The 288,358-nt window shown below is 50.0% G+C and overlaps 2 protein-coding genes and 1 long non-coding RNA gene across 3 annotated transcripts in view; 2 read left to right on the top strand and 1 right to left on the bottom strand.

Annotated features, from left to right (window-relative positions):
• Positions 1-7,186, top strand: part of LOC144153563 (uncharacterized) — a 7,455-nt gene extending 269 nt beyond the window's left edge. Inside the window, exons 2-4 of the mRNA XM_077685185.1 lie at positions 1-236; positions 1,691-1,964; positions 6,944-7,186. The exon at positions 1-236 is cut by the window's left edge and continues 110 nt beyond it. Of these exons, the coding sequence (XP_077541311.1) occupies positions 1-236; positions 1,691-1,964; positions 6,944-7,066 (633 nt within the window). The 3' untranslated portion in view covers positions 7,067-7,186. The remainder of the gene's footprint in view (positions 237-1,690; positions 1,965-6,943) is intronic.
• A 42,410-nt stretch (positions 7,187-49,596) lies between these two features.
• Positions 49,597-286,897, bottom strand: LOC144152596 (uncharacterized). The gene is made up of 10 exons (XM_077683914.1): positions 286,606-286,897; positions 178,150-178,271; positions 87,918-90,735; positions 84,510-84,559; positions 80,172-80,252; positions 64,148-64,213; positions 60,302-60,395; positions 59,479-59,546; positions 56,833-57,039; positions 49,597-52,163 (listed from the first exon to the last, which is right to left on the bottom strand). The coding sequence occupies exons 1-10, from the start codon at positions 286,643-286,645 to the stop codon at positions 51,960-51,962; spliced, it is 3,750 nt and encodes a 1,249-aa protein (XP_077540040.1). The 5' UTR covers positions 286,646-286,897; the 3' UTR covers positions 49,597-51,959.
• LOC144152179 (uncharacterized) lies at positions 221,684-224,710 on the top strand. Its single transcript, XR_013319090.1, has 4 exons — positions 221,684-222,001; positions 223,000-223,081; positions 223,523-223,609; positions 224,274-224,710. It is a non-coding gene; the product is annotated as an uncharacterized LOC144152179 (long non-coding RNA).
• Positions 286,898-288,358: the final 1,461 nt, after the last annotated feature.

The raw sequence follows: 288,358 nt of genomic DNA, 5'->3' as shown, positions 1-288,358 counted from the left end.
ATCCTCAGCCACAGCCGAGCTGGTGGGTGTCAGCCTGGACCTGACCCCAGCGCTGTGCCCTGCAATGCTACTCCCGGGTGGCCCTGCTGCGCATCCGGAGGGCGACTTGTGCTCAGTCGTGGTGCATGGAGTGCTGTATCGGGGCGCCTGGCTGCGGCCGCAGTGGGAGCCCAGACACAGGGAGCTCAAGGGCAACGAACCAGTGATGTGATATCTGCGCCGAACCGTGCCGAAAGGTAAATCCTGCTACATCCTTCTTCATTTCAAGCAATCTGCGCCAATCTTGTACCGAAGCTTCGTTTCGCCGGGTTTCCGCAATGTGTTGGCTCTGGTGGGAGGAGTCCTTTACGCCATGGGCGTTGAAGGCATCTTTTACGTAAAATGAAGTGGAAGGAAGTTTTTACATAAAATGTGCTGAGTGCCTTCTGCACGACTGCCTTTCAACGGCTGCCTTTCATTTTGCAGAGCCTGCGCTTCTTAAGCCCACAGCTGAGGAAAGAAAAGTCCTCTAGAGCTCATTTTAGGGTGCTGCAAGTGATATAACCGATGAATTGACTTTGATGGATGAATACATGCTCGTCCAGCTTGAACATGTTGATCAGATCAGTCTACACGAATTAACGAGTATTGGCAGCAGAGTTTTGAGAAGGAGGCTAACAACAAAACCAAATTCCCTCTCTTGGCTTGGCTAGTGAAGGCATTGCTGTGCATTCCACATAGAAAAGCGGTTGGGTAAATGGGCTTCAATAAGAACTGCCGGCACCTTAATGAAAGGGCTCAGTGTGCGATACAAACTGTTCATGGTATCAGGCACATTGTTTCGTTCTTCAAGCGCTTTGACGGAGATGCAAGTCGCTTCAATGTGACACCAAAGGTTTTGAGAGCAGTACAAACATCGAGCAAAGACTGCCAAGAGCGCATTGCGGCTGAAAAGCTCAGGCAGCTAAGAAGTGGTGTCTTGACCCAGCCAAGGCTGGTCCTAGTCATGATGACCGAGACAGGGTCCAGCAAGAAGTGGAGACCACAAAAATAACATGGTGGCGAATACGGAGCATCTAATTAGCCTCGACATGAGGTCCAAGAACTTCGGGTATGTCGAAAGTGGGCAGTCTCTTTTACCTGAGGGTAAAGCTAGAATGGTGGCAGCACTGGACAAAATGGCACAAAAAACAACTTTGGACCTGTCACGATAGTTCTACTTTCATGCATATTTAACCAGAGAAACGTGGGTTTAGCACAAGTGTCTGTTTTGTTTCGTTACATTTTCTGCTTACTTAAACAAGCTCAAAGGTGTTTTCAGGGAATCTAGTCATATTGTGTTTTATTGCCATGTAGTCGTTTTAGCTTCAGGATGTTGTTTTCGTGTACATCAAACTGTCCACTAAGTGACTGTGTTTCGTTCATTCTGGTTTCATGAAAAGTTCTGTAGCCTACCGAATTGAATGCTACCCCGATAGTCGTTTTTTAAATGAAAGTCAAGTTCCTTCATGATCTGTTGGCTCATGTGGTGTATGTACACATCGCATGAACTCTTTTGGTGCTTGTCCTGAGGCATTTCATAGTCACTGCTAAAAGACGTCTGTGCGGCAGAAACTCGTCTGTACCGAAGGCATTTTACTTGTTTAAACATTTCTGTGTGCCCAGGATGCTGCTTTTGGGGCTCCTCTTAGTTGTTTTCCTCCCCTTCCAGCAGCTCTCAGCCGTCCTGTGCCCCATGTGGGTTCCAAGCAGAGAAGCACCACCTGGAGGTGGCTGACAGCCCTGCCTGCTGGCCATGGAGAGTGGCCAGATTTAACAACAGGGAGGCACGGCGGAATCTTCGGCTGCTGGACCAGCTGCTGTTGCTGCCGGGCTGTGCCAGGGAGCGGGACAAAGTCCACAAGGTCCTGGGCTCCTACCTGGATGCCTCAGGAGTCATCCCCACGCCTCGCCTCCCAGCCGGGTTGATTTGGAACAACATTGAGGTACTGAGGGTTTGTTTGTTTGTTATCTTCTCTTGTGCATGTGTGTGTGCGTCTTTTTTAATACCCCTTTTTAAGCGTCACTGAAGTGATTTGTAAATATTGCAGGAATACTAGTGCGAATTGTAGTCTGGAGTCTCTAGGCCATATTTTCACCACTCGCGGCATTTACGTGAATTTATTCGGTAGAAATAATCAATTAAAAAATGCGGCCTTCCTCTGCATACTTCTTGCTGATTTCCTGACATTTTGTGTGACATCAAAACAAGATGGTTTGGCTGCACTACTGTGCAGCTCGCCGACCCTCCGACAGAGTCAGTCGGTCCAGCGTATAGTCTTCTGGCCGCCAGCGGGTCGTCTTAATTTGTTTGCTCAGTTGAAACTAAGCCATGACCCGTTTGTGCCTGGAAATATCTGCCTTTAGTTTGTTAGTTTGTAGACTGTATTCTGTTTTAACTCACTCCACACATGCGACGCTCCGCTGACTGGTACGCTAGTGAAAAAAATCAAAGGCCAATTGAAGGTGGGAGAAGCTTTATCAAAGTTAATAAATGTACAAAAAAGAAAACTGCACATAAAACAAGGACACAAGGGAAGACAAATAGACACATAGGGTGCAGACTAGCAAGTGATTTTTTATTTTAGTGAATAAAACACATCATGAAGGAAACTGCGGTAACCTAGGGCACAGAACAAAGGTAAACAACCAAAACCACAGCCAAAAGACTGAGCGCAACACGGGGGGCAAAGAACCCTACACTAGGCATGTGCAATCGCTTCGCACATAAACAAACAAGGTGAGGGCCGGGGTAGTCCAAGGACACTAAAAATCACCCCCAAGAGTCCCGTTACGATACGCGATCTCGGTGCTTAGTAGGGACACTGACGGTGAACTGACGCAATCTACGCCTTGATTTTCAGAATTGCGTACGCTTCAAAAATCTCCTTGCTGCACGCACTCCTGTAACGCTTTGTCACTTTGCATGCTTTGAGGCGTGGCGCACAGCCTTTGCAGTCTTTACAGTTGGTGGCCAGGTTGCTGCCGGTAAAAGTGCGGAGGCTGTCGGCGTGTACCCTCAGTAAATCATTAATGCATCGGCCCATTTGGCCAATGTACAATCACCCACAAGACAAGGGTGTTTCGTAGACGACGCAGCTTGACAGTTGAAAAAGCAAGGCTAAAATGGGGGCTAGTTGGTTATACATCTTCTTGAACCGCGCTGTTCTAAAACTTAGACTAGGGAAGAGCACACAAGGACGGGGCAAAGCGCGAGTCCCATCCTTGTGTGCTCTTCCCTTGTCTAAGTTTTAAAACCGCGCGGTTCAAGAAGAGTTAACAAAGCGCTTCTCGTGTCTTTTCTGGCACCCCGCATGTCTATTTTCTTCAGAGTTTACACGCTTACACAACTTGTGTAGCTTGTTAGGTGCCGAAAAAACAACACGAGCCCCCACCTTTTCCTTAGCTTTCTTGATCCTGTACCCAACATTGTGGACGTAAGATAAAACGGCCATCTTGTCGCCCTTGTCCCGTTCGCACCTCGTCTTCTTGGGGCGTGACTCGACAAGAAGCTTCTTGCCAACTGCCAAGATAAGGTCGCAAGGAAACCCTGCTTCCTTCAGTCGCTCCACCTGTGAACAGAAACTCGCCTCAGCTTGGTGTGTGCACGAGCGCTGCAGCGCATTCCCGAGAGCTGACGTGAAGTGAAGCAGTCCTTTTTGGATCGAGGGGAATAGATCCAACACACATGGTCACAGTTCTCCTTGGGCTCCATATCCAAAAACTGCATCAATCCCCCGACCGGTGCTTCTATTGTTTACGAAAAGACATTGAGGGTGGAGCGAAAGAGTTCAAAACACTTCAACTTGATGTGTAGTGCCCTCTGGATTGAGCTGCTACAGCACTAGGAAGTCGTCAACGAAGCGGAAAATCTTAATGACGTTAGTGCGGAGCAAGGGAAGCAACTGATGAAGTTGTCGAAACGTGCGAGTAGGAGGTGACTGAATATTGGGGCAAGACACGACCCTATACGTACGCTGTCCTTAGGAACATAGGAACGACTACACACCCCTTGAATTGGCTCAGCTGGTTGGGCCACTGGCACCGTCGCAGAGTCACAACTGCCTGTTGTGCCGAATCTTTCATACGGAGGCCCGAAGGATTTGGCACAACCGGCGGTGTTGACTCTGCGACGGTGGCGATGGTGGCGTCTGCAACGGTGGCAGCGGCCCAACCAGCTGAGCCAATTCAAGGGGTGTGCAGTCGTTCCTATGTTCCTAAGGACAGCGTACGTATAGGGTCGTGTCTTGCCCCAATATTCAGTGACCTCCTACTCGCACGTTTCGACAACTTCATCAGTTGCTTCCCTTGCTCCGCACTAACGTCATTAAGATTTTCCGCTTCGTTGACGACTTCCTAGTGCTGTAGCAGCTCAATCCAGAGGGCACTACACATCAAGTTGAAGAAGTGTTTTGAACTCTTTCGCTCCACCCTCAATGTCTTTTCGTAAACAATAGAAGCACCGGTCGGGGGATTGATGCAGTTTTTGGATATGGAGCCCAAGGTGAACTGTGACCATGTGTGTTGGATCTATTCCCCTCGATCCAGAAAGGACTGCTTCACTTCACGTCAGCTCTCGGGAATGCGCTGCAACGCTCGTGCACACACCAAGCTGAGGCGAGTTTCTGTTCACAGGTGGAGCGACTGAAGGAAGCAGGGTTTCCTTGCGACCTTATCTTGGCAGTTGGCGATAAGCTTCTTGTCGAGTCACGCACCAAGAAGACGACGTGTGAACGGGGCAAGGGCGACAAGATGGCCGTTTTACCTTGCGTTCATAATGTTGGGCACAGGATCAAGAAAGCTAGGGAAAAGGTGGGGGTTAGTGTTGTTTTTTCGGCACCTAACAAGCTACACAAGTTGTGTAAGCATGTAAACACCGAAGAAAATAGACATGCGGGGTGCTGGAAAAGACATGTGAAGTGCTTTTTTAACTGTCAAGCATGCGTCGTCTACAAAACCCCCTTGTCCAGTGGATGATCGCAGATCGGCTAAACGGGCCGATGCATTAATGATCGACTGAGGGTACACGCCGACAGCCTCCGCACTTTTACTGGCAGCAACCTGGCCACCCACTGTAAAGAACTGCAAAGGCTGTGCGCCACGCCTCGAAGCACGCGAATTTACAAAGCATTACAGGGGTGCGCGCAGGAGGGAGATTTTTGCAGTACGCGATTCTGAAAAAAAGGCGAAGATTGCGTCAGTTCACCGTCGGTGTCTCTACTAAGCACCGAGATTGCGTTTCATGACTGGACTTTTGGGTGTGATTTGGTTGTTCATCTTAGTCCTGTGCCCTAGGTTATCGCACATGTGTAGATCACAGTTTCCTTCATGATGTGTTTTTCACTCAAATAAAAAATCACTTGCTAGTCTGCGCCCTGTGTGTCTAGTCGTCTTCTCTTGTGTCCTCGTTTTAATCGCAGTTTTCTTTTTCGGAATGTACCAACTAGCCCAAGCTTGCATTCTATTCTACTTAGTATAGGTACTAAGAAAATAATGTCAACTGAAACTTACCATACAGGGAAAAATCAGGGTGCATGAAGCGCTTTTTTGTGCTGGGTGAACTAGCACAGCAGTCACCAGCACGATCACACATCTATGAACGCTTTTCTGCTAAAGGAATGCAGTCACTAAAGGTGAGGTATTTGTGAAAATTTGAGGGATGCTTACTGCAGAAGCGCTATTCAAGAAATAGTCGTCTGGGCTGCTTGGAATGCCGAACCTAGATAAAAATGTGAACTGGGTATACATTATATACATTATACTTATGCCCTTGCCAACACTGGCTTATGGCGGAGTGATCTGGAGCACTAGGTATATTGTTATGCAATTCGCAAGCTCAAATCCCATAGCACTAAGTGGTTTATTTGTTTTTGGGCGGTATTTTCTATACTAAATTCACAATTTTGGCGCTGTTTCTGTAAATCTGGCAAAACTTTGTCGTTTCTGTAAACCTAGCAAAACCTAAGGGTGTGCAAATTATGCGAGTCAATACGGTATTTTACAGAACCGAAACAAACTGGTTTGAATTCTAATCTTGGACATTGTCCAATTACGTAGTAACTTGTATGAACGTCACTCCTTTAGTTGCTGTGGCTGCCTAAGACCGCGCATGGCAGTTTTTCCCCTTTTCAGGCCTCATAAAATAAATACCGCCTTATCGACAGGATAAACGATGAAAAGTGTGTTTATTTGAGCCATTATACGCAGTTCAAACAAAAAAGACAGCAGCTTGACAAATTCACTTCGGTGTCCTACAACCCGCCGTCAATGGCTAAGGCGTTGTTCAGCTGAGCCTGAGGTCGCAGGTTCACTTCTCAATTGTGGTTGTCGCTTTTCTGATAGAGGTTGAAAGCAAAAACGCCCTTGTGCTCGAGATCCCGTGCAGGTGGTCAAAATGTTAATCTGGGGCCCTCCACTATGGCGCACCTCGTCGCCTGTGTAGTGTCGGCGCGTAAAACATAATACCCCCTCGTGCCTTTGTCTCCTCTCTATCTGCCTGTCATGCCCTCCCCCACTCCCCACACGAGTGGACATACTGGTGTCCATCCCTAGGTGTGACAATTTACAGCTGCTGGTGCACATTCCTTTCTGCCTTCCTGGAAATTCATTCATTTTGGTAAAGGATAAAAATTACTGCGACCTTAATTCTTATACTTGCTTTCTGGCACCTATACCCATCAATAATACAGTCGAACCCCACTACAACGAACTCCGCTTCAACGAAATTTCCGTTTCGACGAAAAATTTCCAATTCCCCATCAGTTAGCCAGAGAAGTCAGTGCAACACAGTCCTCGCCCCAACGAACCATTTGTCTAGCTTGCTTTCGCATCAACGAAATTTAATAAGTAGCTGTCTGTCTGATACCTTTCACTGCTCACTACTGGTACACATTGTAAGTGACACAGTGCCTTGTGTTCTACCCAGGCATCCTGCTGGCACGGGCAACACGGCTGGAGGCAAGAAGCAAGGACACTCAGCTTCATGGGAACAAGCCAGACTGCTGATGACTGCCACATGAAGCTATCATCCCTGTTTACAAGTATATAGCGGGTTGACGGTTACCTTTTTTTGTGAGAGCTTTCCCCTGTAATTCCTTCTGCTTTAATGCATATACCTAATGTTGCACTACAAATAAAGCTTGGTTTTCAAAAGATTACAGGTTGATTTTATCATTTTGTACACAGGACACAAAACATGTGAAATGAGACCTAGCCGGCATCAAGCAACTCTATTCTTAAGAGTTTATGCGAATACCCCCTATTTATGTTGTGCTAACATCACCCTCAGTTGTGCTGCCCGCTTGATGCTTTCTCTGTTCACACAGGCCGGTTGTGGATGTTGCTGCCAGCTGTCAACAATTAACACACCCAGTGGTTGCTTCCAGAACACTCGGCAATGACCAGCCCTTCTCCGATTAAGTATCTTTGAAACTGCGTGCCAGTATAAGCAAAGATATTTATTCGGAGAACAGCGGGCAGTCGAGTCGGTGTTCCAAAAGCAGCTGCTGGGTGCGTCAGTTGTGGGGACAGCTCGTAGCGATATTTCAGGCTAGCCTGTGGTGTACAGAGAAAGAATTTAGTGGGTGCCACGAAGGAACCCCTGAGTAAACGTGGATAACGTAATTTCTGAAACCTCTTGAAAAGGTCTTAAAACTCCTTGAAAAGAAGTTGTATAGACGTCAACAAGAAGGTGCTGAGACATCCTACAAGAAGTCCTGTAGAGATCTTGCAAGCGCCCAGATAGACGGCTATAAGCGTCGCGTTAGCACAGCTACAAGACTTCTTCAGGACGGCTTTTATAAATAACTTCTTCGCCAAGATGTCTCTAAGCAGTTCGAATCGTCTTGTGTAGATGTCTTTTAGATTTACAATAGCCCTTTTTGCGTTTCATGGGTGGAGCCTAAAAAACCAAGCCGACCACCATGCATCCTTCACTTGGCAGCGGTGGTCACGGCAAACGACATCGCCGTCAGTCTCGCCTGTGTTCATTTCCCTCAGGTTACGGCCGCCAAAAATCTGGCTGGCAGCAGCCCAGGCATTTCAAGGGTACAAGAAGCGATCACAGAAAACGTGTCGCTGGTATTGGCGGTGAGCGCGAACACAGGCGGCGCTGCGAAGCTCGCCTCCGTGACGTCAGCTTAGGGATTCTCGCATTTGTCGTCTGCCTCACTCAGGATCGCTCTCCCTGATGTTTCTTTGCGCTCGGTCAAGGTCTGATGCTTGTCCGCACCAGAACTGGCGTGTGGGTAACTTTTTATCATAATAATAGGCTTAAAATCGCATACACTAGCTCATGGTGTCAATTAAAGTATAGTTTTGGATACCGCTACGCGAGAAACATTGCCGGCGCCACCCCATTCCTTGCGAAGCCGGTCCTGTGGGAGCGCGAAGAGTCGGAGCTAGGCGTCAGCTTCTCATGTAAGCATTCGAACAAAAGGAACAGTCAGCTGCTAATAACCGACAACAGCGAAAATGGAAGACCAAAACAAATTCTAGGCCTTCAGGGCTGTCGGCTTTGGCAGAAGGCATCACGATTCCCGGTAATCATGCGTAAGGTAAAACAGTTTTTCAACCTCGCCGAACGCTCGAACGCGTTTTGTCACATCACTTTACGTTGTCAAGGCATGAAAGTTTGCCGAATTGCACTATAGACTGCAAAAACTGTAGGTTGAGTTCCAAATAATCCAGTGTGTATATACGCGCGTGCTGATTCTATACCAGGCATCTAACCAGTATGGAGGTTTATTGAGCAAAACGAGTCACGTCTTCGTTAAATTTATAGTAACACATATATGTTTGTTAAGACCTGGAAAAATATTTCGGAACATTTTGCACAGCCATATCTTCCCGATATTCGGATATGTGTTATAAGAAAACTGCACTCAAGAGGGGGGGGGGAGATTTAAGGGGAGGAGGGGAAAACTTTGTTTAACAATTAAATCGATCTGGTTAGTGGGCCGGGTCCTCAGTCCAGGACAAGAGATTAAAAGTAATTTTCTTCAAATCATAGAACGCCATCCCGAGTAGAATAGGATTTCTTCTTCGCGCCTGGAAGGGTTGAAAAGCAATAAAGAGCTACTTGGAATTCTCCGGTTTCGAGTCTTGTAATATATGCAGGTATACTATTTATTATGTTAGTTAGCGAGTATATCATGCCTTCAACACCGTAATCATGTCATCATTGTTCGAGTTGAGAGTCAGTTCGTTATGATAACGATATAATTACGATAGAAATTCGGAGCACAAAAGCCGCCTTCGAGTACTGTGGACCACGTTGTTTAGGGCGCGATCGCGGTGGCGTAGCACAAACCTTCTCATTGTATTTGCATGTGAATAAACAAAGCACGCTGCGGATATGCACCTTCTTGCACGCAGCAGTAATGAAAGCCAATTTGTGAAGAAGGGAATGTATGCGATACAAAATGAAGGAAATATCCACACGACCTTTGTGAGGCTCCCAAACATCCCGAAACCTCCTAATAAGAAGTTGGTGCCGGCGCAGAAAAATTAATGCGTTGGGCAGAAAAAAAAGCAAGAAACATTAATCCGATACAAGACAACAACGAACGAAACAGAAGAAAGCCGCTTTATTTCCTGCTGTGCGATGAGCGTGTAGAGGCCGCTGCTTGGTACGTAGTATTAGACTGTCGAGTCTTCATAGGAGCATCTCAAAAATACTGCAGGGAAGCCTACGAATTTTGAATACTTATCGAGAAGCTCTGATCGCTGATCCTCGCGAATAAGCAAGAAAGGACGAGTTACACACGATCTTCTGACCGATACTCTGAAGAAAGTTGTTCTCTATCTCTTCGTGTGTTGCAAACTTGTGGGGGATACAGCTTCAAATTATTCAGATGCGTCAGAAGCTGGCAAAATAACTGAGTCACTAGAAATACGCTTTTTAACGCACTACAGCAACGAAGCGGGCGATTTCTAGCCCAGGCACTGTTGCCCCTCACAAGCGGAGTGTAGCAGACGACAGCGGCGCGAATCCCTAAGCCGACGTCAGAGCCAGGGGGCGCCACTCAAAGATCTCACCGCCAATTGCCGAGTTCCACGTGACGTTGCCGAATCACCGCCCAGCTGCAAGATAGACCCCGATCCCTGTCCCCTGGCGTCCTCAGCCTCTGGAGCCTACAAACCCAAGCCCACCACCATGCATCCTTCTCTTGGCAGCGGTGGTCACGGCAACCGACATCGCCTTAAGTCTCGCCTGTGTTCATTTCCCTCAGGTTACTGCCGTCAAAAATCCGGCTGCCATCAACCCAGGAATTTCCTGAGAACAAGAAGCGTTCACAGAAAACGTGTCGCTGGTATTGCCGAGCTGCGCCTGACGTTGCTGAATCACCGCCCACCCGAGAGATAAACACCAATCCCTCTCACCAGGCCCCCTCAGCCTCTGGAGCCTACAAACCCAAGCCCACCACCATGCATCCATCTCTTGGCAGCGGTGGTCACGGCAAACGACATCGCCCTAAGTCTCGCCTGTGTTCATTTCCCTCAGGTTACGGCCGTCAAAAATCCGGCTGGCAGCAACCCAGGCATTTCGAGGGAACAAAAAGAAGCGATCACAGAAAACGTGTCGCTGGTATTGCCGAGCTGCGCCTGACGTCGCCGAATCACCGCCCACCTGCAACATAAACTCCGATCTTTAGGCCTCCTAAGCCTCTAGAGCCTATATAACCAAGCCCACCACCAGGCATCCTTCACTTGACAGCGGTGGCCACGGCAAACGACATCGCCCTAAGTCCGGCCTGTGTTCATTTCCCTAAGGTTACAAGGCCGTCAAAAATCCGGCTGCAAGCAACCCAGGCATTTCATGGGAACAAGAAGAAGCGATCACAGAAAACGTGTCGCTGGTATTGCCAAGCTGCGCCTGACGTTGCCAAATCACCACCCACCCGCAAGATAAACACCAATCCCTCTCCCCTGGCCTCCTCAGCCTCTGGAGCCTACAAAACCAAGCCGACCACCATGCATCCTTCACTTGGCAGCGGTGGTCACGGCAAACGACATCGCCGTCAGTCTCGCCTGTGTTCATTTCCCTCAGGTTATGGGCGCCAAAAATCCGGCTGGCAGCAACCCAGGCATTTCAAGGGAACAAGAAGAAGCGATCACAGAAAACGTGTCGCTGGTATTGCCGAGTTCCGCGTGAGGTTTCCGAATCATCGCCCGCCTGCAAGATAGACTCCGATCCCTGTCCCCTGGCCCCCTCAGCCTCTGGAGCCTACAAAAGCAAGCCCACCACCGTGCAGCCTTCACTTGGCAGCGTTGGTCACGGCAAACGATATTACACTAACTCTCGCCTTTTTTATTTTCCCTCAGGTTTCAAGGCCGTCAAAAATCCGCCTGGCAGCAACCCAGGCATTTCAAGAGAACAAGAAGAAGCGTTCACAGAAAACGTGTCGCTGGTATTGCCGATATGCGCCTGACGTTGCAAATCACCGCCCACCCGCAAGATAAACAATTATCCCTCTCCCCTGGCCTCCTCAGCCTCAGAGCCTACACATCCAAGCACACCACCATGCATCCTTCACTTGGAAGCGGTGGTCACGGCAAACGACATCGCACTAAGTCTCGCCTGTGTTCATTTCCCTCAGGTTACGTCCGTCAAAAATCCGGCTGCCATCAACCCAGGAATTTCAAGAGAACAAGAAGAAGCATTCACAGAAAACGTGTCGCTGGTATTGATGAGCTGCGCCTGACGTTGCTGGATCACCGCCCATCCGCAAGATAAACACCCATCCCTCTCCCCTGGCCTCCTCAACCTCTGGAGCCTACAAAACCAAGCCACCACCATGCATCCTTCACTTGGCAGTGGTGGTCACGGCAAACGACATCGCCCTACATCTCGCCTGTGTTCATTTCCCTCAGGTTACGGCCCTAAAAAATCCGGCTGGCATCAACCCAGGAATTTCAAGAGAACAAGAAGAAGCGTTCACAGAAAACGTGTCGCTGGTATTGCCGAGCTGCGCCTGACGTTGCTAGATCACAGCCCACGCGCAAGATAAACACCAATCCCTCTCCCCTGGCCTCCTCGGCCCCTGGAGCCTACGAAACCAAGCCCACCACCATGCATCCTTCACTTGGTAGCGGTGGTCACAGCAAACGACATCACCCTAAGTCTCGCCTGTGTTCATTTCCCTCAGGTTACGGCCGACAAAAATCCGGCTGGCATCAACCCAGGCATTTCAATGGAACAAAAAGAAGCGATCACCGAAAACGTGTCGCTGGTATTGCCGAGCTGCGCCTGACGTCACCGAATCACCACCCACCTGCAAGATAAACTCCGATCTTTAGGCCTCCTCAGCCTCTAGAGCCTATAAAACCAAGCCCACCACCAGGCATCCTTCACTTGGCAGCAGGGGCCACGGCAAACGACATCGCCCTAAGTCCGGCCTGTGTTCATATCCCTAAGGTTACAAGGCCGTCAAAAATCCGGCTGCAAGCAACCCAGGCATTTCATGGGAACAAGAAGAAGCGATCACAGAAAACGTGTCGCTGGTATTGCCGAGCTGCGCCTGACGTTGCCAAATCACCACCCACCCGCAAGATAAACACCAATCCCTCTCCCCTGGCCTCCTCAGCCTCTGGAGCCTACAAAACCAAGCCGACCAGCATGCATCCTTCACTTGGCAGCGGTGGTCACGGCAAACGACGTCGCCGTCAGTCTCGCCTGTGTTCATTTCCCTCAGGTTACGGCCGCCAAAAATCCGGCTGGCAGCAATCCAGGCATTTCACGGGAACAAGAAGAAGCGATCACAGAAAACGTGTCGCTGGTATTGCCGAGTTCCGCGTGACGTTTCCGAATCACCGCCCGCCTGCAACATAGACTCCGATCCCTGTCCCCCGGCCCCCTCAGCCTCTGGAGCCTACAAAAGCAAGCCCACCACCGTGCAGCCTTCACTTGGCAGCGGTGGTCACGGCAAACGACATCACCCTAAATCTCGCCTGTGTTCATTTCCCTCAGGTTACGGCCCTCAAAAATCCGGCTGGCATCAACCCAGGAATTTCAAGAGAACAAGAAGAAGCATTCACAGAAAACGTGTCGCTGGTATGGCCGAGCTGCGCCTCCCGTTGCCGAATCATCACCAACCCGCGAGATGAACTCGGATCCCTCTCCCCTTGGCCTCCTCATGCCTCTGGAGCCTACATAACCAAGCCGACCACCATGTATCCTTCCCTTGGCAGCGGTGTTCGCGGCAAACGACGTCGCATAACCTCTCGCCTTTTTCCATTTCCCTCAGTTTACGGCCGACAAAAATCCGGCTGGCATCAACCCAGGCATTTCAAGGGAACAAAAAGAAGCGATCACCGAAAACGTGTCGCTGGTATTGCCGAGCTGCGCCTGACGTCACCGAATCACCACCCACCTGCAAGATAAACTCCGATCTTTAGGCCTCCTCAGCCTCTAGAGCCTATAAAACCAAGCCCACCACCATGCAGCCTTCCCTTGGCAGCGGTGGTCACGGCAAACAACGTCGCCCTAACTCTCGCCTTTTTCCATTTCCCTCAGTTTACGGCCGTCAAAAATGCGGCTGGCATCAACCCAGGAATTTCAAGGGAATAATAAGAAGCGTTCACAAAAAACGTGTCGCTGGTATTGCCGAGCTGCGCCTGACGTTGCCAAATGACTACCCACCCGCCATATAAACACCAATTCCTCTCTCCTGGCCTCCTCATGCCTCTGGAGCCTACATAACCAAGCCGACCACCATGTATCCTTCCCTTGGCAGCGGTGTTCGCGGCAAACGACGTCGCCCTAACTCTCGCCTTTTTCCATTTCCCTCAGTTTACGGCCGTCAAAAATGCGGCTGGCAGCATCCCAGGCATTTCAAGGGAACAAGAAGAAGCGATCACAGAAAACGTGTCGCTGGTATTGCCGAGTTCCGCGTGACGTTGCCGAATCACCGCCCAGCTGCAAGATAGACTCCGATCCCTGTCCCCTGGCCTCCTCAGCCTCTGGAGCCTACAAACCCGAGCCCACCACCATGCATCCTTCTCTTGGCAGCCGTGGTCACGGCAACCGACATCGCCCTAAGTCTCGCCTCTGTTTATTTCCCTCAGCTTACGGCCGTCAAAAATCCGGCTGCTATCAACCCAGGAATTTCACGAGAACAAGAAGCGTTCACAGAAAACGTGTCGCTGGTATTGCCGAGCTGCGCGTGACGTGTGCTGGATCACCGCCCACCCGAGAGATAAACACCAACACCTCTCACCTGGCCCCCTCAGCCTCTGGAGCCGACAAACCCAAGCCCACCACCTTGCATCCTTCTCTTGGCAGCGGTGGTCAGGGCAAACGACATCGCCCTAAGTCTCGCCTGTGTTCATTTCCCTCAGGTTACGGCCGTCAAAAATCCGGCTGCCATCAACCCCGGAATTTCAAGAGAACAAGAAGCGTTCACACAAAACGTGTCGCTGGTATTGCCGAGCTGCGCCTGACGTTGCTAGATCACCGCCCACCCGAGAGACAAACACCAATCCCTCTCACCAGGCCCCCTCAGCATCTGGAGCCTACAAACCCAAGCCCGCCACCATGCATCCTTCTCTTGGCAGTGGTTTTCACGGCAAACGACATCGGCCTAAATCTCGCCTGTGTTCATTTCCCTCAGGTTACGGTCGTCAAAAATCCGACCGCCATCAACCCAGGAATTTCAAGAGAACAAGAAGCGTTCACAGAAAACGTGTCGCTGGTATTGCCGAGCTGCGCCTGACGTTGCTGAATCACCGCCCACCCGAGAGATAAACACCAATCCCTCTCACCTGGCCCCCTCAGCCTCTGGAGCCTACAAACCCAAGCCCACCACCATGCATCCTTCTCTTGGCAGCGGTGGTCACGGCAAACGACATCGCCCTAAGTCTCGCCTGTGTTCATTTCCCTCAGGTTACGGCCGTCAAAAATCCGGCTGCCATCAAACCAGGAATTTCAAGAGAACAAGAAGCGTTCACAGAAAACGCGTCGCTGGTATTCCCGAGCTGCGCCTGACGTTGCTGGATCACCGCCCACCCGAGAGATAAACACCAATCCCTCTCACCAGGCCCCCTTAGCCTCTTGAGCCTACAAACCCAAGCCCACCACCATGCATCCTTCTCTTGGCAGCGGTGGTCACGGCAAACGACATCGCCCTAAGTCTCGCCTGTGTTCATTTCCCTCAGGTTACGGCCGTCAAAAATCCGGCTGCCATCAACCCCGGAATTTCAAGAGAACAAGAAGCGTTCACAGAAAACGTGTCGCTGGTATTGCCGAGCTGCGCCTGACGTTGCTGGATCACCGCCAACCCGAGAGATAAACACCAATCCCTCTCACCAGGCCCCCTCAGCCTCCGGAGTCTATAAACCCAAGCCCACCACCATGCATCCTTCTCTTGGAAGCGGTGGTCACGGCAAACGACATCGCCCTAAGTCTCGCCTGTGTTCATTTCCCTCAGGTTACGGCCGTCAAAAATCCGGCTGCCATCAACCCCGGAATTTCAAGGGAACAAGAAGCGTTCACAGAAAACGTGTCGCTGGTATTGCCGAGCTGCGCCTGACGTTGCTGGATCACCGCCCACCCGAGAGATAAACACCAATCCCTCTCACCAGGCCCCTTCAGCCTCTGGAGCCTACAAACCCAAGCCCACCACCATGCATCCTTCTCTTGGCAGTGGTGGTCACGGCAAACGACATCGCCCTCAGTCTCGCCTGTGTTCATTTCCCTCAGGTTACGGCCGTCAAAAATCCGGCTGCCATCAACACCGGAATTTCAAGAGAACAAGAAGCGTTCACAGAAAACGTGTCGCTGGTATTGCCGAGCTGCGCCTGACGTTGCTGGATCACCGCCCACCCGAGAGATAAACACCAATCCCTCTCACCAGGCCCCTTCAGCCTCCGGAGTCTATAAACCCAAGCCCACCACCATGCATCCTTCTCTTGGCAGCGGTGGTCACGGCAAACGACATCGCCCTAAGTCTCGCCTGTGTTCATTTCCCTGAGGTTACCGCCGTAAAAAATCCGGGTGCCATCAAACCCAGGAATTTCAAGAGAACAAGAAGCGTTCACAGAAAACGTGTCGCTGGTATTGCCGAGCTGCGCCTGACGTTGCCAAATGACTACCCACCCGCCATATAAACACCAATCCCTCCCCTGCCCTCCTCAGCCTCTGGAGTCTACAAACCCAAGCCCACCACCATGCATCCTTCTCTTGGCAGCGGTGGTCACGGCAAACGACATCGCCCTAAGTCTCGCCTGTGTTCATTTCCCTCAGGTTACGGCCGTCAAAAATCCGGCTGCCATCAACCCCGGAATTTCAAGGGAACAAGAAGCGTTCACAGAAAACGTGTCGCTGGTATTGCCGAGCTGCGCCTGACGTTGCTGGATCACCGCCCACCCGAGAGATAAACACCAATCCCTCTCACCAGGCCCCTTCAGCCTCTGGAGCCCACAAACCCAAGCCCACCACCATGCATCCTTCTCTTGGCAGTGGTGGTCACGGCAAACGACATCGCCCTCAGTCTCGCCTGTGTTCATTTCCCTCAGGTTACGGCCGTCAAAAATCCGGCTGCCATCAACACCGGAATTTCAAGAGAACAAGAAGCGTTCACAGAAAACGTGTCGCTGGTATTGCCGAGCTGCGCCTGACGTTGCTGGATCACCGCCCACCCGAGAGATAAACACCAATCCCTCTCACCAGGCCCCTTCAGCCTCCGGAGTCTATAAACCCAAGCCCACCACCATGCATCCTTCTCTTGGCAGCGGTGGTCACGGCAAACGACATCGCCCTAAGTCTCGCCTGTGTTCATTTCCCTGAGGTTACCGCCGTAAAAAATCCGGGTGCCATCAACCCAGGAATTTCAAGAGAACAAGAAGCGTTCACAGAAAACGTGTCGCTGGTATTGCCGAGCTGCGCCTGACGTTGCCAAATGACTACCCACCCGCCATATAAACACCAATCCCTCCCCTGCCCTCCTCAGCCTCTGGAGCCTACATAACCAAGCCGACCACCAGGTATCCTTCACTTGGCAGCGGTAGTCAGGGCAAACGACATCGCCCTAAGTCTCGCCTGTGTTCATTTCCCTCAGGTTACGGCCGCCAAAACTCTGGCTGGCAGCAACCCAGGCATTTCAAGGGAACAAGAAGCGATCACAGAAAACGTGTCGCTGGTATTGCCGAGTTCCGCGTGACGTTGCCGAATCACCGCCCAGCTGCAAGATAGACCCCGATCCCTGTCCCCTGGCCTCCTCAGCCTCTGGAGCCTACAAACCCAAGCCCACCACCATGCATCCTTCTCTTGGCAGCGGTGGTCACGGCAACAGACATCGCCCTAAGTCTCGCCTCTGTTCATTTCCCTCAGGTTACTGCCGTCAAAAATGCGGCTGCCATCAACCCAGGAATTTCCACAGAACAAGAAGCATTCACAGAAAACGTGTCGCTGGTATTGCCGAGCTGCGCCTGACGTTGCTGAATCACCGCCCTCCGAGAGATAAACACCAATCCCTCTCACCAGGCCCCCTCAGCCTCTGTAGCCTACAAACCCTTGCCCACCACCATGCATCCTTCTCTTGGCAGCGGTGGTCACGGCAAACGACATCGCCGTAAGTCTCGCCTGTGTTCATTTCTTTCAGGTTACGGCCGTCAAAAATCTGGCTGCCATCAACCCAGGAATTTCAAGAGAACAAGAAGCGTTCACAGAAAACGTGTCGCTGGTATTGCCGAGCTGAGCCTGACGTTGCTGGATCACCGCCCACCCGAGAGATAAACACCAATCCCTCTCACCTGGCCCCCTCAGCCTCTGGAGCCTTCAAACCCAAGCCCACTACCATGCATCCTTCTCTTGGCAGCGGTGGTCACGGCAAACGACATCTGCCCTAAGTCTCGCCTGTGTTCATTTCCCTCAGGTTACGGCCGTCAAAAATCCGGCTGCCATCAAACCAGGAATTTCAAGAGAACAAGAAGCGTTCACAGAAAACGCGTCGCTGGTATTGCCGAGCTGCGCCTGACGTTGCTGGATCACCGCCCACCCGAGAGATAAACACCAATCCCTCTCACCATGCCCCCTTAGCCTCTGGAGCCTACAAACCCAAGCCCACCACCATGCATCCTTCTCTTGGCAGTGGTGGTCACGGCAAACGACATCGCCCTAAGTCTCGCCTGTGTTCATTTCCCTCAGGTTACGGCCGTCAAAAATCCGGCTGGCAGCAACCCAGGCATTTCAAGGGAACAAGAAGCGATCACAGAAAACGTGTCGCTGGTATTGCCGAGTTCCGCGTGACGTTGCCGAATAACCACCCAGCTGCAAGATAGACCCCGATCCCTGTCCCCTGGCCTCCTCAGCCTCTGGAGCCTACAAATCCAAGCCCACCACCATGCATCCTTCTCTTGGCAGCGGTGGTCACGGCAACAGACATCGCCCTAAGTCTCGCCAGTGTTCATTTCCCTCAGGTTACTGCCGTCAAAAATCCGGCTGGCAGCAACCCAGGCCTTTCGAGGGAACAAAAAAAGCGATCACAGAAAACGTGTCGCTGGTATTGCCGAGCTGCGCCTGACGTCGCTGAATCACCGCCCACCTGCAACATAAACTCCGATCTTTAGGCCTCCTCAGCCTCTAGAGCCTATATAACCAAGCCCACCACCAGGCATACTTCACTTGGCAGCGGTGGCCACGGCAAACGACATCGCCCTAAGTCCGTCCTGTGTTCATTTCCCTAAGGTTACAAGGCCGTCAAAAATCCGGCTGCAAGCAACCCAGGCATTTCATGGGAACAAGAAGAAGCGATCACAGAAAACGTGTCGCTGGTATTGCCGAGCTGCGCCTGACGTTGCCAAATCACCACCCACCCGCAAGATAAACACCAATCCCTCTCCTTTGGCCTCCTCAGCCTCTGGAGCCTACAAAACCAAGCCGACCTCTATGCATCCTTCACTTGGCAGCGGTGGTCACGGCAAACGACATCGCCGTCAGTCTCGCCTGTGTTCATTTCCCTCAGGTTACAGCCCTCAAAAATCCGGCTGGCATCAACCCAGGAATTTCAAGAGAACAAGAAGAAGCGTTCTCAGAAAACGTGTCGCTGGTATTGCCGAGCTGCGCCTGACGTTGCCAGATCACCGCCCACCCGCAAGATAAACACCAATCCCTCTCCCCTGGCATCCTCGGCCCCTGGAGCCTACGAAACCAAGCCCACCACTATGCATCCTTCACTTGGTAGCGGTGGTCACGGCAAACGACATCACCCTAAGTCTCGCCTGTGTTCATTTCCCTCAGTTTGCGGCCGACAAAAATCCGGCTGGCATCAACCCAGGCATTTCAAGGGAACAAAAAGAAGCGATCACCGAAAACGTGTCGCTGGTATCGCCGAGCTGCGCCTGACGTCGCCGAATCACCACCCACCTGCAAGATAAACTCCGATCTTTAGGCCTCCTTAGCCTCTAGAGCCTATAAAACCAAGCCCACCACCAGGCATCCTTCACTTGGCAGCGGTGGCCGCGGCCGACGACATCGCCCTAAGTCCGGCCTGTGTTCATATCCCTAAGGTTACAAGGCCGTCAAAAATCCGGCTGCAAGCAACCCAGGCATTTCATGGGAACAAGAAGAAGCGATCACAGGAAACGTGTCGCTGGTATTGCCGAGCTGCGCCGGACGTTGCCAAATCACCACCCACCCGCAAGATAAACACCAATCCCTCTCCCCCGGCCTCCTCAGCCTCTGGAGCCTACAAAACCAAGCCGACCACCATGCATCCTTCACTTGGCAGCGGTGGTCACGGCAAACGACATCGCCGTCAGTCTCGCCTGTGTTCGTTTCCCTCAGGTTACGGCCGCCAAAAATCCGGCTGGCAGCAACCCAGGCATTTCACGGGAACAAGAAGAAGCGATCACAGAAAACGTGTCGCTGGTATTGCCGAGTTCCGCGTGACGTTGCCGAATCACCGCCCGCCTGCAACATAGACTCCGATCCCTGTCCCCCGGCCCCCTCAGCCTCTGGAGCCTACAAAAGCAAGCCCACCACCGTGCAGCCTTCACTTGGCAGCGGTGGTCACGGCAAATGACAGCACCCTAAATCTCGCCTGTGTTCATTTCCCTCAGGTTACGGCCCTCAAAAATCCGGCTGGCATCAACCCAGGAATTTCAAGAGAACAAGAAGAAGCATTCACAGAAAACGTGTCGCTGGTATTGCCGAGTGCGCCTCCCGTTGCCGAATCATCACCAACCCGCGAGATGAACTCGGATCCCTCTCCCCTGGCCTCCTCAGGTTCTGGAGCCAACAAAAGTAAGCCCACCACCATGCAGCCTTCCCTTGGCAGCGGTGGTCACAGCAAACCACGTCGCCCTAACTCTCGCCTTTTTCCATTTCCCTCAGTTTACGGCCGTCAAAAATGCTGCTGGCATCAACCCAGGAATTTCAAGGGAATAATAAGAAGCGTTCACAGAAAACGTGTCGCTGGTATTGCCGAGCTGCGCCTGACGTTGCCAAATGACTACCCACCCGCCATATAAACACCAATTCCTCTCCCCTGGCCTCCTCAGCCTCTGGAGCCTACATAACAAGGCCGACCACCATGTATCCTTCCCTTGGCAGCGGTGTTCACGGCAAACGACGTCGCCCTAACTCTCGCCTTTTTCCATTTCCCTCAGTTTACGGCCGTCAAAAATGCGGCTGGCAGCATCCCAGGCATTTCAAGGGAACAAGAAGAAGCGATCACAGGAAACGTGTCGCTGGTATTGCCGAGTTCCGCGTGACGTTGCCGAATCACCGCCCAGCTGCAAGATAGACTCCGATCCCTGTCCCCTGGCCTCCTCAGCCTCTGGAGCCTACAAACCCAAGCCCACCACCATGCATCCTTCTCTTGGCAGCGGTGGTCACGGCAACCGACATCCCCCTAAGTCTCGCCTCTGTTCATTTCCCTCAGCTTACGGCCGTCAAAAATCCGGCTGCCATCAACCCAGGAATTTCACGAGAAAAAGAAGCGTTCACAGAAAACGTGTCGCTGGTATTGCCGAGCTGCGCGTGACGTGTGCTGGATCTCCGCCCACCCGAGAGATAAACACCAACACCTCTCACCTGGCCCCCTCAGCCTCTGGAGCCAACAAACCCAAGCCCACCACCTTGCATCCTTCTCTTGACAGCGGTGGTCAGGGCAAACGACATCGCCCTAAGTCTCGCCTGTGTTCATTTCCCTCAGGTTACGGCCGTCAAAAATCCGGCTGCCATCAACCCAGGAATTTCAAGAGAACAAGAAGTGTTCACACAAAACGTGTCGCTGATATTCCCGAGCTGCGCCTGACATTGCTAGATCACCACCCACCCGTGAGACAAACACCAATCCCTCTCACCAGGCCCCCTTTAGCCTCTGGAGCCTACAAACCCAAGCCCGCCACCATGCATCCTTCTCTTGGCAGCGGTTTTCACGGCAAACGACATCGGCCAAAATCTCGCCTGTGTTCATTTCCCTCGGGTTACGGCCGTCAAAAATCCGACCGCCATCAACCCAGGAATTTCAAGAGAACAAGAAGCCTTCACAGAAAACGTGTCGCTGGTATTGCCGAGCTGCGCCTGACGTTGCTGGATCACCGCCCACCCGAGAGATAAACACCGATCCCTCTCACCTGGCCCCCTCAGCCTCTGGAGTCTACAAACCCAAGCCCACCACCATGCATCCTTTTCTTGGCAGCGGTGGTCACGGCAAACGACATTGCCCTAAGTCTCGCCTGTGTCCATTTCCCTCAGGTTACGGCCGTCAAAAATCCGGCTGCCATCAAACCAGCAATTTCAAGAGAACAAGAAGCGTTCACAGAAAACGCGTCGCTGGTATTGCCGAGCTGCGCCTCACGTTGCTGGATCACCGCCCACCCGAGAGATAAACACCAATCCCTCTCACCAGCCCCCTTAGCCTCTTGAGCCTACAAACCCAAGCCCACCACCATGCATCCTTCTCTTGGCAGAGGTGGTCACGGCAAACGACATCGCCCTAAGTCTCGCCTGTGTTCATTTCCCTCAGGTTACGGCCGTCAAAAATCCGGCTGCCATCAACCCCAGAATTTCAAGAGAACAAGAAGCGTTCACAGAAAACGTGTCGCTGGTATTGCCGAGCTGCGCCTGACGTAGCTGGATCACCGCCCACCCGAGAAATAAACACCAATCCCTCTCACCAGGCCCCCTCAGCCTCTGGAGCCTACAAACCCAAGCCCACCACCATGCATCCTTCTCTTGGCAGCGGTGGTCACGGCAAACGACATCGCCCTAAGTCTCGCCTGTGTTCATTTCCCTGAGTTTACCGCCGTCAAAAATCCCGGTGCCATCAACCCAGGAATTTCAAGAGAACAAGAAGCGTTCACAGAAAACGTGTCGCTGGTATTGACGAGCTGCGCTTGACGTGTGCTGGATCACCGCCCACCCGAGAGATAAACACCAATCCCTCCCACCTAGCCCCCTCAGCCTCTGGAGCCTACAAACCCAAGGCCACCACCTTGCATCTTTCTCTCGGCAGCGGTGGTCAGGGCAAACGACATCGCCCTAACTCTTGCCTGTGTTCATTTCCCTCAGGTTACGGCCGTCAAACATCCGGCTGCCATCAACCCGGGAATTTCAAGAGAACAAGAAGCGTTTACACAAAACGTGTCGCTGGTATTGCTGAGCTGCGCCTGACGTGGCTAAATCACCGCCCACCCGAGAGATAAACACCAATCCCTCTCACCTGGCCCCCTCAGCCTCTGGCGCCTAAAACCCAAGCCCACCACCATGCATCCTTCTCTTGGCAGCGGTGGTCACGGCAAATGACATCGCCCTAAGTCTCGCCTGTGTTCATTTCCCTCAGGTTACGGCCGTCCAAAATCCGGCTGCCATCAACCCCGGAATTTCAAGAGAACAAGAAGCGTTCACAGAAAACGTGTCGCTGGTATTGCCGAGCTGCGCCAGACCTTGCTGGATCACCGCCCACCCGAGAGATAAACACCAATCCCTCTCACCAGGCCCCCTCAGCCTCTGGAGCCTACAAGCCCAAGCCCGCCACCATGCATCCTTCTCTTGGCAGCGGTTTTCACGGCAAACGACATCGGCCAAAATCTCGCCTGTGTTCATTTCCCTCGGGTTACGGCCGTCAAAAATCCGGCTGCCATAACCCCGGAATTTCAAGAGAACAAGAAGCGTTCACAGAAAACGTGTCGCTGGTATTGCCGAGCTGCGCCTGACGTTGCTGGATCACCGCCCACCCGAGAGATAAACACCAATCCCTCTCACTTGGCCCCATCAGCCTCTGGAGCCTACAAAACCAAGCCCACCACCATGCATCCTTCACTTGGCAGCGGTGGTCACGGCAAACAACATCGCCATAAGTCTCGCCTGTGTTCATTTCCCTCAGGTTACAGCCGTCAAAAATGCGGCTGGCATCAACCCAGGAATTTCAAGAGAACAAGAAGAAGCGTTCACAGAAAACGTGTCGCTGGTATTGCCGAGCTGCGCCTGACGTTGCTGGATCACCGCCCACCCGAGAGATAAACACCAATCCCTCTCACCCGGCCTCCTCATCCTCTGGAGCCTACAAACCCAAGCCCACCACCATGCATCCTTCTCTTGTCAGCGGTGGTCACGGCAAATCACATCGACCTAAGTCTCGCCTGTGTTCATTTTCCTCAGGTTACGGCTGCCAACAATCCGGCTGGCAGCAACCCAGCTTTCAAGGGAACAAGAAGAAGCGATCGCAGAAAACGTGTCGCTGGTATTGCCGAGTTCCGCGTGACGTTGCCGAATCTCCGCCCACCTGCAAGATAGTCTCCAATCCCTGTCCTCTGGCCTCCTCAGCCTCTGGAGCCTACAAAAGCACGCCCACCACCGTGCAGCCTTCACTTGGCAGCAATGGTTACGGCAAATGACATCAGCCTAACTATCGCCTGTGTTAATTTCCCTCGGGTTACGACTGTCAAAATAAGGCTGCCAGCAACCCAGGCATTTCAAGAGAACAAGTAGAAGCGTTCACAGAAAACCTGTCGCTGGTATTGCCGAGCTGCGCCTGACGTTGCTAAATCACCGCCCACCCCCAAGATAAACAATAAACTCTCTCCCCTGGCCTCCTCAGCCTCAGGAGCCTACAAATCCAAGCCCACCACCATGCATCCTTCACTTGGCAGTGGTGGTCACGACAAACGACATCGCCCTAAATCTCGCCTGTGTTCATTTCCCTCAGGTTACGGCCCTCCAAAATCCGGCTGGCATCAACGCAGGAATTTCAAGGGGACAAGAAGAAGCAATCACAGAAAACGTGTCACTGGTATTGCCGAGCTGCGCCTGACGTTGCTGGATCACCGCCCACCCGAGAGATAAACACCAATCCCTCTCACCTGGCCCCCTCAGCCTCTGGAGCCTACAAACCCAAGCCCACCACCATGCATCCTTCTCTTGGCAGCGGTGTTCACGGCAAACGACATTGCCCTAAGTCTCGCCTGTGTTCATTTCCCTCAGGTTACGGCCGTCAAAAATCCGGCTGCCATCAAACCAGCAATTTCAAGAGAACAAGAAGCGTTCACAGAAAACGTGTCGCTGGTATTGCCGAGCTGCGCCTGACGTTGCTGGATCACCGCCCACCCGAGAGATAAACACCAATCCCTCTCACCAGGCCCCCTCAGCCTCTGGAGCCTACAAACCCAAGCCCACCACCATGCATCCTTCTCTTGGCAGCGGTGGTCACGGCAAAAGACATCGCTTTAAGTCTCGCCTGTGTTCATTTCCCTGAGTTTACCGCCGTCAAAAATCCGGGTGCCATCAACCCAGGAATTTCCCGAGAACAAGAAGCGTTCACAGAAAACGTGTCGCTGGTATTGCCGAGCTGCGCGTGACGTGTGCTGGATCACCGCCCACCCGAGAGATAAACACCAACCCTCTCACCTGGCCCCCTCAGCCTCTGGAGCCTACAAACCCAAGGCCACCACCTTGCATCCTTCTCTTGGCAGCGGTGGTCAGGGCAAACGACATCGCCCTAAGTCTTGCCTGTGTTCATTTCCCTCAGGTTACGGCTGTCAAACATCCGGCTGCCATCAACCCAGGAATTTCAAGAGAACAAGAAGCATTCACACAAAACGTGTCGCTGGTATTGCTGAGCTGCGCCTGACGTGGCTAAATCACCGCCCACCCGAGAGACAAACACCAATCCCTCTCACCAGGCCCCCTCAGCCTCTTGAACCTACAAACCCAAGCCCACCACCATGCATCCTTCTCTTGGCAGCGGTGGTTACGGCAAACGACATCGCCCTAAGTCTCGCCTGTGTTCATTTCCCTCAAGTTACGGCCGTCAAAAATCCGACCGCCACCAACCCAGGAATTTCAAGAGAACAAGAAGCGTTCACACAAAACGTGTCGCTGGTAGTGCCGAGTTGCGCCTGACGTTGCTGGATCACCGCCCACCCGAGAGATAAACACCAATCCCTCTCACCTGACACCCTCAGCCTCTGGAGCCTAAAACCCAAGCCCACCACCATGCATCCTTCTCTTGGCAGCGGTGGTCACGGCAAATGACGTCGCCCTAAGTCTCGCCTGTGTTCATTTCCCTCAGGTTACGGCCGTCAAAAATCCGGCTGCCATCAACCCAGCAATTTCAAGAGAACAAGAAGCGTTCACACAAAACGTGTCGCTGGTATTGCCGAGCTGCGCCTGGCGTTGCTGGATCACCGCCCACCCGAGAGATAAACACCAATCATTCTCACCAGGCCCCCTCAGCCTCTGGAGCCTACAAACCAAAGCCCACCACCATGCATCCTTCTCTTGGCAGCGGTGGTCACGGCAAACGACATCGCCCTAAGTCTCGCCTGTGTTCATTTTCCAGGTTACGGCCGTCAAAAATCTGGCTGCCATCAACCCAAGAATTTCAAGAGAACAAGAAGCGTTCACAGAAAACGTGTCGCTGGTATTGCCGAGCTGCGCCAGACCTTGCTGGATCACCGCCCACCCGAGAGATAAACACCAATCCCTCTCACCAGGCCCCCTCAGCCTCTGGAGCCTACAAACCCAAGCCCACCACCATGCATCCTTCTCTTGGCAGCAGTGGTCACGGCAAACGACATCGCCCTAAGTCTCGCCTGTGTTCATTTCCCTCAGGTTACCGCCGTCAAAAATCCGGCTGCCATCAAACCAGGAATTTCAAGAGAACAAGAAGAAGCGTTCACAGAAAACGTGTCGCTGGTATTGCCGAGCTGCGCCTGACGTTGCCAAATCACCACCCACCCGCAAGATAAACACCAATCCCTCTCCCCTGGCCTCCTCAGCCTCTGGAGACTACAAAACCAAGCCGACCACCATGCATCCTTCACTTGGCAGTGGTGGTCACGACAAACGACATCGCCCTAAGTCTCGCCTGTGTTCATTTCCCTCAGGTTACGGCCGTCAAAAATCCGGCTGCCATCAACCCCGGAATTTCAAGAGAACAAGAAGCGTTCACAGAAAACGTGTCGCTGGTATTGCCGAGCTGCGCCTGACGTTGCTGGATCACCGCCCACCCGAGAGATAAACACCAATCCCTCTCACCCGGCCTCCTCATCCTCTGGAGCCTACAAACCCAAGCCCACCACCATGCATCCTTCTCTTGTCAGCGGTGGTCACGGCAAATGACATCGACCTAAGTCTCGCCTGTGTTCATTTTCCTCAGGTTACGGCTGCCAACAATCCGGCTGGCAGCAACCCAGCTTTCAAGGGAACAAGAAGAAGCGATCGCAGAAAACGTGTCGCTGGTATTGCCGAGTTCCGCGTGACGTTGCCGAATCTCCGCCCACCTGCAAGATAGTCTCCAATCCCTGTCCTCTGGCCTCCTCAGCCTCTGGAGCCTACAAAAGCACGCCCACCACCGTGCAGCCTTCACTTGGCAGCAATGGTTACGGCAAATGATATCAGCCTAACTATCGCCTGTGTTAATTTCCCTCGGGTTACGACTGTCCAAATAAGGCTGCCAGCAACCCAGGCATTTCAAGAGAACAAGTAGAAGCGTTCACAGAAAACCTGTCGCTGGTATTGCCGAGCTGCGCCTGACGTTGCTAAATCACCGCCCACCCCCAAGATAAACAATAAACTCTCTCCCCTGGCCTCCTCAGCCTCAGGAGCCTAAAAATCCAAGCCCACCACCATGCATCCTTCACTTGGCAGTGGTGGTCACGACAAACGACATCGCCCTAAATCTCGCCTGTGTTCATTTCCCTCAGGTTACGGCCCTCCAAAATCCGGCTGGCATCAACGCAGGAATTTCAAGGGGACAAGAAGAAGCAATCACAGAAAACGTGTCACTGGTATTGCCGAGCTGCGCCTGACGTTGCTGGATCACCGCCCACCCGAGAGATAAACACCAATCCCTCTCACCTGGCCCCCTCAGCCTCTGGAGCCTACAAACCCAAGCCCACCACCATGCATCCTTCTCTTGGCAGCGGTGGTCACGGCAAACGACATTGCCCTAAGTCTCGCCTGTGTTCATTTCCCTCAGGTTACGGCCGTCAAAAATCCGGCTGCCATCAAACCAGCAATTTCAAGAGAACAAGAAGCGTTCACAGAAAACGTGTCGCTGGTATTGCCGAGCTGCGCCTGACGTTGCTGGATCACCGCCCACCCGAGAGATAAACACCAATCCCTCTCACCAGGCCCCCTCAGCCTCTGGAGCCTACAAACCCAAGCCCACCACCATGCATCCTTCTCTTGGCAGCGGTGGTCACGGCAAAAGACATCGCTTTAAGTCTCGCCTGTGTTCATTTCCCTGAGTTTACCGCCGTCAAAAATCCGGGTGCCATCAACCCAGGAATTTCCCGAGAACAAGAAGCGTTCACAGAAAACGTGTCGCTGGTATTGCCGAGCTGCGCGTGACGTGTGCTGGATCACCGCCCACCCGAGAGATAAACACCAACCCTCTCACCTGGCCCCCTCAGCCTCTGGAGCCTACAAACCCAAGGCCACCACCTTGCATTCTTCTCTTGGCAGCGGTGGTCAGGGCAAACGACATCGCCTTAAGTCTTGCCTGTGTTCATTTCCCTCAGGTTACGGCTGTCAAACATCCGGCTGCCATCAACCCAGGAATTTCAAGAGAACAAGAAGCATTCACACAAAACGTGTCGCTGGTATTGCCGAGCTGCGCCTGACGTTGCTGGATCACCGCCCACCCGAGAGATAAACACCAATCATTCTCACCAGGCCCCCTCAGCCTCTGGAGCCTACAAACCAAAGCCCACCACCATGCATCCTTCTCTTGGCAGCGGTGGTCACGGCAAACGACATCGCCCTAAGTCTCGCCTGTGTTCATTTCCCTCAGGTTACGGCCGTCAAAAATCTGGCTGCCATCAACCCAAGAATTTCAAGAGAACAAGAAGCGTTCACAGAAATCGTGTCGCTGGTATTGCCGAGCTGCGTCTGACGTTGCTGGATCACCGCCCACCCGAGAGATAAACACCAATCCCTCTCACCTGGCCCCCTCAGCCTCTGGAGCCTACAAACCCAAGCCCACCACTTTGCATCCTTCTCTTGGCAGCGGAGGTCACGGCAAACGACATCGTTCATTGTTCTCCTATGTTCATTTCCCTCAGGTTACGGCCGTCAAAAATCCGGCTGCCATCAACTCAGGAATTTCAAGAGAACAAGAAGCGTTAACAGAACACGTGTCGCTGGTATTGCCGACCTGCGCCTGACGTTGCTGGATCACCGCCCACCCGAGAGATAAACACCAATCCCTCTCACCAGGACCCCTCAGCCTCTGGAGCCTACAAACCAAATCCCACCACCATGCATCCTTCTCTTGGCAGCGGTGGTCACGGCAAACGAAATCGCCCTAAGTCTCGCCTGTGTTCATTTCCCTCAGGTTACAGCCGTCAAAAATGCGGCTGGCATCAACCCAGGAATTTCAAGAAAACAAGAAGAAGCGTTCACAGAAAACGTGTCGCTGGTATTGCCGAGCTGCGCCTCACGTTGCCGAATCATCACCCACCCGCGAGATGAACTCGGATCCCTGTCCCCTAGCCTCCTCAGCCTCTGGAGCCTTCAAAAGCATGCCCACCACCGTGCAGCCTTCACTTGGCAGCAATGGTCACGGCAAACGACATCAGCCTAACTATCGCCTGTGTTCATTTCCCTCGGGTTATGACTGTCAAAATACGGCTGCCAGCAACCCAGGCATTTCAAGAGAACAAGTAGAAGCGTTCACAGAAAACGTGTCGCTGGTATTGCCGAGCTGCGCCTGACGTTGCCAAATCACCGCCCACCCCCAAGAGAAACACTTAACCCTCTACCCTGGCCTCCTCAGCCTTAGGAGCCTACAAATCCAAGCCCACCACCATGCATACTTCACTTGGCAGCGGTGGTCACGACAAACGACATCGCCCTAAGTCTCGTCTGTGTTCATTAACCTCAGGATATGGCCCTCAAAAATCCGGACGGCATCCACGCAGGAATTTCAAGAGAGCAAGAAGAAGTGTTCACAGAAAACGTGTCGCTGGTATTGCCGAGCTGCGCCTGACGTTGCCAAATCGCCGCCCAGCCGCCAGATAAACACCAATTCCTCTCCCCTGGCCTCCTCAGCTTCTGGAGCCTACAAAACCAAGCCAACCACCATGCACCCTTCACTTGGCAGCGGTGGTCACGGCAAACGACATCGCCCTAAGTCTCGCCTGTGTTCATTTCCCTCAGGTTACGGCCGACAAAAATCCGGTTGGCAGCAACCCAGGCATTTCAAGGGGACAAGAAGAAGCGATCACAGAAAACGTGTCGCTGGTATTGCCGAGCTGCGCCTCACGTTGCCGAATCATCACCCACCCGCGAGATGAACTCGGATCCCTCTCCCCTGGCCTCCTCAGCTTCTGGAGCCAACAAAAGTAAGCCCACCACCATGTAGCCTTCCCATGGCAGCGGTGGTCACGGCAAACGACGTCGCCCTAACTCTCGCCTTTTTCCATTTCCCTCAGTTTAAGGCCGTCAAAAATGCGGCTGGCATCAACCCAAGAATTTCAAGAGAATACTATGAAGCGTTCACAAAAACGTGTCGCTGGTATTGCCGAGCTGCGCCTGACGTTGCCAAATGACTACCCACCCGCCATATAAACACCAATCCCTCTCCCCTGGCCTCCTCAGCCTCTGAAGCCTACATAACCAAGCCGACCACAATGTATCCTTCACTTGGCAGTGGTGGTCACGGCAAACGACATCGCCCTAAGTCTCGCCTGTGTTCATTTCCCTCATGTTACGCCCGCCAAAAATCCGGCTAGCAGCAACCCAGGCATTTCAAGGGAACAAGAAGACGCGATCACAGAAAACGTGTCGCTGGTATTGCCGAGTTCTGCTTGACGTTGCCGAATCACCGCCCAGCTGCAAGATAGACTCCGATCCCTGTCCCCTGGCCTCCTCAGCCTCTGGAGCCTACAAACCCAAGCCCACCACCATGTATCCTTCTCTTGGTAGCGGTGGTCATGGCAAAAGACATCGCCCTAAGTCTCGCCTGTGTTCATTTCCCTCAGGTTACGGCCGTCCAAAATCCGGCTGCCATCAACCCAGGAATTTCAAGAGAACAAGAAGCGTTCACACAAAACGTGTCGCTGGTATTGCCTAGATGCGCCTAAGGTTGCTGGATCACCGCCAACCCGAAAGATAAACACCAATCCCTCTCACCAGGCCCCCTCAGCCTCTTGAGCCTACAAACCCAAGCCCACCACCTTGCATCCTTCTCTTGGCAGCGGTGGTCACGGCAAACGACGTCGCCCTAAGTCCCGTCTGTGTTCATTTCCCTCAGGTTAAGGCCGTCAAAAATCTGGCTGCCATCAACCGAGGAATTTCAAGAGAACAAGAAGCGTTCACAGAAAACGTGTCGCTGGTATTGCCGAGCTGCGTCTGACGTTGCTGGATCGCCGCCCACCCGAGAGATAAACACCAATCCCTCTCACCTGGCCGCCTCAGCCTCTGGAGCCTACAAACCCAAGCCCACCACCTTGCATCCTTCTCTTGGCAGCGTTGGTCACGGCAAACGACATCGCCCTAAGTCTCTCCTGTGTTCATTTCCCTCAGGTTACGGCCGTCAAAAATCCGGCTGCCATCAACCCAGGAATTTCAAGAGAACAAGAAGCGTTCACAGAAAACGTGTCGCTGGTATTGCCGAGCTGCGCCTGACGTTGCTGGATCACCGCCCACCCGAGAGATAAACACCAAACCCTCTCACTTGGCCCCCTCAGCCTCTGGAGCCTACATAACCAAGCCGACCACCATGTATCCTTCACTTGGCAGTGGTGGTCACGGCAAACGACATCGCCCTAAGTCTCGCCTGTGTTCATTTCCCTCAGGTTACGCCCGCCAAAAATCCGGCTAGCAGCAACCCAGGCATTTCAAGGGAACAAGAAGACGCGATCACAGAAAACGTGTCGCTGGTATTGCCGAGTTCCGCTTGACGTTGCCGAATCACCACCCAGCTGCAAGATAGAGTCCGATCCCTGTCCCCTGGCCTCCTCAGCGTCTGGAGCCTACAAACCCAAGCCCACCACCATGCATCCTTCTCTTGGTAGCGGTGGTCATGGCAAACGACATCGCCCTAAGTCTCGCCTGTGTTCATTTCCCTCAGGTTACGGCCGTCAAAAATCCGGCTGCCATCAACCCAGGAATTTAAAGAGAACAAGAAGCGTTCACACAAAACGTGTCGCTGGTATTGCCGAGCTGCGCCTCACGTTGCCGAATCATCATCCACCCGCGAGATGAATTCGGATCCCTCTCCCCTGGCCTCCTCAGCTTCTGGAGCCAACAAAAGTAAGCCCACCACCATGTAGCCTTCCCTTGGCAGCGGTGGTCACGGCAAACGAAGTCACCCTAACTCTCGCCTTTTTCCATTTCCCTCAGTTTAAGGCCGTCAAAAATGCGGCTGGCATCAACCCAGGAATTTCAAGAGAATACTATGAAGCGTTCACAAAAACGTGTCGCTGGTATTGCCGAGCTGCGCCTGACCTTGCCAAATGACTATCCACCCGCCATATAAACACCAATCCCTCTCCGCTGGCCTCCTCAGCCTCTGGAGCCTACATAACCAAGCCGACCACCACGTATACTTCACTTGGCAGTGGTGGCCACGGCAAACGACATCGCCCTAAGTCTCGCCTGTGTTCATTTCCCTCAGGTTACGCCCGCCAAAAATCCGGCTAGCAGCAGCCCAGGCATTTCAAGGGAACAAGAAGACGCGATCACAGAAAACGTGTCGCTGGTATTGCCGAGTTCCGCTTGACGTTGCCGAATCACCGCCCAGCTGCAAGATAGACTCCGATCCCTGTCCCCTGGACTCCTCAGCCTCTCGAGCCTACAAACCCAAGCCCACCACCATGCATCCTTCTCTTGGTAGCGGTGGTCATGGCAAAAGACATCGCCCTAAGTCTCGCCTGTGTTCATTTCCCTCAGGTTACGGCCGTCCAAAATCCGGCTGCCATCAACCCAGGAATTTCAAGAGAACAAGAAGCGTTCACACAAAACGTGTCGCTGGTATTGCCTAGCTGCGCCTAAGGTTGCTGCATCACCACCCACCCGAAAGATAAACACCAATCCCTCTCACCAGGCCCCCTCAGCCTCTGGAGCCTACAAACCCAAGCCCACCACCATGCATCCTTCTCTTGGCAGCGGTGGTCACGGCAAACGACGTCGCCCTAAGTCTCGCCTGTGTTCATTTCCCTCAGGTTAAGGCCGTCAAAAATCTGGCTGCCATCAACCCAGGAATTTCAAGAGAACAAGAAGCGTTCACAGAAAACGTGTCGCTGGTATTGCCGAGCTGCGTCTGACGTTGCTGGATCACCGCCCACCCGAGAGATAAACACCAATCCCTCTCACCTGGCCCCTTCAGCCTCTGGAGCCTACAAACACAAGCCCACCACCTTGCATCCTTCTCTTGGCAGCGGTGGTCACGGCAAACGACATCGCCCTAAGTCTCTCCTGTGTTCATTTCCCTCAGGTTACGGCCGTCAAAAATCCGGCTGCCATCAACCCAGGAATTTCAAGAGAACAAGAAGCGTTCACAGAAAACGTGTCGCTGGTATTCCTGAGTTCCGCTTGACGTTGCCGAATCACCGCCCAGCTGCAAGATAGACTCCGATCCCTGTCCCCTGGCCTCCTCAGCCTCTGGAGCCTACAAACCCAAGCCCACCACCATGCATCCTTCTCTTGGTAGCGGTGGTCATGGCAAACGACATCGCCCTAAGTCTCGCCTGTGTTCATTTTCCTCAGGTTACGGCCGCCAAAAATCTGGCTGCCATCAACCCAGGAATTTCAAGAGAACAAGAAGCGTTCACAGAAAACGTGTCGCTGGTATTGCCGAGCTGCGTCTGACGTTGCTGGATCACCGCCCACCCGAGAGATAAACACCAATCCCTCTCACCTGGCCCCTTCAGCCTCTGGAGCCTACAAACACAAGCCCACCACCTTGCATCCTTCTCTTGGCAGCGGTGGTCACGGCAAACGACATCGCCCTAAGTCTCTCCTGTGTTCATTTCCCTCAGGTTACGGCCGTCAAAAATCCGGCTGCCATCAACCCAGGAATTTCAAGAGAACAAGAAGCGTTCACAGAAAACGTGTCGCTGGTATTCCCGAGTTCCGCTTGACGTTGCCGAATCACCGCCCAGCTGCAAGATAGACTCCGATCCCTGTCCCCTGGCCTCCTCAGCCTCTGGAGCCTACAAACCCAAGCCCACCACCATGCATCCTTCTCTTGGTAGCGGTGGTCACGGCAAACGACGTCGCCCTAAGTCTCGCCTGTGTTCATTTCGGTCAGGTTACAGCCGTCAAAATGCGGCTGGCATCAACCCAGGAATTTCAAGAGAACAAGAAGCGTTCACACAAAACGTGTCGCTGGTATTGCCGAGCTGCGCCTGACGTTGCCAAATCACCACCCACCCGCAAGATAAACACCAATCCCTCTCCCCTGGCCTCCTCAGCCTCTGGAGACTACAAAACCAAGCCCACCACCATGCATCCTTCACTTGGCAGCGGTGGTCACGGCAAACGATACGCCCTAAGTCTCGCCTGTGTTCATTTTCCTCAGGTTACGGCCGCCAAAAATCTGGCTGGCAGCAACCCAGCCATTCAAGGGAACAAGAAGAAGCGATCGCAGAAAACGTGTCGCTGGTATTGCCGAGTTCCGCGTGACGTTGCCGAATCTCCGCCTACCTGCAAGATAGTCTCCGATCCCTGTCCCCTGGCCTCCTCAGCCTCTGGAGCCTACAAAAGCACGCCCACCACCGTTCAGCCTTCACTTGGCAGCAATGGTCACGGCAAACGACATCAGCCTAACTATCGCCTGTGTTCATTTCCCTCGGGTTACGACTGTCAAAATACGGCTGCCAGAAACCCAGGCATTTCAAGAGAACAAGTAGAAGCGTCACAGAAAACGTGTCGCTGGTATTGCCGAGCTGTGCCTGACGTTGCCAAATCACCGCCCACCCCAAGATAAACACTAAACCCTCTACCCTGGCCTCCTCAGCCTGAGGAGCCTACAAATCCAAGCCCACCACCATGCATCCTTCACTTGGCAGCGGTGGTCACGACAAACGACATCGCCCTAAGTCTCGCCTGTGTTCATTTCCCTCAGGTTAAGCAGACAAAAATCCGGCTGGCAGCAACCCAGGCATTTCAAGGGGACAAGAAGAAGCGATCACAGAAAACGTGTCGCTGGTATTGCCGAGCTGCGCCTCGCGTTGCCGAATCATCACCCACCCGCGAGATAAACACGGATCCCTCTCCCCTGGCCTCCTCAGCTTCTGGAGCCAACAAAAGTAAGCCCACCACCATGCAGCCTTCCCTTGGCTGCGGTGGTCACGGCAAAGGACGTCGCCCTAACTCTCGCCTTTTTCCATGTCCCTCAGTTTGGAGCCGTCAAAAATGCGGCTGGCATCAACCCAGGAATTTCAAGAGAATAATAAGAAGCGTTCACAGAAAACGTGTCGCTGGTATTGCCGAGCTGCGCCTGAGGTTGCTGGATCACCGCCCACCCGAAAGATAAACACCAATCCCTCTCACCAGGCCCCCTCAGCCTCTGGAGCCTACAAACCCAAGCCCACCACCATGCATCCTTCTCTTGGTAGCGGTGGTCATGGCAAACGACATCGCCCTAAGTCTCGCCTGTGTGCATTTCCCTCAGGTTAAGGCCGTCAAAAATCCGGCTGCCATCAACCCAGGAATTTCAAGAGATCAAGAAGCGTTCACACAAAACGTGTCGCTGGTTTTGCCGAGCTGCGCCTGAGGTTGCTGGATCACCGCCCAACCGAAAGATAAACACCAATCCCTCTCACCAGGCCCCCTCAGCCTCTGGAGCCTACAAACCCAAGCCCACCACCATGCATCCTTCTCTTGGCAGCGGTGGTCAGGGCAAACGACGTCGCCCTAAGTCTCGCCTGTGTTCATTTCCCTCAGGTTACGGCCGTCAAAAATCCGGCTGCCATCAACCCAGGAATTTCAAGAGATCAAGAAGCGTTCACACAAAACGTGTCGCTGGTTTTGCCGAGCTGCGCTTGAGGTTGCTGGATCACCGCCCACCCGAAAGATAAACACCAATCCCTCTCACCAGGCCCCCTCAGCCTCTGGAGCCTACAAACCCAAGCCCACCACCATGCATCCTTCTCTTGGTAGCGGTGGTCATGGCAAACGACATCGCCCTAAGTCTCGCCTGTGTGCATTTCCCTCAGGTTACGGCCGTCAAAAATCCGGCTGCCATCAACCCAGGAATTTCAAGAGAACAAGAAGCGTTCACAGAAAACGTGTCGCTGGTATTGCCGAGCTGCGCCTGACGTTGCTGGATCACCGCCCACCCGAGAGATAAACACCAATCCCTCTCACTTGGCCCCCTCAGCCTCTGGAGCCTACATAACCAAGCCGACCACCATGTATCCTTCTCTTGGTAGCGGTGGTCATGGCAAACGACATCGCCCTAAGTCTCGCCTGTGTGCATTTCCCTCAGGTTACGGCCGTCAAAAATCCGGCTGCCATCAACCCAGGAATTTCAAGAGAACAAGAAGCGTTCACAGAAAACGTGTCGCTGGTATTGCCGAGCTGCGCCTGACGTTGCCAAATGACTACCCACCCGCCATATAAACACCAATCCCTCTCCCCTGGCCTCCTCAGCCTCTGGAGCCTACATAAGCAAGCTAACCACCATGTATCCTTCACTTGGCAGTGGTGGTCACGGCAAACGACATCGCCCTAAGTCTCGCCTGTGTTGATTTCTCTCAGGTTACGGCCGCCAAAAATCCGGCTGGCAGCAACCCAGGCATTTCAAGGGAACAAGAAGAAGCGATCACAGAACACGTGTCGCTGGTATTGCCGAGTTCCGCTTGACGTTGCCGAATCACTGCCCAGCTGCAAGATAGACTCCGATCCCTGTCCCCTGGCCTCCTCAGCCTCTGGAGCCTACAAACCCAAGCCCACCACCATGCATCCTTCTCTTTGCAGCGGTGGTCATGGCAAACGACATCGCCCTAAGTCTCGCCTGTGTTCATTTCCCTCAGGTTACGGCCGTTAAAAATCCGGCTGCCATCAACCCAGGAATTTCAAGAGAACAAGAAGCGTTCACAGAAAACGTGTCGCTGGTATTGCCGAGCTGCACCTGACGTTGCTGGATCACCGCCCACTCGAGAGATTAACACCAATCCCTCTCACCTGGCCCCCTCAGCCTCTGGAGCCTACAAACCCAAGCCCACCACCTTGCATCCTTCTCTTGGCAGCGGTGGTCACGGCAAACGACATCGCCCTAAGTCTCTCCTGTGTTCATTTCCCTCAGGTTACGGCCGTCAAAATTCCGGCTGCCATCAACCCAGGAATTTCAAGAGAACAAGAAGCGTTCACAGAAATCGTATCGCTGGTATTGCCGAGCTGCGCCTGACGTTCCTGGATCACCGCCCACCCGAGAGATAAACACCAATCCCTCTCACCAGGCCCCCTCAGCCTCTGGAGCCTACAAACCCAAGCCCACCACCATGCATCCTTCTCTTGGCAGCGGTGGTCACGGCAAACGACATCGCCCTAAGTCTCGCCTGTGTTCATTTCCCTCAGGTTACGGCCGTCAAAAATCCGGCTGCCATCAACCCAGGAATTTCAAGAGAACAAGAAGCGTTCACAGAAATCGTGTCGCTGGTATTGCCAAGCTGCGCCTGACGTTCCTGGATCACCGCCCACCCGAGAGATAAACACCAATCCCTCTCACCAGGCCCCCTCAGCCTCTGGAGCCTACAAACCCAAGCCCACCACCATGCATCCTTCACTTGGCAGCGGTGGTCACGGCAAACGACATCGCCCTAAGTCTCGCATGTGTTCATTTCCCTCAGGTTACGGCCGCCAAAAATCCGGCTGCCATCATCCCAGGAATTTCAAGAGAACAAGAAGCGTTCACAGAAAACGTGTCGCTGGTATTGCCGAGCTGCACCTGACGTTACTGGATCACCGCCCACCCGAGAGATAAACACCAATCCCTCTCACCAGGCCCCCTCAGCCTCTGGAGCCTACAAACCCAAGCCCACCACCATGCATCCTTCTCTCGCAGCGGTGGTCACGGCAAACAACATCGCCCTAAGTCTCGCCTGTGTTCATTTTCCTCTGGTTACGGCCGCCAAAAATCCGGCTGGCAGCAACCCAGCCATTCAAGGGAACAACAAGAAGCGATCGCAGAAAACGTGTCGCTGGTATTGCCGAGTTCCGCGTGACGTTGCTGAATCTCCGCCCACCTGCAAGATAGTCTCCGATCCCTGTCCCCTGGCCTCCTCAGCCTCTGGAGCCTACAAAAGCACGCCCACTACCGTGCAGCCTTCACTTGGCAGCAATGGTCACGGCAAAGGACATCAGCCTAACTATCGCCTGTATTCATTTCCCTCGGGTTACGACTGTCAAAATACGGCTGCCAGCAACCCAGGCATTTCAAGAGAAGAAGTAGAAGCGTTCACAGAAAACGTGTCGCTGGTATTGCCGAGCTGCGCCTGACGTTGCTGGATCACCGCCCACCCGAGAGATAAACACCAATCCCTCTCACTTGGCCCCCTCAGCCTCTGGAGCCTACAAAACCAAGCGCACCACCATGCATCCTTCACTTGGCAGCGGTGGTCACGGCAAAGGACATCGCCCTAAGTCTCGCCTGTGTTCATTTACCTCAGGTTACGGCCGACAAAAAGCCGGCTGCCATCAACCCAGGAATTTTAAGAGAACAAGAAGAAGCGTTGTCAGAAAAGGTGTCGCTGGTATTGCCCAGCTGCGCCTGACGTTGCCAAATCGCCGCCCACCCGCAAGATAAACACCAATCCCTCTCCCCTGGACTCCTCAGCCTCTGGAGCCTATAAAACCAAGCCCACCACCATTGATACTTCCCTTGGTAGCGGTTGTCTCGGCAAACGACATCGCCCTAAGTCTCGCCTGTGTTCATTTCCCTCAGGCTACGGCCGACAAAAATCCGGCTGGCAGCAACCCGGGCATTTCAAGGGAACAAGAAGAAGCCATCACAGGAAACGTGTCGCTGGTATTGCGGAGCTGCGCCTGACTTCGCCGAATCATCGCCCACCTGCAAGATAAACTGCGATCTCCCTCTTTAGGCCTCCTCAGCCTCTGGAGCCTACAAAACCAAGCCCACCACCATTCATCCTTCACTTGGCAGCGGTAGTCTCGGCAAACGACATCGCCCTAAGTCTCGCCTGTGTTCATTTCCCTCAGGTTACGGCCGTCAACAATCCGGCTGGCATCAACCCTGGAATTTCAAGACAACAAGAAGAAGCATCCACAGAAAACGTGTCGCTCGTATTGCCAAGCTGCGCCTGACGTGTCCAAATCGCCGCCCACCCGCAAGATAAACACCAATCCCTCTCCCCTGGACTCCTCAGCCTCTGGAGCCTTCAAAACCAAGCCCACCATCATGCATCCTTCCCTTGGTAGCGGTTGTCTCGGCAAACGACATCGCCCTAAGTCTCGCCTGTGTTCATTTCCCTCAGCTTACGGCAGTCGAAAATCCGGCTGGCAGCAACCCAGGCATTTCAGGGGAACAAGAAGAAGCGATCACAGAAAACGTGTCGCTGGTATTGCCGAGCTCCGCCTGACATCGCCGAATCACCTCCCACCTGCAAGATGATCTCCGATCCCTCTCCACTGGCCTCCTCATACTCTGGAGCCTACAAAAGTAAGCCCACAACCGTCCAGCCTTCACTTGGCAGCGGTCGTCACGGCAAACAATGTCGCCCTAACTCTCGCCTTTTTTTCCCTCTGGTTATTGCCGTCAAAAATTCGGCTGGCAGCAACCCATGCATTTTAAGGGAACAAGAAGAAGCGGTCGGAGAAAACGTGTCGCTGCTATTGACGAGCTTCTCCTGACATTGCCGAATCACCGCCCACCTCCAAGATAAACTCCGATCCCTCTGCCCTGGCCTCCTCAGCCTCTGGAGCCTACAAAAGCAAGCCCACCACCGTGCTTCCTTCACTTCCCAGCGGTGGTCACGGCAAACGACATCACCCTAACTCTCGCCTTTTTTCACTTCCCTCAGGTTACGGCCTTCAAAGTTCCGGCTGGCAGCAACCCAGGCATTTTAAGGGAACAAGAAGCGATCACGAAAAATGTGTCGCTGGTGTTGCAGAGCTGCGCCTGACGTTGCCGAATCACCGCCCACCTGCAAGATAAACTCCGATCCCTCTCCCCTTGCCTCCTCAGCCTCTGGAGCCTACAAAAGCAAGCCCACCACCCTGCTTCCTTCACTTGGCAGCGGTGGTCACGGCAAACGACATCACCCTAAGTGTCGCCTTTTTTCATTTCCCTCAGGTTACGGCCGTCAAAAATCCTGAAGGCAGCAACCCAGGCATTTCAAGGGAACAAGAAGCGATCGCAGAAAACGTGTCGCCGGTATTGACGAGCTTCGCCTGACGTTGCCGAATCACCGCCCACCTGCAAGATAAACTCCGATCCCTCTCCCCTGGCCTCCTCCGTCTCTGGAGCCTACAAAAAGCCCACCACCGTGCTGGCTTCACTTGGCAGCGGTGGTCACGGCAAACGACATCACCCTAACTCTCGCCTTTTTTCATTTCCCTCAGGTTACGGCCGTCAAAAATCCGGCGGGCAGCAACCCAGATATTTCAAGAGAACAAGTAGCGATCACAGAAAACGTGTCGCTGGTATTGCAAATCTGCGCCTGACGTTGCCGAATCACCGCCCACCTTCAAGATAAACTTCGATCCCTCTCCCCTGGCCTCTTCAGCGTCTGGAGCCGTAGAAAGTAAGCCCACCACCGTGCAGCCTTTACTTGGCAGCGGTGGTCACGGCAAACGACATCACCCTAACTCTCGCCTTTTTTTTATTTCCCTCAGGTTACGGCTGTAAAAAATCCGGCTGGCAGCAACCCAGTCATTTCAAGGGAACAAGACGAAGCGATCACAGAAAACGTGTCGCTGGTATTGCCGAGCTGCATCTAACGTTGCCGAATCACCGCCCACCTGCAAGATAAACTGCTATCCCTCTCCCCTGTCCTCTCAGCCTCTGGAGCCTGCAAAACCAAGCCCACCTCCGTGCAGCCTTATCTTGGCAGCGGTTGTCATGGCAAACGACGTCGCCGTACTCTCGCTTTTTTTTAATTTCGATCAGGTTAGTGCAATTGGCAGACTGCTGCAGTGTTGTTTTTTTTTTTGTTTATTGCAGTGTTTTTTTGTTTATTGCAGTTGTTTATTGCCCAAGTTGGTGTCGTGTAGTAGAACTGTTGAAATGCCTACCAACGCTGAATTAGCCAAAGAAGTAGAAGTACTTCGCAATGAACTAGGAGAAATGCATGAGAGTCTTAAACTTTTCAATGGGCTTTATTAGGAAGTAAAAAAGAACTAAGAGTGGCTGCAAAATCCGAACAAAGAACTCACGAAAAAAAATGAGCAGCTGACCCAACGCATGTCTGAGCTGGAACAACATTCGAGACAGAACATCTAAATAAAAGGCGTGCCCGTGATGCCGGCTGAGGACTGCCTCGCCATACTGCAGCAGATCGGTGACAAAATTGAGTGCCCGATAAGCGCTGCCGATATAGCGTGATTCATCGTGTTCCAGCCAAAACTAACGAGCAGCACATCATAGCAAGGTTTTTCTCACGAACTAAGATAACTGAATTCGCCGGAACAGCGAGGAAGGCTCGATTAACGGCTCGTGCTATCGGCTTTCAAAGCCATTCGCAACAGCTTGTGTGCGTGAATGATCACCTGACGCCGGAAAACAAACTCTTGTTCACTCAAGCTTTAACCAAAAAGAACGAGATGAACTGGCAGTTTCTTTGGGTTTAGAACTGTCGCAGAAAGGCCAGAAAAGCGCAGGGTGATCGCATACACCGTATCTCGAAAGTCAGTGACCTGGCCATTTTCTCGTAAATCGATTTATGTTCCTAGCTTTCCATGCAAGATATGGATTTTTACTCGGCTGACCAACTAAAGCTGCTCCTTCAAAGCACCTGTTCAACACATAAGTCGCTCATTCATTTCAACGTACGAAGCCTTTCTAAGCATTATGACGAAGTAGTTAATTTCCTAACCCTCGCGGAGAAAAACTTTTATCTGCCTTTCCAAAATATCACCTACTAATGACCGACTGTTCGGCTTAGCTGGTTATGTATCGGAATTTTCCCATCGCCCAGACAGCCGTCATGGCGGATGTGCCATGTATGTTTCTAACTCACTGAGGTACTCTCGTGCGCTATGACTTAAACTTTTCCACTGATAAGTGTGAATCAGTCTGGCTTTCGTTTGACCAGTCTCCCCTGCCAAATAGGCAAACGGTTGTTGGTTCAATCTATCGCTCCCCCACTGCATCTTATTCTGACTTCTGCAATGAACTTGAAAACATTTTAAACTGTCTTGCGTACCAAAATAAAAACATAATTATCACTGGCGATGTTAACATATACATAATAGACCTCACTGATAGTTCATGCTCGGAATATACTAACTGCATTCTGGGTCATGGTTTGCAGTCGTTAATTATATATCCTCTATATATATCGTTATAAATATATCCTCTGCGAGCAGCGCGGAGACGGGCTTAGACTATAATCCACGCCCGCGACAAAATGCTTCTTCGAAATATCGTCATATGGCACAGGAAGCCCGCAAAATAAAGCAGAAACTTAAATCAGAGGGCCTTATCACATACCACACTCTTCCAACGACAGCTTTCATCGCTTGTCGAACAGCCTTCCCTGTATAATTCCAAAAATGCGTCCACCGTACGATCAGCTGTTCGTTGAAGTAGAAAAACAAAAGGAAAGGGAAGATTTCTGTGTGTGATTACTAAAACGTTCATTGCTTGATTACGCTCACCATTTGTACACAGCGTCCCCCTCCCCTTCCCCCACCGATGTCTCGCAAAATAGCAGTGCATTTTGCGTATAGTTGGTCTATTGAACCCTACCTGACTTAAGTTCCGACGAACGTCTTCAGCATGTCAGAAGCTGCACTGTTTTTTTTTTTTAAATTTCCGTTAGAGCTAGTATGTTTCTCAATTCCGCACTTGCACAGCATTTATTTTTCCGTGGTTTCATTAACTTGCCTTGGTTGTTGCTATATGGCGTGTGTGGGCACATATTTTACGACGAACAGGCTTGGATTATACTTAACATTTTCGCATGGTTTATATTCTTATCCGGGATTGGGTAATCACATCCCCGAAAGATATTTTTCTGCGACGTATATGTTCGAAACGAAGACGCATTCGTTGTCCACGCTGCAAAATGAAGCCAACCTCTCATTCTGCCAGTATCAGGTCTAACGAGGCGACAGTAGAATTCATTTGGGCCTGATGTTTTGAAGGTGACATGGGTGATACGTTGCTGCCATCGCCGACGCCCGGAAGAGCGGCTACGAAGCGCGCAGAACCGCGTCCCCAGGTAGCTCTTGCAGGCGATCGCGTGTTCTACGAAGACGCAGCTGCTTTTTAAGTGACATAAACGTACTCTTTGCCTATAGACGTCACCATAACAAGTTTTCTTTAGGGCGCGGAAAGGCGAAAAGAATCGAAACAGAACCAAAACACTGCACGAACCCCTATCAGCCACGCAGCGCAAATCCCGTCAACGCCGCGTAGCAGCGGCGGCAGGCGGCGCAGCGATCGCGAAGCTCGAGGCGTATACTAACGGTTGATGGGCTCGTTTGGGGTTGTTTCAACGTGGGTCATTGATAATGGGCTATCTGGGTGCCTGGGTGCCTGGGTTACACTGTCAGTTTCTGCGTCATACACATAAGTAACGTCATCTATACGCAACCTGTCAACGTTAAACTTGAATGACGCATTCTTATATTTTGTAAAGGCGTGTAGTTTATTTCTTGCCGTCCTTGTTTGCCATGAAAAATCTCGAACCGCGCAATCAGTGTGCTTGAACAGTTTGCCTTTTGCCATTATGCTCTGCTTGTCTTTAAAAAAAATGCAAATTTTACAGTAACGGGCCTGCATTTGTCAGGCTGAATTTGCTCAGGCGGTGTGCCCGTTGAATATGGGAGGGTGCAACCTACAATTTCCGATGTTGTGAGCACCGCCACTATTACCTTTTTTTCCGAGTCAGCCCCTGATTCTAATGGAAAGTCAGGAATACCAAAAAAGCAGGTTGGAGCGCCGCAGTGTCTTTTTAGTATCCTAAAAGCACGAACAAATTTTCTTTAGGTGATTACTGATGCTTTCCGGGACGGATTATGATGCCTCTAATGCCCGAGAGGTATTCTGGCCTCTTTTGTCGACTCTATATCAACTTGCACTCATCGAATGCGGGCAGACAGCTGATTTAGCTCAACGTGCACGGACGCTTGCCACTGTTTAAGGGCTCGAAGGCCAGCTTGAATGCTAGCCTGCCCTGCCTCGATCCTCTGTTTGGCGGTTTCGAAGGTTTCCTCACTGCTCCGTTTTCCTGGTTGATACATTTTGTTTTCCCGGTCCGGGGAAAAACGCATGAACTGGGTTTCACTGTATTTACACTATGTACATGATGCTGGCCATGAGAGAGTGCGCACAGCTGGTTCTTCTTCTGAGGTTGGGCCCACAGCTCTCTTCGTCTTGTTACCGTGACAATATTTTGTAATATATAAATATACAGCAGCAGTGCTGATTATCCGCATACGGCTTGGTGCAGTGTGAATGACTCGATTGGTGTGAGCCGCTCCGGGAACCGCCGTTTCCTAAGAAATCTGAGGTGGTTAGCAAAAGAGATATTCGTCATATATCCAGTCGAGCTGGTTAGTATCACCATTGTATGACAAGGATACGAAGGGTAAAGCCAGCATACCGTCGACATGTTGATTACTACCGCAGGCATAGAATGTTTGAGATGGGAGATTAGCCTGTGAAATAATTCATATGAAAGAATTTTTCATCTACATAGAGAGACGGAACACGTCAAAAGTCTTTTTTTGTTTATTTGGGGGAATTATTAAAGAAAAAAATGTTCAATTAGTACAAAGGCCACCTAGGTTTTGGCTGAATATCGCCTGATTCTTCAGCATTTTGCCTTCTGCCAATAAACTTAATCTTCCCGGAGCCACCTGGGGCTCAGCAGCAGTCTTCAAGTCTCCCCACGGCTCCCCCATCTACCCCCCGGCTACCCCGGGCACCCCTTGTTCCGACGCCCCTGACGTTATTCCTGTCGGTTCTAAACATTTATAACAGTAACAAAAAAATTTGCTCCAATCCACACTGATGAGGTGGTTGGAAAGCAAAGCTGTAAACGACACCACAACATGCGACGTCACTTGAATTCACATACGTGGCTCTACAAAACGTGAAACCAGAGATTCTGCCAGCCGCTACCTGGGATTGGCGTCAAAAAGCGCCCTCCCCCTCCCCAGCCCCTGAGTTAAAAACACAACCAAATCTGTATTCACCAATTTAAAAAACGGAGTCATATTCGTGGCAAGCAGCGCGCAGAAGGTAGTGTTTCTCTAGCGGCCAGATATCTGTATGTGGTCTCTACACTTTGTTTAGCTGCCCTTCGAACCAATCCTTACCGTATATTTGCCGTACGAAGGCGTTGCGCTGCTGAGCACGAGGTCGCGGGTTCGATTCCCGGCCGCGGCGGCCGCTTTTCCCAGTGTTGCGTACCGATAGACGCAGGCAAAATCGGCTGCACGGTGTTGCACCGATTTATTAGCGGCGGCGCCTAAAATGGAAAGGCGAGAGAGCACGTCAGATCTCAGCGAAAATGGCTGACCGAGTCGAGCTCGTGGGGCCCGGGGCACGCGTTTATGTCTTCTTCGTGCCAGCCGGCTGACCAGTGAACACGGCGCGCATCCATCACTTGTAGATTGTACCAACTGCAATAACCGGTACACACCTTAAAATGAGGACTTCCCTGCTTAACAAACAATCCACGCGACATACGAGATTTCGGCGCACGTTAAAGATCCCCAGGTGGTCATAATTAATCCGGAGCCCTCGACTACAGCCGCCTCATCGCCTGCGTTGCGTCGGAGCGTTAAACCCTACAATCAATCAATATTTGCCGCACGGCCACTTGATTCCGTCGGGTCCGGGCTACCGAGGGTGTGCCGTGGAACAAGGTAATCAAGCAGTGCGAAGGCAGCGCGCAATGGACGCGAAACCGCACCGAAAACGGCCCAGAACAACCGTCGCTAAAGCAGACGCCAAAGCCGTACCGTCGACGGTTTCTCCGGCGAGCAGGCTTCTCCGCACGCGGAACGCAGATTAAATTCGCCGCGCTATCTACAGTATGCTCCGTGAGTGAAAGTCTCCCCCCCCCGAAGCCTACTTTGTGTCTTGTTTAAGTGGATGGGAGGAAACTATTTTGACGCTGTAGTAAGACATACCAATTTCGCAAAATACGAACATCACTATTTCGTCTTCTGAAAGTACAATTGCCTTTTTTTAGATATAGAAAGAACGAGTTCAAAGCTAAAGAAATCGTACCCACGACTTACACATGCTTTGGCGTTTGATATGGTAGTTCCAGTTTGACCAAAATGTTTTGTTTTGGCAGAAAAAGAAAAAGTAAAAGCCGGGATTTTAACCAGCGGCTTTGATTGAGCGTACGCGAGGCATTAGCCCACTGCGCCACAAAATAGCAGGAGGTGGCGCTGAAATAACCTGAGACCCATCCTTTGTTGTACATCAGTGTTTTATACACGATTTCAAGGATTCCTGGCTGGTTAACCGAACATTTCTTGAATAATAGCTGCGCAGTAAGGTTCCATACAATCCCCACCATCGCTCACCTCCGGCTCCACCACTGTTTTCGCTGCGACAGCGATTCCGTACTGCGGGAACAGTGCTCGCCGTACTTTTGTATTATGCTTCACGCTAAAAACTTTGGTCGATATTCATTCCTTATTACCTAACAAACTTTCCGTAACTCCTCTTCTACTAGTAACTGAGCTTATGTGTTCTACAAGCGTTCCTGGTCGCGCACGAAATGCAGTTTCCAACTCCGGGAAACGAATTGCCGCCAAAGCGAACGGACAAAACGTCGTATACATAAGCCGAAATACGGATCGCGTGTGTTGAGCGGTATGGACGTCATGGACCTTACTATGTTTATTACACTCTAGGAACTAGCAATACAGAGCCGCATCCATTACGGAACTATTGTTGTCGGGATGCTGTTTTCGCTTCTCGATCGATTCCCGTCGCGGCCGATCGGCCGTCGTCGGCGTCTTTGGTCGGCGAGCCAGACACACAAAGCGTACTTTCGGTCGGCCGACGCGTTCGTGTTGACGTCGGCGTCGTGTGACAAGGCGGTTGCCAACTCGGACGTCTGCGCAACCGTCGTCGCGTCATCATTGCGTCGGCCTAGCCAATGCGCCTGAACGAGAGGCGTGATAAGAGTTAAAAAGATCAACGTGGACGAACACGATAGCGTTAAGCGTGGTGCAGGAAGCGCTAATTGACCAAAGCGCCGCCGCGCCCTGTCGACTCTGGGCAGACGACGCTTCTCTTCGCCGGAGGTGAAAGAAGAAGCCATCCAATTGCAAGACTTCTGCTTCGTGATGCGCATGGGAGACTTGATAACGTATACAAAAGGACATGTAGGAGCCCGAAAGCATGCAGGAGAGTGTGGGAACGCGACAACAAACTTTGCAACCAAAGTATGAGCTTTCTGCTGCACGTAAAATGTTATACTTGCACAGACGACGTTGACCACCCAACCTAATGAGAGCGCTAGTTCATTTAGGAAGCTCAAAACGCCTTTCAAGGCCCTCTTAAAGATTTTTTTGTTAACCTCTTCGTTGCATTTTTAAACCTCATGGGGGATGTTCTTTGCGGTTTGATTCAAACCCTGGTAAGCCACTTGAGGAACATCAATACTACTTCCATCATCCCCTCTCGCAGCGACCTATTCCACAGTTGTTAAGTTACCTGACGCATTGCAACTTAGTCTTAGTTGGTGCGCTTTGCAGACCTTCAATAAGGACCAGACATTCTCATCGTGAACACTTACCACGATTCCGGTACTCACCACCCGAACACCTGGTAACTTGCTTTACGAAATAGGGACAGCAATGTTTCGGTGGAGGTTAACTTTAGATCTTACCTTGTATTGTTTGAGAATGTTTCGGGCCAATGACGTTCACTATTTCAAATTCAGAATTCCGGACACGGAAATGTAAGTATTTGAAACAACTTTTACTTGTCTATTTACACATACCCATCAAGCAACAGTACAGAAATGGAGTGACACCAGCACGTATTTGCGTTATAGATTCACAAAAGCAAACAACCTCATACTCAAACAACAAGTCATTCGCGCCAACAGGAAGTGTAGCACTTTACAATAATTGCAAGTAAAGCGTCCATTGCGACCGACGTGTGTGTGCATTTTTTACAAGTTTATACCTGCACTGAATACGGGTAACAAGTCGGTAAGAATTACTCAGAGCGATCTCTCGAATGTTGGCACAGATTAATCTGAGGAAACGCCAGCTGTAACAACCCGATATTCCTTCACTAAGCGTAGGTTTATCACGGGAGAATTAGCAGTGCAGCATGACCAGGAAAAATCTGGGCTCGCCTACCTCAAGCACATGAAAAAACCAAAGCAAAAATCAAACAGAGAAAATAAAACAGGGAGAGCAAATTCGTAGGACTCACACAATCAAAAGTTGTAATGCTCTCCGTTTTGTAACGCAGAAAGAAGGTTAAATGAAAGCAAAACCATATTAAGGACTCTCTAGTGTACGTCCGCACAGTGTAGGACAGATTTAGAGAAAAGAAATATTAAGCAGCACATCACCGTGTTCTTGACACCTATATACAATGGTACACGACTGATTGCCTTGAAGGGAACAGTGACTACGCACGAGCTGTCTTCTACGAGGACGGTGAGCTCATGTTGTGACTATTAAAAGCAGTGAACAGCAGTTATATTGCTGCTGACTACTCACTGCGAAAAAGTCAATAAAAGCAGAGCGCGACAAGAAGGCACAAACATCGGTCAACCATTATGAACCGCGAACTTCGTGCTCGTTGTAGGTGCAGATAGGCCTCCCACTACAGAAACTTTTTCCTGAACCTGGAGCATGCTGAATAGATATACATATGTTTAACATGCTTCACTAGGGCAGTGGTCACTGAGGCACAAAAAAGGTGTGTGACTACAATAGGTGTTGCCTTCACAATGAAAGAACCATTGGCCAGGCAATGTGACCATCTATATTCCTAAATTCGGCTTGAATTATGATGAAAGAGCCCTCTCCATTGTACAAAACCGTGGCAGAATTGAGCTGCCCCGTCCATCAACTTCTTGTACTGGCAACAAAAAAGAAGACTCGTTTAAAAATAGTTGCCGTAACCTATATCTTTTCACGGGTAAGAAAATCGGCCCTGCTTTGAAACACTTCTATTTCGAAAATTTCTATTTCGAAAGCACTTCTATTTCAAATGGTGCGAAATCTGTGACGCGGCTTCCCAGAAATACTTCTCGCTTCAGTGACAGACTCACTTTTGCGCCGCTCCTGTGCCCCAACGAAGGCGTCAAAAAGTGTGTGATTGGACACCGGTGCTGTCTGGGTCACGTTTCACGCGTATATATTACGCATAGCATGATTGAAAAGATCCCTTTAGCCGTATGGACACGCGTTCTGAAAACGTTTATCACCCATGCTGTTTTATCAGATGGAAGGTTGGGCCGGCATCCTTAGAGATCTTCCGAGCTACAATACCTGCAGAGCGTTGGGCGCTGACTGCAAGTGTGTAAGTATAAGAGCATTAAAAAAGCGGCCACTGAGAAATTGAAGGCATATTCATTATATATGCACCTGGTGCACGGCTTTCTGCAATAGTAGAAAAATAACATCCCCGTCACAATATTTATAAACCTCTTCTCAGAACATTCACAAAAACTCGCCCAGCTGCTATATTGCCTTTAGAAATTCATATATATATATAGTAAGGAAATGAGGGGCTCGTTGAGGAAAATACAGAAAGAGATGTTGGCAGTCTACAACGCCAAAGGAGGCATAGGGGTGTGGTTAGGCTCTTTTTTTTTACTACGGTTAATGAAGTTAACCCTTTTTTTAAATATACGTATATTTAAAAAAAGGGTTAACTTCATTAACCGTAGTAAAAAAAAGAGCCTAACCACACCCCTATGCCTCCTTTGGCGTTGTAGACTGCCAACCTATCTTTCTGTATATATATATATATATATATATATATATATATATATATATATATATATATATATATATATATATATATATATATGCCATTTTACTTCTCAGACGCAGCACATCTGGTGATATTTTTGTTATTGACGCGCGAGGCAAAGCAAATCGTTGTAAGGTTTATTTCAATTTCTCCACACTCGTCTGGAAGTCGGAAGCTCGGCGGTTCTAGTCAGTGTGTTTTACAAGAAGTGACATCACAACGAAGCAGTAAACCTTTTCAGGAATAGAACGACTTTTCTTCACTCCTAAAACGTATTTTCTTGCTACGTGACAGGACAAGCCTACCTTGTTACGTATTTGCTCAATCTTATGGGCTGATCTGTCCTACACGTCTTAGGAGGTTCGCACGAAAAAAACCTCCGCATCCGAAAGTGAAAAAAAAAACTGATGTAAGTCCCAACGGTCCAATGATTTCAGGTGAAGGTGGTTGTACCTTTTGTTTGTTAGTGTTTATATTGCTTATCGCAAATGGTAATATTTTGAGCATTAGCACATTTAGACATTTCAAAATACCGCTTATAACAATCTCTATTAAACAAAAAAATTATTGTTTTTATATTTATGAATTTAGAAAAAATGTTCTTAACAAAGAGGTTCTTAAGAGGCCCTGGATAGCATCAACCAAAGTAACTTCAACAGCGTGAATCAAAATTTCACACCAGAAAACAAGCAATGCATAGTGTCTTCAAAAACATATACTTCACTGTGTATGTACCCAGGAGTAGAATCTGGATAAGTTCAAGTAGTGAGGGCAGAGAATGTAGAAAACAAGCCAATTAACTAATTTCACACAATATATTTTGCCCCTATATGCGTTTGCCATGTTTCGTCTATCTAACTGTTAGGGCACGAACATTGAACAGAAAGAGAAATAAGCGAAGGGCTTCAAACCGCCACTGGTCCCTTGGTGAACATTACACATCGAGCAAGTCAACTCATACATGATTATTTGTTCAAGCTGTCTCTTAAACTTTTGCATTATTTAAATACCAGCCATTCTCACTGCCTTTGCAAAGGTTTGTGACATCACCTCTTAAGTGAACATTTTTTTTGTACCCGAAGTACTCGCACCACGTACCAAGCAAAAATAGGCGACAGTTGGCGCAGGTCGTTGGCCGCCGTAGGCAGCCTTCGTACTGCCTAGCACTGTACAGCTTTGCTGACAAAAGCACAGATGGAAGCAGACGGAGTAAGACGAACCTGTGCCGCAACACAACCCAGTTCACACTGAAAGCCTGGATTACTGGGCGTTTGTTCACGTTGCAAGAGTCCAAGTAGGAAGCGTTTCGTCTCTGCAACACGGCACGGTTGTCCCAAGACCTTGCCATTGGCGAGCCTTTTTACAAGCATCGCCCAGGATTGCCGAGCATCCTCGAGTGTCACGAGCATCCTCGAATGAAGGAAGACTCCATCCAGGGGGCGGCGTAAAGATCTGACGTGTGAAAGGCGTGGTAGTCCAGTCACGGCTCGTCGGGATGTATTGCGAACATAGTGCAAAGGCACAATGGGAAAATTGCTTTGAGCCGGCCTCAGCCGTCCGATATAAAACGGGCCACTATTTGTGAAAGTTGAAGTGAGCTGGAAAACATTTCCAGAAACCGCCATTCTTTTGACAATCCTTGGAGAGTACTTTGCTCTGATGGGTGTAATTTGGCCTTTTTGCGAGGTTTGAAGGACATCACCAGCTTTCATGGCTTGTGCGCAGACAGTTGCCATTTAAGAAGCGCGTTCTCCGAGGTGAACTTAACATTGCAGCCTGGGACTGCGCCATATGATTATAGTAAATACCAGAACCGTGATTTGGCTCACTAAATGGAGTTTTTAAGCTTCTAGGCCAGGGCAAAGGTTCCCTCCTTAAGAAAGGCGTTTTATAAGAACTTTCGAGTAAGCAAACGATGACTGCGGTAAGTTCCTAGTAGTGCTTGTCTGTGCGGTACACAATTCAATTCAATGACAGACTGGAAATTGCTACGTTCCCTAGAATCCTTTTTCCTTTGCTTCACCATTCGCGCTCTGCCTCCCACGAAGACCACTTGAAGTTCATGTGCTGGGAATAAATAAAGCTAGTTTTTAAAATACCAATTTTCCCGCACCTCTAAAATCAATTTAAAAAACACCCCCAAGATACGGCTTCAAAGGTACAACCAAGAGGTCCACGAAAAGTTTACATATATCCCTTTTTCATGTATTTCTTTTGTTGAAAAGCGCAATATGGCAGTATGGTAGAACATCTAGTTTGCTCTTCTCTTTCCTTATGCCACAAACTCGAGCTTGCTCCCGGTATCCGAAAGATTATGTTCAATTTCATCTAGTTGCGGTTTACTGGAAATATTTTCCAGTGACTCCAGCCAACTCGAGGAATTCACAGTCGTGTGTCCTGCGCATCAGCGGGGCTCTTGTGTTCGCTGACAATCTGCGAGTACGGCACGACCCAGCCGTCACCGTTGATGTGCGTGCCGTTCCCGTTCAAGGCTTCTTTCAGCTGCGCCTCTTCCTTGAGGATTTCCTCCCCGGGTCGAAGGTCGCCCATCTCGGCGCGCATCTGGAGGTCCTTTGTGAGCTTCTCCTGCAAAAGCAAAGCGGAGATTATTCTAAACTGTGAATGTCCACAAGTAACGGCTAGCGAGCTCATTATGAACACTCTTAGCATGTACCCGAATGCCTAAATGTTGATCAGGGAGCGTTCACAACAGTACTGCTGAGATGTTTTGCTGCAATCATTTCGTATTCACAGAAAACTGCATTAAATGCTACCGCAACACACATTAACCCCACAACCAGATACTCAATATTCTTATTGTGAAGGAGTCACGAAAGATATTGGCGTAGCTTACACTAGTGGTGAAAACCTGGAGAAACACAATAGCTCGGGGTCTACCTAGCTTCTCCCCACAGTGGCCGCCAATACAAGGAGCGAGGGTGCAGAAAGAGGAGAAACAACAATGCACGTTCCTCGCACGGCGAGCGGCGACCCAAACTGCCACCCTCGATATTATCGGCCGCCACAACGTCGTTGCCGACGACCGAGTCAAGACCGCTCAAGTCGCCTCCCTCCGGCCCACCCAGCCCAGAGCTTCGCCGTCTCAACGGCCCCTCCGCGGAATTCACAAGCTGAACCGGCTAAAAACGTTATGTGGGCAACAAAACGGCCTCCTGATCTTCTGGGGGATCCCTGAAGCGACTGGCGCGCCAGGGGTCTGCCGTGCCGAAGACGACGACCACAAAGGCGGGAGCTCCTCCTTCCGTGGCACAAGGCCACGCGCAAAACTGGACGACGTGGGCGTTCCTCAAGAGGCGCATGCTCACGTGCACTCAGTATTTTTTTTTCTATAGACACTGCCCAAAGGCTGTGCCGGGCGCCTCGCCCCCGGGGAGTCTTTTTTTTGTATTTCTTCGCTAAAGTCAACCGACCAAGGTCAAGCCTAAAGGTGACCTGCACACAAAGCGCAAGTTTGGTTCACTCGAAAGATTGCCTCGATAGAATCATGCTGACACAACTTTTAACGCCGGAAAAGCGCTGGGGGCACTATGAAACAATATCTTTCGTATAAAACAGACTTGTATTTTGACTATATGACCCTGTATGAACAGCTTTTATGTTACAGTATGACCAAGGTATTTCATTAGCACACGCACAATTGTGCACATGCACACAACTGAGCGCGTAGATGATACCGAAATACCCGACGTTGAAAACACTAAAGAATGTACAATGGGGAATTTGTGAAGGTTTCCCCCATTTTATCTAAGCAAGTTCTTAATAAGGACAGCGAGCTCAGCCTTAACTTGTTGCCATGGCTGGAGCGAAAGAGTATATTTGACGTGCGTACAATTTGATGCGCGCATTGCAATTTTAAACATGACGTGGTACTTTCATGTGTAACCAATAAGAATCGGTTTCCAAAAGTAGTTTTGCAATTAGTCCCTTTATTTTCTGTCCGCGTGAAGGACGTATCCAATCCCTGCAACATTCGTGTGGTGCTTTTCTACAAGACTTCAATATGGCTAAACAGGTTAACCTGCCTTTGTTTGCCATTGCAGCAGGAATCGACGGGCTGTTGGAGCAAACATTTTTCACAGTCGCTTTTGCATACAACTAGGTATCTAGTGCACAAATCTCAACTTTGCGAATATTTCTCAAGTTATCTATGGCGAGGAGGCCATAGCCGCAGCGATAAGCGCGCGCCACAAAGGAAGGCCAGGAGGCCACGTGCGGCGCAGATCCGTGTGCTTTCGAGGAAGACGAACATCCAGCTTTGGTCGCCCGTACAGCGGCGAGGCCTAAACAGCGCGGTGAGGCAAAAAAATATGATGAATAAAGAGTCGGAACATGTCTGTATATCATTGCGAAACCACACCTCGACCAGCCCTTGAAAATGGGCCCAGCCAGGGCAGTGAAGCTTTCGCTATCAATTAGGGTTAACCAAAGGTAAAACCACCGCACTTTGTCTGAGTTCGCACATCCATGCATCGCTGTCGAAATGCGAACTTTCTTGGCCGTGTCCGAATGGCGCATCAATAAACAAAAGAAGTGTCCGAATGTCCCAATCGGATGGCTTCATAACCCGAGAGACTAAGGTTCGATTCCGGCCATACGGCAGCGCTTTTCTCTCGGGGCCGATCATTATCATCTTCAAAGAAAGTTGGCTTTCCTGCGCTGCGCTTTCGACGCGCTCTGGGATGAATCAGTTAAACAAAGAAAGCTTCGCTCTAAAACCCAAGCGTGACGCGATGGGATTGGTAACAGTGTCTGCAAGGTAGCAGCGCAGTGCTGTTTCCGTTAGTTGCCAGCGGAGGTCAAAATTAGTTGCTGTGGTTCTTCCTTCCTTCGTGGTACAAACATACTGGACGATTGGCTAGGAATCCTGAGCATGGAGAAATAACGTGCCCGCTTCCCAACATTCCCAGAAAAATTAATTAGAAATGTAAAAGTTGCCGAACAGTGCCCGGCACGTGAAATCTGAACGTGACGGCACGCAGGTGCACACTGACTGCGCATTTTAGGGAAGCTGAGGCGTCGGCCAGCCTGCTTGCTGACGGAATTCGTGCCGTAAGAAAAATTACGCCCACCTCCCCTCGCGGGAACCCTGGTGTGATGTGACGCTGAGGGGGGTTCCAGCGCAAGCGGAGAGCAACCGCCGACAGGAAGGCCGCCGGAGAGCGGCAGACCGGTTATATGCGCAGCGCGCCCGAAGGAGAGGAGACCGCGGAAGAGAGAGTACTGCACATGCGCCAGTGTGTCTGCCGCGGCTATGACGCGACACAATCCAACACAATCCACTTTAATCCAATCCAATCCAAGCCAAGCCAATACATTCGAATCCAATCCAATGCCCCTCGCGAGAGAGGGGCATCAGAGAGGAGAGGGGGTGAGCGGCGGAGAGCGCAGCTCGCGCGGCGAGGAGAATGGGGGAGGGGTGGACGCCGACAACAACGCCGACGACGCTGCATGGACAAGGCGAGTGAATGAGATGCAGTCGCATGTAAAACGAAACGAAGACGAAGAAACGCAAACGCAGTTCAACAGAAAAGAAGCTATTCGCGCCCACAAGCAAAGGCTCGACAGCGAAGAAAGGCGGGCAAGAACCATGTAGCAGTACGCAAGTCGTTAATAAGTATAACTTAAAATCACCTAAGCACGCTTATGTGCCCCGACAAACTGTAATCCAAATTAGCCTTATTATTGCAAGTCGACGTAGCGACGTTTGCGGTATTTGTGCGAGCTATGTGCGATGCTGAAGTAACGAACATCCCACAATGTTTTTCTTCGCATCGATTAGTTCTTTTTTTTATTCGAGATACACAAATGTGCGCTGTTTCAATACCACATCCAAAGTGATTGTCATTGCTGCTTTCCCGTATATCACCATTTCCAAGAGGACGTCGGCTGCTATGCACACGCCGTCATACCGCCATTACCCATTCAGTGAGGTAGTACTAACTGCGGAAGCACCTCTTCCAGTAATAAAAAAGCAAGCCAGTGCCTCGATAAACTTATGCTTCAAGCAATCCGGAATACTCACCGTTGCGGCAATAAATGAACCCGTCATTTTGCATTTGTGTCTGTCCTTCGTTTTGGATAATTTAACCCAGAAGTTTGCAAAGTGAAGCCTGGACCGATACGGCGGGTCGGCTTTTTTGTATAGGAAGGCATGTACTGCCCTTTCGTGATGCTGCCGCCCAATATGCACAAACATTCTTCTTCGTCATGTCATATGTTTTAACATAGGAGCGGCCCAAATTATGGTCTACTTGGCTAACAAGGTTCTAAACGCCATTTCATGCGAAAGAAGGCTTGGGCGAACTTCTCACCGAATTCATGACGCCGGAGCCTTCTTGTGAAATTTTTCGGCACACTTTGGGCCAATCAAAAGCGAAACCGACATCGCCATTGAGCCAACGACATCCCAACAGTGCGATGTGACTGTTCCCGCCAAACGTCTAATGCGCCTTGACCTTGCAGCTAATGACAAAGAGAGCATAGCCTGAAGGCTTACAAAGCAGGCGTCATATATTTGTTAGAGAGTATAGAAAACCCATTCCCGTCTTCAGTATAAATTCGGCACAAGAAAACAGCGAAAACAGCCCGAAGCTGAAAAGATACGTGGTTACACGCAGTGAATTGTCCACTTTCGGACGGAACACACGGCCAATTTGTCAGCCGGAAGCGAGTCCATAACGGCTTCCTATTAAGACGGTGAGTTCACGCAGCATGTCTGAAGGCAAGAGCAGACAGAGCCTCTAATGATAAAATTTAACTGTTGCACTATGCATGAGTATGGACTTTAGCGGAAACACTGTTACGGGAGCACGAACAGAGAGCAGTATCGATACACCCGAAGGAGCGCTGCCCCAACTGGTAGCTTGCCAGAACTACGTGCAGGACAGGGCGCTTCATTTTCATGGACTCCTGATTACCTCTGCCCATGAAAGCGCCTTCTTAACACCGATCGAAAGCCTTTTGGTTTTTCCGGTATATGCGAGATCCGGATATGCAAAAAAATACAGACAAAAAAATCAAGAGTATCGACCTTTAGCACAGATGAGGGAACCACTATACTGACCTGGTATTCTTCGTCAATGTGTCCCTCTACTTCACATGCAGCGTTGGGCCTATACATTCTCAGCCACATCAACCAGTTCTGTTAGCAAGGGAATTGCGCATCTTGTTCGGACGCTACAGGGAGGTATAATTTGCGTATTAAGTTAGTTAAGCAGGGCGAAGTGGCACTGACCGAGTCGGGCGAGTACTGGTTCCCCGAGAGCGTGCGGCACTTGACCATGATAACCACCAGCAGCGCCAACAGAAGGAGGGCGGCAAGCGAGGCACCCACGATGACGTACACAAGGCCAAGCTGCGAGCCCAGGAACCCGGCCACGCCGACGCCCTTTTGCTGGACCACGGGGAGCCCGTAGAACACGTCCGTCATGACCGTGCCCAGCTGCATGGAGGCAGGGGCACCACTGAAATCAAGGCTGCGGTTCAAGCCATAACTGTGAGGCTTCTAATTTGCGAAGTCCAGGTTATCACAGGTTCACGCACGAATAATTTTGGCTGAACTGGTGCAATACTTGTAAACACAGTCTGCTAAAAAAAAAAGGAACGTAGCGCAATGACGTGTGTAACCATAGAAATTTTATCCTTCCGATACCTTTGTTTGGTGTCAAAAGGCGCTGGGCTCGCACATACCCGCTCCGCATGACACTCTCATAATATTTACCGACATGTCTCATTAAGAGCAGTGATACGGTTCCAAAGTGTCCCTGGACAGAAACGAGGCTCCTATTTTAATATAGAGGGGAGGTCATAGAGCCCTGGACAAAGTCTTCAAACAGAGTTCGGAGCTCTTTTTTGTGTTTTGGTTATTTTAGCGAACAGTTATAGCGCCTATGTCTTCTAGCTGAGTTCCTCTGCAATATCCAACAACACTAATCCCAGAGTCCGTTCCTCCTAAACAGTGGGCACAGTCCGCCACCGATCTGCGGCCGAAATGTTGCTGAGAATTTTTGCCAATTGTTTGTGCACGTCAAAAGTTGCTGCAAGTTAAACGGCGTATTAAATGTTCACCAATATGAAGTTCTAAAAATCGCAAGCGCACGGCGTCGTGGGCTGTCATCGCCGCCAGGTAGACGTACCGAATTTCCCGGCCAAGGTTCAAGTGCAGAGTGCTCCACGCCAAGTTCCTAATAAACCGAAACGACTACTTTTAGCTTATTGACCCTACATATAACGTTATTCGATAACTGCATATTGAAGTTTTATAAGTTGCACCAACTGACTGTCCACTGCCTCAAGTAGTTATCGCGTGACTAGTTTGTTTGCTCTCCCGCGCCGCATACTTTCTAACGCAGAGTTAAAAACGGTCACGAGGACATCGCTTCTGCGAACTGTACTCCGTCTTTCAAACCACTATTTATGTTTGTTGGATTCCTGCCTCACTTCTACCATGCAGCAATGTTTTGTTTCATACGTGCAGAACGTTTCCTTGGCGTAAAGAAAGTTATGAAGAACCTTTCCCCGATGATGACTGCGGGAGGTGCTGCTGTATATTGGGCTGCTGATTTGACCCTTGCCCCGCTGCACGGCCCTTATAAGCTGCAAACCGCATCAAATAAGCCACCCCAGATAACAGGCGGCAGCCTTGCACCAAAAGAAGCAGGTGTTCAGCAAGGTATCGTTGGCATATAAAAACAACTCGAACGCACCCTATAATGAACTTATAGCTATGTTCCAACGTACTTCGTCGTTTGTGGCCCATACAGCCGTTATTCACATCGTGATAACGGCTAAGCTAAGGACCCTTAATCTTAACATTAACCTTAAAGCCTTGAACTGCCTTGAACTTGAACTGCAGGCCATCCTTTATGCACTAGAGAAGTTGACTGAATGTGCAAGGACCAGCCCACTTTCTGTGCGAGGACAAACCTTCACAATTTTTACCGACTCTTTGGACGCCCTCAAAAATCTGACGAAGACACCTAGAGCCGGAACTTTGGCGCACAACGTGAAAGTCGCTTGCGCAACCCTTCACGAGCTCTACGGCGTGATGGTGCGGGTGGACTGGGTCCCGGGGCATGCGGGCAGCATCGGAAACGGCGCCGCCCATGACGCGGCGAGCGAGCTGTTACGTTTCCGCTCGTCCCCCCTTGACACAGTCCCTCAGGCTTCGCTGCTCTTTGACCCGGACGAGGAACGCGAGCGGATGAAGGTGCAAGCCAAACGAGAACTGAGGGCGAAGGTGCCGCACAATCCCCACCCACTTCCCAACGGGCTTCCGCGCGGTGCGGAAGTGCTAATATACAAGGCTAGGACAGGTGCTGCACTTACGGAAGATGTTCTGGCCAAGTGGCGAGCACACACTGCATCCAAAAGAGCTCGTGGCGGTGACCCACAAGTGGACATCACCGATCAGAACGAGGAGGGCGACCAGGCAGCCACTGCGACGTGCTGCACGTGCAGTACCGGTGCCTCTCCAACGTTAAGGCACCTACTGTGGGACTGCCCCGGCCTTTCGCCGCTGAGGAACAGGCACAAGGGCGCCGGCGTTACATCATTGGAAGAATGGACAACCCCGCCCCTTCACTTGGACGCCGCGAGCACGATCCTTTCTTTGTGGGAGTTCGTGCGAGCGGCAGACCTGACCGGACGACTCTGACGGCCGCCCCACTCCCTTTCCCTTCTCCCCTCTTCCCCAACTAGGCTTTCAAGCCCCCCCCCGTATCGTTAATAAAGTTTCATTCATTCAACCTTAAAGCGGTTAAGGCGACACCCCTTTGTAATTTACTCAAAAAACGAAAGATGATATCTAAGATGTCGGTATCCAAGTTGCAAGAAGCGATTTGAGGCAAAAAAGCAGCTCCAGCCGTGACGTTTACTATACCTTATCTTCGAAGGTAACTTTCATGTTGTTCAAGACAGCTACAACAGCATCACTGGGAACCACTGAACCTGCAAGACAAAGTGCAAAAAACAATCCCAGAGTTAATAAGAGATTTGTTAGCGCAGGTGTCTGCAGATGTTATACAGCAAGGGTTCGCAAATTTCATCAATGATTCCGGAAGTGGCGTTGCAGCAGCACTTGCAAGTCTCGAATGGTTGTTTGGATTTGTGCTGCTGACGCAAATGCACACTCCACAGACTAAAGCCTTCGAGAAAAAAGAAATACGGTTAAATCTGCTTTTTACGACACTCGTACACTATTGTGAACAGGCATTCCCTTTTCCATGTGCGCATGCAAAAGTTCAGAACACTACTGATTTTGATAAAGACTGCTGCTTCTCCGACAAGCAATACATAGAGTTTTAGGCAGCATTCCATAGGAACAGCAACCAACCCCATCAGGCCCAAGACCGCACACTAAAGAGCTTGAGACGAGGCGCACAATGCAGCAACTGTACAGCGTGCAGCGGAGGCTTACAAGGCAGAAAAAAGGACCGCGCAGGGCTGTATAAAACAAGGCAAAATAAATGAGCAAAATAAGTCAAGGCGCATTGACAGAAAATATTAGGTCGGTGCACAAACAGACTATGCTGCTGTATGGAGATCTCATCAGCGTTCACCACCACATCTTGCTCAGGTGGCAACAAGACGATTCGTGAAGGTTTGTTCTGTGCAGGTTAGCATGACATCTTATATTTCCCCTCCCCCCATCATGCTCTTAGATGCACCAACAAGTACTCGCGTGTATCAACTTCATAACTCACCCCTTGTCTGGTTGACAACAAAGAATGATATAAGGTCCATTCCTCGGTCTCCGCTCAGGAACACGACCGCCGGATCAGCCAGCAGGCCTTTTTTCTGCCGAAAAAATGGTTCGCTTCAACGTGAAGTCAGGCACGCCGCGAGAAGACACCACACTCGCAAATGTAATTTTGTTTTTTGGGAAATATAATTTAAATTGCACATTATTACCAATGATCCAAACAAAACCCTCTAAACTGTCACTGATTAGGGCGGACTTCTGGGCAAGTTGGTATTGCATCGCAGACGCGTAAAAGGCGAAACATTATACCAAGGACGACGTAGGACGAAAGAGATAAGCGCTACTTCCATGCGGCCACAAATACGTAGCGCAGACATTGCGACGCTTGGACGTGCGCTTGCGCGAGCATCTACGGAATGTGAAGAGCGGGCAGACTGGGAAGCTCAGCGCACATAGCAGGAAGTTTAAATGCACCCCCGACTTCAACGCGACTGTAGTAATAGCACAGCATAAAAAAATGGTAGCATCTCCACTCCGTGGATGACGGCGAGGGTGCTGGGTACGGGGACTCGAAATGGCATCCAAGTTGCGCCCCCAGTGACATCCGATTTGCGCCCGGACCCTCATTTGATTTGAGCCGTGAGTTGCACCTTCATTATTCCCTAAATGAAAATGCACCTCACGGCTCCAATCGATTCTCGCTTGATTTTCGCTTGATGGTGGTGTGCGTACGGATGGACGCGGACGGACATTTGGAAGTCCTGAGGTGCTCAGCACCGTTACAGTCGAGGGAATGAGCCGTTTGACTGTCGGGTACTAACTTTCGGTCGTAGCCTAGTGGGTAAGACGACTGACACTAACTCTGTCTTTCTACCAGACAGACTCGAAGCCTGGCGGTGCTTGTGTGATTTTTTGCGATTGTAAATGCTAAGTGCATGGACGCGGACGGACATTGTGCGGTCCTAATGCACTCCGCACCTAACATATGCTCACAAGAGAAATTATTGAGGGATTTGAAATGGCTCGCCTTGGCGACGACTGCATAAGCATGCCGTCTTTTGGTTTATCGGCCAAAGAATAGCTTATCTTGCCTCTGAATAATTTCCACTCGCCGCACCTTGCTTTCGCTGCCATTTTGGGAGTTTTTGTTTGTTTGTTGGAACAACTGACAATAATGTGACTAGCTGTTAAAGAATTGTAGGTTCTTGCTCTTGGTACCGTACATAAAGGCACAAACGCTGTCGCAAAATATTCTCATCTGATCACATGACAGATGGTTATATGTAGAGACCAAAACTTTAAGAATGAAAAATGAAGTTTTAGGTGCCTCTAATAAGCACTGAAAAGTGCCATGTAGACATATAGGCCACAAACACCACTATTAAGGCATATATAGGCAGACTTCATTTATACTTCACCAGTGTATTCTAACGCAATTTTTTTTGTTGCAATAAAAGCAGCGGACAAGTCTTGTGCTGTGGGAAAGTAATTTTACTTCTTCATGAAAATAAGCCGGAGAAGTACCGCAATTTTAACACATTTACGTGAAAGGTAGGGTGATGGACACTGGGAAGAACGCTTTGAATAAAACACATGACATGCCAGCATCACTTCAACGTTGTACGGTTGACGCTCTGCCGCCTTTCAGTTGAGATTTCTTTGAGACAAGAACACTCAACGCCCACTAAAGTTGGCGGAGCGTGCTCGTACTTGGGACCGCTTCATGATCTCATTCTATCTTGGATATCAGAACGTTTGCCGCTCAGACCTTTTGTCAGTTCTTGCAGCACAGCAAATCTGGGAATTTTTGTCCAAGACAGATTTTTGGAATAGCTCTGTCAGCAACTGATCCTTGGCGACCTGTCTTGAATTTCTGAAATGAGCTCAACATTCCGAGTTCGAGTGGCGTCGAAGTTTTCAGTTGCTGAATCCCTTCTTCTAAAAACATGAGCATGAGACGTGAAACATGAGACACAATCACGGGCATGTACACGTTGACGTGCAGCGTAGTATAGCGTGGTTCCTACGACCCAAGTTGCTGGAGCGTCTATAAAATCAGATAGATTTATGTCTCGGCTGCTGCGACGCTCTTTTCGGCTGCAAAGCTGTTAGTACTACTCAAGGCTGTTATGTACTACGAGGCTACTAACACCGAAGGCCAGTATGTGGTAAGTGCCACCTGTCGATTAGTTTGTTGTAGTAGTCTTGCGCCCTTAGCCCTCATTGATTTGCACGTTAACAGTGTCATTCACTCAAGGCTTCTGTACGAGCTGAAAAAAATTCCAAGTCATTCTCCTTCGTTTCCGAAGGTTGTCGCGCACCTAGACCCCTTTTATTTCTCTACGCTGCAAACCCGGTTTCACGCTGCTGATTATGCTCTATGCACAGTAATTTTGCTTGCAGCTGGATTATCTTACACTAAACATAATTCGTATTGTGTGAACGTGTTTTCGACGTCGTATATTACGTTTTCCCCAACGCGACTATAATTGCCTAATTTTTAACCGCTTGTCCAGCCTACCTGTTTGGAACGCCAACTAGCACCGGCATTGGTAGACTGAAAAAACATTTCTAAAAAGTCGTTAAATTACCTATACACAAAAACATATGGAGTTTAACGCTCCGAAGCTACTCCTGGGCTTTCAGGCGCACCGTAGTGGATAGCTACGGATTAGTTTTGAGCACCTGGGGATCTTTAACCTCTGCCAAAATCTCGACACACGAGCGTTTTTGCTTTCCGCTTCCATCAGAAAAGTAGCCAGCACGCACTTTATGTATCGTTCTTATATTAGCGGTTTCACACCCTTGTTCATCCTTTAAAAAGTTTGTCTACGCGGATAGAATGCTGCCTCTTATTGTTTTGTCTTTTTCTACCTCACGATTTCCTCTTAGCCTCGTTAGACCGCACCAACCTTACAGAAGCCTCATCAACAAGAAACACCGTAAATTAAATTCCAGCCGTTCACGATTTCAACCCACTCGCTGATATGCTAAATGTACTTCGTTTTAAGAACCGTTTTGAACACAGGAACTTGCCACCATCCAACAGTACAAACTTGTGTCCGGAATTGAAAGTTGTTGATGTTTCTTAGTTTTCATTGTATGCTTCCCACTACTACCATAGCTCAAATTGTTTTGAATCCGGTGAAATAAACAATCAAACAACATCCGACGCAACACAGGTCCCGCAGTTTGTTCGTACACCTTGGTTGCACTTTGTGGTTTCTACTGCTTGTTGTTACACCACTTTCTTCAAGAGCAGGCCTGTGAAGTTACGTTGTTAATAAAAAGCAAGATTAAGCATTCCAGAAAATAGGACTGCAACCCTGAGCATGCGGAAAACTTTACAATGATTACGACAAGATACGGCACGTTGGAAAAGTCATCGGCATCATGGCTTTAACAGAAATAGACGACGTGTGGCCGCGTACAACTCCAACCGCAAAACACTGATAAGATATGCTGTGTGAAATGTGGTTAGCGTGTATACATATACGTGTGCATGGCTGGCTGTTGAAAAAATTTCTGGGAGGGCCTACGCTGCCTCCAGGGTACCTTGTGTAACATTCCGTGGCAACTACGTCGTGGGGCCGAAGGATATCCAAAGTGGCTGTGCTCATCAGGGGATGCTCCAACTTTTCGGAATAGGAGCTAAAATTCCCGCTGTTTCATGGAAGTTTCTGGTATTTTTTTCAAGAACTTTCTGGTATTTTTTTCAAGAACTCACTCTCTTCTACTTGCCCCATCTAGGTGCATGGTTGTTCCGCTAACATTAGTAATAGTAGGAGTCAATCTCGTTTCTTGTGCAAGCAGTTAATCAAGTGAAAGCCCGAAAGCACCAACTTACCCTGTAATAGTCTTGCAGCCATATCCTTGCCTCTGTGCGGAAAGTCTCGGCTCGTGTTCTGTTCAGCTGCAAAGGGAGCACATAGTATAGGCATCTACGTCAACGCATGGACAGCCATCCGCAAGGCACAACGTCTTTGCATTTCACTTTTTACATTTCACCCGCTACCGGCGACCATGCTACCTTTGGGCTGAAAACGACCCCGAAGGCCTGGGAACAAAGTCTCTTCGATGATTCATCTTGTTCAATGATTCCATTCACACTGCAAAGCAAAGAATCACTATAGGTTGCGATCGTCTCGTCACCTCAATACACAGACGTGGTTTAAAGGGAAGTAGCAAGCAGACGGAGGGGTCTTGATGGACATTACAGAGTAAGATTCATGGTGAAAAACAGCGCAAGGAACACAGGGACGAAAATTCCTTGTCATTACTTGACAAGGAATTTCAGTTTCTTATCCGCTAGCAAATTGTGTAACTTCTTGGATGCTAAATTGTGTCGCGTGCCCCAGTGTTTTAAAGATGTTACTCTGTTGTCGCTCACACGCTTTATCTGTGTTATCTGTTCACGCGATAGTATGGTTATTGTGTAAAAATACGTGCTTTCTTTCTAATAAACTTTCAGTTGCGAGTTCAGCGCTGTGCGTCATTCACTCTTCCTTTTTGTCCCTGTGTTGCTTGCGCTGTTTTTCACCATCAATCTTAATCTGCACCAACTTGCCCAACTTGCCATCTTACTTCTTACATTACAGAGGTCAGACCTGCTAGTAACGGCGCTTGTTATTCCAGATGAGCGACTCCATGAAAAATTTGACCAAGGCATTTGATGTCACTCATACAAATATACTGACTGGGCTTAACCAACTTTACGTGGGCCCCCGCACCTATTAGTATATTGCCAATTTTCTCACTGGTCGTACAGCATCCCTCTCGTGCCAAGGCCTTGAATCGGGAACCATCTCCTTGGGTAGTAAAAGTACACCTCAGGGGTCAGTCATTCCTCTTTTCTGTTCAACGTGGCTATGCTCCAGCTCCATCCCCTCTTGGAACGCAATCCGGGCCTGTACCACAGCATCTACGCGGATGAAATCACCATTCGGACAGCTGGGGACAGTGATGGTGACAATCAAGACCGCCTGCAGCAAGCTGTCAACATCATCGCCACTTACGCCCACGCTCAGCTGCTCACCACAAAAGTCTGAGCTCGTCTTCTACCAATCCAGAAAGCGTCGCCATCGTGATGCCTGTGCCCCTGATATGCAGGTCATGCTACAAGGCAACCTCATTCCACACGTGCCCTCCATACGCATTTTCGGACTCCGAATTCAAGAAAATGGGGCTAACACTGAAACTATCCGCACCCTCGAAAACACAGCTGGCCAGATTGGCAGACTTTTCGCCTGCATAGCAAACGCAGCCATGTCCTCAAAGAAGCTAACCTCCCTCGCTTGGTGCAAGCATTCATTACAAGTCGCATAACATACGCCACCCCCTTTCTGAAGTTCACCCATACCGAAATAGGACGCCTCAAATGCACCATTCGCAAGACGGTCAAGCTATCCAGGAGTCTCCCCCGTCACACCTCTACTGACAGGCTTCTTAACACCGGGACATACAATACCTTCGAGGAGGTGGATGAAGCTTAGTGTGTTGGCCAACTCCTCCGTCTGGCCTCTACTCCGAGGGGTCGGTCAATCGTAACAAAGCTTGGCATCTCCTTTGTCACGCAGCACCGAGATAAGTTCAGTTTGAATGACTCTCTCCTACCCCGCTACAGTGTGTAGCCCCCATCCCGCGGAACATGAACCCTACCTTCCATCAACAACGCCGCCTTGCCCGGGCCAGGGCATTCAACAGGACACACGCTTCGCACTCCTCTACCTTGAGTGCCGACGCTGCAGAATATCCCAACCGTGCAGGCTCTTCAGAACGATCGTGTATCCCCATCACCACACGTATCCTGGAGACAGCACCGAACCCGCCTGCACATTGCCCACGCCTGATATGGACACCGGCCCATTCGTCCCTTCCGGGTAACGAGCTGCCTAACGAGGTAGCCCAAGATTTCTGCTGCCGGGATGCCTCGGATGCTGCCTCTCCACCTCGGGCCGAATGGAGGGATCGCCTGGTCACCTAGCAGGATATCACGCAGCACTACCGCCTTATTCGGACGCACTATCCCAGCCCCACTACCACCTTAAAGCGCAGGCAGTCAGTTCCGTGCCGTCGACTGCAGATGAACACCTTCCCGCATCCCACATTGTGTCACCTGCCCTTCCCTACGCGATAATGACACATGCGCACGTGGTGCGGCGCGCCCTTCGCTTCCCTCCACCATGTAGTGGGCGCTTACTCCGTCTCTGGCCCTTACCACGCTTGATCAATGGCAAGCTACGCTGCTCGGCTCCGACCCATTACCAGAGAGGGTGCGTTTTCTGCGGACGCTTTTTGCACGAGCGTGCAGACTGTCCGGTTCGACAAGCACCTTGCAATTTCTGCAGCAAGAAAGGTCATTTCGAAACTGTTTACATGAAGAAAACAAGATGCAACTCCAAACACACTCGCTCTTCAGCAAGCTCCGTGAGCTTCATGCCGTGGCAGCGAACCGCCCCAACGCGAAGTTCATCAAAGTACTCGTGAATAGCTCCCCACTATCGTTCAACGTGGACTCGGGCGCCGGTTTCCGTCGTACCAAGTTCATTTTTCGCCGCTCCGCCAAAACTTCAGTTTCCAGAAGGCGACCTTAGAAGTCCCGGTAACCATACGTTGCCTGTCCGGGGTACATACCAAGCCACACTCACGTGGAAAGGCAAGTCCGTGGAGCAGAAACTATGTTCTGGAATCCAAAGCTTTCCCTTGCTAGGCTTCCCTGCAATTCAGGCCTTGGGGGTATGCACGTTCCATGATCATGTCTCTGGCTCACAGGATTCGTCCGGAGAGCTGCTCTTAGACCCAGGCCTTTTTGAGGGACAGGGTACATTGCCTGACACCTACACAAACCGTTTGAAGCCCGCGCGACGCCCTTCTCACTAAGGGCCCCAAGACGTCTTCCTTTACCTCTCCATGAGCCCATCAAGAAAAAACTGGACAAGATGGAATTGGAAGGAGTGGACCGCTGCGTCGACGCTCCGACACAGTGGTGAGCTGGGCTGGTAGATGTGACAAGAGGTGATGGCGATTACGGGATCTGGGTAGATCCCTCTCAGCTTAACAAAGCCGTTATTTGTTAAGCTCAGAGGCCTTGAGAGAGCTTAACAAAGCCACATGCCACTGTGGAACAATTCCTAGGCTTTCTTGGAGATGCCAAGTTTTTTTATAATCTGTATGCTAAGTCAAGTTTTGACCAAGTCATGCTGTCTCCACAGTCACAGCTGTACACAATGTTCATTACCAGTTTGGCCGCTATTGCTTTCTGCAGCTGTCATTCGGCACTACATTGCCACCCTAGTATTTGCGGAAGCAAATGTCCCGGATACTGCAAGGCCAGGCCGGCGTAGTGAACATGATTGACCACGTCCTTGTCTTTGGCAAGACTCGTAAAGAGCACAACCAGCACCTCCAGCAGGTCATCGCACGGCTCTCCAAGGCAGCTGTTGAGGAACTAGACACGCGCCATGGCTCTGCTGAGAACACCCGTTTAATCTTCTCTTCTTCACTCGCTCTTGCTCATGATGATGATCTGCCCGTTGGCAATCGATCTTCTTCCTTTTCCGCAACATCCTCCCGCCCGCGACAGTGATGCATCTACAGATAAAAAGGACGTGATTTGAAAAAAACATGCCAAAAAAAGAAAATGATGGTCAGTTCAGCAGCCTTGTTTGAATACGTCTAGCCGTGCGGTGACCGTTCGTCAGCAGCTTAGTTTTCCATCGGTGCTTTGACGTCCGATGCTGCTTTCTAATGACGGCCTTCGTTAGGATCGGCGATGAACGTACATCAACACTCTGTTGTGTTGCAGGGAAGAAAATTCCGGCTCTCTCGCGCCCAGCTGGTCATTCACATCGTCTTCGTCGGGATTGCACTTTCCTCGACCGAACCTCCTTTGTCTGAACACGCCTTGCAAATGTGGAGGAACTAGTTCCACTCCGCCTGACGGAATGGGTTCGTAGTTTCGGCGAATGTCCACAAACTGTACGACTCGCCTTTAGTTCGGCTCCTTTTCTGTTTGCTAAGCTTGTCCCGAAATCTTCGCCTCTTGCGCCGGTTCATGTCGGTGTTCATGGCATCAGTGTTCGTGATCAGATGCATTGAACCAACGGGCTTCTGATGATCGGAAACGGCCTCGGGAGGTTGTGCTAAGAGTTCTTCACTCTATGCAAAATCAATCCGTTACCACAGCGTAGCATTTGTGGAAGTTCTGAAGTCGCCTACTGGCAGCGGGATGGCTTCCGCCGCTGTCGTATTCGTTATGTTTAATGGGTCTACGCACTCAGATACCTAATTACGGGCAGCTGCAGAGGTGACCAAGGAGCTCCATGATGTTAGGACGGGTGAGACTTGATTGGTTTCCGAAGGTCTCCGTGAAAGATTAAACGCCCTTGGTTGGTGTATTTGCCTCTTAAGTTTAACCCAACCAGACAGAGTTCTGTCGAAGATGTTCACATTCAAGATTGTTCTTCGTGACATGCTGCGTGGTTATCTCTTTCCGGAGCAAGCAAATCTTTGATAACTTGTCATCAAGCAGCCACTTCGTACCGAAAATCATATATAAATACTTGTCAAAATCTTCAAAATCCTTTTCGTAATCCTCGATATCTAGGAGATCTCGTATCTGTCTGTCAAGATTATTTGTGTTTTCCAGCAATTCCGTAAGAGATTCGAGGAGGAGTTTAAGCGTACTTTTTCTCGGAGTTAGTGATTCTACAAGGTTGTCTGTTGTTCTGACGAGTTCGAATATCTTCGCCCGGAGAGTGTCCCTCAGCTCTTTCAGTTGACTCACGGCCTCCCTGTCCTCAGTCGGCTGAATGTCCAGAGGGAGGGTGTTATGGATACGGTGCTGCTGTTGGACACTTCCGTGTTCCCAGTGGCCGATGCGGTGCGTTGAGCAGCCAGCCATGGGGACGCCGTTCGAGGGCAAGGCCCACGGGATCAGGACATCAAACGGTTTCCCGGCCTCGCATGCCTCGAAGTCGCTGTGCGCCGTCATCTGGTGTCCACCACGCCGTTCCTCCCGGGTTTCACGGCAACAAACATGTTTAATCTTCGTTTAATCTTCTCCTGTTTACTCGCTCATGATGATGATCTGCCCGTTGGCAATCGATATTCTTTCTGGTGTCCACCACGCCGTTCCTCCCGGGTTTCACGGCAACAAACATGTTTAATCTTCGTTTAATCTTCTCCTGTTTACTCGTTCATGATGATGATCTGCCCGTTGGCAATCGATATTCTTCCTTTTCCGCAACAGCAGCCATCACGCTCAGCCGGAACAATGTTCCTTCGGCACCAACAGAGTCAAGTTCCTAAAAGTCGTAGCGAGTGCCCACGGTATTTCACCCGACTCCGACAAGGTGGCAGCCATCAAGCGTATGCCAGCTCCCGAAGACCTCTCTGGCGTTCGTCGTCTACTGGGACTCGTGAATCATGTTGGAAGTTTCTTGCCGAATGTTTCTGACGTCACCGCATCTAGTCGCGCCCTGCTTCAGAAGAACTCTGAATAGACGTCGGGCCCATCGCAGCAGACGGCTTTTGGGAAGCTAAAAGAACTGCTGTTCTCCTAACGGTGCGTCGCAACTTACCACACCCAGTACAAGACAGCAGTTTGAGCAGATGCAAGCTCCTTTGGCCTGGCAGCCTGGCTTTTGCAAGAGCAACCATCCGGAGAGCGTCGAGCAGTTGCCTCCGCTTCAAGGTCTCTTCCGCAGGTAAAAACAAGATATAGACAAACCGAAAAGGATGCGGTAGCAGCCAGCTGGGCTGTGCCCAGGTTCGACCAGTATGTCCGTGGTCTGTACTTCATCCTGGAGACCGACCATCAGCCTCACGTTGCACTTCTAGACAACCTTCCGTCTAAACGTCATGCGCTACCAGTACAACCTACTCTATGTACCCGCCAAACTCTTGGCTACAACTGACACGCCCTCTCGAGCACCTGTGGATGCTCCTTCGTCCCAGCAGGCTGACCATGTAGAACTCTATGTGCAAGAAGTCATCCGCTCCCTTCCAGGCATACTCTCCACACGGTCAGACGACCTGCGCCAAGCCCAAGTATCTGACGGCGAGTGCGACCTTCTCATGGAGTACTGCACTAAGGGTTGGCCCGGACAGTCTCGGTTGCCACTTCATCTGAAAAAGTATCGGCAACACAGGGGAGACCTCACTGTGTGTGATGGTTTGCTCCTGAAGAACACTCGCATTGTCATTCCAACCTCTCTTCAGCGTTACATTCTGGAACTGCTCCATGAAGGGCATCAAGGGATCAACCGCTGCAAGGCAGTGGCCCGAGAGCCAGTATGATGGCCTGCCATCAACAGCCAAATCGAAAACACGGTCTCCAGCTACCCCAAGTGTGCTGAGACACGGGTCCAACGTTCAGAACCCAGGATGGCTTCAGTCACGCCGAGTCTTCCTTGGGACGAGGTTAGGGCCGACCTTTTCCACCTGAATGGCAGGGACTACATTCTTCTTGTTGGCTACAGGTCCGGATTCCCCCAGGTCATCAGCCTTGGGTCAACCTCAGCAGCAGCAGCAGTAATCACAGCCATAAAGAGCGGTTTCGCACACCATGGCATCCCCAAGTTACTGCCTACAGACAATAGTCCTCAGTTTGCGGACAGGCAATTCGGGGACCTTGCACTGGCCTACGGCTTCAATCACGTCACCCACATCCTCGGTTCCCACAGTGAAATGAGGAGGTGTAGCGAATGGTCCGAACTGTCAAATGCCCCCTAGGCAAGTCGGAAGACACGTACCTGGCCCTGCTGACCTACAGAGACACACCGGGCGTCAATGGACATAGCCCTGCACAGCTGTGAATGGGCCTGCACACTCACATACCCAAAACAGGTAACCAGCTGAAGCCACATTGGCCGTCTTCGGTACAAGTGGACCACCGGGATCGTGCTAAAGGCAAAGACCGACAACAGAAGACACGTTGCTCGTGAACATGTACTTCGGCCAAGTGTACATGTATGGGTCCGGGATATCAAGAGTCCAGCTGCTGTATTGAGCCCAGCGCAGCAGCCAGCGCTCGTATGTGGTAGAGCGAGAGAGTGAAAAAAAAACTTCATTCAAATCAGGCCCAGTTAGGCGGGGCCCCGGGTGACCGGCAGCCGCAGCTGCTCAGCGACCTTGGCTGCTCTGTCCGTCAAGGCTTGTTGCGTCGTCAGGTCAGAGCAGCCCAGCGCCGCCTCCCACAGCTCCGGGGTGGTGATTGGGGGTAGGGAGTCGTCGGGACAGGCCCACATGTGGTGCTGCACGGTGGCCTTCGCGCCGCATGATGTGGCGTTGGGAGGGGGAAATAGGGAGGGGTGAATACGGTGAAGGATAGCTCTGTTGGGTAAAGATTCTGTTTGTAGTAGTCTCCAGAGCCGTTCTTCCGTGTAGCTGAAGGAAGGGTGGGAGGGGGGCAACGGAGGCGAGAGAGGCGGCAATACGTGCTCATGTCATGGTAGCCCAAAGGCTGTCGCGAGCTGACCTGGCTCCGTGGAGAGCAATGTGGCTGGCGTATGCCTGGGAGGTGAGCACTCGGGCCGTGGCATGAGCCGCCTCATTGCCTCCAAGCCCAGAGTGGGCAGGATTCAAGATCAGTTCTACTTGGGTGGTGGGTGACTTTGCCTAAGACGTTTTAGGCCCTGGGGTGAGACGGCACCCGCAGCAAAATTTCGAATGGCCGTTTTCGAATCTAGGCAGTTTTCGAAATATGAATTCAGGGGTTGGCCGGTGCGACACGGCTAGTGCGATTGCCACCTCTTCCGCCGTCGCAGGTTCCGAAGTACGAATTGTGAGGGAGTTGATTGGGGGGTTGGGGAGTTGCGGCATTAATCATCGCCAGTGCGAGAGTTCTTGTGCCGGTACTCGGCGTCCTCTACGTACATCGTGGCGGGCCGTATGGAGTTTTGCTCGTTGCTCTCTGCGGCGCTGGTGAATATGAGGGAGCATATTGCGGGGTAGGGGACCTACTTTGAGGCAGGTGTGGGTTTCAACAGGTATGGGGAGCTAACCTACGTGTGTGAAGAATCTAGCGAACTAGAGCTACTGAACCACTCCAGTTTTCTTGTGGGAAGGCGTTTGACTTCCCTTCTTAGTGGGTCCAGTCTGGAAACGATCTAATCAACACAGGATCAGTTCACCCGTCGCTGGCGATACCGACAAAGGACGGTTGCTCACTTCTGGCGAAAGTGCTTACAGGAGTACCTGACTTCTCTGCGATCCGCGCATTTTGCAGTGCCAAGTGCATCCAGTGCATTGAAGAAAGGAACTCTTGGGTAACTTCATGAGCGCCATCTCGCAAGACCGCTGTGGAAAACGGAGTCGTCGACGATGTGCTGGTCGGAGGAGATGTACGTATTAGAGCATGTATGGTGCGCCTACTAAGTGGAACTATCCTCGGAAGACCGATTCAGCTACCCGATGGAATCTACCTTAGAGATATGAAGCTTATTTCGGCGAGAGTGAGTAGAAACACGCAGCTTCAGCTCCTTTCTTGTAACCGTCTGGCAACCCCGGCTCCCTCTCGCTCGGCGACGACGCAGCTGCACTTTCGTAATAAGTTCAGTTCTTTGTTCCTCACAGGCATGGAGAAAGAAAGAAGTGAGGAGACAGCGCGTCTGGAGAAGCGTGAAGTAAAATCGATGTCAGCCCCGGACGCCACTGTGTGTGGCACGTGACCCCGCCCTGTGAGAGCCGAACAAACGCCGGCTTGAATTTTAAAGAAAAAAAGTTGCAAGTGACATCTACCTTTATGTCTTAAGATGTGTGAGGCGATAGCGTTACTTCACCGCAGATAAAACGCTTGGGAACAGAGTTGTTGCATTTCGCATTTATGCTTTGCAAGAACTGAAGATCTATGACTAGAGCTAGGCTAGGGGCACCTGTTGTTAACTAAAGCGGCATAGTAGAGGCATAGGCTGTCCACGCTTGAGCGGGTCAAGGTGTGGGTGTGAGAAGTTGCGGCTGCGGGTATCGGCCAGTTTGAGCGAACAGGTGAGCGTGCCAGTGTTTGAAAGTGTTTTTCTGAAGCGTCTTAGCCTGACTGTATGTTTTGGTTTTATAAGACAAAGAGAGGGAAAATCGTTTTTCAGTACGATTTAGCGAAAGTTTGAAAAATGGAGGTGTCAAACCCGAAGTCCAGGACCCCAGAATTAGGTCACGCTGATCATGAGGTGACAAGCTGGACAGGTCAGCCTGCCATGGATCCATGCAACAGGAATATGTTGTGTTTTATTTGTTCACTCCTGAGCATACCCTTGGATATGACGCCGTTGCGTAGGAAGGAGTGGGTGTTTTGCCGAATCTACTGCAGTTTTAAGTTAATGCCGTACGTTTTCCACCAAACCGAACCGCTTACCTAGATTTGTGTATATATGCGTTGGTTTGTATCCTGCGCAGAGTTTGCGATTCTTCAGCGTTGACATCCCCGTGTGGTACGAAAAAGGAGGGCGTTCCTGTAGGCGTACGATAAGTAGACGTTCCCGTTTCTTTACCCGGAACTGCTGAAAGTCTTGCTCCACACGGAGCACGGTATGCGAGTCCGCGTGGTCAGCTGTGTCGTTCTTTTCCATTGTGTTCGAGTGTTGTGATGCTGACATTCATCATTGTTGTTTGGAAACTATTTCTCAGGCGTTTAGGTACTGTGCTTGCAGCCAAAACATTAATGGCCTTTTGAACGTGTGGAATGATGGTTAAGCATTTATTCCAAAGTTCCGCTAGGCGGATCGCCACAAGGATGGGTCAGAGTTCAGCTTTTTTTTCATTTCTAATCGTAGAAGCGTAATGACGTCATTGCAATTTTCACAGTAGTCCACTACGACAATAGTTGTCTTCGTACTTTCGAACGTCACGGCTTCGGCACATATTGGGTTTTTATCGTTTTGGAACTCTCCTAGAAGGAATTTGATAATGCCTCGTCTGGTGTCATTGCATGAGTTCGAATAATTGTTTTTTCCCTAGGGGAGGTTGATTGATTGATTGATTGATTGATTGATTGATTGATTGATTGATTGATTGATCGATTGATTGATTGATTGATTGATTGATTGATTGTAGGGTTTAACGCGCCGACGCTACGCAGGCGATAAGGCGCGCCCTAGTGGAGGGCTCCGGAATAATTTTGACCACCTGGGGATCTTCAACGTGCGTCGAAATCGAGTGCACACGGGCTCATAGGGGAGGGCTTTTATAAGAAGGCGATGGATCGGCGATATATCCATCATGGCGTCGATATGTTTTTTTCCCTGATGTATTCCATATGACTGCTAATAATATTGCTTTTTCAGAGATCAGCCGTTCTTTCTTGTTTAGGACATGAACTCCCTCATTTCTTCAAAGGTAATATATGGCCCAATTTAAACACCCTTGAGGTGATCGGGAAAATTGGGAAGTTTAGAGCTGCCCTTATGCGCTTCTGGTATGCCGCCTTCTTCGGCGCGGGTAGGTTTCAGGTACGGCAGGAAGTACGATATCTGAAAGTTCGGTGCCCGCGTAGGTTTGGTGCTTTTTTTCTTTCCTGCTCTTCTCCTGGACAGTCGGTTTAGAATGTGGTACGTATTGTCAAAATTTTTCTGGTAGTTTGGCGATTGTGATATCGGCTCTGCCGCTTCTTTGTAGGGTCATGCCAATAATAATCTGGGATGACACGTTTACATATTTTTAGGGGTGTTTTTTAGTTTGCCAGGCTAAGCTTGCACCGGTGACAGGTCCACGAAAAATTCGAAAAGCGATTTCAAAATTTGTGTAAATAGACGCCGTATGCTCGGTTTGATTTGTTACTGGGTATAATTGATTCGTACGTGGATATAATCCAGGCTTTCTTTGATTTTTGTGAGCGGGACGTTATTCTTCTGGTCCCCCTTTTAGCTAGATGACACAATGTTGGAGCCGGCCTCATTTTCGGTCATCGGAGAGGCGCTTGGTGGTGCGTAAGTTGTGAGCACGGCTGGCGTTCACGTCTGCCGAACATGAGACTTCACACTGCGCGTAGAGATTACATCACTGCGCAGGCGCGGCGGCTGCTGAAGTCGCGTATCATTTTTTGTCGCGGCCGTAGTAGTATCAGCTTGCCTCGTTCCTCAATCTGCCGCTGCTCGTACTCGCGCCACTACCTCGTATCTGGCGGCCTAAGCTGTAGCTCCCTGTTAGCACCGATGACGTACTTCCGTGGACGCTTGATGAGCACGAGGGACAGCGGACGGCTGGTAGGCCACGGAAAAGTTGAAAAATCAGTCTAATAACGCTATCGAGTTAAAAGGTATCGTGGGTCCCGTGCTACGGCTGCCTCCGGCGGCTCTGTAAATGGGGAAGGAGCGGGGTCAACAGAGTTGGGCTTAAGGTGGCTGGGTTTTTTTGCTTCTTGCTCTCGAGGTTGCGGTGTCGCTCTGTCTGGCGGTGGTTGCATTAGTCTTAGGCCCTAGCTGCGCGCAACTCGTCCGGTCTCCCGTGCTGAGCGGAAGGTTTCGCCGACGCCATTCACTGCTCGTGCGCCATCCGTTTGCTCATCTTTTTCTTTATTTTTGTTTCTTCTTCTGACTGGAACAGAATCAGTGCGCGAGCTGCACTCTTGCTTTTATCTCGCACGAGTTCGAGCCAACTGCGAGATTTCGAACCGGTAATTTTTTCACTTGCTATGGTAACAACCTCCCCAACATGTATCTCTAACTAAGTGAACGCGGGAACTTCAGGCTTTACAGTAGCCGGCTGTTTTTTCGGACTCGCTGTATTCGGACTTGCTGGATATTTCGGACTTTCCCGAGGAACTGCCCCTTGTCCCACAAGAGTCACGGATTTTTCGGACTGCTCTTTCATTCGCACTATTTTTCGCTCCCCTCCAGGTCTGAAAAATCGGTCGGCTACTGTACAACATCTTGACTCCGGTGTGCCTGAGGTTTTGTCAGCGCTAAGAAATGGGGACATGTAAGATTTTAATCCAGCAGTTTTTGTAGTCTGAAACGGTTCTGCCCATACGGCTCCTTTTAGGCGCAAGGTCTGAATGTTTGGCCGGAAGGCTGAACCGAAGGACGCTCCCCTCTCTGTCCCTCCTCTCCCGTAAAGGGGTCCCTAAATAGGTGCGTGTACATACAACCAAATAAGGCAACGTATTAGTAATCACCTCCTTCGAGAATCTTGTTAAAGCGATGACAAAGTGTGCAACAAAAACCGCCAATTGTCGCCGCGGCACGTTTCCAACCCATTCTCCTCGCCATTGCCGGCACGCGAGCGTTCCTTGCCATGACGTTTCACTCCTCGGAGGTGACCTCGCCAATACTTTTCGGTTTTGAGCCCCGCTGGTGGCATGTTGCGGTGATTGCTATCGGCGGCACGTCGAAAAGACAGTTTGAAGCGGTGCAAAACTCGTGATCACGAATTAACCGGTTAATAATGCTTTATCGGCCGCACGGGTAAGATTGAGCATGTTAATTGTTCTCTTTCGCGCAGTGCGAGCACTATTTATCCGGAACGTGCTGTCTCACGTGTGTACCCGCTGGGATCGGGCCTTGTCTTGCGGTTTAGCGGTAATTCCTTCCGACGGAACGTCACAAACCCATTTTAAAGTGCCCGAGAACCCGCGCACGAAACGCGTCGGATCGGACCGCTCCGTCAGTCGCGATGAATTCGCCTTCCTGGGAACGCACAGAGCAAAGCAGCAGCGCCCTCAAGTGGGATGCATGCGCGCTTTGACAGCTGCACCCGTGTCTTGTAACGAGAAGCGTGGTAACAGAGCGGAGAAAGGTGAACAGCGCGTAAGCGTGCCGGAGGAAGCGCCAACAGTGTCGCTGCAACCCGCCGACACAGAGCAGACGACGCTTCTCTTCGCCGGAAGTCGTCCAATAGCGGCATCATTGATTCGTGAAGCGCGCGGCGGAATGGATGGCTGACATGTGTCAACGGCAGTGTCCGAAAGCACGCAGGGAAGAATGGAAAAAGGGCGGCAAACTTTGCAACGAAAGTGTGAGCTTTCCTCTCCGCGTAAAGAAGTTACGTTGACCACCCAACCTGACCACAGCGCTTTTAAGGACGATAGTCTTTCTTGGGCTACTTGAACGGGAAAATTTTGGTCTGTCTGTATGTCTGTCTGTCTGTCTGTCACCCGATTCAGCCAGCCGGCCAAAGGGAAACCAATGTTGTGTACCCGCTCTTGCATACCCATAATAGCCAATAGTCTTGCATACCCATAATAGCCAAACCCAAACGTTTAAAATCGGTGTAAATGTTCATACTTGTCAACATTGCTCAACAAGAAGAACACATTACGCAAATATGAGGCAGAAAACCAATACATAAGTGACACTTGCAGCGTTCCTTTATTAAAAATTTACGAATGCTTGCTTTTCCGATAGCAAATAAAATTCACGCGCGTCTCTGCCGTACGGCAGCGCTAGCATCGAGGCGCCCCACTTGGTGCAGTGGAACGCGGTAAATTTAAATCGAGCAAACCTCTAGCGTGTTATCTTGTAAGGAACGAGACATAAAAGGAACAGCATGAGAGGTGAGCGGCAAAGAGAAAGGATGCATTTACCTGCTAGGGGTGTTAGTCGACTATCGTCTTGCGTCGACATTTACAACGAAAGAGCAGATACGCTTCATTTAGTGTGTTCAAAACGCCTATTTGGATCCCGTTAGGCTCCTCCAATGGTTCATAATGCCGGTTTTCTGGATTCCATTCCATTTTCCCGCTCTCCCACTCATCGCGCGTCATCTGATGAAATAGCGTGCTTCGGTAACGCGCTGTTTCTTTTTTCCTTTCCTACCGTGGAAACCAGTTTAAAGGCCATGTTTGATATAAGGGAGCGTTTCGCGTGCCTGCTATGTACTGACATCGTGTCTCAATCACGTCTCCGGTTTCTTCGGCGCTGCATAAATTGAACATGTCTGACTTCCCACTATGGTTTTTATACATTGAAAAGGTCTTGCACACATAAACTGCCTTAAAAATTGCTCAGCCTTTATTGGGGTGGTGGAATCGAGTGAACAGACAGACAGACAGACAGACAGACAGACAGACAGACAGACAGACAGACAGACAGACAGACAGACGGACGGACGGACGGACGGACGGACGGACGGACGGACGGACGGACGGACAGACAGACAGACAGACAGACAGACATACAGACAGACAATTAATATTCGGCTGATATTAAATCTGTTGCCTAATTGCAAAAGTCCAATCCCAAAGGATGGCAGTAATGGCAGGGATTTCGGCGCGTCTCATAACCTGCGCAGCTCCCGGGCGTTAAACATCACAATCAGTCAAGTAGTTGCAGGCTTTCCATAGGTATTGACAGGCAGATAACTCTAGCACCACCTTCGTGCGTATTTTTGGGACCCATTTTATGAAAGCACATTATGGAACTACTTGAATCGTACAGCACTGTTTTCGGCGTGCTTCCACCTAGCTAAATTAACACAAATATTCTTTAACCTCGAGTTGCTTATCAGGTTGATGCCGCAATTGTCGACTTTCGGAACACATTAGATACAATGATTTCTTTCAAATTGTTGTTCGGGCCCGAATTTACAGTATTCTTTGAACTCAACTTCTGCGATCAGTTTAAACCGCTTCCACTCTCTTTCGGTACTACAACCTGCTCTTCTATTGAAACTACGCGTCCCTTATGGCTCACTCTTCCAGCCTTCTTCATTTTCTTTTTTTTTATAATTTACCTTATCACATTGGTTACAAAACTCGCTTTTACATTGCCAGAATCATTTTGCATATTTAAATTACCAGTCCTGAGGACTTCCATGCAATCTAGGATACGTACGGCAAATGCTCGACGTAGTTCGAGTTGAAATTAATGTTGTGTTATCAAACAGACTTATAATGTCTTGCTGAAAACAAAATTTTTGCGTGCTGAATATTATTAATTAACTTCAGCTACAGTCAGCCCTTCATTACAAGTGCCCTGGTGTGACTTGTCATCGTCCAAGTGCAAGAACTCTCCTTGCCAAACATCTTGGAGCCTTGTATAAAGCACGGCGCCACGGAAATCGGCTTACGTACCTCTGCATAAGAAGCGCATTTTCCACCACTTGCGACTGCCATTCCTGCGCGGGGCCTCTTTAAACAAGGAGATGTATTTTAAATTGACTCCGTTTAGAAAAAACCTGTTTTCTCTATATGCCACCGCCGTCACCATGATTCCTCTCTTCTCTCATGAAACATACATTTTTAACACTTATCAAATACATTGACTGAACTGCTTGTACACTATTAATAATCATCGTCGTGATGCCCAGATCGAACTTTGATAGGCTCGATAACGCAAGTGCCACATGAAGTATTACTAATGACTTAACGTAGCCCTCTATTCCGCACGCCCACGAAAATTTGCCTGCACTTGATTTGCACACAAATTGACTGGTGAAATTGCTTAACCTCGCTTCATAAGTACGTCTTTATGCTATTTTAAATATCTAACGTTTTTTGCTGAATTCTAATATCCTGGTCGGTACTGTCTTATATGTTCCGCTACCTTTCTCCGCTAGAACGCATTCAGTGCAATTTCCCGCCTCATCTCCCAACTAAAACCATTTTAATATAACCGAAATGCATAATTGAACAAGCCACGGATTAGGAAGATTCTACGTATATAGGTGCGAGTTGCCAGCTCATAAATAATTTGTTTGGGGAATGAGTGAGTTCCTGCAATTGAAGTCATACGAAAACGAGTTGGACGGAGTTGAAGTGAAGGCGTTTTGCAATGTGCCCACTTATAACTTAACTTTGTTTTATTTGCTAAATCCGGGAATACGTCACATTACCTGATTTAAAGAGGCTTTTTTTAATACTTACTCTCATGCACTTTTGGTGAACCTATTTTAGTAAGCCTCAGTTCGGATACCGGTGGGTTGTCGTTTCCAGTACTTACATCGGAAAATTTGACGGTGACGGTGTGATTCAACTCCTCGGGGTGCAGGCAGGACACAGGCAAGGAGCCGTCCACGATTTCCTGCAGAGAGAGCATTTCCTCATGTCCACTGGCCCCAATCTTAGCCACTGTACGTAAAGAGGCTTTCACACATCTTGAAACAATAAAACTAAAAATATTGTCTTTTTAAGCAACAAAATAAGGAAAACCAAATCCCGTTGCAGCACGCCATCTAAAAGTTCTATTTCTGTAGTTGAAATAATTCAGAAATCATTTCAAATAATACACGTAACTCGTTGACAAGTGAACCTCGCCAATAATGTTTCATCATAAAGTATTCACACTAAAAACAGCGCAGGGACGAAGACGGAAGAAGTGACAAACTAGAGAGCTGACGAACAACTGAAGTACGATTTATTACACGACATTATATACACGGAAAAACCAGTGGCTTCAAGCAGGCGCCCGTTCAAGGATAAGATATCGCTTCAAGTATGCAATGGAAGCTTACATCAAGGATAAAACAATCAGACTTGGTGTCAAGCTAGCTATCTGGTACAAGTGAGGTTCAACTGGCTAGATATGCCACCTCTCTTTCCAAAGGGCAATTGATGGCGTGCTCACGCATTGTTCCCCTCGAATGCCAATCAGGGAGGCTTCCAATCAGTGAGGCCTCCAACAATGTACCGACTCCCCGACGCGGAGGTGCATTGCGGGGAAATCAATCACCGCTACCGGCGGAAGTTGGCACGTTTTGACGGTGGCAGTTCATTGGGGAAAGGGCATTTTGCTCGTGTTTTCAGCGAAGTATTTAGCGTGGTTATACAGAGGTTATTTCCCCTTATCTAGAGTAGGTTTAAACAACATCTGGCTTTGAAATGCACAAAGTATTGGGAGTTTTTACCGGCTAATCGATTCGAACCCAAATAGGGAAATTGAGTTCCATATTCTGAAGTTGTCACCACTATTCCCACGACAATTGGAAATGTTGGAACACAGTGAAACTGCATTCGCACTTACCCAGTGCAAACAACGGAGGACGTGCTCTGAGAGCGCACTGCTTCCCATGTCACTGGAAAGGTGCGCTTAACTGGCGGAAGGTCGTATTGGTCGTTTTAATTTGGCGCGCTGCATTCCACCGTCATAAAATTCCTACAGCGATGTAATCTTCGCGGGAACAGATGCATACAGTGCTTCTTTCACAACTTCGAGTTAAAACCTTTGGCCGCGAAAATTTGTTCGCCCTGAGTGAGCTCTTTTGCCCACCGAAATTTATTTCAAGCAGAATATCGACACAGGGTCCACGCCACTCTGGATAATGACGATTTACTTTGTTGCGCACAAAATCTAACATCACACGTTTTGGTCGAAGGCACATGAAGCACTCTGTATGAAGTATGAATTACGGGTATGAAGTACGGGTGCGAAAAATTCCGCGGCATTCGTGTGGTTCGCGTACGGGTAGGTAATCGTGTTTTCGCGCACGCGTAAGTAATCCACGCTAAAGCGAAGAAAACCGAATTTACAAGGAAAGTGGGCGGCAATAAAGCGAATCATCCGGCGGCTTCGAAGTGGTAAGCGGCTCACATACGAACGACAACTTGATCATGCCTTCCAGTTCTCGTAAAGCCTCGCTTCTTCTAAAGCTGTCGGAGCGTTAAAAATCACACCCGTCAGGAAAATTGGCATTCACAGTGTAAGCGCGAAATGAACAAGGACGAACGAAGTGAACTGGACACTTAGGAAGGCCTCCGTTCGTCCGTGTTCATTTCGCGCTTACTTACACGATGAATGACCAACTCGAATGATGAATGACCAAAAAATAGTAAGCAATTTAGAGCGAAATTCCTTCACTGTTGCGTTGTTCCTGGATTTTAGGAAGGCGTTTGATTCAATTGGACACGATGTTTGTGCAGTAAACTTCCCGTATACGGAATCGAGAGTGTTGACTTGGATTTCATGTGCAACAACTTCTCACCGGTTACAGTCCCAACGCCTTAATAAGTCTCATTTGTATCACATATCCTTGATGAGACAAATATTATGTGGGGTCCCCCAAGGCTGTATTCTGGGCCCATTGTTGTTTGTTCTTTACATATATACATTTGACTCCAAATGTTACTTGTATGTAAACTATACGGGTGCATTATTCATGGAAGATGTTTACGTAACCTTGAATCGTCAGTTAATATTTGGCGCGGCAAATTATGAACTGCCTGAGCAGTAACCATCTTTAGTTGAACGTTAGAACTTAGAGAAAGTTGCACTCACGCACAATACCTCAATGGCGGAGCTGCTGTAGGTGAGCACTGCCGGACACATTGTTATGTTTTGGTATCATTGTTTATTCGCATAGTTACGGTGCTAGTAATAATCGTCACATGCCTAGAAGAGGCCTTCGTCTTCTTCGCTGCGTGTGGTGGATGCCAAGTCATCCTCAACATTGTACACTTCCGCCAGCTCAACTGGCGAAGCTTGCATGCAATAAGTCGCGCAAAGCTTTAATGCTTAACTTGAACGCGCACGCCGGTTGACATACGGGTATTTCGCCTATAGACGGGGGGATAGCGTACGTGAGCTATTGCCGTTCTTAACTTGTTCCCGAGTATAGCGACGCATTCGCCATGACTGGCCTTCAGCACGGGGCAGTTTCAGTTTCCGCCGTACGCTGTCATAGTGCTCAGCGAGGTGTGAAGTTAAAAAATGTGGAAGTCACGGGGAAAAACTAGCGCCGTAGTCGGATGTACCAGCTGCGATCGGGACCTCAAGGTTTGCGGGTGTACCGGGCCGCAACTTCACAAAGACTGTCCGTGTGTGCGGCTCTTCGCAATGCACCGCTTTCCGCACAGCGAGCGCGACACGGAGACCAGGCTGCGCTGGATCGCCAGTCTCCAACGGAAGATTTTCTTCTAAGAACACCGATGAGGGTGACTTTTTCGCACCGTAATGTGAGGCTGCCTGCAAGCAAACCAACCAGTCTTGCTCGGCGCGCTTGCTCTAAAGCATGCTTCCTAATGTGTTTACGCGTTGCGTGCGTGTCGTCGCAACAAAACGAGTCAGCTTGGCTGCTTAAGCCAGTCGGAGCGGTGAATCCCGGGTTCTACTCTAGTTTTTGATAGTGCACATCAGCTTTTCACGGAGTAGAATATCTGGTCTCGCGTTACCTAAAGTGGAACAATTAAACGCCTTTCATCGCACCGTCCCCGGAACCCCGCCGTTCGGCGCTGCCGTTAAACCATCCTTCCTACTCGTGACGAGATCAAAAGCCTGGCTTCAGTAAGCACTGCATATGTTTCGTCGCCCTGCAGGCCTGTATTGCGCGTGTTAACGCAGCCACAGGTAAACAGTAGCGGCAGTTACCCTGCGCCGGAGGCTGCAGCTTGGACGTTATTTCCAACTCTGTTAATATTCCGTGGTAGAACGAATCCGTACATGCTCATGAGATTAAAGAGTGGCAACCAGCTGCTCAAAGCCGCCTCACTTATATCAGGGGTCGGCAACTTTTTGAGGTGTAGGGCGTAGTTGCAGGACGGCAAGGGCCTGAAGGCAAAGAGGAGAGGGGGGGACCACTGCAAAGAAAGGATGGGAATCTGGCAAAGTGCGAAGATGGCAGCCAATGCCAACTGGAAGCGATCTCCTGTCTAACCCCATTTCAGTCTAAAATTGCCCATCTCAGCCTTCAGCTTAATATGAAGTGACAAGAGGAACGGGGTACTGAGGTCGTGGTGGGCGCAGCATAACACTTCCCCGCGGGCCGCAGGTTTACGCCCCATAGTTGCTGTGTACGTACTAATGATAAAAAATGCGGCTATACAGCTATGAAACGCGTGAACCGGACCTTAGTCAACGGGTGCCAGTCAGAGCAGCGCTTTAAGAAACTTTATGCAACATTTGTCGTGACAAAGTAGTCTTTGAAGGTTGGACACAATATCTAGTCGTCCGAAAAGTGCCCGTGTAGAGCGACACTCAAAAATAATTCCACCATGCGCCCAAAAAGCCGCTCCGGTGCTTGCCGATGCGCCCCGCCCCCATGGCAGACCACGGCGAGAAACGGATCCTTGAAGGACAGCAATGGCGAGTGACGTCACACCATCCAACGTGGCTGCGCCCAGGCCGCCGCTCTGCAAAGGGTGCATGAGTAGACTGAACCGGATGAGCGCCCGTAGGTGCCCGAACCGCGGAACGGTGGGCCGAAGTCGTGTGGGTCACGCAGCCGGTGTGACCTGCCATGGTTGCATGGTAATGCCTTACTTATGCGAGGCATATTTCAACCCTCAGTGCAACGCGACAGGAACGTGAACGAATGGCAACAATGAAGGGGGTGAAGCTGGTACTCACGCACGCCGAGTCGGTGTGGCTGCCTGCTGCCTCCTCCGCGTTCGCCGAGCCTGTGGAACCAGACAGGCACAAAAAGAGTGCAAGCCGTGAGTGTAGCTTTATTGCCTGGAGGCGTGGTTGGTGCACAGTGGCTATTGGCCCAAAAAAGCCCACAATTAGTCCAGTGGCGCATGCACCCCACGTGGCTTAATGTCATAGGCTATACGGGATGTACCTTGATGTATATCTCTCTATCTGCATTTCGTTTCACTGGCCACAAAGTTTGGTGGCCTGTCCGGTTGGGGAACGTACGGTACGAACTGAAGGCCTAAAATGGCGGCGTGCAAAATGGGACGTGGGCTCTGATACCTCCGCCATGCAAGATAACTCACGCGGGAACTCACGGCAACATCCTCCTGCTACTTTCGTGTTAGCTAACAACGACGCAACACTGTCCAACCCACTAACCATTAGCTGAAACGATCGGTTTGCAAGCAGTCCATCGGCCAGAACGTGGCCATTTCTCTCTGCAGACTGGCACCAAAAGAACAGGGATATCCTTAATCCTCTGCGACTCGGCAGGGAGGTCCATGTGGACCTTCCAGTTTGTTCATTGCGGAAAGTACTCCTTTAAGAAGGTATACCACTCCCCCCCCCCCCCTTTTTTTTTAACGACTTCTGCGCTGTCACCTCCGAACCAGAAACCATTCAACAAAAGCGACGTTAATATATCCTCGTGGGTGCCGATTCCTATGCCAGCATTCCCAGTGACATTATCAAGTGATAAGCGAATCTTACAGCTATCTTCGAATTCTTTTCCGCTAAACATTTTGTACTGCATTGTAATGCATTATTTGGTTCATCATTCCCTCCAAGGCGCTGCGTTATGCACCTGCACCATTCACCGCACAGACGAGAACTTTATAATGGATTGGCTCTCATCCGCGATACCTCATACTCAACCTTATTTTGTAAACACAACCCACCACCTGCTGCTGCAACACGGTTCGTCAGATTTCGGGTACAAGAAAAAAAACGTTGTCTACGTGACCCGAGCCCCAACCGACTCGCTTGCAGAGTGTGCCGCCGCGCCAGACAGCGCGCTATTCCCAAACCATCCTATGGGATGCCTGGAATAAGTCGCAGGTCGAATGAAGCTACAAGTTAAGAAACGCGCCACGTCGCTTCGCAGATGTTTTTAGATGCTTCGTAGAATCAGCTTTATTACGCTCCATTACAAACTCTAAACCACAGGTGACTGCATTATTTCGAGCTTTGCTATGCTATGAATTAACGATCATTTTAGATGCGAAGGCATCTCATTTACTCGCCTTGTCCCTGCATCCGGCGTCGTCGTCGGCGTCCACCCCTCCCCCATTCTCCTCGCCGCGCCAGCTTCGCTCTCCGCCGCTCACCCCCTCTCCTCTCCGATAGCGAACACTCTCTCGCGAGGGGCATTGGATTGGATTCGATTGGCTTGGCTTGGCTTGGCTTGGCTTGGATTGGATTTTGATAGGATTAGATTAAAGTGGATTGTGTTGGATTGTGTTGCGTCATAGCCGCGGCAGACGCACTGGCGCCGGCTCGTCCCCTCACCGTTATGCGCGCTATAAAACGCGGTGCATGCGCCGCTCCGCTCCATTGTTCCAGCGCCGTTCCTCCGCTTTCCAACGCTGCAACGTGAACCCCCTATGCGTCGCATCTACACAGGGGTTCCCGCTAGGGGAGGTGGGAGTTTTTTTATTCAATTGTACATTGTGGTTAGCTATGCTATTCGCGCATGAAAATATAGCCTGAGATATTTGAGGTGCTGCCCCATTCCTTATGTATGGTTATAAAATACGCGTTCTTGGTCTTCGTAAATCCTCATTTCGTCGTTGTTGTTTGTGCGAATGGTGGGTAAATCTATAGACCTCACAAACGAGACATCCGTAAATGGCGAAAACAAAACCCCCGACATGCTGTATTGAACAAAAGTCGTTTTCAAGACCGAAAGGTTGGCTACTTCGTCCCCGGGAAGGCTTTACTTGAGCTAATAAGAAAAAGGTTACTTTAAAAAGCGAGTGAACGCGATGCATTTGAAAACTCTAGTGCTTGCCCTTCTCATCCCTTGACTTGCTCTTTTTGTCCTTAGCGCCGGTAATTATGAAAAAACATTACTTTGATACCATCTATAGGAGCCAGCCAAAGCGCGGGATTCGCTAACGCCATGACGTCAGAACGACGTCTGTGGGGATGGCTGAATTCCCGGAGATCCACGCCTGGCCGTCACAACGTTTCACGTAGCGAGCCTCTCCCGGAGAGCGATTTGCAACGAGCCAACGCCAGGTGAGTAATTCTGGGACGTTTCAAGATGGCGGTGTAAACCTAAAAGTAGGTTCATTGGAAGTTTGGGTTGGACATATTTTGAGTCTCTTCTCGCAAGTTCACATTCAGCCCACGCGGCTTGTGTCTGCTCTCGCAGTGAGCATCGCCTCTTTCGCAATGCCCCGCACGTCCATGCGCGTAGCACGCCTACAGCATTTTCAAGTTTAATTTATGCATTATTTATTCCTCGTTTACACTTTTTCCACTTGTTTATATTTCTATTGAACCTTTCCTTCCGTGTTTTCTCTACCACCCCAATCTCTACCACCCCAATAAAACATGTTGTTGGGCGAGTTGGTTCATACTGAGTGGGAGGCTTAGAGCAGACAAAAAAAAAATCCCGGGCCATCTCCACTAACGCCATCTCCACTAAAGCGTGCAGTGCATAAGTGCTTGGCGTTTTTTTTCCCCATTGAAATGAAACCGTTGGGTGGTAGAGGTACACAGCTTTGCTGTAGAAGTCTCTTATCTTTGAAACACAAAGCTCTCTAGCCCGAGGCGTAAACGACTGCCCCGGTAATTTTAGTACCGTGACTGCATGAGACGACGATTACGACGACGGCAGCAGAAGACGCTGACAGCCCCAGCCCCTAAGGGGCTCGCCCTTAATACTGCGTACGCCACTGCCTCAAAACTTAGAAGAGTGTGATGCAAAGGCATCGAAACCATCTTCCTCAAATGCCCAATGTACGAACTTTGACGCTCTTTTGAGTGCTATAACTCATCTACCGTAAAGCAAAGCCCTAAATGACGCCTGGTTTAAATTAGGACTTGTACATTTCAGACAGTGCGTAGTGTCAAACATAGTGAAAATCGGCAATAGGTGTTATATCCTACAAGCTTAAATGACTATGCGTTCACTAAGTCAAGGCTTTACCGCAGCAAACCGCAACAAACTATAATCTAATTTCAGCCCATAACATGCTCAGGTAAATGTAATGACGTTGCCTGCTGGGCTATTTGGTATATTTTATTTCCACTGAAGCACCAAAGCGCCTCCAATTTTGTTCACGGTGGAATAAATGCATTAATCCTGGCAAACGTATTCATACAGTCGCTCACCAGTCGCTGCAACATTCCTGCCAGTCGTTGTGTCCCATTCCTGAGCTGTTGCAGCCGTCGTAACGGGCGTGGTCCATAGCGCCTGTTCTGTGGCACCCTGACTGGATGCCTCTTGAGTAGAGACGCCGTCGGTGGCCGGTTGTCGCCATGTCGTGTGCACCTCCGTGGTCGAGAATAGATCGGGAGCCGTCGTAAAGCTGTGTTTAAGGTCTTGTTCGGTGTAGGGTGGTGTGGTCGCAGGTATACTTTCTGAAAGTTGCTTCGGACTGCGGCTCGCCGACGACGCAGCGTGTGATACAGAGCTGACCAACGACTGATCTGTCACCTCGTTTTCTGGCTCTGACGTAGACCGACTTCTTTCCGGGCTCTCTGGCGGGGGAGTGATTGTAGCCTGCTCGTACGTCACCGTGTCCGTGGTCTCGAACGGTGGCTGTGTGGCAGTCGCAGGTTCAGTAGTTGTTTCGGAAGTTTCAGTGGGCTCTTTGGTGGCCGGAACCGCTGTCGTTTGCGCTTCTTCCGCCTTTTCACCAGCCACTTCTGTCCTTACGGTGGTGTCGCAGCTGTAACCAGCACCATCAGATGAAGACTCTCTTGTCATCTCTGTGGACTGATCGGTCGTCGATGCTGGTGTGGGCTCCTGTGTTGTGCTTACAACGGGCGATATCGATTCCAGCGTTTCTGTATCCGGCATTTCACTACGCTTTGACGTCTCAGTTGGTTGTTCTGTCGGGTAACGGGAAGTTGTTTCTTCCGTTAGTGCCACATCTGGGGATTTCGTGGTGATCTGTTCGCTAAAAATATACTGGCCCGTCGTTGATCTTTCAAAAAAGGGCGTGGCTTCCTGTGTTGACAAGTCTAGTGGCGCTGTGGTGGCTTCATTTGTTGTCCCCTCTGTACCACCTTGCAGCGGCAAGCCCGTAGTTTCTTCCCGGTGAGTGACTGTTTCTGCCTGCGCGTCAGCGCTGGACGGTGGTGTTTCACTGGTATTTACCTCCGTCGGTCGTTGAGTAGTGGTTGTGTCCGCCGCTACAGTGCCCGGGGAGACTGTGGTCGTAGCGTCAACAGTGACAGTGGGGGTTGTAGCCGTAGCCGTTGCTGCACTTTCAGCGGTAGCTGTCGCTTCAAACATTGTAGTCTGCGTGTTATCCGGAGAGGTAGACGTGGAAAAGTCGTCTGACCCACTAGAAACGTGGTCCATGGTGGTTGCCGTCGTCGCTTCTGAGTTTTGTATTGCTGTGGCCACGGGGCTGCCACTGTCACTGGGTGAAACAGTCGTTGTAGCTCCATGCATCGTGGTTTCTGCAGAAGACACAAAACTCGGTAAGGATGATGTTTTCTGCTGTGGATTGGATGTTTCTTCCTCTTTCGTACTGTAGCTTGTCACCATAGCAGCAGGAGTGGTTGGATTCATAGTAGCCTCCATCGATTGATGAGTAGTAACGCCCATGCTTTCCGGGTCGTTTGACCTCCCCATTTTGGCGGTGTTCACCGAAGGCAACGTTGTCGTCGATGCCGATTCAGATGTCGCCAAAGGGCTGCCAGTGTCAAACAATGTCGTTCCTGTGGTAGTACCAGCACCACCTTCACTCGGTGAAGATTCGTCTAATAGCTGAGACGCGGCTGTGTGTGTCTCCGTCTCTGACACATCTTTAAGGTGAGTGACAGAAGCTTCGGTTGCTTCGCTTGGTGCGCCTGACACAGTTGCAGTTTCGCCAAGAGAAACCGTTGTAGAGGTACGATCAGTTTCCGTTTGGGGGTTTTCGCTGGTTTTCTCTGAAGGAGCTAAATCCAAATGTTTCTGGTCTTGTGACTGGTTTTCAGCATTTTGTACCGGAAGCACCGTAGAGGGCCCGTAGATAGGTGTGAGCGCGCTGGCTGTTTCATCTGCCGATGGTGGTGTATTAGCAGCGTCCTCACTCTGCACGTGGTCCGCTGCTGTTGCATCCAGGATAGCGACAGGAGTAGTGCCTTGCTGTCGTTCAAAATTTCCCGAAAGCGCTGATGCGCTTCCCCCCTCTGTACTTGATGAATCGTAAGTAAAAGGGACCAGAGATATGGTAGCCGCGTCGAGGTCAACGGCCGCCGAACTTGTGCCCACATGATCGGTGGGATTGGTCGGGATAATTGGGCCAATAATGGTAGAACTTCCCGTGTCTCTAAAGCCTGTGTACTCTGTCGTAGTGCTATCAGGGCTCTGCTGGTCGGTAGCGCTTCCGGGATATAAATCAGCTCCAGAGCTCACGTATTTGGTACTGAGCGCTTGATCTGAACGCGGCACCTCCACCAATGAACTCTCTGGAGTGGCCACCTCCGGGGTCAATGCCAGCGGGTCTGTGGCAGTCGGAGACACCGGCAAATCACTGGCACTGGCATCTCCACTATCAATAGTGGACGTGGATAACACTGGCCCCGTAATATCCGCTGGTAGTCCTGTAGCCACTTCCTGTGCGAGAGAACCTGTGCTTCCGCGGGCGACTGATGCTGGAACAGTGTTTCCTGAGGTTTCTTCGTTGGAAGCAGCAGTTTGCAGCGCTGCGCTCAAGGTTGTCTCAGTGGAAGCGCTTCCTTCGTTCTCTAGCTGGCCCTGTTTTGAGAAACCCTTATCATGATTTATGTCGTTGAACTTGTAGTTGTCGTCGACGTTGCTAATGGCGTTCCCAGAATCTGTTGAGCTGCCCCCTTCATTGTTAGGGGCCGGTCTGGTTGCTCCTTGTGGAAGCTCCAGCGGTACCATTGGTGTGGCTGTTGTGACGGAATCCTGATGCAAGTTTTCAAAGGGCCTTTTCTCAGCAGGCACTTCATTTGATGACTCCTTCATCTGCATTGAAAAAACAGAGAGAATCGTACATCGGCATCGGAGCAGTAGCTTTACTACTGATCCACCAGTAAATATACGCTCGGTACTACGTCTAAAAAGAAATTATTATATTACGCTGCCCTTGCGCACTTAAGAGGGCGAATGTGGGGCTGAAACTATTTCTCGTAGTTCAGGATTCCAATAACAATGATGTTGTGACTTCATTTAGTTCCTCGCAGTGTGAGACGTTCATTGTGCCATTAGCAACTACTGGCTCTTTAAAGGGACACTATATTGATTTGTAAACATTATGGGATTACTTGCGCAAACTGTAGTCCCTGCTTCCTAGGACACGTTTCGACTACTGTGAATGCGTTTAGAGGACTTAATTTATTATAAAATAAAATTCGAAAGTGCTGTCCTCGTCTCTGCATCCTCCTTGTCAATTTCCTACGACGTTTCGTGTGACGCCTACTCTTTCAGGCTTTGATTAGCTGAGCCTACTTCATGGCTCGCCGACCCTCGATAGTCAGTCAGTCGCCCTTCCGCCGGCGGGGTGTCACCACGACATGATTGGTGCGCGGAAGAATGCGGCTTTAGTATTCTGGTTTGTAGACTGTATCTAGTAAAGGTTCTGAAGCCAAAGTAGATCTAACCAGCGCACATGCGACGCTTCGCTGATTTGGCTTCACAGGAGCTGTAAGCTGTATATGCCTGCGTGACTGGTAGGCTAGTACAAAATCTACGGCCTAATATAAGCGGAAACTTGTAGGAACGAGTAGGCCAATTACAACCCGTCATTGGAAATTGACCCTGGAAAAGTTCAATGCACGCACTCTGTCTAGCGAGAGAAGCTTAGCTGTTTACTAGAGGAGCTCTCCGACATTAAGTGAGATATCATAGTGTTAATCAAAGTTAGAAGAACAGGAGAGGGCTTCATGGAGCTCACTAGCGGACATACTTTGTGCTACAGGGCTCTACAAAAGAAGAAAGAACACGGGGTGGATTTTTAATCCGCAGAGAAATATCAGGAAACGTGGAAGAGTTTTTCAGTATGAGCGAGAGATTCACAGCTGTTGTGATCAATCTAAACAAGCGATACAGGTTAATGATAGTACATGCCTATGCGCCAACAACCAGCTGTGGTGATGAAGCCGTAGACTGCTTCTACGAGGATGTCGAATCAGCAATAAAAAAGCCAACGACACGCTTCACGATTGCGATGGGGGACTTTAACGCAAAGGACGGCAAAGCAGATGGGAGAAAGATCAGTGTAAAACTTCGGAATACACAATCGTAACAGACGAGGAAATACACTGGTGGAATTTGAGGAAAGGAGTAACCCGAAGTTAATCAACACATACTACACGTACTACAAACCAAATAACAGGAAATGGAGATGGAAGAGTCCCGATGGTGCAACAACCAAAGAAATTGTCTTCATTTTCAGTGAAAACTCAGGTATTGTGCAAGACGTAGAGGTGCTAAGTACGATTTGAAGCAGCGATCATAGGATGCCAGCTAAGTCTGAATCTCAAGGGAGACGAGGAGTGAAAACTATGAAACACCGCAAGGAGCCCGTCAGAGCTAGATCGCAGGAGTTTAAAATAACCCTTCAAAACAAATTAGCGCTTCTAAACGAGCTGAACAAGGTCCACGTAGACAGGCTAAAAGACAACCTAACATCACCAATCAGTGAATCAGTAAGTTAACAGAAGTGAAAATAACGACATTCGTGCAATAACATGGAAGTGCTCGAGAATGCGCTACAAATAGGGCGAAGCTTTAAAGCAAATAAGGGAAAGCTGTAGCCATCGGCAGACAGGATGTACGCACTCAAAGACGAGCAGGGTAACATAGCGCACAACTTGGACGAGATAATAAAGGTACCAGAACGATTCTACACTGGCTGTATGCCAGCGACGTTAGACCACGGGAAACTACTGAGAGTGCAAACTCAAGCTGCCATGTCCTACTATAACTAAACAGGAGGTAGGAAAGGCTCTCAAGGGCACGAAAAGAGGAAAAGCTGCAGGTGACGAAAGCTTAACCGTCGATCTTTTCAAGAAGGGAGGAGACATTGTACCGGAAAAGATGTCTGCTCTATTTTCGGAATGCTTGAAGAATCAAAACGTTACCATAGCCCGGAAAAGCGCCAACAATATTATGATTCGTAAGATGGGATATCCCAAGTTCCTGAAGAACTACAGATCCGTCAGCCTGCTCTCGGTTGCGTACAAGATTTTCACCACAGTTATATTGAGCCGCATTGGTGACTTCCTGAATTTCCAACAACCCAGAGAACAGGCTTGGTTTAGGAACCATAGATCCCATATATCACAACCATAGATCACAACCATGTTTTCAATAAAGTGGTAGAAAAATCCGCAGAATTATTCATTATTTATTTATGTATTACACACACTGTTGTCTCGATACACGAGAGCAGCAGGAGTGGGTACATCACGAAAAGAAAGAAAAACAATTACACCATCTTCCCGCAGGGGAACCCTGAGCAGTATGCGAAGCAGCCATCGGGTCGACTGAAATTCCATTATTTTTCATTTCGTCGTTCCTGTTGACGTTCAGCTTCGCGCGCCTTCGTTGCATCAGTATCTTCTTGACGCAGTTTCAATAAGTGAAGGACATAAGGCGCGTTCGTAGCACATGCACCCGTCTCGGTTTGTAGCGCAGTGGGAAGAGCCCCACCGTACCTCCCGTTGCGGCAAGAGAGTCGTGGGATGGAAACCGGGCGCCACCTAACTATTTCTTTCTATAGTAGACTGCGCTGACGTCAGACCAAACCCGACGGGGCTGAAGAGCCGCGCAAGCGCAGTAGAGTGCGGACGGCGGACGACAAGGGAGGGAGGGATACAGCCCCGAGCATGAGATGCTCCGCATCTAAAAGAACATGCATTAAGCAACATCAAAGAAACCTACAAAGCATTTAAAACATACTATTAGAAGATAAGGTGAGACAGTTCTTTCAAAAACAGTTCAATTGGTTTTTCGCGCAGGGAACCATCAAGCTCAAAACCGGCTGGAAAAAAAGAATGCTTAAAGCAGTTTACAAATGGCTGCAAGAAAACCATGTTGAGTGGGTGAGATCGGTGTGTGGCTCGTCGTGCTGAATGACAAAAAGTAATCGGTGCTTCAATGCAACTCCTGCCGTGTACAGTCTTATGTAGCACAGTGATACGATCAAGTGTGCGTCGAAAAGCAAGGGGCTCTAACGAAAATGAGCATGCGTGGGATGGGGAGAAAAATCGCGGTCATACCGGCCGAAAATAAACCGTGTTGCAAGAGAGTGGCGTCCAGGCGCAGATCGAGAGCTCATCGGGTCTCGGGGACCCAAGCTCAGAGGGATCTACCTGACGCCAGCGTCCTATTCCCCAGTGCCCTGGCCCGTGGCAAGCACACGCGCTGCGTCGTGCCCCGGTACTGAACGACCACGGCCTGGAAATCATCGTCTACCGGCGGCTGCCGGGTGCCGAATGCCCGCGGCCTTCCGTGACGTGGCGCCTGCTGGTGACCAGGTTCCGGCTACGACCGTTCCTGCAAGTACCGTTCCTGTAACAGCAGCGACGGAGTTGCGCCGTCAACAGCCCAGCACGCGGAACTTCCCGACGCGGGCCTCAGCGCAACGCAACGCGATACGCCGACGCCCCGAGTACTACGCCACGTCACGGTGAACTCTTTATGAACTTTTCTGTGGCACTTTTCTGGCGTTTAAGTTTATAGGCTTTTCTGTACATTAGTTCGACGCTTTGGATTTCTTGATGTCGCATTTGTAGACTAGTTATTCCTTTTGGGGTTTTGTTAGCTCTCTGGTAGTCTACCGTCTAAGTATTATTGTCTGCGTCGTGCTTTGTTCTAGAATACATGTTTTCTTTGCAACCTCTCAAAGCGCCCTCGTCTGATTAACTGGTGACTGTGGCTAGCCTCAATCGCCAAAGAACACACCCTACTCAAGAACCTGCAGAGGGGGTTTTCATCCCCTCCCCACAGTGACATCATTAATGAAAATATTGAACAATATGGGCCCAAGTGTCCAGCCCTGCGGTACACCGGAAGTGACTGCAGGCAACGATGACTGTGCATGCTCAAAAGTTAGAAATTGCGACTTCAAATGTAGCCAATCACATATCCAGCCCAGTATTTTGTCATCATTATATAATAATTTCTCAGTCTAATAAGTCTTCTGTGGCACATCACATCCAATGTTTTGCTATAATCTATGAATATGGCGTCAACCTGACCTCGAGTATTCAGAGCCGAAACGATGTCGTGAGTGAATTCAATAAGCTGTGTTTTCTTTCCCGTGCAAGTCTCTGTGTTCACAGCAAGCGCAACGTACCTTCAAAAAAGCTGTGTAGTTGTAGAACAACCAGGGCGGAAACCATGCTGATTACGGAACCATACGTCGTTATCAGTGAGGTACTGTAAGCTCGGTCTTGGCTCGAATGAAGATCGAATGGGAAAAGTAGGGTTTGAGAATTTAAAAAGGACGTTTCATTGAATGAGAAAACTGGGATTACATGTATATGATACGAAGATAGAGGAGCACTCAAAGAAAACGTCTGACGCGGTGCACAGGCATGGGGCGACTCTCTTGGGCGAACAGCACACACACGTGAGAGAGTTAAAACTTGAACGTAAACACTCGCGTTGAGTGTGGCGTCGCCTCATGTTCTCGGGCATAAACACGTCCGAGTCAGGGGCGCATTTGTGCTCTTGAGGATCTCGGGTCCTCGCGGCGCGGCCGAGGCAGTAAATGGCGTTTTTCTGCGCGCCTTGGGGCGGCAGCTTCGGAGGTGTCGAGTGGCTAAGCGCCCCGTGGCAGACCGTTTTCGTTTCTCGGTGGAGAGAATTCTTCGAATCGTCGGAGCCAGCTGACATGCTAAAGTATATGTTTATGAATTATGTGCTCTAAAAGCTTGCAACATGTACACGTTAATGAAATAGGCATGTAGTTGGAAATGAGTTGCTTATTACCCGATTTAAACACAGGAATTACATTGGCGATTTTCCAAACGGTCAACACCGTACACGTCTCTAACGATTTAGCAAAAATTATGGATGAATAACGAGCATTCTATTCTGCATAACGTATCAAAACATGTTTTGTATTCCATACGGCCCGGCACCTTTAGTAGTCTCGATATTCAGAGGAGGTTAAGAACGCCAGTATAACTAATTTCAATTGCTGGAAACGAATCCCTTTCACGGCTGATACGAATTTCAGGGGTCGTTCTATTGTCATCTCCAAATAGTGTTTGGAAATACTTATTTTGGAAATACTTAAAGGCTTGAGCAATTGTGAAAGAATCGAAGCAAGGCACATCCTCTATGACGAAAGTTGACGGACAGGCAGCAGCAGGATTGATGGTTTTCAAAACTTAATGAGATTATTTTTCATAAAAGAGCTTAACGTGGAATTAAAATAAAACTTTCTCGCATCACTCTTTTAGCTACTAGTTCAGATTTAAGCAAGTTAATTTGGGACTCCCCGTCATTATTGTGTCCCATCCGTAGTTTTCGCAGTCGCTTAAAGGAGCCATGAAGACAAAATACAAGTTTGTGTTATTCGAAAGATTTCGTGTTTTATAGTACCCCCAGCGCTTGTCCGAATGCAAACGATGCTTTATTCACCGAGAAATTACTCAATTTAAGTTACAATTTTGATTTTCCCGCTAAATCGTCTGTTTTCGTGGTCTGCAATGACATCACAGGAACCGACCGCTCTGCAGCCTAGGGTTCCTTGATTCACAGCATCCGCCGTACAGGGTGGAGACACGTATACGCTGGCGCAGCCATTTTGGGTCACTTGCTCACCGCCGAAGCAAGTCATTGTATCAAGACCGCTTTAAAATTAAAATAATCGGCGCAGCAAGGTCAACTGGCGAAGTTTGAATCCTCTTATCTATTTCGCGCTGCTGGGTCTCGTGGGAAATGAAAACAACAACACGTTGAGCACGTTGACCCAATCGCAGCGGCACGGGACCGTTCAAAACGTGTCTCCACCCTGTACGGCGGTGCTGGCATCGAGGTACTCACGCATTTGTTTACGTTACTGAACCTAGATGGCGACACCATACCGTGGCAAGCCGTTTTCTGCCTTGGATTTGTTTTTGACCGTATTGAAACCTGGCTTCTTTGGTGAAACATGGTGAAACCGTTTGGTGAAACATCGTGCTTGCTCGACAGATATGGTCACGTAACACACTGTTGCGTTAATCAATCGGCCAGTGTCGTCCGAGACAACCCCCCGCAGTTCTGTGCAGCTAAACAAATAGTGCGCGCAGTACCAACAGCGGTACGCATCGGTACTTGTTTGCATGTGCTTTCGTAACTTACACTGTTTTTCCTACCATTATTACGGCTTTAAAAAGAATGTCCCCTAAATTTAAGCGCAAGCTTATAACTACGGCCTAATTTGCGTTTGCTTTTGCCGCCCTACGCCAATCGCAGAACTGTCTGGTATGACATCATAGGTTCTGTTGCGGGAAATGAGCTAGTGGGTCGCATGGTTATCCTCTTTTTTCCGAATGATGGAGCTTATTTGAGCGAAGTTTACGTTAAAATTCGTGTCAGTATGATTCTAACGAGGCAATCTTTTGAATGAACCAAACGTGTTTTCTCTTCATGGCTCCTTTAAGCCGTATAATTGACCTGCTATAACATGGGTGTTTGGCATGACGTTTTATGCTCTTCTGAGGAACAAATTCATTAAATATGCTGTAAAATTGGTTAGTAAACGTATCAATACTGCAGTGGTCACTAAAAGATACGAAATCGTTTAGCAAGAATAGAAGTGTTGTCTGCGCACTCGAAATTCAGCAAAACGTTAAACATTGGTACTGGCTTACAAGCAACCTTTAAATCGACAATAATAGCCTTATGCTCGGAAATTCCATAGGGAACCCTGCAATGATATCCATTCTTAATCAATTCATCGATGGCAAAAACCAGGTCTAGGACAGAACCCTCGCGCGTAGCCTTATCAATTAGCTGCGATAGTTCGAAGGCTAGTTACGTATTGTTACGAGACATCACCATCAAGTCGGGATCATCATCAAGGAGGGAAGAGGAAGAAGACGCTGAGAGGGACGCGCGTGGAGTTCGGCCCCGTGCTTGGACGGCGCTTAGTCAGTCTTACTGTGCCTTCTGTAAATACTGGACTACCGCGTACCATTTGGTGGAAAGTGCTGTTTCGGCCCCGTCCTGCTCTACCCACTTCTTCCATGGCCCGTGAGACCTGGACACGGCTGGCTCACAGGTCCTGATCTCGGATCTTCAAAACGGGTGTCATCTGCAAGGCGCCACCATGGCACCGCCTTCTGCACCCCCCAGTACCACTACGCCGCTTGTCATCATGAGCCACCCTCGAGACCCAGGTTTCTTCTGCGGCACCAACGATGTCGACGTGGAGGACTGTGTCAGTCTCTATGAGCGTGTGAGTGCCCACAATCACTGGGATCCCACCCTTAGGCTGGCTAACCTTTCATTCCGCCTGAAAGGTGCAGCTGAGACGTGGTACCATACCGACGGAGCAACTCTTACTAGTTGTGACAGCTGCAAGGCAGAGCTAATTAAGCTCTTTGGCAAGTCATCTGGTCGCCAGCTCGCTGCCGAAAATCAGCTTGCGTCGCGAGCGCAGACTTCAACTGAGCCGTACATAGCCTACATCCTAGATGTACTGGCACTTTGCGACAAAGTTGACGACCACATGTCCGAGCAGGATAAAGTTGACCACATTTTGAAAGGCATAGCAGATGATGCCTTTTAATTTGCTCGTGTGCAAAGACTGCCCCACTGTATGCTCAATTTTGGATGAGTGCAAGCGCTTCGAACAAGCGAAAAGCCGTCGAATCACTGAGCAATTCATGCGCCTTCCCAATACCGCTGCAACGTCTTTATGTGAGGGCCCAGTTTCGCCACCACGCCCACCACCGGCAGAAGCCAGTGCACACACGGTGACCCGTATCGTCCGACGTGAGATAGAGGCTATGACTCCGGTCACCACCCAACACTCCGTCGCTGACGTTCATCTGCCGACACTCTCCGTTATACAAGCAGTTGTGCGCGACGAAATTGCCTGCATGGGCTTGCAGCCAGCATACCACATGAGCCATCCTGTCGGTCGCCAATTTCCCGCCAACGCCGCTTCCTGCAATCATTAAGGGCCAGCTCAGTCGTCCCCTACCCCTTTCCTCCAAGAGTGTTGGCCACGGCTTTACAGGAACACCTGATGATCGGCCCATATGCTTTAACTGCAGGCGTGTTGGTCATGTTGCCCGGTATTGCCAGAGCCGCTGGTTTTCTTCCGCTCGAAACACTTGGAACGACCGTTTCCCGCAGTCTGCGGTGAACCGCACTTCTTCCAGCTACCAGCAACGCAGTGCCGCCGATGCCGTCTACTCCGCCCTACGACTTGGCCGTTCCCCATCACCCCAGCGCCGACAGTCTCGCTCTCCGCAGCCCCGCCGCTCTACCACGCCGACCCACTACGGACGCCTCGACCCGGGAAACTAGCGAGTGCAGCTCCCAGAGGTGATGCTGCATTCCCGACCCCGACCGAAAATCCTCTTTTGACACTGCCGACGAGAGACAATTTGCTCGACGTGAAAGTGTATTGGCGTGCCTGTTCGGGCATTAATTGATGCAGTGCTTATCTACGGACCCGCTCCCGAAAAGTCCTCACACTTGCTCTTTCGCATGTTCAAGTTGCCGACGGTGGTACACCGGCGATCGGTGGTATGTGTACCTTTCGCGCCACCATCGCCGGCCACGGTACCACTGTTCTTTTATCTGTTTTGGAGAAATGTCCTCACGACGTGATCCTTGGCCGCGATTTCTTGACGGAGCATGCAGCACTAATCGATTGCTCTGCGAACCTTCTTCGCCTTGAGTTGCCGCCTACTGCCGATTCCTCCCCGCCGCGCCTGTGCTCGTCCAAACACATTCGCTTACCCAATCAAGCCGCCACTTATGTCCCCCTTACTACGTCTACCGCCATTCCTGGCGGCGACTACCTTGCTACTCCCATCGTGGACGTTCTATTGACGCGAAATGTTGCACTGCCCCACACTGTGGTCACCATCGAACAGAGCCGTGTTTGCTTGCCTCTCCTCAACTTTTCGCTCCATACTCAAGTACTTCCAGAAGGTATAACCGTCGCCGCTCTCACCCATTTAGCAGCAACTGAAATTTCAGCATATGCTATAGACCGTGACTCAATGCAACAACATGGATCCAACCATCGACCTACCTCGCCAGATAAACTTGCTCCCCTGATCAACCCGGACTTATCTCAAGCTCAATCAAGCAAACTGCGCTGCCTTTTGTCGTCATTTAAAGACGTTTTCGACTTGGATGACAGACCTTTGGGGCAAAGCACAACTGTGATGTACCGTATCGATACAGGTGATGCCAGGCCTATCCATCGCCGGCCGTACCGTGTTTCTCTTTCCGAACGAGGGGTCATCCAGCAGGAGGTTGACAAAATGCTCTCAAAGGACATCATTGAACCATCCTGTAGTCTATGGGCTTCACCTGTCGTGTTGGTAAAAAAGAAAGACGGCACTTGGTGCTTCTGTGTGGACTACCGCCACTTGAACCGGGTTACCAAGAAAGATGTCTACCCTTTACCCAGGATCCACGATGCCCTAGATTGCCTTCACGGGGCGAAATACTTCTCCTCCATAGACCTTCGCTCAGGTTATTGGCAGATTGCAGTTGATGAGCTCGACCGAGAAAAGACCGCTTTCGTCACTCCCGACGACCTTTATCAGTTCAAGGTTACGCCGTTCGGTTTGTGCAACGCGCCAGCCACCTTTGAGCGCATGATGGACTCTCTCCTGCGCGGATTTAAATGGTCCACTTGCCTCTGCTATCTCGATGGCGTCATCGTGTTTTCTCCCTCCTTCGAGACTCATCTCCAGCACCTGCGTGAAATCCTGGCTCTTTTCCGCCAGGCCAACCTGCAGCTCAACTCAGCGAAGTTCCACTTCGCGAGGCGTGAACTAACCGTTTTGGGCCACCTCGTCGACGCTCAAGGAGTACAGCCCGATCCGGATAAGATCAAGGCATTCAGGGACTTCCCTGTGTCCCGCTCATCGAAAGACGTCCGCGGTTTTGTGGGTCTCTGCCCATATTTCCGCCGTTTTATAAGAGGCTTTGCTGATATCGCCCGTCCTCTAACCGATCTTTTGAAAAAGGACTCCATCTTTGCGTGGGGACCTAAACAGGCCAAAGTCTTTACCACATTGGTGCATCTCCTCACCACATCGCCCATTACAGCCCACTTTTATGTGTCTGCACCCACCGAAATCCGGACTGACGCTAGGGGCCACGGCACTGAAGCTATCCTGGCTCAGCGCCAATCCGGCAAGGATTGCATGATCGCCAACGCCGGCCGCCTCCTATCTCCAGCAGCAAGAAATTATTCCATCACAAAACAGGAGTGTCTCGCTCTTGTGTGGACTGTGGGCAAATTTCGTCCATACCTCTACGGCCGACCGTTTTCCGTTGTGACGGATTATCACCCGCTCTTGGTTAGCATCACTAAAAGATTCAACCGGCCGCTTCGGGCGATGGGCTCTCCGCCCCCAGGAGTATTCTTATTCAGTCGTCTACAGATCGGGCCGCCTGCACCAGGACGCCGACTGTCTGTCACGCTACCCAGTCAAACCTCCAGAGCCTACGTATTCAGACGTATTTCCATCCCTTCTGGCGATTTTCTCTTGCTTCCAACTCGGTAAAGAGCAGCGCCGGGATGAAATTTTGCGCCGGATCATTGAACGCCTGAGTAACGCCCCTTCAGACCCATCAGTACGATTTTTCCAACTCAAGGACGCTGTGCTCTATCGTAAGAATGCACGCCTGGAAGGTCCCGAGCTGCTCCCTGTTGTGCCTGTCCAACTTCATTTGGACGTCCTGGAGCAACTGCACGACCATTTAACAGCTGGTCATTAGGAGTTTCAAGAACATACGACCGTGTCCGACGGTCTGGCCAGGGCTTTACCACTCTATTCGCCGTTACGTCAGTGCATGCCACAAGTGCCAACGTCGGAAAGCACCAACGCGCCGCCCTCCGGCCCTCTTCAGCCACTGGACATACCGGTCGAACCATTTTTCCGCGTTGGTTTAGACCTGCTTGGTCCCTTTCCGCAGTCTGCGGCCGGAAATCGGTGGATTGCAGTGGCCACTGATTACGCGACCCGTTACGCAATAACACGGGCCCTTCCAAACAGCTGCGCTACTGATGTCGCAGATTTCCTCCTTTACGAGGTTATCCTCCATCATGGTGCTCCTCGTCAGCTATTGACTGACCGCGGACGAAAATTCCTGTCGCGAGTAGTCGACGACATCCTTCGCTCCTGCGCAACCACGCACAAATTTAGTACTTCCTAGCATCCGCAGACCAACGGTCTTACGGAGCGACTTAACAGAACCCTAACGGATATGCTTTCCATGCACGTTTCGGATGACCATCACGACTGGGACATTGCTTTACCTTTCATTACTTTCGCATACAACTCGTCGCGTCATGATACTGCCGGATATTCGCCCTTTTACCTCCTCTTCGGTCGAGAGCCGGTGTTGCCCCTAGACACCCTAATCAAACAGAACACGCCGCCTTCTTGTTATGCCCAAGATGTCATTGCCCTGTCTGACTTTTCCCGCAGCATAGCGCGCACCAGGCTTGCGTCATCCCAGGATTCTCAAAAGTCCAGTTACGATGGACGCCACAACACCCGCCGCTTTGAGCCAGGTTCCCTCGTGCTGCTCTGGTGTCCTGCGCGCCAAGTAGGGCGCGCTGAAAAGCTGCTCGCCCGTTACTACGGCCCCTACCGTCTCCTGCGCCAAGTGACTGCTGTAAACTATGAAATCACCTTCCGGCTGACTCATCGCGCCCTTCGAAGACTGACATCGTCCGGGTCGTCCGTCTAAATCTCTACCGTTCACAGCCTAGAGTTTTGCCCTGAGCAGCACCGAGACGGTGCTCTTACGGAATGGGGGTTCTGTTACGAGACATCACCATCAAGTCGGGATCATCATCAAGGAGGGAAGAGGAAGAAGACGCTGAGATGGACGCGCGTGCACTTCGGCTCCTTGCTTGGACGGCGCTTAGTCACTCTTACTGTGCCTTCTGTAAATACCCGAAAATCGCGTATCAATATTAATTAAAGAATCACAAATTATCCTTTCACGACCAATTGATGTTAACAAATTCCAATCTATAAATGTCACCGGTCTATTAAAAGTCACCGGTCAATACGAGTTTAATTACTGACAGTCGAAAATACACTAAACCCCTTTTCATGGCATTTATAGACTACAAGAAAGCGTTTCATTCCGTACTCACCGCAGCCGTTTTAGAAGCACTACAAGACCAGGGAATAGAGGAGACCTACATAAGACGTCTAGACGACATATATAAAGTATGCACGGGCACGATAACTCTCCAGGAGCAAAGCGAAAAATTCCCGATCTGGAAGGGTGTAAGACTGGGAGATACCATCTCGCCAAAACTATTCACAGAATGTCTGGAGGGGGTGTTGATAAATCTTGACTGAAAAATCATACGATTAAGGATGAAGGGGGAATACTTGCGCCAGTTGAAGTTTGCGGACGACGTAGTACTGCTGAGTGAGACTGCAGAACACCTGCAAACCTGCTTGAGGAACTACAATCACAAAGCATGGCCCTGAGGCTAAAACTAAATATCAATAAATCGAAAGTAATGAGGACTAACCCTTCCAAAAAAACTTTATTTTGAGCTTAAGAAACGAAACACTGGAACAAGTAAAAGACTACAAGTACCTCGGACAGATGGTTAGTGCTGAATCCAACCACGAGAGAGAAATCCGGCGCAGAATAGATATGCGTTGGGGAGCATTAGGCAACACTCCAAGATAATAACACGTATTGATTGATTGTACGGTTTAACGCGTCGATTCAACGTAGGCGATGAGGCGCGCCGTAGTGGAGGGCCTCGGATTAACTTTGACCACCTGGGGATCTTTAACGTGCGGCGAAATCTCGTACACACGGGCGTTTTTGCTTTTCGCCTTCATCAGAAAAGCGGCTGCCGCGGCCGGGAATCGAATCCGCGTCCTCGTGCGGGTTCAATTCGATACCTCCAAAACTCAAAAGAAAAATCTACAACCAGTGCCTACTGCCGGTTGTAGAAAAATCTACAACTAGTGCATGTTAGAATACAAACTTAGGTCGCCTAAACAGGCCGTGGAACGGATAATGTTAGGATTAACACTCAGGGACAGGAAACCAGCTAGCTGGATTAGGGAACAAACTAGAGTAGAAGGTGTCATAGCAGAAATAGCGAAAAAGAAATGGACCTGGGCTGGCTGCTTAGTGAGACAAACCGACTACGGGTGGAAAATTAGGGAAACAGGGTGGATACGTCTAGAAGAAAAGAAGGCCACTAACCCTGTGGAGAGATGGAATAAAAAAAAATCGGGGTAAACTTGAGCAGTGCAGGACAGGAGTGGAGGCTTTCGTCCTGCAGTGGACCTGAGTGGGCTAATCGTGATAGGCGCCAGAAGAGTCAGCGAAGCTAGTGTAGGGAATAAGGAAATAAAATTATCCGAAACTTTCATTGCAAAGGTACGGGAAGCCCTTTTGCGCAGAGTGAACTAGCACAGCGGTCAGCAGCACGACCACACATTTACGATCGCTTTTCCGCATAAAGAACGCAGTCGTTGGTGACAAGATATTCGTGGGGATTGGGATAACGCTTACTCCACAAGCAATATTCAAGAAATAGTCATCTAAGCGGCTAGGAATAATGAAACTAAGAAAACAAACAGCCTACAGAATATATACTTCATATTTCCTTCTGGGCAACTGTGGGTTCATTTTAATGTGCAGCATTCTTTGCTGAGTACCCCCGCAGCCAGGACCACGTGACACCCTGCATTGCCGCAAAAATGCAGATTTGCAAAAGTAACAAATCCAATCTTTAAAATAGCGTGAATGGACATAGGTGGTCGTTCCTTTTCGAGAAATTAAGGAATAAAAAAATGTTTAAAAAATGCACAGAAATGACCTTACAAAATCAAAAATATGCATCTTATACATTTCACTACAAAATCGAAAATCGAGCATTCAAAATACGAATTTCCGAAAACGAAAATGGCGTTATGTAGATTTGGCGAAACTAACACCTGTAATCATTATAATAGCGTCGGACAGAATTTTGAAAAACCCCGATAACTAAGAAAAATAGAAAAACAAGTTTGAAAAATAAAAATAGACAATAAAATATACAATATACAAACAAGAAAATAAAAACAAACAACAAAATGAAAACATGCAATACATTTCACCCCAAAACTGAAGAATAAACAAAAACGTCTGCGAAAAAAGTACCAAATCCGAATATAAAAATTGCTAAAATGAGGACCCGTGTAACGCCCTGCATTGGCAGAAAAATAGAGATTTCATGGAAGTAACATCTTTAATCGTTATAATAGCGCAAATGAGATACTTTGGTCGCTCCTCTAAATTACTTCTAGAACCGGCGCCCAATCAGCAATGCTGCAGTATCCCTCAGTGCTAATCAGTCTGCGTCCCTGCAAACACCGCGTCCAGAGTTATATCCTGACTTTCTCAATCGTATGTGGGAGGCACTGATGTCCGCGCTGGAAAATTGAGTTCTCCGAATGGTTGAACGAATATCTTGAGACTGAATGCCAAAGGATTTAAATATTCTCGCTTATTGCACTGAATTTATAACCGACCATTCTTCGATTGTCAAGTCATCGACTCAAGGCACAGCAGTACGTCCGGCCTTCTCAGAGTACAGACAGACCCATTCTTCCCTCGTGTTTAGAAAATTAATGAGCACTGCTATGTATGTGCGTGTGTGCGCAAGCGCGTGTGCGTGTTTGCGTGTTTGGGTAATGTAATGGTGGTGTTTGCAAATAAACCAGTCCACGTACCCGACCGACCGACTCATCAGCTTTAACCGCTACACCTAGTAACTTGAAACTACGTACGAGTACATCTCTATCATAGGGTAGGGGCCCACGAAGGCGGAATTTTCAGAAATTATACTCCGTGAAAAATCATCATTATCATCATCACCATCACTATTAGCCTGCTCAGGTACCATGCAGAACGAGGTCCTCTCCCACTGCCCGCTGCTGTCCTGCGCTGCTCGAGTCCAGAGTATTTCATCCCTCCGTCGTGTTATTCCTCTTCTCTTCGTATCCATTCCGAGCCCCTAATTGTCCACCGTTCGTCGGTCGAACTGCAAGAAGAAGCGGCCTCAGTTCAAAGTAACAAAAGTGAAGGTGGACAACAACGCGCAGTGGTTGGGGAAGCAGTATGGCATGTAGACAATTTGATGCTTCTTGAAAGACTCCGCGATTGCAGTCCGTCTTCCGCCCTTGAACTTTCGCTCTAACGAGACAGTGTGGCCTGGCCTCTTCTTCGCCTTCAATGCTGGTGAAAAGGCAGGCTGTGGCTTCTGCACCAGAGGCTTCGTCCTCCTAAAGCCGCTGAAAGCGACTTGTGCGCTTTGAACGATCGAAGTGGTGTACCCATCTGTCAGCGCACCACACACCACTGCGCTTGCATCCACGTCGACGTAGCCCGCAAAGGAGACGTTTTCCATAACATCCGCCATCCTCGAGGATGCCATCCTCCAGCGCTTCCTGGCGGCGCTTGCGTGTCGAAGGCGCAGTTGCGAGAGCAATTTCTCTGCACGTGGGCTAGGCGCCAAGACACCACGGCGGTGGGGCGTCTGTGGCGGAATCCACTCGCGTTCGAATAACGGGTTTTACAGCAAAGATGTCAACTGCCACGACCCAGCAGATTATCTTATCTCCGGCGACAGAGCGATGTAGAGAAGAATCGCTCGCGAGCATAGCGCCACCTTGCGATGCCCACTGAAACACCCCCCTCGCGAGGGGCACGATCAAATGCAGAGCATTTCCGGGGGCGCACGACGTTAAGTAGTTTACGTTACGTTAATGTTGTTGAACTTGTGGCAACTGCTGACGAGAGAGCGCTCGTCAGCAGTAATTTGAATGAGTCAACGATATAAGGCGCGTTCATAGCGTCCCATTCTGTGTCGGCTCTGTGGCGCAGTGGTTAGAGCACCATGCACATTGCGTTCCGCCCGCAGTGTCGAAGGATCGAAACGTGGCGCGGGATAGTATTTTCTTTTTATATAGTAGGGACAGCGACGGTGCGGACTACGGACGTCAACGCGGGTGACATCGTGAGTTACTGAAACGCTCTGCATTTGAAACCCGGTATTGTAAAATTGTGCCCCACACCGTCGGATGGAAAAACTTCACAAACAATAAGTTCCTAGAACACTGCTGAAATTGACCCTCAATAAATGTCCAAGAAATGCAATCGTGCTTAGTGGGGAAGCCGGCTTTAAAGGGGCATGAAGACAAACTACAAGTTTTTTTTATTCAAAAGATTTAGTGTTTTATAGTGCCCTAAGCGCTTTTTCGGCAGCAAACGATGCTTTATTCACTGATAAATTAAATATCTTCAGGCTAAATTTAAATTCACCCGCTAAATCGTGTGTTTTCGTGACGCCTACAATGACGTATTAAGGGCAGGGCCTTAATACGTTTGCTAAGTAAATAAATCTGACCTGCATCCAAGTAAATGTAGCCTGCTGAGCAGGCCTGCTACCATCTCACAGGGGCCAGTTTGGTTATCGTGTTTATCGCCCATTTTCATAGCTGGCGCTGCAATGCTGCTGAAGAGCCAGTAATCGCACTTTGCTTTTGGCCGGATTTGTACACCTGCCATATTTTTATTACGGTTCAGACTAATCATTTCCTAAAGCTTAAGGTACGACTCGACAAATATGGTCACGTAAGCGACCGTGCCGCTGGTGTCAGTTGTTCAGTGTTGTTTCACACAATTCCAGCGTGTCCGACGGCTGTGTGAACTGTGTCAGCCGGCAAAGTGCCGCACTAACTGCTACGGTGCTTAGGTGTCCGTTCGTACCGTTAATTTTTCACCGCACAATTCTTACTGCTATAAAAAGAAAGTGGCCTACATGTAAGCGGAAATAGCTCGTTCGGCAAGCTTATAAGCTCTGCCTAATTTGGCCTGAGCGTATCGCACAGTAGGGCTTATGACATGATAGGTTCTGTTGCGGGAAATGAGCTAGTGGGTCGCATGGCCATTCCATTTCTTCCTGATTGTACAGCCTACTCGGGCGACGTTTACGTTAAAAGTGCTGTCAGTATGATTCTGCCGAGGAAATCTTTTGAATGAACCAAACTTGTGTTGTGTCTGCATGAGGGGATGGGCGTCAGCTGGCTTCATTGTGTGGAACACGGTGAAGTATGCCCGTCTACGCTGAACGAGATGGCAGCCATCACGTCATATGCGTGTGCTCAATGTACATCAGGCAGAGGCAGAAACTGATATTGTCCTTCTGTTGGCCGCTTGATGTTGAGCTTGGATTGATGTCTGTTTTGTGACCTCGGTGGGGGGCCAGCGCTCTCTCTCACTCTCACTGTTTCTTCGGACGGAGCCCAGGAGTGGACTGAGCTTTGTGAGAAACGTCCTTGTGTACGAGAGTGAGTCTTCTGCGCTGCACCCGACATCTACTTATTTTGATACTCATTTTTTTCTTTCCTTTTCTTCTCTCCTGTAACCCGTCCTAGCAAGACAGCACGACGGCTGGGCAACACATCACCGTTTTCTCTTTGAACCCTGCTCTCCTACTTTAAGACATTACCCAAACTTTCCCAGCAATTTGAAAAACAAAGCAGGACAGCTTCTTTTCAGGGAAAGAGTTCTCTAAGGATGCCTCTTTAGATAGATATCACCCTTGCTCGTTATTTTCCAGACATAAAGGCACAAAGAGGAAGGTGTTGCAGGGAAGACTAGGTTGACGTCAGAGTGACCCAGAGGACCAAATCTTAGTTTGATGGCACTGTTGTAAGTCTAAACATACTTGCACTACCAACTTTATTTTTTGTATGGGGCTCAGTGCTTCCGATAATTTAATCAAACCAGCAAAAAAACCTTGTGCTGGAATTTTAATTTTAATTCCGATGACCGAATTAAATGGCATGTCAATATATGTCTAATTACTTGCACCACATCCCCAATTTTCCGTTTGTAAGGTTATAGGCTCCAAATATTTAGAAAAACGCACAGAAAAAGCTTCCTGCAAAAGACGAAAATTTCGGTGCTTAAAGAGTCAAGTTTATTCTCAATCTCTCTCTCTCTCTGAAAACGGTTGTAACTCTTGATTTATCGAAAGTATCCCGAAACAAATGACGTGACGGTTAGCCACTACCACTACGCCGAGTTTCAATTGTCATAATTAGTTCACAATGAAGTTGTGAACGTTACAGAATTAGTCTGCTGTCAATACATAGCCATTTACGCAGGCAGGACCATCCACGGAAGACGAGAGGAAAACAGATGTGCAGTTCAGACTCCCATTAAAGGGACACTGAAGTGAATTTGTCAAGCTCCCGTTTTTGCTTGCACTGCGTAGACTGGCTCAAATTAGCACACTTTTCATCGTTTTTACGATTGACAAATCGGTAATTATTTTACAAAGCGCGAAAGAAGAAAAACAACCATGCGCGGTTTGCGGCGGCCGCACCAACTAAAGCTGTGACGTTAGGAGGAGCGGGCACCGTGATTGGACGATGCCCAAGGTGAGCAACCAAACAAGTTTCGGTTTCGGTTTCGGTTCCGTAAAACCCAACCGTTGGCGTTGTTGGATGGGCATTCTCAATAACTCAGTAATCATCGTACCGCGCTTCTGCCATGTTGTCAGCTGTAAAAATGCATAAAGATAAGCCTCCTAGGGCGGCTTGGAATCGTAGCATTCACTAGCCGAAACCTACGCAGTGCATGAACGCCCTCCGCGTACCCGCAGCCGCCCAAATGTCATGCGCTTTTCCCCCATATTTGGAGCTTGCCTCCCTCATGCCTGTATCGTAAAAAGCGTGTTCGCACCAGGCCAAGGGTCTGTTCATTCTGGCCTGTGCCCACTGCCTGCAAGCAGTCGGTGCTTATGGCAACAGCACGCCAACGAGAACTCGCTAGCGCGCCAGTGCCAGCCTGCGCGCGTTTTGTGAACTAGTTCGTGGAGCCATGAACGTTGCGGCCCAAAAAAAGGTGAACTCAATATAGAAAACATCGGCGGAAAACGAAAAAGTTAGAGAACATCGGCGGAAAACGAAAAAGTTAACTTACAGAAAAAAAAAAAGAACGTACCCGCGGGGATTCGAACTCCTCACTTGCAAAATACTTGCGGTGGCATATCTAGCGCCCCAAACAACTCAACCACGGAGCTGGCTCCGCCGGCCTTGGTAATATAGGGTATATATTGTACAACCAGTTTACACTTTTATTTAGTTTTGGCATTTCAAGCAGCTTAGGTGACTCTGTTCTATTGCGCTCGTGCACTAAGCGTCGCCCGAGTTTCCACAATAGCTCACGTCTAGCAATTGCATTTCGTAGACGGAAAAGCGTACGCAGATGCGTAGTCGTGCTGCTGACCGCTGTGCTTGTTCGCCCAGCGCAAAAAAGTGCTTCCCGCACCCTAGTTTTACGCTGTACGGTAAAAATATCAGTTGATTTTATTTCCTTAGTACCTATATTGACTTCGCTGACTCTTCTCCCGCCTTCAAGAGGCCTTATATTTTCCTACTGGCGTACCAGTCAGCGAAGCGTCGCATGTGCGCTTGTGCAGCGCTTGTGTGAAGCGACCTTGACTTGGATCTAGATACAGTGTACAAACTAACCAAATAAAGAAAGGCAGATTCTACCATTCACAAACGTGTCCTGGCTTCGTTTCAACTGAGCGAACGAATCGCGACGACCCGTCGGCGGCCGGCGGACGAAACGCTGGGCCGACTGACTGTCTGAAGGCAGGGGAGCCGTGCAGCAGCGCAGCCAATTGCGAGCTCGGCTCCTCTCGACGTCACACGAAAACGCCGCAGAAAATGGGCGAGCGTAAAGAGAGGAGGACAGCATTTTCGAATTATTTTTTCTACTAATTAAATCGCGTAAACGCGCCCAGGGTGGTCGAAACATGGTCTGGGGACTCGGGACTACAATTTGCGCAAGTAATCCCGCAATGTTTACATATCACTTCAGTGTCCCTTTAAGACTAACCACCCGCCGCGGTGGCTGAGTGGCTAAGGCGTTGTGCTGTTGAGTACGAGGCCGCGGGTTCTATTCCCGATTGCGGCGGCCGCTTTTCTGATGGAGGCGAAAAGCGAGAACGCCCGTGTGTTCGAGATTTCGGCGCGCATTAGTGATCCCCAGGTGGTCAAAATTAATCCGGAGCCCTCCACTACAGTGCGCCTCATCGCCTTTGTAGCGTCGGCGCGTTAAGACACATAATCAATCAAGCAAGACCAACTCGAAGGGACCATGAAAATTTGTTCGTACTTTCAGAAATTTTTCTTTAGCTGGGTTTTCGGCATTGTGGACATTACAAGAGAGCAAAAGTGTTGTGCGCCTTAACCGCGGAGTTGAGCTAACGGAGTGTACTCTGGATGTTGTTTTACCCGAACTATCCGGAAACAAATTACATGAAAAATAGCCGCTAAGAGACTTCAGCGTCACGCACCGCAGCTTCTCTGGCCATCCTTCGTCACAGAGTGGAAGGGCCCGAATTTCTTCATGCATGCCTATGCAGCTTAACCGCGGAAGACCGCCCTGTTCGAATTATTAAGGCTGGAATTAACGAGATTTTTCTGAATTTCTCTCCGATGGCACACCCATTGGTTTAGCTTCAATCGTTGCACAAATTACCAGCACAATGTGCGGAACCGGGAAAACCCAGTCCTCTTTTAGGCTTTTCATTACGTTATAAGCACGCACATCTTCGGGCTCTTTTCCCCACAAATCAAAGGGGGATTTCTTCTCTCATAAGGTTAGCGTTTCAGGGCAAAGGTTCCCCCAAGCTCTCAGCGCGCGCTCCTCAGGCATATGCGTGGAAGGTACAAGTTTTGAATAGTGCACATGGACCATGGAGCCTATAGCATACACGTGGTGTGAATGAATCCATAACTCGTCATCATGCTCCGTGATCTTTCCCTTGATTTAAAAGAGGAACGAAGTGGACATTTGGAGACAGAGTCAGCAGCCTGGTGCGTCCTCCCCCTCCGCAGCGTGCGCGGAAATTTCAAAATGCCCCATTCCTTCTTGGTCTCAACGTTCCACATTGTCTCCGCAGTAGGTTGCCTAAGACTAGTCATTTATTCTGTTCTATTTTAAGCCGTTGGTGCAATTGTCTACTCGAAATGAACTGTTTCCGATTAACCCGTGTTTTTTTTTCTGTTATACACGTGCGTTTGTTTTCCCCCCGTGTTTGAAATGCTCTACGCGAACGTGTTCTTCAGTGACTACACTTTGTATGATTGTATCGACTCCCGATAGGGCCTGCAAGAGGCCTGCACTGTGAATATTACTAAATACATCATCCTGACGTCGTGGTAAGGTCGAGTCAGTGGTAGGGTTCTCGGAAAGGTGAGACACAGGGGACGTCTATGGATCTAACGCATGCTCAAGTGGGTTTTCCAACCAGTGCCTCAACCTCAACTTTGAGGCTGAAGAACGTGATTTGAGTTTGCGGTGGGGTCAAGGAGGTCATCCGCCCACCACTGCTGGCAACCACATAGCCCTCGGTATCATCATTTACTCATACGCTCTAGCATGATTCATATACTTTGCCTATACCTAAGACCTTTAGAAGGTATCAAAACACAAAGAAAAGCACCTTTGTATTGGTGTAATTGACGGCAAAACGCCTTTTAAAAACGTGTATTTTTGTGATTTTGCTCGGGTGCATTCTTGCGATTTGTAAGGGTTTATATACAAAAAAACACCCTTAATGGCTTCATGGTATTGTTTGCTTTGGTAGTGTTAGTTATAGATATTTAAATCCCCTTTAAGGGTGTAAATCATTTTACAGAGTAGGCGTCAACGCAATAAAGCCGAGGTCGCTCCTAACTTGATCTTCTGGTATTGTAGAAACCCCCAACTTCGGCTCCTTTCTTCTAGCCCTCTGGCAACACTGTATATCCGCCTCGAGCTCGCTGTGTAGGCAGCATGGTAGGCAGCAGCACTATCGAAATAAATTTAGTCGTTGTTTGTTCCTCACAAGGGTGTGGGGTCGCTCTGTCTGGCGTCTCTCAAAGTTTCATTATTTTGGTGCCGAAAACGCGGGAAAGTAACAACGCTTACCGTGAAACAACGAGGCTATCGGGCGGCGGCAAGACGACAAATCCAAGGACATGGTGAGCGCACACAGACTTGGAAGTGAAACGCGAGTTGACTCTGTCGCGCCCACGCACGAAGCCTAAAGACGCATCCCAACAAAGCCGAAGAACCAAACGAAGCCTACCACGCCACAACGGGGCTATGGACCGACTCAAACAGAAAAGAGCAGCATTGCGAACTCAGGTGACGAAACTGATTTCCGAAGCGAATTCAGCGCTTGAAAGCCACGCAGAAGAAAAGGCCCTAAACGTTCTAACGGCCACGCTTAGCGCCCTGAAAAAAAAAAATAAACGAAGCGGATGCCGCCATTGAGCCACTTGTGTTGGAACACGAAGCCGAGCAGAACTTCGCCAGCACCATAGAATACGATGACTCGATCGTCACGTGCATAGCGAGGCTCCGCCAGGAGGCCCAAGAAGACAAAGAGCAAAAAAGAAAACGGAGAGCGAAGCAACGCCGCCGCCGCCTTCCGACGGTAACCGGAGCTCTGCGAGTACGAAGGTGAAGTTGCCGAAGCTCGCTCTACAGCCATTTAGCGGCGCTGCCACGGAGTGGCAGCCGTTCTCGGAGCAGTTTCGGCAGGCTATGCACGACAACGAAGCTCTTTCTAACGCGGAGAAGTTCTTGTACCTACAGACAACGCTCACTGGGAAAGCTGCATCGGCGGTAGCTGGGATACAAGTGACAGGAGCGAACTACGCCAGCGTCATCGAGCTTTTGAAGGAGCGTTTTGGCCGCTCGGATGTGCTTATCCAGGAACATCTTACCCAGTTACTCGACTTGCCTACCATACGAAGTGAAAATGTGGTTAACAGCCTACGTCGCCTCTACGATCACTTGCAGCGCAACATGTCGGCGCTCACGGCTCTGGGTGTGAACAGCGAAAGCTACGGAGCGATGCTTTGCTCCGCGCTGCTCCGAACGCTGCCAAGTGAACCTGTCATCGAACATCATAGGCGTCGTTCCGCAGTTAAGGAAGACAACGGATTGCGCATAGAGGGCTTGCTTGATTTCTTAAAGGGACACTGAAGTGAATTTGTCAAGCTCCCGTTTTTGCTTGCACTGCGTAGACTGGCTCAAATTAGCCCACTTTTCATCGTTTTTACGATTGACAAATCGGTAATTATTTTACAAAGCGCGAAAGAAGAAAAACAACCATGCGCGGTTTGCGGCGGCCGCACCAACTAAAGCTGTGACGTTAGGAGGAGCGGGCACCGTGATTGGACGATGCCCAAGGTGAGCAACCAAACAAGTTTCGGTTTCGGTTTCGGTTCTGTAAAACACAACCGTTGGCGTTGTTGGATGGGCATTCTCAATAACTCAGTAATCATCGTACCGCGCTTCGAGCCATGTTGTCAGCTGTAAAAATGCATAAAGATAAGCCTCCTAGGGCGGCTTGGAATCGTAGCATTCACTAGCCGAAACCTACGCAGTGCATGAACGCCCTCCGCGTACCCGCAGACGCCCAAATGTCATGCGCTTTTCCCCCATATTTGGAGCTTGCCTCCCTCATGCCTGTATCGTAAAAAGCGTGTTCGCACCAGGCCAAGGGTCTGTTCATTCTGGCCTGTGCCCACTGCCAGCAAGCAGTCGGTGCTTATGGCAACAGCACGCCAACGAGAACTCGCTAGCGCGCCAGTGCCAGCCTGCGCGCGTTTTGTGAACTAGTTCGTGGAGCCATGAACGTTGCGGCCCAAAAAAAGGTGAACTCAATATAGAAAACATCGGCGGAAAACGAAAAAGTTAGAGAACATCGGCGGAAAACGAAAAAGTTAACTTACAGAAAAAAAAGCACGTACCCGCGGGGATTCGAACTCCTCACTTGCAAAATACTTGCGGTGGCATATCTAGCGCCCCAAACAACTCAACCACGCAGCTGGCTCCGCCGGCCTTGGTAATATAGGGTATATATTGTACAACCAGTTTACACTTTTATTTAGTTTTGGCATTTCAAGCAGCTTAGGTGAGTCTGTTCTATTGCGCTCGTGCACTAAGCGTCGCCCGAGTTTCCACAATAGCTCATGTCTAGCAATTGCATTTCGTAGACGGAAAAGCGTACGCAGATGCGTAGTCGTGCTGCTGACCGCTGTGCTTGTTCGCCCAGCGCAAAAAAGTGCTTCCCGCACCCTAGTTTTACGCTGTACGGTAAAAATATCAGTTGATTTTATTTCCTTAGCACCTATATTGACTTCGCTGACTCTTCTCCCGCCTTCAAGAGGCCTTATATTTTCCTACTGGCGTACCAGTCAGCGAAGCGTCGCATGTGCGCTTGTGCAGCGCTTGTGTGAAGCGACCTTGACTTGGATCTAGATACAGTGTACAAACTAACCAAGTAAAGAAAGGCAGATTCTACCATTCACAAACGTGTCCTGGCTTCGTTTCAACTGAGCGAACGAATCGCGACGACCCGTCGGCGGCCGGCGGACGAAACGCTGGGCCGACTGACTGTCTGAAGGCAGGGGAGCCGTGCAGCAGCGCAGCCAATTGCGAGCTCGGCTCCTCTCGACGTCACACGAAAACGCCGCAGAAAATGGGCGAGCGTAAAGAGAGGAGGACAGCATTTTCGAATTAATTTTTCTACTAATTAAATCGCGTAAACGCGCCCAGGGTGGTCGAAACATGGTCTGGGGACTCGGGACTACAATTTGCGCAAGTAATCCCGCAATGTTTACATATCACTTCAGTGTCCCTTTAAAAACCGAAGTGGAAAGTAGAGAACAAGCATTGCAAGTTGGCCGACAAGAACGCAAGAACCACAGTACGAAACCTCGTTTCGAAAATGAAAAGACCAGAGAGTCGAAAGCGTCAACGACTTCACTGTATTCAGGAAGTGGGTCGCGGTATATGGATCCATGCGCATTCTGTGCTGCGAAGAACCACGCAACGAAGGAATGTCAAGCACCACTTTCTCTGGAAGAAAAGAAGACCCTCCGGGATTCTGGTAGATGCTTCCCCTGCGCTGTCAACGGCCACACTTCGAGACAGTGCCACATCAAAAGCGTCAGGTGCAAGAATTGCGGCAAAAGGCACCTGACTCAGATGTGCGACCCTGGGTGGAAGAAAAGTGAGAACACAGCAACAGAGCTGCACTCCGCTACGGGCAAGAAGAACGACAAGGCGTCTTCCGTGCTTCTCCAAACGGCCCAAGTCTGGGCAGAAGGACGTCAGCGAAGAGCACTGGCCCGCCTCCTGTTTGATGGAGGTAGCCAGCGTACCTTTGTGACCGAAGAACTTTCTCGCGAACTGCAGCTGGAGGTTCTTGGGGAAGAGGACGTCACGATATACGCCTTCGGAGGAGCCGGAAACATCATCAAGGAAAAACGCAAGCGAGTGCGACTTTGGCTCAGGAGCCAATACAACCGAAAGGAGCATTCCATCGAAGCTCTAGAAATACCAGAGATCTGCACTGACCATCTCATTCTTCCTGAGCATGTCGTTCATGAAACCAAGGCGAAGATACGGGAACTGGCGGATGTCACCGTGCCCCCAGCCCACTTGACGAGAACTGGCATCTCCATTCTTGTTGGAGCTGACTACTACTGGACTCTCGTGTCTGGAGACATGCAGAAACTGCAGGGAGCTCTGGTTGCGGTCAACACTGAGTTTGGGTGGACACTTCAGGGACCAATTCTCCGCAGCAGCTCAACTGCCTGCTGTTCGACTGCTGCTGTTCTCCGGACCCACGTTTGTGGAGAAACGCAGAGCCTGTCCGCCGAACTCAGGTCCTTTTGGGAGCTTGAGAGTCTGGGTATTACCGAACCAGTCGCCCAACAAAATGAAGAGGACCATGTTGTCAAGCAATTTACATCCTCCATCAAGCTCGTTGGCGGACGCTACGAGGTTGGACTGCCTTGGAAGCAAGTGAAATTCCAATTAGCTGACAACGAAGCTGTAGCAAAGAAGCGTTTGTTCAACCTCACTAAGAAGCTGGTGAATGATGAACGGATGATGACTGAGTACGATGTGTCGATATGTCAGTACCTGCAGCAAGGATTTGTGGAACGAGTACCTGCAGAGGCTGACGTCAAGCCCGAACAACGAATGTACTATATGCCACATCGAGCAGTCTTCAAACCTGACAGTCTTACGACAAAAATTAGAGTCGTGTTCGATGCATCGTCCAGTGATGCAGGGTGTGCTTCCCTAAACGAGAGTCTGGAGGCACGACCAAATTTGAACCCGGACCTTCTGAAGGTACTACTGAACTTCAGGATTCATCGCATCGGCCTCACTGCTGACATTGAAAAGGCGTTCCTGCAGATTTCGGTGCGCCCTGAGGATCGCAATGCTCTGCGATTTCTTTGGTATGAGCATATGCCAACAAAGAGTGACCCAAGCCCACCGATGGAAGTCTGGAGAATGACAAGGGTGCCTTTTGGAGCGACAAGTAGCCCGTTCATTCTCGCCGCCACTTTGCGTCATCACTTGTCGAAGGCGGACGGCCACCCCGAGACGACAAAAAAGATCGCAGAAAGCCTCTACGTGGACGATCTAATCACCGGAACGGAGTCTGAACAAGAGGCGGAAGATTTCTACCGTCGAGCCCTCGAGGTCATGAATCTTGCGAGCATGACACTACGGAAGTGGAGCACGAATTCGAAGACATTGCAACGATTGCTGGACAATGACAGGACAGGATGTGGCGAGAGCCAAGTTGAATGCCCCATGGCCAGCTGCTCACGGGTCTTGGGACTCGTGTGGAACAAGGAGCAAGACTGCTTGGCCTTCTCTTTAAATGCCGTCCTGGACTTCTTGGATCAGAATAGCAATACAAAACGCTTCATCCTTCAGGCATCGGCGCGCATTTATCACCCGCTTGGACTCATTTCCCCAGTAACAGTGACCGCGAAGTTGCTGTTTCAGACACTCTGGGAACGGGGACTCGAATGGGATGCCCCTCTACCTGAAGACGTACAGACAGCTTGGAAGCAGTGGCACACACAGCTGCATCATTTAATGGAGGTCACAGTACCCAGAAGATACAGTGGTCTCAAGGATGGCCAAATTGACGTCCACATTTTCACGGATGCAAGCCCCAAGGCATACGGAGCTGTAGCGTACTTGTGCGCAACAGGAACAAGCGAATCGACCGTGACACTGGTGTTATCGAAGTCACGTGTGGCGCCAACCAAGAAGCTTTCTCTTCCAAGACTGGAATTGATGGGAATGCTGGTGGGTGCCAGAATGAAGGAATATTTGTCCCAATTTTTGAGCCTACCACTTGCGAGGTGGTACATGTGGACATATTCTAACGTTGCACTGCACTGGGTCCGAGGGTCAGCCCGACTCTGGAAACCCTTTGTGGCCAATCGAGTGCTGGAGATACAACAACGAACTGATCCGGATACGTGGAATCACTGCCCCGGAGCGGATAACCCAGCTGATTTCCTGACGAAAGGAGTGAGCCCTAAGGCCCTCAAGGAAAACGTGGTTTGGTGGAATGGACCAAGCTGGCTTGCTGAACCACCTGCGGCCTGGCCAAGACATGAGGATGTCGAACTGACCGAAGCAGAGGAAGAAAGAAGACTAGTTCGCGTTCACAACGTAACAGTCGAAGAAACGGTCTTGCCAATGAAGCAGTACAGCTCCCTTTTTAAGCTTGTTCGAGTTGTCGCGTGGGTGCAGCGTTTCTTGCATAACTCAAGAAACCGAAACGAGAAGCACACGGGACATCTGACAGCAGACGAGATCGCACGAGTTCAGACGCTTGTGATAGCGCAGGTGCTGCGCGAGGCCTTCCCCCAAGAGCTGCAATGTATTCAAAGGTCAACTCGCTTGGCAAGCAACTCTCCTTTGCGTGACCTGGATGTCTACTGCGACCAAGACGGAATATTAAGGGTCGGAGGACGTCTTGACGACTCCGCCCTCTCCTACAGCACGAAGCATCCCATCATTCTCCCTGCGGGCCATCATTTCACCGAGCTCCTGATATGCGCCACGCATCGCCGACTTTTACATGCTGGCGCACTTGAAACGCTCACGGAGCTCAGGGAACAGTACTGGGTGGTTCGTGGAAGACAAATGGTCAAAAGGGCCTTGAAGAAATGCTTCATGTGCAACCGTTTCAACAGCCCCGCAGCCACCGAATCAGTAGCTCCTTTGCCACGTGACAGGGTGACTCAGGCTCCACCGTTTGAGGTGACTGGCCTTGATTTCGCAGGACCATTGAATACAAAGGATCAGGGCAGGAGCAAAACGTCATACATACTGGTTTTCACGTGTTCGGTCACACGCGCTGTGCACTTGGAGCTAGTGGGTAGCATGACTACTTCCAGCTTTCTCATGGCGTTCAAAAGGTTCATAGCAAGACCAGGAGTTTGTCGAACCATCTTTTCGGACAACGCAAAAACGTTCAAGAGAGCATCAAATGATTTGAAGCGACTGTGGGAAACACTGCGTGGAGAAGAGGTCCAGAACTATTTCACGGGTCATCAGATTCAGTGGAAATTCATCGTCGAAAGAGCAGCCTGGTGGGGCGGATTCTGGGAAAGGATGGTTCGGTTCGTAAAGACATCTCTAAAGAAGGTATTGGGCAACTGCTACTGCAATTTTGAGGAGCTCACTACGGTTCTGACCGAAATCGAAGCAGTCATAAACTCAAGACCGCTAACCTACGTGTATGCGGAATCGAACGAACCAGAACCCCTGACCCCCTCGCATTTTCTTGTTGGCAGACGTTTGACTTGCCTTCCGAGTGGGTCTGGTCAGGAAACACAGTCATCAACGCAGGATCAGCTGACCCGCCGTTGGCGATACCGGCAAAGGTTGGCTGATCGCTTCTGGCGAAGATGGCGACAGGAGTACCTGACTTCTGTGCGCTCCGCGCATTTTGCCGTACCAAGTACATCCAGTGCATTGAATAAAGGAACTCTTGTGTTAGTTCATGAGCATCATCTGCCAAGACAGCTGTGGAAAACCGGACTGGTAGACGATGTGCTGGTCGGACGAGATGGACATGTTAGAGCGTGTATGGTGCATCTACCAAGTGGAACCATCCTCAGAAGACCGATTCAGCTATTGTATCACCTTAGAATGATCTGAAGCTCATTCCGGGGGGAGTATGTAGAAACCCCCAACTTCGGTTTCTTTCTTCTAGCCCTCTGGCAACACTGTATATCCGCCTCGAGCTCGCTGTGTAGGCAGCAGCACTATCGAAATAAATTTAGTCGTTGTTTGTTCCTCACAAGGGTGTGGTGTCGCTCTGTCTGGCGTCTCTCAAAGTTTCATTAGGTATAATGCATGTGTGCGAGCGTGCACGTCCTCGGAAAGCTTTCGCTGATATTTGTCTTCCCTGGTTGATATGAATCGACTTCAATTTCATGGCCTTCCTCTCCCAGGCGATCGTTCTCTAACGTAACTGAAAGCGCAAACGTCGTTAACTACACTACACAGACCAACACTATTAATGGAGCGTGAGACCTGATCACCGGCGTTCTTAACCTGCACGCTAGTTTGAGTTGGATGGCAGAACAAATCTCGCAAGCCCTCGAAGCACGGAGGGCTTCCACGTGAGCTTCCACGTACCGTATTTACTCGCATAATGATCGCACTCGCGTAATGATCGCACCCCTGAAGTTCGTCGTCAAAATAAGATTTTTTTCCCGCGCAATGATCGCACCCTGAACTTGCCGCAGCCATATGCCGTGTGTGTGCCAAGTCCAGCTGATGATGGTCGTGCTTACCTACGTTTCCTCCTCTTTCAAAGCGGACCTGGCTACCTCATTGCCGTAGACTTGCAGATATTAGCGATATCGGCACGCACGAGTTCATTATTGGTGCGGAAGAAAATCGCACTAAATTCACATAATGTACTCGCAAGACAAAGAAGAAAACGCGCTCAGCTTGCTGCGTCGGCAGCCGCGTCCCGCACTGTCACAGCAGCAGCCACTTATTGGTCTACCTGTTTTCACGTTGCAGCCCGCTCGTTCCAGTGCGTTCCGTAATTCATGAAAATACTACATTTTGAGTAACTTTGCAACACGGTGGTCGGTGGAGTTTTTCTTATGTTTTTATTGATTACGTTCATTATGTTCATGCGACCTACCGTAAAACTTCTGACCTGCAACTTGCTAGCGTTTTCTGCGCTAAAACTTTTTTCACGACAAATTTGCCTCGCGTAATGGTCGGACCCCTAAATTTGCATCATATTTTTGGAAAAAAGAAGTGCGATCATTACGCGAGCAAACACGGTATATATGAGCGTGCAAATCAACTCAGTTAGTTAGTCTGCGCTGTGTGGTACGTGTTTCTTTTTCTGTTCGTCCTGTCCTTTTTCTGTTCGTCCTGTCCTGTCATTTTATTTCCATCAGGTCAGGGTAACTAGCCCGTCAGAGAGAAAACGTGATTAGGAACATTTATGGTGTTGATGTAGGGGTGGCTGCCGTCCTGGCATCGGCTACTCTTCCGTTGAGCATGCCCGAGAGGCTGGACAGCAACCCTCAAGAGCAGCGGGAGACGCTGCATTTGTAAGCTTTCCGCCTGAGCGCGTTCAGCCCGGTGTAGCGCAACCACAGCGCTGCCGGCATGCATGTCCACTGCATACCTGCGTCCCTGTACGAGGGGGTTACGCACACGGCGCATTCAATGACGAAGGCACTGCACGGGAACAATGCACGAGCTGCCGCTGTCACGTCGGCTCGCCGCTGCTCCGATGGAGACGTCAGCATGCACCGAACTCTCTCACGGTCGTGAACCATCGCCATCGGCCGCTTCTGCTGGCCGGCCCCCACGCACAATGGGGCATTCACTGGCCGTGGCGAAAGCGCGCTGCTCCTTTTTCGGATCCCGCGCGGCCCGAGAGTGGCATCATTAGGCCTAGCCGCAACAGCACGCAACCATCCGCGGATGCTGGGGAGCGCCACTCCGCAAGAGAAAATGCTCTCGCTCTTGGTGAATGCAGACACCGTAATCTTCCCCGCTCGTGCCTCAGAGATGCTTTTGGATATCTGCGTTGCAATATCGAAATATATTTGAAAAATGGATTTATATCTCAGTGGCGAAATACTTTTACGCTGTATCGAATATATCGCGATACTGCGGCACGTATGAGTACCTCAAAGCACTCTGACGGGCTAGTTGCCCTGACATGTTGGAAATAAAATTGCATTAAAAGGACAGGACGAACAGAAGAAGGCACACGTACCACACAGAGCAGACTAACAGAGCAGCAGAGGAGATGGGACTTGATCTGAGGGCCGGAAGCGGGACAGCACCATGGGCCACTTCTGCCCACTAACGACTTTTCTCTATAACTTCTACGCCGAACCCCTTGCCCCTACTTCATTACCGTATACTGTAAACAAATGACACCATCGCCCATTTGTAAGTATTTCTAACAGGAACCACGCCAGCACTACGTGGCTTTGCTGGCACTGCCTACAAATGGTTTCCACTTCCCTGGCGAAACACGCTGAATCTTGTCTTGGCTTGTACAGTTCCCGAACGCGATTATTTGTCTGTGTGAGCAAAGCATGTTACACTATTCTCTGAAACCTGAGTAACCACTTCATCTGGCCCTGTATGTATATTTGTAAATTAAGTTACTGTTACAAAAAAAACCGACTTTCACTTGGCGGCGTGGTCCAGCGGTAGCGCGTCGAGTTCATTGCGTCTATTTCCGGGCGTCGGTGGTTCGATCCCTGGTGGTGGTAACGTTTTTTTCTTTTTTCTGCGACTCAGCAGTTCGTCCTCGGGGAGCATCGGAACGGACCATCCGGGTTGGGGACTAACCGTTCGTCCCCTCGCAGTTAATCCCCAAAGGGACTAATGATTGTGGCAGAGGCTGTTAATCCCCCAAAGGACGAACTGTTAGTCCTTTTTGCCTAAGAGTGTAGGTTAAGCCATGCTGCCCGGCGACTAAAAGGTTATCCATGCTCTCGGGTTTCACGCATACTCATCACAAACTGGTCAATGTATGGCAAAGGAATGACCTATGGTGCGTCTAACTTGCGGCAGCCAAATACTCCTTCCGTTCCAATAGGCCTCTGCCGCCCACAACGCCTCATTGCGACCGGCGCCGTTTGCGCTGAAGAGTATCATCCCAATACTCTCTTTGGTACGACCATTAGGCACTTTGCACATAGGTTTCTAATGAAGGTATTTCTTCATAGGGAGCCTGTTCTGCATTTTCCGGCTGCCAGCAGCGGCTGCATCTTTGAGTCATGCTTCGGCGAACAAGGAGGACGTCAGTGTTGCGAGACAAATCTGGCGGCCGCAGTTTGAACCGGAACAACGCTGCTCCTGCTTTCAGACAAACGCAGTTAAGATCGCACCAAGCTGGCCCGAGGAGCGGGGCGCACTGGGCAGCGTGCCCGGCTGAAGCCCCTGGCAGGTCAGCGGCGGGAATGTCACTCGGAAAGTGCACGCAGGAGTGAAACGATCGGCCGGCCAAAAACCGGAACGTATCGCCGTTCACGCGAAACTTGGTAGTGCGCTGGGGCGTAGGCCGGAAATTGACGGGAAGTCGCCCAGGGCGCCGGACAAGTCTCTTTCAGGGCCGGCCAATCTCTGGAATGCTGAGCCGCAATATGTCAGTCTATAAAGTGGAAACCGAGATGGTAGTAGTCGCGACATAAGCGTGCTTTCGTCCTCACCATGGCTCGCGAAATAGCCGTTGCGACGCGTACAAGGTCCCGACACGTCCCAAGTTTGCGCATAAATCCGAAAGAGCTGCAAAGGCCATGAAAGAGCTGCAAAGCCAATTAGGCGGGGGTAATTTCAACGCTTTTTGCCGGCTAGAATACTATCCGGCAAGACGCATCATCATCACCAGCCTATCTACGCCCACTGCAGGACAAAGGCCTCTCCCATTATTCTCCATTTATCCCGGTCCTGTGCTAACTGCGTCCACTTCCCCTCAAACTTCTTGATCTCATCTGCCCATGTAACATTCTGCCGCACCCTGCCATGCTTGCCTTCTCTAGGAATCCACCCTTTTACCCTAAATGACCAATGGTCATCTTGCCTTCTCCTTACATTCCCTGCCCACGTCCATTTCTTCTTCATAATTTCTACTAATATTTCCGTGACACGCGTTTTTTCCCTGACCCACTCCGCTCTCTTCTTGTCCCTTAATCTCCTATCTCCCGTTCCATCGCGTGCTGAGTCGTCCTGAATGTAAGTTGAACCCTCTTAGTGAGCCCCCAAATTTCTGCCCCGTAGGTGAGTACCGGTAAGATGCAGCTGTCATACACTTTCTTCTTCAGGGACAATCGTTGGCTTCCATTTATTATCTGACAAATGCAATCCACCCCATTCTTATCTTTCTAATTATCTCTGCCGCATGTCCGGCGTCATTACTTGGCCTACGTACATATATTCACTTTCTAGTACCTCCACTGCCTCGCCACCTATAGCAAACGACTGTGCTTTCAAGAGGTTATTGGTAATTATTTTAGTTTTCTGCATATTCATTTCCAGGCCTACGGTTCTACTCCGCTTGTGCAGTGCGGCAATCATGCTATTCAATTCGTCCCCCGAGTTAGTTATCAAGGCAACGTCACCAGCAAATCTGAGGTTACTAAGATATTCTCCATTAACACTTACGCCCTCCGATCCCAATCCAATGTTCTGAACAGGTATTGTAATCACGCTGTGAATAACATTGGAGAGTTTGTGTCTCTTTGTCTGAAGCCCTTCACTATAAGTATTTTACTGCTCTCCTTATGTAGGACAATGGTAGCACTGGATCCATTGTCTAGTATTCCATCCTGGATCCATCCTGGATCCATCCTCTAGTATTCTTACGTAATGCGCGTCTAAGCACTGATTTCGCAATGCCTAAATGGCTGCTGAGGTTTCGACAGAGTCAATTACTTTCTCATAATCTATGAAGGCCATACAAAGATGTTGTGTATACTCCGCGCACATCTCTATAACCTGATTGATCGTGTGAATATGGTCTATTTTTGAATAGCCTTTACAAAACCCTGCTTGTTCATTAAAATGACTGAAATCTAAGGCGGAAGAAATTCTGCTAGCGGTTACCATGGTAAGTATACCTTGCAGACGACTGACAGTAAGCTTATCGGCCTGCAATTTTTCCCGTTCTTCATGTTACCTTTCTAATGTATTAGGAAGATGTTCGTGTTCTTCCAAGAATCCGGTACACTCGCGGTCATTAGGCATTGCGCATGCCAGTTTTCCTGGCACAATTTTCCTGCCATCCTTCAAGATGTTTGCGGTTATCTGATCCTCACCAGGTTCGTTGCCCCCTTGCATTTATTTAAAAGCCATCTTTACGTCATCTGTCACTACTGGTGGGATGTCTATCTCCTCTGGACTACTTCCTCGTAAGGTATTGTCCGCAATGTCGCGGCTACTATACAGATATCTGCAGAACTCCTCGGCTCCTATAACTATTTACCTCTATCTGTGATGGCATAGCATTGCTTGTCTTTAAGTGCACACATATGATATTTCCCCACGCCTAGACGCCTCTTCGCTGCTTTCAGGCTGCCTCCGTTCTTATGCTCAATCCTCCACACATGCCAGCTGTCTTCCGTATGCCAGCTCTCTTACGCTTATTGAATTGATTAACTTAGAAAGCTCAGCTAGTTCGATTCTGTCAGCTGGGGTGGACATTGTCATGCTTTGCCGTTTCCTAATTAAATACTTCGTCTCCTGGTAAAGTTTACCAGTATCCTGTCTAGCGATGTTACCTCCGGCTTCTACTGCACACTCCGGGATAATGCGCGTAAGATTGTCGCTGGCTTCCTGTGTCTTAAACTCAGCTTCCTAGGTTAGAGCTAAATATCGATTCTGCAGTGAGATCCTCAATTCTTCAACTTTCCGTCTTACCGTTAGCTCATCTATCGGCTTCTTTCATACTAGCTTGTTACGGTCCCTCCTCACATATAGCCTAATTAGAGATCTTACCATACGGTGGCCATTACACCCCTTCCGAGCACTTCCACATCCTGCACGACACCAGGGTTATCGCATAGTATGAAGTCTATTTCATTTTTATGCTCCCCAATCGAACTTTTCCCCGCCCACTCCCGGCCCTCCAGTTTGCACAGGAAGGTATTCATCATGCGTAGATTATTCCGTTCTCTGAATTGTGCTAAGTCCCCTCTGTTATTGTAGCTACACTGGCCGAGGTTGAGCAGTTTCGCGTGTGCCGTGAAGGGCCGTTCTGCGCAAGTGCGAGGAACATGGGATGGGATTGGATTGGCTTGGCGTGGATTTGGATTGGATTGGATTGGATTGGATTGGATTAAAGTGTATCGTGTTGAATTGCGTTGCGTCATAGGCGCGGCAGACGCACTGGCGCCGGCGCGTGACCAGGTGTGCGCCTCAATTGCGCAGTAGCCAAGTCTGATGCTGCACCGGAGCCGCTTGATAGCCGTTTCGCGTGGCTCGTGAAGAGCCGTGCTGAGCATGCGCGAGGAGCAGTGACTGGACAGGACTGGACTGGACTGGACTGGATTAGACTGAATTGGACTGGACTGGACTCGATCGGACTGGATTGCTTAATTTTAGCTCACGCTACGTATATCCTGACATAGCAGAGCTAAGCCACTACAGAGCTATGCCACTACTTAGGAGAGCTAAGCCACTACAACCTGCTTCATACCTACTTTAGCATTGAAGTCTCCCATAACTGCGGTATACTGTGTTTTTACTTTAGCCATTGCCGATTCCACATCTTAAAGGGACACTGAAGTGAATTTGTCAAGCTCCCGTTTTTGCTTGCACTGCGTAGACTGGCTCAAATTAGCACACTTTTCATCGTTTATCCGGTTGACAAATCGGTAATTATTTTACAAAGCGCGAAAGAAGAAAAACTACCATGCGCGGTTTGCGGCGGCCACACCAACTAAGGCTGTGACGTTGGGAGGAGGGGCGCCGTGATTGGACGATGCCCAAGGTTAGCAATCACACAAGTTTCGGTTTCGGTTCTGTAAAACATAACCAATGGCGTTGTTGGATGGGCATTCTCAATATCTCAGTAATCATCGTACCGCGCTTCTGCCATGTTGTCGGCTGTAAAATGCACAAGATAAGCCTCCCAGGACGGCTTGTAGTCGTAGCATTCACTAGCCGAGACCTACGCAGTGCATGAACGCCCTCCGCGTACCCGCAGAAGCCCAAATGTCATGCGCTTTTCCCCCATATTTGGAGCTTGCCTCCCTCATGCCTGTATCGTAAAAAGCGTGTTCGCACCAGGCCAAGGGTCTGTTCATTCTGGCCTGTGCCCACTGCCTGCAAGCAGTCGGTGCTTATGGCAACAGCACGCCAACGAGAACTCGCTAGCGCGCCAGTGCCAGCCTGCGCGCGTTTTGTGAACTAGTTCGTGTAGCCATGAACGTTGCGGCCCCAAAAAAGGTGAACTCAATATAGAAAACATCGGCGGAAAACAAAAAAGTTAACTTACAAAAAAAAAAGCACGTACCCACGTGGATTCGAACTCGTGACATGCATAACATTTGCGGTGACATACCTAGCGCCCCAGACAACTGAGCCACGGAGCGGGACGCGAAAGCCAAGTTAATATAGGGTATATATTGTCAACCGGTTTACACTTTTATTTAGTTTTGTCATTTCAAGCAGCTTAGGTGACTATTTGTTGTACTGCGATCGTGCAGTAAGCGTCGCCCGAGTTTCCACAGTAGCTCACGTCTAGCAATTGCATTTCGTAGACGGAAAAGCGTTCGCAGATGCGTAGTCGTGCTGCTGACCGCTGTGCTTGTTCGCCCAGCGCAAAAAAGTGCTTCCCGCGCCCTAGTTTTACGCTGTACGGTAGAAATATCAGTTGATTTTATTTCCTTAGTACCTATATTGACTTCGCTGACTCTTCTCGCGCCTTCAAGAGGCCTTATATTTTCCTACTGGCGTACCAGTCAGCGAAGCGTCGCAAGTGCGCTTGTGCAGCGCTTGTGTGAAGCGACCTTGACTTGGAGCTAGATACAGAGTACAAACAAACCAAGTAAAGAAAGGCACATTCTTCCATTCACAAACGTGTCCTGGCTTCGTTTCAACTAGGCGAACGAATTGCGACCAAGCAATTTTTTTTTAACCTCCTTGATTGCGACGACCCGCCGGCGGCCGGCGGACGAAACGCTGGGCCGACTGACTCTGTCGGCTGGGGAGCCGTGCAGTAGCGCAGCCGTGGCGCAGCCAATTGCCAGCTCATCCCCTCCTGACGTCACACGAAAACGCCACAGAAAATGGGCGAGCGTAAAGAGAGGAGGACAGCATTTTCGAATTAGTTTTTCTACTTAATAAAATCGCGTAAACGCGCCTAGAGTTGTCGAAACATGTCTGGGGACTCCGGACTACAATTTGCGCTAGTAATCCCGTAATGTTTACGTATCACTTCAGTGACCCTTTAATAGGAGCGTTCAACTAGCTGGTCGTCGTGGCTATATATATCCTCTCGTCCTCTCAACCTTTTACTCCGAATGTTCTTTTTTTAAAGAACGCAGGACCATCCACGGCCATGCTTTTAACGCTCTACATTCCTTGCATAATGCTGCGTCCATGGTGTCGGAGCATGGCGTACATCGTAGGCCACCTGTTCCACTTTGCAGGCTTTGAATAGCTGAAACAAGAAGTATACACGCATGCCATACTTGACGTGTATCCAAACCACGCACTATGCGACTTCGCAATGTTCGACTTTTGGGCCGAAGATTCCAATGGAAAGATTCTCCATAAAATAGAGGCGATATTACCGCAAGGGCTGCGCTTCTTTAAACGGAACATGAATACAAAGTACGAGTTAGTTTAATTTGAAAGAACTAGGATTGGCGACATCACTGAGCTCCATTCCAGCCCCGAAAGAAGCTTTTTAACCGAAAAACCGCGAGAACGCACCAAACGCTTTGAAATTTCGGGCTATAGTGACGTGTTATGCAAAGGAGGGAGGCCATTGATGGCCGCGCACTTAAAACAATTTTCAGTGTGTTTACGACACGCTAGTACTCAAGTGATACGATCAAACATAATGACAGGCCCCACCGCAATCGTACAGTCACCCCAGCGATGGTTTAGTTCATTCGGCGGGCAATCACACAAACGAGATTTTTTGACGGCGTAGAAATGTTTCAGGAAAGTGGCTAGGGAGTCGGCACAGCTTCCTGTGCTTTCTTAATAATTTCCATGATTTGCTCCAACTCTGCGATAAAATGGGCGCATCATTGTTATCGAGACAAAGCAGTCTTTCTAATGCTCTAGACTCAGATTTTTCACCATGACCTTTTTAAAATAAACACCAGCCCTGCTAGGCGCTGCGTAATCGCTTTATACTGGCGACCGCCCCTGGACGCGTTGAGTAAGCCGCTCGACTAGCTTAGCCAAGTCTTGTGCCCGTTGAATGCGGTGCACAAACGTACTGGTCACGAAGGACACAATTTTCTTCAGGTGGCAGCCAGGCATTCCCGTATAGCGGGTAAAACGTCTCCGATACGGCTGCCAGACAACGGGTGGAATGGCCGTATTTCTCCTGGGTTAAAAATCGAGCTTTCCCGAATGCTCTGAGAAGGCACCTGTCGACGAAACGGGCCCGAAGCGTCCGGTCTTGGACCCATGTCCGGCTTTCGCCACCTCTGTCCAAGCGATATGACGGCTGAGGAGAAGCCTTGCTGCCCACCAGCGCATTCAGAGAAGTGCGGAAGATGTGACGTAATTTCAGGCTTCGTTGACGATTGCTGAAGATTCACCGTCAAGTGTAACCTAGAAGCAGCAGGATGATTCTAACGAAAACCACGCTATCACAGCCGGCTAATCTCGGCAAACCGCGCGCCTTTCGCTTAGACATGAATTTGGCGGGCACCCCATACCACCGCACCTTTTGTTAGTGCCAGAGGCCTTTTATCACCGCCGGCGCCGTCACCACCACCATTCCAGTATTGCGATGCCAGCGCTCCTAGTTAATAATCCCTCAGCAGGAGCAGCTCGGCGCGGCCCCATCGCGCCAACCGCCTTTCGCCAAGTGACGTCAGCGCTGCACGACGCATGCGCACGTGACTCAGGCGTTCCACGCGCAGGCCCATCGATCACAACAATCTCAGAACGAAGAACGACGGCGCTGGGCTGTCGACGGAACCGCCGGGCCACGTCTTTCCCGGAAACCTCATTTTCGCCCAGGCCTCGGCGACTTCGGATTGGCTGACATGACGTCGTATTGGAATCCCGGCTGGATTAATTTCGAGCGCAGTTTCTCTTGCTCTCGCCCCGTCTGCAGCGAGTTCGAATGCTGTGCGACGGGCTAATTCCTGTTTCCAGTGCGGCTTCTTATGAGCGCACGCTTGCTGCCTTTCACCAAGTGAAGCGTCGACGAAATAAATAGCGACACCTGGAGCACAGTACACGCCCAACCCTGAAGATGAGGTCCGGTGGTGAAATCACTTTCTGACACAGCCGGATGCAGCCCTCAATCGCGGAAACCAATGGCCAAAGCACCCGCCAAAATTCATTGCACTGCCTCTCAAGCCTAAGCGCGTCTCGTCCAACGCGGATATCATGGACAATGCGCCTGGTGTCGAAGATCTCTTCCACTTCCTTGCGCGTGTAAAATTACTACGTAAAGTAAACAAGCGCAACTGACGACTAGGACGAGCACGGATTGATATGAATGTGAGGCATTTGTGAGGATGGATTCCTAGAGTTCCCCGACTGTGACTTGCGGACCTCGTTGGTGTCCTGGAGTGAGAAACTGTATCCACAGTGTGCCTGGTGTCCGTCGGGGCGGCTGCCCTTAGCCAGGTATTCGTACAATTTTGTGTTTAGGACAACACCATCAGTAGCTACTTGGACTTTGAAAAATGCAACTCGCACAAAAAGGACGACAACACGGGACGATGCGCCATTGTCCTGCCTTGTAGTTATTTCGTTCCGAGTTATTTGTTTAAGCGCTTTCCCCTTCCCCTTCAGGCACCAAGCTGCCCCCTGTGAATAACAACTTGCAAGAGCTTCAGACATCAACTCAACTACGAGTCAACTCAGCGATCATTTTTCCCTCACGGCAATGATTCTGGCGAAAGGATGCTCCACTCTCGTAGAATATTGAAGTGAACGGCTCTCCTTAAGCTTCGCACTCGAGAGTCCAAAACACGGAAAGGTAAGCAATCACCCGAAAATACAGCTAGCCTTCGTGTGGCAACGATTTCGCTGGGTATACCTTCTTTCAAATATAACTGGGCACGCCAAGAATGCTTAGAATTGGCGGCATGACACGGAGCTTCTGTACAGCCTTGGCAGGCGGTCGAGCACGCGTCCGAAGCCTCCACTGCAGCTCAAGTGCCTCATGCTGTATAAAATTTGTTTCGGAATGCAGGCAGGCTGTTTGTAAAATTAGAAGGCGCAGACTTGATTTTGTCGTTGTATAACGGTGACTTCTCTCTTCATCCGAATCTCAATTTACGTGCATATCTGAGCACATATGGCCATTTGTACACACAACGTCCGATCTAATTAAGATGCATCGCATCGATAGCCTTAAGGCAAGCCTCTCAGATCAAACCAGTTAGCTCGCAACGATGACCATTTTGGACTCGTGTCAACGTGCCGAGTACATCTTCGCGGGCCCCAGCAGTTTCGTTGCCGTTCAATTCTTGGCTTCGCTTCTTTGAACCAGTGCGTGCTGACGACCATTCAGTGGCAGTCCACCGCTCGGGGCCCCCCGCGCTCTCTGTCGTTTGCTTTTGCCGCCAAAATACCCTGCTCCTCAACGTCCCGTACACGGGTTGCGAAATTTATGTTTACTCTCTCTCTCCGAATGACACAGGCTGCGCTGCTTGTTCTAACGTCTGCTTCTGGCGGTAATGGCTTACATAAGTGTTTTTAAAGGGAGAAATGGCCGGAAACCAGGAAGGCTGAGAAGGGTTTCAAACTGTTGAATATACTTGTGCCCGGCCATTGAAATCCTCCAGCCGGCCCACACTGAAGCGCTGTACGCATAGCGGTGCGTATGGTTGTAAAAAATACAGCCAAGTGCCGTTCGGATGCCCGTGTGCTCTAGGGAGCGTGGCGACGCCACGCATCAGCTACGGGTGAGCTCTGCGAACAGGAAGAAATTCATCAGAGGGGTTTGCTGAAGGGCCACTAGCAACATTGCGATACAGCGCAAAAGACTGGACAAATTAAGGACCCACAAAACGCGGGCGCTGACGAACAACTAAGCACTTTATAGCAGCGTGGACATGTATATATATAGCGAAAGAAAAACGAATGAAAAAAACAGAACGAAAAAGATGTCACATCGAAAACGATAGCCCGTGTCAAAACGTGATCCACCACGTGCTGATACAGGGTCAACTGTTCATGATAATTACACCATTTCCGTTTCCAGCAGTGAAACCGACGGCTCCCTAACACACGCGTTTCCTTTCTATTTGATCTGAAACGCTTCAAAAATTCCCCGCTCTGTCTGTCCAGGGTTCCTGCTGCAATAAAGCTCCCAGTTGTTCCCAGTTGCGTTTTGCGGTTCCTTACTTTGTGCGGCCTTTTGCCCTGTTTTTCTTCGTTTTTACTTTAGAAATCCTTCGACAGGCCGTTTAAAGAACATTACCTTACGTTCGACAGTTACGTACATCTAAACCAAACACTAACGCACCGAATGGCGGTGCAAATGGACTACTGCCGATCGCTTTATTTTCAACAAGCAGCGACGCCCTACGGAGCTTCTCATATCGGCGCTGTCCTCGCCACAATCCATCCTGTTCCTGTATCTGCTTCCCTTTTTAAACGGCGGACTGGGAACTGACAAAACTAATTTCTTAATACCATCAAATACGGGAACCTCTAGAACGAAACGTAGCCGATATTTAACCGAATAGAGATTACGCGCAGATTTCCCCCCAAGCAATCATCAGATTGAAACGCGCTACCTCATAAAGTGTGTGGGGATCCTGGCGTCCGAGCTATTGCGCGATCGCTAGGTTTCCGCTGTTGCGCGGAGCCTTTTCCGGCTCTCCCCAAAATACCGGCCCGTCTCGGCGCCACTGTAACATGAATTGGGTCAGCACGCCGGCAAAGTACTTAGGTGTTCCTTTGGAGTTTTATAAAGACAGCGTCCGTATTCCCCGCACGGGGCACCTTGAGCAATCTTGGTGACGGTACTGGCGATACCGCGGACCCCGAGCCCCCAAACATACGCTGGATCCAACCGTGGCAATGTGTTTATAGGTGGAGGGTTAGAAGCCGTGAACGGTGGCCGTCGGAGCCCAGGTCAAGCTCCGGCGGATGGGCTCCCTGTCTGTTCACCAGGCAGGGAGCTCCGGGACCTCTTTGGCTACCAGGGTAAGGTCAAAGGAGAAAGTACCCCCGTCTCCCTGCTTTCCAATGTGTCATATGGCATTTTCCAAACCCCCCCCCAAACGTGATCGGCCCCCGAAAAGGGGCCGCACCGAAGTTTCGTACCCACCTCTTTCAACAACTGTCTTGTCAACAACCGCGAATAACTATGCTCGTTTTCTTGTGATTGAGTCTGCTGACTCAGCACGACCTGTCGCTTCCATGTCCGTATTCTTGATCTCTAAATTTCTGCAAAGCACCATAGGTGGCAAATATCAAGCTAAAAAGCTCAGGACCGGAGAAATCCTGGTAGAAGTCAATGCTGAACAACAAGCCCGCACTCTTCTTGCACAAACCCGCATCCATGATCTGGACATCAGGGTCACGCCCCACAGGAGCCTAAACAGCTCCCAGGGTGTGATTTCTGAGACAGATCTCTTGACGGAAACAGATGCCGACCTTCTCGAAGGTTTAAAGGACCAGGGCGTCACAGCTGTGCGCCGCATCACGATGCGAAGGGACGATAAGATAATCCCCACCAGACACATTATCCTGACCTTCGACCGTTCGACACTTCCGCAATATATAAATGCAGGCTACATCCGATGCTCTATTCGTCCTTACATACCGAACCCGCGCCGCTGCTTTAAGTGCCAGCGGTTCGGGCACAGCACAACCTCTTGCCGCGGCAAAACAACCTGTGCGAAATGTGCAGCGCAGGACCACCCCACTGACAACTGCAATTCTGACAACCTCACATGTGCAAACTGCAGGGGCCCTCATGCGGCCTACTCCAGGAAGTGTGAGAAATTCCAAGTGGAAAAGAAAATAATCCATCTAAAAGTGACAGAAAACATCACCTTCCCAGAGGCGCGGAAGAGGTTCGCCTCTTTCCCCCTGGGGAGGTACGCCGACGCGGCTCGCCGGGGGGCGGAGCGGCGTCTGGTTTCGGCGGGGACCCAGTACCGCGAGTCGGACTTGGTCCCGCCCCCGCCCCCCCCAGGGTTGCCTCAGTCAGCCCAGCCCGCCTCCGCACCACTCGCTGAGACAGCAGCGGTTGCGGTGGCAACCTCTTCCGTCGGGACCGGTACCGCTCCCGTCCGTGCCTCCCCATCGTCCAGTGCGGTGGAGGGTGCAATGGACACCACGGGCCCCGGACCGGCTCCCACCGCCACCGCACCGCCCGTGCCACTTCTGGTGCCCCCGACACCAGCGGCGGTGGCGGGTCAAACGAAGGGCCCCCGAAGGGGGGCCAAGTCCGGGGGGCCCGGTTCGACGGGCACACCCAGAACATCGGACGACGAGATGGACGTAGTGCCTTTCTTGCCTGCAACGCAGCGCAAGGAGCGGCCTCCGTCGTCCAAGCCTACAGATAGGCCGCCCAAAAAGCCCAATCCAAGAGTCACAGCCCCGAAAGACGACACATAAACATACACACTCCAGTTGCTCTCACACCAAATAATGGGAAGAGAAAATATCGTTCAATGGAACTGCAGAGGCCTTATGAATAATCTTGACGACGTGTATGAGATTCTGCATACCAGTCAGCCAAGTGTAATGTGTGTTCAGGAAACACATTTGAATTCTAAACACACAAATTTCTTGAATAGTTACCTGGTATACAGGAAAGACAGGGATGGCTGCACACACTCTTCTGGCGGTGTGGCCATAATCGTCCGGAAATCCTTAGCATGCCACCCTGTCACTCTGAACACTATCCTTGAGGCTGTAGCAATACGCTTGATAATATTTAATAGGTTGATAACGGTATGCTCCATATACATTCCTCCTGATGTTTCACTTTTAAGCTCTGACTTCGAGGCGCTGGTTGACCAGCTGCCCGAACCATACATCCTGACAGGCGACCTTAATGCTCACAACACTCTTTGGGGCTCTTCTCGCACGGATGCCCGAGGTCGCCTTATAGAGAAATTCCTTACATCTTCAGGAGCATGCCTTTTCAACAATAAACAGCCTACATATCATAACATAGCACACAACACATACTCATGTCTTGACTTGGCTATTGGCTCTGCAGTTCTCTTTCCTCTTGTCGAGTGGGGTGTGGGAACTGATCCATATGGCAGTGACCACTTTCCCACCTCACTTACATACATAGGTAAAGGCCCATGCAGTCCATCTTCCCATAATAGGTTCAATGAAGCACGAGCTAACTGGAGTACATTTACAGAGACATCCAAACTACACCACACATCCATAGGACACCTACACGTAGATGAAGCCGCACAACTCCTCACGGCGCACATCCTCGACGCCGCCGAAAGGTCCATTCCCCACGCCTCTGGTGCCCCGCGCAACCAGCGGAGGCCGTGGTGGAATGAGGACTGTAGGCGGGCGCGAGAGGCCCAGAACAAGGCGTGGGGTATCCTCCGTCGGTACCCCACGTCGGGAAACCTCCTCTTGTTCAAACGGGCCAAGGCGTTAGGAAAACGTGTGCGCCGTGAGGCAAAAAGAGATAGTTGGCGCTCATTCATAACATCTATAAACTCGTACACAGACACACGCAAGGTATGGACACGTATACGCAAACTCAAGGGACAACAAACACACAGCCTGCCCCTGGTCAGTACAACAGGGGACACACTGGAAGACCAGGCTGACACACTCGCACAACACTTCCAACACGTGTCCAGTTCAGCGCACTACACGAACACTTTCCTGAAACGTAAAGCCTCTTGTGAAAAGAAGTCCCTACACGACAACAACAAATCACAGACTTCTTACAACTCCCTGTTTTCACTACATGAGCTGAGGGCTGCTCTGAGCACGTGTAAACCCTCAGCTCCAGGCCCAGACAACATCACATATACAATGATACAACATCTACACGCAGACACACTTGAAGCACTTCTACATCTATACAATAAAATATGGCTTTCGGGGCACATTCCACACTCTTGGAGGGAGGCCATTGTAGTGGCTTTCTTGAAGGAGGGAAAGGACCCGTCGTCCCCCTCAAGTTACCGCCCAATAGCCCTGATGAGCTGCCTGTGCAAGCTCTTCGAGAAGATGATAAATCGCAGGCTCGTGTACTTCCTCGAGTACAACGGCCTTCTCGAGAGCTGCCAGGCAGGCTTCAGGGTGGGGCGATCCACGAATGATCAACTGGTTGCACTTGACTCATACATCAAGGATGCCTTCGTACATAAGCAGTACTGTTTAACTGTCTTTTTGGACCTCGAGAAGGCCTACGACACCGCTTGGCGTTATGGGATCCTTAGTGACCTCAGGTCATTCGGCGTTTCGGGTAATATGTTGAACACCCTTGTTAGTTATTTGTCAGAGAGAACGTTCAGAGTAAGAGTTGGTTGTGCACTTTCAAAGGTTCACGTCCAAGAAAATGGCGTACCACAAGGTGGCGTGTTGAGTTGCACTCTCTTCATAGTAAAGATGAACTCTCTTGGAAAGGCACTGCCACCAACAATCTCTTATTCTATGTATGTAGATGACGTGCAAATATCTTTCAAATCATGTAATATGTCAATATGCGAACGTCAAGTCCAGCTTGGTGTCAAGAAGCTTGCCGGCTGGGCAGACAAGAATGGGTTTAAATTGAATCCTGCAAAAAGCTCCTGCGTTGTGTTCTCCAGGAAGCGCGGGGTCCATCCGGACCCAGACATTACTCTTAATGGTGTGTCGCTTCCTGTGAATAAGGAGCACAAGTTCTTAGGTGTGGTGTTTGATCACAAACTCACATTCATTCCCCACATCAAGGAACTTAAAAATAAATGTCTCAAAACAATGAATATACTTAAAGTTCTTTCCCACCAATCCTATGGTTCCGACAAAGAACTCTTACTTCGCTTGTATACTGCTTTGGTTGGGTCTCGTTTGGACTATGGCAGTGTGGTGTATGGGTCGGCGACTAAAACAGCGTTGCGAATGCTTGACCCAGTGCTACACTTGGGGCTACGGCTGGCGTCGGGTGCTTTTCGCACTAGCCCTGTTGAGAGTCTGTATGCCGAGTGTAATAAGTGGAGCCTTGAGAACCAACGGACGTACATGGACTTACTTTATGCTTTTAAAATTTCATCGCTGAATAACCATCCTTTTTATCCTGTCTTTAACGACACATCCACATCTCTGCTTTTTGTAAATCGCCCATCCGTTCCTCTGCCCTTTTCACTTCGAGTGAGAGAGCGAGCCTCGGATCTGAGCGCTTCGTTTTTAGACGTGTACAGATCATCCTTTTCAGACATTTTACCTCCTTGGAAAGTTCGTCCTGTTTCCTCTGACCTTTCTTTTATGAAACTTGACAAAAATCGGGTACCGCGAGCTGCTATACTGCAGCACTTTCTGTCTCTGCAGTTTAAATACCCACTTGCAGAATTTTACAGTGACGCGTCTAAAACCTCCACAATGGTCTCCTGCGCTGCTCATGGTCCGAATTTCTGTGCAGCCAGAACCATGAGCGTCCACACAACAATTTTCTCAGCAGAAGCATATGGAATTTTATTGATTGTACGACACATACTTGAAAATCAAATTCCAAAGTCTATCATCTACACAGATTCCTTGAGTGTTGTTCGCGCACTGTCATCGCATACACCCCCCAAAAACCACATAGTTAATCTTGTATTTAAATCTATCATGTCTGTGTATGCGCAGAAGCATCAGCTGCTCCTCTGCTGGGTCCCAGGACACGCTGGGATCGCTGGAAACGAGTTGGCAGACGAGAGGGCAGCTGCTGCTGCACTCAGGAACACTGTCGACATAACAAGCGTACCATATACAGACCTCAAGCCTCACATAAAACAACACCTGCGCAGAACATGGCAAACACACTGGGACGAACAGACAGACAACAAACTACACGTAATAAAGCCACACTTGGGACGGTACACAACTGACTCACACAACAGACACACAGAAGTCGCCTTGGCAAGGCTGCGGATAGGGCACACCCATGCGACGCACTCGCATCTGCTGACGGGATCTTCTACACCCCAGTGCAGCAGGTGCGGAGAGGCCCTATCCGTAGTGCACATACTAATCACATGCAAGGCACTTCACACAACACGACACAAACACTTCAGAGAACTCTACAGACAACATATTCCCCTACATCCATCGTTTTTCCTAGGTGACGATGCCATTGTTTCCGTCAAACGTGTGTTTGAGTATTTGTCAGAAGTCAAGTTTTTAAACCTCATTTCCTATCACGCATCATGAAATCTGGCCCTTTACACCAGCCATCCTCACTGTCTTTTATTGATTTTACTTTTGTTCTTGCTTACTGATTTCATTGTCTAAGTTCTCACCTCTCATATTTAACCACTGTTTTGGCGCTCTTTGCCCTAGTTGGCCTTGCGCCATTAACATCCAACCATCATCATCAGCGCCCGTATTGGAGGAAGGAAGCTGACGTAATGAAAGAAAGGGCGGAAAAGTGGAAAGGGTGGAGCTTATCAATATTTTCAAAAACGACTGTGTGCAACTTATATTTTGTAAACAGACTGTGGTATGTCCTTCAAGGTCTTCACTGCTCCCGAGCAAATGCTCAAAGACTGCATCGTGTATTCGCTGTGTTTATGGGGTCAAACTGGGAACGGACAAGCCGGACAATGCTGGCCCGCCGCCAAGACCCCGCGGTCGAGCCCGAAGAAAGACGCCAGCGTCGGCAGCAATCGCAAGCCAGCACCAGCATCGATCCGGAGGCGGCGGCAGCGGCGAGGGCTCGCGCAGCCAAAGCAAAGCGGGCTCGTCGACAAGCGGATCCGGTACTGAGAGCCCGCGAAGCAGAGGCGGCACGCAAGCGGCGGCAAGAGAACCGCGAATTGCAGCGGGCGCGGGATAATTGCATCGATATGTGAATAATAAACATCGTGTATATAAGTGTATATACAGTCACCCCTATAACAACGTGTCGAGTCTTTATTTGATGTGTGGGCGAATGTTTCACGGTTTCACCGATAAGCATTGGAGCTTCGCAATTGGAAAGCAAGAATGGCCGCAAGGTAAAGCGCTAGAAATATTTTAGACAGGCAATGAGTGCATACGTAGAAAATCAAAAATGTGTGTCGAATCCACCCGAATGTCTTGCAGACATAGATAGAATCCTTGGTACACCTAAGGGACTTTTAAACACATGTCGTTAACCAAAATCAGGTTGACGGCTGTTACGAATGTCTGTCTGTGTTCTGTATGTGTCAAAGCAGGCAATAAAGAAGATAAAAGTACAGCCGAGCCGACTTCTCGAACTCCTGCCTCCGGTGAAGGCTGGACCGACCGTCGCGGCGATAAAGCAATGTCACACAGCAGGCGCTACGCCCTGGTAGTCGGCTAACCTTACCTCATTGGCCCATTTGAACGAGCCCGAGCCCCTTTTCGCCGGGACGCGCAGCGCGCGCCCTGCGCCAGGGACTGTGCGGGGAGGCGCTCAACAGGACGCCGGAGGCACGTGACGCTTTCTGCTTTCTCTACCGTCCGGCTGCAACTCTGTTACGCCAGCTCAAGGCCCGCCAACCCTCCCGGCCGCCCGCCCGTGCCTTTTGTTGCTTCCGTTGTCCCTACGCTTACATATGGTAAGGCCGTAGTACCACGCCGTGCGGCACGCGCCTGTGAGCGAACGAACCGCGCCTCTATCGCTGCTGCGAGCCGATCTGCCCAGCGCCGCGGCCCTCATTGTGCCCTGACCGAAGAGCCGCGCAGCGCGGCGACGACGCGCACACTTGCGCGTGGCGCCTTATCGTCCTTTTTACCTAAGGGCAATACACCCTTCGTCAAAATTTTCTAGGCCACTACAAGGCCATTTCGACCACAAAGAAGTCGAAGAAGTGTGACAAAAATATTTTATGACAGTAACAAAAAAAAGTGTTTTCTCTACCTTCCGGCATTAAAAGTTTCAGCCAAGCTCGGGACGTAAGCTTGCACACTTAATTTTTTGCGCCCTGCGCGTTGTCGGCTTGATCCAGAAAATTTTGACAAAGACTGTACGTACATGGAAACCATGTAACTCGGAGGCTGGCGTACAAAAAACGTCTCCTCTCCGTACTCCGGGCATATTCAATTAATCGTCATCCCTACTCCACCTGCCCTATAGAGGCCGTGTCGAGTTGGCGCTGCGGCGTTTTAATTACGTGAGCGTGCTCAACCACGGCTAGGTCATCTGGTACACCCCCCAGGTAACGGATCATTGCGTCGCTAGCGCCGATTTGTCCCCTGGTGCTTGGTAGACCAAACTGCCAAACCAAAAACCAACAAAAAAAATCACTGATGCTGCTATGGCAACGCTTTCGTTGATGCGCGAGAAGGAAACGTCTGCTACGGGATGAAGGAGCGCGACTGTCTTTGTGCGCCGCAAGCGAGAACAAACACCGCTTACATTTTGCTTTTCACATTGTGTTGCTGCTGCAGATCTTGTTTTCGACAGCTTTCAGTTGCTAATTTGCTTGAATTCCCAGCACGTGCCCAAAACATTTGTTTGGATATCTTTCCTAGTTGAATACGCGCGAAGCAGCACGTCCTGAAGCGTGACAATTTTGTTTGGGGCAGAAAAAGTAGTAGGCGGGAGACGTGGTTTATTTACTGATTTTATTAGCAACGTATCGCAAGCGAAGTTTAATACATGCTAATATAGCACAGAGCTGTGTATATCGTATAGTAAGTATTTTTTTTATTTATTTATTCAATACTGCAGGCTTGACAGCCCAAGCAGGATGACAGCCCAAATATAAGCGACATCTTCTTACAATTCGTTGTATACAGAAAATTTCTGCAGAGGTCACCACGCTCATTTGCTGTACACAATACAATTCTACAGAATTGTATTGTGTACACGCGTTTGTGAATAATAAAATGATTATGAAGCGAGATGACAAGCTCATTTTTCCACAATTAACAACCGCTCCATATTCTTATTCTCGTAAACTTACTAGCTGAAAAAAAACCTTTTATGGTAGCAAATTTTCTGCGCAATTTCGCCATACGTCACACCTAGTAAATGGAAGAAATACAACCATGGATATCAATAAACAACACGTAAAAGCGACACAAATATTGAGAGTGCAAACAAGGTACAAAAAAATTTGTCCTAGCACAGGTTGAAAAGCGAAGCGCAGCTCGGCCGTCGCGCAAATAACACGAACTTCCAGTAACACGTAATGCAAGCGGTCAGCTGCCACGTAAATAACATTGAGTTAACAAGTATTCAAAGGTGGTAATGCCACTATAAGATACTGATCGTCTCAACGCTCTAAAGCCAAACCAGTTCGTCGAAGGAGCATTTAAGCACATTAGGCGAAGATAATTTGCAAGCTTTTCTCTGGTGGAAAGAAAATGAATAGCAATCATTTTCCAAACCAATACCGAAGCGAAATTTCCGTCTTCGTGTCCGCTGGCATCAATCGGTTTATGAAAAACTGTCGACAAGTAGCTTTACATGCTTACAACATTACTGACAAATGCGTTGTACCAAACAAAAAGAAATTCACTGTAAAGTAACAGCCATAGATTTTTCAGTTCGCCCGGCAGCTTTTTTCATAAGAATAGCGCTTGCTTCTTCATAACTTTGACTGGATAAAAAGTGTGCTGACCTGCCGTCCGCTGGGAAGCGGAAAAATTTCGCCGTGCTATTCCTTCCCGAGTTGTCGCACCGCACAGCATCGAAGCACGCGTTGCGCCGTTTTCCCAGTTTCTTTGACAATTTGAGCCCTTTCGCACTTTCAGACACCAAAATTTTCATTTTCAAGGCATACTACAAGACTTCTACACGTGCACACACGAACAGCGGCAAGAGCAGACGGACAGGATGGCAGCAGAAGAGATAAGCTCGAAAGCACCGCCCGACGGCGCAACAAATGAAGCGACTAAATAAATAAATAATCTTCCAAAAAAAGGAAACAGCCAAGAACAAATTTTACTTTTACCCATAATCGAATCACTTTACTTTATTGCTGCGTATGTTGAAAAGATAAAGCAGCATATGCAAAAGTTGCTGAATTTTCGCTTGGCTACCAGCGTCATGGCGGCACTTTATTTTGCGCTTCCGAAACTAGCCGAAGTGTCCGGCCCCGGGCTCAACTAGCTCCAACCCACGGTGGTTCCTCCAGCGAGCGTGCATGCAATGCTTCTTAATGCATGGCGTATGCCTCGTAATGCCTATAGTGTGAGGTAGAGACCTCAAAACTGGCGCCCAACGTAGGGCCATTGGCCGCCAATTATCTAAGCTTAGTACGCTATAGGAATCAGTTTTGATGCTTATGCACCGCTTGGCCGCTGGACCACCGGCCGCTAGTGGTAGCTGCGACGGGGACAGAGCGACTACCCCTCCGTGCGCAAGTGTATCTGCACCCCTCGTTAACGCAGGTCCACAGGGGAAAACGACGGTGCTACTACGCGCCAACTGGAGCGGCGGTATACGCATTCCGGGAAAAAGTACAGAGCCGCCACCCTGAGTGGTGGACGCAAGAATTAGGCTTGTTTCCGGTCCGAATTTCGTGCTCCCATACCGGCTTGTTGCCGGCCCGAGAGCACGAACGTGGCAGCTGACGCGCTATCTCGTGCCCCGTTGCCCACCGAGATTCATTGTCCAAGTGTGACTTTGTCGGCGCTAAGTGGCCCACCAGAAATAACTCTACAATGGGGCAATGGAAGAGTCCATACATAGGCTCCTCGCTCCCCGTCTTCCCATTTCACATACGTGGACCGCAAATATAGAGACAGCAGGTCAAGAAAATGCCGAAAAGCAACTTCTGTGGATTTCTCAAACGCCACGTCACCATACCCTTCTATGGCTGCTTTTACAGAATCCAACAATTTTTTGTGGAGCAAAAAGTAATATAAATAAATCCCCAATATCAATAGAAAACGCATCAAACACTTTTATTAACCTTCTGAGCCAACTTTAAGCTAAACTTTGCGCGCATTTTTTTTTTCTATTTCTGTTCTCCTTTTAGTTAGGTGAACTGTGAACACCTTCCACCAGGTTGAAAATAGACTTTATTGCTTCCATCCCCTTACTTTGGAATACCCCTTTTGGAAGAACCGCAAATCCATTTTATTTGTCAGCGGGAAGGACGCACAGGCTATTGCTTTCTAGGAGAGTATCCGCATGTTTCACAGGCAGATTTCGACCGGAGGGCTTGTGACGGCGACGAATGTCTAGTCCCTGGGAAGTGAACCTGTTGCATTCACTTTCCGAAGCCAATCTGCACATTTATCTGACAAGCGTCGGAAGGTCGGGGCGGCTTCTTTTTTTTTTTTTTTTTTGGGGGGGGGGGGCGGGGGAAGGAGGGAGGGAGGGAGAGGGAGGGGGAGAGGGAGGGAGGGAGAGGGAGGGAGGGAGAGGAAGGGGGGGGGTTCTGTTGCGACCTTTGGTTTAAGAGTTTTTAGAGAACTTCTTCAAAAATTGTTCAAGAATTTTTAACCCGAGATTGCGATATGGCGATAGCAAATTTGGTGTGATGTTTTGTTTTGTTGTTAATGCTTATTTAAGTTCGTACTGTTTCCATTAAATCCATGTATGTCAGCGCTTGTGTGGGTCACTTTTCTTCATCTTTGCCTGTTTGTGCGCTGTGAAGCGGTGTGGATTACCGCAAGCCGGAACCCTTACTCCCTTGGAATTTTGTGAGGGATTTGGGATTCCTGCTCAAAAGTGAGTCAAAAGCGTACAGCGTTCATGCAGCACACGCAAAAGACACAAGACAAGGTCCGCCTCAGCTCTAATGGCCCCTGTTGTAGCCGATAGACTTCGAGAGTCAAGCCCGTTCGATGTAATCGGAGCTCACTTTGCTGGGCCTATAGGGTAGCAGATCACGTAGTTTGTGCCGTCCTCATTACTTATGCTGTCCAAAGGGCCACACCTTTGGAAATACTTTCAAGTATCCCCAGAGAGACATTCATGCGCGATTGCGTGATTTACGTGATTTGCTCGAAGAGGCGCGCCACATGTAATTTATTCTGACAGTGGCTTCACGTTCAAGCGCGCAAACAAGTAGCTGCGTTTCCTCTCGAGAAGTCGCAAAATAGCGCAAACACCCACGAATGGAAGAAAGGAAGACCCACAAGTTCTGTTTTGCGCGTCTGTTTGTGCTGTTTTACGACATGAACTTACGCCAGATGGCCTCATTTGCTACGTTCCTGATATTGTTGTGCGGACATTGCTCTCCTCCCGAAATGCGCAGCCTCGCTGTTGAACGTGGAAGCTGCACGTATGTGGGATGGATCTTGTCGGTTCTGTAAAACGAGCTGTATAGCACTGGGTAATTCGTGCGTAACAGACGAGCGGGCGGGCACTCTCGTGTGCGGAACAGAAGCCGTCACCAACTGTCGCGTTCTCGCTTTCGTGGATAGCCACAACGAGCCACAGGTCTTCACCCCGGCTCAATTTATCATCAGCAGACTTATCACAGTATTGCCAACTGTATGCGCACACCCGTCAGAGCACAAAGCCTCAGAAATTAGGAAGAAATGCTATTACCTACGAGTACTAAATCTTTCTGGGAGCGGTGGACAAAGGACTGCGTTCTACAACTGTCGTTGTTCCATCGCGTCAAATCAAAGAAGAAAGTATGAATTAAACTTGCGGACGTTGTGCTAATCGAAGGAGAGGGTCCACGTGCAATTTGGCCGAACTGACAGGTATAATAAAAGCAAGCGTGACGGCATAGTTGCGACTGCGAGGTACGAATCCAGGATTGACAGCTCGTGACCCGTCCAGTTCAGAAGCTGAGATCGCCAAGAGCCCCGGGCAGAAGGTGCATAGGTAGAGGTAGATGAAGCGCGGGTGGCCCAGTAGCACGCAACGGGGGAAGAACAAACACGCACTTCCCAGTTCCGCTACGCCGCGGGCGTCTTGGCTCTTGCTCAACACACCTGGACCACGACTGAACATCGCCACTACTAATTTCCTATTGTAACTTCCAGTCTGTCAGTTTTGTGCACATGTGTATGTGTGTGCGTGTTGTTAATTGACAATCTTCGCCCGTCTCCATCTTTCGACCCCACGATAAAATTTGGTCCACAATTTGCTATAGTGCATAATCTTGAATCGGGTACTGTTGCAAATTTCCTACGTCATTGTATTATTTGTGAAAAGTTATTCTTTACTTTTGCTGGTTGCCTTTGCGCTTCGTAAACCTATTATTGTAAACGCGGAGTGTGCCATATCATTGTTTGGATGTATTATACAATTCCTGCAACAACTTCCACTATGATGCTAGCGGTATGTTCCAAATAAATACATAATTAAAAAACACGTGGTTGATCCTCCTTTCATAGGAATCGGTAAAACACGAAAGTGAAATGTGCTTTCACGGGAGCAGTTGAATGTTTACTGTGCATCGGTATGAACTTGCACATTGCTGTTTATATTTCGCCGGCATGACACCGTTAGACGCATCAACATTAGACACTGGATTAGGCGTTAGCGACCGGAGCATTGTGTAAATTCGATTGAAACCCCAGGCGCTAGCAACCGTGCGAACCAAACCCAACGGGTTGTCAGCGAATCGTTTGGTGAAGTCCCGGTCTGCTGCAGCGGAAGGAGCATGATTTGCGGGTCGGCAGCAGTTTTGTGGGTGTGCTTGGCGAGCGACGTCCTGCCGGCGGGTCGCTTCGGCAAAGGTGCGACCACATTGGTCCTGCTCCGTGGCGTGTACTCCAGACGCTTGCGTTGCGACGAGCTCAGATTGTGGAACGCGAGAGAGGGAGAGCTCGTAGCTCGGTTCGTAGAGTTCGGCCGACGGATGAACAGAGCAGCTTGCGCTGCTATACGCTGCCCTATCGAGGCGCCAAATAGCGGCGCTCTTTAGCGTCATGACTCCCTACTTTGCGTCAACTCTCCCAGACGGCAGCACCATCTGAATGGAGAAGTTAGAGGGGAGGACATAGGGCGCGTTCCTACAACCATGCGGGCTTCACTTCATGGTCCAGTTGGCAGAGCGCCCCCGTTGCGGCCAGAGTAATCGTGGGGTCGAGTCCAAGCGCCGCCGCGTCAGTGGAACTTTTTCTGGTGATGTCGTTTCCATGACCCATACGACGTCGGTGAGGTTTGTGTACCCCGGCATAAAACACCTTCGTGTCAATAAATCAGCCATGAGCTTCCGATGGAAGCTGTCAGACGCAGCCCTCCTTAGCGGGGATGTCGTTAGGCGTGTACATTCAGCCTCAAGCTTGGGCAACCTTAGCGTTGATCATAACCACGCGCCAAGCAACGACACACGCATTGTGCGGCAAGCTGCCGGTGCAGTATACGTAACGGCTGCCCGTCATTCGCGTACCAAATTAAAACGAAGAGAGAGACGGCGGGACTACACTTTATCTGTCGCCTTTTTAAGCTCACATCCTAGCATCAAATGTCGGACCAGCTGTTCCTTCAGCAGGTTTTACAGTGAAGAAGTGCTACCATTGAAACCGAACGCTCGATAGACGCGATTGAGCTGATGTATGCTGCGCACTTGTTGACCGACGCTTGGAAAGCCCTTCCCTGGCCTACACTTATTATTCGCGCACACCGGTGTCCCTGTTAATCATTCGCAGGGCTCGCTACCGGGCCATGCATATGTTCTAATAACGCACGTGAAACGAACAAACGTGTTGGCTGTCCTTGCGCCTCAATGCTTCAGGGAACAAAAATGTGGGACTTGAGAGTGAGATCCCACGCACGCGTCCATGTAGTCTTGACCGAAACATTTTTGTCGAGATCGATGCAGCCTCTGTGCAACCGTCGATGGAAACTTGAGGCGTTGCTCGTGCGCGCAAAATTACTTTTAATCGACGCGCTCCCGTAAAGAGTACACCTCCATGAAAAGGCTAGCTCCAGTTGATTCCATAAAAAGGGAGAAACGGTGATTAATTGCACAACTTTAAAACTCACTTCTGTTACCTCAAGGCTTTTCTGAAAACTGTGAGTGCTTTGAGCTTGAAAAACCCCAATAAACCCCAGCGCATGCTAGGTTCCGCCAGCGAGCCGATCCGCCTCGGTTCCTCTTCGCGTCAAGCGCTTTGCCGTCATGAGCCAATACGCGCTGTTTGGTAGCGATTTTCCCAAGCAAGCAGCGCACCGTCCTTGCTCCGATTACGGCAGCGCTGCAGGCGCGCGACTCAGGGGGAAAAACAGTGGCAGCTGCCAAGGCGAAATATACGCACTACGAATGTTGGGGCCCAAACAGTGAGTGCAGCCTGCTGCATTCACCAGCTGCAGTTATCTCGGACAAGGTTCGTCTTTTCCGTCGTCTCCGTGTCAGAGCAAACAAAGCTTGGTTGATATCCTTTTCGAAATCAAGGGCGTCGTGGCCCTAGTGCGGACAGGGATACGTATCCTGTTCAATCATCGGACTGTTCGGAGCTGCAGTATTGAATTTTCAACCACCGAGGCGATGTTTGTGAATGGCGCCCAACCCAAAAAGACCAAGGAAAAGTTTATACCAGCTTTTGTCAGGTGCTACACGAAAGCAAGGCCTCTGAACTTGGCACAGTCTTTTATGTAGTCGCGGCCACTGATAGCGGTAACACGGAAGTACGTGGTCGCGCTCTTCGCAGAGCCACCACCAGCGCTGAGGGAATCTTGCGGCACATGTGAAATTACTAAAATGAGGGCTAGAGGCACGGCTTGCGCATGTGCCGTAAGATTCCCGCAGCGCCGGTGGTGGCGCTCTGAAGAGAGTGGTCATGCACTGCTGTGTTCCCGCTATCAGTGGCCGCGACTGTACATATCTTAGCCCTCCACATTCCAATTTATTCAACCTGCTTCTAAACTCAAGAAATTACACTAAACTGGCGATACAGTTTGGGCTGCATCGACACTTCGGAGGTGCACTCGGGAAATTAGGAAAAAAAACTGGCGAACTCGTGTTTTCCACTGGTGCTTTTCGGTCTTAACACTTGTGATGTCTCAACCATTGAAGCAGACGGCTTACTTCAGCAACTTGGCCATTCGTGCTTGCCTACCCCACGAGAACGCAAGGAACAGCTTTTGTTGAGCCGCTCTTGCAAGGGCTTTTGGCACCGGCATCGCCTCAGTTGTGATTTGTGGCAACGAACTGACGTCCCATTTAATGAAAACATTCCTTCAGCCCTCAGGCTAACTTTCGGTTTCAGAGCTAATAAGGTGTCTCCGGCCGCAGAACAAACGCCAAGAAAGCACCATCTTACGGCAAGTACCATGTTTGGCTTTCGTGTCGCGCACGGCCCTCGCGGACGGCCGACCCACAATGCGCGAGCATTGCACTCACGCTGCAATGGCCCCCAAAAGGTCTCGCCCCCAGCAATGACGATAGCACTCAGGCGTCCTCAGCGAGCAGGCTGCAGGGGCCCGCATATCCGACGACAAATCCAGAATGCTGCTTGCACAGCACGGGGCCTGAACGTTGCTCAAACACCGCGCCAACCAGTCACGGAACGCACGCCAAGTACATAGTCACCAGGCTACGAGCGAATACGCAAATATAGACGTCGCGTGCGCTGCGGCGCGCTGTTCTGCGGGGACACTTTCTGCTTTTCTCTCCAGTCTCGCTGAGGGGGCGAGGAATGCGGCAACGGCCGGAATTGGGCTATCGGGTAAGCACTGCCAGGTGGGGAGACCGCCCGGGCCGACACGTGAAGGGAGCAAAGGTGGCCATTGATGGAACTGCGTGTCTCGAAGGCGGTGCTAGAGGAGGCTGAAAGTTTGACAGTGGATGGGGAGTTTTGCGCTGCGCCGATCAGCCTGGGTGGTCAAAAAACCGTAACACTACACCAAGCCCGTGGCAATTTTCCCGAAAGATGGGGCTTTAGAAGGGAAACCTCGCTCAAATTTTACCTTGAGTAAACTGATCTGGTTTTACTGCCCGGTCAAAATTCATGTGCGATATTTTACACCGCCACTTCAGAAGATACGCCGCCACAAACCTGCGCAAAAAAAAAAAAAAAGGAAATCGAGTAGTCGAGCTCGTGCCCGCCAGCGACATTTGAGCCTCCGCATCTCATCTGCGTTAAACGAGACAACATCTGGCTGAGAGCGCGTATATTATTCATGGTCCCCGTCCTTAAGAGCGGGCACGATTCACCAAGCGTTTTAAGTGCGAATGCACTTCTTAAGCGACCCTGAACCTGCGTCCACCGGCGATGTCCGCATCACATACCCACGTGGGGGATTGGCCAGGAATCTCCTCGTCTTCCTTGGCAACGGGGGGAGATGGGCGCGCGCTGCCTGGCCGCTGACATGGCACATACCCACGTGGGGGATTGGCCAGGAATCGGGCGTGAGAAGGGCTAATGCACCCGCTTAAAGGAGTACTGACACGAAATTTCAAAGCTGAGATCCGCTCTAGCAATCAAGTACAACGACAACACAAATAGGTGTCTGTGAATAAATGCATCTTTCTTTCTTTGTAGTTGTGTGTGTGTGTGTGATCTCTCTTTCGCGAACATTACCGAACCGCGCAAATTCAACTCGTGCATTCGCACTTTCACATTCTTCCCCTCGGGGAAATGCGGGGAAATTTTGTGCGCAAGTTACACTCAGTATTCACCGCCGACTTGCCTGGGTCTGCACGAGGCATCAAGCGAGGCGAGATGAGCGCACAAATAGTTCTGAAACAAATTGTGAATCCCACCCAATGGCTTTCCCAGCTCATATGAAAATCCTCTCTTCCCCTATTCATTGCATTTTCCTATTCATTGTCTTTCCCTGTTCATTGTATCAATAGCAGTCGATGAATGCTCATTAGCTCCCACGTGGAGCATGTAGCAGAGCACCATGTCATGCCGCAAAGTAGAGCACGAACGCTGAAGAAGTGATGCATTATAAATGGGGAAAGGGGTCGTTCTCTTGTCGCATTTCCGATCCTGCCGTACCGCTAGCGCAGTAACCACACTCGCCGCGATTCAGCAGCTGTTTTTTTTTTCGGTTGTTACCGCCGGCGGCGGCAGCACCACGAATGCAGCGATGCCCTCGGATCTGCCCGATCAAATAAAGCGCCAACAATGGCGCGGTGCAACAAGGAAGTGTGCTTGTCAGGAAGTTTTGATGTTGTCGGGAGACGTCGAAACAAACCCAGGTCCTGATCTTACCGAAATTTTTAATCAACTTAACAACATCGCTGATGACATCAGAGCAGTGAAAGACCAGCGGTTGGCGGGCGACCTGTCTGATGTGTACTTGTATATCCGCAGTGGTTTTGTGTCGTTGCTGTTACTCTGGGGAGATGTTGAACAAAACCCCGGCCCTTCCATTAAAGAAATGTTTGAGCAGCTCCTTGATGGTCAGAAGAGTGAGACAAGTAGACTAGACGCTATCGAAGAGAAACTTAAACAAGTGGAAGCCAGTGTGTTAGTAGTCAACGAATTAGGCCCTAAAATAGCAACCCTAGAAAAAACCGTCCAGAATCTGGAAAGGTAGTTAGTCGAATTAGAGGATAGGAGCAGGCGAAACAATTTGTATATGGTGTGGAGAAAAAAATTGACGAATCAGTAAAATCGCTTACTAACGAAGTGGTGGACACTGTCTTTTCTACGGTGCTACAAGTAAAGGTATCCTCAGTCGAGCGGATTCATCGACTAGGACGAAAACAGCCTAATAAAAAGAGGCCAGTTATACTGATGGACCACAGAGAAAAAACGTTGGTGCTCAAGAACTGCTCCAAAGTTAAAGGCACAAGCATATCGGTATCTGAAGATTTTGCTCCAGCCACGAGGCAAGTTAGGAAGCAGCTGTGGAACAGCAATGCTGCAATCCGCAAAACCGGTGCAAAATTCCACCTTGTTTACGACAAGATAAAGATCGACAAGAACGTCTTTGAGTGGCACAACGTCCAAATGAAAAGAGTACTTGTAGCACATAGTAGTAGCACAGCGCAAGACCCGCAATGACGAACAGTCAAGCCCAAACAGTTTTTCCGATGCCTTAATACCAACACCCGCAGTATAATCAACAATTCGGAATTAGAGAGTGTCATTCTAGCTTACAAGCCTCACGTTTTAATTATAACGGAAAGTTGGCTTCATCCGGACATTTTGCCTCTAGGCTATAATATTATCAGAAGAGATAGAAACCGCCATGTGGGTGGTGTAGCCATGATGTTTAAGAACACCTTGCGGTTGTCGAGATTACCAGACAAAACAGGAATTGAAAGCGTAGTTGCTAAATTTTTTCTCGATGAACAGAACTTGGTAATCAGCGCTTTCTACCACCCTCCTAACCGTGACAGTGCATTCGTCGAGAAGGTTAATGAATTTCTATGTACGTACCAAAATCATTCCTCTAATCTTGTGCTGGCGGGTGATTTCAATTTTCGATCGGTTAGCTGGGAACACGATTTCACAAAAGCTCTCTCACCTTCATCAAAATCATTCGTCGACCTACTATGACCTATCTCAACTTGTCAAGCTCCTGACACGTATCCAAAACCGTGCGGAATCTATGCTTGATCGTTTCTTTCTTGGGCTACTTAACCCAGAAATTTTGGTCTCTCTGTATGCATGTCTGTCTGTCTGTATGTATGTCTGTCCGTCTGTCTGTCTGTGACTCGATTCAGCCACCCGGCCAAAGCAAAACAAAGCCTGCGCAATAGTCTTATATAGTCAGAGCTAAATCTACCCGTCTATGTCCGGTGTAATGTTCATACTTGTCAACATTGCTGAAAAAGAACAAGACATTACGCAAATATGAGACAACAAATCAATACAAAAGTGATATTTGCAGTGTTCATTTATAAAAAAATCAAACATGCTTGACTTTTCCGAAATTAAATACTTCATCAACGGCAGAAAAAGAATTCACTCCGCCGTCGCCTGCTGTCGCCCGCGCCACTATAGCTTCTGGCGCCATTTTAAGAAATCAACCCGCAACAATTACGCAAGGTTCCACTAGATAGGTTCCACGTTCTGCTTGCAACGCACGTGAAGTAGGGAAACGCGGTTGTATAAACGTTGAAGTAGGGCACCTCGGTTAACGCGCGTCTTCGCCGTACGGCAGCGTTCGCATCGAGACTATGCCGATAAAGACTATCGTCTTTTGACGGCATTTGCACCGAAAGGAGCAGATACGCGGCCAATTTTTGTTAACGGTGGCATACGTAAACGAAACACGAAAGTGCCAAATCTTTGCGTGAACAATGTGCTAATCGGAGATAGGCAGCACATTTGTGAAACCTTTAATGATTACTTCTGTACAGTGTACACCACTGACGAAAATGTTGCACCGATATTTCGTCCCTCTGTTGTTTCCCTGCCAATCGATGGTGTGTATATTCATGAAGAAGTCATCTTTTCACTTCTTTTTAACTTGGACACAAAGAAGTCGCCTGGAATTGACGCAATTCCTAATGCATTTCTGGTCAGGTATGCCGAGTGGTGCTCTAAATATCTCTGTTTACTATTTGATAAATCTATTTCATGCGCGGAACTGTCGAAGGACTGGAAGCATGCAAAAATCACCCCTATTCCTAAAAACAAAATAAATCGCTACCCAGTTCCTACCGGCCTATATTAGTGCTGTGTACTTGCGCCAAAGTACTAGAGCATATTATTTTCAAGAACATCGCCGTTTACCTAGAACACAATAACATGGTTGACAACCGATAGCATGGTTTCCGCAAGAACTTTTCCACGGTAACATAGCTGCTGGAAACCGTTCATGACCTCGCATCAGCCATAGACAGGCAACGTCAAGTTGATATCATTTACCTCGATTTTGAAAAGGTATTTGATCGTGTTTCCCATCCTAAACTTCTTTTGAAACTAAAACCTATTTTACAAAACGATTCATTACTCTCGTGGTTAGAAGAATATCTCTCATACCGGGAACAAGGCGTTTATATTGACGACGTAACTTCCAAATCTGAAGTAATTCAATCTGGAGTACCTCAGGGATCCGTGTTAGGGCCTCTTTTGTTTCTAGTTTTCATTAACGATATCGCTAGCGACATACCAATAAAAGTTAAGTTATTTGTCGATGTTTGTGTGCTATACCATGAAATCGAATCTGCTAACGATCAAGAAATTTTAAACATGTCACTGAACAATATACAGGAATGGCGCCTGAAATGGCAAATGTCTATTAATCTAAATAAAACTTTCAGTGACTATAACCCGTAAAAAACATCCACTGAATTATTGATATCATGTCGGTAATGGCTTTTTAGACGCAGTGTCCAGTTACAAATATTTATGTGTTGTTTTCACTTCTGATTTATAGTGGAATGAGCATGCGACGTATATCGCAAATAAGGCAATGAAAATGCTCGGCTATTTAAGACGAACATTGGGAAATTCAACGAAGGAAATGAAATTACTAGCCTACAAAAGATACATTAGACCCGTACTAGAATATTCCGCGCCGGTATGAGACCCGTATACACAAACGAACATCGACAACCTAGAAAGAGTACAGAGAAAAGCCGTCAGATTTATTTTTAATTCTTATAGCTGGCGCGTATCCCCATCGAGTCTCCTTCAGGCCGCAAACAGAAAAATTAGAAACGCGACGTCACCGCGACAAGCCAAAGCTGTTCTATTTAATATACCATGATAAACTTGGCGTAGACAAAGCAAACTACCTCACAATGACCGATCGCCGGCCGACGCAGTGCCTGTTCTGTGGACCAGACCACGGGATAATGTTCAGCTTTATCCTGTGGACCAGACCATAGGGTAATCTTGGGCATTATTCCATGGGCAAGACCACATGATAATGTTCAGCTTTCTTCTGTGGACCAAGATTGCCAAGGTCGGGGTAGAGTACGTCACGTACACTTAATATTTGTTTTGTGGGTGGCTGGTTTACAAACATTTGCGGGGGGTAGGCCAACTTAACTTAGCGTTTTCTGCGTGGCTTTTCCACAGGTTTTGGGTCTGGTTTACAAAAAAACCGAGGCTATGAACTTGGTAACACATATTTTTGACGCTGATTTTTAACGTACCGCCACAATTTTTTAGCAAGCCTGCCCCCAAGTCAACTGAAGCCATGCCAAGGTTGTTGTTCTATAGTCAACATGGTGACTATTATAATGTTCGCGCGGGACAAATACGGCGCAAACTGAGCGTCTTGTAGCGTCAAAACGGTCGGCATCATGTCATCGGGAGTTGTTGAAGACGTTGCTTTGCCCGCCTAATTTTTGTGAACGTGAACTCGGTCGCATTTCGCCGCATCGTGGTGTGGAGGGTAGGGCGCGCCGCTTCGGACGTTTTTGTTGATTTCGTGTGTTCTTTTATGCTGCGAACTCAAATTCTTGACGACCAAATTACGCTACCTGCATCGCTTGCTGTGCGTAAAGGGGAATGCTGTTCTGATAAACGGAGATGGAGCCGTCGGGGGTTCGAGGTATACAGCTTTGCTGTAAAAGTCTCCTGTCTTCGAAGCACGAAGCGTTCTAGCTCGAGGCGTAAGCGAGAGTCTCGGTGTTGTAGTACCGTGACAAGAGACGACGACTACGACGACGACAGGAGATGCCAACAGCCCGAGCCCCTAAGCGGCTTGGCCCTTTAAAGAAGTACGTGCCGTTACAAGTTACGTTGAGTTAATCGACCAGATTTACGGGAAATCCCCAAGGTAGAGTAAGTTTCTGCGAAGGAAAGTTTGACATCCACCTCAATTCAGCCTAACGGCTACAAAGGAAAGCTGTACAGCATCCTCAGGAAGTTCGCAGTTGAAGAAAAATTCGCCCTGGTCCAGGATTCGAACCCAGGACCACCGCTTAACCGGAGCAGTCGGACTACCAACTGAGCTAACCAGGAGGCTAGTAGTTTGTAGCGCGAGAGCGAATTGATCAACTCGGAAGTAAAGGACAGGTGTAATCGACCAGATTTAGGGGAAATACCCAGGGTGGAGTAAGTTTCTGCCGGGGGAACTTTGACATCCACCTGAATGTAGAGTCAGTAGTCACGTGGTTTTTTTCGCTTTCGGACACCTTCGCCCTTGCCGAAAACCGCCTCCCGTAGTGTTCCGCCCTGCAGTGTCTTGGGTTCTGACGAGCTTAATCTGGCTGTGTACACAAAAAGAAATAACTGTTCTCTCGGAAGTTGCTCAAGATTTTGTTGCCGCTATTCCAGTTCGCGATTAATTAGAAACTGGCCGCGATATCTACGGAGAAATGTATGTATGGTAAAATGTAGGCCCGGTGATTTTGAGCGGTGTCTAAAATATCTAGAACGATAGCGTTTTAAATGAATTTTCGCGTAGCAGTGGCTGTCAAGTGTGCCATGCCAATCGCACAAATTCATTGCAGCACCAATGATGCTTCGTCAGAGCCATGCGCAATAACTGCATGCTTTCAATTATTTATTTATTTATTTATTTATTTATTTATTTATTTATTTATTTATTTATTTATTTATTTATTTATTTATTTATTTATTTATTGTTTGTTTGTTTGTTTGTTTGTTTGTTTGTTTGTTTGTTTGTTTGTTTGTTTGTTTGTTTGTTTGTTTGTTTGTTTGTTTGTTTGTTTGTTTGTTTGTTTGTTTGTTTGTTTGTTTGTTTGTTTGTTTGTTTGTTTGTTTGTTTGTTTGTTTGTTTGTTTACATACCCTAAGGACCCGGGAGAGCATCACATAGGGGGGCGACTAGGAAGATATTCAGCAAGTGCACAATACAATAAATGTTCCAAGGCATCACTATATAAAGCTTAAATGTAAACGCGCAGGAAAACTACACACGACCGAAGTAACAAGGAAAAAAGCATGTATAGAAACTGCGGAGGAGAACAGGTACGTTAATAACAATACAATGTGCTCCAGGTAACAAAGTGTAGGCGGAAATAACACACACAAAAATAATCAAGTGATTCACATCAGCAGCAACACCGCATAACTACCTTAATCAAATGGAATTTCTAAGAACACTTTTAATGCTTTAAGAAAGGATGAAGGCTCTGTTAGAGTTGCGATATCACATGGCAAGGAATTCCAGTCAGTTATCGAGAGGGCTAAAAGCGAGTTTTGGTATTTTTTTGTTCTCGGGAAGATGGGATTAACTTTGTTAGTGTGACCAACACGGGCTGAAAAGTGTGATGGCGAGAGGATATGATTGCGCGCAAACGGGGAGTTGCTGTGGAACAGTGAGTGGAAAAATGATAGCCTTGCAAGTTTAGGGCGTGTGGCAAGGGAGGGCAGATTAAGCGATTTTAGTAAGGCAGTTACGCTTTCATAACGTGAGTATGACGACGTTATGAAGCGCGCAGCTTTGTTTTGAATCGATCCAACCAGGTAAGTTAAATTTTCAGTGTGAGGATGCCATATGATTGACGCATATTCCAGCGATGGTATTATCAGGGAAATGCATGAATGGAGTCTCGTTTCTTTGTTAGCAAGGTATAGTCGCCTTTTGAGGATACCAAGTTTTTTTATTGCTTTAGTAGTGATATGTTCAATGTGAGTGGTCCCGTTTAGATTGGCTGTGAAAAGTCACCGGAGTATTATCGCGATGCCGGGATTTCCTTCCTGCCCTGGTCAAACTGCAAATTTACAACGCATTATTTGCATCGCATGTTAGCTATTGTAGTCTTGTGTGGGCTACGACAAATAAAACAAATGAAATAAAAATTCTGAGATTGCAAAAGAGAATGATTCGAAATATCGCCAATATTCCGTATTTGGCATCAACACAAGATGCTTTCCCAAAATACAACATTATCAAAGTAAACCACTTGTACAGGTTTCGTATTTTAAGTGCATTTGTTTCTGCATCAAACGCACTAAAAAGCGTTTTAATATCACTCTCATCCCTAACAGCAAGGGATGCCGATTCACGCACGCGCAGCACAGAACAGTGGGTAGTGCCGCGATTTTGCACTAATTATAAATATCAGGCTCTGCACTTCAACATTCTCACCATTCTAAATGAACATAGTCATACACATTGCTTTTCCCTCAAACAGTTGCGGCAATACTTCGTAAACTTGTAGTTTCCATCACTGTTACAATCATTGCTGGTGTGTTGTATTTATGTGCTATTGCTGTTGTTTCGTGTCTTCCTGTGTCTTCTTGTGTTAATTTGTACGAATTGCGAATTTTGAAAGCATAATTCTTGTATAACTTCTCGAATTCAGCTTATCGTGAACTACGCACGAAGGATGTACTCTCTCGATCGCTTTCGTTATGAGTGATTTTCTTCTTCCTCGAACCCTGCCACGTCTCAGGGTTTCCGGGCCACTGTCAAGCTGTCTTTAGCAGCTTTTAGCCCGGACGACCTTCCAGTTTCTTCTGGAGAAATAAAGATTATCTTATCTTATCTTAAATACCCCAAGATATTTCAAGGATTGCACTGATTCAATTCGTGTATCATTTATGGTGTATGTGTTATGTGAAGGGATTAAAACAGAATTAAATTCCAAGTGCTTAGTTTTCCCCACATTAATTTCCACCTGCCACGTGTCGCACCACTCAGCCAAACCTATCGAGGTCAGATTGTAAAATGGTATTGTCGGCAGGGCTAGTTATTTCTTTGTGAATAACGCAGTAGTCTGCAAATAGGCGAATTTTCGAACTTATGTTGCATGCTATGTCATTAATGTATATTAAAAACAAAACACGACCTAGAACCGAGCCTTGTAGAACACCGGATAAAACGCTAGTAGGGTTAGAGATGCAGCTCTTTACAGATGGGAAGCGATTAGTAAGAAATTCCAGGATCCATTCTGCTGTATTATTGGCAAGCTTGAGATGGCGAATTATGAGACATCCGCCTGTGTATGCTTCATAATTAAAAAAAATCAAATGGTTTCTCCTGTTGAAGCTAACCAAAAATCCCGGATAAATTAGAAAGTTTTGTATTCTGATTTTAATTACATGTTTTCTGGTTATGTTGTGTTAGCATTAAGAATTTTGCGGTTTTTCTTCATTAAACTGTATATTATTATATTTATTGTTATTATCCCCTCGTGCAGCCGGCGGTGAAGTAGGTCGGTGTGCCAAGACAGCACACGAAAGAAAACAGCGTGTTCACGGAGTCACGAAACGTTTTCGTCCGCGGCCGTACAACCGAATGCACTGAAGAGGCAAGGTTCTCGCACAAGGGTAGAGACAAACGCAAGTGAAAAGTAGAAACTTGTAGAGAAGACACGCAACTACGCGCCGCAACTCAGCCGACGGGCGCACGCCGTCAACGCTGCCGCCTAATGTCATCCCAACTCGAGACCGGAGCGCCCGCCCGGGAAGGCGCAGTTCCGAAACTGAAATAAGTATCTATAAACTATAAACGTTGCACGACACGACCGCGCCGACCAGCACCGCCAGGCGCCGCCTCAAATGGTCCACAAAATAATGCTGAGTCTATGGTCTGGTCCACAGGATAAAGCTGAACATTATTCTGTGGTGTGGTCCACAGAATAGGCACTGCGCCCGACGTTTTCATATCACACGAAAAAAGTTAGATTTTTCTTGTCGCACAGATGTATTTAAACATTCCTTCTTTTCTCAAACAGTCGCTAGTTGGAATTCCCTACCTCAGAGCACGATCGAATGCTCTCTATTTAAGTAGCTGTCTCTTTGTTCTCGTCTAACTTCTTCCTTAAGGGGATATTTATTACTACCGTGTGCTAATTGCTGCTTCTGACTTTCATGTTCTCTGTGCCGCAGTGGTTTCTTGCCTGCAAGCGGTGCCTTTCAAAACAGTTGTGCGCGTATCGTGTTCTCTCTTATGTAAACAGTGTTGCCGTTTTTTTTTTCTCAACAATCTATAAACGTTTCTCTCCGAGTGCATTTTTTTTTAAGTTATTCCTTGTATAGCAATTTTTGTCATTGTGTCGTGGTTTTCTATTAGCAAATAGTTGTTATCGGCTCGCTCTTCTGCAGTGGCGCGTGAAGTGTCATGCGCGTAAAAGTCTGTGCAGGTATGCGCTTTCTCTGTTGTGTTTTCTTTTATTTTCTTTCATTCTTTGACAAGTGTTGTCAATGTGTGTCGTGGTATGTTTTTCTGTTGTATTAACATGTCCCCAGTTAACTATAGCTTCGTTGTGAATGTAAACATGTAAACCCACCTTGCCCAAGGCCTGGCTCTCAGGCTGCCAGTATTCAATAAATAAATAAATAAATAAATAAATATTTAAAATGTTAAAGCATGCGTGTATCTAGAAAAACTTCAGCTTCTAACACTAGCATGTATCTTCTTAAAGTGCACTCGTACAAATATATTGGGCTTAACATTACTAACAACCTATCCTGGCGGAAACACGTCGAATACGTCACTAATAATGCTAATCGCATGCTTGGATGTTTGCGACGAAACTTTTCTTCCGTACCCATGTCAGTGAAACTAAACCTTTACAAAACGTTAGTACGCTCTAAGCTGGAACACGCGTGCGCCATCTGGGGCCCTGGTCGAGTAACCTTAACTCTCATTTTGAAGCCGTTCAAAATCGCGCAGCCCGTTTCATTGTATGTAATTATTCTCGTCATGCCAGCGTCACAGCCATGAAAAGAACTCTGAACCTAACCGACTTATCGTTCCGTCGAAAATGCTCTCCCTTTTCTCTTTTTCATAAAGTTTATCATTACAATCCATCTTTAAAAGAGCACCTTCTCTCTTGCCCCTCCTACATTTCACCTCGTTTCGGTCACTGTTTTAAAGTAGGTGTGCCATTTTTCCGAACAAACCACTACCGTGATTCCTTCGTTCCCGGAACAAGCAGAGATTGGAACTGCCTTTGCGCTGCCACCGCATCCCTCACCGACCCTGCAAACTTCAAACTCTCCATTTTGCTACAATTGCAACATTTCGCTTACGTTTCTGTTGTATAACCCCCACTTCTTTCTGTAAAGTCTTTGGGCATGGAAAGTATTCGAATAAATAAATAAATAAATTTTGCTGTTCGGCGATAACAAAACTTGCACGAGCAGGCAGAACACGATTAATGAAAGAAGGTGATGCTCGCAAACGCATACTAATCGCCATAGCGCTCCACCATCGCGTATCAAGTTACGTCCGTCCCGCAATGCTAACAAATATCGGAGATGCCACTATGTCGTTGACACCCCGAACACTTTCTCCCATGACGGACTGTCGGCTTCACACAGCATGAAGAGATCGAGCCGCGCTACCGAATTGCGGCAAAATTTTAACAACGGACCGCCACCTAGAGAAAGAATTATCGTTAATGAAACTGGCGATGTCAGTCGAGATCCGTGTACAGCGAGCACAGAACGCGGCTGGTGGTGGAGAAAGGAGAGGCGGGCCCGGCGTTGCTATGGCGACGCCAAGGGGAAGCGCGGCTCGCTCGACTCCCGCCACCTCTCGTGTGGCGCAAGTGCCGGCCGGCAAGAGAGGACAGGTTTGCGTGAAGCGCGCCGGGCCCAGCCTCAAGTTCGCGAGGGAGAAAGACCACACGTATTCTTAAAAATCCATCTATTTCCCGCGTGCATCCCTGTCGACGTCTTTTTACCGTTGACGTGTCACGAGGCGGGCATCCCTAGCTGTTGAGCGATCACGAGAAGCGAGAACGAGTGGAGCTCTCATTGGCGAGCATTTCTTCGGGCGCCCCGTTCCGGATGCGCCACAACACCGAGACGCTTTTCTCGGCGCAGCCGCGAACGACAGCACCGGGTCGTCCCTTCTCCGCGAACGCGTTCCCACGAAGACGTTCTTCGCGATAGGTATGACCCGGCCGGTCGTGCTCAAAATGTCGGTGAGCAGGAGGGCCCGACTCGGTACGTGCCGTTGGCTCGACCCTATGGCCCAAGGCTTCGTGCGAGGTTGCCGCGCGCGATAAGCTGCTCTTTCCTTCTTTAACCAGATCCGAAGCGGCGCCGTAACAGGGGCGCCGACCGCGAGGCAGGCGCGGAAACTGGGCAAGTGGAACGCCCATCTGCGTTGGCCTGTTGCGGGCAAGCGTCGGCCGCTTTTATTAAAGACCCTAGTTTCTCCTGGACTACCTCAACCGAAGAATTCTCGTCTGCCGTCTCGTCTGCGGAGTATTCTTCCAGAGACCACACCAAAGCTAAACGGTACCTGATCGTCAATTTTACGCAGGCAAGGCAGTACCAAAATACTGAAATACTGAAATGAAAAAATACCGAAATACTGAAATGAAAAAATACCGAAATGAAAAATACTGAAAGAAGTACACAGGACACTAGCGAGTTGTTGTTGTTGTTGCGCCTTTTGGTATGGCACATACCCAATCAGGGGATCGGCCAATCAACAGACGATGGTTAAAATGAAAGGAATTCTTATCTAATCACGAGACGTTTAGGAAAGATAATTTAGACCGGTTTGAAAAATGTTTGGGAGAAAATGAAAAAGAAAAAAAAATCCTAAAAAATCAAAGCGAGGGTGACCAATCGCAATCATAAAGAGAATCGTTTTGAATTTTCAATGTAGCGCAGGAGGGCAGAGCATACATCCCGGCGGCAGAACCCAGTTTCGGATGCCCCGAACGATAGAATAGCCGGCACTGTTAGGGATATCCCCAAACTGTAAAGCGGCACCTCCAGGGACTGACGTCTGAGTCGGGAAAAACGTCGGCATGTCAAAAGGTAGTGATCGACAGACTCGTCTTCGTTGCAATAGCTGCACAGAGCTGTTGGCGCCAGACGAGACCTGTGCAAATACCTATTTAACTTGGGTACTCGACAACGTAAGGCTGTAATAATCACCTCTAAGTTGCGTGAAGGGCACCATTCAGGTTTCCATGAGAATTTAAGCTGATTAAAATCCCTTAATGATAATAAAACCGATTCTTGCTGTACTTGGAGTTTCAGCATCCTACGGTACCTAGCTGCTGTTATTAAAGGTGTCGGCTCTACGACGTCTACTACAGGCCCAAAAAGTGCTACCCTTGCTAGAGAGTCGGCAGTCTCGTTGAATGTGATCCCTGCATGACCAGGAACCCAAAGAAGGTGAATTTCAGTGAAGTGAGGTGGCAGGAGTGACCGAAACGTCCGCAGAAGGGGAGTGTCTTTAGGGGAAGAAAGGGCTAGACGTACAGAAAAAGAATCGGAAATTATCATTGGAGATGTAATTGACACATCCAGCTTTCGTAGCGCCAGGACAATTGCCAGGAATTCCGCAAAGCATATGGGGATAAAATCACGCAGACGAACCGAAAAGGTCCAGTTAAGGGAAAGGGAAAATATTCCGATACCGGATTTTTCTTCTCGTTGAGAGGCATCTGTATAAATTATAGCACCTGGCTGCATAGAGGCCAAATAATCTTCGAGAAGACGATTGAGTAGCCGGGCTGGTAAAAGTTTAGCATTTTTGGGGAAAATGTTCCGGAAATTGATAGAAAGAGGTGAACTCCTGTCAGTATATGGAATAATCTGATTTATTGCTACACCCAATGGAGAAAGGAAGCTCTGTATCAAAGTGCTTTGTGAACATAAGGACCTGGGCCATTGGTGCACCATAAACGCACTTGGTTCTGCAATAAAGATAAACTGCTCCCTGTTCACCTCAGAGCTATAAGCTCTCGGAAAAGTTTCAACTGTCAGAATCCGGAACCTATTAAGCAGAGGAGGAACGCGCGCTTCCAAGTAAACTACTGCATTTGCTGCATTCTTAGGCAACCCTAAACAGCAGCGAAGAGCCTGGCGCTCCAGAATAACCAGACGATGAAGCTTATACGCGGCGCACCCAGAGAATAACACGCACCCAAACTCTAAAATGGGGCGAACGTACATTCTATATATCATAAGAAGGGTGTCTCTGCGCATGCCCTTCTTTCTATGACTGAGACTTCTCAACATCCCAACAGCACGTGCACCTTTGGCCTCAATGAGGGCTATATGTGGGGTCCAGTCAAGTTCACTGGTGTAAATAATCCCGAGGTACTTTAAAGAAGGAACCTGAGGAATTATGCACTGTCGGTAACTGAGAGTAATGTTAACAGGACCTGAGAGTGGAAAAACTAATAAGGAACATTTGTTCACATTCATAGAGAGAGAAATACTGTCCAACCAGGAGGCAATAATGTTCAGATAAGACTGCAATAATTTGTAAAGATATTGAATGTCAGGTGCTGATGCAAAAAACGCAATATCGTCGGCATATACATATGTAGAAACACCAGAAACCACCGGAATAGCGCTTACAAGGATGTTAAAAAGAACAGGGGAAAGGACCGCCCCTTGCGGTACGCCCCTAGACTGTGGCCGCTGTGAGGAGGTAACATTAAATTTTACACAACTGAACTGCCTGTCTCTCAGAAATTCACAAATCCAAGCTATGATATACCTTGGGAAGTTTAAGACTTGTAACCGGGACAACAACACAGGGTATTCGACGCTATCAAAAGCTTTTGCTACATCTAGGGTTACTAGGGCCGAAAACTGGTTAGTGCGACGGGCTAGTTTAATCCGGCTTTAAAGGTCCATATGCGCACTCCAAATCGAACACCCAGGGCGGAAACCAATTTGTCTTGGGCTAAAGATTCTAGAACTGGACACCAATTGCATTATGCGCTGCTGCAAAATCCGCTCGATTAGTTTAACCGCATTAGATGTCAACGCAATAGGCCTGACGTTTTCAATCAAGAGGCCCTGACCAGCATTCTTAAGTACCGGAAGTATTTTGGCGAGACGCCAGACATCGGGGATCCATGCATGTCGAATAGAATAATTTATCATGTTAAGTAAATGATTGGGAGCCTCGTCAAATAATAACTTCAGCATTTCAGTTGTAATGCCATCTGGGCCAGGAGCTGCAGCAGTCAATTTAGTCATGACGTCAGCGAGCTCTGATAGCGTTACCTCTATGAAGTCGTCTACCACATCTGGCGGAGTAAATGACATCGCTAAGGAAGACGAAAAACGAGCTTGAAGCCCATCAGCTATCGACTCTAGGGACTCTGAGAGTTCACCAGGAGATAGCACCACAGAGTCTGTATTATCTGAAGAGGGTACTGCTTTCCGCGATCGAAGAAAGCGAAAAAGCCCACGCTTATTGTTAGGCTTGGAGAGACACAGAGATCGATCTGTGTCATAAGTCTGTTTAGCATTAGAAACAGCGCGTTTGAATACCGCTGAAAAATATTTGTAGTTGCACCAGTTAAGCGGGGATAGGTTATGGCAAAGTTTCTTCCAGGCCGCCTTTCTACGTCTAAAGCTGCGCGAACATTCTTCGTCCCACCAGGGACTCGGCAATACTGACTTCTTCGACATCACTTCAAATAATGACGACTGAGCTGAAGAGGAAAGGGCGGAACAAAGGCCTGTCGCACATTCAGCTTCATTTTGTGTGACCAGAGAGGACAGGGACTCCTTCAGAGAGGTTTGAAACCTTTTATGGTTAACAAAAGAACGGCTCTGGCGGTTAACAAAACGGATGGGACACCCAATGTCAAAAACTATTGGGATGTGGTCACTACTCGACCCGCCATCAACGGTCGACCAAGAAGGCACTGAAACACCTCGAGAAGATATAGTTAAATCCAAAACAGATTGCGTTTGTCCCTTATGGTAGGTCGGAGAATCCGAATTTATGCATGTTAAGTTGTTATCTGTAATCCAATCCAACAAGCGATTACCGCAAGAATCCGTCCGGAAGCCCCAAGTAACGTGGTGGGAATTAAAGTCTCCTGCAAAGATAATGGGAGGTACAGCCGAAGCAATAGCCAAATCAAGTGGTTCGGAATCAACGACGCCACTAGGAAAGTACACGTTGGCCAATGAGAAGGGGAGGCATCCAGGTAGCTTTAATTCCAGCACTAAAATTTCACAGTCTGGGCGTTGAAGTTGGAAGGACACCTTCGCGGTGTGGGCAAACTTTGTAGATATCAAACTTAACAGACCGCCACCTCGGGTTGGCCTGTCTAGTCGAAAAGTGCGGTAATTATAAAGTCCAAATTTTTGGTTGCTACTAAGCCAGGTTTCCTGTAGCAAAATTACGTCTGGGGAAAATTGGGAGCACAAACAAAGTAAATCCGCAAAGCCTGCCGAAACGAAGCGACAATTCCACTGAATGACTTTTAGAACCCCTATGATTCAGAGAGACCGGCTGCAGCAACTGCAGCTTGTAATATCTGATTCTTGGGCTTTGAAACAGATTTACCTTTCTTGGATTTTGCTTTTGGCTGCACTTCCAGGGTTTCGGTACTAGGTGATCCGGAACGTTTACTAGACTGAAGAACAGTCTCCATAGGCCAAGCCTGAAGCTCCATGTCCGAGTCTGAAGAGGGCGAAAGGGGGGGCATATACTCGTTGTCGGCCGTAGGACCACGAACAGATGAAGTACCAGCCTCAGCGTAAGTAGGATGTTCCGATCCATGCACCGAAGTATCGAGAGTAGACGAGACTTTAACAGAATCCGAGGCAAGATTAGCTGCTGAGAGCAGCGGACCTTCAGGGGCGGTGGAAACTTGCTGGATCACTTGGGGAGAGGAGGTACACAAAAGGGGAGCGGGCTGCAAATGTGGCGCCAGCTGAGTCACCACTGTGCGAGACACGCACTCGATTATGGTGGAAGTTAACTGGGTGATTACTGAAGAGACACCCTTCTCAACAGCCGCTGCTACAACGGAAGCAAAAGCTGGGTCGGCGAGGGAAGACTGTTGGAGCTTGGCAACGGCTTGTTCAACCGCTGCAACAATGGTATTCACTACGGCTGCATCAGCGAGTGATGGAGAGTGTTTGGCCGTAACTCCAGCATAACCATGTGTCCTTTCTTTGACAATTGTAACAGCATCCCCGCGCGAGCAGCGACGCTTACCCATGACCTCGACAACTTGGACTTCTTGAGCTCTCGCAGGGCAATTAGAATAGTCAGCTGGGTGTGCCGCTCCACACAAACAACATTTGGCATCTTGGGCAGTACATAGCTCGACAGAATGGCTCTCACCGCATGCGCGACACCGGGGAGACGATTTGCATGCCTTGGATGTGTGGCCAAAACGCCAACAGTTGTGGCACTGAAGAGGCCGGGGAGAGAGAGGTTCCACACGGTAAATGAGTGGCCATACTTTAATCTCCGATGGACATTGAGTCCCAACAAATGTAGCAATAACAGATTCTGTTGGCACCCTGTTTTTCTCTACAACACGGCTGCAACGAGTGTCCCGCGTACTTCTTTTTCGTCCGCGACTGTTTTTCGCTAGTCAAATGCAGTCGTAACGGCGCGGCTCTGCGCCGTAGCGCGTGGCCGACACGCGCGCGCCACGCAAAGCGACGGCCCCGAACTAATCCCGAAGAGGAAGGCATCATCAGTAATTGCGCTGCGCAAACGCAACCGGAAGACTTGGCGCAGCGCTGGCTGGAGTGGTGCTCTAAACTAAGCGCCCCGCAGAGCCTCCGTTTTCATCCGTCCGACCTTTTACCAACTCGTGTCCCTAATCTGCCTTATCGCTCCACTGTCCCCCTTCTTTTATCTCTGTTTTTGCGTTTGAGTAGGACGGGCGGTAAGAGGATTCCACATCTGCCGGTTTTTTCACACAGCTAAAGGGCGCATTTAACTGCTCGGCTGTCGGTTGCATAAAGGTTCCTTTTGCGCTTTGACGGGCCAAGTAGGAGGAAAGAGACGGCACGTCGGGTGCCCGTTTCCCCGAGTCTCCGTCCTCTATAAATGGATTGCGATGACGGCGGAGTCCTGCTCACTCCGACGCGTGTCTCGCAAGGATTTCCTTCTGTCGGCTTAACGGAGCCCCTCTGGAAGGAGTCGCGCGAATTCCCGCCGTTGCCACACCGCCTTCTGCAGTACGAACTACGCCAAGTGTACACGAAAGCGACCTGCTTTGGGGTTCGGTGCAACGAATTCGTGCCTCGCTGTTCCCCACCTCCGTCTAATGGAGAATTCTCCATCAAATTTAAATTAGCACTGGTAGTTCAATTGCCTCCTGTTCGGCATTTTGCTCCTGTTGTGCCTTTTGTGCGCGTGTGGCTGTGCATGCGTGGGGGAGAGATGGTAAGGGCCCAAGCTGCGTCCCGCGTACCTAGATTATCCCCGCCTCTTTTACGTGAGAGCTGGCGTTTGATACTCGGACACGGTAATTGCCGGGAAAGGACTTGAATGCGCTGCTCCGGTACGCCCCTGCGAAGCTCAGTGCCGCGTGCTTGACCGGTTACCCTCTGCGGCGGTGGCTCTTGCGACTCAGGTGCTGTGCGGCTGAACCCCAGCACGCAGGTGAGATCTCGGCCACGCTTTTCTGGTAGCCGTAAAAAACTGAAGCACCCATCTGTCGACATTTTGGTGCACTTTGAAGATTTCCACGTTCTTTTATTAATCAGTGGCTTTCAACTACGGTACGCCTCAGAGCCACGGCGTAGGTCTGGAGCGTAAGTTTACGGCTGCAGGGCTATGAGGCCCAACAACGGACATTTTCTTTTTTTTTTTTAAGGCAGTCAATTCTTCCTGGCGCTCCATGGCCGACGGACATGGATTACGGTGCCACAATTGGTAAGGCCAGGCGTAAAGATGACAGTCGCACCACGGTTTTATAGATACCTAGTTTCTTTTCGCCTGCGAGAAGTGCATGGCCGCTGTCAATGTCTTCAATCATTGATTGATTGATTGATTGTAGGGTTTAACGGGCCGACGCAACGCAGGCGATGAGGCCCACCGTAGTGGAGGGCTCCGGATAAATTTTGACCACCTGGGGATCTTTAACGTGCGCCGAAATCTCGTACACACGGGCGTTTTTGCTTTTCGCCTCCATCAGAAAAGCGGCCGCCGCGGCCGGGAATCGAACCCGCGAATGTCTTCAATCAGCGCACTTTCTTCCTGCTACTCGAACAGAAACGGACGGGTGCAAAAGTCCACCTGCGTGCTTGCACTTCGAAACCACGGTGGCGGTCCCTGGCGAGGGGCGGTTCTGTGTCTCGAGCGTCCTCTCGCTCGTGCGACGATATTGAGAGGCCGCAATCAAAGCGACGCCTGGGGGAGGGCAAAGGAAGGCCCGGTGAAGTGACGTCAACTTAATGTTACTGCGTCCGCATGGGCAGGGGCGTAGCCAGGGGGAGGGGGGCGGGGGAACACCAGGCCCGTCCCCCCCTCCCCTAAATGTTTCGTGCCAGGCTCGGCTGCTGTTTAAGTAGCCTGAAAAACCCCCTGAAGTCGTCTGCAGGCGCGGAATCTGCAGTTCTAAGGACATCCTTGCTCATATAAAGCTGAAAACAAGAGCTTCGTCAACGTCTGATCCCTGTGCCCGCTCCAGATGTTGTACATGTCAGCATATACAGCCCGGCTGCATTTTGCGCCCGATACACCGAGCAACGCCGGGAACCTGCCGCGAGCCGATCGAGGCAGTCCCGCTGTTCCGCCGGCGGAATACCACGGCCGGGCAATGGCGGAACAGCCGGAAAAGCCTCATATATAGGCATACATGTTGTCTCGACTTTAGCGTGTCATTCCTTGTCTTTACACTGGTACAAAGTATAATCACATGACGAGTATGTCCCTGCATGTATTTTGTTCAGTCAACTATCAATCCTTGATATGTCTATTTTTCTACCGACATCGCATTTCATTGACAATTGCAGTTCTATAATTTCTGCTGTATGAAAAGCATTGCTCTGCCCATCTTGTATTTCCTCCACATCAACAAACTGCACAATTGTCTTTATAGCGGAGCTTTGCCTTTTTGGCACTATTCCATTGTTTCCTTGACCTCCCTATTGGTTAGGATCAGCATTCTGTATTTGCTTAACGGTAATTTTACTGAAGCCATGTCTGTTCGATTTAACGGATAGAAATAGAATGAAATTTAAGAACCGTGCAAAACGCTCAACATTCAACAGCAGCGCAATGTTCCTCTAAACGTAAGTTTACTATTCACGTTACTAGCATAAAAAAATTCCCTCGCACTTCCCCGAGGGGGAGAGTGTGTAAGTGCGAATGCACGGTTGTTGATTGCGCGGATATCGTGATCTTGGAGTGGAGAGGAGGCGCCCAACACCCGCAGTCACTGAGCGGAGAGAGGAGGAGGAGAGTAGCGCCCGCCGTTACGGCGAGGGCTACACGAGCGCCCTCACGCGTGGGAATGCGGAGCGCCCGCTACGCGAGCGAGAGCTCTCCCGCCCGAAGTGGAGAGGAGGCGTCCAACACCCGCAGTCACTGAGCGGAGAGAGGAGGAGGAGAGTAGCGCGCGCCCATCTCCCCCCGTTGCTAGGGAAGACGAGGAGGAAGACGAGGAGCGCGCGCACCCGCAGCTGTTGCTATGCGGACGACGGCGGCGGACGATTCAGGCTCGCTTAAGAAGTGCATTCGCACTTAAAATAACAAAAGGGTGATTAGTTAAGGACGAAGATACACGTTTGCTAGCTTCACCGCCATAATATACGAATGTGCCGCACGTACAGTCCACTGTGATTCCAAAGTTATCGCGGGAAAGCTACTCTTTCAAATGAAGCAGACAGAACACCAGCTTTAGCATATCTTCCATGCCAGTTTCGTTATCGTTGGCGTATATAAAATGCAACCAAGTCTGTGCTTGATAAAAACGAATGTAAAGCTTGAAACAAAAATGGTGGCAAGTCAGTCGTGCTGGCCATTGCTGCAGCATGGAAAAGCCAACAAGGGAGAGCAGAGTGCGAAATCTTGATTTTCATGGTTCCGAAACGAAACCGTAGGACGGTTGCATGCACGACCGCTCGATGCTGGCGCGATAACCTTCAAATCGTGCTCGACTGTACTTCATAGCTGATAATAGAACTTTTTGTCCCTTTCCTAAAGGAAAACCTAAAACACTCAAATCTTGATAGTAAACACCCAGTGTTGGGCTCCACTTCCGCCTGACGAACTTCGGCGACCGCGCGCCACTCACGAGTACCCTCATGATCACGCTCAAGAGCGCGTGCCCGCATAACCACCGGCTCTACGGACGAAAGAATCACCCGTGGCCTACCCATAGACCGGCGGATGGAAATTTAGGTCATCATCATTATCATCATCATCATCATCTAAGCTCCTTAAAGTAGACTTTACTGTTAGCGTTCAGTGTACACAAATCGCATGTTAAAGTCAGTTATTTCAAGTTTCGTTTGAAAAACAACGCGCAAGAAGCCTTGGCTACATATTTCTCCATCCCATCTTTTGGTCGACCGCGGCCCCCCCTCCCCGACAGCCCTCCCCCCCCCCCCCCTCCCCCCTCGAAAAAAATTCTTGGCTACGCGCCCGCGCATGGGACAAGTACTACGCTGCAGAAGACGCATATTATGCTGCAATTGGAAGTGCAAAACAGATGTTTTATCGCATTCACTTACCTCAAATTCGAACAAATAACCCTAGAAGGTTCTGGGAAGTTATAAACCGGCAAACGACACGCGAATAACGCTTACTGACCATAATGGTGAGGAAGTTAGGGACGCTGATTGTGCCGACATTTTTAACATCGCGTTCTGCTCTGTGTTCACTAAAGAAGCCGATTCACCACTTCCCTCGCCACCTACTACGACATTACCAATAATGGCTCCAGTGAAATTTTCTGTTGCTGGAATTCCGTCCCTTATCGACAGACTTAAACTTTCATCATCGGCTGGCGTAGACGACATTAACTCCAAACTGTTAAAAAACACTAAACACATTATTGCAGTGTATTTGTCGATGCTGTTCTCATCGTCGCTTGAAAGAGGAATGTCACCAGACGACTGGAAAGTGGGAGAGGTCATTTCGGTCCACAAATCAGGTAAACAGTCACCCCTAAATTACCGCCCCATTTCACTAACCAGCGTCTCATGCAAAATCATGGAACACGTCATATACGCTCACATAATACACTTCCTGGACGCTAACAATTTCTTTCATTCTTCCCAGCATGGCTTTCGTAAATCTTTATCTTGTGAAACACAACTAGCGATATTTACTCATGATTTGCATGCTAATCTTGACCGTAACCTCCAGACTGATGCAATCTTTCTAGACTTCGTTAAAGCTTTTGTACCACACTAACGCATGTTACTAAAACTTGCCACGTTGAATCTGTACCCCAAAATTCTAGCATGGATTTCAGAATTTCTTTGATTTGATTTGATTGTAGGGTTTTAACGCACCGACGCAGCGCAGGCGATGAGGCCCGCCGTAGTGGAGGGCTCCGGATTAATTTTGACCACCTGGGGATCTTTAACGTGCGCCGAAATCTCGTACACACGGGCGTTTTTGCTTTTCGCCTCCATCAGAAAAGCGGCCGCCGCGGCCGGGAATCGAACCCGCGACCTCGTGCTCAGCAGCGCATTCAGAATTTCTTGCTAACCGCTCCCAGTTCGTCGATATTAAAAATAACAATTCTAGCTCGCTCTCTGTAACATCGGGCGTCCCCCAAGGGTCTGTCCCCGGACCCCTTCTGTTTCTAATATACATTAACGACATACCCATGCATGTATCTTCTCACATCCGCATGTTTGCCGACGATTGTTCTAACCGCAAAATTACTAACCCTTCAGATCAAACTGCGCTTCAAAATGGCCTTAACCGTGTACAGCAATTGTGCGACCTGTGGTTAATGGAGCTTAATCCCCCTAAATGCAAACTCGTTTCTTTTCAACGCCAGCGTAATCCCTTGTATTTTTCTTACGTAATAGCTAACTCGACTATTGAACAAGTTCAATCCTATAAACACCTAGGCGTCACCTTAGCCAGTGATCTAGGCCTTAACGCAATCACGAACGTCATATCATCAGCAATACGATCTCTGGGTTTTTTAAAGCGCCATTTGCGTCATGTCCCACAGGACGTCAAACTTCTCGCTTATAAATCTTTAATCCGAACTAAACTAGAATATGCGGCTCCGATATGGAGTCCGCACCAGGTATACTTGATCAATGAATTAGAATCTGTGCAAAACCGCGCCACTAGGTTCATTCATTCCTGATATTCATATGACATAAGCATATCATCCCTTAAACGCGAAACTGGTCTTTCAAGTCTTTCATTGCGCCGCCGCATCCCCAGCCTTTGTTTGCTACACACGTTTTTCTACAGCCCTCTTAATCGAGCCCCCTACACCGTCCCACCGACACGCATATCTCACCGCACTGCCCATCCCTATCAAATTGCCCGTCCACACGCTCGCACTACTACTTTTTCTGCCTCTTTTTTCCCCGTGCAGCAGTGACTGGAATGGCCTTACCTGTGACGTTCCGGCCATCACGTGTTCAGCAACGTTTAAAGAGAAGGTCGCCACGCACATTTCCATTTGAAGACCTGTGTACATTTATCTGTAGCCCGTCCCTTATGTAATACCCCTAAATGGGGAGGTATTAAAGTGATGTGATGTGATGTCGGGCGACACGTGCTGGCTGGTTCCTGGCGTGGGTGGGATTTGATTTGATTGATTGTGGGGTTTAACGGGCCGACGCAACGCAGGCGATGAGGTGCGCCGTAGTGGAGGGCTCCGGATTAATTTTGACCACCTGGGGATCTTTATCGTGCGCCGAAATCTCGTACACACGGGCGTTTTTGCTTTTCGCCTCCATCAGAAAAGCGGCCGCCGCGGCCAGGAATCGAACCCGCGACCTCGTGGGTGGGAACGTGGCTGCGCTTGGGCAGTGGCAGACCGGGGCTAGGGCAGCTCAGGGGAGCCATGCGGCGGAGCGGAAAAGAACTGCTGCTGCAACGCCTAGTTGAACAGTGGGCGCCGCCTTACGAGTGCAAACGCCTTCCGAGTGCGCCGACAGAGGCGCCCGCGAGCTGACGGCAGCGCTAGGGAAGAGCAAGCCGCATGCGCCGCCGTGAATCGGGGCCGGAGCAACTGCACAGTCTTTGTCTGTGCCGACAACGCTATCACTTTGCAAGATTAAAGCAAGGTTTTAGAATACTGCAGCTTTGTTTTTTTCTGACCTACCAACACTAGAGTACCGCCACAAATTACACAGACTCGTATTACTACACAGCCTATATCTAATGGTTATTCAAAGCTTGACTTCAATAGCTTCCTGGCATTCAACACATCGAGCCTTACCTGGAACAGGCACAACAAATGTCTTTCACAAGAGCGAACGCCCACCGCCTTTCTTTTTTCTTGAGAACAAACGATACCAGAATTGAATACCTTGCCACACGACGTCACAAACATTACTCACAACGCTTTATAACGCCTATTAAAAATGATTGCCTTGCTTGTCTTTTTTTGCCATGTAGGCCGTCCTGTTCAGTCTCACGTATTTCACGTCTTAGCTTGCAATAATGCCCATAATGCTGAGTGGTTGTAGTAGGGCTGAGCGTGGGTTAAAAATTTTGATCCGATTAATCGGCAGGCTTTAATCAGTTCATCGATCGATTAATCAGTTGCGTTTGTTCACGAAGAACGATTATCGAAAGAATATTTTAAGAATAGTGATAAAAATATACAACAGTCGATCCCGGATATATCGAACTCCAAAGGGATCGCGAAAAAGTTCGATATATCGATAATTCGAAATATAAAATATGTCCATCTGGAGCTTGTCTGAAACCTCCGCACATCACTAAGAGCTTTGATAGACGGCGGCACGCGGTAGCTTCCCGATCTGTCCTTCAAAGCACGCAAAATATGAAACACAGCGCGACGACCACCGAAGAAAGTCCCTGAGCTTCGCTTGCTTTATCTTCTCGTCATTAAGTTCACCAAGCTATCTTCAAGCTTACCGGCGAGTGAGAAAGGCTAGGTCGGCGGTGGTAGGCGGTTGGGAACGTCGTCAGGGTCGCTGTAAGTAATGTCTTCGGTAACGGCGATCGTCACCGCGATCCACCACAGCTTGCACTTCGTCGTCAACAGTTACGAACTTACGTGCTGTTGTGACACCCGGGATTTCGCATGGGAATGCTGACAGCTCCCTAAGTCACTCTCGGGGCGCTCAACGCCGTTGTTTTTTGTATCCGAACGCATCTCGTCTGGAGTTGCAGCGAAGCCGCTTTGCTGAACCAGCTGCAAGAAACACTCCAGGACGGCCGTGCTCCGCTGCCTTCGCCGTACGTAAGCTTGCTGCACAGTTTTGTGCCAAAACGTGCTGCGAGGAATTTCGAATTTCGAATGCCTCTGCAACCGACGACTACTTTTCATTGGCCTCCACCCGTCTAATGATGTCCGCCTTCATCGCTAAATCAAAATTCGTATGTTCTTTTCGTGACTGTCTCTGAAGACACGCCGCCGAGGTCAAAACAAACACGCAGCACGCCGCACCGATCTGCCTTCCAGCAGAGCCGCCGCTGGCTCAGAGTTCCTCTGTATGGGTCACAAGCCTACGCTCGGTGTCCCCTCCCGCTTTCGCATCCAATCCCTGCGTTCTCGTTGTCATGCTAGGTTGTCGAGCAGGTGTTGAAGGCATATAGTTCTTTGTACGTACTGAAGGTCCCCAAAGCGACGCGACGCGACGCGCGATAACTCATCGCCATCACCCACAACTCCATCAGGAGAAGCACAGTTGCAGTGGTACTTGCGGCGCGGCGTTCGATATATGGAATGTGACGGTGAACGAGAGTTCAATACACGCGTACGAAAATGCTGTACTTGTGCATAGGGTCTCCAAGGGGATATTTGGACTGCTCGATATATGCAATAATTCGATATATCCGGGTTCGATATATCCGAGATCGACTGTAGTAGTAAGCGTCATAAATATGCTCCTCGGCCTGTTCGTAGTGGCTAGAGGGAGAGGCAAAGGGGCGCACTGGGGGTACTACTGAGCTCGGCAGGGAGCCCAGTGCGGGGGAAGGGGAGCAGAGGGGGAGCGGGAGGGTAGACAGAGTAGAGTGTTCAAGAAACGCAGGAAGGAAGAAGTGAGGTAAAATGACAGGGCTAAGTCAGGCTAGCACATCACAGACATCTCAAATTGACGGAGCAGTCATGGCGCAGATGTGGGCGGGCGGGACCACTTGTGGTAACCGGCTAGTGGTAACCGGGGTGATACCCCGGTTACCACTAGCGCTATTTCTAGAAACGTGCCGTAATTGCAGAGGCCGTGGATTAATCGTGGTTTGCTGACGCAATAGTTGGTTTATACCAAGTTAAAATGGTGCCCGCTCACCGTTCAGTTATGCTGCGGCACCTTGCGGCGTCCGCGTAGACGGCGCCTCCGCATACGCCGCATGGATACATGGGCGCCATCATTGTCCAGTCCTTGACTTTATCCGCGAAGCAGACATGTTCATCTAATCTACTTTCGTCATCAACTCATACCCCCATGTATATGCCCTGTGGCAAAATAAACACTCATTTAAAAAAAGTAGCCATTTTCCCGTCTGCCTTGGCTATCAGATTGATTTATTGTAGTGTAACGCGCCGACACAACGCAGGCGATGAGGCGCGCCGTAGTGGAGGGCTCCGGATTAATTTTGGCCACCGGGGGATCTTTAAATGCGCCGAAATCTCGTACACACGGGCGTTTTTGCTTTTCGCCTCCATCGAAAAGCGGCCGCCGCGGCCGGGAATCGAACCCGCGTCCTCATGCTCCTTGGCTATCAACTTGTGGTTTTATTCACTATAATCTCTGAGCATACATGCATCCATTTTTGTTGTTGTGAAGGTACATAGGGTTTCTGAACACAAATATGGCCTTCAACATGCTTGCGCACAATTTAAACATGCACCCTTGATTCATTTCGCTCCCGTGACTTCAGCCGATTAACCGATTAAAAAAATTAATCGCGACTAAAGCAGTATTCGTTTGATCGGAAGGTTAATCGATCAGTCGCCTACCCCGAGATTGTAGGGTTTAACGCGCCGACGCTACACAGGCGATGAAGTGCGCTGTACTGGAGGGCTTCTGATTAATTTTAAGCACCTGGGGACCTTTGTCATCCGCCGAAATCTCGAACACGAGCGTTTTTGCTTTTGGATCGTCTCCATCAGAAAAGCGGCCGCCGTGGCCGGAAGTCGAACCCGCGTTCTCGTGCTCAGCAGCACAACGCCTTAGCCACTGAGCCAGCAGGGCGGGTGATGCCTTTAATGCACTCTGCTCGTCCGTTATTCTGTACAGTGATTTCCTATCTTCGCACGGCACCGTGAGATTTATTTTTAAAGACGAGTCTTTCTTGCTCTACTTGAACGGCAAAATTTTGGTCGGTCGGTCGGTCTGTCTGTCTGTCTGTCTGTCTGTCTGTCTGTCTGTCTGTCTGTCTGTCTGTCTGTCTGTCTGTCTGTCTGTCTGCCTGTCTGTCTGTCACTCGATTCAGGTACCCGGCCAACGTGAATAAAATCTACCCAATACTCTTATATACTAACCGCGAAATCTAAACGTCTAAGTCAGGTGTAAATGTTCATACTTGTCAACATTGTTGAAAACGAACTAGACATTACGCAAAGATAAGTGCGAAAATTAATACAGAAGTGATATTTACAGTGTTCGTTTATCAAAAAATTGCACCATCTTCCCGTAGGGGAACCCTGAGTAGTATGCGAAGGAGCCATGGGGTCGACTAAGGTTCCCATTCGTTTTCAGTTCGTCGTTTCTGTTGACGTGCACCTTCACGTGCCTTCGTTGTATCAGTAGCTTCTTGACGTAGTTCGAATGAGTGAAGGACGTAAGGCGTGTTCGTAGCACATGCTCCCGTCTCGGTTTGTAGCGCAGTGAGAAGAGCGCCACGTGCCTCCCATTGCGGCCAGAGAGTCGTGGGATCGAAACCGGGCGCCCCCTAACTATTTCTTTTTATAGCGGACTACGCTGACGGGGGTGAAGAGACGCGCATGCGCAGTAGAGTGCGGACGGCGGACAAAGACAACGAGGGAGGGAGGGACACAGCCCCGAGCATGAGATGCTTCGCATCTAAAAACTTCATAGATGCTTGATTTTTGCGAAATGAAATAACTACATCTACTGCATGCATAAAAAAAATGCACTCCGTCGCCTGCTGTCCCCGGCGCCAATATAGCTTCTGGCGGCATTTTAAGAAATCAAGCGGAAACAGTTACGAAAGGTTCCACTAGATAGGTTCCACGTTCCGCTTGGAACGCACGTGGAGAAGATCAACGCGGTTCTATAAACGTTGAAGTAGAGCGCCTGCATTCACGCGCGTCTCCACCATACGGCAGCGCTGGCATCGGGGCACCCGGCCTGGAGCAGTGGAACGCGGTAAATTTAAATTGACTTGAACAAACCTTTAGCGTGTTTACCTTGGGAGGAGTGCGACGGAATAGGAACAGCATGAGAGCTGAGCGGGAAAGAGAAGGGAGGCAAATGTCGACAAAGCAAATGTTGGCAAATGTCGACAAAGACTGTCGTCTTTTGACGACATCTGCAAGAAAGCAGCACATACGCAGTCAATTTTTTCCGCTTCTTTTACTACGCGCGTGGTGCACTTTGCTTGTATATGGCATTAGATTAGCACTGTCATTTTCGTTGGATTCTTTGTATTCTTTCGTTGTAAGGGTGCTTTAGCCGTTTCATTTAGAATGATCATTTGTGAAGGAACGTTTGACTTCGGCCTTAAGGCAGACGTACGGCTATAAAGAGAAGCTGTACAGTTTCCTCAGAAACTTTGTTGTCGAAGAAAAATTCGTCCTGGTCCAGGACTCGAACCCGGGACCACCACCTATTTAGTGCAGTGACTCCACCGGGTGAGCTCCACCTTTGACATCCTCCTTAATGTAACCGTACGTCTGCATTAAGGTGGATGTCAAGCGTTCCTTCGCCGAAACTTACTCCCCCTTGAGAATTTCCACTAAATATCGTCGATTAATCAGTATTTCTGCTCCCTAGCGAAGCATGGACCGTGTTACTGGTCGTGTGTGCTTGTGTATCTTAATGAACTGTATGCTTAGTGGATTACTGCTGCCTTGCGTACCGGGAGCCGTGTTACTGGTCGCGGGTAAAGCCTGCCTTGCTCTTCTACTCTGTGCCACTTTTGCCCTGGCTGCTAAGGGGTGGCTGACAGTATTGAATGAATGAATAGATTAAAATAACATGCTGGTCGCTAGAAAAAACAAGCACTCTTACGGGATGGCTTCCTCCGAGGGTTCGCAACTACGCGGCTCGGACTTGAGCTGCGAGATAAAGCTTGCTCCCTCTCTCTCTCTCGGAGTCAGTCACGGGGTGGTGGCCACTAAATCGTTACCCGGCATATATGGCGTACAAAGAGTGAACTAAAGTAACTAAATGATCAATAGCCACTCTCCCCACAGCATCTGCCAGTAGGATATAAGAAAAGTATGCTTACCGGTGCCGGCGTTGTTTCTGCGACGGTCGTCGTAACCGGTGCTATCGTCGTAATCGGTGGAATCGTTGTAACCGACGCCGTCATCGCCTCCGTCTCGCCCGCGCCCGTCGCTGACAAGGCAGCTGCGAAAATCAAGGCCTCAGTTGGAATCCGGGGTACACGTGGGGCTATAGGATAGGCAAAACCGACCGGCACTGTAATAGCATCTCGTGTGCAAACTGCGGCGCTGTTTTTAAAGGGACAGCCTCAGATGTGTGTGTTTTAATGAAGCTTGAGAAACGAAAAATTGTTGTGAGATACAGAATCGAAGCAGGCTCGTTGGTTCATACTTCATAGAAAAACAGCGCTCAAGAAGGGACACAAAGGAAGAGGCAACACACACATAGCGCTATTGTGTGTGTCGCCTCTGTCTTTGTGTCCCGTCTTGAGCGCTGTTTTTTTATGAAATACACAATCGTGCAGAAAAGGTTGAACTTGTGCGCCAGGAACAAAAAACCGCCAACCCCCACCTGACCAACTTCCTCCAAGGCCCTCAAGCAGGACCACATCTTCGGTGGGTACAACCCATTTTCCCGAGGAAGAGCGGCACTCCAATGAACAGCCCTAGATGCCAGCCGGCAGCAGAGGCGCACTGGGCTGACGGTGCCTAACCCGGCACCCTCACTCAGCCGGGTTGTCGTTAGCGGGGGGTGATGTGTGCTGCCCAGGGCCGCTCCCTGTTAAGCGACGCGCGCGGCCGCAAAGTTCAGCAGCAAGTTTAGCAGGACACCGACAAGAGGCTCCTGGCGATGGCGAGCAAGCGAAACGAGTTTCGCAGGGACTGGTCCAGGGACTGGCCTAGTTTAGCGGGCGCTGCCCCGGCAATGTTCAACGGAAAGTTCAACAGAAATGTGAGTGCGAACTAGGCGTTCGCCTTCACATTCTTAGAAAGTTCAGTGTGCACATAACTTTTGTCTGAGAATGGCAGAAAGCGTTAAGTAAACTTACATTTAGGCTTTCGAAATAAGGCTTGGGATCGTGCCAGTGTGCGCATTACAAACGAGTTCTATTTTTTCCTCAAGGAGCCGGCTAGCTGCCCACAGAAATAGCATTGTAGCGCCAAAGATGTCGGTCGGTACCACGGAGCAAGATAAATCATGGTCGGTACTAAGCCGGCTCAACTGGGATCTGTTTTGCTTGAAGAAACAAACATTGAAGTAAAATGATTCGAGAAGAATCCTTTACCCTCGCCACCACCACCATCACCATCATCATCACCAGCTTATCCATGTCTGCAGTGGGACGGTGGACTCCTTTCTGAAAACGAAAGAAGGACCTAGAACGTCGTGTCTCGTGAACCGCAATACCTAGGAGGTGCCCTGTATGCTTCCGCTATATTCAAAGAAGATGCTATAGGTAGCTGTACGGGTAAAGTTTTTGCAGTGATATTATGAAGCTAAAAGGGACAATCGGGCAAGTTAGTTCATTATTCCTAAACACGAGACAAAAAGAAGAGGGCAACAAGCACAGCTTCGACTGCCAACTGATTTTTATTGCTTATGCCACTGGTTTTTATGCACACCACTGGCGTAAGCCAGTATAAGAAGCAAAGCATATAAGCGAAGTATAAGCAAAGCAAAGTATAAAAACCACTGGCATAGTCAGCGCTGTATTTGTGCCCCCTTCTTCTTTTTTTGTATCGTGTTGTTTGCGCCCTCACTAGAAATACTGTAATATCATAGACACTGCGAGAGCCACAAGCGGGTGTGATTTGTTCGACGTGCTCCTTTACTCAACAATTTCACATGTTTTCCATAGAATAGAAAATGTGCACAAAGAAAACGTAGCTATTAATCGTCCGAATTGCGGGGAAATCCCCTGGTTGAAGTAAGTGTCTGCGAAGGAAAATATGACATCCACCTCAAATGCAGCCGTACTGTTGTAGCCGTGCGGCTGCGTTTGAGGTGGATGTCAAATGAGCCTGCGCAGAAACTTACTCCAACTAGGGGATTTCCCCACAATTTGGCCTCTCAAGGGCTGTTCATTACTTCGACTTGCTGATCAATTCGCCCTCCCGCTACAAGCGGCTAGCCTCTTGTCTCGTCGTTGTGCGCCTGGGCGGAGGTGGTCGCGGTGCTTTCAGACTGCAGTGAGCTATCTGGAAACCTAATTCGTCTCTCTCCCGGAATGAGGCCTTTTGGGACCGAGTGCGGGAAGCATTGCAAGCGTGCCTTTCCATGCGCTTGCCTTTACGTGCAGCATGGGAGCTGTTCAAGTAGGAAGTTCGGGGCATGTCGTGATTGAGTGTAATTCAATTTAGGCATTCTACAAGCATCAGCAGGAAAAATCTTTGCTAAAAGCCTGTATAACCTCCACGAAATTGGGAGAACAATGCCTGCACGTGTGCGGTATAAATTGCTACCGTAAAATGTCAGCTTCAGAAGTTTGATGCAGAAGTTTGGTATCGGGGTGCACGTCTGCGGTCCAGGAACAATTGTGCTATGCACTGTGAGAATCCCACACGCCAGGCTTTACTTGACGAGCGCCACCACGCTACCACTAAGTTCATCCCGGATATAAGATTCAAATGTCTAGCACGGGAGAGATTACGTCACGACCACGACGCATTTGTTAGGGGGAAAGAACTGCATTTACATCCCATCAGGCAGAATACCTCTGGCCGCCGCCATCGTTCGTCGCCGTCATCCTCTACCATCATGTGCCCTCATTTCGTTGTCCTCTCAGAAATAAAATTTCAACAGATCATATCTGAATTTGAAAATTATCATAAGAAAGTTGTGGAGAGGTGGAACCGCGACATCCCGCGAGCGACCGGAGAGGAGGCGCCGTCCCCTTCGCTCAGCAGCCAGGGCACGTCATGGGTCAAACGGAAGCCCAGCCGTCCAATGGGACGGCAGGGAAACTGAGATGACTTCATTTGGGAGGCGACAAGAGACTCGTCGAGGAGACCACCAAAGGAACAGGAGCCGAAGGAACCGGCTCGTGTCAGCTAGCATCGACGGACATCGTTCACCGATAACGCCGGAGTCAACCGACTCGGCCGCTCAAGCAACCCGGGAACCGTCGACGACGCAGAAGACGGGAGCGCGAGGGTCGTGGGGATAATGAACCACCCCTGAGGATTACCGCCCGTTGTCCTGCCTTCCTGGCGCTGTTGTCGCGGCTGCCTTGTGTGGACGATTGTCCGAGAGTTACCCACGCCACAAACTATACAGCGGGGCCCTTGATCTCATTGATACTGAACTTTTGGGACATTTTGTCTCCCTAGCAGGGCCATTGAGAGATGACGACAGCTCCATTGCAAGTGTCCTTATTACCCTGACAGAGTAGCGGCCGCATCGATCAGTTTCCAGTGTTTACAACCCCTGAACCCTACGGACTGCCAGGGGAGGTTTGTATAATGTCCAGTTATTCGAGGAGTTTTTTATTGCTGTCTGCATATAAATTCTCTGCACCATCACTCCCGAAACTCCGTGCAGCACTAATTCCTGAAAATAAAGATCTTGAAAAAGTACAATTTATGGATAGCTACAGACCAATCATACTGATAAGTGTTGACCAAACAAATTTGGCGAAAATATGATCTAATCGTCTGCAGTTTGCCATGTCCATACTTATTGGCTAGCATGAAACACGTGACTTCTGCGACCGATCAAAACAGACCAATTTACACATTGCCCGAAGAGCCGTTAAGTTCTATAATGAGTCCTGTGAGCAGCTCGCATTACTGCATATAGATCTTTGTGAAGGGTGTGATCGTGTTTCCCGCTCATTTTTGTTTTCTTTATCAGAGCAGGCCAACGTTGATTCGGTCATTTTCAAGGGAGAAACTGCTCTACCCGCTTAATTCTTAACGGCCACCTTCCCAAACCCGCGCCTATACATCCGTAAAGCACGGTTGCCCTCTATCGCTTTTACATTTTGCACTCTACTTCGAGCCTTTATGTCGCAGTGTGCTCCACTGCAGTAGTATTCGGGGTTTTAATATACTCGTGACAGAACTCTAACTACTGGTGTATGCTGAAGAGTTGGCCTTTTTCTTCCAGACCGCTCTTCTGCCAAATGAAAAACGATTCTTTCCCATCCACTGCTTATTAGTTGTCCTCCGTCGCCTTCGTTCCAAACCAAACGTAAAAATTGTTCTTTGTGTTTGATTTTGTTTTTCATCGTGTATTCAACACATGTGTATGTGTACATAGTTGTAAATATGTGTTGTAAATATCACTTCCTGCATTGACCTGAAGTGCAATGTGGAGGAAGAGCAGTATAGGTTTAGTGGAGCAGTCAAGGTTGTTGGGTTGACCACCAAAAAAAACGAAACAAAAAGAAAAACACAAAAGTTAGCTCAGTTCGTAGAGCGACTGCCCTAGATTGGCGCTGGTCCCCAGTTTGAATCCCGGACCAAGACAAATTTTCTTCAACTGCGAAGTTTCTGAAAAACCGGGACAGCTTTTCTTCGTAACCGTACGGCTGCATCTGAGGTGGCTGTGATATTTTCGTTCGCAAAGGGTAGCTTTTGTGGCCAAAAAGACCTAAATGTAGATAACCAAAATTGTTTTGTTTTCTTCTTTATTTGAGTACCATTGCGCGCTTCTTTCATTTGTAAATCACTTGATAGCCAAGTCGTGCGTTCACGCCCCATTTTGGGCTTCTGTTTATATACAAGCCCTTCGAAGTTTATAGGTAGAAAAACTTTTGCTTCGGTCCACCGTCCGTCTCACGCCAAAATTGGGCCTCAATGCGAGCTTCCCCTAAATGGCCGAGTGCGCCTGCGCCTGAACAGAGTGGAACTTAGGATTGTATCTCTCGGACTCAGCCTGGGCGTCGCCTTTTCAAATATCTCGCAAAAAAATTCCCCCGCATTTCCCCGAGGGGGAGAATGTGAAAGTGCGAATGCACGGTTGTCGGCCCGGTTGCGGCGCTCGGCCCCCGCAGCCCACCGCCTCGCCGCCTTCTCTTCCATCTCTTCCATCGGGTTTGTAGTATCACGTGTACACCACGCAGTTATCAAGCCGCTATAACGCCGCTGAGTCGCCAACGCACGCCGCTGACGACGTAGTTTGAACGCGTTAAAGATATAAGGCGCGTCACTAACACTGATATCAGCGTCGCGTCCGTGGCTTGGTCGGTAGAGCGTCGCGCTGCGGCCGCAAAGTCCTCGGATCGAAACCTGGCGCCGGATGCTGTTTCTTTTAAGTATGCACTTTATAAGCGACCCCAAACCATCCACCGCCGGCGGCGGCGTCCGCAGTGCTCCTCTATATTTAAAAAAGAAACAGCATCCGGCGCCAGGTTTCGATCCGAGGACTTTGGGGCCGCAGCGCGACGCTCTACCGACCAAGCCACGGACGCGACGCTGATATCAGTGTTAGTGACGCGCCTTATATCTTTAACGCACTCAAACTACGTCGTCAGCGGCGTGCGTTGGCGACTCAGCGGCGTTATAGCGGCTTGATAACTGCGTGGTGTACACGTGATACTACAAACCCGATGGAAGAGATGGAAGAGAAGGCGGCGAGGCGGTGGGCTGCGGGGGCCGAGCGCAAGCGCCGCAAGCGGGCCGAGAACCGTGCATTCGCACTTTCACATTCTCCCCCTCGGGGAAATGCGGGAGAATTTTTTTTTAAATATAGAGGAGCACTGCGGACGCCGCCGCCGCCGCCGGCGGTGGATGGTTTGGGGTCGCTTATAAAGTGCGCACTTAAAACTCGTTTACGCTGGCCGACGCTGTGCCGCGTGAATCCACCAAGATTTCCACGCTGCGGACCAAATGTTGGTCAAGGATGCTTAAGTTGAGGCTGGCTCTGCTTGTTATCGCAGTGTGCGAAGAAAACACGATATAAGCCCACGATCCGTGAGCTAATATAGATCTTGATATTTGCACGGACAAAATCGTGTCCACAGCGGTTTGAAGAGGGCAACCTGGCCGCTTTCTGGAGAGCTATCGATCGGATCACGCGAGTAATGCAAGGAATGCATGGAGCCAGGAAGCTTTCAAAAGTCCCTATTTCGCACCGTGGAGACGGCAGCGCGCCACTACTTACACCGTCACCAGAATCGCGCTGTGTAAACAGAATCAAGCGGCGGTGCTGCGGAAATCGGAGAGCGCTAACATCGATGTCCTACGAACGCCACGGCAAGCGAGCTCCCGGCATCCGCGGCAAAATTGCGAACAGCGGGTGGCGTTCGTATTCCCGTGACGCGGGAGGGGAGCGATTGCGCATAAAGGCTGCTTTTCGTAAAGTGCAGCTTGCTGCAACCTGTACTCTGGTAGAGCTTATTTGGCATATCGGAAAGTTTCAAGTTTGCGCCACCAGCAAAATACACGTGCAATACATCCTGCGAGTGTGGTCCAAATTGTGGCCAACCTATGACGGTGCAGCTTATCATTGCATGCATAAAGTTTTTTGTAGTTTTTTTTTTTTTTTTTGCTTTTGGCGAAGTTAATTTTTAGTGCCCGAGTAGAGCAGCGCCAGAGGCTCCACGTGTCCCTGAAGCCTTGGAAGGCGAGCCTCCCAGTGTCTGCGTCACGACCGAAGTCGCACGCCTCTCAGAACACTGTTTGGACCTCCAGCTTGCACAGTCCGTACTTTGGGTGTGCATCCTGTGTACATTAGCTCATAAAAGGCACAGTGTTCTAGAACAAAACGTGATTTCGACCTCAGGCTTACTCTAATCCGCATCAGTAGAGTCAAAATAAAGGTGTGGGCGTGCGCGTGTTACGTGTCATCCTTAAGGACGACTGCCGTGTATACGCTCAAGAGAAGTAATGTTTTTGTCATACATTTCACCCACATTCTGTGTCCTCTGTGTGCCATGGGCTAAAAGGCTTCGCTGATCCTTCAGCTTCATAGAGTAGATAGCCTCACGCTGTAGTCACGCTGTAAGACTGTAGTCGTTCAGAAGAAGCTTTTGGGGCACAGCAGAAGATCCTGGCCCCAGTCAACGCACGGCTTTCCCCATAGGAGAAAACAATACGTAGAAAGTGACCAAGGTGAAAGAATCCCTGCCTGTTTAATAGCCATTGTATTTGGCGGAGATAAGATCCGGCAAAGGACGGGCTCGCTCTTATCTCGGAGGCATGGCAGGCAAGCAAAGGCGCGTCCTAAAGGCGGCGCCGCTCCGCTCAAAGCCGCCATGGCGTTCCTTACGCGCAGGTTGTAAAGAGCTCTCGGGTCTCCCCTTGGCAAGAGAGGAGCGAGCAATCACTGACATGTGGCTGCGAGTGAGCCAAGCGCCTACTCCGGGCAAACAGTGCTGCAGGGGGGCTTTTGAAAGAACCGCTCCAAGAAGAGATGCGCGGAGCACCGTGAAAAGACACGGACGTGACGAGCTCATTGCGCGTGAAACTGAAGCAGCGCCGAGACGAGCCGGAAACTCGGAGGAGAGAGGGGGAAAAGCGCCGCGCAATGACAGAAACCTAGCGATCGCGCAATGGCTCGGCGCCAGGATCCCCACAAGCAAAACTGCAGCGCATCGTGCGGTGGGGAATTCCGTTCTCAGGACACTTGCCGCATGCGAAAGCGGGCGTCTGCCGTTCGCTGTCCAACTCTCGAGGCCTCGAGCAGTGACCGGCCTTCTTCCCTCACATCCGAGCGTGCTCGGCGCATTGGGCGCGCTGTCGCCCAGGAACGACAAGGTTTCTGGGACCATGACCACCAGTAGTGGGCATGCCATCTACGCAGCTGGTGCAGTGGACCTTTGCTGGCGGCAGAGCGGGAGCTCCGCGACCCACGAACGGCGGAGGTATTCTGTCGAGCAGCGGTCCGCGACGCTTGGCTGGGCAAGCGTGAACGAGACTCTCGATCTCGTCGCTCGTCCAAGAGTGCACCCGGATAAAAGTGTGCCTGCGCCGCAGCTGCGTGTCGCCACACCATACACATGGTGGGAACTAATCAGCCCGCCGATGGAACTTATTTTCTCTCTTTCAACACATGAAACGCTACGGCGGATGCCTTGAGAGGGAACAGCGAACACCTGACAGTGGCAAACGACCCTGTGCGCATCCCCGCGTCTTTCACTTCTTGTTGTTAAGGCTAGGAGTACACGGGCTCAAAAGTAGGCGGATAAAGCACGAGAGGGATGTCCATTCCGCCGAAAGCACCCCGCCAAGATGGTCCCACCAGAACTGTACGAATCTTTGTTAATTTCGGGAACGAACTGGGTTCGCCTTCGGGGCCAGTAGTCTGAGTGCCGCCTCCCGGATAAGTAGCGCTGCAGGCGCGCAAGACCACGTCGGGCTAGAGAGAGAAACAGAGAACATTTATTGCCCAGTCACCGACCTAAGTCTAGGTCAGCTAAACGATGGATCGTGAGGCGTCAACTGTCTTCATAGTAGTCCAGAATGTCCTTGGAGATGTTCTGGATATGGGCGGCCCGAACGTCTGTTCCTGGCGGGGGAGCCAGCCAAGTGTCTCGTGAGGTGACGCGGGAGAGGGAGGGGGGAAGTTTCGGGGGGTTGCAGTCCCAGTAGGAGTGTGGGATAGAGGGGTATGCGCCGCAAGAAGGACAGGGTTGGGAGACCGGAGCACTTACGTATGCGATGTAGAATGTGATGAGATTGGAGGGAGCGGGTATGAGCCTGGCGGAGAAGAACGCTTCGCGCGCGAGCGAGGCGCGGGTCTGGAGAAGGGTAGACTTGGCGGGCGAGGCGATAGGAGAGTAAAGTGAATTTACGCGTAGCGCGATCGTGAAGACGAGTGGAAGGAGGATGGTATGACTTTGGCCAGAGCATAGACGGACCCTGGGATAGATCTCGGGAAAGCGCGTTTACTCGTGCGTTGCCGTCCGTGTTAGCGTGGCCAGGTACCCATACCAGGACAAAGAGCTGAGAAGGATGTCTGTTGAGAGTGTCAGTCACTAGGTTAGAAGAAAAGGGGTTGACGGTATATTGTAAGTAATTTCGGATGGCGGATTGCTAATCTCTGAAGATGTAAGTAGGGTGTTCGGTGGAGGTTGTGAGAGCAGCATGCTCTATGGCAAGAGTGATGTAGTGCTCTTCTAGGGAGATGTCATCTGGCGGGCAGAAAAAAAGGCGTTTGTGGGGAAACCAGCGACGAGTGACGTAAAAAGGCTGCGGTTGCTGTTTGCAGAGGAAAAATGACTGGCGTCTGTAAAATATACCGCCGATGCCTGCTTTTCTAGGAAGGAGACACGTTTGGTGAGGGCTTTACAGCGTAGAAAGCGACGAGTGGCATGCCTGGAGGGGTTCATATTCTTAATTAGGGGTTCTATACGGATACGTGGGAACGTGGCCCACGGAGGGGGAGTTGTGGGGGTTGGAGGAAGCGACGCAGTACGGTAAGTCATCGTCTGAAAAAGTGCCCGACCCTGGCGAGATATCTGAAGGCGCTGAAGTTGGGCTTGTTTGTGTATCTGAATACGTTCTTCTATAATGTTATATGTGCCTGTCTCGATAAGATTGTTAGTAGGAGCTTAGTGGGGCACGCCGAGGGCAATGCCGTAGAGCTTACGAAGAGCTGCCTCTAGTTTGGTTAGTTGGGTGGCCATGGGACGCAGGTATGGCACTGTGTAAAGTATGCGGGACATGGCATCTATAATACGTAGGAGGCGTTGTTCGTGTAAACCAATTTGGCAATTTGTGACGCGGTGCAAGAGATGAATCATTTGCTCGATCTGCGAGTGTTGGCAGTGTAGGGTAGGAACTACCGGAGTAGTCATAAGTTAGCCCGAGAATTTTTAGTGAGTCTGTTTTGGGAAGTGGAATATTATCAATGGAGATGTTGATGAGGTCACGATCAGGGGCTCTGCCTTTCTTGTTCGTTATAATCATGAGGGCCGATTTCGAAGGGGAGATAGAGAGACGTATGGTGCGAACATGGTTGTTTGTTACAACACGTGCTTGTTGAAAAGTTTCTTCGTGTTGAACTGGGCTACCATGGGAGGACCAGAGTGAAATATCATCGGCATATACGGAGTAGGAGAGGTGGGGGATGGAGTCTAGGAGGGGAGGCAGCTCGGCTAGTGCCAGGTTGAAAAGGGTTGGAGACAGGATTGAGCCCTGTGGGGTGCCAGAGGTTAGGTAAAAAGATGGAGCCGGCGATCCCGGGATGCTTAACGAGGCTGTGCGGTCTGAGAGAAAGGATTTGATATAGTTGTACATTAGGCTCCCGCAGTTTGTTCGGGCAAGGTTAGCGAGGATTGCCTCGTGTGAAACTGTATCAAATGCTTTGTGAATGTCGAGGGCAAGGAGGCTGCGAAGTTGGGAGGATCTCGGGAATTCGTAAAGATCGTGAGAGATGCGGAGAAGTGTGTCCTGTGTCGAAATGTCGCGACGGAAGCCGGTTTGGGTGTAGAGGAGGGGGTAGTGATGTTCCATGTGCCATTCGAGGCGGGTAAGCACCTTGCGTTGGAGAAGTTTTCCTACGCCCGAGGTAAGAGAAATGGGTCTAAGATTGTCTTTGGATGCAGGTTTTTCGGGTTTTGGGATAAGAACGATGTCAGAATGTTTCCAGGATGAGGGAGGGGATCGTGCCAGTATTCCAGACATGGTTAAAAAGAGTGAGGGGAGATTGTTGAGAGTCGGAGTGAAGATTTCTCAGGATCTTGCACGTGATTTTATCCGGGCCGGGGGTGCTGTTGCGGCGGAGGGAGTCGTTTCCAGCGTTACCCATGGACACCGCCTTCACTTTTCAGGAGCTACAACGGCCGGGCTAGAGCGGCGGCGCGCGCTGTGCGAACGGTGTCCGCGAGACAGGGGAGCACTTTCCCGGTACGCGGACGCAAGCCACCAGTGCAGGAAACAAAACCTACACGCTGGTTACTTTCGATTTAGCGTACTTCTCAGTTAATTTACCCACAGGACAACAACAAACGAACACTCATTGGAAAGAAGGAATGGGCCACCTTCTCAATGAATAAGGAACCTAACAAGGAAAGAATTGGAGCTCCGTCCCAGCTGACAATGTGTCGGTTTCAAGGATGTTCTTCGATGCTGCTCAGATGGGTAATGAGCGGTGGCTTCATAATATTCGTGTTAAAACTGCGACTGACGGTTACCTGAGGTCCGTTCTGAGGAGATAGAACTTTTTACCGTTATGTATATCCCTTTGGGCCGCCCAACGCAGTGGTGTAAACCAAGGGGCCCCCATTGTGCGGAATATTCCTTAAAAACTGTATCGACAAATACAAAATGGCCGCCAGTGCAAGATGTGTGTCCCCCCACTGGTCCGGATAGTTCAGATAAAACGTGAGTCACGGGCCTTTTAAATGCAGAGCATTTCTTTAACTCACATGTAGCGTCCGCCGTGCGTCCGCAACAGCTCAGCGCGCAGGCGCGCCCTCTCCCCCACTCCTCCTCTCCCGCATCACGCTACCCTCCTCGCTCTCAACAACAGGTCCGCACCCCTCCCCCTTGACTATATAAAAAAATAATACTTACCGGCGCCTGGTTTACCGACGCAAGGTACATGGTGCTCTACCCACTGCGCCACAAAGCCGACACAGAATGGAAGTCTACGAACGCGCTTTATATCCTTGACTCATTCAAACTACGTCAAGAAGCTGCTGATACAACGCATTCACTACCACCAACTCCCCAAACACTAAACGTCAACGCAATACACCCACCCCCTACGCGACGCATTTACTCGAGTCCCCCTCGCGGGGAGATGGGCCCTTTTTTGTAACCAAGCGAATGTGTTAACAGGAATACCGAAATATCTGCAACTCCTTATGGCAAGTTCGCAGCCTGTCCATATCAAGTAAATCACACTCGGCGTAATGACAGAGTCATCTTAGCGACCAATCGCAGAGGATTTTGCGAATATATTCGCATTGGTGTGGAAGACGTTCCATCTGCGATTCAGCGAAGAAAATGGTATGAGCTGGTCACGTCACTCGAATGAGAAACAACAGGTTCGGGATCAGCAGTATCCCGAAGACAGCAAGCGGCGAGTGACCCCGGGCAACGCGGTTGACTCGTTCTGTTCAGAGGGCGCCGCCCCCCTGCGGTGCCCCCCTCCCGGCTGTGTCGCCCTTCCCAGCCCGTGCCGGACAAGGTCGAGAGGAAGGGGGCGCTGCTCCACATTTGCGGCGGCGGCGCTGTTTCGAGGCGCCTTCGCTTTTGTCTCGTGCTGCCCGCTTTCGCTCGCCCAGGCGGCTCGCTTCTGACGCAGTGGCCAAAACGGACGCTCGCTTTGTATGCGAAACTTGTGTTTCCAGCAAATCCTGCCCACTTCGCATGTCTGCTGGAATCCTCACGAAATCCCAGCAGCTTCGGACGCGTGTACCGGTCACGATCCCTGAAACGAGGCCTAACAAAACCGTGACACAGCCTCCTCTTTCGAGCGGCTTCAGCTCCCTGTTGGCGTCTGTGCCCGCTTGACAAAAAAAGTGATTTGCGTTCTCGCAAGCGCATGGCCGACCGACAGCCCACCTTGAAGCGCGAATTGACTCGAAGATCTCCTCAGCGACAAAACAAATGGTAAACTGAACGGAGGGCATCGAAGCTGCATTTACACATAAGCGGCACTGCTGCATGGTGGGGCCTATTTTACTCACGTAATGCCAACTCCGTGAATTGGCTTCGTGCGTCTCAGAACGGGATCCACGTCTCCTACAACGTTCGTTCATCGAGAACGAACACGCGCGCAATGCGTCCTACCCTCGTTTTATGCCCTGAAAGTCTGGGAAATTAAGCAAAAGGAGAAATTGCTGCTGAATGCTCTGCGTCAGCACTGCGCTGCATACTTGTGCTGTTCTGCAGACTTGTGCCTGCAGACTTGTGCAGACTTGTTCAACTTGTGCTGGACATCACGCGATGGCCCAGCAGCCCTGCACTGGATGCTCGTACGAGCCTCGCCACGTGTCACCGCAGACATGTAGTAGGCAGGCAGACTTCCTGTACGCACTTCGGCGGGTCGCTTTTTCTCTGGTGTGGAATTGCTCTGCTGTGCAGCAAGCGCCAGTGCTTGGCGCTTGCTGTCAAGTCCCAGCGCTCAAATCCCTATCAAGTCCCAGCGCTGGCTTGGCGCTGGGACTTGATAGTAGTGAGTGTACGCGAAATACAAAAGTATTTTCAGCGCTTGTTTACTGGCTGTGCTTACCAATGTGGTATCAGGAATTGATATTGTCAAGAGGAAAGAAATGCGAACGGCCTTTGAATTAGCACAGTCAATTCTTTGGCAGTTTCACTTGGGGAACTTCCATCGTTGTTTACTGTACTTTGTGTTGTATAATCGTCCACGACCTAAGCACCAACAATAAGGCCATTGGCCTAAGTCGCCTGGACAACAAAATTCCACTGGCCATGTGAACGACGGGTTTTGTATTCTTTATTCTTTCGGAACACATTGGTGCGTTCCTCGTCTGAGTGGGTCGCTGGTGCTGCGTCGCCAAAATGATATACCACCGTTCTGTTGTAGTGCCAGTACGTTGCAACTATTGTATCTACAGTTTTCCTCGCCTACTTCCCGGGACGAGGCCTATATGGTTCGCTTTTCTACATTGACTCACGCAAGACATTAACTGCGTCTAAGGTTCACTCTGGTGGCTTTCATTGGGCTGCCGAAGAACTCTGCGTGTGCCAGGCTGGAGACGGCGACGCCTACGCCGTACATTCATCGGAGATTTGCCCATCCGGCCCACAAAAGCGGCAATGCGGTGCCAGACACCTGCGCGCGTTTTGTGTAAAAGGCGTGCCACGTCTCGGCAAAGCCAACGGCACCCCGTCCCCGGGAGCCGACCGAGACGGCGCAGTTCCTGTCGACACAGCGGTGCTGCACACGGCGGGCTGGGCCACCGCAGAAGAAGGGGGCCAGCGTTGCGCGATGTCACCACCATCGCGATGTAAAGGGCGACGCCGAGATGAGTCAGCAGGCCGCCCTTGACGGGGATTGCCGGCTCCTCCTTTCCGATGGATGTTCTTACCCAATGACTGCTTCTTCCTTTGCTTCATGTCCGTCACAGCCATGGGCAATTTCCCTTTTCAACGTTTCTCCTCTGCTGTATGCGCCTCAGCTGGTCCCATTCCTATGGGACATGACCCACGTGCACCGACACAGGAAGCTCGACAGATGTTTCTAACGGCGTAGTTTCCTCCTTAGATGGCGCTAGCTGTCTAGCAAGCGAGAGTTTTATTTCTTTATTTCAGTACAGATATGCCGTATTTCCAAAATTAGCAAACCAGGCCGTTTGGGGCATTTTCGTGGATGGGCAAAACTTTTCGCATTGGTGTACGATGGTTTCTAAGCCGTGGGCCACGAATGCTAACAAGTGAGTCCCGCTTAAGGTTCCAGAAAAGCGCTTGCGCTTGTTTTCGCAGCTTTGGAAGGAAAAAAGCACAGATTGTACCGGATAGGACGGCAAGATTGGGCAAGCACTTGTCCTTTTGTGCTTCTCCATTTCGCTCTGCTCGGTGCCAAGTGTCAACCACGAATGTTATGCCGGCGTCCAGCTCCTATCCTGGCGGTAACTTTCGGACCCCGAAGTAGTTTTGAACACACTCAGTGCCAGGGTTCCACGACGGGAGAGTGCGACTGCCTCTGTGACGACCACAGCGACTTGCATGGCTGAAAGGGGGTCAGGAATGAGACCCGCTAGCATGGCCGAGGTCAGGAGGACAGTGAAGGTGGACAGTCGTGGGTTAAGGGCTGCCTCCGTGTTCCAATCTTTGGCCGTAAACGTATTCCAGTTTCGATAGGCTGGCCACGGACTGTCCCTTCAGCTTTCCATACGAGGAAACGCGGGAGGGCCTGGCCAGAACGCTTGCATTCAATCCAGCAAGTGGTGTGTTGTTCCGCACTAGATTCCATCTCCCTTCCATGCTGAGAGACTTGTTCACCAGGTGGAGCAAGAGCGGGACGAGAATATTCCCAGGAGCGCTCGACCATGGCGACTGCGAGCGGAGGTGTCCGCAAGAAAGAGGAGGAGCACAAGGAAGGCCATCCCGCCTTTGATTTGACGTGCACGGTGTAAGGATATCAGCGCCCCCTTCAACTGTTGGCAGATAGGTGCCCCGAACACTTGGTGTTTTCCCTTTATTATTCTTCTTATTCATAGACGCTAATTTCATTCGCAGCCCACGTCCATATTTGGGTCATCCCGCGTACCCTACGGTCGTTATAGTTGGAAGGCTGCTTCATCCACGGTCCGCAATGCTCTACAATCTGCTCGCACTCATCTTATATCATCGGTGACGGCGGGCGTGACCAGGAGGGTTCAAATTTAGGGCATGTTCTTGAAATCCACTCGTTCGTTTGTCTTACCCCCCTCCCAGGCATTCCGCTCGGATGCGTTCGTCTTCCCCTCGAAAGACAACAAACCGCTGCGCTCTAACTCAATGTCTTATGAACTGTGCTGACTCCTCCACCATCAAAACAATGATCGGCCCTTATAAGGCGTGAACAGGGCCCCTGCAGGAGCTCTACTCCTACATCTAAATGATGCAGCCTGAGAGAGCACCAGAGGGGAAGCGCGGTCTTCAATGGAGGAAACGGATGCGGTCCCCGTGGGGCCCTCTTGCCTCCTCCTACTTCAACTTCTCCCGTGTCATCTCTCCTCGGTCGTGTTTTCCACGGGTGATTGGTTCGATGGTGACCCAGTTTTACTAGGATGGATCGTCTTCCCAGCACACAGTTTCTTTTGCCGTAGCAAGGTACGCCTCGGCCGGAGCAAGTTACGCCTCCAGGGCGGAAGCAACCGACGCCACAAAGGTAACGAGGCGGCAACTCTGTTGACTTCTGCGCGCTGGTTGTATCACTAGTTTCAACGTAAGTGCCGGCCAAACTGTTACGTGGGACTGAAGGTGCCGAGGACACAAAATGGCGAAATTCCTCGTCCAGCTACGAACATCCACCGTCACGTTCCGGATCGCCAGTTGCCGAAAATAGGCGCGTCCGTGGGCGGGTGCATGGGCAGCCTCTGTGATTCCTACTCACCCCGCATTTACCGTGGATGCGCTGCGGAGTCACGCTGGCTGCTTTTCGTGCAGTGGTGATGTCCACCCCGCGTAACTGCAGAGCGATTCCTTGACGATGCACCAGAGCTAGGCAGCGTTACACCTTGTGCCTTTCAAAGACCTTCAAACTGAGCCAGCTTTCTCCCATCGAAGCCACAGTCGCGCTGCTCCCCGCGAGTCCCCCGAGCATGCCTTTACAGACATTCCCTCGCTACGCAGCTCTTGGAGCGATGATGACAGTTGTGCATTCGACGTCCGACGGATGTTAGGTTCACCTTGGCAAACCACCCGACAAAAAGCTCCTTTTTTTGAGAGTGGTCGTAATGAGGCACTTTCCAGAAAATGCCGAATTTTCGTTTCATGGGCATTCCACTTGTGTGCTTCTGAGCGCTCAAGGGCTCCAGTCGTTTTCTACTCCGGCCTTAACAGCGGCCGGGAGCGAGTTAGTAACAAGAGCGGCCGAGGAATAGCTGCGTGCCACAGGGAGCAGACGAGCAGTTTGAGCGTACATGGGAAGCAGGTCGAGGCAAAAAAGCGGGCTTCCTTCATCGGCAGCGCGACTACTCATGCACCAAACTTGAGGGAACTGCGGCGAGGGCAGCCAGGCTGCGTTAGGAAACAGTCGCAAGCCAATAACGGGCAAACGCTTCACAAAATACGCCAACAAAGGCCTTTCAGTGGCAAGATCAGTGCAACTCATAGATGCCGGCACGTAAAAACTGGCGAGATGATGTTGGGACCATGAAAAAAAAATGATTCATTGCGTTGGATCGGCCCAAGTGTGGAAGTGTGACTAAATGAAGCCACAGACTTTCTCCGAGAATTCAGCAGCAGCGGAATGACGGGGAAGGTGCAGTTGCGGGAGCAGCAGTCAGACTGGCAGCGCCGTGGCGAAACCTCGCGGATCCGCACTGCAGCCGAGGAGGCACGGCGGCGATGCGGGGACCCGCCCGCCACGTGGTTCGGCCCCCGGCGGCCACGCAACGGTTATGTTGTATACGCACGCTCGGCGACGAAATAAGGTCGCTGCCGCCATTGGGGGCGCGTATTTACGTAATCCCGAGACTTCGTTAACCCTGCGGCGGCGGGGCCTTTCACGCGACCTCGTGATTTGGTGCAAAGCCGCGAAAGAGGGTACGACGGCGTGGTACGTAGAGGAATGCCCCGACTGGAGGCGTCTCTCTGCGTGCACCCCACATTTATTTCAGCTTCACTAATGCGTCTCTTGTCATTTGCGCTTCGTGTGAGGCTACTTTTAGCCGATGCGCGCGGTTCTGTTCCGTTGGGTTCGACGCGTACAGCGCTGGGCAGTTTCTCGTGGCAGCAAACTTGCAGCGCTGGTTTGCCACCAAGCGGTTCCACCAAGATAATAAAAAACAAAACAAAAAAAAGACGATCGCTTTTTAGTGACGCTTGTACCTTCCGGGCACATCAGCTTACTTCTTGAAATCATCTTGCAATTAATTGGTAAGGTAGACACTTTGTATTCGCATTTGTCAAAGCAGCATTGATGGTCTTTCATGGTTCGTAAAATATCACGCAACTCAAATGCCCTGACGTAGTATTCGTGCAATTAATGACGACAGTCTCGCGTCGCACGCCAGAAGCCCAGTTGGGTCAGATTGATAGCCCGAACTTCTGTAGAGGGGAGGTCCCCGTTTGAACCAGCTTGAACTATTTCGACCTTCCCGCGTGTTCCCTCCCGTTTCAACCCCACGCGAAACGACCTTCCCGTTTCGCCTTTTCCCCTTTCGCCTGTTACCATTTGAACCCATTCCCATATAAACCTTCCCGTTTAGCCCTTTCCTATTCTAACCTTCTCGTTTGTTCCTTCCGTTTCAACCCGGCACAAGGGCAGCTTGCTGGGCCAGTTGCTGCATTCTGACGTTTTGGAAAAACCAGCAAAAAAAAAAAACACGAAGACAGCACGAAGACTGCTTTCTTCGTGTTTTTTTTTTTTTTCGCCGGTTGTACCAAAGCCCGGAATAAAAAATGGGCAGCATCTCTACTCCGTGGATAATGGCGAGGGTGCGGAGTACGGGGACCCGAAATGACATCCCAGTTGCACCCTGAATGACATCCGATTTGCGCTCCTACCGTCATTCGATTTGAGCCGTGAGTTGCAGCTTGATTATTCCCTAAATGAAACTGCCACTCACGGCTCAAATAGAATTTCGCTTGATTTTCGCTTGATGCTGGTGTGCGCACGGATGGACGCAGACCGACACTGGGAGGTCCTAAGATACTCCGTACCGTTACAGGCGAGGGAGTAAGCCGTTTGACTCTCGGGTACTAGCTCACGGTCGTAGCCCAATGGGTAAGACGGCTGACACTAACTCTATCGTGTCTACCCGACACAGGCTGGAATCCTGTCTGTGCCTGTGTGTTGTTTTTGCGATTGTAAATGCTATGCGCATGCACGCGGACGCGAGGTTGTGCGGTCCTAGGGTCATCATCATCATCATCATCCTCATCACCAGCCTATCTACGCCCACTGCAGGGCAAAGGCCTCTACCATTAATCTCCAACCACCCCGGTCCTGTGCCAACTGTGACCAATTTATCCCCGCAAACTTCTTGATCTCATCTGCCCATCTCACTTTCTACCGCCCCCTGCAACACTTGCCTTCTCTAGGGATCCACTCTGTACCCCTAATGACCAACGGTTATCTTGCCTTCGCATTACATGCCCTGCCCACGTCCATTTCTTCTTCTTAATTTCTACTGATATGTCCTTAACACGCGTTTGTTCCCCCGACCCACTCCGCTCTCTTCTTGCCCCTTAATGTTACACCTATCATTTTCCGCTCCATTGCCCGCTGAGTCGTTCTCAATTTAAGTTGAACCCTCTTAGTGATCCTCCAAGTTTCTGTCCCGTAGGTGAGTACCGGTAAGATGCAGCTGTCATACACTTTTCTTCAGGGACAATGGTAGGCTGCTGTTCATTATCTGAGAATGCTTGCCGAATGCACTCCACCCCATTCTTATCCTTCTAATTACCTCTGCCTCATGGTTGGGATCCCGGGTCACAACTTGGCCTAAGTAGAGATATTCGCTTACCACATCCACTGCCTCGCCACCTATCTGAAACCGATGTGTTGTCCCGTGGTTCTTGGTCATTACTTTGGTTTTCTGCATATTAATTTTCAGTCCCACGGTTCTACTCTGTCTGTCCAGTGCGGAAAGCATGCTTTGCAATTCGTCCCCCGATTTACTTAGCAAGGCAACGTCATCAGCAAATCTCAGGTTACTGAGGTATTCTCCATTAACCTGTTCCCAATCCAACGTTCTGAATACTTCTTGTAAACATGGTGTGAATAACATTGGGGAGACTGTGTCTCCTTGTCTGACACCCTTCCTTATAGGTATTTTACTGCTCTCCTTATGGAGGATGATGGTAGCTGTGGACCCATTGTAGATATCCTCTAGTATTCTTACATAAAGCTCATCTACCCCCTGGTTCCGTAATGCCTGAATGACTGCTGAGGATTCGACCGAGTCAAATGCTTTCTCATAATCTATGAAGGCTATATATAGGGGTTTAGTATACTCAGCGCAATTGTCTATCACGTGATTGATCGTGTGAATATGGTCCATTGTTCAATAGCCTTTACAGAACCCTGCTTGTTCTTTAGGTTGACTGAAATGTAAGGTTGCAGAAATTCTGTTAGCGATTACCTTGGTAAGTACCTTGTAGACGACTGACAGTAAGCTGATCGGCCTGTAATTTTTCAAGTTCGTCATGTTACCTTTCTGATGGATTAGGATGATGTTCGCGTTCTTCCAAGATTCCGGTACACTTGCGGTCATTAGGCATTGGGTATACAGGTTTGCCAGCTTTTCAAGTACAATTTTTTTCTCCACCATCCTTCAAGAGGTCTGCTGTTATCTGATCCTTACGAGGTGCTTTGCCCCCTAAGGTCCTAAAGCACTCCGCACCTAAAGCGACCTCCCGTTTCGTGTTTTGCCATTTAGCCCTTTCTCGGTCAGAGTCACCTGAACTGGATACGTTATTACGTATCCAGTTCAGGTGACTCTGACCGAGGCGTGCGATTTTTAAAATTAACTTATGCCCGAATGTACTTTAACCCAATGTTTTGAGTTATTTCCGACGTAACCCAAAGTCAAAAATTATACTTACGTCTGACGTAACCTGAAAATTGATGAATTGAAGTTACGTCCAGCGTATTCCACAGTAAAAAAAGTTATTGCTGGCGGAACCAAAGAATCAACATGCCTTGTTAATCTACACAACCTTATTGCAATGGCCCGAAAACTATATGACATAAAACAAGATTAATGGCGAAATCTGGCCATAAAAATCGCAGTGAGGTCAAGCGGAGCGCAGATTTATTTATTCTCTTCACTCCCGTCACTCTAGCGTAACCCTTTTACGTAACAGGGAAAACCTCCAGAAACTTGAGCTTCGCCGGGTCATATCTGTCTTAAAATGTCTTTACCATCTTTGCTACAGACACTACAGACAATAGTAGCGGGAATCGCACTACCTCCCAGAGCCTGGTTTTCAAACGTTCTGGGAGAACCCATCTCATAGCAAGACTATCACGCAACCAGTCAGGCGCATGCTAATTTATATGTTCCCTTTGTTTCCGCGTGCAATTTCCTACTCGAACAGGTTACCTTAACAAACAGTGAACTCAGTATTATTTCCAATTTATATTAACGATCTTGTAACCTTTATTAGTAATCCCGTGAAAATAAAATTATATATTGATGACTGTATAATATACAACAAAATAACATGTCCGGAAGATCAACAAATGCTGAACACAAACCTTCATTATGTTCAGGCGTGGTACGAGAAATTGGGAATGGAGCTGAATGCCAAAAAATCCGTTTTTATGAACATAACTAACAAAAAGAATAAACTGTCCTTCCCTTACAATCCTCCGCCACAACCGTTAGAAGAATTATCAGAATGCAAATATCTTGGCGCCCCGATAACAAATAACTTGAGCTGGAACAAACACGTATCAAACACAGGTGCAGCTTCATTCCGAAAACTTTGGTTCCTTAGACACAAGCTTAAAAAGGCCCCAGCAAATGTTAAGCTATTCGTTTATACCTCCATAATTCAACCGCGACTGGAATGCGCCTGCACTGTCGGGCATCCTCAGACAAAAATTAATATTAATGCTCTTGAAATGATACAGCGTAAATCCATCCGATTCATTTTTTTCGAAATATCGTCCCTGTGACTCGCCGACACGATTAATGGAAGAGCATGGCATTCAAGCACGCCGTCAAATTCAAAGGTTAAAATTTCTATTCTTGCTTAAAAATAACAAACTTTCACTTAAACCCGAGGAATTCCTTCAGCCACCATCTGCCCGACAAACACGGCATAGACACCTCGAACCTCTGATTCCGTAGAGCGTTCGAACAAACATTTCTAAGTTTTCCTTTTTCCCGCGCACAATTACAGATTCGAATAAACTAACTGAATCGACTTTGTCCAATATTCACTCCCTTGAACAATTTGAATTCTGTATGGCATTGTTTGCTACTTCGATGCATTCTTGTGTATGTGTACAATCTGTTTCCATCATTCAATCTATTTCCAACAGCGTGCCACGTGTGTTGCGTATTTTTGTAACTTTGACGTATTCCTGTATTTTTTCAAACTATCTTGATCAGTGTACCATGTGTATTACGCCTAATTTTTTTCTCGTGATGCCCCTCCTGCTTGGGCGCTTCAATGAGCTTGCAGTATGTTTAAATAAATAAATAAATAAGTATATTCCCAACGTATTGAAAATACACAGGGTGATCAAAATTAAGTCGACAGGTTCTCTTAAGATTAGGCGCTTAAATTTACACCAAGACCACCTCTACAGTGAGGTTATGCGCCCAGGGGAACACATATTTTGGTGGCAAGTATAGATGTGGGTGGCGTAATTAGCTAAAATTGAACAATTAACTTTCTATAGTGGCTGCAGTAAGTAAGCAGGCACGTTTGTATTGAAAAGTTATGCGCAATTGTCTTCCAACGCAGTTTTATTTTGCAGAATTCTTCTAGCGCATCCCTATTCCGAGATATTGAACTGCGAAATTTAATTACAGTTCACATGATTACGCATGCTAGACAGTGAAGAACGCCGTTGCGGAGCACGAGGTCGCGGGTTCGATTCCCGGCTGCGGCGGCCGCTTTTCCGATGTAGGCGAAAAGCAAAAACGCCCGTGTGTACGAGATTTCGGCGCACTTAAAGATCCCCAGGTGGTCAAAATTAATCCGGAGCCCTCCACTACGACGCGCCTTATCGCCTGCGTTGCGTCGGCGCGTTAAACACTACAATCAAAAAATCATCAGTGAAGAACGCGCAAAGGTCCTCCCTTTTGTGACGTGCCTGCTGCGTATACGGTGTTTAGTTTGACAACGTGGTGGAGACGTCAGCAAAAGTGGTGACTGGCACCCTTTCAGTCTTGTCTGGCGTTATCGCAATCTGCAGTACTCGGAACCGCTATCGAAACACAGAACAAAAGGGAGGAGCTTTGCGCCGGTCTTCGCTGTCTAGCTTGCGTAATCATGCGAACGGCAATTAAATTTCGCAGTTGGATATCTTGGAGTAGGGATGCGCTAGAAGAATTCTGCCAAATGAAAATGCGTTGAAAGACAATTGCGTCTAGCTTTTCAATACAGACGTGCCTGCTTACTGCCGGAACTAAAAAGTTAATTATTCAATTTTCGGTAATTACGCCACCCACATCTATAATTACCACCAAAATATGTGTACCTTTGAGCGCATAACCTCCCTGTAGAGGTGTTCTTGAAGGTAGCGCACTTAAAACACGGACACTAGGGAAGAAACGACAAACCACAGCGCTGTGGTTTGTCGTCTTCCCTAGTGTCCGTGTTTTAAGTGCGCTACCTTCAAGATGTCCCATATGCATTACCAACTAGCCCAGTTGTCACTGCTTCTACTGTAGAGGTGGTCTTTATGTAAATCTAAGCGCCTAATTTTAAGAGAACCTGTCGACTTAATTTTGATCACCCTGTGTGTTTTGATTGAACATTCTGTTTCAAAATTATACTACATTGCGATTGCGTTTCCTTGTTTATGTCTTCCACTTAGGTGTGTTGTGCATTTCTAAACTACGCCGAGCAATACTGCTGTACTCTTGCGTTGTATGTTGTACTTCAATCGATTATTTCTGAGTGTTCACTCCTGCATGAACCCGAGAAGTGCCTGCAGAATCCTCAAACAAATTTTAAAACGCTCCTTTAGGAAAGGCATTAGTAGCCAATTCTCTGAATTTCTGCACATTTGTTTCTGCTTTCTTCAATGTCTCCTATAGATCTGTTAGAGATATCACAAAGCTACGCACACAAATCTATGCTCTAAACAATTATCGTACGAGCGGCTGTTCATTTAATGTCAGCCAGCCGTACGGACACCAACTGCAAAAAATTAAAAAAATCACTGAACGTCCTTCTCAAGGTCTTATGTATCTCTTTCGCAGCTGCAAATTCTGGGTGAGGAGCAGAGTATCGGCCTCAGGTGTTGGCAATCCTCTATCAGCCGTAAGCTGGATTCCAGGTGAATTGCTGCATATAACTTTTAAAGACGATAGCCTTCCTTGGGCTACTTAAACGCAGAAAGTTTGGTCTGTCTGTATGGCTGGCTGTCTGTCTGTGACTCGATTCAGCCAGCCGGCCAAAGTGTTGTTGTTGTTGTTTGTGGTTATTAGAAGAGGAAAGGAAGTGGGAGGTGGGGGGATAAAACCCTGGTAACCGTCTCTCAGAGAGGACACCTTAACTGGGCTTATGGGTTAGGTGAAGAGGGCGGGTTAGGACTGTAGGGAGGGGATGGGTGGCGGGGTCTTGGAATAGAAGTGGGATCTTAAGGTGGGGTGGGAGGTGGTATTGGGAGGTTGGGTGGGGTTGAGCGAGAGGAGTTCAGACAGACCGGAGGCTTGGACAAATTTGACGCTGAAGGATGCTACTTTGAGGCGGGTGGAGTCCGGGCCATTCGGGAAGAGGACGTCTTCAAGTGTGAAGTGTGGTAGTCCGAGTCTTCTCAGCTTGTTGATGACAGAGGCGCGGGGGCCGGCAAGGTGAGGGCACTGGCACAGCGGGTGCTGAATTGCGCCGTGGCATAGGGGGAACAAGCGGAAACCTCTGTTTTGTAGCCGATATCTGCACCTCGAGCTGCTCAATAGTTTTAAATACCCACAGCCAAATCTAACGTCTAAGTCCGGTGTCAATGTTGATACTTCTCAACATGTTGAACAAGACATTACGCAAATATGAGGCTGCGAATCTAAGGAATATTTGCAATGTTCCTTTGTTAAAGAATTCTTGGTTGCTTGGTTCCTGCGATAGCAAATGAAATACATAAATTGCAGAAAACCGTCGCCTGCTGTTGCCCACGCCACCTCCTGGCGGAATTTAAGAAATGAAACGGCAATAGCAACGAAAGGTTCCACTCCATAGGATGCGCATTCCGCTTAGAACGCACGTGGAGTAGGGTCACGTGGTTCTATAAACGTAATAGGGTGCCTCAATTCACGTGCGTCTCCACCGTGCGGCAGCGGTGGCATCGATACACCCGACTTGGAGCAATGGAACGCGGTAAATTTAAATAGACTTGAGCAAACCTCTAGCGTGTTATCTTGAGAGGAACGACACCGAAGAGGAACAGCATGAGAAGTAAGCGGGAAAGAGAAGAGAGACGTTTACTTGGAAGGGGCACTACCCGCCTTAGCGGTGGCTCAGTGGCTAAGGCGTTGTGCTGCTGAGCACGACGACGCCGGTTCGATTCCCGGCCAGTTTTCTGATGGAGGCGGAAATCCCGTGTGTGCGAGAATTCGGCGCACGTTAAAGATCCCCAGGTGGTCAAAATTAATCCGGAGCCCTCCACTACGGCGTGCCTCATCGCCTGCGCTGCGTGGGCGCATTAAACACTACAGTCAATCAATACTTGGAAGGGTCACCAGTCGGCTATCGCCTTTCGTCGACATTTTCAACCAAAGGAGCAGATACGCGGCCATTTTTTTACAGTAATGTATGCCCCATTTCTTGGATGCACTTTTTTGGGGAACACTTTCTAGAACGATGACGCATATTTTGAGATATTCGAATGGGTTGAAACGATACAGGTTCAAATGGGACGTGTGTTTTGGGGGCGGGTTGAAACGGAAAGTGCGTTATAGGAATGGGTTAAAACAGGAAGCGCTCAAACAGGAAGGTCGTTTCCGGAAGGGGAATGGGTTATTTCGGGCTCTCGGCGGCAACAGCGCCGCTTGTCCAAGCATGCGACGTTCGATCTTCGGGCGTCTACAGAACCCAGCTCTACAAAACAACAATACACTGTCCTTGGCACTCTGTAACAACGTAGTACCGGCATCGAAAAATTGGGCATGGGAAAAAAAGAGTGATATGAGGAGCCCATTCATTGCAGGCCCAGAGACTAAAGCCAAATGGCCAACTTTCCAACCTCAGAAAGGCGCCCTTTCTCGCGAAGCATGAACGACCTCCGAGTTGTTCCGCCGCAGAGTGGGCGCCTGCCCAGCAGCGACGTGCGCTGCAAGGACCAATTTGTTTCTCGAGCACCGCTGTTCGGGGCTCGCCGTTTTGCATTGCACCTCGCAGCGTGGGCAAATGACGTTGACGGCATGCGCCAGGCGCGTGACAAAAGGCCGAGCGATATTCGGCTCTTCGGGCGGCAGAAGAAAATCGGCATTGAAAGACTGCGCCAGACAGCGGCTGAATTTGTCGACGACATGTTTGCGGGCCACTTTCTAGTAGCCACGCCTGCGGCAGGCGCTTCGAGCGAAAGGGCAGTTGTCGGCTATAAGGTCAGCTTCTTGCCGCCGCCGCCGCCGGCTCGTTCAGCGGCGGCGGCGGCGGCGGCCGTGACCAATAGCACCTAGACTTCGTGTGGCCGTGACTCAATGGTGCAGCAATTGGCGCGCTGTCCCCCAGGGCCTGTTTCACGGCCGCCCGCGATTCCGCCCGTGCGCGCCTGCCGCACGGTACAGAGCGCGCAAGGCGGCGTATTTTTAGCCACGGGTGCGGCAGACACGCCGGCTGATGCTGACCGCGTCGGGGGAGCGATCCAGGTCAGGTGCGTTGAAGTGCCGGCATCAACGAGAACGGCCGGGCACGCGGCCAAGAGGTGCCCGAAAAGCGACCGTAGGCCCAAGAGGTTGCTGCCGTATACGCCACCTTGCCTGCGCGCCGTCAAGTGGGTCGCACGCTCCCGCTACCATGGGAACCTGTCGGCCGCCATGTGGCCCGAGGAGCTCTTTGTGGCTCGCTCTGACGCTTCGGCCCCACCGTGCTGCACCGGGGCGCTTCCGGCTGGACAACGGCCGGCCGACACGTGGGATTTCGCCTGCTGAAAAGTCTATACGGTCGATATTGAGCGGGGCAACGCCTTCCACTGTACACAGCTTCTAATCCAACACCTCGTCCCGATCCCTCGGAATTATGAACTGCCAAGGGAAACGGCAGGAATGGTGACCATTGGTGAGCGGAATGGCGAACCATGAGCGTTTTAGAGGTCATCATCGTCAGCCTGTTCATGCCATCCCCGAGGCCAATTTCTAAGCAGGCCTATCCCGAGTCCATTCGTTGTGCGCAAATTTCACTCCCCCACTTCTTTTTCTGCCTACTTCAGACCCCGTCGCATGTTACTCATTCACTGTTCATGAACTGCATCGACTGTATGCATTCTCTAAAATGGCGATTCGGCTGGGAATACGTACCTCCTGTCGCACGTCATTTTGAGTGGATCCCCGGAGGTGTATCAATTGCGTATACTGACAGGAAGGCCCTGCGCCCTTGCGAAGGCCCTCTGGACAGCCCACGAGGAGGTCGCCGCTTTTAAGGCCTGCGGCAAGTGAACCCCAATTGCGCGAGAATCTCCGACTGAGCGGCGCACGAACCGGCGCGCGTTTCGCGTCGCGCCGAATACGGTCAATCAATCGGGACGGCCGGAACACTGGTCTCGCGAGTGGACGCGCGCAATTTACGGCCCATTGTCGCGCGACGCTTCCGCCACGAACGCCGCCGCCGGCAAAGCGGCTTCCGGCGTGGCGCCGCCCACGCAGCACTTTCTTCGTGTGTGCTCTCGCTCTGCGCTGCTTATTTCGGCCGTCCCGTTTTCCGAGGCACTTGTTTTCATTCAGACTCGTCGAGCGGAGCAAGCGGCGACCCCCGAAGCGGCGATCGTGCCACCCGCAGACGAGCGATGCCGCGTCGGGCGAGAGAAGCGCCGCCATTGCACGCGACCGGAAACAGGGGCGCATGCAACGGAAGCGTGAGCAGGAAGCGAAAACAATGCATGCGTCTCCTTCCTAAGGAAAGAAGTGGCCGCCGCTGACATTCCCGATTCCGGAGGTGAGATTTCTTGCTTTCGCTGTCGCCCACACAGGCCCTCCCGGCAGCACTCATTTCCGCATTTTGTGACCATCCCGAGGCACGCTGCAGCAGATTTCCCGCACTGAGGTTTGGCGACGACGAACCACGAAGCTGCGTTGGCTGAAACAGAAACCGCACGCGGCCAGGCAACGTTCAGGAGAATTTGGGCAACCACGATTGCCGTCTTTGTTCGTTGGCAGGAAGACACTTATAGCGAGTGCAGTAAGAAAAATAATGATAGTAATGGGGCCGGAGTATCTTCTCTCTTTTTCTTTTTTGTCTCCAGACAGCCTTTAATGTTAGCCGATATTTGTGCGGTATGTGTAGCGTAGTGCATTGCCTTTCACGGTAAAGATCTATTGACAGTTTTAGTATAGCGTTTCCTGCCTTTCCGTACGCTAAACGTTAAATTTTTGCGACACACCATAAACGTCGGCATCGCGAGGAGAGTATTCGCACAGCTAGAGTCCTTCATGGCTTTTGTGGTCACGAAACTTCGGCGAAACGCTAGGGGAGCGCCTCATTAGTTGGCAAAAGCTCCCGCGCCGGCCCGCTCCGATTCCGGTGCAGGTGGAGTTCCTGGATATCACGTAGCGCCAGAGTTGCGCGCCTGATTGCCACATGCCGCGGGTTCCATCTGACAACAGGAAAGCGCGCCTTCAGTGCTGCGCGCAAGACCCGTCAGTTCTGCTCAAGGCGCCGATTGCAATGAGTCCCCGCAGCCTCGGTGCAGCTAGGCTGCCTCGATTCGCGCGCGTCCGATGTGCGGCGGCGCTGGCGTCGAGGCACCCTTGGTGCAAGTAAAGGTGCAGGCGGCTTGGATGGCTGCGGTCGCATTGGCAGTGCGTTGGGTCGTCATCTTGCTGGGGTGTTTGTGGAACGATATGCCTTTGTTCACTCATCGCGAAGGGCAACTACGATGCCTCGGATGTGCGGCGTGCCTGTTTTGCCGCTCCGGCTATCGAAGTGCATGGCTTCGCTGTTCTGCTCCCCCAGCGAACGCGCAACAGAGATGGACGCTTTCAGTTTCCAGCCGAAGAACGTGCGCGTGTACCAGAATCAGTTCCGCTCCACAGATAGTTAGTTAGCGGCCAATCTGTGTCTCTCCAGCGCAAGGAGCCCAAGCCCCGCGTCGGCGCCACCACCCGGATATTCGAAAGCGTGACGGCGTAGCTGACGGTGGCGGTCACACAGGGTAAACCCACCTGCACGACGACGTTGGTTGTCGTCGCCTAACAACGAAGAAACGGGAGCTACTGTACGCATGATGTCTTTTGTGATGCTTGTATGCCCAACGTCCATCCAGCTGTTGCCACAATATTACGTGAATAAACATGCACTTGTACAGCCGTGGAGAGCTCTTCAGCACGCGCTTCGCAGCTGCCTGCTACGGCAAAACTCCATGTCATTTCTGTTCCGCTGCAAAAAAATCATACCCCATGCGAGGTCGAGGCGCGCGTAGCCTGAGAACGCTGATCCGGAGCACAGTCAACCCGCAGGAGCACAACGTCGTCTTTCATCGCGAAGCGCACGCGTCCACAATCGACAATGTCGCAGCGATACAGCGCTGCGCAAGGGTGGCGCGCAGACCACGCGACGTATTTAAAAACACAGCAGCAGACAAATCGGTCCATGACGGAATCTTGAAGCGCTAGGACACAAGGGACAAGCGAGAGGGACAACACAAGATTCCGTCATGTCATACCAACAGGCCCAAAGCAGCACCCTCGTAAATCGGTCCACCAGAGGCAAACTACTGTCCACAGAAGAGCCGAACCGTGGGGGGTCGTCGCGCTACTTGCCGCCATGTTGGAAACAAGGAGAAACGCAAGCCGCCTTGCGTACACGCGCTATTTTGCTGAAATAGCGCCCGCTCCTCTTCCGTCCGCTGAGCGCAAAACCTGCTTATAGGGTAGGGCGCATGCGCAGTGCGAACAACGCATAGAAATAGCGTTCGCTTTGCTTGCGTACGGGTGCGTACGCTGTTCAAAAACTTTCTATTCTTTCAACAATTGACCCAATTCGGGACAATGGGTCGGGTATACCATGGGACATACAGTGACTTCGCAGAAAAATCGCAGCACTGATGTCGAAAGAGACCAATCAGTTCGGTGTGCTACAATTCGGCCCTCTCGCATGGAAGCGAATACGATGCCGTGCAACGCGTTGCCTATGCTACCGCGTGGGCATTGCATTAAAACCGGCCTTACACGGCAAACCTTCAATCACCGTAGAACTGGGCCGTGTGGGTGCCGCAAACGCGCTCACGTTCCGGCTGGTCTGAACGCGTCCGAAACGACGTCCCGTAAATATTTTGCGTCGGCTGGACTTTCACGAGGGGAGAGAGGTCGCGAGAAATTACTTCCCGGGCCGGGACTGCTCCAACCTCGCCTGTGTCACCAATTCCAAGTTCAGTGCGTAGTCATCCCCGTCACGAGTGGCGCGGTACGTGTTCTGCACAAAGCAAGCACCGCGGAAACATAACAGCAGATATCAATGCCTTAGCCTATTCGCAAAGTATCAGCTCCTTCCTTAATTTTCCCATCTTCTAATACGGAAGAATTGAATCCCTAAAAGTGTCGCGTACGATGCGTGCTCGAAATTTATTTCGAAATTCTAATTTGTTTCATTTAAAGGTGCTGTGCCGGTAAATATCTCTGGACCCCATTTAAAGCTAAGGTACGTCTGCAACCAAGTCGTACATTTGTAGTCAAATATGCAGCCAATACATTCCCTATTTTCTTTCTAAATTACAGACTCCTTGAAAAAACACCGAAAGGGGAGTGAAACTTAAAGAACGCGGGACAATGCTTGGGTATACATGCTTGTTTTGTCTGTGACATTATATATTGCGAAATGGAATTTAGAACGGAGAATAATAAGTGATTTGGTTGGGGCCCGCAGCCCCACTTTCGCATGGATGGTCCACGCACGGATCTGCATGGGCTGCATTGTTCTCCTGGTTCAACTTCGTGGCTGTATGTAAGAAGGCCGGGCTCGACATACCGTTAACCTTTCATAGCGCTCTCACCTTTCTCCTATGCCTTTATTAAATCAGCATCAGTTTTGTGAAAGACGCCTACGCCCTCGGACCGTCCGTTCACAGGGTTCTTACAGTTCGTTATTGACGGATGGCCAGCATCTATTACTTCCGGTATCTCAGTGAGTGAACGTCGCGTCAGCGTGTCTAGCGGAAGCGATAAGTGACCTCTGCCGACTCCTTCACCCGGGAAGGCATCCGCACTGCATCCGCAAAGGGCTTGTCACGCAAAAAATATGCACATTGCGCCTCGTTCGCCCTCATGTCTGTCGACACAACCGCCTTTCCGTCTTTCTGTGTTCCAGTTAACTTTCGTGTTCGTTTATTAGTACTGTTTTGAATGAAACAGCGTGTCACAGGGCCGCCGCGGGGCAAATCACTGTCACACGTCGTCTCCGACAGTTCATCTGGAAGGGCGCAGCGGTCGCGCCGCTTGCGTTTATCCGTGCAGTTTCTGAACGCGGTCTTTGTGACCCACATGAAGCCCCCTTCGCAATGGTGCCTCTATCAAGGCAGGAATTATTTCCCGGTACATACATGTCAACGTTCACAGGGCCACGAACCCAGAGCCTCAGGAAGGGAGAGTGTGGCTTCGAAGTGCAGTGCACTAGGCCCGGCTGACCTTGATCGAAGGCAACATCAGCGCGCGCGCGCGCCGCTTCCCAAGTGGACCACACAGCCCGGCAGCAGGCAGGCAATCTCGACTGCGTTTCCCTCGGCGGAACGGTGCTTCAGTGAAGAGCGACCACAAGGGCCGGCGTTTCGCGCGTCTTCGGACGCAGCGCGCTTCCTTGATGCCCAAGATGACGGGCCCCCCTGGAGACGGGACGGCAGTGAAATCGCGCATTCATTTCAAGTGCCTCGCTCGCTCTGATTGCGGGATCATCTCGGAGTCGTGTCGGGGGCGAGCCTGGAATGCCGAGCGGCCATGGGACACGGTCAATCCGTAAATTACTTCGCCATCAAACGCCCTTTACCACGGACCTAGCTGCCGGCAGTTGCCGCTACAACAGAATTTCAGCCACCCTTCCGCACAGGGTGCGCCCAAATGTGCGCCCAAAATAAGCGGAAAACGATTTGAGCGGCCTAAAAAGAGGGTTAATTGCTGAAACGTTTTCTTCTTGTACTCGCGCAGAACGCAGAAACAAGACCGCCGCAAGCAACTGTCTTTCTCCAACTGGCGGGGAGTTTTTCTTTTCGCGCACGGGGGCTGGGACTACCGTAGATACGGTGTGGCAGGTTGTGCCCTATACAGAAAAAGAGGATTTTCGCAACACAGGCTCGTAACCGTGTTTACCGTGCTCCGGAGCGGAGTTTCAAAATCAACGAGAGCTCTTGGCGGATAGTGCTGCTTCAACGTACAAAAATGTTACGGGGATAACGCCAAAGCCACGCTGTAGGCCCTGTGTGTCTCGGTCGGTATGTATTCTTATATGCACGCATGCCGGCACTTCTACGTGTGTATGTGTGTATGTCAGCTGCATCTTACCGGTGCTCACCTACGGGGCAGAAACTTGCAGGCTCACTAAGAAGGTTCAACTTAAATTGAGGACGACTCGGCGAGCAACGGAACGGAAGATGATACTTGTAACATTAAGGGACAAGAAGACAGCAGAGGGGGACAGGGAACAAACGCATGTTAAGGACATATTAGTAGAAATTAAGAAGAAGGAATATACGTGGGCAGGGCACGTACGTAATGCGAAGGCGAGATAACCGTTGGTCATTAAGGGTAACAGAGTGGATCCCTAGAGAAGGCAAGCGTTGCAGGGGGCGGCAGAAAGTTATATGGGCAGATGAGATCAAGAAGCTTGCGGGGATAAATTGGTCAAAGTTCGCACCAGACCGAGATAATTGGAGATTAATGGGAGAGGCCTTTGCCCTGCAGTGCGCGCAGATAGGGTGGTAATGATGATGATGATGATGATGATGTATGTATGTATGTGTGTATGTATGTACGTATGCGTGTATGTATGTATGTATGCATGTGTGTATGTATGTATGCATATATGTAATATATGTATATATGTATGTATGTAGGCATATATGCGTATATGTATGTATCTATGCATGCATACATGTACAGTCATGGGCAATTCAAATACGAACCGCGGAGCACGTGGCCGAAGATACCGGTAACGTCCCCTGGCAGCGGCCTTGAAAAATGCTCGGACATGCGCAGTTGAGATATTGGGAGCGAGGCTGCATGTCCCACTGCGATGTGTTGCCCCCTGCTCGCTCGCATGCTTGCCTTCTTGCCACGCCACAAGAGCGCTGAAAGAAGTGTTAGCGGTGCGGCACAAGATCGTATCTGCTGTCACTGTGTGCTTGGCTCACATGAGCGCCTGCTCGCCGTGTGTGCCGGCGTCACAATTGCCGACATAGCTTTGCATGCGGGGTTCACTAACAGGAGCAAATAACGATGTACATTTGGGTGACTCCCAAACCAGGCTCAGTGCTGCCCGCTCCGCAGATTTTAAGGGCGAATGCACTTCTTAAAGGAGTACTGACACGAAATTTCTCGCTTTCAGTTTTTATGCTGTAAAGAATACCTATGGTCCCAGTAATTACGAAAATCGAACCGAAAGGCGTCAGCCACCAACATATAATTAATTATAGCACGTTTATTGCAACCACTTTCAAATTCGGTCGCCGCGCGGGAAAATGGCCGTTCGAAGGAGAGCCTGCAAGCGGACTGCCTGACGTCACGGTCTCCGTGACGTCGGACCGTGACGTCATGGTCTCCGTGACGTCAGGGACGTTCGCTGCATCGTCTGCTACGGATTGCACGCGGTTCACACTAAAAGCGCTGGACACATGTACGATTTGTACACTCGATTCGCATGCGACTGATCGTTACGACTGTCACCACGACTAGTCGTACGCGTGAATTTGAGACACATGACCCGATGCGTGCATGCGATGCGTCGTCGGCGTCGCTCCGCCCACCGTTTTTGCTCAATGGTCAACTACGACTATCGCTGAGCTGAATTTGTAGATCCCGCGCGTTTAATCGCAAAAAATGGATAAAGCAGGCAATCGTGAAGCGTTTCCTGCCTTCGGAAACAGTTCGCGCACACGCCGGCCGCGCCTGCCAGCTCGGACACTCAGCGGCTCGATCCGGCGCAGACCACGGTAGCAAGACGGTAGCAACCGCTTGTCGCTGCTCTTCTGAATCAATCTGATCGTTAAAATGAAGTTCCACGTGCGAGAAAGTAGGTGTTAGTGTGGTGAAAAATTGGGCTTGGGATTGTTATCAGGGCTTATTTTAAAAGCGGCGATCAGATATCTGCCGCGATGCAAGCGTATACGCTGACCGGCCCCCCGCGGCGCGCGGCGGGCGGTGCGCCGACCGGTCGAGAGATGGCAATACCTGCGCGGAAACGTGAAGTGCGCACTTCGCAAGCCTTGCTCACAGCGGTACCGCAGCCAAGCAAAACCTCCTATCGAAGCGAGACCGCCCACAACAACAGCGCAGGCTATCGCTTCCGGTTCCGGAAACAACTGTATGACGTCATGCTGAATCGGCCGCAAAATCGCGGATAGCCTGACGTCACACCCTAAGCGATTTCGCTAGTGCTGCCGATTTGTAATAGTTCGCGGCCAGGGCAATTAAAATCGATTTTTGATGCGTTTCCAGCCTCGGATCGCTCCAAAAATTTCTGTGGGTAATCTGTACAAACTACTGAAGCCAATTATATCGTTATTTAGGCCTCTAAATTTGGTGTCAGTACTCCTTTAAGCGAGCCTGAATCGTCCGCCGCCGTCGTCCGCATAGCAACAGCTGCGGGTGCGCGCGCTCCTCGTCTTCCTCCTCGTCTTCCCTAGCAACGGGGGGAGATGGGCGCGCGCTACTCTCCTCCTCCTCTCTCCGCTCAGTGACTGCGGGTGTTGGGCACCTCCTCTCCACTTCGGGCGGGAGAGCTCTCGCTCGCGTAGCGGGCGCTCCGCATTCCGACGCGTGAGGGCGCTCGTGTAGCCCTCGCCGTAACGGCGGGCGCTACTCTCCTCCTCCTCTCTCCGCTCAGTGACTGCGGGTGTTGGGCGCCTCCTCTCCAATCCAAGATCACGATATCCACCGTAATGGCGCAATCAACAACCGTGCATTCGCACTTACACACTCTCCCCCTCGGGGAAGTGCGAGGGAATTTTTTTAAAAGTACTGAGGGGCTTGCCAAAAAAAACGAGAAAAGTAGGCCGCCAAAATTGTTGCGCAAGCGCAACTTGCCTATAGAATGGTTAGACCTGCCTCTCTTCCTAATTTTTGTTAATATTAGAATACTGCCAGTAATTTTCCCAGACCAAACAATGCTTGCAGTTAATTTACATCATTGGAGATGAATTCTGGTGGTATATCTATGGTTTGCTACTAGCACCAACTGCGCGACTACGCGAAATGGCTCAGCCATGACTCCGTTAAACAAAGACACATTCTCCGCCGCCAGTTTATTGTTCGATTCCCGAGCCACTGCACAACAAACGCAAAACAATGCAGCGCCATCAGGAGTTAGGCGGCATGCATTTATTTTGGCATCATATCTGTGCGATTGGTTTCTTCAAGGCAGCATGACCAGCTCAACAGCATGCCTTACGAGAGCGTGCACGCGTCTCCCACCTAAGCACTGGCCGCAGCTGCAAGCAATGCGCGCCGCATTGCTCTCAACGCGACCAACACCTTGAGCTGCAGCAGCGCTGGTAGTTTCAGTGCTTGCAGCGCTCTTGCGGCGTGGCGACAAGGCAAGGTGCGAGCGAGGAGAGGGCGACATATCGCAGAGGAACACGCAGCCTCGCACCCGACATCTCAACTGCGCATGTCCGTGCGTTTTCCACGGCCGCTGCCAGGTGAAGGCACCGGTATCTTCGGCCATGCGCTTCGCGGTTCGTATTTGAATTGTCCATGACTGTACGTATGTATGTACTTGTGTGTGTATGAGAGAGAGAGAGAGAATGCATTTAATGGTAAAAGCGAGGTTAGCCGAGCCATATCGCTTAGCATGCTACGCCATATGAAGGAACGAAAACATGAGAGTCTGTGAACTGAAATATATGAATGATATGAATGCATGTGGTTATGTATGTATGCATGTATGCATGTGTGTATGTATGTATGAATATGTGTGTATGTATGTATGTATGTATGTAGCGTATTTACTCGCGTAATGATCGCACTTTTTTTTTCAAAACGTTTGATGCAAATATAGGGGTACGTTCATTACGAGGGGTGAATTTTTCGCAAAAACCTTTTGAGCACTCAAAAGGGAGGCAAGTTGCGGGTCCAAATTTTTACGATAGGTCTCATGAACATAATAAAAATAATAAATAAAAACATAATAAAAGCTCTGCACCACGCCTCCAGCCGTTTTGCAAAGTGACGCAAAATGCAGTGTTTTCATGAATTACGGAACGCGCCGGAACGAGTTTGCTGCGCGGTAACAACAGGGCGACCAATAAGTGGCTGCCGTTGTCGCAGTGCGGGACATCGAAACAGACATGGGGGCCGCGTAAGCAAGCTGAGCGCGTTTTTTTTCTTTGTCTTGTGAGTACGTACATTATGCGCATTATTGAGAGTTTCTTCCTCATGAATTTTGAATGCATGCTTGCCGATATCGCTAATATCGGCCCGTCTGCTGCAATAACGTAGCCATGTCCGATGATGATGATAATTATGGATGGATGTTAATGGCGCAAGGCCAACTAGGGCAAAGAGTGCCAAAACAGTGGATATTATGAAGTATGAAGGTTTAAACAATAAATTCACTCAACAAGAACGAAAGTAGAATAATTAAAAGACAATGAGGATGACTGGTGTAGAAGGCCAGGTTGTGATTATGCGTGGTATTTTATTTATTTTTATTTATACAGTACTGCCACCCTTGAAACAAGGGCTTAGGCAGGAGTGGGCGGAACAAACCAGCTGATAATACAATGTATGAAATTAGGTCTAAACATTTTGCTTCTGCTAAATATTTGAAGACACACTGGACAGAAAACATGGGATCATCAGAGAGGAAAACGGCTCGGTGTAATGAAATGTGTAGTCTGTACAGTTGTGGGAAGTGTTTGCGTCGTGTTGTGTGAAGTGCTTTGCACTGAATGATTATGTGAACTCCGGATAGGGCCTCTCCGCACCTGCTACACAGAGGTCTTGAAGACCCCATGAGCAGACACGAGTGCGTTGCATGTGTGTGCCCTATCCGTAGCCTAGCAAAGGCAACTTCTCTGTTTCTGTTGTGTGTGTCAGTGGTGTATGGTCCCAAGTGTGGTTTTATTACGTGTAATTTGTTGCCTGTCTGTCCACTCCAGTGTGGTTGCCAGGTTTTTCGAAGTTGTTTCCTGATGTGTGGCTTGGTGTATGGTACTGTCGGTGCATGGTACTGTCGTACTAAGCGCAGCAGCCGCGGCCATTTGATCTGCGGTCTCGTTCCCTGTGATCTCAGAGTGACCTGGCACCCAGCACACGATCACTTAGAAACCTAACGCATATAAAGACATAATGGTGCTAATCAGAAGATTGACTACATGGTTTGTAGAAGTTTTTCAAATGCAGAGCATTTCTTTAACTCACGATGTCACCCGTTCTAGTTGTCCATCGTGGTCCGCACCCCTCCCCCTACACTATATAAAAAAATAATACTTACCGGCGCCTGGTTTCGATCCCACGACCCTGCGGGCGGAACGCAAGGTACATGGTGCTCTACCCACTGCACCACAAGGGCGACACAGAATGGAGGGCTACGAACGCGCCTTATATCCTTGACTCATTCAAACTACGTCAAGAAGCTGCTGATACAACGCATTCACTACCTGTGGGCGGAACGCGAGGTACATGGTGCTCTTCCCACTGCGCCACAATAATCATACCCACCTGCGAATAAATTATGTCACGTGACCACTTAATTACGTCTCCTCATTAATTACAATACAACAACCAACAGCAACAAGTGCAACAACATTAACGTAACGCAAACTACTGAACGTCGTGCGCCCCCGGAAATACTCTGCATTTGATCGTGCCCCTCGCGAGGGGGATGTTTAGTTTCCTGCCGCAGCAAGAACCAGGCGGCCTCCCGCGCAGTTTGTTGCGCATACCCCCTTGGGGGATTGGCCAGGATCGTTTCACTTACTACATGCCGGTTACGGCAGGGTTTGACTCGAACAAATTTCTACAGCGCTATGAGGGGGTGGCTACGGTAGAAGAATAGCCACAAGAGAAGTGGGCTACAGCCATCAGCATGTAGCTGTCTGGGGAAGCTTTGACCGTGATGGGACGGATGACAGATGAGGAATCACTGGATTACCCAACGGTCAAAAAGGCTCTGTTTATTCTTTCTAGTCTAACCACTTTGCTATCGTCTCGCGTTGACTGAGTGCTGTTCCCGCTAGCGCATACGCTTGAAAAACATCAAATGTTGGAGCACACTGCTGCATTCTCATTTCAGAAATGTGTAGGTGCATTGTCGATCCTCGCTGCAAGTTTATCTATCGTGACAGGTAAGTGAAATTTTTATAAAGGAGTACAATTGTGCACAGTTTGTTTTGTTGAATGCGGGTATTTTTTTAGGGGATTTCTCAGTTTTTTAACAAGATTGTCACCTCCACGCACAATGAAAACTGATGGCAGATGATCTTTAAGCGGTACACTGATTTCCCATTCCGTATTCCAAATCAACTAACAGATAAGCACTATGCTAGGGTTCAATACCTTTTTCGCGCTGACAATGTCCGCACAACACTTAAGCAATCAGTATAAATTACGGACTGTAGTATTCTGGTTTGGAGGAGATGGTTCATGACAAGTAGTATACCGTGAGCCTCGGCCGTGAAGATACTAGTATACACATTCATGGTTTTACTGATATTCAAGCTGGGTCCGTGTGCAGCGCAGGACACAGTGGTAGAAGTTTTTGAGACGTCAGTATAGAATTCTGCACACTTGTATTTGTGTTGAAGAGACAAGACGTGTTGCAGGACAGCACTTCTTAGCACTCGGTTTTTGTCTATATTTATAAAAGATAGGTCACATGGAATAGGACGAAGATGTCATGGGGCTATAGAATTAGTAACAGTCGGTTTCATGGTATCTAAAAAGGAGACAGAGTCTGATGCTTCCTCTCTAGCTCTGTATGAGAACGGAGAAGAAATAAATGGGTGGTTTAAAAGATGCTGGAATATGGATGTATCATAAAAAACTGACTTATAAGGATGGTTAGACATTGGTGACATTTTAAAAGTATAAAGAAGGTCCACGTATTTTCGCTGCGTTCTAGGCTCTACTTGTTACATTCTACATAGAGGCTTTCAACTGGGCTAGTCCAAAAAGCACCACATGCAAGCCGGAGCCCGAGGTGCAGCACTGAGTCTAGTATTTTCAGGGATGTTTTAGTCGCTGACCCATAGGCAACACTGTCATAGTCCAGCCGGAATCCTATCAGAGCATTATATAGACGTTGAAGGAGTTCTTTATCAGCACCGTAGGATTGGTGTGACAGCACTTTAAGAATGTTCATTGTTTTTAGGCATTTGTGTTTGAGCTGTTTCAAGTGAGGGATAAATGTGAGTTTACTATCGAATATTATGCCTAAACACTTCTGTTCCCCTCTGACAGGCATTACTACACCATAAATACAGATATCAGGGTCCGCGTGAATCCCGCGCTTGACAAATCCCGCGCTTGGGACAAAGCCTGACTCGCAGTACTGTTTCCCCGCCGAAGCCAGACGTCGCTCCGCCCCCCGGAGAACTGCGTCGGCGTACCTGCACAGAGGGAAGGAGGCGAACCTCTTCCGCGCCTCTGAGAAGGTGATGCTTTCACTGACCTTGATGTTAATGATTTTCTTGTCGAGTTGAAATTTTTCGCATTTCCTCGAGTAGGCCGCATGTGGACCCTGTCAGTTTACACAAAGAAACTGTTGCACGTTGCAGTTTTGGGACGGGTGGTCGTGCTGGGCGCATTTCGCGCAGGTACGTCGGCCGCGACAGGAGTTTGTGCCGTGCCCAAACCGTTGGCACTTGAAACAGCGCCGCGGGTTCGGGATGTATAAGGCGGGACTGAACATTGCACGAAACCTGCATTGGTGGATTCCGGAAGGCTCGACCTGACAAAGGTTAAGATGAGGTGTTTGTGGGTATTTGTTTATCATCTCTTCTTATAGTTATTCGCGTGACCGCTGTTACGCCCAGGCCACGAAGGCCCTCCAGCAAGTCGGCTTCAGTTTCATTCGGTAGGTCATATTCGGAGACCACGCCCTGGGAGCTGTTTAGGCGGCAGCGGTGGGGCGTGACTCGGATGGCCGGCTCGGCGATGCTGGTTTGAGCAAGAAGTTTATTGGCCTGATCCTGGCTGCTGACCTCGACAAGGATTTCACCAGTTCGATGTTTTTTGGCCTTGTACGACTCTTCAACAATTCCCCCAAGAAACTTTGAAACAAGAAATACCGACTGTGAAGCAAGAGGTTTTGATTGGTCGACCGATTCCATCACCATGAAGCGAGGGTAGTTGTTCGCTTACGGAGGACTCAAGTTAGGAAGTGCTGGGAAAGAAACTTCGGTGCGGCCCCTTTTCGGGGGCCGGTCACGTTTGGAGGGGAGTTTAGACCATGCCATTTGCTATAGTATATAAGGAAGGGACGGGGTCTTCCCAAACCTTACCCTGATAGCTTGAGAGGTCCCGGAGCTCCCTGCCTGGTAAACAGACAGGGAGCCCATCCGCCGGAGCTTGACCTGGGCTCCGACGGCCACCGTTTGAGGTTTCTGCCCTTCACCTTAAAACTCATTACCACGGTCGGTTACAGCAGGAGTATGGGGGCTCGGGGTCCGCGGTGTCGCCAATACCGTCACCAAGATTACTCACGGTGCCCCGTGCGGGGCACTGGCAAATCTTGAAGAACAGTACATTCATTCGCCTCCTCTGGTATTTTTTTACCAAAGCCGAAATGGTGCATCACTGCTGTGCGCACTATTACCGTGGCCTTCTCTGTTTTCATCTGTTAGTGGCATTTGTACGCGATTGCAGAACGTCAGGATTTGGTGTTTTTTTGTCAGAAACGTGCATAGAGGCAGGTAGCAAACGAACTCAGCCCCCCAAAAACTACGGAACCTGGCTAGTGAAAAGAGATACTAGTCCGCAAAGTTGCGGTTCAAATACTTCAGCGTTCGTAGCGCCAGCCCATCATGAAGTGGGACACCATAATGTGTGGGTGAAGCGTAAAAATGCACACCACGCAAGCCACGTTTTGTATTCTTTACGGGCCAGTTTTAGTTACTACCTGCGTTTATGTTATACTCAAATACATGTGTCCTAATTACGGGCCATAACAAGTCAGTTATTGAACATATATTCGCTAATTAGTCTAATGATTATTCCTTTTTCTGTCGGCCACCAGTACACATAAGCACACAAGAAACAGGGTATATCTGCCCTTCATTCACCTCTAAAAAAATTGATTGACTTTTAAAAAGTAGGCGCACTTAAACGAGGTGAAATTTCAATTTTCGGCTTTGTGTGACCTCGTTTCATTTTATTGATGCCTTAAAGGTCCAGAGGCATTACAGAACGCCAGGGAGAGCAATGTGATCATTCATAGTGACGCACACACAAAAGACTCACCTACGCAAACAATAAGGGAGCAAGAAAGAAGTAAGCAGATCGTCTCGGCCGTGAACAAGTAAGCGAGCTAACAGCATGCACATCTAATATCCATCTAACAGCATACACATCTAATACACATCTAATAATAGCATACACACCTAATTAGAATATACAGAAGTAATCGGTAACAGTGTTTGGATGCCAAGTTTTCATGCGAAAGGTCCTTTCTAGGCTAAATGGCTGGCCTGCAGTCTGTGGACCGAGCATTGCAATGTCGGAAAAGCGGTAGCAGGAGGTTATCGCGTTACCAGAGATCACTTCATCGCTGACTGATAAGCGATGGATAGGCATAGCTGAAGCGACGGTGAATTCTTAGCGGTGGCTGCCGCGGAGCGCCTGGCCTGTGTGCGATAACAGCACGGAGATGGTAACGCAAACCGACCATTAGGCGCAAGTTCGAATGGAGGCAGACTTGGTCCGCGAGTTTTTGTTCCGCGAGCTCGCAATATGTTTACACGTATATGAAAGCAGCCGTGCAGGTTGGTGGCATGGCTCGCGCCACTACTTTATGGCTTCTGCGCCTCACCTGTCCTTAGCGTTGAGACCGAAAAATGCGTGTTTTCCAACACAGCACGCAATGACGCCGTGGTTGGTTGGAGGCGAGGAAAGGAGCAAGAGCGGCAACCAAGAAATCGCTGGAAGAGAGGCTCTTGTGTAGTTCATATTCACTCACACGGAAACAAATTTTGTTTCTGCGGAAAAAAAAAGTTCAGACATAATGTTAAAGAATTTTGGTTGCTGAGGTGTTCTAAGACGGTGACGTTGCAGTTGCACGTGTCACAGAAGGCCTTGGTTCATGCAATCCATCACGTACGCGTGTGCACGAAGGCCTGCCTGAGGCCCTTTAATGAGTGGTCCTGAGTTCAAACCAGGCCCGCAGCTTTCAGCCCGAGCCCAGCCTAAACTCGCCGATTAATGCCTTCGGGCTTCCGGGCCTGGGCCCGTGCAGTATACCTAGGTCCTACTGAGCTCTTCCCACGTCACATCGCAGGCGAGGCATTTAGTATTTTTTCTTCAAGGACGCATTCACACAAGGCATGATAGGCTCAGCCGTAGAAAGGCTACACGGATCGCCCTGCTCTGAAAGTTTTCGGGGTGGATACTGGATAGAATGACGACCGAGACTAAAGGGGTGACCGCCGCGACAAGCGATGAGAAAAATGTCGCCCAATGGGCACAACAAACGAACCCTGCAGGGCTACAGCGGAAAGGGGAAAAATTAATACACTGCCGCCAATTCGCTCCGTCCGTGTCGCTTGGCTGTGGGCTGATTCTGGCAGGCAAAAAGCGAGCGACGGTGACGCCAGTCGCTGTCGCTGTCGTCGCCCCCGGCGTTCCTGTGTATACATATTTATCGCTTGTCGCTGTCGCCCACACTACATGCTTGTTTGAGTTAGGCTTTTCGCGTCGCTTGTCGCTGTCGCTGCATGTAGTTAGGCCTTTAGTTTTTCCTGGAAAGCAATGCAACAAGCTTAGACTGCTTCGACTTATAATTTCACAGCCTGATTCGTCATCATGCAGTACGTTCGTGTTAGCGGCGCAGACATCTATGCTCAAAGAATTCTCGTTAAGAAAACAAAAAGTAAAGCGATTAGATGGCTTGAAGAGCAGGCCGACTGCGTACTGAAGAATTGATTTGATTAAATTGATTGAATTGATTTCTTGTTCAGTTCTTGTTGTATTATTGTTTACTATTTTTTCTCATGTTCTAAATATTGTTTTATATGGGACACCTTGATTCCGCCCAGAGTTCTGGAAATTAGCTTCAAGATCCCTTTCTGCCTTTTCATTCGACCAGTCTCGCACGTGTCACAGCGCTGCTTGTTTCCTTAAACTGCCGGGTTAAAGCGCGTGTTTTGGAACGCTCCGCGCTAAAAATGCACTCGGTGCCTCCGGAGCCGCTACAAGCACGGAGTAAGACAAAAAATGAACGCGCAGCCACCAACACCTCGCTGATTTGACGCCTCGCGCTTTAAAAAGATGCGGATGAAGTTGCCTTTGCCGAAAGGCGTGGATTGGAATGTATGGAACCCTAGCGTAATGCAGTCGCGCTGCCATACAAAATAAATTATACCTGGCTTGAATCTGCTTTATAACAAATTTTACGTGCATTCCATGCATGGGCAAAAAAATTTTGATACTCCGGGATTCGAACCCACGAACGCCGATTGCAGGGCGGGGATCCACTACGTACACTCCAGTATTTCACAGCCACGCCCCAAGCGGATTTCCAGATTTCTGGCTGCACTTTTCCGGTGCCGCTTGTGACACTACTACAATGTTCTAGTTCACTGTAGCGTACACTTTAAGCTGCGTAACCCTTAATACACTCTAATCCTGGTAACCCATAATGTAACTTCTAAAGGGATGTAACCTATAAAATAAAGGTTGCAATGGATCCATTTTGATGTTTTCTTCATCCCAGTCCATTCTAAGGGTTACAAGCGGGAAGTTAAAAGCGGTTTATAGGTTACATTAATGATTTATAGGTTACATCAACAAAATCTGTCTTGTAACCTTTACGTTGTAACCTATAAAACGCCCTGTAACCTATAAGAGATGCTCGTCGCGCCTTCTCTCCAGGCGGCCGTTGATTTCTCTGTTGCATGACGGGATATAGAGAAATGGCGGCGCCCGCAGGTCCGGTGGCCGCGTTTTCGCGCCACTCGAGCCTTTTTACCGCTGTGATACCCCTACGATGAAGCGAGGATGGCTGTTACAAGACTTATTTGTCGGCGTGAGTCGCGGAGGCTGCGGCGAGCCCATTTGTGACTGGCAGCGCTACACGGCCCGTTCTTCTACGACCAGCGTCAAGTTCGCATGTTGGACCAATGCCCCGGCGCCAGTGAAAGCGAACTCGGTGAGTATATTCCCGTAACGGTTTCCGTGTTTTCATTGGATGTATCTTTTCGCTGGGGGCTTTTCAATTCGAAATTGCAGCATTCGAGAGGGATTTTCGTTATCCGACTGGTTGCCTCGCTGGACGTTTTCTGTTGTCCGCGACGGCAATTGAATGAAATCACGGGCTTGCGTTCGTTGCGTCAGATTAGAGCGGACGATCGTGAAAGCCCGTACATTATAACAGATAACGGCACTCGTGACCTGCTTTCTGCTCTGCGCGCCTTCGTCATGTGTTGAGCGTTTTGTTTACGCTGTTGGCTGCATCGGGCGCACTTTTTTCCCAATAAAGTCTTATATTATCGCGCTATTCTCTGGGTATTACCATTTTGTTTCAGCCATCGGGAAATATTCATTTTTCTCGCTGCATATATTCGGAATCGTGTCTAGTTTATTGGTCTTGTAGTAATACATCCGGATAAACACAAGGTGTGTGCTGCAGAAAAGTAGTCCACTAAATGCTGCCCGAAATTTCTAAACTCACTTCTGTCCAGCGCAAGCCTCTTTTTTTGTGAAAGTTTGCCTTACCGCACAATAAAAAGTTTTAATATCTACAACATTCTTCATTTTTGTCATTCTTTTCCTTGAGTGGGTAAATTTGGTGTTAGTCATTTTGAGGTAGCGGGACATTGTCACCATGTTAAGTGGGTTTATTATTCCCATTCGCACAAATCAGTCGTTTATTTATTCGCGTGGTATTGCAGGGAAAATGGTTGTCTCGCGTTATACTAGTGTAGTGCAGTAAAGCGATTTACAGAATGGTGGTATGTATGAGCCAGCATGCAGGCTGCTTGATTGTTGTTGTTTTTTGATGATACAGAAATTGTGACGAATTACACAGAGACCAGTGCAGGTGTAAAAATGGGTGCTGCACCCTCATCGGTTCCTGGCTGTTGGAAAAGTGTGGTTGCATCTGGCTACCTATGCTATGACTTATGAGCACTATTGTTTTTCTTGCAGGCAGTGTTCCTTGAGCTGACAATCAGGACTCCCCTGCGTATGACACAAGTTGAAATGAAGTCTGATTTCCGTGGAAACAACGGTATGAAAATGCAATAACTAAAACTCATTCATTCAAATATTCTTTGTAAAGATGGCACCCAGGCCTGCGCAGACAAAAGTATGATTCACTTGTAAAAATGCGAGGCCTTACTTCAAGTGTTATGATGTTATATTTCGTATCTTATTTCGCCTCATGTTTAATGACTCTTTCTATCAGTTCGTTACTACATGAACTTTATGAATTCACATAACGATTTCCCCAGCATGGAGCTTTGTAGTTTTTCAGTTTTTGCAGAGCCAACAAGAACTCTTTTTCGAAAAGAGCTCTTTAAGAAAGCTCCAGTTGTTAGTGATGGCTTGTGCTGTGTTCTTTTCTTCGTCTTGTCAAGTTTGGGGTCTTCTTTCATTATGAATGTATACCAACTGCCCAGCTCTAAAGCCTATTATATTTTAACCCAAGTAACCCTTTGATTCATTACAGGTACAGACCTCCCGGGAATGCCACTTGAAGATCGGTGCAAGTTCTAGATGTATCCTATCCCACAACACATTTCAACGAAGAAAAAATGTAAGTTGTCGATTCCTTTTTACGAATAGCCGAGGAAGAAACCACCGGTAGAAGAACACCTTATTGAAGCGAAAAACGTTTCGGCTTCCACGTGGGATCCTCGTTCAAAATGAAACTGCCAGTACAAGGGGGGGGGGGGGGGGGGGGCGGAGGCAGATGTTTAAGTACAGCGAAAAATGTGACGCAGACGGCGTCAGCATCGTGAAAGCACGTTTCCTGGGTTTAGGGCGACGTTCGCTCTGCTGCGTGTAGTGATTCCACATGAAGGTGCGGAAATGTTTTTGCTTTCTCTTTTGCAAACGTATGTCAGTTTATCTCGTAGCCCAAAGTTTCTGCCTGTTCTGGGCGAGCATGCAGAAACATTTCGCGAGATAAACAGGAACACGGCACGATTAAAATTCTGGAAGGTTGGCCGATATGACTATAGTGGCTTTGCGTTGTTGTGAACAATGAGGCCAAATTACTCTGTGTAACGATTACTGAAATGATGTGAAATTATTTGAAAGGCCCTAAATCACTCCTTCTCTGGTGTGGCCTTTCATTTCATTCTGTGGTCTCCGTCTTCATTTTCGTGCAATATAGTTTTCGTACTTCACATGCCTGTGATTTGGTTGAGGGGCTTATGGTACACTGGATTTTGTTCTTTTTCTGAAATTTTCTGTAGATGGCTCTTCAAGGTGGGGAAATCCAAGTGACGGCCCCTCACATATATACCTCCATCTGCGGCAGCAGGGAACAAGTCATTCAGATGACCTCGGGGAAATCTTCAGCGTGCCCTGATTTTGTGCCTGCTTGTGTACTACGTAAATTGCGAAGCTTATCTCTGAATGTTTCCAAGCGCCTTTTTTCATGCAGGAAATTATAGATCCCATTTAAAGTTTGTCCAAAAGACAGATTACAATTGGCCTAGAAAGTTGTTAGTGCTGCATAAAAAACCATAACTTGGCGTGGGAATCACAACTCAGGTGGAACTGTAAAGAGGTACCTAAGAGGGAAGTGTAAAGATGGATTCGTAAAGACAAGTGAATTCCAGTGTAATATTAGACTCTCAGTGAAACAGAGAATGCAGAGAACATAGCCATAAACACTGCTTTGTATAAACAGTGAATTTGTAATAAATGTTCTTTCTACTTTCCCACATTCTGTGTTTTTTCTGTGGGGAACCATGACAATAACGCTGTACTGGGAAAGTGCACCTCTGAGATCCATCTTATATATGTAGCTCAAACTCGAATTCGTCTGAAATTGTTCAATTGCAGTACCAAACAATTTGAAATACTTTGCATACATCAAATATTGAGGTAAAGAATCTGTATATTTGGCCATGTTTGTGAAGCTGTTCACGTAACATTTATTAAATAGGTTAAATAAGGATATATGAATAAACCGAGTTTTACCTGGAAGTCTAAAGCAATATAGGAAACACCAGTTCGCCCAGGAATCCGCACTCGTCTAATATTCATTAAGGAACGATAATTACATTACGGTGGTTCGCAGCTTTGCTTTTTAATGAATAGCCCACAGGTGTTTCATAATAATAAATGTGAATGTTCAAAACTACTGATGCCAAACTTTTTAAAATGTGCTCCTGTTAAATGCGCAAATATGTGTGCATGTACTGCAATTCTCTTTTGATAATCATGGCCTAAGTTGTCAGACAAGAATTTTGGGCTTAAGGCTATGTTATAACTTTGGCGTCCTTTTGAAGTATGCTATCAAGTGCATGTTTCCACTAAAGCTTGGTTTCACTAAAGCCTAATGTTGTTTAACTAAAGCTAAAATTCATACCCGCAATTTATTAAAAGACCTATCATGCATGTTTGATTCTCGTTTCTTAAACGGCACAAAGCTGATGCGAACATTAAATTTAGTTATGCCTGTTTATAAGACTTAAGCGTTGCCAATACTCACAAAGATTTTTGGGTGACAAACTTGGTAACGATTATCGAACAGGTAATGCAATGCATATATATTAAGACAACATTTTCCAGCTTTTTAGTACCGCAATTTTAGGAATTATAAAAGTAACCTCTCTTTTAGCCGCAGCAGTGTGGCCGGCAGTTTGTTCAAGGGACGGACAAAAGACACCCGACGCAAAAGTTTAGACGGCGCAATGGACAGCATGGTCGCACATATCGTCTTCCACTAACGCGATATTTGTTTACCACGCGGGAAAGGCGCCTTCGGGGCATCGCCGCAGCGGCGCCGGCGGAAGCGCGCCTGGCGCGCAACATGACACCTTCCAGGTGTGTGACCTTGGACGGCGGTAGGTGTAACTTATATAAAGGTATACATGCTGAAAGCGGCAAAGTAACCGATAACTGAGTAACCCTTACGTGTATACGTATATAAGGGTTACGAAGGTATAGGTTACATTTGTACCTTATAAATTATAGGTTACAAAAATTCGAAAATGTATACCTCTATTAAGGGTTACCCAGCTTAGAGTGTAGAGGTATACATTTTCGAATTTTTGTAACCTATAATTTATAAGGTACAAAAGTAACCTATATATCCGCAACCTTTATATAAGCATACACTCAAGGGTTACTGAGTTATAGGTTACTTTGGAGCTTTCAGCATGTATACCTTTATATAGGTGACATCTACCGCCGCACAAGGCCACAAACCTGGAAGGTGTTATGCTGCATATGAGCGCGTTTCCGCCGACGTCGCTGTGGCGAGCCTCCGATGGCGCCTTTCGGGCGCTGTAAACGCACAGTGCGTCAGTGGAAGACGATATGTGCAACAACGCTCTCCATTGCGCAGTCTGAACTCAGAAAGCATCGAGTGTCTTTTCTGCGTCCCTTCAATTAACTGCCGGCCACCATTGCCGCTGTGCAAACGTTACAATAAGGATATACTAAAATGAAAGTTACTTTTATAATTACTAAAATTGCGGCGCTATGCACAAAGCTTGAAAACATTTCCTTAATATACCTTTATGCATCCATATGTATATGCATAGGATGACCTGTTCGATAGCCATTACCAAAATGCCCGCCAGGTGGGATCCGAACCCACGACCTCCTTTTTTGTCCACTTTCTTTCTTTCTTTCCAAATTCTTTATCTGTTTCAATGACCTACCACAACCTCCCTTTTGCTTTCCGAGGTTTTCTTGACTGCCAACCCTTATTTCTGTGTTATTTCTACGAGCCCCTCATTTCCTATTCTGATTCGCTACATGCATAGCGAGGGCCTCTGTTCTGGCAGTCTTGGTGCCATAGGGAGCTTAAGAGGGTTTAACGCTGGTTGACCACTCTCGACATGTCGTACACACTCGTGTAACGGCGAGGGGATTAAAAAGAAGGTCCCCTTCACCCCGAGAAGTCAGAGTGGCGCTGGCTACCACCCCCAAGCACAGGAAAAAATTACATTGACATAAATACCCCAGAAAGCTGGAGGGGGGGGGGGGGGGGATCGCCCCGCCGGTAGCGTAGTGGTTATCGCACCAGACCGGTATTCTGAAGGTCGTGGCTTCGGATCCCATCTGGCGGGCATTTTTTCTCCGGTTTCTTTCTTTCTTTCCAAATTCTTTATCTGTTTCAATGACCTACCACAACCTCCCCTTTGCTTTCCAAGATTTTCTTGACTGCCAACCCTTATTTCTGTGTTATATATATATATATATATATATATATATATATATATATATATATACACATTAGGGTGTGTTCAGAGAAGGACAGCCACAGTGGTGCCATGACGATTTTTTGTTTGAGATGACACTTTATATTGTGTAGAGCATTGTACCTTCACCATGGAACTGGCATTAGTTTAGTGAGAAACACCATCGTTGATTTAATAAAAAAATTTTAGAACGCGATTGGTCCGGGCTACTTTCCACATTGCTCGGTGGGGCAACTTTGGGGTACTCTAAAACGAAGTGACATTTTTTCCTATTTTTCCTAATTTTTTAAACAAATATTCCAAACTTTTCTGGCCGATTTCAGAAAATTGAATTTGCAATATTTATATTTTTGAGAAAATATTTCTCACTTAGTAGCGACAGCAATGACGTTCAAAAGTGGCACTCCTAAAAACATTTTTTTACACATATCCCTAAAGGCTCACCCGTATCGTTTTCGAGACGTGTTTACGAGGGGCTCCTGAACACCTCATACTTTGCTCAATGCCCTACTAAGAAAATTTATCAAAATACCGCTTCGTGAAATGCGACAAAAAATGAAAATTTGGAAAAAGGGCCCACCTTTCGACGTCATTTTAAAAAATCATGTTTCTCAATTTTCGCGATATTTACACAAAATGGCATTCAATTCCTGAGTATTTTAGAAAGCTAAACATTTGTTGCATTATTTTTGTTCTAATTCAGAAAAATGAGGTCCCATTCAACACATTTTTTTTAATGTCCGATCGACGGTTGAGTAGCAGTTCGCAGTGAAAAAGGACAAATAATTATGGCTGTTTCTTACATTTTAGAAGAATAAAGCGACTGATATAAAGAAAACTGATCATAGTATTCATATTTACCATCGGTCAACTTGTTAGTTGCAGTAGGGAGTAAAATAATTGTGACGTTTCTGAGCTTGTTTCTCCCACCAGAGTAAGGCTACCATTTTATTTCTTTATCGCCTTGCCCGAGCTGTGTCATAAACCCACCTGTTTGATTTCTGACGCTGCTTAACCGCACATTATTCGTAATTTACCCCATTTATAAGCAAGCGACCTCGCTGCTGGCACTGGGAATATTTGACATGCGATCGTCATAGTCAAATTTGTATTTCCGTTCTACCTGCTGGTACATGCGACGTGCTGACTGCAAAACAACTTCGTCTTCCCAACTGTGCGTCTTTCAGGCTCCCGGGGATAATAAATAGATGCGCTTCTTGAACATTTTGTTTTTAGCTGTGGAAAGATAAACTTTTATCCCACTACAAAATCTGACAGCCTTTACTTTGGACACTTCGAGGTTAAGGCGAAGCTGCAGTTGTTTATTTCCAAGGATCTGCAAAGTGTCGGCAAGCAGAGGTGAAAACCGTCGCTGCCTTTCCGAGTCCGAGTTCGATGTTGTGTACCTTCAATTTATTTCGTTCGAGTTCACCATTTCCGTGGGGATACGGGATGCCGAGTAATTGATTGATTGATTGATTGATTGATTTATTGATTGATTGATTGATTGATTGATTGATTGATTGATTGTAGGGTTTAATGCGCCGACGCAACGCACGCGATGAGGCGTGCCGTAGTGGAGGTCTCCGGATTAATTGTGACCACCTGGGGATTTTTAACGTGCGCCAAAATCTCGTAAACACGGCGTTTTTGTTTTTCGCTTCCATCAGAAAAGCGGCCGGCGCGGCCGGGAATCGAACCCGCGACCACGTGCTCAGCAGCAGAACGCCTTAGCCACTGAGCCACAGCGGCGGGTGCGGGATGCCGAGTACCGGCGGTAAATTTTTTTCTTTTCTCTTCTTTGTTCTCAAATGTGACGATATCGCCATCGCCAAGATATAGCACGACGAAATTCACTTTTCCGGGATGCTGTCCATGAACTGCTTAGTACTTTGTGCGGCTTAGCTTGAAGGTCAATGCAAAATATGCACAGCAGCTTGATGCTTGACAGGGCTCTCCACGCTATAGTGCGCACTTTTGTCATGTCCGGTTCCAGTGAAAAGCCACTTTGTCACCCTACATTCACTTCTGTGCACCTCGGGAAACTGATATTTGCTCTTAAATTGGGTGCACCACCGTTATTTATACACATTATTAAAGCGCATATTGATGCATGCTCTTCAAGATGTCGCTTGATTTCGACCAACCCCAAGCATGCATGGGCCGAATCACAGACTGTGCTCCCGCAAAGAGTCGTTGTAGTCTTTCTCGACATCGCAACGCACGCGAACACACTTATTTGCCTCTGCGGTGAATGGTATCATCTACCTTCGTCGGGACGTAATTCCTACAGCATAAGCAAAGCTTCTGACCACTGTTTGTCATATCTTTGCAGATCCTTGGAAATAAACAACTGCAGCTTCGCCTTAACCTCGAAGTGTCCAAAGTAAAGGCTGTCAGATTTTGTAGTGGGATAAAAGTTTATCTTTCCACAGCTAAAAACAAAATGTTCAAGAAGCGCATCTATTTATTATCCCCGGGAGCCTGAAAGACGCACAGTTGGGAAGACGAAGTTGTTTTGCAGTCAGCACTTCGCATGTACCAGCAGGTAGAACGGAAATACAAATTTGACTATGACGATCGCATGTCAAATATTCCCAGTGCCAGCAGCGAGGTCGCTTGCTTATAAATGGGGTAAATTACCAATAATGTGCGGTTAAGCAGCGTCAGAAATCAAACAGGTGGGTTTATAACACAGCTCGGGCAAGGCGATAAAGAAATAAAATGGTAGCCTTACTCTGGTGGGAGAAACAAGCTCAGAAACGTCACAATTATTTTACTCCCTACTGCAACTAACAAGTTGACCGATGGTAAATATGAATACTATGATCAGTTTTCTTTATATCAGTCGCTTTATTCTAATAAAATGTAAGAAACAGCCATAATTATTTGTCCTTTTTCACTGCGAACTGCTACTCAACCGTCGATCGGACATTAAAAAAAATGTGTTGAATGGGACCTCATTTTTTCGAATTAGAACAAAAATAATGCAACAAATGTTTAGCTTTCTAAAATACTCAGGAATTGAATGCCATTTTGTGTAAATATCGCGAAAATTGAGAAACATGATTTTTTTAAAATGACGTCGAAAGGGGGGCCCCTTTTCAAAATTTTCATTTTTTGTCGCATTTCACGAAGCGGTATTTTGATAAATTTTCTTAGTAGGGCATTGAGCAAAGTATGAGGTGTTCAGGAGCCCCTCGTAAACACGTCTCGAAAACTATACGGGTGAGCCTTTAGGGAGATGTGTAAAAAAAATGTTTTTAGGAGTGCCACTTTTGAACGTCATTGCTGTCGCTGCTAAGTGAGAAATATTTTCTCAAAAATATAAATATTGCAAATTCAATTTTCTGAAATCGGGCAGAAAAGTTTGGAATATTTGTTTAAAAAATTAGGAAAAATAGGAAAAAATGTCACTTCGTTTTACAGTACCCCAAAGTTGCCCCACCGAGCAATGTGGAAAGTAGCCCGGACCAATCGCGTTCTAAAATTTTTTTTTTAAATCAACGATGGTGTTTCTCACTAAACTAATGCCAGTTCCATGGTGAAGGTACAATGCTCTACACAATATAAAGTGTCATCTCAAACAAAAAATCGTCATGGCACCACTGTGGCTGTCCTTCTCTGAACACACCCTAATATGTATATATATATATATATATATATATATATATATATATATATATATATATATATATATATATATATATATATTATCTAGAGAGACAGAGAGAGAGAGAAAGGTCGAGCCAGCCTCCCCCTGAGAAAATGAAAACTGTTCGCCTATACATTGGGCGCTTTTCGAAGATCGAGGTTCCAGTCATGCGTGCTAAGCTGCACACGCGGCCCTCTGGCGAGGTAAGGCTGTGCATCAGCGCTACCCGGAGCGGGTCTCCTTGATCTTCGACGCTGCTGCTGCAGGCATCGTCGGCCAATATCGCTCTCGCACGGTGGTTGCCCACGTCGCCATGTACTTGGGAGAAGTATCGCACTAGGAGCACCTGAAGATCGCCACACCTCTTCGCGCGAGCGAAGCGGCGACACTGCGGGCGCACGCCGTCGCCCTTGTCCTTGGCGAGATCGTTCCGGCCGCCCAGTAATGAGGCCTCCATCAGACCCTGGCGGTCAGTTCCGCGAACGGGAGCGGGGCCCCGGGGCATCAAAGCGCGCAGGCCCACGTCACCGGTTCCCGAGCTACTGGCATGCCGCTCGCCAAGAAGTGAATCGACGGCGCCGTGACTCAGCCGATGCGAGGATAACCGACAGTCCGGACTGGATCGGTCGGCGCTGCAGCCCCGCCTAGTTAGGGCAAAATGCAACCTCGTTCCGTTCGAAAGAACCGGCCTTTGGTCAACTGCATTCCGGCCGCCCCCCGAAAGGCGTTTTTAAACGTGAAAAAAAACGGCAAGAAATATTGAGAATCTTTCAAACTTCGCGCTACACGCCGTCAGCAGTGACCTAATAAATAGAACTGTAACTGCGCAGCCACCTTCAAGTGGTGTGAAAAAACACAGTCGCGTTTTTTTTTTTTTTTTTTGGGGGGGGGGGGGGGGGGGGGCTTGGCCCGCGGAGAGAATTGCTCCGACATGATGAAGGCCCATCCCAAGGACCCTGCTTGAAAATGGCTGCTGAGCCATTGCTCTTTCATCTCTTATTTTTATTAGTTGGATGTTAGCGGTAGAATCGGCATCACTGTTGCCAAGACAACGCAGTCTTTCTAAAGAACCGAACTTGTATTTTGTGCTGACGACTTCATGACAAAGAGTGACGACCCCCAGTTTTACTCTACCTCGCTAGGTGAGAAAAAGTGACGGTAGATGAGGCGGATTTACTGGCAAGGCACTTGGGACACGACACGCGGGGCTTCACATCGGAGCCCGCTACTTTTGTGGCGTGATGTGGACTGCCCTGATGGGAGGAGGGTGCCGTTTCGTGGTCATTACTTCGAGGCCTGCATGCAGACCATATCACACTATGGGTATGAGGCGGTATAGTCACGCACAAATTGAAGGCACCGTGCAGCAAGAGTGGTTTCCGAAGACGCTCTGCTTGCGGGCATTGCGTGCTCAGCCGCCAAATCAGAATGGCTCCTTCTGCCGTCTATAGATTCGGATCGCGAAGCCCCCCAAAAATCGCAGTTTTCATTGCTGGTCACCTGACCCCAGTGGTGCCTGCCCTACAATGCTAGGGATGGTGATACAACGCAACCGACGCAACATCTCAAAATGAAGTTCCCGTGTAAATCAAGCAATTGGGCTCCTTAAACGAATTTCCGGTTATAATCATGGACTCAGAGGACCGGAGCGGCTACGACTCGTACAGACATTTATCATCAGCCGGATAACATATTCCCTCCCCTACCTCCGGGTAGCCAATTCAGACCTGGCAAAAGTTAAGAATATAACATGAAGGCATACAGGGCAGCACTGCAAATTTCCCAGAATGTACCCCCTGCCACACTTGAACGTTTAGGGATCCACAATACTGTTCATGAGCCCATCACTAGAGATGTAAGTTTTCATTTAATTTTGAGGTTCGTCATAAAAACAGGTGTCTTTCATGTGCTTTCTTTTTTTCAGAAAAATATGAAAAATTGAAAAAGACGATTCCGCACAGATCTATAGAAAACTCGAGATACTTTATAAGGCGAAATCCTTAGATGTCTCTCTAAACCCGAAAAGTGACCGTAGTTTCGGCGACTACACGAATGCAACCAAATTGCGGCCGCTGTAAAAGGAATATAAGTAAATAAAATGTACATTGAAGCTTATCTGGGTTTGAATGGGATGTGAACCCGGGTCGTCAGAAGCGGCAGCCAACGTGGTAACTACATCGCGAACGCTGTAGCGTGCCAGGAAGGAACCAGAATTGTGCGGATGCGTGCCTCATGACGGGTGCGCGTGACGGCACCGCAAGCACCATGCAGCAGTGAAGTCCTCAATAATCGCTGGCTTTCCCCTTCAAATCTCTTACGATACTTAAGTGCCCGATTAATTTTCCTTTTAACACTGAAAAGAGTATCTGTTACATGCTACATCACAAAAATGCCAGCAGAGCTACCGCTCTCAAAGTTCGCGCACAATGTCACGTCGAGGCTATGACTTCAAAAAAACTTTCCCTCACTGCATATTGGTCGCATGGCACAGCAAATTTCCCCGGGAAGCTGTTATTCCTAGTAATTAATGTTATTCTAGTTGAAAAAAAACGCGAAAATGTATTTCTTTAACACTTTTTTTTGTTTTTTTCAACAGCTACTGATCGCATCAACTTGGGCAGATTGCAGCAGTGCCGGAAATCTTCCGCCAATCTACGCAAGTTGCCTGCGCAGCGTTGCGAAACGTACTTAAAGCGATTATTTCCATTCAAGATTTTATTGTGACCAAGGCTTCCGTGTGGAAGCCGAAACGTTATTTTTTTTAAACTCGAAATAACTTGTGGTCGGCGTCCTGGTCTTTCTTCTTCAAGACAGTTCACCTTAATGTAACGAATTCACTGCGCTGCTAAGTCATTGCTGTTTGCACGTTTTCTGAAAAATCACTGGAGGAATGCACTAATTTTGCCCGCACGGCAAACTACCGTGCGTTTCCACCTGTGAGTTCAGTGTCGATTAGGTGTTAAGCCTGCCCGGGTCTCCACTGCTATCTCTGGTGTCGCTTCGTTATGAGTTCTGCTACAAGAATACGGAAAGCTTTTTCTTCTCAAGAGAAGATCGCAATTTTAAATGCCGCCGGCGAGAACAAAGAACCTCGCCTCCCGATGCCGCATATCCCAGGTAGCACGCTCTCAACCATTTCGAGTGAGATAAATACCATCAAGTTCCCCAAAAGGCGCCCTTTCAGAAGTGATATTCCATGCAGGGAATTTCCCATTTTTCGCGGAATTTCGAGCTGAAATTTCGGCCAGAAGGGAATCTTTAATAGATGCAGGGAATTTTAGGAGTCTTGGAGTAAAAAGGAAAAATGTCAGTAAGCCGAACCTCGCGTCATTTCTTTTTTTTTTTAAGTTCCGCTACACTTCGTCGGATTTATGTTCAAAAATTCGCATTAAAAATGCCACAAAACAGAAAAATTCTGGATCAGAAATGAAAATTTTCTTTTCCAGTACTGAACACCACTGTCTTTCAGCATAAATATGGTTCTTCAGACGCGTTAAGGCACCGAATAGTGTCAAAAGGCAGAACTGATACTTAACTTTCGTTTGTGAACGCGGGGGTAAATAACCTTGTTTCTTTGGAGTACCGTGTAGGTGCTAAGCTTGCGGAATAGCAGCAGGCGCAGATCACTGTTTTCCACAGTGGAATAAATCCTTGAAGTGTGAGTTCACCGACACTGATGTCGAGAAGTTTTCTTTTGTTTCTGCTTCATTCACGCGAGCCTTAGCTCGGAACCTGCATGCAACGAAAAATTGCGAATCTTCATCAACTTCGTTGTATCCACTCGAGATTCTGCCCGTGCCTTTTAGCACACGCGTAACCGCCGGCAAGGATTGCCTCGCTCGCTTTCCAATCAGTGGCCCCGCACTCGTCAACGGAAGTTGATACTACGTGTCCCTTGCACATTACGCAGTGCAGGCCCGTACTACTGCCGACCATGCCTGCTATTCCGCACCCAAAGAAAGAACCGGCAGAACGCGTGTTTGTGGGCTCGTGGACTTGCATGCTCGACAGGAAGCGTCGATTGGCTGCTCTCTTTCTCGCTCTCTCTCTCCACCAACGCGCCAAATCATTTCCAGGCAGCCCCGCGACTGTTCACGGTGGACTTGGACTAAAACGCCAGTTCCTTTCTGAAGCAGCCTAACGGGCCCTCGTAGAAATGCTCTCCACAATTCGGGCAGAGTCCAGCGGGCAAACAAATGCACGAGCGATGTGCGTGCCTCGCGAAAACGTTACGGAGGAGCAGTTCGTGCCGTCGACAAGCGCACGCGAGTCAAAGAGCTAATCCGGCGAGCGGCTTCGGGAATCACGGCAGCTCGCGGCGGAATGAGCGGCAGACAATGGCGGGACCTTCACGAGCAGCGGCTGTGAAAAGCGCTCTGCGTGACCGCTGGCCGGCCACTGGGACGGTGTTGTCTTTGTGCCGACCATCCCCGGCACCCAGGAAACAACGCCTTCTAGGTCGGGAGAAAGGCCGGCCACAGCCGTCTCCTGGCAAATAAGAGCGCCTCGTAAAGCACAACCGCTCAGACTGGCTCCGAGCGCCCCTTTGCCCCACAATGGCGGCAGCGAGAGAGCGCGGCTCACCAGGCGTGCGGTACCGATTTTGCGCGGAAGCTTTCTCGCCCGGACGATGTTTCGAGAACGCGCGTGCGCCGGAAGTGCACCCCCAATGAGCAGGCCACGGCTCCGGGCCTCGGCACGCGCGGTTCGTGCAATTAGGCGGCCCTGACTGCGCTGTCGCCCGCACCGCTTGTCACGTTATTCGACGGCCATGTCTCTCGCACACGTATGCGAACGCGCTATGGGGACGCCTGCTCGCGGCTCATGCCTTCCATCCCACTTGAGTATTTTAATCAGCTCACGTATGGCGCAGGTTACACTTGCAGCGTTTTTCTGCCGTTGGAGCTGCCTTCACACTCCCCGTTATTGGTCCATTCGGCCCTGCACTGGTGTAAGCGGAATGACTGCGGCTGGGGCTCACTGCCCCGAATGTCCCGGATGTAGCGCTGGGGAGGAGCCGTGGTGGCCTTGACGACCAAGATGTGCGCAAGCCAAACGCCTGCCGTTTTTACGCAAGGATGTGCGCGTTGAGGCTATTGTTCCTCCCGTAGCCATGTGAGACTACGCATGTGAGACTACGTACTGACCAGCTTGGTTGTTTTCAGTATGCTTGGTTGTTGTCAGTAAATCCCAGCTGTTAGTGCACTGCTCTTCCTGTCCTGATATTTTCCTTGTGTTTTTGTCTTAGCGCGTGGTTTCTTCACCATGACACCGATATCTTTCGCCTTTTCCGCCGCAGGCGTTTTGACGCACGTTTCACGGGACATCAACTGTTTTGTTTTCTTTGTGTTTATTCTGTTTTTCTTCCTTCTCTTTTCGTCCCCTCTTGCAGTGGAATGCATCGCAGCCGCAAAACAACACCTAGACGCTCAGGTGTCCATCCGGCTGTGAAACGCTGCGTGCCGTGCGCGAGAGACGTGCCTGCAGTGTGGGCGTACAGTTTCCGACGTTTAGCCAGACGAAACAACGGCGCGCTCAATCAACACCGCCCGTGTTAGCCGACGCATCTTGTCGCCAGGACAGGGAGTGCGGCTTTTTTATTTGGTGTCCCGTATTTATCGCGCGAAACTTGCCACATCAGGAATTGTGGGCAGTGGCCGCACGGGTTGTAGTCTGGACTCCCTAGGTCATGCGTGGACCACTCTCGATGTGTTTTCGCAACTTTATTTAGCAGAAGAATTAATTCGACAAGGATGTCCTCCTCTTTGCATGTCGACAAAAGACGATAGTCTTTCGTCAACATTTGCCAAGTCAATACATCTCTACATACATCTCCCAGCTCATCTCCCAGCACATCTACATCTCCTAGCTCACCTCTCATGTAAATCAAACTATGGACCTCATCCGTCGCATAACAGCCCGCATCAAGGGAATGACCGAATCTGTGCGTCTCCGACTAATTCATGCCTTCGTGATAAGTCGCATCACATACTCTCTCCCATACCTAAATCCGCCTAAAGCAGAACTGTTTGAAGTAAATTGCCTCATCCGAAAATTTTACAAAACGGCGCTTCTAATCCCTCAAAGCACTTTCACTGCCAAACTGGAACGCCTAGACACGTATAACACGGCTGAAGAGCTCATGGAAACCCACTCTGTGATTAAAATTTCCCGCCTTTCTACCACCCCTGCAGGCAGATCCATCTTAGATTCGCTCGGGCTTAATGCACCGACCTTTACTGACAAGAGAGTACGCATTCCTCCCGACTTACACAATCTCCTACTCGTTCGGCCAATCCCCCGTAATATGCACCCGTTAAACGCCGGGAACATCGTGCACGCGTGCTCGCCCGTAAATACCCTATGAGCTCGACCACCGCATATGTGGACGCCGCTAGTTATCGCCACCACAATGCTTATGCAGTCACCGCACTGTTCGACCCTAAAGCACCTTCTTACCAATCACTAACTATCGTAACGCGCTCCCCTGCCATTGCGGAAGAGGCGACCATTGCACTTGCGCTCACTCACCGGCCTACCCCAACAATTGTTATTTCTGATTCGAAAATGGCCATTCGAAATTTTGCCCGGGGTAACATTTCCCCGAAGGCTCTCAAAATTCTTCTTCAAAATCCTGCCACCTCCTACACGGAGCTGATTTGGACTCCAGCCCATGCGGTGCGGGAAGGAAATGAAGCGGCTAACCTTGCAGCTCGAGAGCTCACCGTCCGAGCTGGGCCAAGTCGCACCCCTTCCCATGGAGCCCAATCAGCCCGTGACAGCCTGTTAACTTTCCAGGAAAGTACGTGCCACTTTAAGTACGTGCCACTACGTGCCACTACGAAAGTACGTGCCACTATACGTGCCACTTTTTTTTTAATATATAACGCCTCTCTCGCCGGCGCTACCCTCCACCTCACAGGTCGCTTTCTATCGCAGAGAAACGATACTGGCGCCTTCGCCAAACCAATACCGTCCCTTGTCGCGCCAGACTACATGCAATATCCCTCAATATTTCCTTCTACCCAATGACCCGACTGCGGAGCCCCCGAAACCGTCTCTACAATCTCTCATATCATTTGGCAATGGCCCCCCACAACTCATTCCCTCTCATCTCTTCTGAAGATCACTGGGAGGCGGCGTTACGCAGCTCGGACCCTCCAGTCCAGCAAGGACTTGCTGAACGGGCAGCTCAGGTCACCGGCACCCTCCAAGCGCTGGTCACCACTCGTCGTTAGCTCAAATAAAGTGCTCAATAAAGTGCTCAATAAACAAGTGCTCAAATAAAGTGCTCTCTCTCTCTTTCTCTCTCTCTCTCTCTCTCTCTCTCTCTCTCTCTCTCTAGCGCGAGGCGTAAACGAGCCTCCCGATATTTTTTTCAGAACGCGTTACGAAGAGCTTCAGCGTGAGGCGTAAAGGAGTGTCCCGGTGCTTTTTTTTTTCTTTTTTACTACGCGTTACGTTCCAGCGCGAGGCCTAAACGAGTTTACGGGTGTTGTAGTACCGTGACTACGGGAGACGACGATTATTGCGACGACGACGACGACGACGACAGCCCCAGCCCCGAAGGGCCTGGCCCCTAAAATAAACAGTTTATACGATATATACTTTATATTTTCAACCACGACAGCACTGACACAGGCCGAAAGGTATAAAGCGCTGCGTAGAGTGAGTCGCAATAGCATGTTCGAATCCACGATAGGACTTGGTTTAGCAGCGGACCTGTTCAAGCTTTCAGTTCAAGCCGAGCACTCGTGAGCAGCGCCCGGCGTCGTCCGAGCTTGCGCCACGTGTGGAGCTCCAAAAAAGGGCGCCAGGAAAGCTCCAAAGCTGGCTGTGAAGCGCCTCGTAGTTGAGCGTGTCCGATGATGCGGAGGGCGTTGGGCCATTGCGTACGCCTCGGCTAGTGAACGGTACGATTCGTAGTGGTGCTTGCACCATTATCTGACGCATTCTACGGATGACCACACGGAAGTAGCACGGTATGCCGATTCCTGAGATATAATGCCCAACAAACGATACCCTCGGATGCCAAGCACGTTGTTACATTGAACCGAGACCGAAACTGGTTGGACATTGTCCAATGACAATGTTGTTCATTGTCCAATGACAATCTTGGACATTGTCCAATGACATTGCAATTCGCGTCGCTGCTGTAAGTTTTTGTGGCCGCCGCAAAATTCGCCTGGTATTTTTTTCTTTTTTCAGACTTTACTCATAAATCCTGCTTTATCGACCGGATAAACGATGATACGTGTTTATTTGAGCCATTCTATGCAATGCGAACAAAAACAGAATTTTGATACATTTTAAAGGCATGAAGGTACCGGCTAGTTGGTTATCCATGAGCTTCACAGCGCGAAAACGGGCCAGGGATAACAAGCGAGACTGCAAACAAGCGCTGACTACCAACTAATTTTAATAGAAACGAGACACTCACTTAAATATACATTCTATCGCAACGAAATGGCAGATGACATAGCTTCAAAACACCCACGTAAACAACAACAAAAACGATTAAAACCCGCCGTCGGCAGACGTAGAAACAACAAAAATGACGACAAACCTTCAGTCATGGGAATATCTAATTGGGTGCCTAAATAACTTATCTCTTTTTTTGACAAAACCAGGCAGCACCCACGGCTACAGGAGGTGCGGTCGATGCCGAGTGCTTTGACGTGGAACGCGGTTTGAATGGAGGCGAGTGACGCGCTTGGAATATTCACAGTTGTACGCATAGCGCGGCCGAATGGCTCGTTCTTCTCGTTTTTCTTATAGTGAATAACGAGGCAAGTGCGTCGTTGTTTCGCGACCCTAGGTTTTGACAGTCAGAGCTAAATTAGCCAGCTCGGAATGAAGTTCATCGAAATTCGATAACAGCTTGTTGCCCTTAGAAGGGCTCAGCCCAGCGAGTGCATGGACAAGACCCGGCGGGTCTTGTCCACACGGGAATGCAGCAAGCTTCAAGCTGGGGACATGATGTCCATCGAACTTGTAGGGCGGGTTTCCTTTGGCCTGTGAGTACTGCGCCAAAAGAATCGCTCGGGAAACACTTGTCCCGATGAACAACCTCACAAAGAAAGATCCAAGACGCATAGGTGGAAGCACAACACCAAAGAAAGACGCGACGTCATACGCACTCACTGGTTCCTGGTTGTTTGTGAGCAGTGTGACCAGTGACCAGTGTGACCAGTGACCAGTGCTGGAGTGCTGCAGGCGCTGAATGCAGCGATAAAGACGGCGGCGTAGTATGGTAACAAAGAAGTCACCCATGGCGTCGGTTCCGGAAACCCTCTTTGGAAGGAAAATATAATCAAGGCAAAGAGATGAGTGAGAAGCGGATCAAAATTGCCCCGCAAACAATGGTTGGGGGACTGCAGTGCTGCGAGGGCACCCTTGGTGGGCGCTCGTCCTCCAGATCATCAACAGCGACCGCCAAAGGGTGCGGGCTGGCCAAATGCTCCAGCGGCAGGCATGGGATCCCGTCGGTGCGGCAACGCCTTGGCGCGGCGGCACCTTGAACTATCAAAGCTCTCGACAATCGCATTGCTGGCAGTGGTCCCGAATTGTAACTAGTAATGTAGCTACGGAAGCTATAAAAAGATGGGCGTTCGTCAAGGATTGCTAATTAGTTGCAACAGCTGACACGCTCCAGAAAAGCGCGTTTGTCCTTCGAGGTGGTACGCGAAAACGTCTCTGCCACTCCAGAGCGCGCCGTTTGAGAAGACACGGCGCGGAGTGTGAGCCAACTCCTGCGCCCAATCGTTATGAGCCACTCAGTCGACCGCCGATGAAGACAAGGAGAGCGCGTACAGAAGTCGGGGCAAAGCGGGAGGCAAGACGCATGGTTGCAGCAACATGCCTTTCTTTCACTAGTAACACAAAACACTGCCGGCTAGTGCGGCATCCGTCTTCTTTAAAGGGACAGACAACCGATGTTTGTCGCGTATATGTTCTCTAGCTCATATGAAAGCCAGCGTTTTATATAGCCCGGTAACCACAAGCAATTTCTAAACAAATCGGCGGAAATAATTTTAATTTGGCACCAAACTTCCTGAAATCGGAAGGGTGGCGGTTCGTCGAAACTTGGCACTACAATATGTGTCCCTGTCACGTGACCTGCAAACCTACCAGCTACTGTAACTGTTAAAACGTTTATTTACGTATTGAAAACCTTTCAACACAAGTATTTGTACAAGGTTAAATTGTATATGTATTTCTAAACATTATTTTGAAAATTCTAAAGACACGCCGCCCGCCGCCGCTGGGTTGCTCTCAGTGTGGCTAACTGAGCCACCATGCCCAGAATCAACGGCAGCGTTCAGTAAACAGACCCAGTGAAGGAGCTTTGACGATTCTCCCTGAGTCAGAGGCGTTTGTTCTGCCAAAATATTGGATTTCAGTTTCCAACGGCAGCTTAAAAAAAAAAAAAAAACGGTGCGCCCGCGTAGAATCGAACTTCCCACCTCCGCATCGTGAAGCCAGATTCTACCTGTCGTCTATCCCAACAGATGGCGCATTCGTGCACAATAGACCGTTGCATTGAAAAAACACATAAAGGAACAGGAAAGCCTGCGATACAAACTTTTTTTGCTGGGGACAAGTTTTTAAATATCGTTCTTCATTTCACATACAGACACAAGCATGTTGCCGAGCTACTCTATGTCATGGTTGCCAGCATCATTTTTGGGAGGGACACATACGGCTCGCAGATCTAAAAATTTCGATTTAAACAGTTCTAGGGCATTATCAGCAAAACCGTTTGTCGTCAAGGTGCTTTAATTGATGCCCTTTCATTTGGGATAGAGAATATATACTCGACAAAAATCGGTTGTCTGTCCCTTTAACCGCCTCGCTAAGCATGTTTGACGCGCTCTGCTACAATCGCAGTCATATTTTTTGGCGACGGCTTTGGTTGACGGGCGTAAATGAGATAGTGCAAGGCATCGCCGGACAGACGTCACCGGAGAGTGGCTGGAGAGTCGCCACTTCTTCCGTTTTCCCTGATCTTAGTTGCTCAATATTTGCGTTGAAATTGGCGTCGATGTCATTAGGCCAGTGCAGGCATTTGAATGAACCAAACTAGCATTTTGCCTTCATGGCAGCCATACCGCAGCAAGCGACCAGCCCCGTGAAAGACTTACTTCGATATTACCGGCGCGACGTCGTTTGACATTGCTCACTGATCTCGCCTCTTTTTTGTTTCAACGGGGCTTTCTTCGCAGTCAGCCCCGCGAACACCAGAGGTGCAAGGGGACAGAGGGAAGCCCCCCATCCGTGCTAACCTTGCGCGTGCTGGCCAGGGGAGCCATCGATGATGTCATTGCGCCCACGGCGGCCCTTGTTTTTACGAGCCTTTGTCCCGCTCTCAAGTTTCGCTTGGGCCTGGCTCACCTGGCGTGCCCTACCGAAGAGAGGGCGCACTGCCGCCGCCGCCGCCGCTGAGGGGCCTCGTCGGGGGACCGGCGGCCGCCGAGACGGACCGCTTTCAGCCGCCTTCCCTTTCCACCACTTCTTTACGGGGCCAGTACCCTTGAGCCGGACTTGCGATTTTTGCCCCGATCCATCGCGCTCGCCGTCTCGTGCTGCAATTACCCGCCCTTCAATGCGTGGAGGCATACGTAAGCTGTAAAATATCTACATTGAGCTACGAAATTCAGCCGCTTTATTAGGGAGACAGTTATTCTAAAAACGGCCAAGTGGGAAGTTGCGAGAAACAAAACCACATTCCAGCTGCTGCGGAAGCCGTGATGTGCGCTTTCTTTCACGCTTCCTGCTCACCGTCACTGCCGAATTGCCTCTCGCGCTACGCATATCACAACGCGTGACGCTTTTCCGCAATAGCGTAAACCAAGTTTGGCATAAGACATTTGCCAATCTCATATTATCCGCGCGTGCGGTTTGGGTTCAGGCAAGCAAGCGCATCTGTTCTCAAAGCATCCCGTGCCGGCCGTGTTCGTCTTACCGTGAGATACTTTGGAATGGCGTATGACATTGAGTGATGGCGAAAATCGAAGCTCGTTTTCAGTAGAAAGGCTGCTCCTACGATTACTACGAATCGGCGCACACTGATTACTCGCGGCGGATCCCGCTGCCGGTTGCATTTGTCCAGGGAAAATCTGTCGGACTCTTGGTGGTAGATGGACGCGACCACACTTGCCGCCTCGCCTGGCTTAAACGGGAACCTTGTCCTGGACTGTTCAGTCTACTGCAGGGACCTGTTTCAGGGGCGGAGCGAGGCCACAAGGGCGCAGAACTTTGTGCAGGATGAAAACTGAGAGGGCTTCGCCACGGTTTAAGTGCTGGCAACCCTGACCGGAGCTTCCCCGACATTTAAAGAAATGAGCACCAGAAAACGGGATCACGGGGATGCCCAGCCAAAGGAGAAAAGGTGCGCCGTGCTGCAAGCGCACCCGGACGGGACTTGTATTCGCCACCGAGTCCTCACGGGACGGGTGGTCGTATTAGTACTACCAGAGTCCTATAATGCTTTTCTCGTCTCGAAACTTCGTCGCTACGCTATGAGAGAGCTTCATTTGCTGAACAAAGCTCCCGCGCGGCGGCGCTGCGAGTGTCGTGCAAGAAAGGCCCCCTTGCGTGCAAGTACGGTGCCCCAATGTCGGGGCGTGAATCGAGGCGCCCTAGGTGCACGTAAAGGTGCAGGCGGCTTGGACGGCTGCAGCCGCATCGGCAGTGCGTTGGGTCGCCATCTTGCTGCGGTGTTTGTGGCGCGATATGCCTTTGTTCACTCATCGCGAAGGGCAACTACGATGCCTCGGATGTGCGGCGTGCCTGTTTTGCCGCTCCGGCTATCGAAGTGCATGGCTTCGCTGTTCTGCTCCCCCAGCGACCGCGCGACAGAGACGGACGCTTTCAGTTTCCAGCCGAAGAACGTGCGCGTGTGCCAGATCCGCTCCACGTATAGTTGGCGGCCAATCTGAGTCTCTCCAGCGGGAGAATCCCCGCGTCGGCGCCACCACCCGGATATTTGAACGCGTATCTGACGGTCACACAGGGTAACCCCACCTCCTCGCCCAGAAACGGTAAGACGGGAGCTACTGTACGTATCATGCCTTCTATCATCCATCCAGCTGTTGCCACAAACTGATACACTGATGCAAGCGTGCTTGACAGTTGTACAGCACGGCGGTGGAGAGCTCTTCTGCACGCGCTTCGCACCTGCTCGCTACGACCAGCCCGTGGTCAAAGCTTCCTGTCATTTGTGTTGCCCACCCAAAATTTGCGGTGGCCGCATTTCTTAACTTAATCATTTATTTTGAGTTCTCAAAAGGCGGAAATGACTAGCTGTGCATGCAAGTTTTTTTTTTGCAACTCGCCTTTTGGGTCTTTGGGCGGCAGGGGCTCTCCGTGTGAGTTTTTATATCTCTTCGACCTACGACCTCATACTAGCAGCTGTTCCCGCCCTGCTGCGAGCGCCCATTGCGCCTCTCCCACCTCTTTCCAGCTGTGCACGCCAACTGCGGGGACCCTGCAGGCGCACGCTGCGGCCCTGCTCGGATCGCACCGTCGCACGGCGCTTTCGGCCGCTCCTCTTCCGGGCCACTGCGTTGGGACGAGCTTTCACATTTCTGACGTGGTGAAGGCGCCAGAAACGTTGCGCGATAAAACCCTGTCACCCACACAGTGGGAGATAGGTGCGTGAGCACACACTCTATCGAGTTGTACGACAGGGAGATAAGATGCCTAGGATCATGATCAACGCATTACACGTGGCTGCTTTTATTTGCACAATCAACTTCCATTTTTTGTGTGTTTGTGTTCTGGATTTCCGTCTCTCCTCCTTGTTTTTGATTCTAGTATATTGTCGCGAAGCCGCCGGTTCGTTTGCTTTTTCTCTTTTGTAACATCCCTCTCCGGACGCCTAGCCCCGTTTTTTCCAAGAAGCGCACGAGGAGTGGGTCTCTGCGCGCTGACCGACCGAGAGCGCGGCTGTTGTGTTACCGCGGCCGCGGCGTTCCATTCCCCCTGTGGCGTGTGTGCTGCTCGCCTTCCTCAGTGTTCTTCAGACGACCTTCCTGTTTTTCCCTTGTTTAGATTAGTGCGTTTTGTCTGAACTACTTTTTTTACACCCATAATTCTCCAAGCGCGCGTTTTCGGGTTCGGCCTTGTGTCTGTGTTTAATTTTTCCTTTTCACTTTGGTGGGAACATATCTGATTGGAGCCAAGAAGCGTCTCCCCGATTGGCTTCAGAAAGCCTTCTTCCCTAGCGTCCGCGCTCTCCAGGATGCACTTTTTCCCCCAATACATTTCCCACCAGACCGCTTAAACGAATATAACGCGGCCCCTCTGGCTATTGGGGGCGAGCGGCCTGCACCAGGACTCACTTCAGAAACTCTGCCACTCGTCGTCATGCCCTCCCGCCGGGAGATCGAGATCCAGTCAGCCATGTCCCGCTAAGTACTCTTAATCTATTGACTGTCTTTCTCATCTATGTAATAAGTGTAATTGTTTCAAGTTTGTATGTGCTAAATGTCATCAATGTTACCAGTAAATTAAATCAGTTAACTTCAAAACCTTGTTCGACGTTTCCACTTCTTCACTGCAATCATCATGCTACAGTAGCGGCAGGTGTTGACCAAAATACGCCGTTACAATATATTCATTGTTCTTCTAAATAAACCTCAGTTGGCAGTTCAGCGCAGTGTTTGTCTTTACTCCCTGTCGTATCGTTTTTTGGCGCTGTTTTTTCTCAGTGGCATCATGCACCAACTAGCCCGTCTCAGTTCGACTTGTTCTCATTGACAGGGCGAACCTAGCGGCAGCTTGTGTCCCCAAACGAAACCTGGTCCGAAGCCGGAGAGCAGAAAAGCAGTGACGGCCTCTGGTGTTACTTTGGCTTAGCGAAGGGACGACGCAGGCGAGAGCGTTTGTTCCCGTCTGGCAGAGGCACACGTCCCAGTCATAGTTCACTGACGACAGAGGACGATCGAGGCACTGCACAGCCCTTTGAAGTACAGGTGGCGGTTGCTCGAGGTGTTCAAATGCTGCCATTATGACCGCGCTTCGGATGAATCCGGTTGTTTACTTGTATACATGTGTCAGCCGTCTCCGAAGCTTGGGATAATTCTCGCGCCGAGAGGCGAAAACGAGAGCAGACACCGGCGGCCTGCCGAGGGGGCCAAGCCTCGTCCAAGCCTCGTCCACGAAGCGCTCGTCCTGTGTTCCCTTTCTTCGTCTCGCGTTTTTTCAGTGTTGCGCTTTCTGAAGGTTTCAAAATGCACGAAGTACTTGAAACATAGCACCGCCGCAGCGACCGTGGCCGGATGTTTATACCAACGAGCGTGTGTGGTGCGAGCTTTGGACTCTTGCGTGGTGCGTGTGTGTGCTGTTCGCCCAGGCGAGTCGCCCCACGCCTGTGCACTGCGTCAGACGTTTTCTCTCCGTGCTCCGCTGTCCTGATACACTGTCACCTCAGTTGTCGCACCCTAGTTTCTCCCATTCTATCTTCATTCCAGCCATGACCTAGCTCACACATGGATGCCAAGGCGGGTACAAAAGGGGAGGCGGGGGGGGCTGTCTGGCTTCTGGCCATGCCGTAAGATATGCGCCTCCTACAAGAGTCCGCTTGGAGCGGAGTAGTTAACGCTTTTGGCAGGCGTAAGTGCCCAGGAGCGCGTAAGCTTGGCACCGACGTCGGCGCACGGCCGCTCCAGGGTAGCGGTGCTCCAGGCGATGTCCGGAAACGAAAGGGCGATTGTGTCGTCCCTCTCCTCGCCCTCTAGCTCTGGGGCAGCGCACCTGGCCATGGAAGTTATAGAGGAGGCTATGACCTGGCCATGGCGAGCGGCATCGGGGCCCGCGGCGTTGCCCCACTCTTCTTCGAAGTCCGACGCCTCCTTCGACGTCTCCGCCGCTTTTCCCAAGAGCCGCGCGCGCGGAGAAGCGATGGGCTGCAGCGAAGTTTCCACGGCGGATGGCGTCGGAAACGACGTCTCTGTCCCGCAACGCGGCGGCGCTGCTCCGGAAAGGGCTACGCCTACTCCGCCCCACCTCGGGGCAGAGGCGGGCGGTGAATTCAGGCAGAGTGGTGCGAGCGCTGACACAGAGTTCGTCGCATTTCTGACAGGCCGCTTGTTGAGGAGACGAAGAGTCTGCTGTGCGAGTCGCAGGAGGAGTTAGCTTAGCTGCATACCACTCGCACAGTGCCAGAGACGACAGCACTGTTGCGGCTCATTGTTTTGCGCGTCCTCTTCTGCGCTGTCGATACGCCGCTGGACAAACTCGCAGGTCTCTACCACTACATCCGCGCTGGCCTTGAGTGGTGAAGCGGCTCTCGGCTTGCGTCTCGTAAGCCGCGCATTCTCTTCCGGCCGTCGACCCACGCGGCGCGACTGCGGCCGCTTTTTGTCGCGCCCACCGTTCCAAGGGGCCCTCGCTTTCGCGGCCCCCTTCTCTTTCGCGCTATGTTCATTGAAGGGTCCCTGAACACGAAATACAACTTTGTTCACTTTGAAACGGCTAGCCTTAATTTGGTAAAGCTGTCGGCTCCATTCCAGCCACCGAAGACGTTTTCTTTAACCGAAAAAACAAAACTCAAATTTCGCGCTGTAGCGAAGCAACATAGTCCAGCACTAAAACATAGCTACATCGAACTTTCAACTGGCGCGATGAAACGCAACTACCAGCCCCGTTCTCGTCTCGCAGCCGTTTCTTGGTGGCTTATTTATTTGTTTATTTAACTTAGTACATTCGCCCAGAGGGCATTGTTGTAGGAGATACATAAAAAGTGTTCAGTCCAGCAACGGAATCGTGAAAAATATACAAAAATAAAAATCTACAGAAACATTTCTTAAAAGCTTGCAGAAAAGAGCATTGTGCAACAACAAACGACAACAGAGCTGAAAGCAAAAAAAGCGAAAAGAAAAGGCAAAAAAGGAAAACAAGTCGAAAGCGAAATAAAAGAAAATGGCCATTTCATAAAACGAGTCAGAGCGGACATCAAACATTATAATGGGAGGCAACACGCAGCAGCAATAATGAATTAAAAAATAATTCACACGAACAAGATCACGGCAATGCGAGAAACACTGTTTTCAATGTCGCCCCGCAGACAACGCTTTACAGCGGCGTCAAATCTAACACCAAACGCGGGAACAACGTTTTCCGGAAGCTTATTGCAATCGCCAATGTGGGCGGAAAAAAAGATGGTTGAAAAAGCGAGGTCCGCCAATGAATTTCTCTGACCTTCTTGCTATTGTCTCTACTTTTTTATACGAAGCAGGCGGTTTTAAATGAGTCTGGCGGTTAACAGCTGTTTCTTCGTTAGCTATCTGGTTGAGGAATAGTAGGCGACACACTGTGCGGCGAGTTTGTAAGAAGTCCCAAGACAGTGCCTTTTTTATTGCGTGAACTCTGGTATTCTTGCTGAACGAACCAGTGACAAAGCGGGCAGCACGGTTTTGAATAGCTTCTAGTTTGCTAATTAGTACCTTGGTGTCCGGATCCCACGCAGCAGCAGCGTATTCTAGTATTGGGCGCACATTAGTTACGTACAAAGTCTCCTTTACGTCCTGTGGCGCGTTTTTGAAATTTCTCCTAATAAAATTAAGTACACGGCCGGCTTTCATTGCTACGGTCTCAGTATGCTTGGTCCAGGTCAGGTTTGATGAGAATGCGAACGACAGGGGTCGACGGCCGCCAATCGCATAACATTACGTCACAGAGAAATGGGCACAATGTGGCTGGGTGGTCGCCACTGCTTCATAGGTTCTCTTCGTATCTCAGTTGTTTTATTTTTTGTTTTTTTTTTCATTCTTATCGGGACGAAGCAGGGTTATTGAGAAAACAAACTTGTACTTCAAGGTTGTGCGCCAGTATGTATGCAACGCTGAACATCAGAGCGGCGCTATTTTACCATTCAAACAGCAAGCGGGTGGCCGCAACTCTGCTTCGTTCGAGGAATTGAGACAAGAGAGGAAAGGCAGGATGAAATTCGCCTGCATGATGAGGTTTGGCTGTTTTGTCTCGAAGTTTTTTTTCTTTTATACAAGTTCTTTTGTGCCCATGCAAGTAACCAGAACCTGTTCCAGTCCCATTTGACGTCAGCCTAACCGTTGCTCTAAGGTTGCGAGCCGTGGCCACGATGGCCACATCAGCATTGGAGCGAAGGGATTAGTCGTCTCGTTGGCGTGGCACCTTCATGCAGGGCGATGCGCCCTCTACGAGTTCGGGGGCCAGCTTGTTGTAACAACTGTTGCTTGCATTCGCTAACATTTGGGTCCTTTCACTCGAACGTTACACTTACAACCACAAGAAGTTGGAAGTATGATCAATGGCGCTCAACGGAGCACAGCTGACCGGAGAGATTCCTTTCGCGTACGGGTCCGACGATGTCTCGAGTGCGTCCCACTTTAGAGCCGGTTTCAAACGCGTCCACGAGGATTGTGGCGACAACACTTATAGCCAACCGGGAGGATGCCTCTTAGCTCCAACCCGCCGTGTTCTGCCGCAAACAACAGGCGCGAATCACCGAAACGTATCGCGGCCCGGAGTTGCAACTCCAAGGCGCCCGTTGCGTCCAAAGAGTTGCGCAGGAAGTAGGCACAAAGCCCCGAGTGCAAAGTGAAAGCACCCTCGTAAACGAAAGAGGCGTTTTTTTTTCTAATACAGCCAGATCCACAGAAAGCGAATTTGAGAAACAAGTGGAAGTTTGTTACCGCACCTAAATGCAACGTCGTCAAAGCTATTGTATGATATATTTTACATGACAGCTAGGGCACGTTTATGGCTACCTGTATAAAAATTATGTCGTAAATTTGAACAATAGTCGAGTGATAAGCTTGGATTTGACTCATATTGAATTGAAACACTCAAGTTGGTGCAGCATTCTTATGAAAACTTTATTTAAATTCAAGCATGGTGCGACTGAGGTTTGGCGGAAAAGGGAACGGCTTGCCATATTCGGCATCAAGAACACGAACTATACACGGAGAGCAGGTGAGCCCTCTTGGCACCATTAGCAGCTCTTTTTGAATTCATCCTTATAAGAATTCTCTTGGGCACGGCTGAAGGCACTCACAAAGAAGCAAGCTCTTCATTCTTTGGCCATGAATTTCCGAAACGCTTCACAAAAAGGCTGCTCCTTACCTTATTCTCGGGGGGAGGGGGTTGATTTGCCAGGGCTGGTAAGCGGCGGCTATTTAGTTAAGTACTCAAATGGTAAGTATGGGAGTAAAAAATATATACCGCCAGAGTTGCTTCGTGGTTACGGGTGAGACGAAACGAAATCAATGCTTCACATCTCTCAGTTTCATTTCACCCACTTCTTCTTTCGTTCACTTTGTCGTTGACATCTCAGGACAGACCTTTCGCCGATCTCGTAATTTCCGTCTGAATTCATAATAGGCCAGCTCCGAGAAGCAAAAAAACCAGAACTTCCGGAAACACCCACGAAGCAGTCTGAACAGTCAAGCCAAAATCAAACTCCCGTTCGTGCAAATGGATTTGGCTCATTTTGATGCCTGAAACAGGAGGATCTGGCTTGTTTTCGATACGAACTACGATCTGCGTACACGGTTTCAGGCCGTTATCTCAACTATTTTTTCGGCACCACTTTCTTAGGGGAAAGTTTTTTCTTGTCATTGCAGTTTTATCCGACTTAGTTTCGGTTTCTAGATCTGGCTCACTTCTAGAAAGAAAAAAAAACGTGGGTGTGACGCAGGGTCGAGCACCGGGGGAGGAGGGGGACCCCCTGGCCTGCAAGGCAGGGAACAGCAGGTTGCGCCCAAATGATTGAACAGAGCTGTTGGGCAAGTTGGTGCACGACGATTGCAAAATAGAGCGCCACTTGGACAACGACACTTCTGCTGGTGTCGTTGTCCAAGTCGCGCTCTATTTTTCAATCATGATGTATCAAAAGTTCAGCCCGCATGGCACGTGCAATGAAACGTCGAAGCTCAGGCTTTTCACGGGGCCACCCTCATGTTGCACGTTTAACTTGGCGCCAAGTGAAACGACCCTCGAGGCAAATTTTTCGCCAACAGCGGCGCTCTTTAAAAAAATTACACCACCTTCCCGTAGGGGAACCCTGAGTAGTATGCGAAGCAGCCGTGGGGTCGATTCAAGTGCCCATTAGTTTTCAGTTCGTCGTTTCCGTTAGGTTGAGGTGCGAAGCTACCGTTATATTTACCGTATGGTTTCCATGTTAACTACCACACTTTTTCCACTTACCGAAACTACGAAATGGGAAATTGCGTTGACCCCATGCCTGTTTCCCATACTACTGAGGCTTCAGCCTACGGGAAGATGGTGTAATTTTATTGGAGGGGGGTGGGGGGTGTTAGAGTGGAGAGGCATTAGAGAGAGAGAGAGAGAGAGAGAGAGAGAGAGAGAGAGAGAGAGAGAGAGAGAGAGAGAGAGAGACTTCGAACGTGGTATGACTATGTCTTTATTTAAGCGTTATCATCATGTTCAACGTAGGTGACGTCGAGCTGTGGTTGCCGTTCCGCTTTGAGTATGACCGCCTTGTGGTCTGTGAAATGTAAAGTCAAGGGCTGCTGTAGCGGATGAGCCCTAAAGTTGCTGAAGATGAGGTCGATGCACGCTCCCTGCTTGTAATCACGGCCCGCCGAGACTCGCCGACGCACGCCGCTGCCGACGACGATGAAACGTCGAAGGCGCGTGAAGCGTGCTCGTCTCGTGCCGGCCAAGAAAGACACCGGCAACAGTGTCGCTCCAGGGGCCATAGAAGGGTAAGACACCACCGGGCGTTCAGCAATCCGAGCATGCGCTGTGGGGGTGTGGACGGCGCAACAACAACGACAAGGGAGGGACATAGCCCCGACCATGAGATGCTTCGCATCTAAAAAAGGTTGGCGCGCTTACTAACAGAACACTAACCAGTTACTTGTCTCAGTATAAACTATAGGTACTTAGTGGATTTTATTAACTGGCTATGTGTAGCCTAGTAAAAAATTATACTATCTTCCCGTGCGGAACCATGAGGAGGATGCGAAGCATCATGGGGGTTCCGTGTAGGTTCCATTGTGTTGCCGTTATGTTGTTTCATATATCGAAGCACGCATGGGAACGTAGTGTGAACCCCCATGTAGAGACATAGAAATGTAGAGAAATGTAGAGACAGCGAAGAGACCGACACCCGCGTTACCTGATCGAACACCTCCTGGTTCTCGTCTTTCTTTATTGCGTGCTCACGCTCCTACCCCGCTGCCCGCCCTCTTCGCCCTCTTCGTCCTCTTCGCGTGGCGATTCCCGCCACCGCTTTCCCCACAGGCAATTCAACATCCTCCTCTAAAGTTTTCAGTTCGTCGTTTCCGTTGACGTTCAGCTTCGCGTGCCTTCGTTGTATCAGTAGTTTCTTGACGTAGTTTGAATGAGTGAAGGACATAAGGCGCGTTCGTAGCACATGCTCCCCTCTCGGTTTCTACCGCAGTGGGAAGAGCGCCACGTACCTCCCGTTGCGGCCAGGCAGTCGTGGGATCGAAAGCGGGTGCCGCCTAATTCTTTTTATAGTGTACTGTGCTGACGTCAGGCCAAACGCTGACGGGGCTGAAGAGACGCGCATGCGCAGTAGAGTGCGGACGGCGGACAACAACAAGGAAGGGAGGGACACAGCCCTGAGCATGAGATGCTTCGCATCTAAAACTACGCGTGGCAATGTGGATAGGCTGAGCGTGCAGCGCGACATAGACACGTTCAACACGCACATATGACACTTGAACAACAAACAAATAAATTGAGCAAGAAAACCAACGCAGTGCACAAGGCGTTACCTTAGAAACCTGCTGTTCTTGCTTTTATAGCCAGCTGCATAAAGTCATTTGATCGAGTGTGTTGTCTTGTCTCAAAAATCAAATATTTTAGCGATAATTTTAGAAAAATGCATTTTAGTGTGAGCACACACAAGTCAGCATGCGGATTTGCAAAAAAACTTTTTAATGGTGATATGGAGTGGGAAAAGTGCTGTAGTTGTTACGTTGAATAATTTATAGAATGTTGCTACTGTCAGTGAATGTTAGTATCAAACAAGCAGCAGTTACTAAGTGCACGGTCTACACTAATGGTTCCACACTTAGCGGCAGGGCCTACGTACCGTTCTGCGGGGTAGTAAAGTTTGTAAGGAGTTACGAGATTTTTTGTTGAGTGTGCTCTGCTTTGCGAGAACCGGTCCGCGCCATGTACGTGCAGCGAATACGTGCGAGTTGTTTGGCACATTATTGGAGGCCTAATTACTCGTTCCGATTATTTGCCGTAATTCTCCGCGGTGGCAAGGGCTCGGGATGGGTCACTGAGTCCCCTGCGAAGGACGAGAGCTGCTGCGTTTGCGAGAGGCCCTCTGTCCTTGGGCGCACTGAGTAGCTCTGCTCCGATATTTCCCAGTGGCAACTGAAAGGCAACCAGGCTGGTTCGCTCTGCTTGTCTCCGGCAAGCGTCATTGTGGGGCTCCCCTTTGTTGCCTCCGACAGTTGCGTCCTCCGAAGGGGCGCCGGCCACTCTCGCCCGTTGCTGCGCGTCGCTTCCGGCGTCGCTTCCGGCGTGCGGGAGCTGGGTCTTCTCCTGCACTGCTTTCTCCGCTTCAGCGCCAGTGCGCACGCGCAATGACGCTCGTTCGAAGCACAGCGATTCGCGTGCGCTGGGCACCTTGGCAGTTGCGGCGTTGGCAGATGTTATAGCAAGACACTGGAGGATTTGTAAACGCCGAGATATCTCCACTTTGTCAGGCGCAAAATTTCGTTGTACTGCATTGCTACATTAGCAGGAGTAATAACTCTTCAGCGCGCTCCCAAAACAAGCAAGGATGATGATAACCTTCCTCGCCAAGACCTTAAGCCCGTGAAACTTGCTCTCGAAAATTAGTGCGGCGCGAAAAAAAAAGAAACAGGGACGAAGAAGAAGCACGCACAAACAGTAGCCAACTTCCATCTAGATTTTATTGAAAAAAAAGCGCCGCTTATTATACACGAAAACTAAAAAACTGACACCATTGTGACGTCAAAGTGTGTCACATTTCTAAAAATGATGTCAGATAAAGAAGTCGCCTTTCTACAAATGTGATGCACTTTGACAACACAACGTTCGTGGTTTTTAGTTTTGTGTATAATAAGCGGCGTCTTTTTTCAATAAACTTTAGATGGAAGTTGGGCACTGTGTTGTTTGTGCGTGCTCCTTTTTTTGCGTCGCAGTAATTCTTAAGCATAACGTACGAACTCGCCAATATCAAGCTTTTTCAACTTGCGCTTCCTCGCAGTCTGCTTTTGCGGTTTTTGGAACTTTCATCCGCCAGCGCAGTGCAACCTCTGGCACCTCCCAGACGAATATTACCGTAGGTTTGAATAAATTCGTTAGTACTCTCCCAAGATACCGCCAATATTGTCCGTGTCCCCATTGCCCTCTTTACGGCATTTGCGCTTTGTGATTCAGTACTTACCCCAAGTTTGAACCCAGCGAGAATACGAACAAGGGTGCTTTGTTGTAACGGGAGTTTACGGCACGTGATGTTTCAGTGGGTCCCTTCACCTTTCCCTGTTCAGCGGATCCCTCCGGCGTTCGGTCGACTCGTGTAGTTTGCCATACGCACGGATCTCCGTGAAGCGGAGCGCAGCTGACGGAGCGCTCCTCTAATGGAGAGCGGCGCATCGGAGAGCGGCTTCGTGGGGAAGATGAGCGATCGGGGAACGGCGGCCGCTCACCCGCGGACGACTTGGGCGAAACCAAAGAAAAGGAAGAGGAAAACAGGCTGCGTTATTTGGAGCTTAAAACCCCGCCGTCCAGCTCCGTCCCCTGTCAGCAATCGCTGGTGCAGAAGCGGACGAAAGCGAAAGCTTTTGTGAGGCGCCGAGGCGATAAGAGCAGGACGATAAGTATTCAGGTCGGAAGCTCTATGCATGGAAAGAGCGTTCAACTCAGAGCAGCAAAAGCGTCTTTTCCACGGGGATGGACATGCTGCTTTCCTTTTCGTTTGCACGTTCCGTTTTTCAATTTGAATTTTTATTCAGTGACGTATACATATTTACATGTGGGTTGTAATACAGACGGAGAAACCAAGACCGTTGTCGTTTTTCTGGGGTCGTCCGTTCTTTCAGACTCCTCGTGGACGGCAGCCGCGGCAGGCACGTGGTCCTCCGCCACCCGCCACTGCGCGCGCGCGTGTGGCCGGAAGCGGCGTTTTTCACGGCCGGAACAGGTGGGCGCGTGCGCGGGTCGCGCCATTTCCGCATGAATGGGCCTCCCCCTCCTCCCGGCCGCTCGCCTTCTTCCTCGAAGCGGCGAGGTCTCGCCGAGCGAAACCTCCATGGCTGGCCGCGCCGCTCGCTCTGACGTGCATTCCATAGCGCCTACTGTCGGGATGGCGGAGTTGCGCCGCTGTCATTTCATTCGCCAGGTTGGAAGGGTAATTTCGTCACGCATCACTTTTGTTCTGGCAGATTTGCGAAACTACTCATCTGGGAGGCGACCGGAAACGGAAAGCTTGCGACAGCCATCACGACAGCAGTGCACGTCTTCCGAGTTTTGGCAGCCGGTAACTGCAGGCGGTCTTCGTCACCTTTCGCAGAATAAAAAAAGGCGCGTCATCGTATGCCGTTTCGAACCTTTCTCTGATTTGGAACCTACCTTTGACGAGCCCTGTGTTCCGTTTCTACCCTAGTGCATGGCACCTAGTGCATGGCACTTTGCCTTCACCCCCGACATCCGTGCGCATTGCTAAAACAGGTGATTGGACAAGTTTGTACGTCGTTAGCGAAAAAACCGGCGCAGAGCGACGTCACACAAGAAAGAGGTAACACACAGTCACTGAAAGATTCAGTCGCGACTTCGGCGCTGTGTCACTTTGCCTTCACCCCCGACATCCGTGCGCATTGCTAAAACAGGTGATTGGACAAGTTTGTACGTCGTTAGCGAAAAAACCGGCGCAGAGCGACGTCACACAAGAAAGAGGTAACACACAGTCACTGAAAGATTCAGTCGCGACTTCGGCGCTGTGTCACTTTGTTGCCTTCTTCTTGTGTGTCGTCTCTCTGCGCTGGTTTTCCCTTTAATTGGTGTACACCCTTGCCTCCGGTCACGTGACCGAAACGTACAGGGGACACGGACCCCGCCTAACCGTTTCTGTAAAGTGGCTAGAATAGGAAAGCGTGATGACCGCGCCCAATCCCGCGTGACGCTGTTGGAGGAAATTTCAGGTGGCGCTGTCACACGCTTACACGTTCGCTGCGACGGCGGCGGAATATAGAGTACGGATGTATTCGCGCGCAGGACCACATCGAGAAAGCCTCTTTCATAGCTATTCTAAGTGCTCGCGCAAATTGAGACACAATGAATGTCGCATTTTTTTTTTTTTTTAAGAACTACTACGATCGAAGTTTACAACCGACTGGGCGGGCTCTGACAGCCGAATATAGCTGGCTGGCTCTGACACTTGTGAATCGCAAATCAGAGAATTGTGGACTGGTAACTGGTAAACACGCATTTTATTTCCGACGTGCTCGTTACAAACGAACAAAACCTGCTCATTATTGGTGAATTTCTCATGATTCGTTCGAAATTGCAAAGGCTCGAAGCCATCAATTTTCTTTGCTCAATGGACCTTGCCTTTCTCTGCTGGTTCTTTTTGTGTGTGTGTGTGTGTGTGTGTGTGTGTGTGTGCGTGTGTGTGTGTGTGTGTGTGTGTGTGTGTGTGTGTGTGTGTGTGTGTGTGTGTGTGTGTGTGTGTGTGTGTGTGTGTGTGTGTGTGTGTGTGTGTGTGTGTGTGTGTGTGTGTGTGTGTGTGTGTGTGTGTGTGTGTGTGTGTGTGTGTGTGTGTGTGTGTGTGTGTGTGTGTGTGTGTGTGTGTGTGTGTGTGTGTGTGTGTGTGTGTGTGTGTGTGTGTGTGTGTGTGTGTGTGTGTGTGAGAGAGAGAACAAATTCAAGCATTTTTTTCTCGAATTGTCTTCGAAAAAGCGTTTTCGACCTTCGATTCTGCTGTTACGTGAGGCAATTGAGCTTTAAGTGCTTCTTCCTTTCACGAACAGGCATGCCTTCTCCTTTTTCAATGCCTTCGTGTAAAAGTGCAGTTAGAGGACCAAAACTAATCTGATAGTCATGGACGGGGAGAGTGGCAGGCTCCTTCAGTATGTGGGATGCTTCGTAAATGCTTCCAACGTCTGGAGGGTACGTGTACGGGCCTTGGCTTTATCCTGCGCAGTGCGACACACGCTGTAGCCACTGTGAAGGGCGAAACACTCAGCGTGTGGTTGCCGAAGGTAGGGTCACGTTCTTGACAGAAAAGGAGCATGGTGGTTCTTCAAACTCTGCACTCACAGGGGAGTCACCATCCTTAGCGTTTTTATTGCTGGGTGGGGCCGCGGGTGCGCTTCTCGCTTGACACTTCCTGCTCGGGGAAGTTGTTACGGCTGGTACTTCGGAAGATTGGGAACCGAGGCCTGCCCCTCTAGTCTAAGACAACTCCGTTCTCGGTATGTTCAATGTGCCGAGAAATTTACCTTTCGCCGCAGTGTAGCTCGCACACAACGGTGTTTTATTTGAGCCGCTTCTCATTTCGTAGTATTGCTCGTCGCCACTGCGCCAATACAGACGGCGTGTCTTTCGGAACGCCAAACAACGAAATTTCTTTTTGTAGGACTTGTACACCGTAGAGCGGCCAGGCACAAAACAGTGGCTCTGCTTTTGCGGCAGTAATGCACCTTTGAACTTGCTACGGCACAGGAAACAAGCGGTGCTTCTCTCTGGTCAAAGCGGCAATCGCATTGCAGACGATCCGCGCGCGCCACACCAGGCGACGTGTAAACGATCGCGCGCGCCCCCTCGCGGATCCCTATCGGCGGCTTCAAAGCGCCTCGCAGGCGCTGCATGCCGCTAACCACACTCCTATTCTAGTCACTGTAGTTTCTGTCGGCTTTTCGTCTAACAAGACTGGACTTGGCCGTTTCTCCGGTGTGCCGACACTGCTCCTTGGGCGGGGCGACATGGCCCTCTTTCGTGGAGAGATCAGCAGCGCTTCCGGCGTCCCGCGCCCAGTGCGTGAGAAGAGCCGCGGAGGCGCCAGCGAGGGCTGCTGCCGCGAGCACCCGCTCGCTTCCCGCGTCTCCTCGCAGGCCCCGTGGGAACACCCGGCATACAGTGCCCGGCAGCAGCACCCGCGCAAGCAGTGTCGGCGAGCAGGACGCAGCGCCTCTCCGTGGAACCTGCTAGCATATGTGGCACCAACGTTATGTGCGGCCATAAAGCTAGCGGCTGCCTTACTACATGCCGACGCGGCCAGTGTTACCGCCAACGGCGCTTTTTACTAATGTGCACCCGCGGTAAGCAGCAGCTTTCCTGGTGCCGTCTTTAAAAGAGCACGCTGTTTTCCGAGTGCTTTACGGCACACGTGCAGCATGCAAAAGCCGCTCTAAGCACTGCTCATCAGCAAGGTCGCATACGCCCTTGAAACAGCGTAAAAGTCAAGATTGGATACTGTAATCCGACAAGGTTGCCAAATCGCATTGGGACTGCCATCAAAGACATCAACAAGAAAGTTGCTCCTCTTGGGAATACATAATACTTGGGAGGAGATAGTAGACGCACACTCCACCTCTCAGCTTGAACGACTGAAGTAAACTCCGACGGGAAGGACTACTTTAAGCCAGCTAGGATATGCGTCACCACCCATGCAAGACCACAAGGCACGTGTTCTATTGCAGATTCCACCGCTCGTTGGAGTTCTACGAATACCACGAAACATGCAACCTGTTCATAACAAGGCACTCCGCATTGCTAGAGCTAAATTCGCGAATTAAAAGTGTGGAAATAACCTAACAAAAAGATGCAGTGTATATCCGAGAAGCCGTTATCCGAATCAACCAGCACACGTCGTCTGCGCTGTTAACGCGGCGGCTCAGGAAATGACAACTATGACTGACCGTACAACCTCAACCGAAGCTGCAGAGCAAGTTGCGATTGCCCTGGCTGCCACGACCAGCGAGGACTTCATCACTATACCAATTGACTCGCAAGCGGCATGTCGAAGTTATCATCGGGGGCGCATCTCTACACCAGCACTGAACATTTTCAATAAAATTGCAGAGCTGCCTGAGATGGAAATCCTCTGGATTCCTGAGCATGAATCCGTCGACGTTAATGGGGCGGCTCACACCGCTGCCCGCGCGTACATACACCGGGTCGCTACCCGAGAGGGAACGTTCTCCGCTGCCATCAAAACGGACCCACTTCTCCGGTACTCAGACGTCCTGGCACATTACAGGCTTGGCAGAAGAAAATTGCCGCCATCTCATGTATGGTTAACCAGACAAGAGGCCACCACACATCTGCGATTGCAGACAAATTCCTATCCCCACAGCATGCATTCTATCTACCCCCCTCAGTTACCCTCTCCCTGCAATTTCTGTCCCACGCCCGGCGCACAGTACCACCAGGTATAAACGAATGAATGAAACCACGTTTAGTCCACATCATAATGTACCGCAGGCTCTGCGGTTGAAAGGAAGGCGGTGTGACAGATTGCCAACAACCTATCCCCTTCTCATATTTTAAGCAGTGGATGGCTCGTCTGGCCGATCCGGACCTTTAACACCAGCAAGACTCGGTAAAGAGGGCCCGGATGGAAGTCGCAGCCTGAGTATCTCGGAATAGGGATGCCCTCCATCGGGCGAGTGCCCCGTTGTGAGATCATCAATAAATATTTATTCTTTCTCTATCACTGTACCTGAATGTCGCCGTCGTCTTGTCGACCGTGGTGCCCAAATCCGATAGCGCCAGTGGCACCGAAGCGTGGCGCCCAAACACTTGGAAAGATGACAGCGCCCTTCAAGGACAAAAAGCGGCCTTATTGAGCCTCTCGGAGACCGTCGTAAGTCGGAGCCCATGATAGAACACGAAGAAGCTAAAGAGCGAGTGCACGAGCTGGGCCCGAAGCATGCTGGGCAGGCCATTCGGCGTCGCCCCTATTGACGTACCAACAACGAGCATCCGTCGTCCGCTTGGCAATGTTTCCAAACCTCACGTTAATTGACTTACTTTGCCAACTTAGTCTTTGTCGGTGCATGCCATTGCGCGGACCACGAACGACACTTCGACTTGCAATTTCCCGCCGATCGCTGTACGCAACTTGTATACGTACCAGCGAAACGGTGGCCCGTCGCCTTGCCAAGTGCGATTTCATCGTCGAGATGTCAGCTGGCCCTTAACAAGTTCATCGCTGAGAAGGCGCAGTATAGCCGCCAAGTATTTCTTAAGGTGGCCAAGACGTCCTGCACTGAGGAACATCCTTCGCGCGAGTGAACAGCTTAATCCTCCACCTCTTCTGGGACGCTCGCACAGCGACGAAGGAGCTCCGTGCCTTTGTACGCAGACGCAAGTTCCGTTTTCGGTCCGTCGGTGTCAACCCACCTCGTCTCTGTGTTCGTTGTGACAGAGTTCGCGCGCAACAGATAACCGTCGCTTGCACACGTTGAGTGCGGGTGCACGCATCGAGTGTTCACTGACAAAGCGGTGGACAACGCGTCTTCGCAGGCAAGCTTAGCATCGGCGCGTTGTCACCGGATCTCGCCGTTGCAGCAGGACGAGGTACACGCCGCTGCACTCTGCGACCCGCCGCGTCTCGCCCCTGTCAAGGGCGTGCGGGGCACATGATCGTGCAGTGGCGACACACATTCCGGCCGCTCGGCGATAGTGGGCACAAAGAGGCCGCGTCATTGCAATGCCCGTGTTCTCACGGTGCAGGTTACGCGCAGAGCGGTGCTCGCCGTCATGAAACCGGTCACCAGGATGCCTCTCATCCTCTCTCCAACAATCTCGTGATACTTTATTAGCCACCCGCATTAGTCACAGAGCGCCACAGCTCCGAGTAAGCCACGACTGCGACGTTTTCATGGTTATTCACTGTCCGTGGCGTCAGCTTCGTGTGACGACATATTCTGCGGGGCAGCGTCGACGACAGGGCATGCCTTGAATATCGAATGGCATGTCCTTGGTTATTTCTTCCCTTTCCAGCGCGTGGCGTTCGCATCGTTCCAGTGCAACTTGTGCCGCAACGCTTCGGAATGTCGCGCGCGTCAATAACATCTCCTCCCGAGCGAACAACCTTGCTCAACGCATGAGCCGGACCTTGCCCCTCGTGTCACAGTGTAAGCCTTTAGCGCAAACACGAACGACGAAAAGAAGGCCGAGTGCCGCCGCCGTGTCCCGCTTTCTGGGAGACAAAAACCGGCTACGGTGGGGGCGACGACAGGGCACCTGCAGGCTCCGGTCTCAAGTTGGGTGCGGTGCAGATTAACAGGACCTCTGCTATCTCCCTCAGAAAAATAAGGCCAGCGCTTGGAATTTTGGTGCTTTTTCCGGCCCTCCTGTATTTTTTTCGCGTAAGGTCGCGCAATACAAAACGTGAGCTGCACCGGTCGTGCGCACATTCCTGCAGACGGGGCGAAGTGAAATAACATCTGACCTGTCTTTGAGAGCGGCAAGCGGGCACCCCCTTTTATTCGGCATCTGACAAAACTGGTCCCACACGGACGATTCGTCCGCCGATATTTGGAGGCCGCCGCCGCCGCACTGTATGGTCTTCGCCGGAGGCAACGCCGATCTCGGCCACGGCGGCGGCGGCGCGCATGCAAGCCTGCAGGTCGGCCCGCTCGGATTCGGCACAGCGGACCAGTGCCTGATGTGGGTTACTCCAGACCGATAGGTTCCCTTATGGCGCTCTCTTATCGGGAAAGGAGGAAAGCGCCGCTGAGTCCATGTCGCCTCGCTTGTTGCCGTCACTTGTAGTACGTACTTAGCTCGGCCCAATTAGAAACCGCACAGGCAGGTTCTTGTTTGTTTCCGATTGGAAGCAGACGTGTTCAGAATGGACGAAAAGTAGGAGCCTTTTCGGACCTCTTGACATAGCTATGCGATCAAGATCCCTTCCCCCCAGAGGTGCAGTGTGCCCAGAAAACACCCGCGGGCCCGAAATTCAAGTCGACAAAGGTCGGCCATAGTATTTCAAACCAACAAACAAAGACCCCTGGACTGCGCCTTCTTCAAGCGCGGCCCCTCCTCCGCTTCCGGTCGCCGTGCACTGCAGGGCAACGCGCGGCGGGGAAGGTGCAGCCTTCACCGCATGCACCCTTCCGCTCTTCGTTTCCCACCACGTCCCCCGTAAAAAGATGCAGCAGGCGAAGACGTTAGCGTACAAACACAACTGCGCTTGCACACTTCAACAGTACAGTGGCGATCGACGTAAAGCGTCGATACGTGTGGGATATTACTTTTCAGCCGGAGGTATTCACGCCCCGCAGATGTTTGTTCACGTAATACACGAGCCAGATAAGTTCACACATTTCTGCAGTTCACGCGCACGGGCTGGTGAGATGCTTTGAGACGCGCTTTCGAAACCCGATAAGCGACGCTAGTTGAATGACCTACCGCTAATTACCGAAATACGGCAGGTAGCAAGATACAAACTTGCGGAATAACTTTGCAGGCATCCTTCGGAAACGCCGAGAACACACGTGCAGCGATCTTTCGCCTGGCCAAAGAAAAGGCGCGCTGAACGATATTCCTGTGACACGCACACTGTGCACGTGACCTCCGAGAAACCAGCGGAAAGCGCTGCGGCAATCAAACTTGAATCATTCGCCAGTAGCAATTTCTCAGAGTCGCTGGAAAGACCGCTTTCAAGAAAGAGCTGGACGAGAAGGCCCCGAAGGATCGGACAGAGCCGCGAACTTTCATCCTGGCCTCATCCTCGTCGAGTCCTGTTGACACGAGTGCACGACGTGACGCCAAGGCGATGACGGAGCTCAGCCACGTGTCCGCCTCTCGGCCAGTGTGGCTGAGCGCACGGCCGGCCATTCCTGCCAGCCTCTTCAGCGGTCGGCTGGTAGGACTGGGCAAGGACGCGTGGAGGGTGCACGCATGCCCAGTGCGGCAGAGGCTGCGCGTACCGATGGGTGGCCCGTCCTTGGCTGACCTTCAGCGTGGCCACAAAGCTCGCCTCGTGGACGCGCGGCGCGGCAGACGGCGCCCGCTTCGAAAGTGGCACACCCGGCGGCGATAAACATTACGTGACCACGCGGAAGGCGCTCGTTGTTAGCGCAGCTCCTCGCGAGTGTCGCCACCCAGGGTCGCAGTATCGAACAGATCTGCCGCGGCGTCGACCGCCCGTCCTGCGAGAGACTCCTAACGGGGGCGACGCCAGCGCGATTCACCCCCGTGATCGAGGCGGCCGAACCGGAATCGGCGCGTATACGGCGTCCCTCGTTGCTGCGTGACCGGCGTGCGAACGACCCCGTGGCGCTGCGCTGTTCAGGAGATCTGATCCTTCAAGCCCAATAGAACATTTGCCTGATGACTCCCGACTCTCGAGGAAACCTGCCTCCTTTGTTTCGTTTCTTTCCCGCTTTTCGCTGCGTTTTTTGTTTATTCGCGTTTCCGCTCGCGAGCCCTTCGCCAGAGGGGTTCAGATGAGTGCCAGATCAGTGAGAGGTCTAGTGTATGAGAGATATCACTGTTTCTCTTAGCTAACAATCTGTGCTCAATTCATCTACTTTGTTGAGGCTAGCCTTTCCTATGCCGGAGTTTACATATTTGAAGGTCCACTTTCACGCCGACTTCACTCCTCTGGCTTCATAGGGTCCCCGCACGCGGCTGCCACGTATTGGTTGGCGAAACATTGACGGAAAAGGGTAATTCTTCGATTTCGAGTCTCGGACTCACCGCGGACTCCCCGAGAAGCAGTCCGGCATTCGATTTTTCCCATGTATCCCGCGGACTATCCGCGGAGAGTCCGAGACGGTAAATCGAAGAGCCCCTGTGTCCCAATTTTTCTGAGAGGCATATATTTCCTAATGAGCTGCACAGAAATTCTAAGAGCAAGTTCGTTTTTGCTGAATGTGCATTGCGAACGATGTTACGATGGAAATTGATTTGAGCAACTATTGAATTAATGAATGGAAATTTCGGTGAATTTGAATTCAACAAGCTGGTGAATGTAACTTGTGATTTCGAGCTTTTTTTATGATTTGAGATTTCACTCCGCAGTGCGGTGAAATATTGCTCTTTGTGCTAACCAGACGCGAACGCCATACTTGGTGCGGTGCCGATTTTCAGCCAGTCCTTTCTGCACCTTTCAGCTGGCATAGCAGAGGCACCGATGGAAAGCTTGTCTGCACGTCCCTGCGTTCGGAGGAGCGTCAACCTCTGCTTTCTGTTCGCTCACTTATTTTTAAAAACACCATTTACTTTTGGTCGCGTCTTTCTTCCTCCAGCTGCCGCGGAGCCTGTTCTTCTTTCCCGTTCCCTTGCCAACCCCTTCCACCGCTAGAGAAAACTCCCGTGCGCATGCGCCGCCTCCTGGCTCCGGCGCTAGCGGTAATGTTGCGAATTAGTTCGGGCTTGGCAAGGATGAGACTGCGGGCAGAAACTATAAACGCGGGATTCGCCTAGAGCTTCGACTGTTGCTTCGCGCGCTGTGCGCACGAGCAAGCTCGTGGAATCCGCCGACGAAAAGGAATGCACGCATCCTAACAGCTCCTCCTCCTCCTCCTCCTCCTCCTTCTTCTTCTTCTTTCTTTATTTATTTTGTTTCAATATTGACTAAATTCCAATCTCGATTCCTCAAAAACCAGAAGAAAAAGGCGTCCAAAATTTTCTAACTTTCCTCGAATCATTCACCTAGGCAGCAATCTCATTCGAATCAGCAGCTGATGTTTGGCTGATCCCCTGATTGGGTATGCGCCATTTTGTGAAGGAACAACAACTACAACAACAACAACAATAACAGCTCGGTGCTTGCAAACTGCACTTTTGCAGTGGAATGGCTACACATTTGCAATGACTGACGAAATGACAGCCGCCAAATGCAATGCGAAATGCAACGCTTTTAGCCGGGAAGACTGTCCTGTGCCACGATGTCCTCATAGTTTGGCAAACATTTAAGCAGATGACGTTAATTTCGTGGCGTTTTTTTTTTTTGAGGGTTTTCTAAGCCTCTGCAGAGTTATGTGGCTTTGTGAAAGTGCAAATCTTGTTGTTCGGTCATAATCAGTTGAGGAAACAGTTCTCACTGGTTCCATGAGCAGGGCCGGATTAAGGTGGGCAGCGTCGCACCCAAGCCCCGTTCGGACACTAAAAAATTTGCCGAGCGTGCTCGCTGCCACAGTAGGCATGAAAAACCGGTGGCCCGGCCCTCAACGTCCACTCGACGCGGAAGAAGCGTGGCGGGTGAGGCCGAGCACACAGCCCTCCATCTGACAATCGCCTTCGCGTTTACTCCCGCGAAATCCCCGAGCTTCGCCCCGCTCTTTTTGGTAAACGAGCCTTTCAATACGCGGCGTTTCGCTACAAAAGGCAGTTGGGGCATACAAGTACGGTTAATAAAAAATGGCTTTGTCCTCACAACAGTAAAATGCGCTCTGTCCCTGCAACAGTGATAACAATTTTATCGCAAACCTCGAGCGTATCACCGAGACAGTGGCTGCCTACTCCGCGCCCGCTTTGCGGCCATCTTCTCTACGGCGTCGCAGAAGCGAGACAAATGTGACTTTGGCCGCCGCCCTCAGCCACCGACTGGGCGATCGCCTCCGGTTCTGTTCCTCTCGATCTTCTGAATGTTGAGGCGCATTTAATACATCGATAACTATTTTTTTAGTGGTGGTCGATACTGCGCCACTCCTGCCCATATCCACGTCACTGTGTCGCGAAATTTGAAAATTTTTTAATCTTTCTGGCACTTTTTTTTTCTTGGAAAAACGCCTCTCGTGGCTCGAATGTAGCTGGGTGAGTCGCCAGTGGCTGGTTCTTCCAAAGTGTATAAAGTTGTGCTTAACACTCGTGGCCCCTTTAAGCAAAGCGTCGTACGGAATTCGAAATGTCGGTGAAACATTTCAGTGTATAGCGCTTCTCGTGGGAACTCATTGCGGACAACCGCTATTGGAAGCGCAGTAGGGCTATCTCGACGTGACCTTTTCCGCTCAACTGGCCGTGTTCTACCACTAGACGTGCAGCTCTGAGGGAGGACACAAGCGCGGCACGCCAACTAAAGTGGCAGAGCAAAAAATGTCCTCAGCGACTCGCACCAAGCAGTACGGAGCTATGCCAAAGGCGACATCTCACTTACAGCGGCTCGCAACTCGGAGCGAGCCCATCTTCATAACCAGAAGCACTTCACTTGGTCCCCAGCACACGAAGGCAAGGTATCAGAAAGTAACGACAACCGAAACGAGTCGGCCCACGTCGCAGAGGGCACGCGCCGCCTCTTCGCGCTGGCAACGAAGAGGCCACACAGCTGTGGTTCAGCACCAAGCTAGACAGACTCGTAAACTACAAAGGCATCACCAAAGCGGCTTCCGTGGGACTCTCCCTCCCCCCAGCGACATGCACAGAGCACAGGCCGTCATCTTCCAGCCACTACAGACCGGAGCGCGGGCAGCGAGTGCAAGGTCGGCCGAAGGGAAACGGATACACTAACGCACATGCTGTGGAACTGCAACCAACAGACCGAAGAGGCTAAATCGGGAGCCCTTCCGCCGCTACTAGCCGCGCCGCTGACGACCAAGGGAACCACTCTGGGTCGTCGAGCAAGCCCAAGAGGCGCTGACGCATCCGACACCCCTCGTGCGGGGAAGAAGAAACCAAGCCCAGATGTTCCCCCGACGTAGCGTGCGCGTCCGCGCACGCTGGTTTTGCAAGTTCAATAGTTTATTCCACTCCGCTCCATATCCGTTTTTCCCCAAAAGTCTCCATTGCTCGTAAGTTGTACCCAATTATTCCTGTAACAAACTGCGAGACCGAGCGCTCCTTTTCAAAGCGGTCCTTAAAAAAAAAAACCACTTGCAGTCAGTACGGTACATGGCCGGTACAGCTAAAAGAGATCATGAATGTGAAATGGAGGTGACCATGCGTTCCTGAAAGTAACCGCGAATACAGCCTCTTTGTGCAGACGTAGTAGAAATGTTTAATGCAGACCGGAAAGAACACCAAATGCCCAAGCCAGCGCACTCCCATTTTCTGGATTCATCTCTTCACGCGATTCTCACCGTCTTGTGTGTGTGCCCCGTGTGCGCACACTCCGACCAACAGAACTGTCAAAATCACCTGCGGACCTCTGGGAAGAGACCGCTGTGTTTCGGAGGCGGGCCAACGCAGTTCAGCCTCAGAAGATCGCCAGTTGGACTAGTTGGGAGTGTTTCTGGTGACTTGATGTTGACGCCAGAAAAAAATAGACAGACGAAAGCGCCGTCATCTGTCTGGTTTCTTCTCGTCTCCGTGTCGAGTGTGCGCTGCTCCAAGATGTTCGAGTCCAGCTTGAAGCGTCGGGAAGAATTGTTTCAGTGGAAAGCGACAAAGTACAAAGCAGGCTGTTCCACCTACTCCGTTTCAGCCACATGTGATCCTTCTGTTTTGCGGAATAAGGAAAAGCAGCCGTTAAAACAATAAATAAGCGTGATTATAGGAGCAGTCATACATAACAGGAAGGACATTCAACAAGCTGTTCCAGCTTTTCTGCTTGCGGCTATTCAGGAAGGTCAGCGACTCCCCAGTGGGTTGTAGGGCCGAAGGCAAGTATAGTGGAAAGCACGTGTTTTGCCCCGATTATTTAAAATTGCAAATAGAACAAAACACACGTAAAACTTCCGCAGCGTGCGAGATCTGAAGCGGCGCTTCCCTAAATGAGGCCGCCACTGCCCAGGTGCGGATGTAGTGCGCGAGAGCAGGTTCCGCCGCTTCAAAGAACCGAATGTCAATTCTTCAGACACGTCGGCATCAGAGGAATCGTTTGCTCCTGCCCACTTCGCGGCCGAGAAGCTGAACAGATATGTTCAGAGTTCAGCTTCCGCCAAATGCAAACGACGTTGTTGGAGTTCCCACGCCAGGCTAGAGCAAGAAGACAAAAATTGGCCGCGTATGTGCTCCTTTCGTTGCAAATGACGTCAAAAGACGATAGTCTTTATCGGCTTTTGCGAAGTAAATGCCTCCCTTCGCTTTACCGCTCACCTCTCATGTTCCTCTTGCGTCGCGCTCCTCCCAAGGTAAAGACGCCAAATGTTTACTTAAATCATTTTTAAATTTTGCGCGTTCCACTGCTCCAAACCGGGTGTCTCGATGCCAACGCTTCCGTACGGCGAAGACGCGCGTGAATCGAGGCGCCCTACTTCAACGTTTGTAGAATCGCGTTTGCCTATACTCCACGTGCGTTGCAAACAGAACGTGGAACCTATCAGTGGAACCTTTCGTAACTGTTGCTGGCTGATTTCTTAAAATGGCGCAAGAAGCTATAGTGGCGCGGGCGACATCAGGCGACGGCGCAGTGAATTTTTTTTCTGCAGCTGATGAAATATTTAATTTCGCAAAAATCAAGCATGTATGACTTTTAATAAAGAAATACTGCAAATATCCCTTCTGTAATAATTTGTTGTCTTATATTTGCATGTCTTATATTTGTGGAAGCATTGCAACAAACGCGCAGTGAGTTGTTATTTGTGTGTCTGCAGCGTAGGCGGGGTTCGAGAGAAATACTACAACTGTTCGAGCACAGGGATAAATGCGAACGTTACGCGGCTTCTCTTGCTGCCGGTGCAGGAGGGCCTCCAGTGACGCGACGCGTGAATCGCCCTGTTCGCTTTTCCCTGTCGAGGTTGCTCTCGAAGCCTTTCTCTGCGCGGTTTCACGGAGAGGGGAGCTGCAGCGCCGCTGACCCGAGGATGCGCGACCGCGGATCCCGGCGTCGGGGCAACCCGGCAGAAGAGAGCGGGCCACGAAGTGAAGCTGCTGTCGCCCCAGTGCGAGCCACTCCGCGTGTTGCCGGTCTCTCGCCCAACACAAACTGCAAGCGGCGGCTGACGAGGGCGAGAGAAGCTCTCATCTCAGCGCCCCTCACGACGGATGAGAAGGCGCGGCGCGTGTCCGCTATGCACATTGGCAGCCGAAATTTCCCGCTCAGAAATGGCGTCGTAGCCGTAGCTGGAAGTATCGGGTGAAGCGTGCGTTGGCTCCCCGATAGGGCTCGCGATAGAGGCGGCCTTGGCGGTCGGCACGAGAGATGGTGCAGGTCCGCAAACGTGCCCCGCATATCCATGCGGCTTCACACCCGTCAATTCGCTTCGGGCAGTTGTGTGCTGGTAAAGGCGTCGGCGTGGTCTACATTCGTCTGCTGCCTGCACGACCAACCACAGCGGGAAGTCGCTCCTGTACGTCTTCGCGGCAGGGCCTCCGACCTTGCAGTCGGGCGTGCAGAAAGCGATACTCCCGAATACGTTCACCCGAAGGCCGCCGTGCGCACGCCCACCGGTTCCGAACGGCGGCCAGGTGCGACATCAGGTCAGAATTGTCTCAATTCCAAGCTGCCCAGACCTGATAAAATTTCCGGCACTATGCACGGCGTGGCAGCGTTTGGAAGGTCCGACCCACGGGGGAACCTGTTTGCAAGCAACAGACCGCCCATCAGTGATGACCACTGGTGGATACCGACGGGCTGCTTTCAACGGCCCCCTTTTATTAAAATTACGCTCCGAGAGAGAAATGAACATCCATTTCAGCGCAACTGGTGAGGGAAGGAAGTCAGTCTCCTCAAAGAAGGAAATCTCCTCGAACCCAGGAGGACGTGAGTCCGTGAGGCACCATTTTCAAGATCAACCGAGTGTCGGGTTTTCTCGACAGTCTGCAGCTCATGCTGCCCGCGTCGGCCATCTCTGCGTTCGCCCAGCTATCTCTCAGTGCCCGTCCCAGGCTTGCCTCCTCGGGGCAGCGGTCCCGCCGCCAACACGTCTTAAAACTGAGTTGCTGTTCGCACCTTGGGTCGTAATGAGCCGCGTACAGTCGGGATTCGAGCTTCTCCGAGTGGAATAGCTGACGAGCTTTCTTACGTGCCTTTCTACCACGCTTCGGGTAGCCAGCCTTTTCGATTCTTGTTGCCGTCATTCGTTACATTCAAGTAAAGGTTGGCTGATTTTAGTCGGGAAGCACCGATTATTGCACCGAAAAGATTTTGCACTCGCAGGTGGCAACGTAGGTATGTGTTCGCGAGCGCGTCATAATTATCGGTGCACCGACGCCGAGCGTTATGGAAAAGTCACCGTCTCCACCATCACGCTTAGAGGGCACCGGAAGCGCTTCTCCCGAGAGGTTCTTTGACAGCCGCCCGTGTCTGCTGCACGAAGGAAACCAATGAGGCGTGTCCGCGCTGTCTGGACCGTTTTTACCGAGGGGCATTCAGATATCCTTTCAACAGCATGCTACCCTGGACCGCCAGTTTAGCCTCACTTCGGGAGACACTGAGCGCTCAGTTCTTTTTCTCTTCTGCGGGGCTAGTATCACACACACACACACACACACGCGCAAATCCATTTCGAAATAAAATTTCGCCAGAGGCGCAACACGCAATGTTCATTTACCTCCTCACTGGTACAGTTGCGGGCTCTGGTGCAGCTAGCGCGTACGAGCCTCAGAAATGTCGGAATAAGCTGTTAGGTCCTATCCCACTCTCGGCGTACCTCAAAGTGGTAGGCGTGCAGTGAAGGAAGAAAAGCATGGGACTCTTCTTGACTCCTGCCTGTCCACGCAACGGCCACGCTTAACGTGTCGATGAGAGGAGAGCCCGAGCGCGCGACTGACGGCTACTGAATGCGCGTTGCAAACTGGAGGTCCCACGCGCAGCGACAGAAGCACACACGTCCTTCCCTGCCTGTTCTCAGTTGGAGGACTATTTCATGGTAACAACAGGGCCGCGAACAGGGCCGCCCGTAGGCTCACCGGGGGGATTACGCGGTCGTCCAAGCGTGTCCCCACTTGGCAGGCGGCAATCGAGAGCGGACGGCGCGTAATCGCTGCCGGTTGCAGGCCGCGTTGCTTGTCGGCGCAATCTGAGCGCGACGCGCGGCCTCGCGCAGGACTTTCCGTTTTATCGGCGGGGCCCTCCTCGAGGCTCGGACTGCTCGACCGCAACGCCGCAGCGATTCGAGGCTGGCCGGGTGGACGTTGGTTCCGCAACCAACGCTTAGTAAATTCGAGCTGCAAGAGAAAAGGGAGAAAGCTAAGCGGCGTGGACATCGTCCTGTCACGCTTCCGAGTTTGCATAGCGGATTGGGCAGCTCGCCGTCAAATCACCTCCGCTGTAAAGCGCGCTTGCCGGCCTCTGCTGTCGCCTTGAAGCAGCGGAGGAGACGGTGAACTCGGGTTCCGATACGGCCCCGTGCCGGTGTAGTGGGGTGAAGCGTGAGCGAGCTCGTCCCTGCCGGGAGGCGAATTGGTGGGCCTCAACACAGATCGGCAGCACGTGCGAGGATTTCGTAGGCCGTCAATCGTTCGCTGCTGCGGTGACCGCTTCAACCGCACTGGGCGGCTGCCCCGCGGGAAAGCGGTCACCGCGAGGCACGGCCCCGCCAGACGCAAAGCCGGCGTATAACCAGAACGGCTCGCGAAGAACGCGCACTGGGCCGCACGTGTTATGGCAGCTAACGTATGGGACAGCCAGCGCGCGACCCGAATTTCCCGATAGTACATGACCCCGTTCCGCGAGCCGGACCGTTTGCCTTGGATATATCACGCCAAAAAGGGCCGCATTGCGAGAGATGCCGGAGGATAAGTGGCCCTCCCCGAAAACAGCCTGTGCCGGCACACTTCCTCGCGATAAACATGCTTCGGCGTGCCGGCCGTTCGCGGACACGAGTTGCGCGATCGGGTTCCGCATGTCCACATGATGCGCAATGGGAGAGACAAATGGGCGCTTTGATTTGGTGGCGGAGATGAGGTGGTCCTCAAGCGCCCGATCCTGGCCTCGAGCCTGGCACGGCCAAGCCGATGTTGCTATGCATGGCATGGACATCGCAGTGCAACCACTGGCAGCACGCCGGAGGGGGGAAAATGATGAGCACGGAATTTGAGCAGCTGCAGGTTGCGGTCATTCCAACGTAGCGCCTTCCCGATAGTGTTGCGTCGACTCGAGTCGGCTGAGACGGTCCCTGAACAAATTCCTCCCACTGTGTCACGCCACGCGTTCTCTCGCGCCGCTGCGAATCATCGAGAGGCGCGCATGCACGCATGCCCATCACAGAGGGCGCGCCCGTGGGGGAAAGAGACGCGAAGGCGCGAGGCACCTCGGCGTCACTTGAATTCACACACGTGGCTCTGCAAAGAGTGAAACCAGAGACTCTGGCAGCCGTTGCCTGGCTTTCGCGGGGGCAGTGTCCAGAACGCAGCAGCGACGGAAGAAAGAAAACGCAGAGGAGCGTCTGGCGAAGGGTGAGGAGGAGGGTGGCACGCGCAGCAATGGCGTCATCTCTCTCACTGCCTTCCCTTCACTCTTGTCTCATGTGTCGCCGCCAAAAAGCGTCCTCCGCGCCCTACCCGTCTCCAGACGCTGTTCAGTTCGCAGCTAAATCAAACCACGTGAACCCCATTATCATACATTATGCAGTTGGCACTTCACACGCGGGCTTTGGATGAGCGCAGGTTGTCGACGCGCCGTTGTCCTCGTTGAGTACACCGTCTGTCTCCCCGTCTCCTCGTGTGGGCGTAGTGTGTTTCAATAAAGGAAAAATTGGCCGCATATTTGCTCCTTTTGTTGCAAATGTCGACAAAAGACGATAGTCTTTATCGACTTTTGCCAAGTTAATGCCCCCTTTCGCTCTCCCGCTCACCTATCATGCTGTTCCTCTCCCGTCTCGCTGCTTCCAAGGTAAAGACGCCAAAGGTTTGCTTAAATCATTTTAAATTCACCGCGTTCCACTGCTCCAGGCCGGGTGTCTCGATGCCAACGCTGCCGTACGGCGAAGACGCGCGTGAATCGAGGCGCCCTACTTCAACGTTTGTAGAATCGCGTTTGCCTATACTCCACGTGCGTTGCAAACAGAACGTGGAACGTATCAGTGGAACCTTTCGTAACTGTTGCTGGCTGATTTCTTAAAATGGCGCAAGAAGCTATAGTGGCGCGGGCGACATCAGGCGACGGCGCAGTGAATTTTTTTTTCTGCAGCTGATGAAATATTTAATTTCGCAAAAATCAAGCATGTATGACTTTTAATAAAGAAATACTGCAAATATCCCTTCTGTAATAATTTGTTGTCTTATATTTGCGTAACGTCTTGTTGTTATTCAACAATGTTGACAAGTATGAAAATTACACCGGACTTAGACGGGTAGATTTAGCAGTGACTATATAAGACTATTGTGCAGGTATTGTTTTACTTTGGCCGGGTGGCTGAATCGGGTCACAGATAGACAGACATACAGACAGACCAAAATTTCCGGGTTTAAGTAGCCCAAGAAAAACTATCGTCTTTAAAAAAGTAGCTTTGTCGGTAAAACGACGGGCGCTCGCTGCGTGTTCCTCCCATTCGAGTCCAGGTTCGATTCCCGGTGGCAGCAGCAATTTCTTTCGTTTAGCCTGACGTTTTCTGTTGACGACCCCACGAAAATATCCCTTCTCAGTTGCCGTACACTGCTTCGCAGTAAAAGTGCCAGCCCAAAGTGATTCGATGAGCACGCGGTCAGCACAGCACACTGAATGTAACGCAGGAGCCCGTCTACGGTAACGCGCCCTGCGCAGTATCAATTCGACCCGCATAAAGACGGCCCCGTGTAACGACTTCCCACCTTTTTCATGCGCTAATAACTGAAACACTTGCCCCCGTGTGCATCCACACACAAACCTACCAGTTTACGGATAATAAATTCGACGAACGTTCAGGAGTTCTTGCATTTCCAAGCAATGCAGTCCCCCCCACCCCCCCTAAAAAAAAAGAAAAAGAAAACTGCAGGCAATAGTTTTCTTCAGAATAGTGGTCATCGGGAAGCGAGGTAGGACGAAGAGGCAACAGCGAGTGGCGGCATGGCAGGAGCACATGCACGTTGCACAAGCTCGGACGAGACGGCGAGCCACGCCGTAAGCAAAGCGGATGTCATCGCGCTCACCCTCGGCGCTCATCCTGCTGGCGTCGCCAGCAGAAGCGGGAAACGTTATCCCGAATTCCAGTGTAGTAGCAAACGAGCCTGTCCCGAGGGAAAAGCTGGCGGCCGGGGCGCGCGTGCGTGTACAGTCAAACCCGATTATAACGAACCCGGATAGAGCGAATTATGCTATATATCGAACTAAAGACAATCCACTACGAAAATGCATGTGAAGCATGTTCCTTATAACGAAATTCACATCGGATATATCGAACTCAGCGCGCCTACCATTGCCACCGATATGCACGGTCTTGGAGCGGCGATTGAGACGCTAATTGGTAATGATTGAGCCTCGCATGGAGCGACGTGACGCCTCACACCTTCCGTAACTGTTTCCTATGCACGGGATTCACGACGGAACCCATCCAGTCAGCGAGTCTGGACCGAGCATCGGTGAACTGCGCAAGGAGCACGCCAACGTTCCAGATGCTGTACCAGAAGAAGTGTTCTTTGGGGAATTCCTGAGCGCCAACGGCGACTTTGCCGTTCCCCAGGCACAGGCAGCGTCGCTGATGTCATGGCAGCTGGCGGTGCCACAACGCTTTATGAAGCGCTTTTGCCAGTCCATGTGCTCCTCCAGTATTGCTTCCATATTGAAAGGCACGCACTTGAAGTGGTGCAAACCATGTCTCGTGTAGAGAATGCGGTGCTAGCTGGTGCCGTCACAATGAAAGCGAAAACGAAAATCGCCGCTTTTTTTTTGCAAAGTGGGCAGTGAAGGCGGAAAGTAGCTTTATTGCATGCGACAAATGCATCGTTCTCTGTAAGGATACTTTAGGTGTTAGTTTCTCTATGTGGCAATGGCAGGGGGTTCGCGTGTATTGGCAACTGGTGACAAAAAATGTTGTTATAGACGGGTTGGGCCATATCGAACTATTGGGTATATCGAACTAATCGCGGTGCATATCACAGTTTGGCTTCCACCTGAAAGGACTGTTTCGAAGCGGCATCTGCGTATGACGTCACGTTCCAGCGACTGCGCACGTAAAATCGCAACCCATAGAACCCTGTTTAGGGCTGACTAACGCCGTGACAACAAAGCTACCCTCTTTCCCAGGCCAGAGAAACAAGCGACCAGAAAGACGAATCCGCGGAGCGCCCAAAAGGGTGAGGCCTCGGCGTCCCAAAATTAGAGTACGCGTGCTAAAGACGATTCGGAGCGAATCCGTTGCACACGCCACCGGTTTGCGTATCGAGTGTTCAAGAAAACAAGGGCACACTCCCAGAAATGGCAGAAGGCAGGCTTCACCACAAAGCACCTCCAGCAGGACCGCTCAACGTGGCGAAATTGGGCGAGCTGTCGTCCGAGCGCCGATTGCATTCTGTACTCTAGACGCGTGCTGGTCTTCGTCCTTCACCCGATTCGCACATTTCGGCCCGGTGATCAGCACATCGCTTCTCGGCCTTTTGGCTAAGATCAAAGTATCGTTGATCAGCGACCTGCGGCGATTTCTCGGAGAGCAGGCTGGGTCACGACGTGAGCGGGAGCTGGCAAAGGAACAACACTGGTGCACGCACGGAAAATGGTTTTCATATCTGTATCGACCTTTTTTGTGTGGTGCGCTTTGTGAGTATTCGCATTTCTGACCACAACTGAGTAAGCAGGTGTCTCACGGGAACTGCGAGTCTCAGTGAAACTAGATATAAAACTGCAGTTCGTGCGACTGCATGCACTTTCAGGAGACACACGATTGTTGTGCGTCATGCGACACTGAAATATTGAGTCCTCAGGTTCAGACGAGGTAACCCACGGTTCCCGCTGCTGCGCCAGAGGTGCCGCCATAGCAGGCGAGGTGAACTAACCCTCCGCAGCATTTCCTTTATACAACAGCCGCAGGATAACTATCGCCCCGTGGACAAGGTGCTCAAAACAACCATTGATGAAACGTGGGTGCGCAGCAGCCGTTATTGTTTGCAAGCGTTAGTGGAAAGCGACCGTAACCTGCACTTGCTGCGCAGACTAAATGCGCAAGACGGCGGAGGAAGCTGGGCGGCGAAAGCGCGAAGGAATTTCCGCTATGCGCCGCTATGTGGACGCCTCTGTGCACGCTGTCCACGTAGCAGCAACGCAAACAGGCCTGCCTAGCGACTCCGCATTCGGCAACAAGCTGCCTCCGGCTGCAGGCGCCATGCGAGGGCCGACACCCGGAGGGATGAGTTGCAGCTGCTCTCCGCGAGCGGCCGCCGTGCCTCGCACGCGGCGCCGGCCCAGCGAGGGATTCTAGCGCAGTCTGTAGCTGCTCCGCTTTGCGCTCCCATTTGGCGGGGTGGTTAGCAGAACGCCTTATAGCACACTTTATGAAACCACGACTGCTTGGGAGGCTAGAAAGGCCTTTCCTTTTCTGGCTCAGGGTGAGACTGGAGACACACACGAGACGCTAAAACGCAAATTTTCTTTCCCCTTATACGTGTAGTGGGCGCCAGTTTGATTGCATAGTCGCGTAAGGCGAGATATTCTTTATCTCGGCGGGGGCTCCCTCGATGCGGCCTACGGGGCACACCGCTTTTTCGAGCGACACATTTCTCGCGTTCTAGGCTTGCACACAGTGACTGTCGGAAATTGCACATCTTCTGGTGTTCCATAGCCTGCACCTAAAAGCCCGCTTGTGGCCTGAATGTCCAACGAGAGGAAAGATCCAACGAGACGAAAGGTCCAATTCGTCACGTGATCAGCGAGCCTGAATGTCCAACGAGACGGAAGGTCCACCGATTCTGAAGGTCCAATCGAGCCTGAATGTCCAACGAGACGAAAGATCCACTGAGTCTGAAAGTCCAATCGAGGCTAAATGTCCAACGAGATGAAAGGTCCACTGATACGAACGGTCCAACAATACTAAGGCCCCACATTTTCATTCAAGACACGCATTTTTTTTTAAGATTAAGCCGATAGCGATAGGTTCAAGTGTGTTGTGCCAAACGTTACACTACGTTAATAAAATGAACGTTGTGACAGTGGAGGTAGTCGTCTGCAGGCCTCACTTTTGCGTCAATATAAAGCGTTGGACATGAACGTGCCGTACCGCATGGCTTCCGTCAATCTCCCCAGAATAGTTCCACCATAAAACTAGAAGAAACTGTGATTTTGAGTGTGAAAATCTATAAGACTAATCGGTTTGTTCGTGGCACAGAGTACCATCGTATGATTAATGGCGTGTGAGACTGGCCCGGAAATCACAAACTTTCGGCAATTATTCTAAGCTGGAAAACGAACACCTGCTCAATTGATTTTTTAGCAACGTATGGGCTATCTTCTCGAGTTAGCTGGAACACTCCTTAATGGTTGACTAGAATTAACGTGCACACAAAATCATCTCAACCGCTTTGAGAATAAATAATTGCATTCAAGCTGCATCGGCGGCTGGCGCTCTCTCTCTTGTTCTTTCCTTCGTTTCACGTATAGTTGTCCATCCCCCAATAGTTGGTATGTCCCTCCATCCGAGAGCGATATCCAACAGCGGTATCCATTATCCCGATATCCATTATGAAAATATTAAACGTGTTAAAACATGGATTTCGGAATAGAATATACAGCCAGTATTTTGCGGACAGCATGCATGGTGGAGGGCTACAGATTAATTGATGATGCCTAATGATCTATAACGTGCGCTCAAATGCAGACACACTGATGCTTTTGCGTTTCCTACGTTTCCCTGCGTAGTCACCAACCGCAAGTTTTTGCTCAGCAACGCAGTCAGTACCTTGCACACTCAGCGGCCGGTGCGGAGTAAATTAAACATAAAGGGGAACGTAATGTGCGTATTGTTCTATTACGTTACCGCTGTCGTCGTGTTCCGTAAAATGTCAATGTTGTTCAATTGTTCGTATTGTTTTTCACTTAACAAAACGCCTTTCAGGGCTGCTATGGAGTTTAGTGGGGGACCAAAGGCTGGCTCCATCGAATGATGCTGTTGCATTTGGCCTTCTTAACACCTTTAAAAAAGAGACAGGTAAAGACCTAAACAAAGAAAAATAGAAGAGAATTATGAAGACGTGGCAGCAGCGGTTTCACTGAAATTCCGAGTATGTATTCGCACAGGTTGCCATTTCCTCTTAGTGTTTCCACTTCGCGCACAATTTTCTACTAGTTCCCTTGTTACGCTGGTCTACTGAACACAAGCTATATAAAGGTATCTGCCTTTTGAAAATTCCGCTTTCTCATTCGGAAGTGCCACACTTGGCGAGTAAGCTTTATAGGACGATTTTTTCTATGTTCTAGAGTTCATACCTCTCGATTACGCAGAACTGTAAATAAATAGAATTACTGAAAAAAAGTATTTACCGGCATCAGTGCAACACGTGCATTATGCCCAAACAAGAGCACCAAATATAGTTTCACCGAAGGCTTGAAGACGCTCTGAGCCTGTATGGTCAAAATATTTGCCTTTTCAGCTTCCTGCGTGGTAAAAAGTATGAAGTGGGAATAAATTTGAGACTAAATGGAAAATATCTGCTGTAGCTGTCCATTTTTTTTCTTTTCTAGCGTGTATTTTACGGCTAACCCTGGTCATCGAATTTTTTAGTTAAATGTATGAGGTTAAGCTATAGTGTAAAACTTTTGGAAAGATAAACGCAGATCGTTGGTGTACACCATAAAGCATTTTTAGGCCCAAGGCAACCTTAGGAAGCATATCTTACGTCTTTTATATGCTTTGTTGAAATATTGTTTTAGAAGTTGTTCTCATGCGAACGCTATTTCAAGTTGCTCAATAAAAAGTGTTTGGTAGTGAAATAGGGTAGGCCTTAACACGTGCAATGAAGCGAAATTAATGAGACACATTACTGAGATAACATGAGTGCGCCTTGGTTAAAAAGGGAGCCATATCAAAACTTGTGGCGCGATTTCAGTTATTGAGTTTTGCTGCACACCCCATAATGTGAGAAAAAATTGTGCCAAGTTTTACCAGTATCACGCAGAAGTTATGAATGTTTGCGTTTGAACCAATCGCCAAAAATATTAATCCTGAGGAAGACACGACAGAATTCAAAGACGCGCAGCGCATGCACATGATAAGCCTAAATTGCAGCTAGCTGCCTTCGGTCTTGCTCTTGTCTGATTTATATAATGCTTCATTGGACTCGCTGAATAATGACGCCTCTAGGTCGGCCTCGCAGATCGACTTCCTTGTATTGCTTGCTGGCAAACTTTCATTTGTTTGCCTATTGTTATATACTTACCATATTGTGGCTGCCAATAAGAACAGCTATCAGACACAGTAGGCCATCCAGAAAGCAATAAGCTGCTTTTTTGACGCCCCCTCAGAGCCTCCGGAACTCTAACAACACATACAAAATATTGCGCGTCCGCATGTTCAGAATTCGGGCTTGCTCTTGTGACAGCGTGAAACACAATAACACCATTTGTATAAGTGGACGCGAAATTTAAACGAAATACCAGAAGAGAAGATATTCAAGTTGGATGGAATGACACATCAAACTTACGCCTTGATGAGACCGAAGTGAGAATATACAACCCTCATCCGCATCGACCCCTTCTCATGGGCTGCGAGCAGTTGACGGAAACTCGCGCGCGTACGCGGTGAGTGTCAGGCGATGGTCGTAGCATCCTCCTTTTTTGGATGGAAGAGCACGTGAACGTTTGCTTAGCGCTCACGTTCCTGCCATGTGCATGAAGCCCGGGAACATTATTTTTTCTCTGATGTTATTGCACACCAAAAAACCCAAGGAAAACCCTTATACTTTGCCCGAATGGTAAAACAGGTCCGAATGAAAAAACTGAAGTCCTATTTAGGCACTCTCAGTAACGTACTCGCGACCAAGTGTAACGGAGTATTTTTGGTTACATACTGCCGCTACTGTAGCATGAAGATTGCAGTGAAGAAGTCGAAACGTTGAAGAGGTTTTAAAGGTTAACTTGTTTACTTTACTGATGACATTGGTGACATTTAGCACATGCGAACTTGAAACAGTTACACTTATTACATAGATTAAAAAGACAGTCAAAAGATTAAGGGTACTTAGCGGGACATATATATATAGCTGGCGGGCGAAGGGCTCCCGGCGGGAGGGCATGACGACGGGCGGCAGAGTTTCTGAAGTGAGCTGGTGCAGGCCGCCCTCTCGCCTCTCGCTCGCTCCCCATAGCCAGAAAGGCCGCGTTATATTTACTTCAAGTGGTCCTGTGGGGGGCGTATTGGGGAAAAAAGCGCATCCTAGCGTGTGCGGACGCTAGGGAACAAGGCTAAGGCACACCCGCAGCCAATCAGGAAGACGCTTCTTAGCTCCAATCAGACATGTCCCCGCCAAAGTGAAAAGGACCAAAAACACAGACACAAGGTTTCGACTCGAAAACGCGCACTCGGAGAACCACGCATGTAAAGAAAGTAGTTTAGAAAAAACGCACTAAAGTAAACAGGGGAAAAGGGAAGGTTGTCGGAAGAACACTGAAGACACGGAGCCCGAACGCGACCAGCGCACACGCCACGGGGGGGCATGGAACGCCGCGGCCGCGGTAACAGGAGATGCGTCGATGGTCCCTCTCGAGAGCCGCGTCTCCTGGGTCGGCCGACGGGCCAACACACCCTCCGCATGCGTTTCTTAGAAAAGCTGGGCCTCGGTGGCCGAAGAGGGATGCTAAAAAATTGAAAAAAGCAAACGGAACGGGGGCTTCGCGACACAAGCTTGCTTTCGTCAATAGCGTTGCAAGCAGACTCAAATTTTACGACGGAAATCAGAGGTTCCAGGCGTACATTTCACTTCAAATTATCATGTAAAAGTTATTGCACGTGTAAATGCAGAAGGTCCCACAATCATATTGCGGTAGAGGGCATTCAAGGTAACTTCAAAGTGCTCCGGACATTCACTTAATAGTAAGAGCCTGAATGTCCAACGAGGCGAAACATCCACCGAGACGGAAGGTCCAATCGAGCCTGAATGTTCAACGAGACGAAACATCCAAGGAGACGAAAGGTCCAATCGAACCTGAATGTCCAACGAGATGTAAGATCCAACGAGACGGAATATCCACTGTTGGACCTTCCGTCTCGTTGGATCTTTCATCTCGTTGGACTTTTGGACGCTGAATCATAAGAGCCCCTTCCCGGCTTGGCTGTTTCATGTTAATTTCTATTCGACCATGTTTATATTGTCGCGAAACCGAGGTTTGTTGATGTTTTCTGGTTGTCTTGAGTTCTGTGCCCGCAGCCAGGGCTCTTTCTTCCAAGTGCTTTGTGTGAGAACGGTTCGGACGCGGCGATGCCCTGGCCCCCTTTTTTTCTGAGAAACTCCTCCAGCGTGTGTGTTTGCCCGCCAGCCGACCAAGAGACGCGGTTTTCGAGGGGGACCATCGTCCCAGCTGCGCCGCAGTGGCGTCTCCTTCCCCCCGTGGCGTGTGCGCTGGTCGCCCTCGGGCTCCGGGTCCTTCAGACGACCTCTCTGTCTTTTCCACTCTTTACTTAGTGCGTTTTGTCTGAACTACTTTCTTTACACGCATAATTCTCCAAGCGCGCGTTTTCGGCTTCGACCTTGTGTCTGTGTTTGATTTTCCTTTTCACTTTGGCGGGAACATAGCTGATTGGAGCTAAGAAGCGTCTCGCCGATTGGCTGCAGATAGCCTTGTTCCATTAGGTCCGCACGCACCAGGATGCACTTTTTACCCCAAATACGCCCCCCACCGGACCGCTTGAAGCGAATATAATGCGGCTCCGCTGGCTATTGAGGGCGGAAGCTGCACCGGTCGTCGGTCGTCGGGGCCAGACGCCGGGAGCCCTTCGCCCGCCAACTATGTTTCTTTAAGTACTCTTGATTGCCTGTTTTCTCCTATTTTTATGTATCAGTTGTAGCGTTTTGCCTCTGTTTTAAATCGAAGTGTCAATAATTAAACAAGTTAACCTTCTAAACCTCTATAACCTTCGAGCGCTTCATCGCCGGTCTCATCCTTCCACAGTAGCGGTGCTGGACCAAATTATGCCGTAACAATATTGAAGGCTACTACAAAATTTCTGCAACGAAAATGACGATTTCTTTTTTTCTGAATTAGTGGACGGTTTTAGTGCAACGAAAATGACGATTTCTTTTTTTCTGAATTAGTGGGCGATGTCGTGGTCAGAGGTCAATTTTCTCTGATAAATTTCACTAACTAGAATAGGTTTTCCAGTCAAATGGTATCCAATTCACCACTCTATAGCTTTAGGAATCGGAAGCAGAGCGAATATAAAGGATACGTTTGGATTTCCGCTGCTTTGATCTTTAGCTTGATCTATGCTCTCAATTGTGGTTTTCCTGCAATGTCGTAATTGGTCCAGCCGTAGCAGCGGAGTTGTAGTAGTGGTAGCTGCACTCTTAATTGGGAAAATCTCATCTCGTAATTATGTTTGAAGAAACTGCCACGCTGCAGCTGCGTCTACATGCCATGGTCACTGGATGAAGGTTATGCTTGCGCGCGCCCTCGTCGTGGGAAGCAGATTGCGGCAGAATTCGTCTGCTTGGCCACCAGGTGAACTCGCGTCCCCCAAAACACTTCACTTGTCGCCGGGGCGGCGGATCGCAATGTGAGAAAGAATTCGGCAGCCCCCGTTGCGTGATCTGAGCGGCGACACAGGCGAACAGTGACGTAAATGCGGACGCGCTTTAAACGGGCCCCGCCAGGCGGGCAGAGTCGGCAGCAGAGTTTCCAGCGCTGCGTCGCGCAACCGCGCCGTCGCCGAGCGCGGCGGAAAGGCTCTCGGCGAGCGCGCAGCTTTTATTTCCGACCCGCGGCGACGAAAATCCGCCGCACGCGGCAGTGGCGGTGCGTGCCTGCTATCCTGGCGCGCCATCGCACTCTGCCCGATCTGGGTCGGCCGGCGAAGAAAAGCAGCAGCAGCAGCCGGTGCCGTTTAACTCGGTCCACGCAGCCGGGCTGAATCGAGGCGAGCAGAAGGAGCAGGCCCGGCGCGTGGGCAACTCGATGTGGCGGCGGCGAGGCAAGAGCAACAAAACCACGGCGCGGGCCGCTTCTGCGGGGAGCCGCGCTCGACGGAACCCGATCAAGCGGAGCAGCCACAGCCGGCCGGCGGGAAGCAGTCGCCGGAATCGGGGCGAAAATTGAAACTAGGACTCACGAACCTCAACCACGCTCGCCTTTGGGGCTGTACAGCGGCAGAACACCACGAACTTCGATAAGCACACCAGTAGCGTGCAACAAAAATGATGCTTTTGCGCGTTGCACGACGCACCGCGACACGCTGTCCTCGCCCAGTGCAGGCGGCGGAGTTTAAGTCGCACGTCGCGTAAAGATGTCAGCCATCGTAGAATTTATTGGCGCCGATGGGCCAAGTGTAAAGCACACGTAGCCAGTGAGGAAGATGACCGTAGAAAACTTCTGTGAGATGGTAAGTTTCCGCCTACTCCCACCGCGAGCCATACGCGTGGTTCAGGTTTCAGATCTTTCTCTGCTGACGCAGCAATGAGGCCAATCTTTAATTGTACCAACACACACCGCACGGGAATGTTCTGAGTTCTATCGGTAAATGATGTAACTAGTGGAGCCGAGTTGAAACGTAAATTTTCACAAAGCGGATTCGGTTCCATTTCATCTCGATATGCGAGCAGCGAAAACGTAGTCTAAGGCGCCCTCTGCCACCTGGCTCGGTTTAATGGGTGCTCACTTCGTCCGATCTCATGCACACGCTGACCCGCTCACAGAAGGAGCTCGCTGAAGTTCTTTTATTTGCCATTTAAGTTCTGAATTCCTATGCCTCGCCATTGAAAAGAAGTGCGCGAACTCAAGTATCTTCGGGTTTCAAAGATTTTTTTTTGTGCATAACTGATATCTCAGGGTTATTTCTCTAATACTTGAGTAACTTGTCAACAAAAAACTTTGACCTGCCGTCTAAAATTCCTTCCGCAATTAGGTATAGCCGACCGTCGAGTCTGGGTTAAATTAGGCCAGCGCAATCGAAACTATGCGCTCGCCCACACCGGACAGGGCGCGAATAGGCGTGTCTGCGACGTTATTAAGTCTCAGAGTTATGGAAAGCACGACACGCTGTGTATATTTTAGGAATTAATTTGCACGACCCCGTTAGCGGAACGTCGCGAGTGACGATTGCTTCAGTTTGGAACTGCTTTGTCACTTCTTCACGCTTGTCGCTGCCACGGACAGCCACGCAGGCTACAAGATCGGCGCGATGCAAATTTCTGTCATCGCTTGTGCTAACAGGGGAAGCAGAAATGGTTCGAGATCACCTAACCACTTTGATCCTACGTGAACAAGAATTGGCGCCTCTTATCTCTAGATCTTTATACCCAGGAATTCATTGTGGCTGCAGACAGGGCAACCCGAGTCGCTAAAGCCCTGCAATGGCCGATGTCGAGGCAGCGATATCGCGATCGGATCAGCAGTATGCGTTCCAAGAGGTCGGCCCCAAACCCCATCGAGGCCCACGGCCGACAAGTGCGAACCTGCGCTTATCACACTTACCGCGCGGGCATAGCATCTACTCCAAACCTACCACTGGAGCTCATCGTGCACATTACGAGTGCAATACAAAGGCACGGAAACTAGCATTCAGGTGCCCGGAAAGCGTGTATATAGTTCTTCTGGCAGATCGTGCGTGGCTGAGCACTTCTTGGGTACTATCAGCGGGGATGCGGCTCATGAAATTCTCTGAATCACGCTACGAAATAATGGAAGGAGCGATAATTATCCTTTATTATGCCCCACGAAGGTCTACGAGGAAATGTAGATTATTGTTTCGCGATTCATAACACTGCACGGAAGAAAACCAACAAACAAAAGTCTCGTACGCTGTTAGTATTCCACTCTAAAATTTTACCGGCGTCTCATTTAAAATGAAAATATCAGTGAAACAACCTTATCGTACTACGTAGCGGTGATACGTTGTCACAACCTCAACCTCTGCACCACTCACCCCACCAGAAACCAAAGAGGGAAAAATAATGCCGGCTTCATTGAGGCTTCTACTCCTGCATCGAATTTGGGGCAGGTGTAGAAAGGCTGTCTGCATGGTGCAGCAAGAAACCAGCCGCAGACAAGAAAAGAGGCCCGAATGCGGGAGGCAGGTGTGCTCGGCGGCCGGGCGTGCTATGCGCTGTCCTGGGATGGATGTAGATCAATACGGCGGCCGCGCATACGGCCCGGTAGCAGGACGCGTAGGAAGTGGGAAACCTTGGAGGAGAAATTTTTACTCTCAGCCGAGCGGCCTTGCCGGTATACTTGGTGATATCAGCCTCCTTTCCTTCGATTTCTCTCATTTGGCGTTGTTTCCACTTGTCGCGGCGCTAAGCGAAAGCAGCTGCCAAGATCGAATGCTCGCAGCGGACACCGATAGGGCGCGCGTGGTCGCCACGCTTGTGTTGTCCCGCTGTGCGCGGCCTCGAATTGGATCCAATTGGCGACCGAGATTGGAGCGATGCTTTCCTTTCAGCTGGGCCCCGAATGAAATTTTTGAGCGACGTTAACAAGTATCTATACACGCTGCCGCTTTCTTCGTGTCAAGGACGAACCACATGTGCGCCTTCCACAAGTGGCACAAAAACATCGAAGGGCTCGAATTCATGAGCAGAACAGTGTCGCAAAGATTGATTGATTGATTGTGGGGTTTAACGCGCCAACGCAACGCAGGCGATGAGGCGCGCCGTAGTGGAGGGCTCCGGATTAATTTTGACCACCTGGGGATCTTTATCGTGCGCCGAAATCTCGTACACACGGGCGTTTTTGCTTTTCGCCTCCATCAGAAAAGCGGCCGCCGCGGCCGGGAATCGAACCCGCGACCTCGTGCTCAGCAGCGCAACGCCTTAGCCACTGAGCCACCGCGGCGGGTAGTGTCGCAAAGAGCGTTTGCTGTTTTTCTCCTTCGGCCGCCAAGGCTTCTTCTTGGAAACGCATGCAGAGCGCGTTTTCGAGGCGCTCGGCCGCAAGACGGGCTGCGAAGCACATGCTTGGCCGAGCGTCCCCGCGGGTCTCGAGTTTCCAGCTTGTCGAACCTTCCGCGCCCCCTGTGGCGCTCGGGTCGGGCTCCGAGCCCTGTCTCTATACTTCACTTCCAACGGCCACTTCTGCCTTTTCCACTCTTTACTACAGTGTTTTGTCTCAACCACCTTATACACGTCAGCAATTCTCCTACCGAAGTGCGCGTCTTCGGGTTCAAACTTTGTGTGTGTTAGTGATTGGTCCCTTTCTGTTTGGCGGGAGCATGGCTAATTGCAGTTAAGAAGCGTCTCCCCCATTGGCTGCAGAAGGTGCTTCCAGAATGCTCCGATGTGGCCCGTGGATGCGGTTGAAGCAAACATAAGTCGCTTCGCAGGGTTCACGGGGCGGCTGCCGACGTCTCACTCCAGTGGCGCTGCCGCCCGCCGTTACACCGGGAGACCGGCATCCAGCCAGTTCCGTTAACTACTCTCGCTCTCTCGACTATTTCCTCGTTTCCGGTAATAAGTGTGCTGTAAAATTCCTGTGTGTTAAAGGTCAGCCAATGTTACCAGTAAATTAAACCACTTAACTATAAAACCCCTGAATTGTCTCGGCACTGGCCATCGCCATGCTATTGTAGCGGCAGCGATCGTTACACCAGCGTGGCTGGGAGGAAGGGACTGAAATGCCATTTCGTAAGTGGACAGACATACGGCGTACTGACTGGACAAAATGTATGAATGAACACAAAGTACGAGAAATGAGCTGTCACACGTTCGGGTACTATCCGACTGACGTATGTCGCACAACAAGTGATGCTCCGAAAGAGCATTCTTCTTTGCCGAAGTGGATAACAGTTGAGGTGCAACAATTGAAGAAGACTAAGGATGCTGCCGACCGAGAAGCTCTCACGTGTGTGCCGAAGAACTGCCACTTACCGAGAAGCAGGAGGACGGCGGAGAGGCAGGTGGTATCCATAGCTGTGAGCCCGCAGCGGGAGTGACGAGTAAGCGGTGGCCGAGCAGACGTCACGAATTGCAGAGCGCCGCAACGTCCAGCGGTGCGGTGTTCACGCAGAGTACGGAGCGAGAAGCATCCGAGTTCTTCCAGCTCGCATCCGGGCGTCTCTGGCGCGGAGAGCACTGGCGGCCAGCATCCGAAGCGTCACAACGCACAAAGCGGAATGCCCGCACCGGCGCCTCTTTTCTTCTCGTGAGACGCGCGGCCAAGACGAGCCAGTTTGACCGGTACAGAGCGCCATTGGCCGTCGCTCGGGGCAACCGGCACGACGCTCTCGCTCCCATTGGCCCGTCCGCATGCTCCCAACGTGGTCCTTTTCCGCTTTGCTTTCTTTCGCTGGGGCCGCCATCGGGGTCCGGTCGCGCACTGCTCCGCTTGCCGGCGCGCTGGTTGGAGCGCTTGTTTTCCAGCGTTCCGGCCCCTCGCACCGGCATCGATTACACGCACGGGACTCTCGAGGCCCGACTGCAAAAACATGCGCGGCTCTTCTCTTTACTCCTTGGCCCAGTGTTGAGTTACCGCACGCCGGTGCTATCACTTTTCGCGCCGCGCTCGCGATGCGCACTGTGGTTGTAAGCTGCACTTGTCTGGCCGCCGCCTCGGCAGCTGGGGGCCGAAGAGCACGGACGTTGCAAAAGCCCCTTCCAGCCGGCGGCTGCTGCTGCTTCGTGCCACACGTTGACTGAGTGGGCCGCACTTCGGGAAAAGGGAGAAAGTCACTCATGCTTCGCATTCCGCTGGGCTGGAACATGCCGCTCTGTAGGGAACCACCACGCGAAGATGTCGTTCAAGAGCTCCTACACTTTGGTACGCGTTGGAAAAAGCTTGCACAGAACGACTCAGGCGCCCCAAATTCTTGTTCAGAATCCTTTTAGCGATCCTGTGGAGCTGCTCTGGACTCCTGCCCGCACAGCGGCCCCAGACAGCTTTCTTATATAGCTATCACGAAATAACTGCACATTACCGCCTCGCCGGCCGCGGCTTATCGTACCCTTTCTAACTCTGACGAATGCTTCAAACACTTTGCCCTGTCGCGCCAGACGGCACCTAATCCATCCCACCCTGTATCAATCTCCCAACTGTGCAGCATGTGGCTTGAAGGACACCCTCTTTCACACCATGTGGGTATGTAACAAATATCTCTTCCCATTAATCTGTACGACCGAGCAGTGGGCTGCGGTGGTTGGCAGCTCAGACCCGCAGGTGCAGAAAAGTCCGACGGAACGGGCGGCCTTGATCACTGGCGAGCTGCAAGTACCGGTCACTGCCGCTTCCTAATCATGACTTGCGATAAAATATTTTCCTCGTCTACTTTGTGCCGTTCTATTAATTGTCCCTTGCACTTTCTCAAATCACGTGCGAAGTTCGCCGATCCTGTGTTGCTATGAGGAAGTGTGTAAATCGTCGAGAAAATGTTCGAATATTAACGTTCATGCAGTCTTCAACAGCTCGCTACGTAACACCGTGGCGTGGACTACGTAACACCGTTTTGTGTTCCGTTATTTCTCTGGGAATTTTCACTGTATCGCGTGCAAAAGAGAATGGTGCATGAGAACCATTAGAGGAATGAAGACGGGCGCTTAGGTTTAAAGGACGGGTACAGAATGAGAAAATGCATGCCCAAGTCCGATTACCTTTCCTTAGGCCTAGACTATGTGAATGCGATTAGGG

The sequence above is a fragment of the Haemaphysalis longicornis genome, unplaced genomic scaffold (assembly GCF_048455015.1).
Source record: "Haemaphysalis longicornis isolate Haplotype H1 unplaced genomic scaffold, Haemaphysalis longicornis Haplotype H1 scaffold_9, whole genome shotgun sequence".
Lineage (NCBI taxonomy): Eukaryota > Metazoa > Arthropoda > Arachnida > Ixodida > Ixodidae > Haemaphysalis > Haemaphysalis longicornis.
The sequence above is the reverse complement of the archived record's forward strand: the minus strand, read 5'-3'. Positions and strand labels throughout refer to the sequence as shown.

Bases quoted from the DNA above. Each gene is read 5' to 3' on its own strand.
- LOC144152596 (XM_077683914.1), bottom strand. From the start codon at position 286,645: ATGGATACCACCTGCCTCTCCGCCGTCCTCCTGCTTCTCG. The intron at 178,272-286,605 runs GTAAGTGGCAGT...TGATTTTCGCAG, and splicing joins CGCCGTCCTCCTGCTTCTCG to CTGCCTTGTCAGCGACGGGC. The intron at 60,396-64,147 runs GTAAGTTGGTGC...TTTTTTCGGCAG, and splicing joins GGCTGCAAGACTATTACAGG to AAAAAAGGCCTGCTGGCTGA.